Source organism: Phlebotomus papatasi, chromosome 2, assembly GCF_024763615.1.
Source record: "Phlebotomus papatasi isolate M1 chromosome 2, Ppap_2.1, whole genome shotgun sequence".
NCBI classification, from domain to species: domain Eukaryota; kingdom Metazoa; phylum Arthropoda; class Insecta; order Diptera; family Psychodidae; genus Phlebotomus; species Phlebotomus papatasi.
Window position 1 is genome coordinate 111023754 of NC_077223.1, and position 288358 is coordinate 111312111.

General features: G+C 33.4%; 15 protein-coding genes, 1 long non-coding RNA gene and 1 other non-coding gene across 40 annotated transcripts in view; 9 read left to right on the top strand and 8 right to left on the bottom strand.

Annotated features, from left to right (window-relative positions):
• Nucleotides 1–2538: 2538 nt before the first annotated feature.
• Nucleotides 2539–11639, top strand: LOC129800856 (cysteine dioxygenase type 1). The gene is made up of 5 exons (XM_055845558.1): nucleotides 2539–3163; nucleotides 7612–7953; nucleotides 9695–9999; nucleotides 10068–10162; nucleotides 11409–11639. The coding sequence occupies exons 2-5, from the start codon at nucleotides 7703–7705 to the stop codon at nucleotides 11505–11507; spliced, it is 750 nt and encodes a 249-aa protein (XP_055701533.1). The 5' UTR covers nucleotides 2539–3163; nucleotides 7612–7702; the 3' UTR covers nucleotides 11508–11639.
• A 1300-nt stretch (nucleotides 11640–12939) lies between these two features.
• Nucleotides 12940–86499, bottom strand: LOC129800855 (mediator of RNA polymerase II transcription subunit 13). 2 transcript variants are annotated; one of them, XM_055845556.1, is made up of 16 exons: nucleotides 86424–86499; nucleotides 67608–67938; nucleotides 54210–54297; nucleotides 53986–54069; nucleotides 51062–51405; nucleotides 48383–49031; nucleotides 42826–43122; nucleotides 38350–38512; nucleotides 37122–37726; nucleotides 34284–34695; nucleotides 30559–31387; nucleotides 25212–27460; nucleotides 21968–22813; nucleotides 21758–21896; nucleotides 21507–21661; nucleotides 12940–19075 (listed from the first exon to the last, which is right to left on the bottom strand). In XM_055845556.1, the coding sequence occupies exons 1-16, from the start codon at nucleotides 86490–86492 to the stop codon at nucleotides 18695–18697; spliced, it is 7641 nt and encodes a 2546-aa protein (XP_055701531.1). In that variant the 5' UTR covers nucleotides 86493–86499; the 3' UTR covers nucleotides 12940–18694. The 2 variants fall into 2 exon arrangements, with proteins under 2 accessions (XP_055701531.1, XP_055701532.1); XM_055845557.1 differs by lacking the exon at nucleotides 42826–43122.
• LOC129805083 (small nucleolar RNA snoR639/H1) lies at nucleotides 31700–31849 on the bottom strand. The gene has a single exon (XR_008752054.1). It is a non-coding gene; the product is annotated as a small nucleolar RNA snoR639/H1 (small nucleolar RNA).
• Nucleotides 86500–87649: 1150 nt separating the features above from the next.
• On the top strand, nucleotides 87650–89098 carry LOC129800858 (39S ribosomal protein L50, mitochondrial). The gene is made up of 3 exons (XM_055845559.1): nucleotides 87650–87712; nucleotides 88011–88129; nucleotides 88561–89098. Exons 1-3 carry the CDS (start codon nucleotides 87650–87652, stop codon nucleotides 88994–88996), a joined length of 618 nt encoding a protein of 205 aa, XP_055701534.1. The 3' UTR covers nucleotides 88997–89098.
• A 2727-nt stretch (nucleotides 89099–91825) lies between these two features.
• Nucleotides 91826–125376, top strand: LOC129800859 (feline leukemia virus subgroup C receptor-related protein 2). 2 transcript variants are annotated; one of them, XM_055845561.1, is made up of 10 exons: nucleotides 91826–92379; nucleotides 102679–102856; nucleotides 102977–103097; nucleotides 106804–106855; nucleotides 106922–106972; nucleotides 107440–107568; nucleotides 107639–107734; nucleotides 118536–118677; nucleotides 119822–120138; nucleotides 121946–125376. In XM_055845561.1, exons 2-10 carry the CDS (start codon nucleotides 102745–102747, stop codon nucleotides 122324–122326), a joined length of 1401 nt encoding a protein of 466 aa, XP_055701536.1. In that variant the 5' UTR covers nucleotides 91826–92379; nucleotides 102679–102744; the 3' UTR covers nucleotides 122327–125376. The 2 variants fall into 2 exon arrangements, with proteins under 2 accessions (XP_055701536.1, XP_055701535.1); XM_055845560.1 differs by having other exon boundaries at nucleotides 102692–102856.
• Nucleotides 125377–128563: 3187 nt separating this feature from the next.
• On the bottom strand, nucleotides 128564–133876 carry LOC129800860 (juvenile hormone esterase-like). Its single transcript, XM_055845563.1, has 4 exons — nucleotides 133414–133876; nucleotides 130038–130532; nucleotides 129265–129816; nucleotides 128564–129191 (listed from the first exon to the last, which is right to left on the bottom strand). Exons 1-4 carry the CDS (start codon nucleotides 133618–133620, stop codon nucleotides 128727–128729), a joined length of 1719 nt encoding a protein of 572 aa, XP_055701538.1. The 5' UTR covers nucleotides 133621–133876; the 3' UTR covers nucleotides 128564–128726.
• Nucleotides 133877–140827: 6951 nt separating this feature from the next.
• LOC129800862 (uncharacterized) lies at nucleotides 140828–142025 on the top strand. The gene is made up of 2 exons (XM_055845566.1): nucleotides 140828–141779; nucleotides 141837–142025. Exons 1-2 carry the CDS (start codon nucleotides 141663–141665, stop codon nucleotides 142023–142025), a joined length of 306 nt encoding a protein of 101 aa, XP_055701541.1. The 5' UTR covers nucleotides 140828–141662.
• A 4-nt stretch (nucleotides 142026–142029) lies between these two features.
• Nucleotides 142030–143467, bottom strand: LOC129800861 (la protein homolog). Of its 2 annotated transcripts, none has more exons than XM_055845564.1 (2): nucleotides 143342–143467; nucleotides 142030–143198 (listed from the first exon to the last, which is right to left on the bottom strand). In XM_055845564.1, the coding sequence occupies exon 2, from the start codon at nucleotides 143188–143190 to the stop codon at nucleotides 142087–142089; it is 1104 nt and encodes a 367-aa protein (XP_055701539.1). In that variant the 5' UTR covers nucleotides 143191–143198; nucleotides 143342–143467; the 3' UTR covers nucleotides 142030–142086. The 2 variants fall into 2 exon arrangements, with proteins under 2 accessions (XP_055701539.1, XP_055701540.1); XM_055845565.1 differs by having other exon boundaries at nucleotides 143338–143462.
• A 1601-nt stretch (nucleotides 143468–145068) lies between these two features.
• LOC129800864 (glycerol kinase) lies at nucleotides 145069–149562 on the top strand. The gene is made up of 3 exons (XM_055845568.1): nucleotides 145069–145580; nucleotides 145641–146094; nucleotides 148355–149562. Exons 1-3 carry the CDS (start codon nucleotides 145164–145166, stop codon nucleotides 149023–149025), a joined length of 1542 nt encoding a protein of 513 aa, XP_055701543.1. The 5' UTR covers nucleotides 145069–145163; the 3' UTR covers nucleotides 149026–149562.
• LOC129800865 (BTB/POZ domain-containing protein 10) lies at nucleotides 149102–163119 on the bottom strand. 7 transcript variants are annotated; one of them, XM_055845570.1, is made up of 6 exons: nucleotides 162833–163119; nucleotides 162625–162699; nucleotides 162044–162480; nucleotides 158902–159099; nucleotides 158507–158824; nucleotides 149102–149967 (listed from the first exon to the last, which is right to left on the bottom strand). In XM_055845570.1, exons 1-6 carry the CDS (start codon nucleotides 162958–162960, stop codon nucleotides 149819–149821), a joined length of 1305 nt encoding a protein of 434 aa, XP_055701545.1. In that variant the 5' UTR covers nucleotides 162961–163119; the 3' UTR covers nucleotides 149102–149818. The 7 variants fall into 7 exon arrangements, with proteins under 7 accessions (XP_055701545.1, XP_055701548.1, XP_055701549.1 ...); XM_055845573.1 differs by having other exon boundaries at nucleotides 149102–149993; nucleotides 158902–159117; nucleotides 162833–163071; XM_055845574.1 differs by having other exon boundaries at nucleotides 149102–149993; nucleotides 162833–163069.
• On the top strand, nucleotides 150365–156492 carry LOC129800867 (uncharacterized). The gene is made up of 3 exons (XR_008751657.1): nucleotides 150365–150654; nucleotides 150990–151156; nucleotides 155572–156492. It is a non-coding gene; the product is annotated as an uncharacterized LOC129800867 (long non-coding RNA).
• A 49-nt stretch (nucleotides 163120–163168) lies between the features above and the next one.
• LOC129801130 (PHD finger protein rhinoceros-like) lies at nucleotides 163169–168709 on the top strand. The gene is made up of 2 exons (XM_055845894.1): nucleotides 163169–163802; nucleotides 168330–168709. Exon 2 carries the CDS (start codon nucleotides 168398–168400, stop codon nucleotides 168707–168709), a length of 312 nt encoding a protein of 103 aa, XP_055701869.1. The 5' UTR covers nucleotides 163169–163802; nucleotides 168330–168397.
• Nucleotides 168710–168788: 79 nt separating this feature from the next.
• LOC129800863 (PHD finger protein rhinoceros-like) lies at nucleotides 168789–189583 on the top strand. The gene is made up of 7 exons (XM_055845567.1): nucleotides 168789–168982; nucleotides 171830–172046; nucleotides 172127–172316; nucleotides 174888–178762; nucleotides 180738–182946; nucleotides 185663–186988; nucleotides 188398–189583. The coding sequence occupies exons 1-7, from the start codon at nucleotides 168804–168806 to the stop codon at nucleotides 188637–188639; spliced, it is 8238 nt and encodes a 2745-aa protein (XP_055701542.1). The 5' UTR covers nucleotides 168789–168803; the 3' UTR covers nucleotides 188640–189583.
• Nucleotides 189584–200754: 11171 nt separating this feature from the next.
• On the top strand, nucleotides 200755–215908 carry LOC129800868 (protein nervous wreck). Of its 3 annotated transcripts, none has more exons than XM_055845577.1 (6): nucleotides 200758–200969; nucleotides 205467–205696; nucleotides 208713–210748; nucleotides 211372–211500; nucleotides 211613–211632; nucleotides 211696–215908. In XM_055845577.1, the coding sequence occupies exons 1-6, from the start codon at nucleotides 200865–200867 to the stop codon at nucleotides 212212–212214; spliced, it is 3039 nt and encodes a 1012-aa protein (XP_055701552.1). In that variant the 5' UTR covers nucleotides 200758–200864; the 3' UTR covers nucleotides 212215–215908. The 3 variants fall into 3 exon arrangements, with proteins under 3 accessions (XP_055701554.1, XP_055701552.1, XP_055701553.1); XM_055845578.1 differs by lacking the exon at nucleotides 200758–200969 and adding an exon at nucleotides 204520–205155; XM_055845579.1 differs by lacking the exon at nucleotides 211613–211632 and having other exon boundaries at nucleotides 200755–200969.
• A 4663-nt stretch (nucleotides 215909–220571) lies between these two features.
• LOC129800869 (klaroid protein) lies at nucleotides 220572–236962 on the bottom strand. Its single transcript, XM_055845580.1, has 7 exons — nucleotides 236813–236962; nucleotides 236270–236488; nucleotides 232208–233055; nucleotides 228929–229117; nucleotides 222454–223842; nucleotides 221127–221239; nucleotides 220572–221021 (listed from the first exon to the last, which is right to left on the bottom strand). Exons 2-7 carry the CDS (start codon nucleotides 236425–236427, stop codon nucleotides 220812–220814), a joined length of 2907 nt encoding a protein of 968 aa, XP_055701555.1. The 5' UTR covers nucleotides 236428–236488; nucleotides 236813–236962; the 3' UTR covers nucleotides 220572–220811.
• Nucleotides 236963–237090: 128 nt separating this feature from the next.
• LOC129800870 (succinate dehydrogenase [ubiquinone] iron-sulfur subunit, mitochondrial) lies at nucleotides 237091–239795 on the bottom strand. The gene is made up of 3 exons (XM_055845581.1): nucleotides 239579–239795; nucleotides 238810–239207; nucleotides 237091–237609 (listed from the first exon to the last, which is right to left on the bottom strand). The coding sequence occupies exons 1-3, from the start codon at nucleotides 239633–239635 to the stop codon at nucleotides 237216–237218; spliced, it is 849 nt and encodes a 282-aa protein (XP_055701556.1). The 5' UTR covers nucleotides 239636–239795; the 3' UTR covers nucleotides 237091–237215.
• A 2488-nt stretch (nucleotides 239796–242283) lies between these two features.
• Nucleotides 242284–288358, bottom strand: part of LOC129800873 (rap guanine nucleotide exchange factor 4) — a 147399-nt gene continuing 101324 nt past the window's right edge. For 8 of the 13 annotated variants that reach the window (XM_055845590.1, XM_055845587.1, XM_055845589.1 and 5 more), the window contains 16 exons: nucleotides 282626–282772; nucleotides 272818–272869; nucleotides 272096–272178; nucleotides 269088–269174; nucleotides 268650–268791; nucleotides 268326–268512; nucleotides 262904–263049; nucleotides 261445–261589; nucleotides 260909–261082; nucleotides 259176–259337; nucleotides 257497–257867; nucleotides 257157–257410; nucleotides 254233–254403; nucleotides 248022–248155; nucleotides 247610–247959; nucleotides 242284–245734 (listed from right to left, as the gene is read on the bottom strand). In XM_055845590.1, coding sequence (XP_055701565.1) covers nucleotides 245607–245734; nucleotides 247610–247959; nucleotides 248022–248155; nucleotides 254233–254403; nucleotides 257157–257410; nucleotides 257497–257867; nucleotides 259176–259337; nucleotides 260909–261082; nucleotides 261445–261589; nucleotides 262904–263049; nucleotides 268326–268512; nucleotides 268650–268791; nucleotides 269088–269174; nucleotides 272096–272178; nucleotides 272818–272869; nucleotides 282626–282772 — 2733 coding nt within the window. In that variant the 3' untranslated portion in view covers nucleotides 242284–245606. The remainder of the gene's footprint in view (nucleotides 245735–247609; nucleotides 247960–248021; nucleotides 248156–254232; nucleotides 254404–257156; nucleotides 257411–257496; nucleotides 257868–259175; nucleotides 259338–260908; nucleotides 261083–261444; nucleotides 261590–262903; nucleotides 263050–268325; nucleotides 268513–268649; nucleotides 268792–269087; nucleotides 269175–272095; nucleotides 272179–272817; nucleotides 272870–282625; nucleotides 282773–288358) is intronic. The other 5 variants (XM_055845592.1, XM_055845598.1, XM_055845600.1 and 2 more) reach the window with 2 other exon arrangements.

A 288358-nucleotide genomic window follows, 5' to 3' on the forward strand; every position in this document is an offset into this window, starting at 1 on the left:
TCACTTTATCGCTCTAAAAAAATTATTACTGCCTCACTCTTCATTCACAAATAAGCGATTATTTTATGAAAAAAAAATCACATTTCCCCAAGAAATCAATGTTTTCATATTCTTGATGAACTAAACAAATAAAACTGATGATCTCAGTGGCGAATTGTTTTTAAAAGAAGTGTGTCAAATTTGACAAAAAAAGTCTTTTAGGTTTAATATATTGGGTTTCCACAGAATTCTCTTGCTGAATTCAATTGCTTTGTCAGGGGGAAAAAGTCACGTGAAAACAGGTTGAATTAAATTACTGAGCTTGAAAGACGTAAAATGCTTCAGGATGATCAAGAATCCACAAAAATGGGTGTATTGGTGCAGTTTTGCAATGAAACTCGTCTGAAAGAGAAGCATTCTTTTTCTGCAGAGAGATCAAAAAATAAAATTAAAAAAACACAATCCGGATTACAAAACAAAAGGCAAAGTTAACAGAACAAGAACTGCGCAGTGCATCCCAAAATTGGAATGGGATCAAACCTAAAAGGGGTAGCAAGGCATCTTATCTTTGCATAATGCTCGAAGTCGTGATTCGGAAAACTTAGATCATTATGACTATTATGATCTATAAATCATTTAATAATTGTGTGGATGAATAAATGATTTTCTTTATGTATGGCATTTCAGATAATCTAAAATCCAAATTAAAATTGTAATTGAATCCAAATTGAAATTGAAAAGTAGCAAAGTTTGACTATAATATACATGTAAAAATTAAGTAATGAAAACATTATTCTTTTGACATTTAAACGATTTAGGGTTGCCCAATGCTATAACCACTCTTTTACCGCAATATTACGTTATTTTTACCTGACATAATTTTTCTGAAGGTCCTTCCGGTGACCGTCGGTGAATTTGGTGCAACGCAACCCAAAAAATCAAACACATAACTTGTGTTTGATTATGTGTTAGTCATTTGTAAAAGTTTTTTGTTAAGAGCTTTTCAGAAAACCAAAAAACTTGGAAAATTCAAATAGATTTTTGTGCAGATTTTAGGGATTTTAGGATGTTGCCATATAGAAGGGCTTTTAATGAATCTCTGAAGCTTTTTTTACATCTGTTTAAAGTTCAAATTTAAAATAATCAAAATTGGTTTAGAACTGAATTTTTCGATTTCTTTAAAGAAATGTTGCAAAAAAGATTTTGAGGCACAAAAGAGTATTTTCAAATCAATTTGATATCTTTACCTAAAATTATCCAAATCAGATTCAATAAAACAATATTTTTGTAGACTTTTCAAGAAAAGTCGTTGCGTATTTTGTCTTACAACATTTTTGGGACATTTTCAAATTTAAGCGCAATTTTCCCAAAAAAAGCTTAAAGAACATTTTTAAACCTTTATCTGAAGTCGCCAAAATCGGGGAACAAATGGAGCAAATAGCAGAATTTCCTCAAAGAACAGTCCCTAAATGCTCTTTTCCAAAATATCTAAAGATTTACAGTTCTAGAAAAAAAATAGTTTATTTTTCAATAAATCTAAATTCATAACGACTGTATTGAAATTGTTTTTTTTGTGATTTGAATTAGTATAAAACAGATGATAAAATAATGTCATGCTGACGACTTCATTTTGTTATTTGGGAAGTAAGACCATCGAATTTCGGATAAAAATTAGTGATTCATAAGATATTCGTAACAGATTAAAGCGAAATTATATCAATCCACAATTCAAAGACCTTTCAATTAAATCCACAATTGTCTGAATCGGTTAAGAAATATGCTGTGTATAGAGTATTTTAAGCTTCAATCTTGAAAAAAATCATAAGACATGTTCAACTCCATTGGAGTACGATGAATTATCCGTTTGGACAATTTTTAAAACGTAGGGTAAGTGTGCCAAATTCCGGCCAGCTTGCAATTTCGGCCACCTTTTTTGTTCCTCGAATTTCCATGAACTTTTAGATTTTACGTACTCTAGAGGTTATACAATGCATAAGAATAACAAAAAATGTAGCTTCGACAAACGAGATGACGTGAAAAAGGCATTGGAAGAATTCCTGAAGGGCAAGGAAATATGAGAATGAAGGTGGCCGAAATAGGGCACCAAAGCTATGTCTACATTTTTATTTATTTTAAAACTACTAAGTATGATTTTGGAGTAAATAAAGACGATAAACTGTCAACAAGGTTCTAAGCAACACTCCTTAAAAAGAAGTAATAAAAAAATTAATTTCTATTAAAGATATTACATTTCAAACTTGAGACTTTGGCGCTTGCATGCAACTATGCCGAAATTTGGCACACTTACCCTAACCGAAATTAGAGAAAATCGTTGAAGACATTTTCAAGTGTCCCCAAAAAGGCGTGCAAAGAAGAGGGATAACATTTTGTCTATTTTGCTTTCTTCTCAAAGTTCGAGCAACAAAAACAACGCAAAACCCAATTTAAAATCACGAGTTTTTTGGAAAATAAACATCGATATTGTATGTATTCATACTATGATGATAAGCATTGTCTTCACTAGACTGCAATATTTTGTTCTCTAGCTCGTAGTGCAGTATCGTACCATCATAAGAAATGCATTAGTAAAAATTTCAACTCCATCCCAGATAAAGTGTGATAAGGAAATAGAGGGATAGAAGAAAGAAATGTGATAAAGTATTGGAGTATCCCTGACGAATTTGAGTTATTATTTCGTCCTTGTGTCCAAAAAATATTGTGGACAAGTTAGAGTACTTGAAGACCAACTTTGATATGGATCTCTTGTATTTTTCTTTCATACATTATGTATTTAGCGATATTTTGCAAAACAAGCCACTACATTCAAATGGTAAATAAGACTTGGGCATTATCTAAGTGTTGGTGAGATGGGAAACGAAAGTTTCAATCTTAGCAATTTTCTGCCTTTGGTGGCAGTTCAATTTTGTGCTTCGAATCGACCAAAAGTGATCGGCTACTCATCAGCAAAGATAACTTCCAAGTTTAAAATCAATCGCAAATATTACATCTCAATATTTCAAATAAAGTGTTTTTGAATAGTTAATTCGCAATAAAAGTGAGAAATCAGATAAGTTCATTTTGTTATTTCCTTTGGGAATCATTGGAAAAAAATTGAGAAATTGAGATAAAGTTGAAAAGAAAAGATTACTGCTCGAAAGTGACCTCAAAGTCATAAAGAAGAAAGGTGAGTGTTAATTATCCTCCTTATTAGCAGCTCTTTTTCCCTTCTGCATTAACATTAGGGGAGAGTGAAGCAATAATTGTACGCAATTTAAAAAAAGTTAATTGTTATACAAAATTTTTAATTACAACCCTCGAAAACAATCCTGACTAAAAATGTTACTATTTAGTTTAAAGAAAACTTAAGGGCTGAGTCAGTAAATAAATTTTGAAATTCAGTGTACTTTATTTTTTTCAAGATTTCTAAGTCCTTTGGTTTTTAACTGACTTGTTTTTTTTCTTTTAATATGTTTATTATTTTTAGTAAAAATCTATTTAATATTAAAGCTGTTTAAAACTACTTAATATTTAATACATGTTTTTCTATAAAATAAAAATTAAAGTAGATTAATAACTTAAAAAATATGTCTTTAATTTATTGAAAAAATATAAAAATGATAGTGAAGTTTCGGTAAAACGCGAGAGGACTTTAAAACATTTATAAAATAAAAATTAATCTTACATTACTAAATTTCCTACAGAAATAATTTTGAAAGTAGTGAAAATAATGATTTTTGCAGAAAATAAAGAAGTAATTTTTATTTGACTAAATTAAAATGTAATTAATCAATTATATTTTTTTTAAGATTAACAAACTCAATACAAGTCATTAAACTACAGTTCATTTAATTTGTTTTAAAAAACAACCCGATACAATATATAAAAATATGTATTAAAAATTTTCTAAATTTGCTTTCAAGAGATTTGTGTCTCAAAAGTCAAATGTATGTATGTATAAATAAAAAATCAAATAAATAAATTAAATTATCAGTAATTTAATCAAATAAAAATTTCCTCTTTATTTACTGGCAAAATGATTATTTCTCAATTACAAAATTTCTTGTTTGGAGTAATAATAAATCACTATTATTTATTACTATTATTATGTCAATAAAAGCAGTACAATGAATTTTTGAATGAAATATGAAAAGATCGAGACTACTTTCAAATTATAAATTATAATGCTAATGAGTAGTTTAATTAAGTTAGTGGAATCTTCAAAAAAGTGATCAACAGTGTGAAATTTGTTAATATACAACTAAAATAATTCCATTGAGGGGTTTTAATTTTAATTTGAAAATATTTGTTGGTCTTTTGTACAGTAGGCTCTCTCTCAATCGGGCATATGGGGCAAAATTTTATCCAAATTATCGAGAGATTTGGGCATTTTTCCATAAAAAGCGCTTACATTTAAAGAATCGCGATAAAACAAGGGGAAATACAGCGAATTTGAACAAATTTGCTTTAAAATCAAACGTTAAAATCGTTAACAAAATTTTGTGCTCGATTGAAGAAGAGCCGATTGAGCGAGAGTCTACTGTAATTAAATTTTCTTATTAATATTGATAGTTTTCTTCAACTAGCCTTTTTGAATCTTTTGAATACTGAAATGAAGTTATTGACCATGAATTTGTAAAAAGGAATCATCGCATAGGGAAAGACTTTCTTACTTTGCACACACTCTAGCTTTGAACACTTCTTATTTTTCCCATGACTTTAGAGAACCTGACTTAATTTTTCAAGAAATGCGTGACTTCAGACAAGTTATTAAAATATGCCATAAATAGGTCGGATTTATTAAAGGAAATTAATTAAGGTGATAAATGAAATTCTCATAACAACTCTTTCAGTAACACAAACAGAATCATCTAACAAAAAAGAATCACTTTAAAACACTCAGTTGTTTACAAATCTGCCCTTATATAAGCGAATTAGCAGTAAATGTAGCAGTACATTAGGTCTTGCATACATAAATCTTTGTGTCTAAGCAAGAGTAATTTTTGTGGAAATTTTTACACATGCGTCATAAAAATCCTCAACATTTTGGATAACCTTTTGAATTGGCTCTGGAAAATATTAATAAGATCATTTTTATTGGCGCCAAATTAAAGAAAAATCCCTCGGTTGGATTTAGTTAAGTAAGGCGATAAAACTGCTGCCTCGTGCTTTCTAGAAAAATTAGGAGTGTGTCGTTATTTCCAGCATAGAATTCGTAATGGTAAATATTATTGATTTTTTTGTTCCTGAAAGCGTCTCAACAACACACGAGAGAAACTCCCTAATCTAAAACTGACTTTTCAATATCGCAATAAAAAAAAATGAGTGTTGCTGAGGCAACAAGCAAGCCTCCTAGAAGTCACGAGTAATCACCCCAAAACTGATCTCCGGGGATCACGATGAGAGTTTGCCTCCTAGAAAGGTCACACTTCCTACCAATTCTCTCTCCTCACCTCTCCCTGATACAGAAAAAAAGAGATTTGATGAGCTCAATTTGAGAAGCTGCTGAGAGGTGATAATTCGCCACTTGAATCAGCAATTGGTCAATTTCTTTATGCTTTAGCTGAGATTATGCACAATCTCAGCTACTGCAGTCTGTTGTGAAGTGAAGCGCTACCTCGTCAGACAAAGCTCAGGAATACGTTTTGACATTCATACATCATCGTTATCATACATCATGACTTTAATGTAAGATATTGCTAGAGCCAGAGGATTCAGATAATATACACTGAGTTCCTCTATATTCAGGCGTTTGGAACGGAAAAGGATAAAAAAAACCTATGCGAGAAGAGGAAATTTTTGACATTCTCTTGTATTTGACAGCTGTCACCTGAATATTGAAGAGCTCTATGGCTATTTGCCCTATTTCGACATAAAAAAGTTCCTATATCTTTGAACATTATGATCATAAATAGGGAAAATCTATTTATCTGTGTATCTATGAATTCATACAAGTCTCGTCCTCTGAAGTCTAATATTTTATTTAAAAAAAAAGACGGCGTGTTCGGTGCTAACTCGTATTCAATGTTGCTCCGGTTTCCCCTATGCTTATTCAAAAATAAATCCGTATAGGGTAAGTGTGCCAAATTCCGGCCAGCTTGTAATTTCGGCCACATTTTTTGTTCCTCGAATTTTATTGAATTATTAGTTTTTGCACACTCTACATATAATACAATAAAAAAAATAACAAAAAATGTTGCTTCGACGAACAAGATGATCTAAAAAAGACATTAGATGAATTCCAGAAGGGCAAGGAACTGTGAAAATCAAGGTGGCCGAAATAGGCCACAAATATAATGTCTACATTTTTATGCATTTTAGAATGTATTAAGAGTGAATTTAGAGAAAATAAAGACGATAGACTGCCTACAAGGTTCCAAGGAACACTCCTTATAAAAAAGTAACAAATAAATTCAATTTTTATTAAAAATATTACATTTCAAACATAAGACTTTGGCGCTTGCATCCAAATATGCCGAAATTTGGTACACTTACCCTGTACACATAACTTCAGCTCTATATTATCAAAATCCGATCATCGGATGCATGAAAATCCATGAAATCCATTATCCATTAAATAAAATAAATTTTTAGAATATGAATCGAAATAAAAGAAATCATTTCTGAAATTTCAAAGTTAAATAGTTAGAAAATTTTTCGATTTTCGGTAATATTTTAGTGTGAGTTTGAAACCTTTACAACCTTTATAAAGTTTAATTACATTCCGCTCATACTTGTGTGTTCGAAGTTGTATGCTGTCAATTTTGACTAGAATATATCTTCCTTTTTCTCTTTGAAGAAAAAAAAATATTAAATCGAAATTCACATTTCTTTGTCTCGCAAACGTTTTCTATATGTCCACCCCTTTTTTTCGCACTCAAAATTGGATAAATTGAATTTGTTGTGACGTTAAAAAAAGAGTATGAAAGAGTAGGATAGACATATCCAGAACTTTTCAAAAAGCACAGACTATATACAGAGAAAAAATATCAACTCATCAAATTAAATAATAAAGCCTTTGACACAATTTTTACATCAGAAAACTTTCATGAAATCAAATTTCACAATCCTTTCTTTCTCAAATCTTTATATGGCTATCTCTTTCTTTCGTACTCTTCTTCTTCTTTTGAACATCACAACAAATTCAATTTCATTCAATCTAATTTTGAGTGGGAAAGAGTATGGTGAATTTTGATTTCATGAAATGTTCGGATCTAAAAGACATGTCGGAGATTTTATTATCCAATTTGATTAGATTTTTTCTGTATGAGCTGTAGGTAGTCTTCATACAAACTAATTTAAAATAAACAAATCAGGGATATGTTCAAATAAATGAACTATGGAATTCTTTGGGTTCAAAATTCAACACACAGCCAATTTTGAGTTGCAAGTATCCTAAAGTTGCCTAAAAAGAATATCAGCTACCATAAGATTGTCTGTGTTCATCAAAATAAATAGCATTTTTTTTGCTGTATACAACTGCTGATTCAAGCAACGAAATTGTTGCTGAATTAATTTGCGTGATCTTTCACCCCATCAGCATCATGTTTACTTTTCTTCTATGCAGCAATGCCCCTTCCATTGTACGCAATATCGTTTATTTTTAAATTTTACATGGAATTTCGGCTTTTCCAGAGCCCCCAGCTAGAGAGAAGAATCCCCCAGAAATCATTGATCTTTCTACCATTGGAGTGTCAACAAGTGCAGATAGTAGAGAAGTGATCAAATGTCGACATTGGCTGAACTGAACAACATCAATCGCGAGAGAAGACTCCGCGAATTGACAAAGACATTCCGTGGCATCGAGAGGCCCCTGAAGAATGCCAGGGGTGTCGATTCCCTGGCGGATTTAGTGACAGAATTGCATCGTGTATTTGAGAAGGATCATGTTAATATTGAATATGTTAATCACTTGATGCTCAGCTATAAGTCCAATCCCGTGGATTGGATCAAGTTTACCTCATTCGACAGATTCAGGTAACCAAAGATTTTTTTTTGCTCGAACTCGGAGATATTGCCAGATATGTAATTTATCAATTTAATGTAAATTTTGTGCAATTTTATAACTTTTAAAATATAACAAAAATGATTTTTCGAAGTTTTCCATTTATTACCGAGACTAGGTATTCCGTGTGAGATATTGATTTTAGTTTGTCAAAGGAACCCCCATAAGACAATAAAAACTTAATATAATTTCCCTCTGCATCGTTTCTGCACTTCTAAAACCATAATTTATTGATAAAATTAGCGAAATCTGATTTTCGAAAATGATTTTTAAATGTTTCACCGTTACAATAGAAAGAAAACTTTATTTCCAATTTTCGAAATTAATTTATGCAATTTAATTTATTTTCAACATCCTTAATTACCCTATTGGCTCAATACAGGTGTAGTTCCTCCAATACAACTATGCAAATTTGAAAAATAAATTGAGCAAATATTTAGCTAAGTTTTTAGCAAAATATCAGCGATTTTTTAAAATCTTTTTTGCAATTTTTTGCATTAATAAGAAATAAGTTCTGTATGCTGAAAATTTTATTCTCAGCCATTTTCAATTACACCTTTTAGGTCAGGAAAATTCATGAAATTGAAATTTACATCTCTTTCTTTTTTGAAAGCTTTGCATACGCCTAGGGTAAGTGTGCCAAATTTCGGCATAGTTGCATGCAAGCGTCATAGTCTCAAGTTTGAAATGTAATATTTTAAATAAAAATTGATTTTTTTATTCTTTCTTCTGAAAAAGTGTTGCTTGGAACCTTGTAAAGAGTTTATCGTTTTTATTTACTCTAAAATCATTCTTAATACATTTTAAAATGAATAAAAATATAGGCATAACTTTGGTGCCCTATTTCGGCCACCTTCATTCTCATAGTTCCTTGCCCTTCGGGAATTCTTCCAATATCTTTTTCACGTCATCTCGTTTGTCGAAGCTACATTTTTTGTTATTCTTTTGAATTGTATAATCTCTAGAGTACATAAAATCTAAAAGTTCATGGAAATTCGAGGAACAAAAAAGGTGGCCGAAATTGCAAGCTGGCCGGAATTTGGCACACTTACCCTATGCTACTCTTTTGCACTCTTCTTATTTTTTTGAACATCACTCTAAATTCAATTTAGTTCAGTCCAATTTTGAGATCGAAAAACTCTTATAGACTTATGCAAATCTTTTGAGAAAAAAAGAGACGCGAATTTTGATTTCATGAAATTATACTGAGCGGTGTGCCGAAGGCAATAGCATCGAAATCACAATTTCGAGTATTCCGTGAAGTCTTCTCAACTTTATCATTTGCATTTTTATCCGTTACAGAGTTCATTGAACGCAATCTTTCCATATAAGGTATCTCTTGGAAGTTAATTAACTCCCAATAATTATGCTTTGAGCAATTTGCTAATGATGAAAAAAAGTGCAAGAGATAGTAAGTATAAAATGCGGAAGAGAATAATTGTCAAGGAGATTTCACTCCATCTGATTTTTCCTCTTTGGCTATATTTTCTCATCTCGTCCATGTGATAAGCCACACTTGGAGTACCTAGAACCCACCATCGCGTCTTGAACCACTTAATTTTCTCATTAGGCCATGTAATCAATGTTGAGTGGGATTGATAGAGGAATTATCATTTGAAGAGACCGCGAAGAGGAATATGATTGATTTTATTGGAGTGTTTTCCACTCTTGAGTTATTGGCAGAATAAATAAGATTGCTCTTCTCTGGGCTAGGTACACACGCAACTTGGTGGATTCGGGAAATGGAAAATTCAATCTAATGATACTGTGCTGGGGCGAAGGACATGGCTCTGCAATACACGATCATGCAGATTCCCATTGTTTTATGAAAATGCTTATGGGAGAACTTCAGGAGGTGCGATATGCCTGGCCAACAAAGAAACTTCTGGATTTGGACGAGGAAGTAACTGCTGATATTGGAATCTTGGATGAAAATGGAAGTGGATTCAGCAAGGGGGAAGAACTCAAGGAAATATCACGAAAGACTCTTGAATTCAACGGTGTATGTTACATTAATGGTGAGTAATAGTTGATATGATTGCATCATTAGATTTTCTTTTTAAAAATAAAATAATTTGCTTATCAGATACTCTGGGATTGCATAGAGTTGAGAATCCTAATAATTCAAATGTAGCCATATCGTTGCATTTGTACTGCCCACCATTCAACAGTTGCAGTATTGTAAGTATTTTTTTTATTAAATTCAGATAAGGGAAGAGTACCCCGGATCGGAATGTTAAGAGACATGCTTCATGTTTAGTTGAAAATAGAATCCACAAAACATTATTTGGTATTTTTATGTATGCTAATTGATACATTAGTGATCCTTTTAACTATATCTGTGCTTTTGAATTTTTAATTTTTACAATAAATTAATAAAAAATATGTGTAATTGCAAACTTGCACTCTGTACCTCGGATCGTCAGGAGTTTAATCAAGTGTCTCAGGGAAAATTGGTTTTATAAATTAAATCTGATTTAATGCACTGTATTCTTGTGAGAGTTAAAAGGTAAAAAGTAGCTAATGATTTTTAATAAATAATTTAATTTGGAGTAACAATTTGGTATTAACCTGACGATCCGAGGAACACTGCCGATCGCTTGTACTCTTCCCTTATAAATCTCTAGACCTAGAGCCTCAATAAGGCAACATTTTTAACTAAAAATCAGTGTTGTTGCTAAGAAAGGGAACAAAGAATTTTAAGTGAATGGTACAATTTCATTTCGAATATATTTTCTAATAATATGTCTTAGTTAGAAATTTAATATCTTGTTGCATTACACTGATAAAAAAAATGAACAAATTGATCCATATTTGATCCTTTTGCAAAGGATGGATCAAATTTCGAACTTTTAATACACATTTATCATAATAAAACATGATAATTTGATCCATCCTTTGCAAAAGGATCAAATTTGATCAATATGATCCTTTTATTTTTACCAGTGTACACATTTAAGTTTTATTTTTTCACTTGTGAATAAATTGAGAGCAATTTTTTCTAATATTTTATTTTTAGGAATAATAAAAATTTCATTACGTTTTATGCTCAGCGCATAATAAATTTTGTTTGTAAATATGTTTTCAAAATTTCCTGTGAGAGTGAGCGAGATGACTAGATCTAGATCTCACTCACTCTCACTGAAATGTCAAAAACATGTTTACAAAACAAAAGTTATTGTGCGTTGGGCATTACTACTGATTTTTTTTTTCAATTTTACAAACAATTATATGATATTTGTCGATATTCAAAAATAAGAAGAGAAAAACGATACGTTCAACTCAAAATCGCCTTCAAAATTCACTTATTTTCGGCTTTAAATCACACTTTCTACTGTTTTGCAAATTAAAACAAATCATTATATTGAAGCTCGATAGAAGATAATAAGCTAGCTTTTGTTGACTAAATTACTTTACTTTCTTTCAGTTCAATAAAAACACGGGAAAGCGTACTTCATGCAACGTCACATTTTGGAGTAAGTACGATGAAAATTCCGGAAATGGAGATTCCTGTTGTAAGAAATAGAAAATTGATCTATCTCTAACTTTCTGACTAGTTTAAAAGAAAAACAATTCCATAGGTGTAAGAGTAAAGGTACTGTGTGACAATAATTGGTTAAGAAAACGTAAATATTTAATAAAATCGTATACAATAAAATCATTTTGATTTTTTAATTGTTGTCCTCCATGTTGAATTTTAATGGAATTTTATGAATAATAGCAGTTTAAAATACATACTACGGAATGGGTAAGTAGAACATTTTCATAATAAATCAATCTTAATTAAATTTATATGTTTAAACTTCCCTACAAATGGTTTTGTTTTTTTTTTTACCTATTTTGTACAAAACATTCCAGGTGAGCGTATTTTTTTAATTGCGATTATAATAACTGTGCTAGATTTGTAATTAATATAACTAATCACGAAGTTAAACATAATTAATTACTGGCTTTGGCTTAACTTACGGCGAGGCCTAGACGTAGCCTTTAACAAATACATTAATTATGAAATTAAATTTAACTTTTTAACAAATTCTTTGATTGTAAAACACTGTGTCATTGACGTTTGAAACGTTTCGAAATAAAATAGAAAGTCTTCCAGACTATCTATTTTAGTTAGAGCACACTTGGAGAATTTGTAACAGAGGGTGGATAAAATTTATCTCAGGCATGAACCACTAGGAGAAACTTCCCGAGACTCACCGGTACTTAGCACAGTGGAGTGCATTTCGAAATCCCCCCGTATAGAAGACGCCGAAATGTCCATAGGAATGTTCTATTGCAAAAGAAATCGAAAAATTACAAAAACAAGTGAAAAAGGTTAAAATTACGAATTAATTGCATTGAAAAGTATTATCCATTTCTTCATTTTTACATTTATTGAGAAACATAGGAAAAATTTAGTCATTACGAAGCTTGGGTTGGGTTGGGATAGTTCGAGGCATTCTATGAGGTCTTAGTGTTCGCCAGATTTGAGCAAAAATTGAGCAACTTTTTTGGTTTGCGCATGTGATGGAGCTATTAGCATAGTAAAAACAACAATATTTATATTTTTTAGTATAGATTTCCATTTATTGGGTTTTTTAAAAATGAAATCTTAACATTTACAGTTATTTTCTTTCTTGCAATATATTACAACTTTAATTTTGGCCTATTAGTATAATTTTCTTTACTTCTTTCTCGCACTTTTTCCCTTTTATCGCATTTCCCTCTGTTTCATCAATAAAGATTTTTTTTCTCGTAATAATAATAATAATTAATAATGCTTCTTTAATATGTATATTACACTTGGTCCAGAGTGATTTAAGCTGAAAGGGAGTGCGTGCATTTATGATCTTTTTCTTTAGAATAATATAAATGTATAACATTTTCAACACTCAAAACTAATTTTGAATTGAGTACGGGGCGATTTTTTTTAAAATGGAGTAGGGCTTAAGAGGTGCATAACCAATTTGTTAAAAAAAAATGGAATAATCAGTCTCCTTTCGGAATTATATCACTCCAGACAACACAGTTGGTATTGTTTTCTAAAAAGACCGTTCTTTTGCATGTTTTAATCATCAAGTAATTATACATTTATTTATATTTCTCTTTTTCCAAAAATTTTTCTTTTTTTTTAAACCACTAAATTAAAATTACTATTTGTTTTCTTTGTTGTGTAATGTGTGTTATTTAGAAGTGAGTTTTTTTTATTATATATCCTTAAGAATTTTTCATCTCAAATACAGTAATAATTCATGTTCTTCTTTTTTTTCACTTTTGTCAATTAATACAATAATTTGTTTAAGTTATATGCTTTTATTTTTTCCTTTTTTTTAATTAATATAATTTAATTTAAAATATGTTCACTATATACAAGATTTAATTTAGACGCATTTTTTTTGTAATTGTTCATTTAAAAATAAAATCACTTAAAAACTTTTGTTTATACTTTTAATTTATGATTATTACATCTAATGAGTGATTTTCAATCTTTTCTTCTTCATCAGTTATGTCACAAAAACGCATTGTTCTTTGTTTTTATCAATCCGAGACAATATTTCTGGGTTTGATTGGAAGGTTGTGGATGGGGAATGAATAAATATACAATAATCTCTATAAATTGACTGAAAACTACAATTTTCCTTCCTCTCAATATTCCATTTTCCTTTGTTTTTCAATCTTCTCAATAAATAATTTACAAGTTTTTTTTTAATATGTTTTTTAATTACTCATGATTCGTCTTTTAGTAATTTTATTATTAAAATTGATTTTTTTTCATTTCAAAATTTTCTCTCTTTCCCTTTCTGTACAAACGTCATTTATACTAAAATTTAGTTTATAGCTAATAATTTAATATTGTGTCCAGATTTTTGTGAATATTTGGTTTTTGTTCATTTTTTTAACATTATTAATTCATTTTAGTTGCATTATCATATTTTTCTTTATTTATTTATTTATAAAGTTATCCGTTAGTGAGTGTCATTGTTGTGACTGTTAAATACACAATTTATACTACTAATTTTTTTGCTCAATTTCACTTTGAAATTTTTTTTAGATTATTTTGTTCAAAAATTTGCTTGAAATTCATTTTTCATTTTTGAGACAAATCCCAAAACTGCGCAGAATTTCTTCAATATATTTTTTTTTTACAATTAAAGCATTATTCACAAGTAATTGAATATTTTATTCTGGAAAATATTTTATTTGAATGGCGTTCACTAATTAGCTAAAACTTTTAAAGGTTTTGAGCTTCTGCCAGTCAGAGATTGCGAATGGATAAAAATATCTTGAGATTGAATATTTGAGTCCCATGCAATAAAAGTGTCTTGGGATTGAATATTTGAGTCCCATGCAATAAAAAAATGCTTTGGGATTGAATATTTGAGTCCTATTCCATTTTCTGGTTGAATAAAGCTTTGACTTCTGTCAAGCTCTAGCCAATCAGATATCGCGAACGCATGTATACGTCTTGGGATTGAATATTTGAGTCCCATGCAATAAAAAAAATGCCTTGGGATTGAATATTGGAGTCCATTGCCGTCTTCTAATCGGCAAGATTTCAAAAGCACTCAAAGCTCCAGCCCAATCAGAGAATACCATTCCCCTAAAATATTTTCCAATACGAAATATTTAACAACATCTGAATAATGCTTAACATACAAAAATTGTTGGATTGTTTGGTAAAAAACGGTTCATTCAAAAAACATTTATTCTGTAAAAGAGAAAAATCTATCGCAGGGCATTTTAGTTTCAGCATTTGGAAAACAAAGTTGTGATAGTGGAAATTAGAAGACGAAGGTTTTTTTTGTATGAAATGTTGTAAAAAATTTTCGCCCCACGCTTTCTGTTTGGCCCCGTTTTTTTCTTCCTACTTTTAATATTTTAAATTTAACTTCATTTTTTTTTTGTTAAGTAAATATTGACTTGAGTGGAATTTTCCCATTTTTTTTTCTTCATTTAAAGTTGTTCATCTCAGCGAAGCAATAGATCTTCAATACAAAAAAAATCGCAGAAAAAAAACTTTATTTAAATTTCAATTATAAAAAAAATAAAAATGTTATTACACTTTTTGTTTTAAAAATTATCCTTGTTCATCTCAAGTGTTGATTTTGAAACCTTTACCTAAGTTTTTTTTTTCATTCTAAAAATTTTCTGTTATACATTATTCCTATTTTGTGAAAAGAAATAAATCTCCAGTGTATAGTTGGACAAAAAAAGAAATATTCTCGTGGTTTTTGAGTCCACAAAGTCAGTCTTTGGGTACTTTTCTTTTCTTCACCATCTTTTTTTCATTTAATATTTTGTCAGCTTCATCCTAATTTTTATTTCATTCCCATCTCTAGCATTAAAAAAAATAAAACAAAACATCTCAATTAGACCAAACGACTGAGATTTTTTTCCCTTTCTTTAAATAAAAAAAAATTATTCAAACATCCAAAAATTTGCATTTTAAAAGAATTGAGTAAATAAAAAAAAAACAATATAACAATCATCCAATTTCTTCATTTTTTCTTTAAATATATTTTGTGCTAGTCAATAATCTTGAGTCGTTTTTCTTTGTGAAAAATTGGGGCTCCTTCACCTTACATCACTATTTTTTGTTTCTTTTTTTTTGCGTTAGAGTAGTACGTGACCTTCTAAGCCACGCCCATAAATTTTGTCTCAGCTATGTTCTTCAGAAAATACTTCCAAAAAACTTTATATTTCAGTTTTTCAGTCATCGATAAATGAATACCGTAGCTAAGTAGATACATTCTCTATTTGGTGCGTAGGAAGAATCTTTAAGCCCGACTTACCAAAATTGGCCACGCCTTCTTCGTAGGGTATCACTTATCCAGTTTTAAATGTACGCAAGGGACACTAGATTGATCATCTATCCAGTAAGCGAAGGTAAACGAAAGTAAACTAGGGTAAGTGTGTCAAATTTCGGCATAGTTGCATGCAAACGTCAAAGTCTCAATTTTGAAATGTAATATTTTAAATAAAAATTGATTTTTTTAATCCTTTCTTCTGTAAGAGTGTTGCTTGGATCCTTGTAAAGAGTTTACTGTCTTTATTTACTCTAAAATCATTCTTAATACATTTTAAAATGAATAAAAATATAGACATAGCTTTGGTACCCTATTTCGGCCACCTTCATTCTCATAGTTCTTGCCCTTCGGGAATTTTTCCAATCTTTTTCACGTCATCTCGTTTGTCAAAGCTACATTTATTGTTATTCTTTTGCATTGTATAATCTCTGGAGTATGTAAAAACTAAAAATTCATGAAAATTCGAGGAACAAAAAAGGTGGCCGGAATTGCAAGCTGGCCGGAATTTGGCACACTTACCCTATCTAATTTGATTCCTAATTAATTTAATCCCAGTTCTTCATATCCCAGTCTGGAAATTTTGTTTCCTTTGGACAGAGGTTTTATTATTTATAATTTTCCCTTACTTTATTTGTCTTTTTCTCTATTTATCTGCATACAGGGATGATTAAATGGATATTCAAGCGAGATACGAAAGGAAAATTGCAAAATGGCATAAATACGTTGCACAAATATCGCAAGATTTGCTGTTGCGCAAGAACGAAGTTTCTTGAACTGAAATCACAGTTATCGCAAGATCTCGGAAGATTACACGATTTCTTGCACAGGTATACCAAGATTTCACGAAATCTTGTTCATAGATCGCAAAATCGCACGAACTCTTCATAAAGATTGCATGATTGCAAGTTTGTTTGTTTAGAAATCGCAAGATCGCACGATTTCCTGCTTCAAAATCGCAAGTTTACACGATTTATGTTTACAGATCGCATGAACGGACGACTTTTTGAATAGAGGTTGTAGGATCGCAAGATACCTTGTTTGGAGAGAGCAAAATCATCCGATTTCTCGATCACATATTGCAAAATTTCACGATTTACACATAGAGATAGCATGAAAGGACAACTTTTTCTTTAAAGATTGTAAGCTCGCACGATTTCCTGCAAATAGATCGTAAAATCGCATGATTACTGCATAGAAATCGCATAAACGGACGACTTTGGTTACAGATCGCAAGATTGCATTATTCCTTGCTGAGAGATTGCAAGATCACGCGATCCAAAGATCGGACGATTCCTTCACTGAGATAAATCCGAAAAAGTTAAAATAACATTCCGGAAATGTTAATTTTACCCTTAAAAAGGTGTAAAATTAACACTAAAAAATTTTGATATATTTTTACACCTAAAAAGTGTTAAAGTTATGAGGAAAAAAAGTCAATCCCACCGTCTTTTTTTTCTCAGTGTTTAGAATTTTCAAGATTGTATGATTGTTTTCTTTGCCTAGAGATCCCCCCAAAATCACATGAAGTGCTCCTTTTATGCTCCTCCTACTACAGTACTATAACCTTCGGGTAAGATGAATTTCCCACCCCAAATATTAATTCGTCTCCGACCTTCCTGCATTTAATTCCTTTTTGTACTCGTTATACTTGAACTTCTCCTTAAAAATTAGAGAATTTATTTTATTAATAATACTAAAAGGGGCGTGGCTTCTTTCAGGGCGTGGTCATATGTAAAATCGTTACTATTGGATGCTTTGTAGATTGAGAAGTAAAACGGAGGGAATAAGTTAGCTTTCGGGAATCTTTCTGTTTGGATAACTGTCGTTCTTTAAACCCCTCCCAGATAATATTTTCTGAAGGACATGCCACTGTGTCAAATTTCTTGGTAGAGGTCATTTACAAGGTCAAATATTCCTCCGTGCAAAGCATTGAAGAAACTGAAAATAGCAATGTCAGTTGTGCCAGAAATTCAAATGGATAATTTCTCTTCGTCAGACCTGCTTCAACTCTTTCATTTTTTTTTTTTTTGAGAATTTTCTTTTTCTAGAGAATAAAAACGGGAGACAAACTAGAATATATACATATACATACAATTTTTTTTCTTCCTCCATAGAAGACCTTAGTTCAGTGTTATACAATTAACTACTATGCATATGTTGATTTTATTAAATATCTTTACTAATTAAAAAAAAAATAATTTGATAATTTACTTTGAAATTGCATATAAATACAGTAATGTTTTTTTTTCTTCTTTTAAATATTCAGCTACAATCCTTATGTTATTTAATATTTGAAACGATTTTTTTCTTTTTCAATAATTATTTTTATGTATAGATTATATACCTTTCTTTTATGTCTAAGTCATTACTATATAATTTACTTTTATACTTTTTTTTTAATAATATAATTATCATAATTTCCTTCTTTTATCCACTTTCACTCAAATATATTAGTATCTAATATCACAGATAATCCAAAGAGGAGGCCTATGTGGATGTAAATCAACTATTCAATACAATAAATCTTTAAAAGAAAAATGATATTCTGCAGGATTTAATATTTTTTTCTCTTGTGGTACGATTTCTCACCTTTCTTTTTTACTCTACGCGCGTTGTCACGATAAATTCACTCGCTCTTACATGTCCACTAATAAAAAAAAATAATAACTTTGACATTTACTCCTGTACCTAGGCAAATTATCCTGCGAGTAAACTATCTTCCGTACACATTAAAACTATGCACAGATTTTTTTTTTTTCAGTTAATCCTTTCTCATTCAGTTTTTTTTGTGATTTATACCAATTGAACAGAGATAATTAATTTCAATAAGTTAGTCGTCTTTGCAAACATTTTGAGTATTTTGTCCTTTACTTCCTTTTCCCGTCCGTTTGTTACTTTTTTTTCTGAGAGGGGGGTATGCTTACGCAAGAGCTGCCGTCATATGATAGAGCTGCATTAAAACTTGCACATGAATTGGCAAACACGAAAGCCTGTCGCGTGTATTGGCATCCATTGCCAGCCACGACAGGACATTGTATCCTTCGAGCACATGTCGCAAAACATCGGCAGTAAATTGTGAGTCCAGAGGATGATCAGTGGCCGAAGAGTGATTCTGCTGCAGCAAGTCATCTGTATTTTGCTGAATGGCTGGACTATGAAGATGCAGGGCAGTCTTCAGGAAGACCGGACAGACATTCTCCATGTGAGGACACGATGACCAGAACCACGAAGGCATTCGCCCCGTTGGCGCTGTTGACACCAAATAACCCAGCGCTAGAGGTTGCTGCAGCAACTGACCCACCTACACAAACCAGTAGCAACCAAAATTTTAGCAAATATCAACCATCAACTGAGGTTGATTACTCTCTATGCAATATTTTTTGTTTCATATTTGCTCTTGCCTTCGTAATCTAAGCAAAAGCGTTTTTTATCGGTTTTTCGTACATAGGTGATCATAGATCCGATTCTACTGAACCGATTAAATATTCATAGATAGAAGTTGAAAGGCCTTCGAATTGCCGACAACACTCTAGAAATTGTGCATTTTGTTAGCCTAATCTTGGTCTGAATGGGAGGTAATGCGACACATAGACTCTTCCCCTCAATTCCTACACTGAGAGAGAAATCCGAAAAAGTTAAAATAACATTCCGGAAATGCAGTATTGATCCAAAATCGCTGTCTGACCCTAAACATGTTTTATATCGGGTGTAACCTAGATTGAGAGTCTACGTTTCGTCTTATCTGCGATTATTCTGAACGTTTACGGATTAACCAACCCCGATTTGTTTTATCTTCCGGGTGTTCAAGACATAAATACGTGTAGCCCTGCGATAACTACACTGCAGAGAAATTCGAAAAAGTCAAAATAACATTCCGGAAATGTTAATTTTACCCTGCAGTATTGATCCGAAATAGGTGTAAATATGATGCTTTTCAGGTGTATTAGGGGTTAAAGTTACCCTTTTTCATGTTATTTCCACCCTTAAAAAGGTGTAAAATTAACATTGAAAAATGTTGATATATTTTTACACCTAAAAAGTGTTTAAGTTATGAGGAAAAAAAGTTAATCGTAGCCTCGTTTTTTTCTCAGTGTAATTATCCGGTAACTGAGGCCCGGGACACAGAGTTCGATGCTTCCCTTGCCGTGGTTTAATTAAGACTGTTCATTTTGTTATGTTGATCTTTTATTTCCATTCCTGCCAGTTTGGCGTCTCGAATGACATTCATCTCATTCTTGGCAGACTGTTCTTTAATGTTAATTCTTTATGGTTTTCTCTCCTGAAGTATATGCTTAATTGTTAATCTTTTTCAAAAGATTTAATTGATGAAATTTCCAAAGTATTACTGCATCGGTTTCATTAATTGAGCTACAGAATTCATCTAAATACTTAGGGAACATCCTTTTGGGTCACGATTCTTTTAGAAGGGACACTGCTGCTGACCCTTTTATATTTTGCCAATCAACAACTATTTTTTACTTGACTTTTCTAAGATTTGTTCAGGTGAATTTTATTATAAACTGTGCAATATACAAAAATAAGAAAGAGTACACAGTAAATAGTTTCGATTTTCTGTAGATTTACTTCTATTACTTTTTGTTACCAATTAAATCAGCAGTTTTTTCGTCGTTCTTGCATCACACAAAGCTAAAATTCGACCCTCTTGTGGCATCGTTCTCTTTAATGATGTAACAATCACCGTGTTACGTTAATTTTTTGAAAATGAACGTGACATGCTACATATTCTCCCTATCGGTCAAAGTTGTTCTAAAAAATTAAGCGCCAAAAATGCACTTGATCGACACTCGGTGGTGGGGGAAATAATTCCTCTGATATCGAGTGATAGGGAGAGATTCTTTCTCTTGCTCTGCAGCCACCGTCCCAGCAACATCGTTCGTAAAATTGTTCCGCATTGTCATTTAATTTAAATTTGTAATTAAATTGTAGTAAAGTGTTCAGTGTTAAATATATTATTTGTTGTCCCCAAATTAGTGTTTTACCTGGTGCACGATCCTTGTAGGATCTGGCGCCCAACATAAAAGAAAAATTGAGAAGTATTTTGGTACCAGGTAAGTACGGTGATTTTCTCTTATGTGGAGTCTTATGCTCGAAGAAAATCACCGCACCGCATCGTGGGACAATCTTTTAAGTTATCCTGTATATATTGGTAACAACCGGCTAGCACCGCTTGCTTTGCTCAATCCTCGCACAGCTCTAGGATTAGTATTCGATAGACAGTCACAAAGAACAGACGATCTCTTCAGATGCTCGATAGTAAGCAATTGTCTTTATATTCACTAAGGCAGATAGTACGAGAACTAAACGGATTGTCTCGAGGAGATATCCTCTCCATTTGCCAAATATTTGGATTGATTACAATTTCATCAAGTCAAATCTATCTCGACCGAAGTATAGACTAAGGCTGCAAATTTTCGTAGTCGCAAGCTTTGAAATTATACAGATTCGAACTGATTTAGAATTTATTAAGTTTTAAAAATTTAATAATACCTAAAGTATTTGCAAAATTATAATTTCTTATGGAAGTCGCCTATTTTCTTCTGTGTCAATTAGAAAGATTTATTATGAAAAAAATGCTCATGATTGACTTCTTTGCAGAGAAGAAAATCTTTCAATATTGAAATATCATATTGGCTAGGACTTTGTTGTATTTTTAAAATATTACCCTTCTTTAGAAAATTAGAAAAAAATATATAATAAAAACAAAACATTACCTCTTCTGTGTCCTGTGACGAATGGAGATTTCTCGTTTGACTGCAATTTCCACCACTGGGACCTGGACTCTGACGACTACGATTGTCCTCCATTCCACCAGGACTGCCCAATTTGGAGGCTCGTTCAGGACTTGCAGGAGGCATTTGTGGTTCAGCTGCGGAAAAGACAAGAACAAACAAACAAATATGTAGCAACGCTCGTACATTGTCTGCCAGGAAACAAAAAATGTAGAAAAGAATCCCAAACTCACTGTCCCACTGATCGAAAATATCCCCAAGGCCATTCATAGCTTCCATTCCGTCCATTCCATCATCATCATCGAGACTTGGAAAGAACTCTTCATCGAGATCATTGATGTGCTGAATGTCCTGGAAGGCTGTTTGTGAAGACTGCCAAGAACAGAAGGATACATTTCAGGATCCTTGCAACAAAAATACTTCTAGGGGGATTTGTGACTTACCTGAGCAATGGCACTGGTTGGAAAGACGAGAATGTGCGTACACGTGACATCTTGAGGTGTTGCCAGTGGATTTTGCATTGAGATCTGACTGAATCGTTCATCCGGTGTAAATTGATCTGGCATCACGCGCAATGTTGAATCTGGTTCGAGAGTGATGAGGCATGCACTGAGGATACTTGGAGCTGCATGTGGATACTGAAGAGAGCACTGTTTACAAATGTCTTTGAGTTGCTTCGATGCCTTTAGGAGATTCTGTTTGCTCAGCAACCAACTCCATCCCTTCAATTCACCATGCCCTATCCGACCAATACGACCAACAACAAGACGCCACGGTTGAACACTCTGTGATATCACACCCAAGATGAAATCCATCAATTTCTGCAGTCCCAATCGACGAGCTGACGCCTTCTTTCGTCGTCTCCTATTGGGAATGTCAATGTTTATCGTGACCGTCTCCAGCAATTCACCTCGTTCATCCGTTGCCACAGCCAACAGCCAACTCTGATCCTCTGACAGACAATAGCTGCAGTACAGCACCGATGACTGCTGCTCAATACTTGCAGTTCCAAACAACTCAGCATTCTCACTCTTCTCATGCTGTGCCGCCAGGATATAGGGCGGAGTGTAGAGTTTATACGGTTCACGATTCTTCTCATCTTTATTCTTAAGGAAAAGCTCCATATTGGCTGCTGTTCCGAAACCCGTCAAACTCTTCACATTGCTCGTATGCGTGAGATATCGTCGACACTGAGAGAAAACACTCAGTGCTAAGCATCGCATCTCATCGCTAAACCGAAGCTGATCACGACTTCGTCCCAGTTCCATGATGCTCTCCTGCGATATAAGCTGTAAGAAAAAATACGTAGGATATTTGTGTAGTAGCATCTTTAAATGCCACTGATTTACATCCATTGATTCCTTCAGAGCAAGAGTGAGCTTGGGCTATCTTAATAGAGAAATGCATAAGGGATAGGCCCTTTTTGCCCTGGGAGTCTCATTTTTGACTAGGCTCACTTTTCTTCCCGTACATATTTCACTGAAAGGTTTCAACGTCTGAAGTGACTTCTGAACGATTTTGAAATTTGAAGGCAACCCTAGAAGAACCTGCAATGATTTTGTTCCAGAGGATAGAAGCAACGGTAATACGGCAATGGACTCATGGGAAGGATCAATAATGATCAAAAATAGCTGAATAATTGGAGAGAAAAAGAAAGGCTTCCAAGTTGTATGTACACGGTAAAAACTTTTGAACACTGACCAAAATATTGGAACAATTTTTTTTTTTGGAATCAATTTATACCTAGAGCAGATATTTGTTTGTTCCAAAAAGTTTTCTTTACAGTTTTGCTACGAAATATAGTTACAATTTTGTTAGAGTTTTCTTTTGGAACCGTTTTGATACGGTGGAATGTCTACAAATTTGAGTTGATTTCCAGATCTTTCTTCTCGTGTCGACGTATGTTCCGCGATTCCAATAGGGATAAGCGGTTGAAAATGATGAAGATGATCGAAAATATAAGATAACGAGTGCAAGCTTCCGCGATGAGGTACCTCCGGGCTGTTAAGGGAATCACTCGTCGAGATCGAGTGAGGAACGGAACCGTTCGCAAAGAGTTAAGAGACGAGGAGTTGCTTTTTCGGGTTGAGAGATCACAACTTCGACGGTATGGTCATATTCAATGCATAAATGAAGAAAGATTCCCCAGAAAATCTATGCAAGCCATTGTGAGGAGACCTTGCCTTGGAGCGCCTCGGGATCGAAGAGACTCAGTAAAAGAATATGGGAAAGCCAGTGATAACCCTAAATCAGCTTATAGATATAGAGGTACGATTCCTTCATTGCAAATTTGGATTGTGGCAAACCCGAACGATATTTATACATAAATAATGCAAATTTCGTTTAATAATTCTTAAAATGTATGAAGCATGGAGGAAAATGCAAGAAATGCATGAAAGTGTCTGAAAATCTTTAAAGTGGATTATCTCGGAAACTATGAGAGATAGAGGCCTCAAACTTTACATCCATTTAGAGTCTCTTTCAGGCTTGATATGTGCAAAATTTCACTTGAAAATGAAAAGAATTGTATGAGAAATTCATAAAAGTGTCTGAAAATCTTTAAATTCGATTATCATGGAAACTATGAGAGATAGAGGCCTCAAACTTTACATCCATTTTGAGCCTCTTTCAGGCTTGATATGTGCAAAATTTCACTTGAAAATGAAGAAAATTGGATGAGAAATGCATAAAAGTGTTTGAAAATCTTTAAAGTCGAATATCTCGGAAACTATAAGAGATAGAGGCCTCAACTTCACATCTGTTTAGAGCCTCTTTCAGGCTTGATATGTGCAAAATTTCACTTGAAAATGAAGAAAATTGGATGAGAAACGCATAAAAGTGTCTGAAAATCTTTAAAGTCGATTATCTCGGAAACTATAAGAGATAGAGGCCTAAAACTTTACATCCATTTAGAGCTTCTTTCAGGCTTGATATGTGCAAAATTTCAATTGAAAATGAAAAAAATTGGATGAGAAATGCATAAAAGTGTCTGAAAATCTTTAAAGTCGATTATCTCGGAAACTATGAGAGATAGAGGCCTAAAACTTTACATCTGTTTAGAACCTCTGTCCGCGACCCGTGAGAATCCGCGAAGTTATTCATTACCCACGAAAAATATGCGCCCAGGGAAAATTCGCGAAAAATACACGCTCCGCGAAAACCCGCGAAAATTAATTTTTATTTTAAATTGGTCTAAATTTTCTGGACTACAAAATAAACATAAAATTTTCAAAATCGTATGCTTAGATTCCGAGATAAACTACAAAACGTGATTTTTAACCGGTTTTTCAAAAAACTAATAGCACAGAAATATAAATTTAAAAAAAAAATGAAGATATCTCTTTCCAAACCAGAGATATAGCGTACTACGGACGGCCGGCCGGATCTGAAATTGCTGGATTATAATTTTCGGCATCAGGGATGTTCAAAATATATACCCTGTGAATTTCAGCTCGATCGGAGCACTTTTAGAAAATCCGAGAATTACAATAGGTGTGATTAGAAGGAATCACACCTGAAATATGAAGTGTTCGAAGCCAGAGTGCGCGCGAAACCTGAAAATCTCCCTTAGGACGTAGTGCGAAGAGATCGCAACAGTTAGGAACACACACCAATCGATTGTATAAGCAGGTCATCTCCTAAATAACTTACAATGTTTACAAATAAATAAATCAAAATAGCAATTACCTGGAATTGAATGTTACTCCTGATGCCTTCTGGCACGGATGATAGAATGTTTGAGTAGCACCTAAGGAGCGCCAGCACAGCCAATCTCTGCCTATCTGATGTATCCGATAGGCATGTGAAGGGTTCAACGATATACACAACAATACAAGGTGGATTGATCTCATCATCCTCAGATGATCCCAATGGATCCGAATGATTTGTCGGTGTTGAACTTGATGCATTGAGAGATTCACGTTGATTTTCACAATCATTGTCAGATTTTGGTGTACTCGGTGCCTTATCTGATGTCTGTGATGATTCAGGGGTATTTGGTGGTGGCATTGGACTTGGCAGTGAACGATCCTTACTGAGATTTCCACTTCCAATTGAACTACTACTAGCACCTTCTGGTGGATCCAGTAAACTCTTATCCGATAGCACTTTATTGAGATACGGCACCAATTGCACTTGACATGCTTGAGCATAGAATTTCAAATTTTCACTCATTTTGCTATCACCAAGCAATGTAAACCATTCATCTATTGTGTCATTGATACTGGCATTTGGTGTGAGACCAGGAAGGGCTGATAGATTTTTCACATTTTTCCCAACTCGAAGGAGTCCTTCCCAGCCTTTGATCGGTGTATGCCTGCCCAATTTGCACATTTCGTAGGTTGTGCTGAGTTCTTTGAAGTAGGTCTTCACGCGCGTCACTACGGCGTCGTTGTCGGGCGTAATGACAACATACGCCACATCTCGAGCATAGGAATATGGCTCGAGAAGTAGCTTGTCCCAGTAGTGAATGGCATAGGGTGCAACAGAGAGCCAATCTTTCTCATGACCAACGACAACCGAAGGAATTGGCTGAGGTTCACACTGACCAGTTCCACGTCCGGCCAGACGATGAAACTGTCGCCAGGTCAGTGGTCCCTGTACCGTATACGGAGCATCCCAGAGACGTGTGGTGCATTTTTTATGGAAGGCATCCTGAAGGAGTGGTTGCATTGACTTCATTATCCTCACAATATCCTGATTGCTTCTCGGACCACTGGCCCTCACATACGGCCACTTGTGCACACTCAGACTGGTCTTATTGGGCGGTTGAGATATCATGGCAAGACGTGAATTTGAATAGTGACTATCCATTTCCATCTTACACAGAATATTCGTCTCAAATGCTATTCGACCCTGTTCAAGGGCCAAACTAATCACATCCTGAGCATCACTGTAGTCTAGGACATTTATCGTTATGCTACTTGGTGATGTTGTCATATTGGATACTGTGGACGTTGCTACAAGACCCCGGAAACACTTTATTGCACGCTGTATGGAATTTGATGAACTTTGTACTACTGCACACTGTTCCCGGAGCAAATCCATCAGTATCAGCGGCATATTATCACAGTTACTTGAATTTCCACTTGAATTCCCACCATTTCCTCCTCCTCCTCCTCCTCCTGGGCCTCCTCCATCATTGGATTTGGCTTCTTGCTTCACCATCACTTCCTTACCCATCTCACCACCAACTGCATTCACTCCCGGACCCCCATCATCAACACCACTCGACTGACCAAGGATTATCGTGAGGAGGGAACGTTTCTTGTGACAACTCGGATCTTCAGCCATCCCTGTAATTTCCATTTCATCTTCATAGAACAATCCTGCCCGATGTGCCAATCTCCTATTCATCACTGCACTAAATCCACACTGACACTTAATGGGATCCTCATCGAAGTACCCATTCTGATGTCCATTCCCTCCTCCACCACCACCACCACTGCCCCCACCGCCCGTCATGGCAGCTGGAGAATCAAGACCAAATCCACTATTTCCACCACCACTGTAAACACTACTATTGCCCAGAGCTGATGTCATGGAGGCAAATGATGTTCCCGGAAGGGCTAAATACACTCCACTGTCCGATCCCCGGATATTCCCAACACACTTCTTTCCCGCATTGCACACACATATCGTACAACTGTCAAAATTGTGATCACGGAAAACATTGAGCAGGGTATCGTACAGCAGAACATTGACCAGGAGAGCATTGGCTTCTGGTGTTCCCCTTGGTCCCATGGATGGCGTTGCCGGATCCTCCGAATTGAACTGCTTATTGAGATAGCTACTGGTGGATGTGGCAGGACTAGCAATGGCCAGTTCATATGGCGGTGGCGGTGGGATTGGTGTACGTCTGAATGGATGCTGAAGACCATGCATTGGACTGCCAACGGTGGGAAATTGTCCTGTGGCTGGTGATATGGGTGACATACCTGGTTGTTGAACAGGTTTAGCAATGATTAATTAAAACTAATTTCTCACACATTTGTGCCATTTCATTCTCAGGATAAAAATAAAGAAGCGCTCTAGACACACGACTTATTATGCCCTGGAAGGGAAGTCTGTAACGCTTTGGCAATGTCATATGACAAATTGGGTTCGAATGTTAGGAGAGCTTTTTCGAAAATGCGATTCTGTAGCTGTGACATTGCCATTTCAGCTCACGTGGCATTGTCAGAAGTCACATGATATTTTAGATTTCTGGCAATTCAAATGACAATGAATTTTGTTAAAAAAATCATCAAATAAAGGAATTTCAGTAAAAATTCAATGAACTGCATTTTCGAACTCATATGATATGACAAAAAAAAGCTCGAATGGCATTGTTAGGTTTCGAACTCACGCGTGACAATACCACGAAAATTACAGAATTTCCCTACTGATCAATATTTTAATTATAAAATTACGTTAAGTCGCCTCTCAGCTTAAATCGTAAGGGCATTGACAGACCTGAGGATTAGCCGAGAGACGGCTTAGCGTAATAATATTAGAAATAATGGTTAAACCACATTTCTATCATTTTCCACTAAGTCGTCTCTCGGCTTAAATCGTTAGTGTGTCTAGGACTTTAGAGGGATATGCTTCATTAAGGGCCTAGACAGACTTGAGGATTAGTCGAGAGACGGCTAAGTGTAATCATTTTCGAAAGAATGGTTAAACCACATTTCTATCATTTTTTACTAAGTCGTCTCTCGGTTTAAGTCCTAAATGTGTCAAGGACCTAAGTTTGCCCCATTAGTGTCTTGGATAAAAGGTAAATGGAATTCAATTTTACAATATGTCGTAAACAAAAAATATTTATAAGCGTCGTATTTTTTTCTGACAACAAAGTGCAGAGTGTGACTTGTAACACTTCTAAATTCGAGGAGGAATTATTTCAGCCACCATAGACGAAAACAGAAGTAAAAATAGCTTTTGTTTGGCATTCAAAATCAATCTTCGAATTTTTGAAACTCGAGTTGTGAATTAAGCAAACAACTTTCGTACAATATGTCATTGATGTTCGAAGTATTCAAGTTTAATTTCGAATTTTCAAACAAGATTGGGAATATTTATGAAATACCACGATTAAAAAAATTTAAAAGAGTTTCTCATTGATTATGAGGGGAATTATAATGGAGCAGAAATATTATTAGCATTGCTGCTTTATTTTTTTCCTCACACAAAGTGAAGACACTGCCACGCGTTAACACTCGAGGAATTTCAAAATACGAGCAGAAAATAATTCTGCCACCATGCGGACGAGACAAGAAGTAAAAATGTACTTTTTCTTAGTTTTCGAAATTGATTTTCAAACATCATTTCTCTTGGGATAACTTCAGCTGTGAGAAGTTGAAAAGGATCAAACACAAAAACAAAACAAGACAAAAATATCATGAAAATAACCCGTGTGTTAATTAAACTTTTTTGTTACCTGAAAGTGTCTCGGTTAGAAAAGTAAACGGTATACACACTGAGAAAAAAACGGGGGTGTGATTAACTTTTTTTCTTCATAATTTTAAAACTCTTTGTGTAAAAATATATCAACATTTTTTAATATTAATTTTACACCTTTTTAAGGGTAAAATTAACATGGAAGTGTAACTTTAACCCCTAATACACCTTAAAAGCATAATATTTACACAGATTTCGGATCAATACTGCAGGGTAAAATTAACATTTCCAGTGTTATTTTAATTTTTTCTGATTCCTCTCAGTGTATAAGTCGATGAGCAAAAATATGCTGACCGGTCAGCAGTATTCGAACAAAATGTGCTAACAAAATATATAGAAATGACACTGCCTCGCGAGTGTCGTTTCAATATTATCGGTATATTCATCTGAAAATATATGTTTTCAGTTGAATTTAAATCGGTTAGTATTTGGTGTTTGCTAGTCAGTAAGTTCATGAAAAAGACATTTAAATTATTGAAATTTAAACGTTCTTTTATCCTGAAATTCCATCACTGAGAGAAATCCGAAAAAGTTAAAATAACATTCCGGAAATGTTAATTTTACCCTGCTTTATTGATCCGATATCGGTGTAAATATTACCCTTTTTATGTGTATTAGGGTTACATCAACCCTTTTTCATGTTAATTTCTACCCTTAAAAAGGTGTAAAATTAACATTAAAAAATGTTGATATATTTTTACACCTAAAAAGTGTTAAAGTTAAGAGGAAAAAAAGTTAATCGCACCTTCTTTTTTTTCTCAGTGATAAGACTATATATAGGGGAAAGTAGCCTGCCTTTGAATGCGGCAGCCTTTGAATATTTAAATGTTTCTCTTATTTTCTAAGGCAAAAACCCTATTCTCTCAACTATAGTCAATAGAGATATCTATTTTCTATTAACTTCGATTAACAAAATAGAATTTTTGCTTTGGAAAATAAGGGAAAAAAAAAATATCCAAAGGCTGACGCATTCAAAGGCAGACCACTTTCCCTTACAATAATAAATTTTTTGCAGCAAACGGTCACGCACTTCTGTTGACGTTGTTTTCAGTTAATTGTCAAGAATACCGAAAATTCGAAATGAAAGAACAGCCAGCGCTAAAGCGGCGAATATGCGAACTTGTATTTTAGACTTTGTGGTCGATTTTTTCTTCGTCGATTTCAGCTTGGCTTGGCTTTGAAATGTCTGTATCTTTTCGAAAGCTTATTATTGAACACAGCCAATCAAAAATCTTGCCTGCTTCCGGATTTCCGGGAAAATTAATTTACTGATCAAAATTGATTTTTCTCTGATCAAAATTGATTATTTCCCTGGGATTTTTTAAACTGTAATATTCCTTTGGCGCTAAGAAAATCAAACTTAAATATTATGAGCTTTTTTACATTGATTTTTCTTACAATAAAAGTGAAAACTTCTGACACTCGAGACACTTTCAACAAAAAAAGTTAAATTAAAAAGGCTCCTTTGGTCATTACCAATATTTTTTTCTCTTTGGGCAAAGGATGTTTGTGATTAAGCGGATGATAAAAAGGACGTTTGGGCTTATGTGAGTCTGAAAACCTGAGAATACAATTGGAAAAAAAAGAAGACACATACCTGGTTTAAGCATTCCACCCGGATGACCCTGCATTGGTGGACCCTGGCCATAGTTTCCATTGGCCAGCATATTCATCCCCATTGGCATCATCACATTTGGCGTCATGATTGTGGGTGGCGGAGGCGGTGGAGGTCCTCCTCCTGCTCCACCTCCTCCTCCTCCTCCTCCTCCACCTGCCATCATACTCGTCGGTCCACCCAGTAATCCCACTGACGATGGTCTCGACATGGGATTCGGTGGTGTTGGCATTGCAGGTGTTGTTGGTGTAGACAATGGTGGTTCTATTCTCTCCTGCTTCACCATTGTACCCCCAGAATTACCACCACCAGAACTACTATTCCCACTTCCCATTCCTGTGGTAACACCTGAACTGACTCCACTTCCTGTCAATTGTTGCTGCTTCAGCCACGATGGCTTGTACACAGCCGTCATGGGCAGGGTAACAGGTAAAAGAGATTGACTTGGTAAATTCGACAATGGTGCATATTTAGAAGAACCAACAAATTTTGACATATTCGGCGGGACAAAGACATAAGTCCAATCTTCGATGGGCTCATCACTGGGACTTCCGAGATTCGGATAATTTTCCAATTTCAACTTTGGACTGTGAATATCCGTCATGGGGACATCTGAGAGAGCTCCACCGCATGGACTTGAATTTGGATGATGCTCGAGACTTGGCGGTGTTGGGAACATCTTCGATAGTTCCTCATTGCCATACGGTCGGATGCCCCCAGTGCTTGGATTGCACGAACTTATACATCGTTTCTCATCCATTCCACCCATTGATTTATTTGATCCGGGCGGCGTATGCACATTCACAGGTATCTGAGTCAGGAGGAAAATCAACAAAAAAATTCATGCAATCACACTCTTGGAAAAATCAGGAAGCTATCAACAATTTAGTGGGCTTTTCTTCCGCGCAGCCTCCCAATAAGAACATTTTTGATTTAACTAAATCTAATATTTAATTAATTGTATCAATTCCTAATGTACGATAGCATATTATGACCTCTACATATTAGTGAAATTTATGTCCATATTGAAAAGTTTCTCCTATACAAGCGTAGGGAATTTGCTTAAATATGGAGATAAATTTCTCTAGTGTGTAGAGGCCATTAAGTACATGATCCATCACAATGTTTCTGGATTTTCTTTGATTGTCTTCCAATGTCTGATAAAACAATCATACACACACCAGAAGATGCTGTCCCCCTGCGTTGCACACTATCTCAAAAGGAGACCCCCTCAAGGAGGATCATTTGAGAAGCCGGCTTAATGGCAAGGGTTATCCACTTTAATTTTCCAAGTCCTACCATGAATTTTTTCATTCGAATGCATGATCGTTCATCGCGAGAGAAAAGTTATATGATAATTGAAGGGGGTTACCTGATTTATAAAATTTAAAAATCTATATACAGTGGGACCTCGATAGAGTCAACTAATTATTTCCTGGCCTGTTGACTCTATTGGATTCGGTGACTCTATCGGAGTCCGAAAAAACCAATTAAAATGTGAATTTTTGATATAAAGGGGTATTATTTTATGTTTGTACTAGATAATTGATAAATTTAACACGATAGTACAATATTTTATTTAATTAACTCATAAATTCTACACCCTGTGGTCCAAAAAAATCGTATGTTTGGGCAAAAGTTGGAGATTAAGGAATAATTTTACAGAATATTTTTATTATTAGTATCTTAAATGAAAATTACTATCCATGATAATATTGAGGTCCATCTACGATGTTAAGATAAGGAAATGGTGTCTTAAAGATTTCTTTTTTCACTTTTTTTTAGAAGAGCTCCGGTAGATAATTGTTGAAAATTGTGATACAATTAAAGTTATTAATTAGAATTTATTTTAAAGTTTACTGTGTCTCTTTTAAGTGTTGAGTCTATTGGAGATTGACTCTATCGAGGTCCCACTGTATATTTATTGCTAAAATTGAAAGACAAACCAAAGAGAATATGTATCCAAAAAGTTAATTAAACAAAGATTTTTTTCCTTTTCCTTAAAAGAAAATCGCGAAAAATAGTTAATTTTTGACTCTCTCCTAATAGGCAACCCCCTTAAGCGGGTACCCTGAATTACAAAGGATCGATATTTTTATTTTTGCTTAAATCGATAGATAAACTATATAAGAATATACCAGATTCATTTCATAAGTTAATTTGAAATATTTTCGAAGATAAACGAAAGCAAATGAGCGCCGAGCAGGCTTGCAAACGCTCAGGAGAACATTCGAAATTTTGAATTACGTTTTCTCCGATTTTTCTTATTGTAATGATTTTACCAAATTGGCGGAAAAGATTAAGAAAGAACTCGATTAGTGTCAAAACGAATGCCAATGTGCATCGGTAAATTGTTTTAGAAGGAGCTTTAAAACACGCAAATATTTTCGTGAGGGGAAGGAGTGGACATTCCAATAAAATTCGGCACTATCGCACTCACAGCAAGATTGACAAAAAAAAACGATTTATTCGTATAAGGCATTCTGTAATTCAGGGTTCAAGGGCGCAGCCAGGATTCTTTGTAGTAAAAGGGGGGTCAAAAGAAACCATTCTTCGAATTCAAAGAATATTTTCCCCGAAAATTTACAATTTTTGTTTTTAATTTGAGCTTATTTAAAAATAAATAAAATCCTTAATGGGACTTTTAGGAAAGAAACCTAGGAATTGTTTTTCGCGGAATTGTTTTTCGCGTTCTCATGGATCTCAGTTGTTTTTTTATTGGATGAAATTGAGTTTTAAAATTGGGAATAATGTAGCAAAAAAAAGTTTATAGACCAAAAAGGTTTTTATATACTTTTTCTACTTGAAAAATAAATCCTATGGACTTTTTGAGTGAAAATTTCGATGAAGAAAAATGTGCTTTAATGTGGCAATATTGGCAATATAGTCAATATTGGAATTTATGAAGAATATGAAATGTCCGAAGTTAGAGTATGTGCAAAACCTGAAAGTCTAACCGTGGTATCATACTAGAGAATTTCACATTAAAATTTTAATGTGATTCACATTAATTGTTGCTGATATATGTCCTCATGTGCAATTTTCGTCAAGAGTTTTTAGAAATCGATTCATTTAGTGATAAAAAAAAGTGGTCTCGAGTCACAAAAATTGGTTTAAATAGATTAAAATAGCATAAATACGATTGATAATTAATGAGCAAATTAATGAGAATTGAGCAAATTTTTGAGCAAAATTTGCACATTAAATTTTCATCAGGTACTACTTAATTGCAGTCATTCGGGTAGTTTCTGCGCCGCCATGTGAAGGTCGCGTTAGGACACAATCTCTCGCCCAGAACCTCCTTCTTCTCGCTTAGCGGCTCCTTTTGCACGACATATTTATAAGTAGCGTACAGGAGGAAAACTTCCTCTTCTTCACAAAAATCGCACATTTTCGCTCAAACTACTGAAATGCTTCAAAAACAAAAACACTCATCTGGCAACCCGTGTGCCATCGTGACATTGAGCAATTCTAGCAATGTGTCCTGACTAAATCAGCAATTTAAAGTGGTTCTAGAAGTTTTAATGAGCAACTTTTCACTTTAATTTTAATGTGAAATTTTCTAGTGTGATAACTCCGTAAGATTACTTTCTAAAATTTTACAAAAATAAAATAGAGTTAAGCCATTAATGTTCTTCATAATAAAATCAGGCTGCTAGAAAGAGGACCACTTATTCAATAAATTTCTTTCAAAACTTTCAACTTACAGCTTCATCGTTGGAAGTTTCATCGGAACTGTCAAAAATTTGATCCAGATCCTTGTAGGAAGCCTGAAGACCTTCACTGGTAAAGAGGTTCTCAGTGAGACATTTGACCTCTTTTCCAGCTCCATCACCCACATCGGAAGCCTCCTTTTTGATTTCATGCGCCTGAAGCAGTGGCGAAGCCGCCTCCTCGTCCCCACCCACACTTCCACACCCAGTGGCGCCGACGCTTCCGATCCCACTAGCCGTACTCTTCATCACCTGACCCTCAATTGCCGATGGTGACGCCAAGCCAGTCAGGGTTGATGGTGGAAAATGGGGCTGGGAGGAATATGTTCGTCCCGCATACAAATCATAACTTTGATTTGGTTTTGATTCTTCGTTGGGTTTGTACCGTTTCACTGGATGATTGAGCCTGTGTGGGTGTGCAAATTCATGTTATGTAGTTATCATAAAACAATTAGTTTCCCTCCCTAAAAAAATATCTTCCTGACAATCATTACACATCATTTGATGTTAGAGCCTCTATGATAGTCCAGTGGAAATTATTGTTCAATCCACTGAACCCTGTGGTGACTCTTATTTCTCCCAATTGTTTCCAAACCAACAAAAAAACACCCAAAGAGTGAAAGTGTTTTTTCTTCTCTTCTCTTGAATACACCCACCGCTTTTCCAGTCAATGAACCAACTAACCAACACACACCGGATCAACCAAAATTGCATAATCCCGTAAGATTTACCAACAATACCGCCTCCCTTTTGAAAAAATAAACAATAGTTTGAGTCTCGAAGCGTACAGATGAAATCAAGACGATGTTACACATACATCATTGTATTCAATTGGGAAATAATTGAAGAAAATGAGCAACTTTAGAAATATTAAGAAAATATCTGCATCTTCGCATTAGAAAGGGTTAAATACCAAAAGAAAATTGGAATTATTGCAACTTAAATAAAAATTATTACAATAAATATTTAACTAATTTTACTTTTGTGCTAAATTAGTTGAAATTTAAGCAAAACTTCTCAAAGGCTTGAGAAACTATGCCAGTCCAAAACGTTGCTAGTCCCTGTTTAAACGAGGGTAATAAATAAATTACAGTGCAAGGTAAATAAATTACAGTACATCCCACTATGAGCTAGCATCGATGAATTTTAGAAAAACTGCCCCAATGGTTTGTTTCTGGGATGAAATCTCCCTTTTCTCCTGTTATAATTCGCTTAAGTGTGTCTCGGCTAAAATAGATTACTTGGTAAACTTTTATTTCACTTATTTATTTATTTATTTCAAATGCTGCTTTTGAGTTAGAGGTCTTGAAAGCAAAATTTTGACAAATATAGGTTATACAAGGAATTCAATGTTTGTGTGATAGCGGCCACCGCCGTCTTAGCGTTGGTAACCAACCTCCAGAATAAAACGGTGAAAAACTCTTTCTCAGATTATATGAGCCATCTGCATCATAAGTAAAAATAAGATACGTAAGAAAATCTTATAGGGAACAAAGAAAAAATAAAAACCAGGCTATGATCCCGAAAAGTTTTGGATAAGCTGCCATTTCATGTCCCTAGGAAGTTCATTCCAGAGAATTACTCACTCAATGAAGAGGGAGCAATCTAGTATACGGCTCCGCGATCCTGGCACAACGAGACACGAAGACCTAGCAGACGAATCCGGTTGAACAAATTCCGTTAGGTAACTAGGTTGGAGGAAGTGAAGAACGCGACAAATGAAATCTAGGGGAAAGTACTCACCTTTCGAAGTTCATGCCTTCGAATTATGTGAATTTTCTTTTATTTTTCCTAAGAGACTTACACATTTCTATTAATTATTAGTTAGCTTATCGTCAATTATTGATAATTACGTAATAGTTATGTAGAAATGTCTTAGAAAAGATAAAAAGAAATTTTCATTATTCGAATGCATGAACGTTCGAAGGGTGAGTACTTTCCCCTACTGCTCTGGCCTGCAAGAAGAGTAGCAAAGTGCTCCCCAAAACTCGGCCACAATGCTTTTTTGGAAGATTGAATCATTCGCTGAACAGAGCGACGCAAGGAGCGGTATCTGAGGAGATCATGCTCCTGCCGGGAGCGACGCCACCGTCTGTACCACTTACTTTAGGCAAGATAAGTGACTTAATCTGTTGACTACACACACAGAAAAATGAAAAATTCTTAAACAGAAACACCGAGGAATTTAATTTCAAATCCCATCCAATGAATGTCAATGCCCTAATTCTAAATCCTTGATCATTTAGTTTTAGTTGTAATTTGCAAATCTGTAGACATTTTTCATTTTCCAGCTAATGCCTAACTTAAGTTCCCGATCTCTTCACTTGAAAGAGCTAGGGATTCTAGCCCATTTTTTTCGCTCAGAACTTTTAAACTTAAACGCCTCGGGGATTCACGTCCAATTTAAGTTCCCAGGATCTTATATATTCTTAAATTTAGAGTCAAAATTTTCCTGTGTGCACTGAAGATCACGGAATCTAGGCAACCATGGTTTATCAATGTTTTATCCATGGTTTTATCATGATTTATTTTATTCAAGGTTTATACCGGGTTCACAGTGTGACTGAAGTTCGAAACTCTTCAAAATAAAATAGAAAGTCCGCTAGATTTTCTATTTTAGTCAGGACACACTTGGGGAGATTATAACAGAGAGTGGACATAATTTATCTCAGAAACAAACCACTAGAGGAGGTTTCCCAAGACTCACAGATTCGTACTAAAGTTAGGTTCAGTTCGAAATAAACACGTTCAGGCTTTTCTATATCACACTAAACTAATTTACCCGTAATTTCAAGATACAAATAATTAAGATAAAAAAATCTGTAAACTTACCATGCTTCCCATGTTGAATAATCATAGAGCAATTGGTGTGGCACGTAGTCATCATCAATGATATTTTCATAGTCTTTCGAACAGAGTTGTGGTCTTTTCAGTGATGACACAAAACTATTGCTATTACCACTAATAATTCCACTATTGTTATTACTTAAATTATTACTAGCACTGTTATTAACACTTAAGTTATTGATATTACTATTTATGCTACCACTGTTACTGAGAATATTGTTACTCTTGAGACTGCCTGTTGAGTCAATTTTTTTCACTTGCAGCATCTGCTGCTGCTGCTGCTCACTTAAGTTTGTCATATGCTTGGGTGTTGTCCCAAAGGACGATGTTGTGTGACAATTTGCTGTGCCGGCCACTGTGGCCGCCGTACCCGATGCTGTGCTCATGGACGTCGGTGTTGACACTGTCATATCACCAGATATTGATTGTTGCTGTTGCTGCTGATATGGCGATGCCACGGCTTTGGCATCGTGTTGATCCGTTGGCGTAGCTGCTGGTGTATTTTTGTCCAGGTGCGCCTCACTGGGAGTCGGTGGCTGAACAATGGCGCTCACGGATGACGGTGGATGTGGTGATATGGTTGATAGCATCTGTTTTTATGTCACATCACATTATTATTTGAATAAGCCACAAAAAAAATATAGGCCACGCCCCCGCTAGGAGGTTGGGCTAACCCGGCTAATGAAAATAAAACCTACTAATTCATTCAAAGGCCTATGTAAATGTCACAGATTAAAAAAAAACTTTTGCATATCAAACAATCTTACTGAATGACACAGAAAATTTTTGGGTGGGAACAATGTGTACAAATGGGCGTGGCTTATATGAAGGAATGGCAGTAAAGCAGAAAACAGATTGGGTAGGTTTTGGAAGGACCTCTAATACAAACAAGAAGGTGGACATTTGGCTTGTATTTGCAATCTTTCACTTTTTCAAAATAAATTCTGTAAAGAACGTTGTTTAATTTTTCAAGGGCTGTACATCTTTAGGCCACGCCCTGAATATTTTTTCTTGATTTAAGATATTTTTGGCAATTAATTTCAAATGGGATAACTGTATTGTAGAAGTCAGTTCTTCAATAATTTGATAATAATAAAAAGAAATTTGATAATAATAAAAAGAAGGGGCGTGCCTTTTGTACAGAGCTTTCTCAATTAGAACCAATACTACCCCTCTGCAAATAAAGAAAATGGAAAAATGCTTTTTTGCTTACCTGATCTGCTGATGGAACAGATGTTGGTTGTGACTGTGTTGAATTAGGATGAGGTGATGGTCCCGCACTGCCAGGAGATCCGACGGACGGTATTGGTACAAGAGATTCAGCCAGTGAAGAATGTCTTGGGTATGATGGATGACTCTGCTGTTGATTTCCAGCTCTGCAAATTGTCATTTGTTAAAATTATTCAAATTACCATGGTGACAGTAATAAATTGTATTTGTAAATTTGTAAAATAGGAATAAAGTTAATGTTGCACACCGCTTCCCGTGAATATGAAACGTGTATACTTTTCGTAAAAAAAAAGAGTTATAAAGTAGTGAATGACATTTCCAATTCTATTGTATGAGCGCATTCACTATTTCATTGTTGTTTTTGGCACAATTCTCAATGAAATGAAACAAAAAAAAAACGATAAAACAATATCAACAAATTATTTTACAGGTCATTCGATTAGTTAATATTTGCTTAAAAAATTGTAGAGTAAAAGAAATTACACACAAAATCAGTAAACTTTAATTTTTTTTTTATTAATCCATATTTTGCGGAAAGGTAATATTGAAATTTTTAAGTAAATTATTTTTTAGGCCACGCCTTCCTTTGGTCAAAAATAATAGGCCACGCCCCCTAAAACCATTGCAGGAGATAAATTAAGAATATTGAGGATAACTGGTTCAAATAAAATTAAGCTTATGTCAATTTAGACAGGCATGAGATATAGCAAATCAACAATTCAGATCTCTGTCCAGATTTTCTGGCCACACTCCCTGCAATACTTGCAAGAGGAATCATGAGAATTTCCCAATTAAAAGAAAACTAAGCTTTGTTTTACTGAGCACAATAATTTTCAAATTGTAAACAAAAATACAACTATACTTGGTCGTAATTTTTCAAGGAGGCGTGGCTTAAAATTCAATTGAGAAGATTTTTAGCAAAATAATACCTTCTTGCTAAATATGGGATTTATGTAAAAAAATAACTTATTCATAGGTCATATCTATACAAAAATGTTTGAATAGGAGACAATAGGGTAATTTGGAACCATTTTTAAATTAAAATTTTGAGATTTCCTTTCTGTTGCAGACGTGCATAAAAACTGCGTTAAAGACCTCTACACATTAGGAGCAATTTTTGTCAAAAAACGGTTTTTTTGACGGATGATATTCATTTGATATCATTCAGTCAAGATGATATTCATTTGGCAAAGGTCATGGAACATCAAATAGAAATATGCTTAAAGTATTTCATGAAGACAAGTGCAGTGAATCAATCACATGTGAGTATCCCGCAACATGGAAACCTTGAAATCAAGGAAAAAAAATAATAAAAGAAAATTTTGTGATTTGAAAAAGTTATTTCAACTCTTAAAAAGGCTTATTATAACTCTTTTTCATGTAAACTTTAAGACAAAAAGAGTAAAAGTTACTCTGCAAAAAGTATTAAATTTACAACGAGAAAGATTTAAATTAACATCGATTCGATTTTTTTGAGTGATACGAAGAAAAGCTATTCATTTTTTTCACTCGTCTTTTTGTTTTATAACGTGCTATTTTTTCTTCTTTGCACATCTGAAACCTCTGAAACAGAGTGAGAGGAAATCTCAAATGTTCCAAATTGAAAATGGTTCCAAAATACCCCACTTTACCCTATTTAGTCTCCCAATTTTTCAAAATCTGCTTAATTTGTAATTGTATTTGGAAATTTCTTTTCAATGTGCCAATTTCAAAATATGTGATCATGAAATATTAAATATAATGATCATTAAATGTATAAATGACATGTTATCTATTAAAAAAATATATATAAAAAAGTCCAAATAAAAAAAAATACATGTATTGAGGAGTTAGAGAGAAGAAAAAAATAGAATGTTTAACTATTTAAAAATAAAACACAGCCAATAGAAAGCATGCATAAATATAAAACAAGTACATAATAAAATGTAAAATATACAATTTTACCAACAATACAGAAAACATTAAAGAAAAATACGCAAACATCTCTAATATTACCATCAAAGATACACCAATATTAGTGTATTTAAATATAAAGTACATTCCTATTTAGTCGTGAAAGTAATTCAAATGCAATTAATAATATTGTGTTTTTTTTTCATCTGCTGTAAATGATGTTGTAGAGAGAGGGGATAAAGATGATTCAGCCAATATATTTCTTCATCTTGGACACCAAAAGCCAAAAGCGTCAAAAGCATTGTAAAACTAGCATCCCCTTTCTGCCATTAAATTTTCCGTATTAATTCATTTAATTTCTTTTGTTTTTCTGTGAAATTTAACAGAAGAAGAAATAATGTCTCACTGAAATCAATTTTCAATAGCACTAAATTTTGCTTTATGATTTTTTTTTTGTTCTGTGCTGATTGTATTCTATCTTTTAACAAATCTTTCGTTCTCGTATTATGATGAACGAGAAGGAATAGAGACACAAATAGGGAAGTTTTCAGAAAGTTGTGAATGAGCGGAGAAGAAAAAAACAAAAAAAAACAATGCTATTTACAGTCTCCTTTTCTCTCATCATCATCATCATCCTTTTCCAACTCGAGACAAATTAATGTATGCATGTTGTTATATATATATATTTTTAATGATGACGTTGAACAGAGAGAAATCAAACAGAAAAGAAAAGCAGAGTAAAATTAAAATGCAGATGAGCACTTCTTAACAATGCCGTAACTTAAAAACCATCTCTAACTTGTTATGAGTTAATATTGAATATCTTAAATAGGTCCGTCCAAAAACAATTTTAAGGCAAAGTCTTAAAGTCTTAATAGTTTTCTTACCGTTCAAAACCCTTACCATTATTTAAAAGTATCTTAAAGGTATATCGCATCAATTCGCATAAAATCAATTTATTAAAATAGGCCACGCCCCCTATAAGACTTAGGGTAAGACGAGGTTATTTGGAATCATGTTCGTTTTGGAATTTTGAAATTATTCCCAATTTTTCAGATGGTCGAAGAGAAAAGGAAAACCATGAAGAAGTACAAGACTTGTTGTTTTTGTTATCTACAGGTCTCTACACATTGGGAGTAATTTTTGTCAAAAATTGCATTTTTGACAGAATTATGACGTTTTCATCACAAAGCAATTTTGACGAAAATTCCTTCCAACGTATAGACGTCTTAAAACTCTTATAAAATCTCACAGTTTCAAATTAAACATGATTCCAAATTACCCCATCTTACCCTATATTCCTTACGTTGAGTAATAACTTTCCCGGTTTGATAGTTTTCTTCAGTTGAGGTTTATACTGTACCCATTGTACCCATTGGTTCCGTTCAGCAATAATAACCTTTCAGAGATACAAAGCCACTCCAAAGCCAAGTCAAACCTATTCAAAAATCTACCAGACGCCTTAAGTACAAGTACAAGCCTAAAGTGCTCGCCGTTTTAGCGTTGGTTGTTCTTCCATTTCGAATTTCGATATTCCATTTTTTAATGTTAATTTTACACCTTTTTAAGGGTAAAATTTACATGAAAAAGGGTAATTTTAACCCAAAATACACCTAAAAAGCATAATATTTACACTGATTTCGGATCAATACTTCAGGGTAAAATAAACATTTCCGGAATGTTATTTTAACTTTTTCGGATTTCTCTCAGTGATCACCTTACCTTAAAATTCGTTGGAAGTTCGAAAATTTGAACCGATGAATAGCACAAAAAAGTATATAAATTTACGAAAAAGACATTTATTTTAACGACACTGAAATTCAAACATTCTTTCTTCCTGAAATACAAACTTTTACGCACTGTTGTGTACGTTCTTGACAATTGAGCTGTTAGTAATACCGAAATTCGAAATAGAAGAAGAGCCAAAGCCGCCAGTGCCAAAACGGCAAATGTACCCTTGCACTTTAGAATTCTGGTCAATTTTCGAATATATTTGGCTTGGTTTTAAAGTGGCTTTGCCCCTTTAAACGGTTTTTACTGATCAGAACCTTTGTTGCCCTTTTCCTTGTCTTTGTTACCACGTAAGACATTTTTACATCAGCGCCCCGTGCCCATACCTAAGCAAAAGTTCCTCAGAGAGCAACAAAAGAAACCACGCCCACTTGTGTTTATATTTCCACACAAATTTTAAAAGTTTTCCCAACCGTTTTGTAAAATTTCAATAAGGCAAAGACAAATGCAAATTCATGCGAAAACCAATTTTAAATACCAAATTCTTTTGGGGGCGTGGCCTATTTTTCCATTTTCATATTTTCAAGTGATCCATTATTGGTTATTTGTAACCTTTAACAAGGTGATTTAAATAAATATTTGACGGCATAGTCAAAAACTTATGAGTGACGTCTCTCTCTCGTATCTTATCTAAATAAATTAACCTAAGAGTGGTATTGATGTGGATGCTGGTGGAAAGAGTGGATGTTTTTTGTTGTTTAGCTTGCAAAAAAAAAAATGGAAGTTGGATGATGATGATGAACTGACTTAATTTGAGGGGCTTCACGGGACAAACCTTTGACTGGCTGGTGTGGAAGTGACGGAAGCGGAAGCATCTTTGCCGCCGCTGTTTAGGGCAGATGAGCCGGCATTTGTTACAGTGGCGCCCGTCGGGGACGACGACGACGACGGCGTTGTGACTGAGGACGACGTCATGAATGGTAGTGTTGATCCAGGTAGACAACCACCAGATCCATGTAACATTACCGAATTGGGTCGCCGATGGAAGAGAACTCGATTCAGGCGAGCTCCTTTATCCGTTCGACCACTCGATTTACTAGATGTCGACGATCGTCCAGTCATTTTTCTACACCTGAAAGCCAATTTGGCCCATGCTTCAGTGTAGTGTCTTCTAATTCTCATATCAACTAACGCACAAATCTATGATCTCATATTAAATCAAGTGCATAAAGTTGAAATGTATAGAGACACGTAATGTTAAAAATATTCAATTGGGCCAAAAGAATGCTTTTCATCAAAGCCACTTGGATGAAAAGTATTCTGCTGTCGAGGATTATTATTTCATTGATCCAAGTGAAGGACTTTATACAGTGATTTCAGTCATTTTAAAGAGTTTACCACTTAAGCGTATACTTCGGGAGAGAAAATCATATACAAATAACCAGATTAAGCACACTGCCAATAGGTTTTCTCCCGAGTTAAACTGGAATACTTTTGTTTTGAGAAAGAAGTATTTCTACCAGGAATATTGAATAGCTTCGAGGGTTTTAGTGAGTAAAAACGGAGAACAATTGAAGGGATAAAATTGGACGAATTGTTCCCTTTAAAAGATTATTAAAATTATCAAGAAGGGCTGGAAATTGACAAAGGTCTTCTACCATTTAAACCTTATTTTCTTGAAAATAAATAAATTTCTATTATTTTTGTTTATTTGTTTTAAAATCTAGCCTATATAACCCATTAAAAAGTGTCGGCCTGATAACATTTAGTATCGTTTAACTGATATATTTAAGTTTTATCCACTTGATTTAATATGAGGTTATACATTTGGGCGTAAACTCTACATTGGTCTCTTTTTCTCTCATTTGATTCAAGGGAAAATTTTTAGCTACATACACAATATGTAATGTGTATATAAAATAAAGTATCAATTTAATATGAACACAGAGAGAAAGAGATCGAGAGATAGAGAGAGATATAAATTCATACTATATAATTTCATTCTTCTCTCTGTGCTTTTTTTTCATACACATTTTCTCTATACATTTTTTTCCTTATACTTAAATTGTATATGTCGCGTGAGAAAAGTCCCATCATTCCCTTGATACTTTTGAATACATTACGACAGCAAAGTGAGAAAAAAGAATTTACACACTTTATTGCAATTCTTCTGCTTTGCAAAAATTTCAAAAACACAATATTATTTACGAAAAAAAAATACTTTTCTGTCTTTCTCGCAATGAGCATTGAAATATTTGATTTTTTTTGTGAACCAATAGCACAAATCCAATTTAAGTTTTTATAATTTTTTTTTAAATTCACAATTAATAAACATTTTATAGTTATTTTGTGATTTGAGTTCTTTCCCAATTTTATCATTATTTGGGTTTATTCATTCACGAAAATAATTTTTGTTTTGCGCTCCTATTCCAGGCGAAAAACTCATTTTAATCGCCTTTTGATGAAAGAAATATGTTTATTGACTATTAATGCCCAACGCACAATAACTTTTGTTTTGTAAACATGTTTTTGACATTTCAATAAGAGTGAATGAAACGGAAATTTAGTTATCTCGTTTTCTCTCATAGGAAATTTTGAAAACATATTTACAAACAAAAGTTATTGTGCGTTGGGCATAAAGCACAACGTACAATAACCTTTGTTTTGTAAACATGTTTTCGAAATTTCCTATAAGAGTGAGCGAGATGACTAGATGTAGATTTCATTCACTCTCACTGAAATGCCAAAACATGTTTACAAAATATTAATACTGTGTGCCAGCAATTATGCCTAACTCACAATAACTTTTGTTTTGTAAATATATTTTTAAAATTATTTATGAGAATGAGCGAGATGACTAGATCAAGATTTCACTCACTCTCATTGAAAACGTCAAAAACATATTTACAAAACAAAAGTTATTGTGCGCTAGGCATAATGCTCAACGCACAATAACTTTTGTTTTTTAACATGGTTGACATTTCAATGGTAGTGGATGAAAATTACATCTAGTCATCTCGCTCACTCTCATAGGAAGCTTCAAAAACATGTTCAGAAAACAAAAATTATGTTGCATACCCTGTAGCTGATTGGCCGTAAGGTTTGACTTTAGAAGAAAAGTCCGTGGAATTTATCCGCTATTTTTCCAAGTGAGCTTCCATGGAAAACCCGCCATTACGGTGCATGGAATTTCGCGGAGATCCTCCCTTTTTTTCTCGTAGATATCCTTTAAATAATATCCTGGGAATTTGCTGCTTTAAGTAACTCATTAAATATCCCAAGCATCCCAAGTGAAAATTTCCGATATTTTTCCGACCAGGACTCCATGGAATGGAAGGTAAGAATTCCGCACCTGTGTTTTCACCGTAACGCTGTAATTCTTGCGAGCAACAATACAATGGTAACAATATACTCAACACTAAAGTAGAACAACTAAGTGTTTGTTTGATAAATGAACAATCTTCAAGTTCCAAGTTGCTCATTAAATCAATTGAATCCTCCATTTTGGTTTTCCTTTGTATAAATTATTTATAAAAATTTTACTCAAGTTTTAATCAATTTTAAGGATTATTTTGAAGAAAAGAGATGGTAAAGCGTCCCAGCTCTGCGGACTACTCGAGCTCACGAGATAGAGCTTTCCGTGAACTAGTTTTTCGCATGATCTTTTAGTGCTTACTGGTCTAGTAGAGATCAAATTGATTCATGAATCACAAAAGCATTTTAAAATAAAAAAAAACCTTGACTTTCAAACTAACGAAGCAATTTTCTAAATAAACCAGAAAATCATGATTTTAGAGGGTACGGATGGGAGTCTGGGGCATATAAAAATTATAATAATAATCCTTGGGTCGAATTATGCGAAGGTCTTCCGAAGACCCAATGTTCGCATCTCTTACTGTTTCGTCTCTAAATGGGCAACAAGTTTATGGACAGAAAAAAAGGATATTAAAAAAAATAGTCATTTACGGATACTTAACCGATTCATTACCCAAAAAGTCCAATGCATTTGACCGATGCAATTGGATTGGAAATTTCAATACATTTCCCAAAAAGTCCAATTTTAACCAATTCAATTGAAAAATAGACTCTCGGATAACTTTTTCCTTCAAAAATTCAAGATGGCGAAGCTTTTAGTTCATAGGTATATTTGGACGAAATGTTCGCCTGGACCACCTCTAAAACATATCCATAATAAAAAATAATGTAGAAGCCGTTTTCGAAATAAACCAAAAAACATGGTTTTGGATGGGATTGATCGCCTGGAGATATTGTTTTTTATTGGGGGTCACCGAAGACCGGAACTTGATATCTTTTACGGTTTAAGCTCCAGGACGGTAACAAGTTCAAAAAAAGTCGATTAACTGCTCTCTCTCTCTCTTTGAGTTCGAGCAGTAAAATGCAAAGAATATTTTGAAAAAGTCATGAAATTATATAATTTTAATCCAGGGAAGTCTTAAAGGATATTGTATGGAAAATTCCGCGGATTATTTCTTGAATATAAACAGAATTTTTCCTAATTTGTAAAGGACTAAACTGCCGATTATATCGCTGATAATCTATATAGGGAAAGACTGGTCCGAATATGCATAGAAACTCGTGGAACTGAGCTTATTTTTAGCGGTAAAATCTGCGGAAATTGCAGAACAGACAACTAGAAATCTAGAGGAATTTCCGCGGCCATTGGCTATAGGGTAGAGCATTGTAATTCAAATTAAACCAACTATTAAAAAAAGCATTGTGAAAATACTAATTTTAGAGCGCATCATCGGGAAGAATAATTTATTTTTATTTCGAATGTCAAACGATTTAATACTGCAGGTAGTCAAATAAAACACAAAACAATAAAAGACCTTTCAAAACAGCCTAATTTAGAACTTTTACCTCAACAAAGCCCTTTCTTCTGACTTTATCAAAAATTAACCCTATGCTTTTATTTGAACGACAAATAAATTTTAAACCTAAAAAGATTTTTCTTTATAATAGCAAATGTATTAAGGATCAAGGAAGAAGTTTATATTTATAAAAAAAATACTTGTTCATTTACTACTCACAGAAAAAAACAACAGTCAAACGTGCAAGCTAAATGATGCAATCTATTATAAAAAAATATATATATTTATAATTTTTATAATACTAAAATATGCATAACAATTATTTCCGAGCTAGTGCGGAAAAGTGAGTGAAAATAAAAAAAATTAAATAAATATCTATTAGAGGTAAAATACATATTAAAATCATGTGAGAAATTTAGCGTTCTAAATCCTTCTCAAAAATTACATTATTCATATAATATTTGACATTATTATATTAATTCGAATAAAGCTGGCAGGGGTAAGGGAAAATTAAGTAATTCACAGAGTTATTTTTTCTCTCTGTCCTAAAAGTCAAATACATTGATACTTTCTTAAACACGAGAGCGGGTGTCATTATTAAGTTTTTTGGACAAAACATTACACTATGCAACAATTATAAATTGGTTTTTTTTAACGCTTGAATTCTCCTAGTATTTATATGTTTGGTTAGGATTAATCACTTGTCAAAATACATGTAATTTTAAGGGATAACATCTGCCAAACCGATTAAAATTAATGTTTTTTTTGTGATTTTTTTTTTGTTATTTTGCTAATGATTCGATCAATGTAAAGTTGAAAAAAACAAAAATATTTTTATTTCTGTTTCGAATACAGAATGGCCGCGCAAAATGCGCGGATTTTTCGTAAATTTGTTTTTGAGGGATTCTGCAGCTAGCAGCAGAACTCGAGTAATTTTTATCCGATTGATTTGAAATTTTCAGGATAGTTTTGCTTTGATAGATTCACTAGAGAAACTCATAGTCACACAGTCACTAAAAATTTACAAAAACATTGATTTTGAGCGTTCTGGTAGATGTTACCCCTTAATTTTCTTTTACCCTGTAAACTAGGCAAACAATCGTTGTAAATTTTCACTACTGAATTCTACTAAACTGATTTAATTTTTCGCTGAGAACAAATTACTGGTCTTTAAATGGCATTTCCAACTCTTTAGAACTAATGAACTTTGAGAACCAACAACAGAGGCGCTGTAGTCTCAAATATGCCACAAAAGGGGATTAAATCGAATTTCACCGGTTTCGGACACTATAGCAATTTAAAGATCTTTACTTTCTTTAAAAAAAAAATAAAGAATTAAATGAGTTCAATAGAATAATAACCTGGAAAAAATTGTTTTGCCTAGATCACAGGCGTAAATCGAAATGTCAAAATTTTAACGATTTTTCCGTTCAAGAGTCCAAATTCAAAATTATCGTTGCATAGTGAATAAAATAAATAAAGGAAAAGAAGGCACAAAAAGTTAGAGAAAATTTTGAAAAAAAAAAAAAAACAAAATTGTAAAAAAAAAAATAAACTTACCGAAGACAAGTGCAGGATGCCTTCTGAGTTGGATCTGTAAAGGTCCAACTTGGACCTGAAATTCCCACGTCACTATTGCCATTTCCACCATTTGATGGTGGTGTTGCACCTACTTCTCCAGGCTCCTGCTTTATCGTAATCCCACCGGAAGATCCTGGTGCATTTCCACCTCCAGCACCTGTGGATCCATTGCTGCTGCTGCTGTTGCTACTGCTGCTGCTGCTACTGCTGCTACTACCACTCGGTGAAGTGGATGAAATTGGCACAATATTGCTACAAGTGGATGTGGTACTTGTAACCGATCCACCTGTGACACTCTGTGCCAATGGATTGGTGATACAATCCTGCCAGACACGTTCTGGCAGCACCGTTGCCACAGATGGTGCCAGGTGCATACTGAGAGGATTCCCCAAGTCATTGTGACTGAATCCCATATCCGGCAGAGAATGCGATATGTTTTCACTCTCAACACTATTTGGTGACACTAAACCTTGATGTGCCGTCGTCATTAAACATTTCTCAACATTACCACCATTCATTAGCCCTCCTTGAGTTCCTCCCGTTGACACCACCTTCCCCGGAACCAATGTATTCTCATCGATATCCGTGACTAGGACATATTTCGATGGGTAACGTAACTTTATTCCGCCTTTGCAGAAAAACGAAAAAAAAATTCAAGCATGAGCTTTATTCCCGCAAATCCTTTGAGAAATTTCAAATCAGGACAATAGAAGAAACTGGGGCATTTTCATACAGGATAAGCTTAACGGGTCTAATATTTTAAAAATTTAAAACCAAGGTAATAGAACCGAATTTGTTGGGGACACTTTTCTGTGTTTTGACTTTGAAGCAGTTACTACTTTTGCCTTTCCTTTACTTTTGTATCTTCTATGGGTCGAAAACAAATGTTTTCCAATTTTGACTCAACATAATTCAATCAGGGATTGAACCGGAGCCTCTGCTTCACTAAACCCCATTTTGTCTAATGAACTACTTAATTTTTTTTTAATTTTCGGATTTGTTTTGGATTAGTGCCAACAAAAATCCCGAATGAATGGAAATCCGAAATCTGACAAAATTCCCAAAATGTCAAAATGACAAAGAGCCAAAATTCCGAATAAGACAAAAACCTGAATGAGTTAAAATCGTGAAAAGCCAAAATACGGAAGACACAAAAAATCCAAAATGTGTCGAAATTCCGAATTAGCCACTCTCGAAAAGTAAAAATCCCGAATGGATCAAAATCCTGAAAAGCCAAAATACTGAATTGGCTAAAATTCCGAAAAATCCAAATTCCGAATAGATAAAAATCCCGAATGCATCGGAATCCCGAATGGGTCGAAATCCGGAAAAGTTAAGTACATGAAAAGCCGTAATCCCGAAACGTGAAATTCACAAAGAGACAAGATTTCGAATCGATCAAAATCCTGAATAGGTCAATGTTCCGAAAAGTCAAAATCCCGAATGGATCGACATCCCGAAAAGTCACAATGCTAAAAAGGCCAAAATTCAGAAAAGTCCAAATTCCGAATAGATAGAAATCCTGAATGGGTCGAAATACGGAAAAGTTAAAATCATGAAAAGCTGTAATCCCGAAACGCGAAATTCTCAAAGAGACAAAATATCGAATTGAGCAAAATTCTGATTAGGCCAAAGTTTCGAAAAGTCAAAATCCCAAAAGGATCGACAACCCGAGAAAAAGCCAAAATGATAAAAAGATCAAAATTATGAAAAGTCAAAATTTCGAAAAGAGAAAATCCTGATTGGAACAAAATCTCGAATGTATCGAAATCCTAAATGGGCCAAAACTCTGAAAAGTCTAAATTCAGAATTAGCCAAAATTCCGAAAAGCCAAAATCCTGAGTAAACTAAAATCTCGAATGGACAAAAAGTCGAAATCCCGAATGGCATCTAACATCTCGCGACTTCAATTTTGTCAATTTTTTGATTATTTTCTGGTATTTATGAACTAGTTCAAAACGATAGTAGACCGCCAGGTATATAAGCATTATGTGAAAAAGGTAATTTACGGTGATCTATACCTCGTCAGCATTCCTCTAATCTAAGACGTTTTGCTATCTTTTTTTATTATTAATTTGATCTCTCGAAACTAAATATGAAATTGTCGTAACTGAAGATGAATTTAATATCATTATGGAGATTTTAGAAAATTAATTAGTGCACAATGGGGTAGTTTCACGCATGTATTACTTTCGAAAATAAAGATTTTTAGGACGAAAAATATTTAGAAATTGTCCTATATATTTTCAGATAGTCAATACTCAAAAGAAAGTAACGGAATGAAATTTTATTTGAATATGGTGCATATTCGTTTAGCGAAACAGTCCTGAAAAAAGTTTACTTGTGTGAAACTACCCTATAAGACCCTAAAATGAAATATTTCTAATTAATTCGATCGAAATTTTGTTGTAGGACAAACGATGGAAGATATTGATTTCTGGTTTTCAATGACCCCCACCCTCCTCAAGTCAATTACCTTGAGTTTTTTCCCCTTATCCTCTTTTTCAAGAGTCAAAATTTATGTATGAATTTGCCCCAATCTCCTGTACTGAAACCCAATCTACTTTGTTAGGCATTTGAAAAACATTATTCAACTCCTGCAAAGTGGATTAAACTTCCGATATAAGGTTAATGGAGAGTATAGGAAAATAATCTTACCTGATACAACTTCAACCATCAACGGAAGATCAGAATTATCCTTGCCATTTGTATTGAGTGGATAGAAAGCGCACCAGTCATCGAGAGCTTTCTGGGTGACAGGATCCATTGAGCCAGATCTAAAAGTCTGCCCCGTCAAGGTCGCCGACAGTCCAAACGGTGCCAGGATGACGGGCTTCGGACGCACCTCGACGCTGCCGCCACCATTTGCCGTCTGCTGCGCCTCTGCAATATATTCTGGCGTCAGACGGCGCACTGCCGGATGCTCTCGAAGATCCATCGAAGCACATACTGTACTGTCGCCGTGAACGAAGAATGCAAATGAAAAGGACAGGTGATGGGAGCTACAAGCAAGAAAATAATACCAAAAAAAAACATTAAATACAATGATCAGAAAATTCAGGTAAAACTTTAAGAAATCATTTAAGAAATTGTATATAGTTATCTTAAAAAAAAATTCAATAGTTATTCTGAGATTGTTTATATTCACACAATAAATCTCATTTATTGTATGTAGTATTAACAATACATTACCCTTGATTGAAGGGGTTGTGCAAAAGCAGTAAATTGCATACATTTCCAGAAGCATCAAATAAAATTCTACCTCATATAAATTTTATGTCTTTATCGTTAGTAGATGGCAATAATTTCTCGTATTCAACAAGTTGTAATTTAACACGTGTTGAAAAATCACCCAAACAACCCATTAACACTACTAATTCATTTATACAATAATTTTTGTTACTTGAATCTCTTCCAGAATTCTATTTATATTTTTCATCTATATACTTTGATTGAACAATCATATGAAAATTAAACTCACAAATTCTCATAAACTTTCTTTTTTATTATTATTCATTTCTCCCAGTAAAGAATGTCTTGTAATAAAGACGTGGTAAAGCATTTCAGTTTTACGAAATATTCGAACACGAACTCACTAAACTTCAAAGGTCTTTTGAGTTTTAAAGTCATGTTGGTTCAAACTTCAAACCCTTTTATTCGATATTGAAGGTTATGTTAAAGTTTAATTCAGGTTATATACGACTAAACCTAAAAAAATATATTGCAAAGAAAATCCTGAAAAAGGATTAAAAACAATTTTATAAGTTTAATAGCATTCGCAATTTTTAAAAATCGACTATCTATTTCTTCAAGAATTAAACAAACATTTTAGAAACATTTAAAATAGATGTGTTATTTTTTTGAGGTTAGAATTTAATACAAATAAAATTTTAAGAACTTTTAAATTAGTTTTTTTCGGGCTTGATCAAGATTTATTTAACAGTGGATGAATGAGAGATTATATCACACAAAATACGTTTTGAATTTTTAGGTTAGAATTGACATAACCTAAAATTTATCGACTTTACTTGTTGTCTAAAATTAGGCCTGAGTGTATTAGCACCAATCTCCATTTTTCGAGCTGATCCCTAAGTCGATCGCTGTGTCCATTTTGGACTTTAGAAGCTATACCTCAAAAGTACTTTAGCATCACTTCCTGTTGACCGGTTATCAACCGCTTTAACCCGATTCATAAATCACTCGAGATTTCCCAAATCAGAGGGCAAATTATTGAAATCGTACTCGCACCCGTTAGCTCTTTAGTGGCCGAGAGAAATCCACTCGCACACCCTGTAGATTCGTGAGTACGGTCAGCAAGTACTTCGTATTATAAAGAAGTAATTACAAAAGGCTTTGAATCTGCCGGGTGTGCGAGTGGATTTCTCACGGCATCTAAAAAGCTGACGGGTGCAAGTACGATTTCAATAATTTGCCCTCAGTTTTAAGAGTACAGTAGACTCTCACTCAATCGGCTCTTTTCCAATCGAACGAAAAATTTTGTTGACAATTTTCACGTTTAATTATGAAGCTAATTTGTTAAAATTAGCTGTAGTTCTTCTTATTTTATCGTGATTCTTTATAATTGATGGCTTTTTGTGGAACTTACAAAGGCTTTGATGCCCAAATCTATCGATAAATCGGATGACATTTTGCCCCAAATGCCCAATTGAGAGAGAGTCTACTGTAATAGAATTGATTTTCGGACGAAAATTACTTACCGGTCCATAAACGGTTCATAACCGATTTGAACCGATTTTTAAATCATTTAAAACATTGCCCAAAATAAACCTCAGAAGTAAAATAATTGAATTGTTGATAAAAATTATTTTTTCGGATATGAACCGGTTCAAAATCTATTGGAACCGGTACCGGGATTCCGGTAAGGAATTGAAATATCGTGGGATTATATATACTGCTTTGGCTATGGAGTTTGAGCAGTAAAATAGCTTCTTATGACCAACGCACAATAACTTTTGTTTGTAAGCATGTTTTCAAAATTTCCCATGAGAATGAGCGAGATGACTAGATCTATGTTTCATTCACTCTCATTTAAAAGTCAATAACATGTTTACAAAACAAAAGTTATTGTGCGTTGGGCATTAGGCAATAAGGAATAACCTTTTGTAAAATAAACTTCTCAATAAAGTTAAGCCCCTGTAATATTGAATAAGAACAGTACATTCTCTGTAGAAATTTGAGCAGTAATACATTGTTAAAAATGTGATGAAGTGAACGACAATTTGATTCATTGATTGTAAATAAGAATCAACTGCAGAGACTTCATCTGTTTTTCTGTAGGAACATCATTAGAGAAAATTATCAAATTGAAATCACTAAAAGTAATTGAATAAATGATATATCATTCAATCAGCAATTTCATTTCGATTATGTTCCAATAAAGTGAGAGCAATAGTTTATAATTATGACTCTCTGTTAAAAAGATATAAAATTTTAAAAGGTAAAAGGAAAAGGTAAAAAATTAAATTGTTCCAATACTGATTCATATGAGGTAAAAAAAATGTTCCATCGTATTACGTTATGTACACATTAAAGATCATTGCTATGTATAATGGTAAATTCACCTTTTGCCTGATGCTCGGTCGCCACCCGAACACGGCTGAACAAACCACCTGCCAAGGCGGACAACATCTCGCGACAGAAGACTCCTGAAAGAAGCAACAAGAAAAAGATATGTTGACAAATGATGCCGATCAAAGTGCCTCCGGGAACCAAATATTGTCCATGGCATGGAAGAAGTACTTTTGTCACCAAGCTAATCGACATATATATGCAATTCATTGCTCACCTTTCAATGAGATTATGTAACGCTTTGAAGAGTAGAGAACGGCATTCATAAGATAAGGCGCTTTCCCACGATCCTTGTTCACTGCCTTCTGCAAAGATAACAACAAAAAAATCCAATTGGTATTTTTTAAAGCTTTTTTTTTTGTAAAGAAATCACAGTGCTCTAAATAAAACAAGACAATACAGAAAAAGAAAAAAATGGATATCGACGAATTTGGTGATCTCGGTGTACAAGAAGATTTCGTTGAAGATGTTCCGAAATTCTACCATCTAATATTTTATATCCTAAGTGTTCTATCATCTATTATTGCACTGATGATAATAGCAACAATTCTTTCAACACAACAGGTGAAAGCTTTTGACTACTAACTTGTTTCACGTCTTGGGATACTTAATTCTTCAAATTGTTATTGGAGCCAATGCAAAGAAACTTCAACCATCATTTCCCTCCTACATCCAAAGAATGATTAGACTTCAGGAACATCATGTTTGCGTAATGCTTGGATATGTCAATGAAGTCCTGGCATTTTACATCTTCTACATGACCTGCCTCATTTCCAATGAACGATTCAATTGCATTTTCGAGTATCACCGATATCATCGTATGGAGAGGGGAGGAGCGTAAGATATTCCCCATAATTTATTATATTTTTTTTCTACATATTTTAACAAAAATCTAAATACTTTACTATTCCTCAGTATTTTTGGACGCATCTTTATTAGTGTCATGCTGTCAATTGCAATACCACTTGGTCCATTTGTTGCTGCCAGATATACGGACTATCAAACAGGTTTATGCTTCATCGATTGGACACAATCACGTCCTTTTGGTGTACTCGTTATCCTCATGTTTATTTTTCCATGGATTTGTCGAAGTATTTACATCGGTTGGAAAATTATTTACTGGAAATTACGGACTCATTGGTGTAATCCAAGGATTCCATCAATTCGCTACAAAAAACTCTGGCTACCCGCCATTACAAACCTCAAGGATCCTCTCAATACATTTTACATTATGATCTCTATAAAATTCATACTAATGTGGACAACTACTGTGATAGACTTCATAATGGACATAGTATATGGAGATATAAACTTCTACGTAGACCGGAATGAAGTATTTCTTTTCATTAAAATCTACAGTGCAGTACCCCATTTACTACTTATTCTCTACTTTGATAGACGATACATGCTAATATTTCAGAAGAATCAGTTAGATGATTGAAATGATTTTTCAAATCAAATTTTAAGAAGAAAAAATATGCTTAAATTATGTTTCAAGTTTAGCTGTTCAGCTTTGTGTACACATGTATTACAATAAAAGCCAGTGATGTGACAAGTCTTTAAATTATGCTTTTAATTTCAATTATCCCAAAGTAGTAATAATTGGAGCGATAAGAAATAAAAATTTGGAAATCTTCCTCTTGGACATTTTTTTAGTACATGACTGTTCTCAAGTGCTTCGACATGATTAACTTTCCCTTGTTACGACTATTTGGTGGTTTTAGAACACGACGATAACTTGCGAAAACAGTTGCGAAACTTTTCGATACTATCGACTGTCAATTCTGAAAACTTTAAACGATAGTTGCACTTCCTGTAACCAATATAGATGTTTAGCAACAGCTTCATTCTTTTAAGAATGTTTCAATGAATGGCCCAACAATCCGTAAAAAGTCAACATTCACTTAATCTAACAGATATAGATTTATCGATACTGTCGATTCGATAGTATCGAAAAGTTATCCTTCCACCCAAGTCGAGACAGAAACAAACACAAGGAAAAGCCTATGACGCAGAAATACTTGAGAACAGTCATGTACTAAAAAAAATGTTCAAGACAAAGTTTTCCACTTCTCATTTTTATTTGGAATTGCACCATAATTCACATGATCAGATCCAGAATTATTGTGCTATTCTAATGAAAAATGAAAAGGGGAAATCTTTCCAATGAACATTTTTTTTTAGTACATGACTATCCTCAAGTGCTTCTGCGTAATTCTGCGTAAACTTTTCTTTCAGTTGGTTCCTGTTACGACTATGTGGTGGTTTTAGAACACTGGGAGAACTTGGGAAAAATAATTGTGACATATGAGAACAGCCATGTACTAAAAACATATCAGTGTAATAGCACCATATGTCAATTTAAACCTACTTTTGTGCCCTAAGTATTTGTTTTCAATAATTAATAAAATAAATTCTAAATATTACGTAATTTAAGCACAAAGGTAAGCCGAGAACTCAGACGAGTATGAGAATGATGAGAATAGTCATGTACTCAAAAATAACGTTCAGTGGGGAGCGGGGAATTCTCTAATATGACAATGCCATATGAGAAATTTTCGTGATGAATTCGGAAGCAGGGAAACATTATACAGTGCAGTAAGAATCAAATAGCTATTACAAGAAGTTCTATGAAGCTTCTAGTAATAGATTTAGATCAGATTTTTGGCTAATTCTTCCGAATTTATGGCGTAAAAAAATTTCATATGACATTGTCACACTATAAAATAAACATTATAAAATAAAAGACTAATAAGATAAAAGTTTTTCAAGTACAAAAGTTCAGGGGGTTCAGGAGAACACATTTCTGAACCAAAATAAGCGAATTTGGGTTCGTTGGAAAGGTCTTGAAATTCTTGATAAGTCTACACATCATTTTTTGGAAAATATTGACTTCATCATTCATTACATAATCCGGTTTAAGACAAACCGGTTAACATAATGAATAACAGAGTGGAAGGAAACATTCGAACTAGAGCCTATGATTCCTTTTTCCGTATTGAATTACGCTTTCCTTTCAAAACATTTTAAATTATTGTTTAACAGCAATATCAAGCGCAACCTTGAATAGTAAAAATCAAACACAGATATTTGACTTATCAATATATATATATTTGAAGCAAGAAAGCTCCGAGTCCCAAAGTTTAATTGTATAATATATAAACCTGCCTGTATAGCGCTTCATTACAGTCATCTACTTAACCAATACGTGATAAAAAAAAGAAACAATAAAAATATTTCACCCACATGTTTAAATTGGAAAGTTTGGGGTCGTCGTGTGCCAAGTGGACAGTATCTTATGTAGTGTATGTAGTAGATACAAATAAACGTGCGCGCGATCATAGATGTGGAAAAATATACAATTTTTTCTTCCACTGCTTCCACTACTTGATGATATCTAAGTGAGACTTCTTCTAAAATAACACACACACACACAACCTGAATACTCATCAGCCTGAGTTTTACCTGAATATCATGATATATCATACAAGGGGAAGGTGGTTGACCGAGAAATCATTGATTCTTTGCATTACATACTATTTTAGTGTTTTTGAAATTTGACATGTACCAAATTTAAGACTTTGTAATGATTTTTTTTAAAATAACTTTTGAATTAAGAAAAAAAATGAGAAAAAGTAATATAGGTTGCACAACAGACCTACACATTAAAACAGTAAACACATTCACGCGCAATATCCTTCAGAATATGCCAATATTCTTTTGATGGTCAGTTGTTATTTATATACGGAACCAAACAACTACAGAATGTGTGTACAATGAAAAGGGAAAATTAAAAATTTAAATAGGTGTAGTTGTGCAACTTGCAAGAAAACAACAAATACCGATGAATTTAAAAGAAACAAAATGAGTCATTGAAATATCAACAGTTTCTTCACCACTAAATCCATGGAATTCAAATGTCTACGAGAGGAAGTTAAATTCAGAACATGCTATTTGAGGGGAAAATTTAGCAAATAAAGAACAAAAATGTTCACCGAGGATCCAAGAAATTGCATGAAAATGATTTTTCTTTAAAAAGAAGACTTTCTGTAATCCTAACGGGATTCATTGCAGTGGCATGTTCTAAGTTTCGTCTATTCAATATTTTCAGAGACATTAACACTTAAGATTATACTTCGGGAGAGAAAGCCATAGTGAATCAACTAAATAACACCCTTTGCTAACAGTGAAATCAGTTACATTCCGAACAGCAAACTTGGGCAAAAACTTTTTGAGATATTCTATTCTGTTGTATGCGAAATATACATCACTTAATGTTTGTCTTAAAATTGTAATATGTATTTTCCATATTTTATACCCCATACAAAGTCACCATCGCAAAAACTACCCCTGATGCCCACCCAGCCGACTATATATGTTAGATACATATGCCATTTACATTTAAATAGTAATGAATACTATATTTTATAGTAAATACAGGATTTACATATAGCTTACATACAAATGGGCTATAGCTCCAAAAAAGGAATAAACACTATGTAGACAATTTTCTCTATGTTTTGCTTTTTTGCCCCAAAGCTTGCAAAAACCCATTGATTTTCTTTCTCTTTTACCCATTTCCCACATTTTCCATGATATCTCGATCTCTTTCATCCCCCCATCGCAGAGATTCGCCTGCTGAATGCAGACATAATAAACTTCTTCGCTTTTGTGCCAACATTATCCCACTTACTATATATCCAGAAAATATGCATGTATGTAGCATATAAACATTTCTACGTTCCACCTCGACGGCCAACAATTTACCGCCCGGTGGAATGAAAAAAAAACCCCGCAAATTCCCCTATTCATAAGCACTCTTACTATTTAGAGAAGCATACCTCCATTGCTTCTGCCACAATTCGCGAGAGCGAGAACTTTGTGAGTTCTAGACAAATGTGAGAGAATGGAAGGACATAGAGGAGCAGACTCAAAGCTTTCAAGCTACAATATCGAAGCGCCCCTTTGCGTCATATACAGTTCTCCCTATAAGAGTTCACACAAAAGTCCCATGTTTTGTGTATTGATCGGTTTACAAAATGTTTCCTCTGCCTCTCGACTTAATTTGCTGTATCACGAAAAATATTTGCAATATACCCAAGCAAATGACTATCCACTCCACTGAGTACTATAAAAAACAAACTTGAAATTTTTAAAATCTACGATGAAAATAATTTTAGAATAAAATTACCCCAGGGCATTAAATTATTCAAATATTGTAATAATAACCGAAAAATTGAAGAATGAACTTAAAGAAAATTAAGTTATTGATATATTTTGGTGACAAAACCTTCACAACATTTTTTTTTATATATAAAAAGGAAACTATATCAACCATATCAACAATTTATTCCACATTCCCTACACGAGAAGGGTGAGGCTGTGCCATACACGCAAAGTGTCGGAAAATTATACTTCTTAGGAAAATTCACTGATATCTAGAAATAGAGTAGAATATTTTCAGAAATATTGAAACAAACAGGGCATAGTTGATTAGGACACATGTCATAATCATTTTACCGAAACAACCGTGAAAATATGTTGAGCTGTATTTAACTGACCCACCCTCTCTTCTAGCATCGAAAAAAAATATTAGTTACCCGGGTATTAATGGAATTTTATTTACAATTAAAGATATTTCTTAAGAATTAATTTTTCTCTTTAATAATAATCCCTTTCCTTTATATGACATCTTTTTTTTATTTAATTTACCAAAGTTTCTGTACCATTTTAAATAACAATAATCATTCAGTTCTGATTGCAAATTATACTGAACTAGTCTCCGCTTAACTCTTTCGTCTCTTTTGGCACGAGAGTACCCAAAGCAGCATATGAATGTTCTGTGAAAAACAATGTTTTTTAAGTATTCAGAATTGATATAAATCCGATTCTTGTGGATGATTACAAACTATAAGGATGTCCAAATGTGAGATATTTTTTGTAGGACCTCAATTAATTCCTGAGCTTAGATATTTTTGATTAAAAATTGTGAAATTGGCTTGCAGCATATGCTGCGGTCCGGAAAGAGTTAAAAGAGAAAACATTTACTTCAAAAAATAGTTTACATTAAAGAAATGGGGGAAATAAGTTCTAGTCCGTTAACGCCAATTAAATCATATGATTGTGAGAAAAATGTAGTCAGTAAAAAATCCTATTTTGATCGATGAAAATTTGATCAGAAATGACTTCAGTTCAATTAAATTACTTCTTAATTTTTCCCTTAGCAAAAATACCTTATTATTTTTATTCAATGAAAACTCGTTATTTAACATTTAAAATTTAATCTTGACTGATCATTTTTAGGCAGGAATAGGTACGGGGCTATTTTGAGCTGTTGGATTGATGTACGGTTTTTCGCATATTTCTAAAGGAAACTGATGGACCTTAGAATTGTTTTACTTTAGGTTCACATAATGCTGGTAGAACTAGGGTGAAAGGAACACCTATTGACACTTTAAGAACTCTTGCCAGGGCTTATTGACACCCTATTCCATACCATTTGGAATACGAAATTCAAACACTTGTTCTTATCGAAAAACGCAGATTAATAAAATAATGTTATATTACTTAGATTTTCTTGGATGCATTAAATAAATTTCAACATTTTGGCAAAAGTGTCAATAGGAGTTCCCTGTCGAAGAGGTGTTCATTCGACCCTAAATTGTAAAGCTAAAGCCCAGTTTTCTTTTGAAATATGCGAAAATCATAAATAATTTCAGCCCCTAAGCTCAAAGTAATTACTCTCCCCTTACCAATCTTCTAAGACCGATAAAATCTGTGTCTATTTAGTGCACTTAATGTAGAGAATTTTTCGTCATTGCTTTTATGGCACACTTTCGTTCTTCGCAATTTTCCGAGCTAAACTGCACTCGTCTCAGAGATAGGGTCCCTGACATATTCCATTATCACTAGCTGATATAATCTGCTAATCGAAAATTAAAACGCATGTTTTTTGATTTTTTTTCTAAAATTAGAACCTGAATCCTAAGAACCAAGATCAAGTTCAATATTAAAAAAAATATATATATAAGTAAAAAAAATATATATATAAGTCGGAAAATTTGAGATTACTTCAAGAATTTACAACTCTAAATGCCTTAGGTTCTTAGAATTTTTCCAAAGACTTCAAATGGGTACCTGCAATTGTTAGGATTAACTAACAATTTTTGAAGAGTTTAATTTAACTAGGACAAATCCTAACAGCTAAGGTGTCAAATAAACTTACAAAAAAAAAAATAATAAGGAGGCAAAGCATTGCAAAATGGTCTATGTTAGCTTATACTAAACAGTCTCATCTAATAGATTGAAACAGTTTTCAAATTTTTATGATTTCGTATGCGACTTTCCTCTAGAAAGCAATTTTTCGTTTTTAGGTTATAATTCTTGCGAGCAATGCATACATACACAATTACAACTTTGCAACTATAATACGGGCTTCAGACTGTAGACTTAGCCATATGGCTTAACTGCTCTAAATTCTTATCAATCAAGATTTTTTGGAAAAAAATAACTTAGAATTGGATTATGAAGGACAAGTGACCTATAAGATTCTGAAAAACAATAAAATTATGGTTGCTATTTAGGGTTTTGAGACCTTAAAGAACAGGGCTAAACCTCTAGTCTGAAGACAGTTTAAGATAGTGAAATATTTATTTCAATCGTATGTTTGGAGTTTGGGAAGCTAAAACTTTGAAGATCTGCCCCAGTTTGTCCGAGGACGATCTTGGATAGATCCAAACCGGTTTGACCGAGAATGATCTTGTGGGGAAGAACGAAGTACTCCTTTATCCTCAGTCTCTAAAGTGGTTTATCCGGACCCCGGGGAATTAAAGTAAAATGTAGTAATGGTAGTTGTAGTAATGTAGTAATGCAGTAATGTAGTAGTGGTGTTAAATAAAAGTCTACAAGTTCTGGTGTTTTTCCTGGACCTCGGAGCTCACCATCTCGGCTTTTGGCTCGTGCGTCAATTGAGGGTGGTTACGACAGGTAGAACGCTTTACTCTAACTCCAGAGTCCTAACAGTATCGACACAATTACATATTTTTAAAAAAAATCGCCTACTTATTTATACCAAATCTAGTTATGAGTAAAACCAATTATCCTGTACAACACACTATTTTCCATAATCCGAAACACCATTCCCCTCTTTTAAACCGTGTCAAAATTAGCTTTTAAATACAAACAGTAACTATTTAAAAATTTTGCCTAATTACGCTCGAGAATTTGACCTGTGGTCAAGCATTATATTCATTAAATTCATCCCTTAAAAGTCACATGGGAAAAGAATGTAGAACGAAGCTCAACAATGCGTGATATCAACAAAACATGTCAATTTATCGAGAAGTGTTGGCGTGTAAAACCCAATGAGTGGACATTCATCTCACCCAGTGAACATCCTATACCAGACGAAGGATGAGAGTTATGTAGTGGGTTAGAAAAGATTGAGCAAAACTAACACGATATGGAGGAAGTATACATAGAATTGACACCTAAAATCGATACCAATTCAACTTATAATATATACATATCATAGTGCTATTCCATTCTATTGATCCACAATCTCTCTTTCTCTCTTTGATGTGCACTCTCATTATTACAAGTATATTATTCTCAGCCATAATCTATATACATATAACATAGTGTAGATACCGCATGTTATGCTTTCTATTCAGGCAGCAGTCACAGGAACAACAAACACCATTTACTATAGCAGAGAAGTCCCTTTTCTATATTTCATCATCATCAACATCATCACCATAAGCCTAGGCGTTGAACAACTCTTATTCATCCTTCCACATTTTCTCCATCCCCCATTCAATATTACATTATACACATAATAGCATTCCCGTCCAATACATATGTTTCATACTTTTCCCATTCTCTCTTCTGTTGCTCTATTCCCTTCTACTGCTTTTGCACCGAAACGATCTGTCCTGGGACAGGAAGTATTTTCTAGTATGCAAGAGTAGGACAGACTCTAGGACGGTATCACAGAGAGAAACCCCCCTCAACCCTGTCCAACCAAAAAAAAAAACGTCTCTCTACATCTACTAACATTTTTACATAGGGAATCTCCTCAACTTTTCCGCACAATGTACCAGCCTATTTCACTTTAAATACATAACATATATAGTACACTGGTAGTCTCTTTCTCTCTGTACGCTTTCTACACCCATCAACTTACTTTGCCATTCAAATATATATGTATATATATATATATATAGAGATGTTATATCCTTATATACCTGAAATGCAAGAGATGGGTATGCTCCCAACCATGCTCTCAAATATCCTATGAAAATTCTCATACAGAACTCAGAGAGATGAAACATAATATAGTATAACAAGTATACTGAATATTCGCAATATTATCAATACCCACGCCCGCTTGTCTCCTCTTATGATACTGGAAGAACAGAAAACGTCACATCGCATTGTTTAGTGGACCAATAGAGAAGACAGTCTCTTCATCCACTACTCACTCTCTACTAAATACTTCTGCAACATGACGGGCATCTTTTCTATAAGACTCAATCTTCACCCCAATGTACTACCCACCACTTTTCCCTTTTGTTTTTCGATTTACTTACTCGGAATTTACTCAATGGATGACAAATGCAAAAATCGAAAAAAATTGTAGTTATTAAATGATAGTGGGGAGTTTAAAGCACAGTTATTAATTTCTTTAAAACTAAGAAACTATTAACCCCTTCCTAGGGTGCACTGCCTTCTGCACGAAACGTCTTACTACAATAGATATTTGATCCTTGAATTGATTAGATTTTATACTTTAGAAGTCATATAGGATGAGATATAATAGAAGGGGCAATTCCAGAGCCTATACAACCACGAAATGTATGAGCGCTAGGCCGGCTTCAGACCTAAGGTTTAGCCCAGTTCCCGATGATTTCGAAATTCGAAATTGTAATCAATTTTTATGCTTTTTTAAAATTTAATAGATCACTTGCCTATGTTAAGCTATATGGCTAAGCCTTAGGTCTGAAGCCCGTACTACCGAGAGGTAAATACACCTTAATAGGCTCCCGTGGACCGGTCATCTGGTTCGCAAGGATAATAACGACCCAGTCTGGAAAGTCTTTAGGGGCAGACTCTACTTTGAGAAAAGGAGGCCGATCCAGTCTACGATTTACCGTGACGCCAACTTATTAGGACTGATGAATTGGAGAAAAGTGGAGCGTAACAGGCTCAAATGGCGACAGGTTCTGGATCAGGCCGAGACCAGTAAATTGGTCATAGCGCCAATTAAGTAAGTATGATTATTCTTGAACATCTCAATTCCGAATCTCATCCGAAAATCGAAAAGTTTTATTTTAGAATGCTTTGATCTTTTACATTAAAGTAAACCTAGCCTAATCCATATTGTAAGTGAAATAATTTTAAAGGACTTGAACATTCAGTATTGAAAAAAAAACAGTAGAAGGAATGAATGAAAGATCTGGACTACCTCCGAAGCATATCTACAAATCAAAGATATTGCTGTAATGAGGAAAGAGATTAAATACCGAAAGTCAATATATCTTATTGTTTAATCTCCTAGATTTAAAAAAATATATTCGACAAATAAAGTAAAATATTAAAGGTCCTTTACTGATAAGTTAGAGAAATCTGGAGCGATTTAATTTCGACCTCGAAAAATTCGATATCGAAAGCTTTTACAGTCATAGTGGCTCTGGCACAGCTTTTAGATAAGGAAAATTTCCAGGGGCTATGTTTCCCATATGTTTCTAGCGAGCCGAATAAACTTTTCATTTTATTAACTGTTTTCTGTTATTGTAGAATGAATTAACAGAAAATACAAATACAAAATAAAAGCCAATTTAATAACGAAGAGGCAACCGAAAACCCCAAATTGGCAACCTACGCAGTTTTGAAGATATCTCGTGAAATGTGTACGAAAACAGGGAAAAAATTACACTAAAACCGGTCGCATTTTTTAGAGCTAATGTCACCCCCCTGAAAATTTCTATGAAATCAAAATTCACATCCCTTTCTTATAAGATTTGCATATCTCTATTCTACTCTTTCGCACTCTTATTCTTTTCAATATCACACCAAATTAAATTTAGTTCAACCCAATTTTGTGTCCGAAAGAATGCGATAGACTTATGCAAATCTTTTAAGAACAAAGATCGCTATATTTTATTTCATAAAATTTTACCGATCTAAAAGATGTGCCAGAGGCATAAATATTTATGAACGAAATACCTGCATGGACTATTTCCAAAACAAATCCGAATATGAAAGAAATTGCTAATCTCGAAAAACAATTTTAAAAAATTTAAGACTTTTGACAAATCAATGGTCAATTGAAAAAAAATTAGTGGATTTCTATAATATTACTCTCTCCTTCAAGTAATAATAAGCTGGGAGCTATTCCAAGTCAGAGTAAATTAAGAAAAATACAAACTCCATCGAATACCATTTCATGTGAAACTACCAAAAAAAAAAGTGTCTTAACCCACCGCTATCCTAAATCAAAGGAAGATGTGAAATCTCTCCTCTTACAAGTATATTACAATATACATTACTTCCGTACAAAAACAGACAATTCTTGCATAATTTCCCCCCTATGAATTCTCATACATTAAGCTCCGTAACATTTGTCCAATTAATGTAACAACTCTCATACCTGCCTAATTTCAAATGTGTATTTGTACATATTGTACACCGTTATATCTTATAACATTATGATATTTCACACTCTAAAAAGAGATGAATTGTGAAACAATACTACCACTTGTACGACGTTAGAACTACACAGAAAAGAAAAATAACACTTTACTATACTTAGGATACGCTCTATCGATTATACATCGTACATATACTTATATTGCATTTTAGAGTAAATGTCTAAAATTAATACAAAAAAATAGATTAAGTCGACTTCAAGTTTGCAAATATAGAAAAATAAGGAAATTGTATTATTTTACTTAAAAATCAATCCAAAAGTCCTAAGTAGCGTTAGAGTTTGCTTAGAAATCTTCTGTACGTAAGATTTTTATCGTGGAAAGAAAACGGAATACTAAAGAGTACAAAAGTATTGTGTTGTTTGATGTCAAAGATATTATACACATGAACAATTGAACAATTGAATGCACATTGGTAATTTTAGATATTCAGTAATATTTTTCCACGTTCTCTCGACATGCGTTTTTTTATTTTAGCTTTTCACTTTCCAAACCCTTCAAATCTAAAACTTTTTTTTTTACATTAATAACTATCTTGCAATGATATCTGGTCTATCTGGTGGTTATAATTCGTATTCTTTTGATTTAAGATAATTTTCTCCGAAAACACATTGAACGTGAAAGCCAAATCCATGAGCCAAGACACATACCAGTTAGTCGTAAAAGTAAATTTTGACAATTCAAATAACTTTTTTACGATTTCGGCCATAATTCTGAGACCAAGATTAAAATCAAAATCAAGAAAATTTCTAAGTTTTGGTATTCTGAAATTAAAAAGTTAAGATCATGAGATCTGTCAAATGCCTTGGAATCTTGCTATCCAAGACACAAACCGTGTGGATTTCAAAATTTACAAATCTTGAACCAACATTTCAAGATTTCCAGACGTCAAATTTCTTGTTTTTTTTGGTAATGATTCCAATAACCTCTTACGGCCTCTAGACACTAGAAAAATTTGTGTGCATATTAGAGTCTTTCCCGTCTTTTCTACACAAGCGTAGGCAATTTGCTCCAATATGGACATAAACTTTTCTAGTGTATAGAGACCATTAGAGATGCTTGGAATTTTCAAGATTACCAAACACGGGGTAGCACCAAATACTGCGATTTTTTAATCAAATATTCGACTTCAAAGGACAAGACTTATAGAAATTTATAGGCATTATAGGGATGTTTGTTCACTGATGAAATTGTAGTTTAGAAATAAAAATTAGTGTTTGGTCCTACGCCGTGTTTGGTGGTGCCCAAGTTTCCGTTGCATGCAAACATCAAACTTTTAATTTTGAAACGTAATACTTTTAATGAAAATTGAATTTTTTGGTTTCTTCTTTTTAAGGAGTGTTGCTTAGAAAATTCTAGATAGTTTATGGTCTTTGTTTTCTCTAAAATCATTCTTAATCAATTTCAAAATGAACAGAAATATAGACATAGCCTTGGTTATTATTTTTGGAATTCTTACGAAGCTTTTTTTCACATCATCTCGCTCGTTGAAGAAACATTTTTTGTTTTGTTTTTTGCATTGTATAATGTCTAGAGTATGCAAAATCAAAAATTCATGGAAATTTGAGGAACAAAGAAGTGGCCGAAATTGCAAGCTGGCCGAAATTTGGTACAGTTACACTATATTTTTTTTTTTTAAAATTATGTGGAAAATCTTGAAATATTGATTCTTAGCTACGACATTATAAGTTCCACAAATGCATCACCTCATAATATGAAAGTTTGAGCTTGATCTTGGTCTCAGAATTGAGGCCTATTCTCTATCTTTCAATTTTTTACTAAAAATCTTCAAGATCCAGAAATAAAATAAAATTATTCACAGTAAATTTTATAGTTTGTGTCTTGACTTTCGTTAAATTTTGCAAAAAAAAATATAATAAATAATTTCAAAAATATCTTTCACTTACCATTAGCTTTAAGGAGTTCCGGTACGACAAGGTCAGTCAGGTCTGGCTCCTCGCCATACCAAAAGATCCATAGTTCTTTAGCGGCATTCAGCGACAGGGGTGGATGGACAACATATCCATTCCCTGAGGAACCCGGTACCGGTAAACTTATGTCGTATAAAGCACCGGACGGTTCCGATTTTATGGCGGCTACACGCCGCCATACGCACAACATATCGGCCGCTAAACATCGAGAATAAGAACGCAATACTGGATCATCCAGTGGATCACTGGACGCATTCGGTCGTTCACCTATAACCAATTTACGCCATTTTATGCCGCAAAGATCGGTCTGAAATTCAAAAGAAAAAAAAAAACATAGAAACCAATTAATAAAGAGATATATCGGTCATAAATTATTTTAGTGCGTAGTTAAAGAAAAAATAAAAAAATAAGTAACTTTTCATTGATTCTCATCATTCTATAGCATTCAAGTTGCTCGGAATATTTCAGTTTTCGCACATTCACACCCCGACTGACTAGTAACAATCGGTTTATGATGGTTCAGAAAATTGTTTTTAATTTTATTTAAAGAAAAAAAATTCTCAATACATTTTGTGCTAATTCCTAAAGAACTTTTCAATAAAGTATTACAAATTACAATTACTTTTACAAATTACAATCCTCGATATTCTCTATCGAATCAACCTAGAATAAATTCGTGGTCAGCCGGGATTGTACCATGTAACAACTTACTACCTTGTATTTTAAATTAACCATAGCATTGCATACTTTTAATATTCACAATCGGCACAATTTCTCCATAAGGTTAATGTTAATTTTGGGCCAAGGACTTTAATGCGTGTATATTGAGGGAAAATAAATAAACACAGCCTAAATAATTAATATAAAATGTTTTTATCTGCTAATGTAACAATCATAAATTCATACAAAGTAATATTTTACAAAATTTGCCAAAAGGTGGTTCAAATTTAAATTTCAGAATCGGAACAAATAACATTTGCCAACCATGATTAAATCCAAGGAACGGTGAAAAACTATATGCTTAAAAAAAAACGTAATACGCATTACTGTGAATTAAAAACTACGCTCAACGTAAAATTTTACAATGATCAAAGTTTTGGTTGAATAGAAAAGTCAACGATATCAATTGGTATTTGTTTCATCTATTATATTCTACAATATACATACATATTTATGTTGTTTATGTTTTAACAATGTAACTAACTCTTCATCCACATAATGCCAGATATTATTATTCCGTCTTATACTGTCAAATGTGAAATTAAACGGAAAATTTACTCGACTTGAGAAAACTGGTCATGTTCGTGGATATGAAACAGAAATAGAAACATCAAACACATCCACAAATTGGCACACATTGTCAACTATATGCATAAGAGAATTTTAAATATATAATAAAAATATATATTAAAATGTATACATATCTATATATACACGTGTGACATTCTCTTTTATGTTGCATGTATTTGTTACATTAAAACGGAGAAACCGACCTTTGCCGATAACGGGCCGACATCGTATAAATATATATGTACGTATACCGCGATATTGCTACTGAGATTCTTTCTTAAATTATTTGAATCGATATATTGCCATCTCACTCATCAACTACACACATATTGCTATCTATCACCCACATTAAGTTGCTATTCAGTCGTGCACTGTAGATCTATTTCGTTCCTACCTTACCTGAAATTTTATGCTTCTCTACCTCTCTTATAAACTAATGTCCATGTGTGATATTTTGTTAGGTCTTAAACATCAAAGTATTGCATTGCATGTGCGCCTTGAATTTTTTTCTCATTATATTACTCTTTTACTCAACATTTGTTCCTCTTAGTTTGTGAAAAAGTATAAAAATTTTATGTTTCAAATTCGCAATTCTTGGTGTTTAGCAAAGAAAAAGTAATAAATTTGAAAATTATTAACTAACATATTCCTATGACAATATTTGAATATTATACCATATTCACTTGTATTAGGTAAGTTGCCTAAATGAGTGATCTCGTGAAATGCCTCGATTCTTATATATGCTGGACAGACCTACGGCTTAAGTCGAGAGACGTCTTAACGTAATTATAATCAAAAAGTACTTGCGTATCATTTACCGTTTACCGGTTCTTACCGATTTGAACTGATTCATAAACATTTTACATTGCCCGTCTAACACAGGGGAAGGGGCCCCAGCGCTAAGACTTAATTTAACACCCAGCTTTGGGCACTATTTTAAGCCTTAATGTTAAGATTTGAATGGTATGTCTTAATTAAGGACTGGATTTTTCCACGGGCATCAATGACGCACGAATGAAATTGTCTCTGACACTTCCTGTTTTTAATTCGAAATATAGTACAAACGGAAGAAGTAACAATCACAATAATATGTTTCGTTTAATTTGTAATAACGATTGAACATTTTAGTACAGTAAAAGAATATCGTGTGAAAAAATACCTCCAAAAAATATCCACGAAAAATAAATAAAAACACGTAGGGTCAAATGAACACCTCTTCGACAGCGAACCTCTATTGACACTTTTGTCAAAATGTTCAAATTTATTTAATGCATCCAGTAATATAACGTTTTTCCATTGGTTTACGTTTTTCGATAAGGATGATTGTTCGAATTTCGTATTCCAAATGGTACAGAGTAGGGTGTCAATAAGTCCTGACACGAGTTCTTGAAGTGTCAATAGGTGTTCCTTCCACCCACTTTAGGTTTTTAACTTGTTTCACGTAATCACTGTAAAATTCTCTACGCGCAACACGTCGCATAATTCATAGTTATTAACAAAATCGCGGAAAACCCACTGAAATCGCTATGAAAACCTTTGAACAACATTAAAAACAATAATCCTCTCGGAAAAAATCCATTTTGTTAGTGACAGCAGAGTAGTACGTCCGGCACTATTGTTTTATTAGTTCCGGTGCTCTCCACAACGACCGTAGAACAGTGTCCTTCACATATATTTAGTAAGGGGTATTTTCTATGAGAGCTCCTTAAAAGTAAGTTATGAAAGTTAGGGGTTAATTCAGGCTTTAATTTACGCTTATCTGGTCAGACGGGTGCCCAAAATAACTTAGGGGTAATATAATTGAATTTCGGATAAAAAATAGTTATCGGTTATGAAGTGATTCCGTTTTATCAGAAATGCCAAGACCTTTCTAATGAGCCCAAATATGACTCCATTTGTTTGAGAAATATTCTCTACATAGCCTTTTAACTTTTCATTTTGAAAAACCATTATTAGGAAAGATTCAAAGGTATTGTTGAGAAGAAACGCTTAGTTATATAGGCTGTTGGCGGATTCTAATGATATCTTTCTTCATATCCGCGTCAGTAGTTCAATAGCGTACAGTAGACTCTCGCTCAATCGGCTCTTTTTCAATCGGGCGACAAATTTTGTTGACAATTTTCACGTTTAATTATAAAGCTAATTCGCGCAAATTCGCTGTAGTTCTTCCTATTTTATCGTAATTCTTTATAATTGAGCGCTTTTTGTGGAATTTACAAAGGCTTTGACGCTCAATTCTATCGCTAAACCGGATGACATTTTGCCCCATATTCCCGATTGAGAGAGAGTCTACTGTACTACTGACACGATCGGATCCGATTTTGCCGAATGGCCATTTGGGAATGAGAAATATTTAAAACCTGTGAACATGAGAACGATCAGGGGCAATAGATCAGATCGCAGCATACAATAAAAATAAAGTAATTTTAATTTGGAATTATTGTGAATTTCCTAATAAACATACAATTCTATTTACTTAATTATGAAAGAATTACAATCGAACATTTAATGGTACTCATACGTTTGTTTTAAGTTGACCTTTGATACCTAACCCTACTTTTTGGAGATTTTTGTGTTTTTCAATGTTCAAAAGACGAGTTAATTGAGTAATGAATTATGGTAAATTTTGTTAGGTTTACGATCAAATCAAGGAACAAAAATATTCTACCTTTTAAGTTTATCTACACCAAGAAGTTATTGAAGTTATGTACAGGGTTACCCTCAGTAGATAAAAATGTGTAAGAATGTCACGGTGGTATTTCTTATTCTCTACATAACGGTAAATATGAAAAATTATTTCTTTTATGAGTTCCTCACACTGAAATTTTATGTAGAAAAAGATTTGTTGCTTATTCTTTTTTTTCGTGAAAGTTAGAGAAATACAAATTTGAAAAGTTTCCCATAAGGATCATACAACTAACATAAAATTTAGTGATCTTCCCATTTGTTCCTTTATTGCCACGTATATAAAGGGCAATAACACAAAAAAAAAGAAATTTTGTAATTATTGCATTTCTTATTCTCCCATACAATGTTCCATTTCGATCCCTTGGCATTGCATTATGATGGAACCTAAAAGTAATACTTTATCGACTTTCTAATTATAGCAGAGAAAGCTTTGTTTTCTTTAAATACTTATACTATTGCATATATACATAAACTCTCCATACAAATATACATGAAAAAGTCGTTTTTTTGTCTCAAGCAAATCTCTTGTCTTTGCAAAAAAAAGGTATTTTTTAATAATAATGTTATGAATATAATTTGTTGCATCAGTCATTGTGGCATTATGATTGAGAAATACTCAACATATACAATGTTGACCAATGAAAGATATAGTATCAATTAGTAATTTAATTTCTTATGAAAAGAATTTTAGGTTCATATGAATAAAATGTAACAAACAATAATTGTTACAAATAAAATTTAAAGATTAATTTTAAAATGCCATAACTCACATGGTGTATGTGTTATTTTTATTTTAGATACTAAGAAGTATACGAGGTAAACTTATCAAAAAAGAATTTATATTTAAGAAACAATTATTGTCATTCCGGAAATAAAGTAGCAACTTTTTCTCCGCATGAGGGATCCGTTTTCTCCCGCAATTGGCGCTGGGAACAGTTCTCAAATTTGTTTTTCAAGCTTTCTGTCAAAAAATTAGTAGAATTGAATGATTATTAAAAATTTTCGTCATCTTTGATTTTTCCTCACATTTTTTAATAAACATTTATCATTTGTATAAAAACAAACGTAATTGAAAAAATATCCAATTATTAACATATTAAGAACAACAAGGGAAACTATTGAACTTTTTTATGTATATTTCTTTAATTCAATTTTTAAAATAATTCATTACATTGTTCATTATCGTTTTTTTTATGTTACATTCCGTCAACGGATCGAAAAAGTGTAAAAAAATGTAAATTGAGGCTGAAATGCCGCGAAACTTTTGCTGAACCATCAAAATATATTTATAAACAAAAATCAGTCCAATAGCTCAATTTCACACAGCATTTGTGTCAACCACAAGACTTTAAGTGGAAAATGGCTTAATAATTTACATTGATTATTTGTGCAGTTGGTGAATTTCAGAATGTTATAAATATTTAGTATTTTTCTTTCTGTAAAATAAATAGGGATTAGGAAATTCTTGAACAATAGTGAGAGGAAACTAAGAAGTTTCACGGAAACAAGTTTTATATAATCACTTGAATAACAGTTCCTCACATCATTCCACCAATCTTGATGTTCTTTCCCTCATCCACACCATCTCAATTATTCTTTTTTTTGCAATTTCTTTTCTTTGAACATATTTTTTTCTCTGTATTTCATCTACTTCTCTTCCCATAACTTTAAACCGATATACGGTTCAGTCCGTTCAGTCTTTCTCTCTATGTTTTGCCATCAAAGTACGAAGTAAAGGTGATTATAAAAGGGGAGCATGTGTATGTACATAAATTTCAATAATCTAAACATGATTTTTACTCTTCATCTTATTCACACTTGAGTAACATGGCAACATCGAAAGGCTACTTCACTTAACAATCTTTTTCCAAAGCGACCTAGAGTAATTTAACTAAAAGAAGCAAGTAAAAAGATGCCGGGGCAAGAATAGTCAGCGGTAGAAGAATTAAGAAATGAGATGTTTCAGAACGTATTGAGCAAATTATACTATTTAATTGAAGTAAGAACACATCCTTCTACATCACTGAAATAGTAAGCAGTCTAAGTTCAAGTATTTTTAACTAATCTGTCCCGGCCTTCTCTATTTGAAGAAATTATGTAAAACTTTGTATCCTCCACAGAAAATTCTATGGCTAGCCGACTATTGATAGCCAAGAAATATTTCGTTATCATATCATAACCGTAAGGTAAAATTCGTGTTATTTTACCAAAACTAAGGGAAGGCGGCTTTTAGACTTTGCACACACTCTAGCTTCGAACACTTCATATTCTTCCCAAATTCCTTTAGTGAATCTGATCTAAGTATTACTATAGATCAGAAGTGTTCGAAGCCAGAGTGTGTGCGAAGCCTGAAAGTCTTCTAGTTCTAATAACGTGAAAATTACCCTTTCATTACATTTTTTTTTTACAAATTCTCTAGTCTGTTTATCTTAAAAAGAGTATTTAAATTACAAAGTTAGAAACTTTGGAATGTACGACTCAGTTAGACTTTACAAAACTTCTGCATAATTAAATGAAGATTTTCCTGCGTTTAATACTGATTTCATATCTTCTTTGGAAATTTGCACAACAAGTAAGTAGGGGTATGTTTAAGTGTAACTGAGCCATATCATAATGTAATTTAGCTTCTCAATCTGTTTGTGCAGCTAAATTATATCACGATACAGGGTCAATTTTATTTAAAAATGGGTGAAAAATCCTAATTTCAAAGATGCCCCACTTCCCCCTAAGTACTCTGTTGTTTTGTTTCGAAAACTTGTCATGAAACACTAAGCCGGTGGCAGACGTATATAGATATTTACCAGGGCCTTCTTAGCTTTGTAATTTTATTGTACGTGCCGATAACCGTTGACTGTAGGTATTTACATATCTTTCCTTTTTCGATATTTTTCTTTTTCATTTGTTAAAAATTCAAAATATCAAAAATGAAAAATTTATTGTCCTTTTTACATTATTGTGAGAATATCTTTTCTCTAATGGGATAAATTTGCATAATTCAAGTGAAGATTGATCGAGCATAAGGTGAAATTCCTAAAAGATTTTTTTTTGATAAGGAGGAAAAAAGAAGACACTGCACCGCTTTGATTAGCGCACATGCAGGAACATGCGCACTCGCTTTTTCAATGTACATATAGTACACTGATGAGATATTTTGAGTTTTGCGATTCACCACAGACACGGTGATTACATGGAGTGTGAATGAGACAGAGCACAGTAACACCTACTATATACAATTTCTGCCATCGCGCATATCATCTAGTTGATAGTCACTATCACAAGACGCAATGTGCCGAGAGAGCTAGACTGAGATGGCGAATATTACATACAATAGAGGGAAAATTTTACAGATAACCCGTCTAGCGGTGGTCGAAAAACCAAGACTTTAGCTCTCATGCAAATATTACATTCAATAATTCTTATTTGAAAAACAAGAAAAAGCACATAATCACTTTTACAAATGTAATTCAAGAGAGTACATAAAAATGTTCAAATTATGTCTTAAAATATTTATGTATTTTTTAATGTAACAATACTACTTTATAGTAAATTATAGTGCTCGTAAATTTGCACTTAAAACTGTTTTACATAAATGTTTGATTTTTTTAATTTCATTTCTTTCATGTCCAGAATACATAAGATACCGTAAATGCGGGTAACTTTGCCCCCCCCCCTTCTGTTCGTAAGCGTAATCCTTTAAAAATGCTTAATTTAAGAAAAGCTTTCGAATAACAGAAAGGGGGACTCTAAGATACATATAATTCGGTAGTAGCAGAGCAGAATTAGAGTCAGTAGTCATGGTTCTTGCCTACTTTTCTGAAATTTGGATAGTTTTCCGTTGATTTTTGAGAAGGTTTTAATGAATTTAATACGGATATACATTTTATAGCAAACAGAAAATGAAAGTTTGCAAAATATATAAACTATTGCAAGTAATGCTATTAATTTACGTTATTTTCCTTATCAAAGATTTTTGCAATTGAATAAAAATACATTGTAATACATTAAATGTTAATATGGTGATTTCAAATAAGAATATCAATATGGGAAAAAGCCGAGAGATAGGATGGTGAAGCATATATAGAATACATTGACTTGATCACAAATGCCAACATTTTCTGATAACACCTTATCATCCGGACCTAGGTTTACCACATTTTTTTTCTTTTCTTTGACTTCCACTGTTGTTAATCTTTGGGAACATTTCACACACCACATCGTGGTGAGGATTTTTATTATTGGCACATTACTTCACATGAGCTGTGGTAGTGTAGCATTTATCAATCAATATTTAACTACAAGTTTATTGTCATTCAACAATGAATAAATAATTGTGCGAAGTGTGAAGTAAAAAAGACTTTACAGAATGTTCAAAAATTGAAAAACAAATTGTATTATTAGCACTCTATTCATAATGAAATCTATTAGAAAAATGGATAAGTTTTACAGGTATTTTTGTGAAAATAAATGCTTTATTTATAATAAATATTAAATAATATATTACACAAAGTATCGTTATTCAATATTAAAATTAATAGACATATTTTCAATGTAGGGGAAAGCAGGATAGTTTCATAAAGTTGAGGTTATTTTTAAAATTCATTTGCCAAAAAAATGGGAAAAAGCGTGCCAGGATCGCGAAACCGTATTCTGCATTGTTCCTTATTCATAAAGGAGATAACTGGCAGGAACGAACTTCTTAGAGAGAGGAACTAGCGGCTTAATCTAAGCTTTTTGATGCCTTATACCCTAGACACACTTACGACATAAGTCGAGAGACGGCTTAACCTTAATATAAACAAAATAATAATCAAATTACATTTCCATCAGTTTATGACTAAGCCGTCTTTCGGATTAATCAGAAAAACGGTTTAGCTAATGGGAAAGTAATGGGGATTTAGTCAAATTATTATTTTGATTATAATTACGTTAAACTGTCGCTCGGCTTATGTCGTAAGTGTGTCTAGGGTATTAGGTTGCTTTTTCTTTTCTCTTTTCTTTCATTTCTTGTTTTTGTTTATTTTTTTTTAGTGAACTCTTTTTAGATAATGCATACGGCTCATACAACCTGAGAAAGATCATTGCACCGTCTTTACTCTAGAAAGTGGTCTCCAACGCCAATACGGCGATGGCTGACTCAAATATGAAATTCATTAAGCTCTGTAGGGGGAAGTAGGGCTCCTTTGAAATTTAGATTTTTCTATGTTTAAGTAGAACAGAGCCATATTATATTGTAAATTAGATTCTGAAGCTGTGTAGCTAAATTATATCACGATAAGGCACAATTTTATTTGAGAATAGGTGAAAAATCAAAGGTGCCCCACTTCCTCCTATACCTGAAATGTGTTTTCAAGAGCATTAGCTCAAAAGCTAATATGTATCAATAAATTGAAAATCGTATTTTATCAATGAACAAATTCTCTGTTCTCATTTCAAGTTGAGAAAAATTTCTTTTTGAGCAAGGTTCTGAATTGGTCTAATCTAGGGTAAGATGGGGTAATTTGGAATCATGCCTAATTTGGAACACTGAGATTTCCCAAGAGTTTTAGATAGTAAAAGGAAAAAACAAGGTAGAAGTAGTCTCGAATATAAAATCTTGTACTTTTCGTGGTCTTCTTTTTCTCTTTGACCATTTGAAACAGTGAGAAAATTTCAAAATTCCAAGATAGACATGATTCCAAATTACCCCACCTTACACTACCCTAATTGCCCGATGATCCGATGATGATAAACTGAGAGAACGACATCTGACGGTTACTTTTAAAAACCATTTCATACCCCTAATAACACCTATTCTTCCTTGCACAAAATAGTTTGAGTTTCAGTAGAAAAATACTCAAAGTATACATGGCAATGGAAGCGTGCATCTGGTTCCTCTGGTTCTTGAACAAAATTTACTGAGAGACTAATAAAAAATTAAAAAGAAGGAGGAAGAGTACACAAGAAATACCTACTTAAGTAACCGGCAGATATTTCCAGGTAACTCACATTCATTTTAGTCTAATACGTATACGGTAGAGAGAAGAAAAGATGGCAATTGATATATATATGTATCAAACAAATACACATGAAAGGGTATATGTAGTCAAGATTTTCTCTTATTCCTTTTAGCTCTCTTTCCCAAACACCTACAAGATCATTGCACACATAATTGCATTAAAATAAATTTACGTCTCTCTCACTTCTAAATAAACTTCAAAATAAGAAATACCAAATACACCTATACAAACACACTATTTTGAAATTATGGCTAGTCTAAAGTGATGATAACTTTCATTGCACCTTTCTCCTCTTCAAACCTTTCCCCTCATCAATACAACATCTTAAGTTTTCCCATATCTTTAATCCAACTTTTATCGTAATAACGGATCTATGTACCAAAGTACATGATTCAAAATCACTCAATATGTAAAAAAAATTAAAAATGTGTGAGTGTAGTTTTTGATTAGCTTCATCATTTTCTCATCGTATTATTTATTTATTTTACAAAGTAAACGGCAAACAAAACAGAAGAATTATTCATTATTATTACCACTACAATATAGCTTATAACACGTTCTATTTTCAATGTAAAGCATGTGATCTGCTTACAAGGAATGAACGCTCAACAATTTTGGGTTCACACTAAGCATAATTCTATATAAACAGCCTCTGCCTCAAAATTCCCTCCAAACTCACACACAAATTCAACTATGAATAAATCTTACAGTGGAATATATTAGAAAACTTTAAAAGTTTTGTATAGGAGAGAGAAAAACATTTTTTTTTCTTCAAAGTGCTGAAAAGACCATGGAAAAGATTTCATGGAACAGTGTGTTTAACAAATATGGCACAGTTGCAATAGGAAGGGCACAATGTGAGTTAAATAAATTTATAAGGAGATCTAATGAGACTTTCAATTTCTTTTTACCAACGATTTATTTAATCAATTGGCTTTTACACTCAATCTTTTTTACTGAATTAAGACTTAAGTATGGCCAAAATGTCTAGATATCGATCAAATACTGTTTCGCGTGGTGCCAGAGAAAACCGGAAGATTTCCTATGAAAAAAAAGCTGTGTAGAGCTTTTGTTTTTTTATGCTTCAAATGCTACAAATTGAGCGGCATATGTGGACAATTTACGAAAAAGCTTCTTGATGAGAACGATTTTCTGAAAATTCGAAGAGCGCCTTTGCTATAAAAATTGACATTTGAACAATAGCGTGCAAATTTCACATGTTCTTTTGTAAGTAAACCCTTTAAGACGGGAAGTGATTAGTTAAAAGTTCCAGAAGAATCAGTAAGTGATGATCGGTCATGGATAACTAGGCAGTAATTGGATATTACCCGTTATATCTTTCAGATCATTGAGATTGAGACAACACCCCCGCTGGACTGCCTCCCCAGAGTATTCAGTGTGAAATGAAAGCTTTCAGTTTTTCCTTCAGCTCCTGCGAACTATCTTCCACGCACCTGGCGATATCCATTCAATTGTAAAACTGTCTTCACGAGTTTTAAGTTAATTTAATTAAATACATAGTTTAGCTAAACAATAAAACCTCTATAAAAGCCCCAATAGCTTGACGGGCCTACATTTTTGGTCATTTGTTTAAACTTTAAGAACCAAAAGTAAAATAATTTTACACCATTTGATCTCATTAGACAGAACTATTTCGAAGTACACTCTACAGTGCTATGCACATTCATTCAAAAATTAGAAAATAAATATATCTGTGCCTCTTCCATTACAACTGTGCGACATCTCTCAGAAAGTACTACACAGAAGTGGGAGTAATGTGAAATTTCGCTTGTAACAGTCATATGATCCAAGTTTCTAAAAAGGTAAATCGTTTGTTTTCTTTCGTTTTCTCATAAAAGTACTATCCTTTCATATTGCCTTATGGTGAAAATGAATGTTTGTTTGCTTGTATCAATCGTTTTGTGATTTCCTACCAGTGGCCAAATGACTACCTTGACCCTATGATTTTCAAAGGACATCCAGTCTGCTTTCACTCCCAAGGACGAGTGCCTTAGAAATATATTTACAAAATAGCAAAATCATTGTTATCTCGGTGTGACAACATAAATATCTGTTTTCTCTTTCCATCCCACTATGTGTTGCTTCTTGGTTGTGTATACAGGTGCTACAAGTCATGCTAATTTCACCAATTCATCCCCATCGAAACCATTAACCATTGCAACATTTTGTATATTTCTTATGATATTTAAGATCTACATTAAGCTCTTTGTGAAATTCACAATTTGGTAAAAATATTCCATTCTTAATTTTTTTTTAATACCTTTAGTAATATTGTAAATGTTTCTTTTTATACCATGAGAATCGTGAAAGAAATAAACATACCGTTCCATTCTATTTAATGAGAAATCTGTTGTGTCACAGACCGAAAAAACATATTAAAGTATATATAGTGTATAGTTTACAGCAAAAAAAATTCCTGTTTATCTATTTCATATACCATAAACATATCATACATACAAACATAATTTACAAAAGTATTAGTTTTTCACAAGTATATGTAAATCATTTTTTGAACAAGTAGTAAGCAAGGGAATTTATCTTTACAAGCAAAAGAAGTTTATAAAATAATTTATATCTTAGAAAACACTTCATTTTTTCTTGTGTTACGGGATTTTTACTAGGTGTGACTTGTACAAAAAAAATCTCACCAAATAATGCTCTGTTTTTAAATACTTTGGCTGTGGTAGACGATCAAATTAAAGAAGTCGATCTTTTATAATTATTTTTTATTATAATTTTGTTTAACCTTGACTAAAATACAACTTTTTCATTGTTTCATGACGCAAATAAATAAAAAAAATTTATTATGTTTCTTTAAAGATTGAAAAAAATAATTTTTATAATTAATTATAAATATTTTTTTTATAAGCCAAATAGAGAAACCTTCATACATACATCCATAACAATTAAAGAGTTTACCCGAAGAAAACTTATTCAATCTTATAATAAAGCATACAGCAAAAATGTGAAAAATTACTTTAGCAAAATAACTCGGAGGCTTTCCCTACGACAAGAAAGAAGAACGGTGCTCAAGAAAATTAAAAGAAAAAAAATATGAAACTGTGGATCCAAAGAGAGACGTCGAATCAGAAAGCTCTGGACTGAAAGCATGTCGACTTATTCTTACCACAAAGTAAGTATATTATGTACGCAATGCACATATATCCATATATATACATAATGGCGGAATATTTAGAATCATTCTGTCTTCGTCTCACAATAATATCTCAATGATACTATATTTTCCATGAAATTGGATAGAGTGAGATGATATGAGACTATGAATACAGAACGAGGAGGTGGAGATAGCATAGACCCCGTCGATGACAATACGACAATGTTATTAGCATATGCATAAATGACAAAAACGGCGCACTTCTGCACCAGCTCTTAGTTAAACAATAAACACAATAGACAATGCTTCAGAGAGCGACTTTACATTAAGAACGGAATCTATGAAACAAATAGAACTTATCACCTTTTAGTACAAGTTGTTTTACTGTAATGTTAAAAAATTCTCAGTTATTCTTTAAGAGCACTAGAGAAAATTCTTAATTTCTTTGTTTTTCTAACACGATTTTAAGTGCTACTTTTATTTTCGTAGGTATTTAATTTTACATAAAAACAAGTGAATTACTTTATGTAAAAAAAATTATGTTTTATGCATTCAAGTTTATGGCGTGTTTTAAGGCCAATTTTTGCGAAATTTCAGAGAACTTTGCTATTCTCAAATTGCAAATTGACCGATTTAAAAACTTTTGAAAATTAACACATACTTAAACGGCACAATGTCGCTATCAAAATTTAAAATTTTCTTAAAATATGAATGTAATATAATTTTTCAATGTTTAAATTTTATTTTTTTTCTCTTTTCTAAGAAAAAAATGTTGAGTATCCCGAACAGTTATTTGACCGAACGCGCTAGGAAAAGCGACAAAAAAACAGTCGGTAGGTTTATTGTTAATTAATAGGGGAAACCGTGGCAGTAGTAAACATGGGACTTTATTATATAAGGATCCCAATTGTGTCTATGTATTCAGATAGGTCTCATCCTCTGAAATCTAAAACTAATTCAAAAATATTGTAGTGTTTACAACTACCTCCTGTTTACTATTACCCCAATTTTCCCTAATTATTAATTTTCAGAATTCTTGGAATTGGAACATTTAAGATAGTTGTTCTTGTCCGAAAATTTGTTTGTTCGAAATTCAGAATTGTCCAAAATATAAGAAATTTTAGTGTATACATTTTCTTAAAATTTACTGTGCTCTTGGAAAAGTCAAATTCATATCATTCAAAATAGTACGCTACTATCAAAATTTCTTCTATATTTTTTTTTAGTTTTCTAAATTATTTTATCCCATTGTGAAACATTGTAGGCATAACCCGGTTAAAGCGGTCTTAGATTTACCTTAGATTTACTTAGGTTTAGCGAACTAGAGTTTTAGCCCAGTTCCCTAAGGTCTTAAAATCTTAAATATCGAGCAATTTTATTGCTTTTTTAGAGTCTAATAAGTCACTTAACTTTATTAATCCAATTCTAAGCAAAAATTTTCCAAAAAAATTCTAATTGATAAGAAATTAGAGCAATTAAGCCATATAGCTAAGTCTTAGGTCTGAAGCCGGTATAACACAAGGTAAGCTGTTACTATAGTACAATGTTTTGATTTAAAACATTGTTCATGCTCTCAAATAAGGACTTTGTCTGAGTGTTTAAAATAAGTCCTTAATAAGTACTTATTAAGTACTTAATCAAAGCATTTCTTGAGCAATTTAGTGACATCAGGCGGTAAAAAAGGAGTATTTCTTTTTTAAATTTAGAATTTTATTCAGTTTTTAGTTAGTTCTTCAGGAATGTACTTAATAAAAAAAACTTTAAATCCTTAATACAAACCACTTAATTAAGGACTTCTATTGAGTTTTTAATAAGGTATTTAGTATTAAGGTTGAATCATGTCAAACTATTTTCGTTATTCGCTATAAAACGGTAACGTTTGTCTCATTTTCTTATATTTTTTAAGTACTTGGTTGACCTACAACTCCTTAAAATGATATAGTAAAACATACTTGGTAAAGTCAAAATGTACCGTACTTTGGCCATTATCGAACTAGAATTATCATCATCAATTTAGACAGTTTAATCGCCCCAGACAAAAAGTTAATTTATAAATAGTTTTAAACCAATATTAAAAAGTGCATAAACGTGATAATTGTCAAAGTCAGATGCAAGAAATTAAAAAAGGGGAATTTTTACAGGTATAAAATGTACTCCCAACATAAGATGTGAATTTTGATTTTCAACTCAATTGCGTTGTTTTCTCTCTTTCTGTTTCTCTTCTATCAATTTCTCTACCTACGAGAATGTTACATACATAATTTACGTCTCATGGGAGAATATGAAAAAGAGAAAAAATGCCATGGGTATACATAAGAGAGAATGTCAGCCATACAAACCGTACACACAACACATTCAACAAATATCATCCATATGTACAACAAACATAATCATCATCAACAGAGCATCTGAAGAAACCGTTTCCAGAAGAGTCAATATAATTTTCTCTCTCACTCTTTCTCTCTTTTGTGCCACGATTAAATTCTCATAAAATTATTCTCACAGGACCTTTCCTCGCTCACTCCCATGAGCTCGAATGTTATAAGTTTTTTTTTTTTCAAATATATACTTTTGTAAATATCAATCTAGGACTTTTATCTAAACATAAATCATATCTTTTTACATTTTCTCATTGAATCCCCTAGATTGAATTAGGTGATTTCTCTCACAGTGTCCCTCACTCAATTCTCTCCTTCTCTCTCTATCTGTCTCTCTCCCTCTCTTGTTATAATTTCCAAATCAATAGTTGGGTTTACATACAATTTAAAAAAAAAATTATTGAACGATGAAACAAGGTGCTGGCAAAAGCATGTTCTCCATGGTCCGACTTTCACATTCGTTTTCAGTGTCTTCGCAACATTACGTCGGTTTTTCCACAAAAACCGCGGGCCCCATTTTTCACTCTCACGGCCCCAATCGAAACCCCTCCCTCAATCACATATTTAAGAAAAATTCCCCTCCGAGAAGAACATTTCTTTTTTATTTTTGCGAAAAATAAATAAATAAATAAACATACTCTTCATTTACAATAAGTCAGCAGTCAGCACCTAAAATTTTCCTTATATTACAATAATACAGTTTATCACGAAAACTCTTTCACTTACACATACACACACATTCATACTTTGCCATTCATTTCTCTCTTCTACACATGACCATGCCACAAATATGGTGAATATCTCTTTGTCAAAAGCCCCCTCAATATCTTCGAAGAGAAGAACAATTATTACTACATCTTATTGTAAAAAAAAACTCTTGAAATTATATTCATACATTACGACTCCATCAGTGCATTAGACTTCAAGGGTCAATGAAGTTTGCATTAAATAAATTTAAAACTTTTTTTTTAACTTTTTTTCTTATAAATCATTTGAAGATTTAATAACACTTAAAGAACTGAAGTAGCATTTCATGACAATTACTGTTTTTATACTTTAGTACAATGAAAAATCCTTTGAATATATAACAATTTCAATTATATGTTTATTAAAAGTAGATTAATAACTTTTATTTAAACATGATAGTGTAAGAACTAAGCCTATTTTCTAGAAAATCGTTAAGTGCTAAACACTACCATAAAAAAGAATAATGCAATTAAAGAATTTTTCAATACAATATCCTTTCGACTTTAACCGAAAAGCTATGAAAAACCAAGGCTTGTAACATTGTTAAACTGATGTTCTCTAAAATAAGTAATAAAGTATCAAAACTACAAATCAAAACCTCTCCTTTTAGAGCCCCCACTTAACAGGACGTTTCACTTTTCTGAAGTTAAAGGTCTAACCTTCCGGGATAAAATCTACATGTTTTGTTTTCAATAAAAGCAAATGTTACTTTTTGACTAAAAATTAAAGTAGAATAACCTAATTCAGAAGATTTGAATCAAGTTCTGAATAAGAACCTGATCCAAATTGAAACATTTTCAATTAAAGCTTATAAATATTAAGAAAAAAAATATTGTTTTCCCATTATGGAGTTGTAAAGAATTTTTTTTTTGGATCATATTCTTAGGTAATCCTATCTTAATTACTTTTAAAATATAAATGTATCTTAAGAATTATTTTGAGTTATGAATTGGAATATTATCGAATGTACAGACGGTCAAACTAATACTCTATCATTCTGCCAATAAGTGTCAAACTGTGACTCTATTATTATTTTTCTCATGTATTATTATGTTATTATTCTCATTATTAATCATAATTATATTGTTGATATCTTATACTTGATGAATCCTCAAGTCCCTTGTAGACCTCCCGTTTTTCCGTACTCTTAGAGTTGTTTGGGTAAATACAGCGTATTTTATTACGTTTTGTCACATGTGAAAATGTGTTTTTCTAGACATTCAGTACTTTACACCCGACGAGGTACTCATGAAAGCATATTATTTAGCTGACTGAAAAATGATTTTCATCAATTTTAGGGACTCTACAAGCCAGTAAGTTAATTAAAAACATCAGTTCTATTACCAAGTATATTAGAAACTTAATACCGTAGATGCGGGTAACTTAGTACACCTGGTATTCGTAAACTTTTCTTTCATTTTAGCACTTAAGGATTATACTCAAAATAGGTCTATTGAAAAAAAAACAAACTGGTAACTTTAGTTTAAAAATGAAATAGAAATTGCTATTTTAAGCATATTTATTGATCAATTGGGACAAGATTGGACTTAACTTCAAGCCCTGTGGAAGCCGAATGAATAACTCGTCTTTACGGACGAGTAAGATACCGGTGTCTCGAAAACAAAAACAATCTTTGTCCTCTGTAGTCAGAAAAAATGGTTTTTGCATTTGGAACACCGGTATCCTATTCGTCCTTAAAGGGTTAAGTATAAGACAATTTGGGATTAACCTTTACCGCCACATTTTACGGGTTAGATATTCTCAACGATTAACTTCAGTCTACTTGGGCCCTAAGCGTAAGCACTAAAGATGAATTTTAAGAATTTTGAAGAATATTTGACTTTGCAAATCAAACCGGAATCGAGCAATTTGCAAAGTATCATTCACTTCGACATTACTTTATATACTTTTTATTTGGTCTTGAATAATTGCAAAAGAGCTCAATAATACAAATGGCCCTGATATCAAATCGTTAATAGGAGTCGCGTATTCAATACCTTCAACTAGCACCTAGTTTATCGTAAATCGTAAGTATAGGAACTGTTCTACTGCTCTGTTGTAAGGAAAATCTCTTCTCTTTTCATTCTCTCCCATTGTGTGCTCTGGCATTAGTGCATAATATTGGTCTTTTCTTATTCTTTCCGTAGCGGCAGATCCCCAAAAAATGAAAATGGGGCTTCCAATAAACTTCATTTGTAACTCTCTCGAGCAAGAAAACAGACTCACACACATACACACAACTAATCAATTTATCTTGCGTCGCAATTTAATGCTACAATTTTTCTCTCTCCCTCATACATACAATATAGCTCTCCTCCTTTCACATCTCTCTCACATCAATTATACATATTTATGATCCAAGGAAAAAGCCTATTCACCAGTGGAAAAACATTTGCACACAATCTTAAGAGAAAATTTTTCACTTATTTTTTTCAAAGGGGGAGTGAATTGAGAATATTTGGGAGGAAAATGGAGATGTAGGAGAAAATATTGAATGAGTAAAAGAGAAAAAAGGTTTTTTTGTAAGGCAAACGAACACTATGGCTACAGCACTTACCAAGGCGAAAAAATTTGTATGGCAATCCTCCAAACTGGCGCCGTTAGTTTGGTGGTTTTGATGCGTCATTGCTGCAGTAAACACATTTTCATGTCACAACACATTTCACTTAAGCCATAAAATACTTTAGACAGTGGCAAAATCACTCTAGAAATGAGAAAATTTCTTCAACACCAACATCTAGTAAGGTTTTCACCTTCGATGGCGACTAGAAAATGGCGGACAGATTTTCACGCACACTATCACGTCAACACACACCGCTGCACACCACCACCTTGTAATCGCTCCACAAAAGCTTCTTGTCAGGTTGACGTTTTCTGTTTTTTTTTCTTCTTTTTTTTTGCAACGATGCACACTTCTCAATGTAACTTCTTATTAATTTCCTGTTCACTATTTCACCTTAGAACTTTTTACTCAATAATCCATATTTTTTCACAACTTTTCCTCAAATTCCAAGTCGAATGCAACGGAAGACTTTTCGCGACAAAAATCTTCTCTCTCACCTCGGAATCTCACCAACACTCTGACAACACTTTTTTAGTTCTTTTTTTGCTTCAGTGGTGAATTAATGGAGCCTAAGTGGTGAAAAATGTTGATATATTCACCACTTGGGGAAAATTTCCATTTTCGCACTCAATTCAACACATATACATTTGCAATCTTCCTTTTTTCATTTAGAAAAGTTTTTTTCATCTTAGATTTTTTCTCTCTTTTGTTTTTCTTCACAATTTTTCACATACTTTGTACACAGTATGTACATATAAATCCGTTATGAGAGAAACTATTTCCACCACACTCTCTCTATCTTTTTCCCTCGTGAAACACACAATTGCTCATCAAAAAAAATTTTGAATGGGGAGAAAAATTGGTCTTTTTCACTGCTTTTTTACCACTGAAAATGCCTCCGTGGCCAACTTTCACAATCAATTCCAATTGGTCTACCGCTAAACTGGATATTTTCACTTGTACAACTGACAAATTGGAAGTATAACCAGTGAATAATGGAATTTTCGTGAAGAGAGACACTGAGTTTTCTGGCCATTTATATTTATATGAGCTTATTTTCTGGCTTGTAGGGTTCAACTGGTCGTGTTCGAATTTCACTCGGGGATAGCCGAAGGTGAACCGAAGGTAATTGTGTGTGGTGAGATTTCTCAACGTCAGTCGTATGGTGGAAAGGCAGAATTGTAGTAGTAGTGCGGCTTTTTCGCTGAAATACAATAGAAATGGCGGCTATTGCTCGGCATTTTGCCTTGTGGAAAACAGGTCAACACTTTTACAACACTTCTGTAAGTGGCAAAGATTCATTCAATCATACATTTTCACTTCTTGAAACTTTTCGGAAAGTACTTTGGGTACTTTTGTTATTATTTTTTTTAATACACTATCCACGAGTCTCCCGCACGCACTCACGCACCAAACGCCATTCATAAGATTGATGACGTCACAGGAGAACTCCACATTTTCTCTCTACGCAAATTCACTAACAAAATAATTTTCCGTTTTCTCGATTTAACTGTATTTTTTCCGATTGGACTTAAAGAAAAAAATAAAAACCCTCGGGAAAATGATTTTCTTCTATTGCAGATAGCAAGAGGATTTGGTGTTAGTGCAGTGACGTACTCCAAGAAGAAGAAAAAGTCAACTACAAAAACTGGAGGACAACAGCAACTTCAGTCTGTGGCACAATCACTTGCTTCGAGAGGGTGTGTACAGTTACAAGAATCAAAGCAAACTACCTTTAATTGACCAAAAAGTTGTCTGACAACTCTGTGTTTGTAGCCGCTTAACACACACACACATACTCATATTCACCATTCGAATTTCGAACTTCTAAGCTTCTTTTTATTTACTTCATCGATTTTTTTAGTTCGTCCGCTTTACTTCATCGAGTTTTTAGCTATTTTGCCTTTCCCCTCTATTTCTCCTAACTCATTTACCTCATTATATCCCCACCACAAATACACAATTTCTGCATTTCCCCTCAATTTTTATATACTTCATTGCCCCACTCTGAATTCTTTTCATCTTGAATCAGCTGTACTTGCGCATGCGCGTACTATATGCATCACTAGATGGCAGCATGAACCAGTGAAAAGACATCCATTCATATTTCCCCTCTAATTAAATTTTGCAGGTTCCTGCGATCCAATCAGCCCTATACACCCCCGCCAAATGTGGCTTCGCAGATTCAAGAGATGTCCTCAGAAGCCGGATATAGCTCTCCGTCAGCAATCTTCCCAACTCTCAATGATAAATTCAGTTTCTTAGAAGATTGCAGGAAGAAATTCAACTATTCCGTGCCCAATTCACTGCTCCATGAATTATCGACTGTTCAGGATGTGATTGAGTTCTATGAGAGTCCGGTAAATACAACTCTTCCCATGGATACCATCAAAACGGAAGATTTGCCAGAGAATCTTCATATCCAGAGTGAATATGTGAGATTCCATCCGGAAGAAGATACCATGTTTGGAGGGGTTAGTGCCTTTCCCAAGAGTTCAACCCTAGTCACTGGGGTAAAGTACAGGAAGAAGTACAGAGGTCACATTGCTAAAACATCCTGGCCGTAGAAAAAAATTCAATAAAGTAGAAATAAATGTAAATAAATAAATTGTTTTTTCTTTACCAAAAAATACCTTCCTAGGACTTCTAATAAACAAATAATATCAGTATCGATCCGAGTAATACATTTTAATAAGAAATAATGGGTTTTATTGGGTTTCAACAGGGGGAGATATAGCCGGAAGTGATTTGCAGCTAGATTCAAATCTTAAAAAATGGAAGCGTTTTAAATAAAAGCATTAACTTAGGATTTTCTGTCTGTATAAGAGATTTGGAAACTACTTTTTGGACTAAGGTTGATGATAGGGTTGGTGCATTTAATAGAGAATAAATTAACGAGAACTTAATATTCTCAATATGTATTTTGAATACCTAAAAATAATAGAATAAATTAGATAGATAATTTAATAAAAATATATTTTAATAATAATAAGAATATTTTGAAAAGTTACTTTTTGAGACGAAGCTTCATCGACCACTTTGAAAAAAAAAAAAAATGTAAGCGTTCAAATGGTTCTTGTTACAATTTTGTCAAAAGGAGGTATTTCACCAATTTGACAAGATTTTCTCTGACATTTTATAAGGAAAAAGTCCTTTTGAGAAACTTTTAACAAAACTTTACGAAGAAATAATGACAAAATTTTTCTAAGGTTTTTCTGTTTACGAACATTTAAAAACAAATGCTTGTAAAAAAAAATGAAAAATGCTTGTCAAGTCAAATGATCATGTTACGAACAATAATTGTGAAAAAGTAGAAACTTTTAGGGACTTTTTAGTAGCTTACACGACTTACCCGAAATTCGTAAGCCTCCAGTGAGAATTTACAAACATTTAAGTAAGAACTATTTTACAAATTTTTTTTTTCTTTGAAGCTCCAGTTGGAATTCTGTATGGAAGAACATTTTTTACTGCTCGAACTCAAAGAGATCGCAGTTATATAATCGTATTTTTTCAACTTGTCACTGTACTGGAGCTTAAACGGTAAGAGATATCGACTTTCAGTCCTCGATGACCCCCAATAAAAAACAATATCTCTAGACGTCTTGTTCCCTCTGTACCCCACCCCCCTGTATCCCCACCAAAACCACGTTTTTTTGTTTTTTTTTTCAAAATTGTCCCAAGCTTTTCCAATGATTTTCGGATATATTTTAGAGGTTAATCCAGGCGAACATTTCGTCCAAACATACCTATGACCGGTAAATTCGCCATTTTGAATTTTAACAAACCTTCTTGTTGATTTCACAAAACTATTTTTAAGAGTACCTTAGTACACGACTGTTCTGAAAACTACTCTTTTGAAACTACCGTCACTGTTCCCATTTTCGCCGCTTCTGTTCTTATTTCCACCATAAATTGATTTCAACTCTCCACCAGAGTTTTTCGCAAGTTCACGCTATAAAAACCTAGCAATAAAATGGATTGACTTAAAAAATAAATATGTTTAAATAAGCTAAAACAGCAATATTTAGAAATATATAATATATATTGAAAATTGTGAAAATTAATCGTTTAAGGACGAGATACTTTTCAGTGACCAAAAATCAACTTTGACTTAACTGCAAACTTTGGAAAATCCAAGAGAGGTATATTCGGTATTTTTTTTATCTTATGGACAATTCGAACCTACACAGCCAATGTGATTATGTATAAAATTAAAAAAAAATAACTAGATTTTCAGGAAAAAAATAGAAAAATCGTTTACTCTATATGGGACACCGGTGTACTAATCCTTTATTAAATAATTAAAGCGATTATAGCGTTAAAATGTGCTTATGGTTTTGGAGTCACAAGATAAGTTATTGAAATTTATTTATTCTTAATAAAAGTAATACAAATTTATGTGGTTCACAAATGGGAAATTGGATAAATGAAAAAGATCAACTTTGACCTAAAAAATTTCTCAATGAAAAATCGGGTTTGGAGTATAAAAAAACTCGTAAATTAAAAAAATTCAAAAGGTATAAATGAAGAAAGAAAAACGATTTCGTCAATAAATAAAACTCGAATATTGACCAGTCATTATGCCAATTTTGTTCTATAAAGCCTTCGGCACACCATTAAGATCAGGAAAATTTCACGAAGCCGAAATATGAATCCCTTTCTTTATTACACGTTTTGCGTATGTCTGTCTCATTCTTTGACTCTCTAAATTCGATTGAACTAAATTGAATTTAGTGTGATGTTCAAAAGAAGAAGAAGAGTGCGAAAGAACGTGAGAGACAGAAAATGATTCGAATTTCCACTTCAAGAAATTTTCCTGACCAAAAAGGTGTGCTAGAGCCATAAAAACCTTATTTGGTTGATAAAAAATCAAGTTTGATCATTCAAAAAATCAATTAATCAGTATAAAACGATCGATTTTCATCATTGAAGGAAAGTCGAATTTGGCCATTAAAAATTAATCTTGATTTAAAAAAATACTAATGTGATAAATAAAAAATGTGATTTTGGTCAGCAATGAAATTGGACTTTGACCATATAAAAAATCAATTTTGTCCCGTAAAAAAATTGGATAAATATATGTCTAATTTATACAATTAAATTTATACAATATATCTTATTATAACAGATTCAAATTGGTTTTTTGCTAGTCAAATTTGATTTCTTTGCTAACCAAAATTGAATTTATATTGACCATTTTTATCCATTTTGTCATATTTTGGCCCAAGTTTTGCTTATTATCATATTTATTTAATTTAATATTGATAAATAGGCACGAAATTTAGTTACAATCTCAATTTTGCGAATTGAAATTCGCGCGAATGGACCAAAATAATCTCTTCAGCGTACAGTAGCGTTTTAAGCGGAAAAACAGTATAATACAATTTTTTTCGAGGACCGCGCGCTGTAAAGCTTCTCATTCAACAGAATCATACACTTTTTGAAGAGTATTTACACTTTTTATAAGCATCGTCTCTGTGGGCACAGATGGAACACAACGAGATATTTTTTCCATCTGAAATTCTGAGGGCATCATCCTCAATAGTTTCGGCATCTTGAAGAAAACGTGCAAAGGGATTTGGAAAATGCGCAAACGCGCACCTTCCATGCAACGAAGATAAAGGTCCAGATACCTAGAGCTCTCTCCCATCAGTTGGCTGATGACTCTCGAGGAGATCGCTAGACTACTAAAGCTCGCTTTTATCTGGTCTGGCCAGTCGCTCGAAAGTTGTCGTATGAAGTGGACGTTCTTATGGAACTCTTTGTCTCAGTAACTGTTACACGTGGCTGTCTTATTTAAAAAAAAGAGTTAAACCCCACAATAAACTTGTTTAAAATTTCAAAAAGAGTGACTAATAACAATTTGTGTGTTAAATAAAAAACAATGGTGCAAGATTACAAAGAAAAGTTGTTGAATTGAATTAAAATAGGCCACACTTAGTACTATAAGGTAAGCACAATCAATTAAGTCGTCTCTGAAAAAAAAAGTAGAATTTCAGTGTATCACCCGCTTATCGGACAATTTATTGATATCCTCAAGTGTATCTCATGTTCCTCTTCCCATAAAAATGATTTTGAAACATTCTTACACTGCTGAGATATGGAAAAATTCCTCTGTGACCGACAAAAGGTATTTTAGTCTTCAACATGGAGAAATTTTGGAAATAGGAATCACGATTTAGCCTTGACTCCTCAATGCATTTTTCCTTTACATTGCATCATCACATTCGAAAATTCTCTTCCTTTATCCTTAAGATATTGTCTGATTCTTCAGAATTCCATAATTACATCCTGCTTCTCTGCACATTTTGCACTCAAAAAGATTATCTCTCAAGCAGAATTAGTACCAACAATGGATTCCTTTGAACGTCCAAAAATTTCAATTTTCATTTTAAATTAACAATAGAATGCAAAATTAATTTTCCACTCCTATAATATACATTGGGTAAGTTTTCAACATAAAAGCCAGTGAAAAACATAGATCAATTTATGATGCAGTAAATGAGATTCTTAATGTGGGCTGACTGGATGCCCACAAATTCCGTTTTAGGAGCCTATTGTAGATTTCAATCAAAATCAAGAAGTAACTCATTCCCATTTTTTCTGATAAGGGTTTCTGATCTCTCGAGTTTCGCGATGCTAAAAGTGGGTTTCTTAGGTTTCGCGAAGCGTTTCTAGGACAATTAACAAAGATTTCTTAAAAATGAATAAATAGAAATATTTTTTTTACGATTAATTAATTAGCAACAGATATAATTATAGTACTAAACAAAATATTTATTGTCGGCCAGAGATTCTGTATAGTTATTTTTATCACATTTTATATTTAAATATTCAGGAAATCAAATGTTCAAACATTCAGATTTTCTGATAACATTGACTAGCTATTTTAAATAATTTTAGATATCAAAGGTCTTGGTGAAGGCATTTGACAGTTATTTTATTTAACAAAATTTGTTTTTAGGATTAAAATACTGCTTCTGTGGACTTCAAAGTTTTTAGTATTCTTCGATACCTTTCATTTTCAGTCTGAATTAATAAATTCCGTTAAATGGAACTGATGATGATACGTAAGGTGTTGTCTTTTAATGCCTCCGACATACCTTTTGGGTCTATGCCATTCTTCTGCACACTTCTTCTTCTGATTAAACTGACTAAATTAAATTTATTGTGATAGTTAAATGAAGAAGAAGAAGAGTTCGAAAGAGTGAGATAGATGTAGGCAAAACGTTTTTTTGAAAGAACAGACTGTGAAATTTGCTTTCATGAAATTTTCCTAATCTAAAATGTGTAAAGAAGCCATAAATCTGTTTTTGAAATCAAGAGTGCAAATCTAAATTGAAATATTTTTTTTGCTGTTTTGTCTAATATTATTGATCTTGTCAAGGATCTTGTAGTCCAAGTCTGATTCTAGTAAACAGAATTTGATCATTCTATTGTGCTCCAACTTTAGAGAATGCATAAATCCAGTTTTCTAGAAATTTTCGTCTTGAATTAGTTTAGAAGAGTATTTTGTGGTAATTTCAACGACTGAGTTTCATCGTAAAACTTTTAAAATCAATGGGAAGGGGTTACTGAAAGATTTGCAATATTCATCTGATTTATAGCTTTTGTTGAAAAGTTTTTAGGTTATTAAAAACTTGCAAGTTTTTAGCCATATACAAATATTATAAACGGCAACGGGAATGTAAAAAACACACTTTTTAAAAGTTTAAGCCTATTCAGAGGATATGAAATATTATGAGGATTACAATAGATGAGTTCATTAAGTATTTCATTTAATACATCATCATCTTTTCATGTGTACCCAAAGTACTGCAAATTATATTCAATTTCATGTACATTTATTAATATAAATGCAATTTTGTTAATTTTATGGTTCTTTTAGAGCAATCAATTTGTGGTATATTCTATTTTCAAGCTCTTTAATATTTAAAGTTATGAATTTTCATAGTATTCTCATTTCAATGTCATTTGATAATTTTCACACTACCATTCGCAAACATATTTCATCAACACTAAAGCAGTAAAATACCATTTTTTATTCCAAATAACTTCGAATAATAATATTTGTTTCACCTGTTAATAGAGACACAAATAATAGTAAATTGAGTTTTTTTTACTCTAACTGCTTAAGATTTTTTCTTTGTTAAGAATGCATGCTTATTGTAAATATTACTCTAAGTAAACTGGTTTCTTATCTGGTTATTTTAATGTATATTACACGACCGAATAGATATGAATCATATTATTTAATCATTGAATAAGCATTGTAAAAAATGTGCTAAAAATACAACAATTATGACTGGTTCGAACTTAAAGAAAATTTTGAAATATGATCCCTTATTTCAGTGATATTTGTTTTCAAGAGTATTTGAAGAGAATTCAAGCACTCCTTCATCCTTTTGGTATCTTAAAGAACAAAGCATTGATACGGTGAAAGGTTCTGGGGCTAATCAATACGGATTTACTAGAAAAAGGGGTGGCAAAGCTTCCCAGCTTTTTGAAATGCTCAAACTCGCAACTCAGATGATATCTTCCAAAAGTAGTTTCGCCTATTTAGTTGTAATGGATTTAATTAATTGGGAAAAGCGTTAATGTTTACAATCTTGAACATTTCACAAAACTTTTTTACATTAAGCTATTTTTAAGGTCTATCGGTTCATTATCGATTTAAAGCGATTCATAGAAAGCTCAGAAGTAATATAATTAAATTTCAAACAAAAATTATTATCAATTTATCAATATTGCATCAATTTATTATTAAGAATTATGCCCTGTAGAGTATTTTTAACCCTTGATTTCAATGAAACCGAAACCGTTATTAGGAATGGTTTGACGGAATTTTCGTTAAAGAAATGTTAACATACAGTTTTTTAAAAAAACATGATTTTGGAGGTGGAAGAGAGAGGAGAGGGACTTAAGGTTAACTTATGTGGGAGTCCTCGGAAGACCCTAATTCGTTATCTCATTTCTAATCAACTGGCTTCTAGATTTGATAAGAGCAAAACGGGCAAAACGTATGAACGGATGACAGATGAACAATCAATAGTACGAGCAATAGTGCGACGTCAAAAATTCTAAACCTCAGATATACAATATTCTATCCAATTCTGATCCCTTAAGATTGCTATCTCTCACCGTTTAGCCTTTAGATTTAACTCCTGTTCATAAGCTTTTCTTTAATTCTAGCACTTAAGGATGGTCCTTACCGATCGGATCTATCACGTCTGATCGGTGAGGACCATTCTTACACATTATAATTAAAGAAAAGTTTACGAACAGAAGGGGTTAGGTCTTCCACGGAGGATAAAGTCATCTGCATCTACGGGACTTAGGGTCGAAGGAACACCTTTTTGACAGGGAACCCCTGTTGATACTTTTGTCAAAATTTTGAAATTTATTTAAGGTATCTAATAAAATGTAAGTAATATGATGTTTTTTCCTTAGTCTTAAAATCTTAAAATCGTGAAAATCTAAATCTTTCCTGATAAGGATAGGTTTTTAAATTTCGTATTACAAATGGTACAAAGTAGGGTGTCAATAAGTTCTGAGAAAATTTTTTGAATAAATAACAATAGGTGTTCCTTTCACCCTAATAAATAGACGAACCGCCCAGGCTAGTAAGGAAACAATTTTGCCCCGAACCAATAAACCTGTGATAAGGAAGTATAACAATGTATAGGGATTACATTTACTCCTCTTACTTTCAGTTTATGCTATAAAACTATAAATTTTTTGTCGACTTAATCACATTGCAAATATGTAGTCATATTCGTGTGAGATAAAAAAAAACTCTTTACAATGTTAGTAAATAATGTTAGATCAAATTAACTGCCAGTGAGTGGATAATCATTCTTTTTTCTTTCCATATTGCTTATACATATGAGTAATAAAAAATCACTTCAGAAGAATACACGTCGATAAAGCCACAAAGAAGATAATAAGGGAAATTACTGAATACATGCGATGAATAATCATTCGATTATATTGTCTGAATAGTTCCACGATTAAGACAAATGTTATGAATTTCAATAGAAAATTTTTATAAACTTCAAAATTGTTGAAAAGTATAACAACTAGAAAATTGGGGTACCTATTCAAGTTTTCAATTATAAAACGTCACTGAAACTCTCACAAAGTTTATATTGATCGTAAAGCCATATTATTACTGAAATAACTATAAAAAAATATTGAAATTACTTTTAGAATTTTGAAAACTTATATTTCAGGATAGAGGGTCGAAGGAATACCTGTTTAGCAGGGAACATCTTTTGGCAATTTCGTCAAAATATTGAAATTTCTTAAGTATTTCTAATAAAATGCAAGTAGGTACTGTTTCTTATTAATCTAGCTTTTCCTATAAGGAGAGATGTTTAAATTTCTTATCTCAAATGATATAAAATAGGGTGCCAATAGGGTCATGACACAAGTTCTTAAAGTGCCAATAAGGCAAGGTATACTCTTCCTTCGAACGGTTATGCCTTCGAATAATGAAAATTTATTTAATTTTTACTAATATTTAATAGAAATGTGTATGTCTCTTAGCAAAAATTAAAGAAAATTCACATTATTCGAAGGCATGAACGTTCGAAGGGAGAGTACTTTCCCATTAAATCTAAAAATCATATAAAGTGAGTAAATAAAATATATTAAAATATAGTAAATAAAATAGGGGAAAGTACTCTCCCTTCGAACGTTCATGCCTTCGAATAATGTGAATTTTCTTTAAGTTTTCCTAACAGATTTAAACATTTCTATTAAATATTAGCTAGCTTATTATCAAATAATGATAATTATGTGATGATCATCTGGAAATTTCTTAGGAAAAGTAAAAGAAATTCATATTATTCAAAGGCATGAACGTTCGGAGGGAGAGTACTTTCCCCTATATAAAATATATAATATAGATATTAATATCCTGGAAGACAAAATTTCGAAAAGTCAAAATCCTGAATTTTTAAAAGTATCATAGTTACTCCACGATTGTACCTGAGCTTTACGGTAACAAAGGCAAATTTTTTGTGTTTTAGGAAATTATTTTACAATCTTCCGTATAATTTCATCCCTTTCACGATTTTGGCCATTCGATATTTGGCTTTTCGGGATTTTGACCCATTTAGGAGTTCGACTCATTCGGGATTTCGCCCATTCGGTATTTTGTCTCTTCATAATTTTAACATTTTTAGATTTTGACTTTCAGAATTTTGGCCGTCACCAACATTTCTCATGCAATTTTTTTTATTTTCAAGTAACATTTTACTCATTTCAAGCCTTAAGGAGCCTCTTAGTTGTAAAGTTTGCAGCCTCTATTTATGACAGTTTCCGAGATATAGAGGCCCCAAACTTTACATTCAATCAATTAATTAAACGAAATTTGCATTATTTATAAAAAATTTAATTTGAGTTTACCACAAATCCAAATTTACAATGAAAGAAACACACATTATAAGCTGAGCTAGGCTTATCACCGGCTTCCTTGTTATCCTTGATAATATTTTTCTTTAATTCGAGTATTCGAGTTTTGTACAGAGCTTCAGTTCCCATCTCCTCTTATTTTTTACTCGATCTTCATCAAGCTTCTCATTTAATATCTTTTTGGATTGTATTACTGTTAATAACACATTCTTCAAAACAACCCAGAAGCTGCAAAAATATAAAATGTCTATAAGGCTATTTTAGCCAAGACACGTTTGAGAGTATTATAGCAGAAGACAGAGGAAGTTTACTTTAGAAACGAACCACATAAGGAAATATTTTCCAAGACTAACCGGTGCATAGCACAATAGGGGAGGGTGTATTCTTCAAATATCCTCATTTAGGATAATTAGATTACATTCTCATCAGTTTCCCAATAAGCCGTTTCTCGGCTTAAGCTGTAGGTCTATTAAGGGCATAAGATTAAGTAGCAGTGTTTCTTAACGGACTATAGTTCTCCAAATTGCTTTGTTGTTCTTAAGAATATTTCATTCAGGATCAAAACATCATCGAATGAAGCACTATAAGAGAACTAAATTTTCCCGCCTGGATTTACATAATAAAAATTAATAGATTTTTTCTGTATTCGGTATTATTAAAATGTATAAATTTCAATGCTATGAACTATGTGCAATAGTTGTAATTTTAAAGGTCAGTCAAATCATTTAGATACACATTGAAGGTGAAATAAACTTTTCAGATAAACAGAGATATTGAGTTGGAATTCTATTCCACTAATTGAATTTTGTGAATTGAAAGCGAATGAGGAGATTTATTGAACAGGACAGAAAAAAACGTTTTTTGGCACATGCTATCAATTGTAATAAGTTCATACAATTTCTGAATGAAATCGACCGTTCTTGAGAGGGTGACATATATAGCACTCAAGGGGGTGTTTTTTCATCTTTAACAGCCAAAATTTTATGAGCTTGTATGTGAAAGTATCTGCTAGTTCCACAACATATTTTTTTTATCCTTCAAGCACGGTTCTATACAAATCCTTCCTCCTATTCATGAGAATTGTACTATATGTAGTTCCTAGCATACCATGGAAAGCCAGATTCACACGGATAAATCGGAGGGGGTGGCTCTGTATCAAATGATTTGAGTGGCAGCCTGGGAACAATGACAACACTGAGGGAAAATAAAAGGGATGAAATGTGGGTTTCAACACAAATTAAACAATGTGAGAGATATCTATATATACGACAAACATTCATATTCCACCCATTTCACCTGACTTCATTCCACTGACTCCTTTTTCGCCAAATTGAAGGGTGCTCATGCAAATACCATTATGAATTATTTAACTAGATTTGTGTATGACCTTTGTGAGAAGGCTTTTAAGGATAATCGTATTACAAAATGCAGCCCTAAGGTAAATAAATTAAGCAACAGTCACAAAGCAAAGAGATTTAAATTGATACAAAAGAGGATTTTCGTGGAGAACGTTAAAGAAATTATAAAAATTTCTACGTATTATCGTTTAATTTCTAAGAAGTCAAGCAATCGGGCTAATTTATTGAGTCTGATTTTTTTTGTATACATTGTAATCTTGTACAAAGCAATACTGTGGAAAGATATTGGATTAATGATCTCATTGAAATCATCAGATTCGGATCGAAGTCCGTACACAAAAGACTGGAAATATCGTCTTGAGATTGATAATCGAGAAATGGGAAAATGCCAGTGAGAATTGGCTATTTTTTGCCTAAGCTATTTGATAAGAATATGACGTCGCAATGGTGTGAAATATCGTAAGATTGAATAGAGCAGCATTGTACAAAAAACGTAATAGAGTGGAATCATAGCTTTATCACCACATTAAACATGTTTTAGTTTTTTTCGTTCACTAAAATTAAACTTTAATTCTGTCTGTTGTATTTAACATTCCTTTCGTTATTTTAAAGAACATTCTTAAGATTTTATAAAATTAAAGGGTTTTGAACTTGGCTCCGTAAATACTGAAAAGCACAACACTAGGTCATGAATACTTTACCCCTCATTGAAGCATTTTCATTTCTATATTAGCAGTAAACCTAAAATTTTACTGATTTGACAGCAATTAAAGTGGACATAAACATAGTGTCGAAGTGCCAACGTCACGGTAATCACTAATTATGTCGGGCTTTACGACCAACAAAACGTAAGATCAAAAGTGTGGCCACTGAATATTGTGATAAAAGCTTAGTTAGAGAAATTTTCCCTCTACCAGTATGTTTATTCCTTGTAGTTTATCGTACTGTGGATGTTTTAGTGTCATATTGTTTTGAGATAGAATTTAGTGCACTAAATTCAGGAGAACCAGTTGTATGTAAGCACCAATGTTCTGAGTTTAAAGCTTTAGTTTAGAATTTTAAAACAAATTATGAAATTTTCTCTTCACTTTCAAGAGTTTTATTTGAATCTTGTTGAGCAGTTTCTTAGTGAGCACCAAACTAACCGATTTCAATTCAGCTGAAAGCATAGTTATTTTCAATCAAATTCTGCTAACCCGCTAAAACAATACTCGTGAGGGAGTACCATTTTCATACATTTGGTTAGCACTTTTTGTTCGAGAACTGCTAACCGGTCAGCATAATGCAGATCGATTCAACAAAAACATGCTGAAAACGTTGCTTTTGACAGTTAACTATATTCGCTGGGTTGTTGTTTTTAATATCATGAAAATAATTCGTAAGAGATAAAAAATTAAATAAAACTATAGACATTGCTCTTATCTTTGACATACAAAGAAATACCATATAAAGAAATACCATATAAAGAAATACAACAAAAATTATGTATTTTAAAAAACATAACGTGTCTTAAATTCCAACCTATCCCGAAAACGATAGGGGAAAGTACGCTACCTTCGGACGACTCAAGCGTCGGACAATTCATTTTTTCTCTATGTTCCTTATGGATTTCTCCCATAGTTCTTTTCTGAAAATTTGAGGCATTGGACTGGCTATTAAAATATAATATTATAATGGACCAAATTCATTTATAACATTCTAAAGTCTAAAAAAATTGAATTGTTCGAAACATAAATAGTCCGAAGGTAGCCGGCTTTCTCCTATATTATATTTACCCTAATTTATAAGTTTCAAGAAATGTTAAGAGGGAATCTTGCTCCTGAAAGTTTTTTTTTAGCACTTAACTGTTCTGAAGTGATTTTGCATTATTGAGTTTTCTCTGTGTTGGTTCCTGTTACGACTGGTGGTTTTATAACACAGCGAGGAATGCGATAATGAACATGAGAATAGTCATGTACTAAAAAGAAATAGTAAGGAGAAAGTTTTCTCCTTTTATAGGATTAATGCCAGAAAATAATGCAATTTTCGTAAATTTTTTATTGTGAAAACATACTATTCTTTCGATCAGTTTTAAACAATTTTTATTAATAAATAGTTCAAGTTCTAAATATTAAGTGATTCAAAGACGCAAAACCCACATTTTTCCGCTCATTAGCGACAATTAATGTGAATCTCACTAAAATTTTAATGAGTAATTGTAAGACCAGAGTTAGATTTAATAAAATTTACGTCGTTACGGAATAGTTTTAATTACTTGCGTGTTTGGAACTTGTGAGGAGGAAACTAGAAGAAAAACAAGGCAATTTCGTATTTTTTTTTTAGGAAGTAAAGACTATTTATTATTAACCGTATCGGGATATATTTTTTTTTACAATGTAATCATTCTGCAAAGTCGTTTATCCCGTGTTGAAAGAATGTATTAAGTCTATTGTACGTAGATCGCCCAGCAGGAGCGCGTTCTCCGCGATGTGAATAGTTCTTCCGTGCCCCCGGAATTTTTTTTTTTTTTTTTGAGAAGAGACTGTGCATTATGTTACGTTTTATCACAGTGAAAATGTTTTTCCCTGACATTCAGGTGCTTGCACCGGGCGGGACTCGAACTCACAACTTTAAGAGTCGAGTCAGAGATCTCATCCGCCCAAGACCCAACGGTCTTGCCTATTGCGCCACTGAGATCCCCAGTAAAGACTAAAAACTCCAAAGTTAAACTCTTTTTCAGGAAAATTTTGATATTCATCTTTAAATTTTCACGAAAACACAATTATTCACTGGTTAAATTATTTTTAGGCTGGATTATCATTGCAAATAAGATGCAAAAATAAAGTTCTACCTAAAATAATTTTTAAAAAAAACTGATTTAAATTGGAAATAAAACACAAGAAAATATTCTTTTATTTGATGGCAGCACTAAAGATTTGAGAAAAGATTTGAAATTGATGGATTTTAGAGATTGATTGAAGGAATATGGGAAAATTGTTCGAAGCCAGAATATGTGCGAAGCCTGAAAGCCTTTCCCTAATCACGTAACGTTATGTTGGTGAGGATGGATAGTTTCATTAAGAAGCAAAAAAAAATGTTCAAAGTTTAATTAAAAATTTATTCAGAATTTAATTATAAAATTGATGCTTATCTATTGACAGTTTAACTCTTTAATAATCACTCAAATGAATGACTCTATGAGAATGTTTAATAACAATATGCATAATTCAATAATATTGATAGATTAGATTTATTCCAGCAATTTGGCACTATTTTATGGACTATATACCATCAATACCCTATTATTATTTGATAGAATTATCAAATCTAACGATGCAAAAGGTGACAGAATATGAGGCGGCTTACAAAATTTATTGCTGCATATATTGTTAGATGTAAATTACTTTATTGTGGCATTAAATGGCTCAGTTGATAATAGGTTAACCATCCACTTTATTATGTGGGAATATTATTTATCCTGTTCACCAATTTAGTTTAATTTTACAGACTAGTTTCCTCTATGTGGACCTGAAAATTTGTGTTCATACCGCCACATAATAATGGACTTGAAACACTCCAAGACTGTGGAATCCACAACATCAGTGGAAACATTTGTACCTAGTAGCAAATCTACTGATTTCCTCCAAGATCACTTGGAAAGTCAAAAGCCAGGTAACTTCTATTTAAATATTTTCCTAATTTATTTTTCCCGTCTAAATACTTGAAAAATGTATACATAGGGCTTTCCGACAGAATTTCAATTAATCACTTCAATTTTTACCCTCTTGTTAGCATCCGCAGAATTTCGCGTGTACAAGAGAAGATGGATTGTTTTAGCAATTTTTTGCTTGTACTCAGCATCAAATGCTCTTCAGTGGATACAATACTCTATCATTGCTAACATTGTGCAACGGTGAGTACATTAATATGTTGGAGAATTATAAAATTTTCTTTATTCAACAAAAAGCAGAATTTTGTTGATACAAAAAATGAATAGAAGAAGGAAAATAGTTTCTCTGAAATAATTCCATTTAAAGCTTTAATGAGCTTACCCGAGCTTTTATTCTTTTCTCTTCTTGTGATATTTAAATAAGAAATTTTGATAGATGAAAAATAGTGTTGTTGTTTTAATCCTTAATGTTCTTTTGAAATATGAAGAAGCTTTCATGAAAGATTTATTTTAGTAAACACTGAAATTTAACTTTGAGTTTATAATGATTTTTGCTAAGGTTACATAAATTTACATATACTTACAAACTTTGCGAAAGTCTCTTATACTGTTATTTAAAACTACTCAAAACCGCATTACATACTTCTTATGAGGCGTTTTATGAGTATAATCAACACACGTATTATTAGTTTTCTTTGTGACGAGCGTAACTTTCTTAAGTACAAACTTTTCAATATAAACAAAAGATAAAGTTAAAAATCTTGTGATATATGGTTTATTTACATGAACAGACTAAACCACAACATACGGGTTCTTTAATTTATGGAAGATTAGAAAAAAGCTCACATTCGAACAATGCAATGTTCTAATATCTCAATGATATTGAGTCGTTTCAATTTTATTCTGCGGTATCAATTTGTGGAAGATTAATTGGAAACTTTCATGTACGATTTTAAAGGAGTAATCCTATTTCCATTTTTACTGACAAGGGTTTTTGGTTTCTCGGGTTTTGCTATGCAATTTTTGGGTTTCTCCGATTTCACGGTGCAATTCTTGGATTTCTCGGGTTTAGTGAAGCGTTTCTACAAGGTGTCTCAATATGAGATATCTTTTAACGATTTTTTTTGCGTTAGAGGTAAATCCAACATTTTATGAAAAATACTTTTGAAACAAAATAAAAACAATTTTTTGAGAGTTTACTGACACTGGCAATATTTTTTTCAAGCCTTTAATCAAAAACTTCGTCTGAACTGCATTAAAATCAATTGAAATATGTCTAATCCTTATTTTTTGACTTATAAATTGAAGTTTTTACACTCACTGAGAGAAGGTCTTCAAATTGAATAAGTGTGAAAATGAGTGTTGGGAAAACTCCGTGCGAAATGGGATTTGATAATACACATATTCCCTACGGTGAGTGTTAAATCAAAGCTCATTTTTTTTAAATGAGAGTTGTAACAAACCGCACTAAGGCTTGCGTAAACTCCCATCACACTCGGGCATTTGAGTGTTGGTACAAGCATTGTATTTTTATGATGAGACTAATGCCAACGCTCAAAAAAAGTGTTCATCGAGTGTTCCATAAACACTCGTGAGTGTTGAACACTCGTCTGCCGTATAGATACAAAATCGACGTACTCAAACTCTCGATATAGAAGTCAATTGCACTTAATAATTTTAATGACATACCACCGTACACGCTTTTTTCACAATAAATACTTTTCATTTGCTATTATTATCTAATTTCTTACCAAATTTTGTCGATTTTTATCGAATTGAAGACGCATTATTCCAAGGATTTTAGCCGTCCGACTATTGCTGAGTGAAACATCCGACATGTTAAAAACTTTTTAAAAATCGTAAAATAATGAAAATAGTAGAAAGTTTAAAACATGAAACCTTCTATTTAAAAAGAAACTAGCCATTTAAAAAAAATATTTATTTAATATTTAAATTTGTTTTTTTTTTTCATTTACAACAAATGATTGTTGACATCTGACAACATTAATTCCTTATAATTTTGTTTATAAGTTTAAGACTGTGAAGTAGGTTAAACAAAAAAGGGTAGTATGAAACGTTTAATTTAACACTATAAACCTACCGACCGTTTTTAATGATTTTTCCTAGTGCGCTCGGTCTAATGACAGAGCATGCTGGGTACGATACTCAAATAATTTTTCTTGGAAAAGAGGAAAATATTAAAATTTAAATTTAAATTTATTGTATCGTTTAAATATGTGTTAATTAAAAAAAATATTCCGGTCAATTTAACCGGTCTTGGTAGGTATAGTGTTAGAATAGAGGAGAAAATAAATAAACTTGTATACTTTTGGGACGATAAAGCTCTACCTATAGTTTTAATTAAAACGACATGATATTTATAGATACAGATGGTACTGTAATACATCTAGTTCCATCACAAATTTAATGATTTTGATCACGCAAAATTTATGTTGGAGAAGTCAAAGTTAAAGTTTGTTCTAAATCCCAGCTAAAGCATTAAAGTGCAGCTTTTAAGACCAAACTCCAACTTTGTCTTCTATCTCACCAAAGTACTGTTGAAATCTATACTAGATAATACATTGTATGTAATATCCAATACATATTTATAATATATCTGCTATCACATCTATTATATGTGAATTATATTAATCTAAAATGACAAGTGAACAGCTATAGTTGCATAATTTAAATTAATCTTGGTAGATAAACTCAGATGAAAGAATATACGTCCTAATTAGACTTCAGGCAAAACTTGTTTCTTTACGAAACTTGTCTGTTTTTTTTTCAAACTCTTCTTCTTTTAATTGCAGTGTGTAGTTTCCAAAGCCTCAATCATTTCGCACATGCTAAAATGGTAATGACACAATTTATTTTAAATATGGCATTGAGGCGACAGAGCAATAATAGAAGGTTTAATCGATTGAATGCGAATTTAATTTAAATTTTTAAACTATCCTATCCTCAAAATTAAGGCTTTATGCCACGGGCACACCTTTTGGATAAGGAAAAAATCATAAAATTAAACTTCACAAACATTTCTTTCTGATTAAACATCTTGCTTGCATATCTCTATACTATATTCTGAGAGTCTGGATTAAACTTAAATTAAATTTGCTGTGATGTTCAAAAGAAGAAGAAGAAGAATGCGTAAGAGTGGGATAAAATGTACGTACACCCTCTTCTTTCTCAATAATTTTGCTTACCTATGTCCGTCCCATTCTTCCGGATTTTTCTTATTTTTTTTAACATATCATATATAAAATTCAACTTAGTTCAGTCGAATTTTAAATGCGAAAGAAAGGGTCGACTATACATAAGGCGTTTGAGAAAGAAAAGGATGTGAATTTAGATTTGATGAAATTCTCCTGATCTAAAGATATGCCGGAGTCATAAAAATTAATAACTTTAATTTCGACAAAAGAAAGAGGTCAAATTCGCGAGCGCTAATAGATTAAACAGGAATTTAATCCTGAACTATACTAAAATATTCCATACAATACACCATTTTGTCTTCATCCAGGACATATTCTCTTCTTCTAAAACAAGACACCAAATTATTTGATTGACCTCAAATTTAATTTGACCTGTGCTGGGGTGGAATTTCTATTTTATACTCCGAACATAAGTTATAATTTCCTTTTATATGCTGCAATTTTTCGTAATATACCTTGGTTTTAATGCAGACAATCCAGGTAATATAATTTTCACCGTACAAAAAAAACTACAGTGTCCTCGGTCGCAAATATCCCTGCTATTCGCTATTGTGGGAGATGGACATTTACATAGAATAATGCAATTGTAATATTGAATGAGTGATATGTTAATTCTGGGACAGCTTTATTATGGAAATTCGGATTTTTGATATCTGCAAAACGGGTTTAGTTAATTAAAATTAGCATAAATGCTGATATTAGAAACTGTCTGAGTAGCACTCTTGATGTTACAGATACTATGGAATTACCAGTACCTGGGTGGATTGGACTTCAATGATTTATATGGTAGGTGAATTCCTAGACTTATCATGAAGAGAAACTTTAAAAGACTTTTTTTTTTAAACTCAACAGGTGCTCTACATTCCATTAATTACGCCAGCTAGTTGGATTTTGGATAAGATGGTGAGATAATTTACTCTATTATGCATATTTTCATTTAAAAATTAAAAATTTCATATTTTAATATGAAATTAATTATGGAAAATGTCAGTGTTAAGGATTAAATACACATGAAAACTGTAATTATTTTGAGATTAACTCAGCACGGCCGGTTGATCAAAAGCATTTTAAATTAGGGTAGGGACCTACATAGGAAGAAAAAAAATTTAATGATAATCGTTGGTGTTTTTTTTCCAATTTTAAACCATCACCAACTCATGGGTGGTTACCATAGCTGGAGATTATGAAACGGTCGCAGAAATATAGTAAAGAGACTGATGTCCATAGTAAATTTAGCATATAATGACTTCCTCATTAAAATCTCTGTCAGAGCATTTGCCACTACACATAGTACAGCCATTAGAATATCAATTGAAATTGATTCAGTGTGGAGTGACACTGAATGTGACCATGTATTATCCAAATTCTAGGGTCTTCGTTTTGCAGCTATTTGTGGTGTATTGGGGACATGTCTGGGAGCATGGATAAAGGTGTTCTCAGTGCAACCGGATCTCTTTTATGTATCATTTATTGGGCAGAGCATTGTGGCAACATCTCAGGTGAAATACCTGTACAGGTAATACGTGCTTAGTCTATATCTTAGTCTTGTTTATTCTTTTCTGTACTTAGGTTTTTATCCTGTCACTTCCGGCACGTCTGGCTGCATTGTGGTTTGGACCCGATCAAGTATCTTCTGCCTGCAGTATTGGGGTATTTGGAAATCAGGTGAATAAAATATTGCTATATTTAAAATCACATTTGAGACATTTTATAGTGCAAAGAAAAGGACAAAAGAAAATACCACGTCAAACGGATTTAAGGATTTGGGGACTTGGAAATACAGCTATAGGGGAAAGTACTATCACTTCGAACGTTCATGCCTTCCAATAATGTGAATTTTCTTTAAGTTTCCCTAACAGATTTAAACATTTCTATTAAATATTAGCTAGCTTTATTATCAAATAATGATAATTATGTGATGATCATCTGGAAATTTCTTAGGAAAAGTAAAAGAAATCCATATTATTCAAAGGCATGAACGTTCGGAGGGAGAGTACTTTTCCCTATACATTTTAGAAGTACAGATTGTCCCAACATTAAACACATCGAATTTATTAAATGCGACTAGTAATACACAGTTAGATATTTTTGCCTAATTGGTGCTAATCAGTCAGCGTTTTTGGCGAAAAGTTAAAATAACATGTCATGCGTTATAGCTTTAATATTAAGTACTTAATTTATGCTATTGTAAAGTCCTTAATTAAGTAGTTTGATTTCAAGACATGAAAAAATTTGCGAAAAAAGACACATTTCATTACGCTGAAAATGAAACGCTGAAAAAATTCTTTATTTTTCCTTTGCCAAAACTTGCATGCCAACTCCACTGTGTTTAAAGTTCTAAATTGAGAACTGATCCAATATGATATTTTGCTGACTAAATTAAATTTTTCGCTTCTCATTTATGAAGTGCTTGTAGAAAACTAAAGGATAAAGAAAAATTGCGAAAAGTTTCAAGTTCGAGCACTTCAATGGAAAACACTTACTAAATAAAAATCATTTTCGCTCGCTTAACTATTTATCTCAGCATTTTGGATGAATTTAATAAAAAAAATCGATTCCAATAAAAAGGAAAGTTGCTAATTTTTTTCGTAGGAATAACACAATAAAAAACAAACATTCCTCGAGGTGGTGTATTTACTCTTGCTCATCCCATGAAATTTTCATTATACGTGAAACAATGCAAGGAGAGAGAGACAATTTAATGGCTATATGGCACAAGATGTTAAATTTCCATCTGGGAATCTTATCTTATAGTCCATTGTGGACTCTTGTCACGTGGGAAATTCCTTTTGCACAATTACAGACAGAATGCTCCATACCTGCTCGGATACAGTATATGCACATTTTTATTTTCCTGAGTCTCTTTACGAGAAGCGGAAAAGCTAGAAGAATGATGTTGTTTGTGTACAAGAGGATGAAAAGTTGGAAAATATGAGAGAAGGAAATGTGGTAGAATGCAATTCCACAGTCGTTTGTTGATGTCTCGCCAGGATCCGACTATATAGAGAAAGATAGGCAAACAATGTGTTATATAAAATTTAAAAGAAATAACCTCTCAGAACGAACCTCTCAGTCAGTGTAAAACCGTATTCGAAAGACGTAAAAAAATCTCTATCGACTTTAAAAGAAATCGAAAAAATCACAAAATGTCACTGAAATAACCTCAGCGCTATATATGGAGCACAATAATGCCCAACGCACAATAACTTTTGTATAGTAAACATGTTTTTGACATTTCTATGAGAGTGAGTGAGATTTAGATCTAGTCATCTCCATCTTTCTCATGGGAAATAATGAAAACATGTTTACAAATAAAAGTTATTGTGCGCTGGTCATAATAATAATAATAATATTAATGCTGGCACAATATTTCATGAAGGAACAAACTAGGCCTTCACGGAAGGGGATTTTTCTAGACACGCATTATTATTTTTTCTTATACGGAATGAGATTGTCAGTCCCATGCCCGTGGAATCAAGTGCAGTGAAGTTTACTGGGTGCAATCCGAACACCTTTAACGCCAGAAAAATTCCTGGTGACCTAAAGGGATTCGAACCCGGGACACTTACATCATAGAGCGAGTGCTTTACCACTTGACCCATTGAGTGCCCATGGAGCACATTAAGAACTACAAATCTCTAAAAAGAATATAATAATTCTCCTAGCTCTCCAAATGCATCCTTTTAGTGTTCCAAACATTTTTTTTGTTTTTTTCTAAAATTCTTTAATAATTTCTGATAGTCTCGATTTTTATACAAACAATCTGGATTGATTTCAATCGATTATGAACCGGTAAGGAACAGGTTATGAATCGGTAAGCAATTTCTTATCCAAAACTCAATTGTGTTATTCCTAATCTATTTTGGGCGATCTTTTGAGTGATTTATGAATCAGTTCAAAGTGATTGTGAACCAGTTGCGAACGTACTTTTGCGGTAGAGAATTCAATGATGTGACACTTTGTCACCTCTTTTAATGTTATAAAACAAAATTTACAGGTTGTCTGAAAAATTCGCGTATAAGAATATTTAAATTAATCGTAAAATTTTAAGTAAAAATCAATTATTTAGTACCACTATCAGTATTAGTCTATACTAACTTTTATTTTTATATGTAAATTTTGAAAAATTTAAACTTTGACATGTGATTAAATCATTTGATACAACAGGTTTAAAGGCAATGGAAAATAAGTCCGAGATAGTAAATTAACTAGGGGTATATCTTCCTTCAAAATCAACTATTTGTATTTGATCAGTTTAGTTTTAAGGCGGTCTGTAAATCTAGAAGCTGATACATACTGGAAATCCAAAATGCTATCGTTTATGCTGTTATGTGATTAGTCCTAAAATTGCTCGTATCATAGGCATCTTATACTAATAGATACCATACATAACTCTAAAAGCGCATTTACATTCGAAATAATCTTTAACAAAATTGAAAAAAAAACCATTCTAGAAGAATGCATTAATTACAAATCTTTTAGACCATTTGGTCTTAAACTGGGAGTTTGTGGAGAAATAAAATATCCACTTTGTCACATTTTACCCCGGATTCTCCTATTCGTTTATATGGTCCATCTTCCAACTCATTCACTTTCATCTGTGATTCCGACTTCCCTAAAACTTTATGTCTTATTATCACTTTTTTTTGTATAAATAAACTGGCATAGATAAATGTGCAAGTCTTCTTTTTCAGAACAGAAAATTCGCCTTCGCCAATTTTCCACTTGGCAGTGGTAAAAGATATCTTATTATGTACTTTTATGCAAAGTTGAGAATTTTACATTTTGAGATTGTTTTCTCCATCCTCTAGGCGAACATTTTCAATATCATTTAAACCTGATCACTATATAAATCAACTCTTAAGCTGCAAGAGGATTTTTTAGTGTTTTCCATGCCATGTGATATAGTGTTGTGATGTTGTGATAAATATAGGACTAAAACATTCCTGTAGAAGACAGCTTCATTTATATTGAAAGCACTTCGAGCTAGTATGAAAAAGCAGGACCTTACCAAACATGACAATCTACAATTATTCTTCAGTCTGGAAAAATAATTCAATTAGTTGAATCAAGATTAAACATAAAGCACCCTTTATTTCCGTGATGGATTTTTTAGTTTTTGATTAATTAAAGATATTTTTATTGATGTGACATTTTAAAACACAAAGTTTTACGTTTTTAGCTAATTTTGGCAGAAATTTATGTTGGAGAGAAACTTTGAACTTTGAAAGATTTGTCAAAATAAATTTCCTGAGTAATTTTTTGCGCATTTTGCATTTTCACTTCATGACTTGAATCCTAGAACCTTCAGGCTTTCACGCAAGCACTAGAGAAAAGTTCAACTTGAAAGCATCATTCGAGGGCGATGAAGATAAATGAGGCTAAAATGTTACCAAAAAAAAGTATAATATCTTTGTGGTAAAAGCTGAGTCAATATAAATTAAAGTGTCAATAGAAAATGCTTATTGATTTTCCAAGCAAAAAAAAATAAAATCACTAACTCATTCATTTTAATTTGGCTTCTTTACTTTAAAAAGAAAATGAATTCTCGTTGCGAAATGTGAATATATATCATCAAATCAACGAGGAGATATGCTTGTGATTATAATTAGTATGGTTATTTTAAAAATGTCATGTTTTTCGTTTCAATTCCCGTCAACAGATATAAATTATGAGTATTATTTCTGTGAAATAATACGGAGGAATAACAATTCAGCAATATTCAGTTTTTAAGTATTAATTTGGGTGAATTATAAGCCTTTTTTTAATTAAAAAAATACCTGGAAAAAATTGAAATACAATGTGGTTCCAGTTACAGGACTTTTTGTATCACAAAATCGAATCTTTTTTTTTAATAAATACAGTGTGACTCCGGTTGTGTCAACTTGGACTCAAAATGACTACTATAGTGTCAAGTTTTCTTTAATTTTTTAATTCACAATATTTATTTCCATTATGAACTTTTTTAAGAAAAAATGTGTATTTTTACATACTAACGTATTATATTAAACAAACATTTAGAAAAGTCATAATAAAATTTTGAACTTGGCAGTTTCATCTTTTAAAATAAAGTTAATGAAATTAAAAGATCATTTATCTATTCGTATCAGAGACATTCAATCATAATATTAAGAATAGAATAAAAAATTACTGACATTGAATTAATTTTGTAAATAATAAACTATCATAAAAAGAACCATTTTTAAATAAAAAGTGTGAATTTCATTTAAAACGAATTTCATATTTAATTAAAAAAGAAGACCACATATAAAATTTGGAATAAAACGAAAGAGCAATTAAAAATTAAATTTGATCAGTGAAATATTAAATTTTTTTATCATGAAAACTAAAATTCGTTACAAAAGTCGAGTGTGATATTTTGGTAACCGAATCTATTTTTACTGCTCATTTGGACATAGACTATTATGTCCAACGCACAATAAATTTAAGGCTATTTATTAAAATATATTCCCATAAGTCAGATTCATTAAAGGAATATGGGCAAAATATGAATTGTTCGAAGCCAGAAAGTATGCGAAGCCTGAAAGCCTTTTCCTAGTCTTTATTTCGCATGGCTATTGTCAATCGTCAGTGAAATTACCATATGGTAATTTTTATTGTAATTATTACCTCTTTTAACGTGGAGCTATGGCGATATTTTCCCATAGAGGTATCCCCGATATAACATGCGGACGTCCAAGTTATTCACTATGACTATAGATTGTAAAATAACGTTATGCTGACTTTACTTTGCTACTTGGGTATATATCTGTAAAATATAAACAAAGGAATAAATCAGAAATTTCAGTTTTTTAGTTCCCATTTCTATGTAGCGTTTTAATACTGAAATCTTCTACAGATCCCCTATTACAGTTTGCCTGGTGAAATAATTAATTTTCAGGTGTTTTAATATAAATATAACCATCATACAGAACGTTAATGAAATTACTTCTTTATTGACTCAGACAAAGTGCCAAGATGAAGGTAGAGAAAGAAGGATATCATCAGTAAGATGAGATATAATTCAGTATGGGGGTTATAAGCAAATTGACCAGAGGCACAGGAATATTACATTGATGAACAGGAAACTTTTTACTTCCTCATTCAATTTACACTTTGGCAGAAAATGGTCTAAAACTCCAGTAAAATTTATAATTAAATAACCTTCTTAGATGCCTGATAACATCGTGTATTAGGATGCCTACAATTACTTTCCCTCATATAGACATTTCGACCATGATGCGGGATTATTACTACTATATATTGCTATCAGTGACTTTAATTTTCATTTGCAGAGGAGCAGAAGCGATAAAATATTGGATGTGGGATTTTTTGGCTTAAGATCTTATGCAAATAGAAAGTGGACTCGTTTTAATTGGGCAATAAATTATGAAAACTCTATACTAGATCCTTGTCTTATGCCGTATAACAATGTTGGGTGGAAATTTATCATAAAATGTAGAGAGCTGATGTAGAACATTGAGCGATAGAAAAAAACGGCGGAAAATTCACTGGCCGCAGATGCAATGCATTGTAAATCCTTCAGAAAGTGTCACGCATTCTACGCCATTTATCCATCAAAGCTCAAGCCAGCGATAAGCATTGAAATTGATCCAGTTTTTTTTTAATGTTTGGCTCATGTACAAAAGCTCAATTGGGGATGAGCCAGAAGTAAAACAGGGCACATCTACAAACCGCAAAATCGCACTCTACTGGTGGAAGGCCGTGTGGGTTAAAAAAAAGTCATCAGCAGAAAATTGTCCGGGAATTTATTTTACATTTCCACTTGAGTCATTTCGGGCTGCTGTCCATGATGGCGCAGTCATGACAGGCTGGCACAAAATGGAAATTTGGTCAAATGAACAGATGACCATCAAAAGCTACAAATGCTGGCTAAAATTAAATTGCACATCATGAGTGCACAGATTGTTAGAGAAATACGATTTCCTGCTAACTCTGCAGAGGCACATTAATCGTCTCGCCAAAGGTGTCACACTAGAGATGTGCGCCAAGCCGATTTTAGCCGCTCGGTGCGAGCCGCCGAAATTTTTGCTTAGCCGCCGCCGCCAAAAATTTTTAATGCGCGCCGCCAGCCGGCGCCGCCAGTTCTTTTTCAGCGCGCCGCGGCGAATTTTGTTTATATTTCAACTCAATTCAGTAATTTTTCTGACAATACCTATAATACTGTACATCTGTAAAAATATTATGGATTCCTACAACTTTTTACTTCACGATTACGTATAAACATTAAAAAAATAATTTTAGATACAGAGAAATCGTCAATCAGAGCAAATGAGACTCAAATCATCCAGTTTTAGTGGAGATAGGAAAAATTCCTGCCTCCACCCAGAATCGAACTGGAGACCTCTCGTTAACTAGACGAGTGCTCTACCAACTGAACTATAGAGGAAACATGCTCTGATTGACTTGCTACAGCGACATTTAGCCACTTTAGATATTCACGAAAAATCTTTTCCTCTATGGGACACTTTTGTTCCAATGGTCCCTAAGGGGTTAACCCTTTAAGAATGATTGGAATACCGGTGTCCCATAAAGAAAATAATTTTTCTTGAATACCTAAAGTCATTTTTTTCTCATGTTTGTACGTAATTACAAAGGTTGAAGGTTTCTAGGATATTTTTTGCAGGTCTCCAGCTATTTGCCACCGTCAAATCATACAACTTTGTGCCAGGGGGTGCAACTTTGTGCCACCCTATTTTTAGACTTGAAAAGCTTTCTAGCGGAATTGGTAGTTGCGAGGAAGCTTCAAAAATTGTGAAAGGTAGCTCTAACATACGCAAAGTAATTACCGGTATTCCTTTTTATATGCTTGTTACCAAATGTTGGTAAAAATTCCATCATTATCTGTGCTGTTTCTTCATTTTTCTAAATCGGTAGAAAAGTCTCCTCCGGAACTCACATTTATAAACGTTTCTAATTTATTCCGTGTGTGTTGTTGCAATCCTTTACTATTGAGGATTAAATAGCTGAATCTTTATCAGAATTTGATCACTGATGGTGTAAATTTAAGGTCTTAGGAAAATATACATACAATTATTGGGAGCATCAAAACTTCAAGTGACCACCGCCAGGGGCGCTATAATCGAAAGATTGATTTTCTTAATTTATAAATCTGCGTTTCCAATTTCGACGAAATTTTAGTATGTTGTAGCGTAGCTAAGGCTGAGACCTCTCTAACGATAGGTCGCACTAGCCTCTCGATGTTCCTTGAGTCGACTTATAAAAAATAATTTATTAACTAGGGGGAGATGGGGCTACTTGCACTGTGGGGCTAGATTCAATTTCGTTTGAAATTTCAATTTGAAATTTCATTTGACAGAAAGAGACAGCTGTATCTGATTTCAGTTTGAAAGAGTAAGAGGTAAAATTTCAATCGATTGAATTTCATTCTATTGAAAAGGTGTGCCAGCGCCATCACCTTTTGTTTTTACTTTCTGCGTGTCTTTTTGGATTTTCGTTATAAATCATTAAAAATTCTTTAATTACGTGACAATTTCTTTCTTTTCGAAAAATATATTACTGAATATATCTATTACTGAAATTAAGTTATAAAAAGAAAGCAAAAATAGTTGCGAAATATTTGCCTATTTTTACACTTTTTAAAATTTTTGAATGTAGTACAGTGGGGGCAACAGCCTTGCCTTGCCTCCCCCCCCCTGGGGCTTTTAATTGTTTTTGAGTTTTTATGAGCTCATTTTTGTATTGATACTGTACAAACGAGCAGTAAAACATCAAGTTTGAGAAGTGACTAAATTTACAACTTTAAAAGCAGTAGAATTTTCATGAAAGTTTCGATCTTTATGGATAGAAAAATTAAATCCATTTTTGGAAAGATTTGTATTTTTTATTTATCATATTTAATTTTTTTCTGACCAAATATCTTTTTTTACTTCTCATTTGTTTTTGTCATCTTTGACGCTTCTAGGGGGGGGCAGCTGCTCCCCTGCCCCTAGCTGGGTACGCCCATGGATGTAAGATTTATCATTGATTACGTTCACCGGTTTCATTTTTATTGATGATTTTCGGTTCGTAAAAAATGGGGGTAAAGGGGTAAAGTGGTTCGTAAAGGGTTAAGATTTTAAACATTTTTTTTTAAAATAATGTTTTAATCAAGTGCATCGAATTCAACTTCTTACCAAATATTCCAACTGTTATCAAATTTTCATCGAGAAATATTTTTGTTTGTAGAAAAACAATTTTTCTATTGGATATTGAATTTGAATTTATAATTCCAGGTAAAATTATTTTTATTTTTACGTCTACGGATTTCAAAAATTTTTGTTAATATTTTTATTGAATCTGTCTTTTTGTAAAATCATAAAAATGTTGTGCCTAAAGTTGACAGATTGTTTTCTATCTGTTTTGTTGTTACTATTTTTTTTTAAATAGATTTCCATGATTAGTAATTCTAGCAAGAAAAAAATTTGAGGAAAATCGATAAAATTTATGTGGATTATAATCGAAAAATGTTAAGGAAAAAAGTCTGGCGCGCCTAGCTGAGCCGCAGCTGATTGCTTCAGCTGGCGCGCCGGCGCGCAGCCAGCCGCCGACAATTTTTAAATGTTAGCCGCCGCCGCCGAAATTATCTCGGCGCACATCTCTATGTCACACACAGGGGATGGAACCATTAACTTTCAAAGGAAATTTGTATTCAAGTGAAAAAGATCATTTTTACCAGAAGTGGGAATAGGTCTTCAACGGTTTGTCACTGATTTAAATTAATTCTTCAATTTTAATTGATTCTCATAATTATAAGCAATGATAATTGAGGATTTTAAGACCTTTTAAGTGATTCCGATTTGCATCAAAATGATTGAGAATAAAATTCAATTCAAATCAAATTTATTTCAATAAAGTGTGTTGCAGCTGCCGATTGATTTCACAACCTGCCTCCCTGTGTAAACGGTAGAAAACCTGGATCCCTGACCGTATAAGCCATAGAATTGCAAATAATTTCAATAATAGTATGAATCCAAGCAGGGGAGGATGGGGTAGTTTCATTCCTGAATTGCAAATTGGATTTTAATGTCGTTTCATATGAAAATGATAAACAGGAATAAAACTTAGTATATATACTGTACGATACAGTTTGGATTTGGGTTAATAAAAATAGAAATAATTATCCTTTAATTAGGCTTATTGTGGAGAAGACGATTTTACCTGAATAGCACAATGCATGAAAGTTCCCTAATATGGGGCTATTTCAGTTTAAACGAAATAAAAATTTACGTTTGTCTAAAACTTGAGATACTGGAATAGATTTTTAGTATTTAAAGATTTTTAAACACCTGCCTTATACAAAAATATATCCGAAAAAGTATTTCATTACAGAATTTTAATGAGATTTTTTTTTTATAAATACGAGAACTTAATTGTTTAATCGTTATTATAATTGCCAAGTTTTGTTTGTTTTCGATGTGTTGATCTACATCTTAACATTGAAAAAAACATTATAACATGCACTCTAGAAGAACTTCTCTGTTATAGTAAAACATATTTTTGATTAATATTTTATAATTATGAATCCTCATAATACTTACCAAAAGTACAGAATACTTTCAAAATTTATTAATTAATTATTCAGAATTTATCAAAATTTTTTTTATGAGGTTGGCAATTTGACAACATTTATTAAACAATAAAAAACTGGTTTTGTTTTTTTTTTTAATCTTGTTTAACAAAAATAGATATGACAATAAAATTCAACTCAAAATTCAATTCAATTAAATTCAAATGCAATTTTAGGAAATGTATTTTTGAAATTTAGAACTTAATCGACAAAAATTGGCTAGCAAAACTTTTACAATGAACATTTAAAGTTGTTTTTAATTAAAATAGTTAATTATTGGCTACAAAAAAGTTCCCCATGAACCTAAATGAAACTGCCCCTCTTGTACTTTCAGGACTTAAAGCAAAATTATTAGGAACTCTAAAGAGAAGCGGTGCGAAAGTATAAAGTTGTTATCAACATAGGGCATAGGTACTGCTATATAACATAAAGGTTTGAATTGAATCATTTCTTTGAAAAGGATACGAAAGATATGCAATAATTGAAACTGTCCCTTCGTTAAACTGACTCACCCTCCCATAATTGGAATGCAAAAATCTCACTTAGTTAAGGAACCGGAGATAAATTCGTAGAGCAGTTGCAGGCGGAACGGCAACAGGCTCTAAGAATAAAATTCTTAGAGAAATTTAACTTTGACTTGAAATATATTGAACTAATGAAAACCGTATATTTGAGCTACTGGAGGCACTTTATGCCTATTTAAACCAATTTTTCTGCACCAAGTCCGGATTAAATCGACATGAATAATTGAGATAATCTGTAAATGTACAGTGTGATAGCCAGGGATCGTAAAACTTTAAGAAGATCTTTGAGTAGTTATCAAACCTATCAAAGTAATTTGTAACTCATACCCATTTTTTTTCTTTTTAATCTCAGCTTGGTATTGCCATCGGCTTTGTGATGCCACCAATTTTGGTGAGGAACCACGATGATCTGGATTTGGTGGGAAAAGACCTCAAATTTATGTTCTACCTTGTGGCTGGCTACACTACTCTTCTGGTGATATTGGTATTTATCTGTAAGTAGCCTTCATATATTTATTTTTTTTAAATATTTCTGGTAGTGTCTTCAGTTATTCTATTCGAGATGCTGATGCTGCTCATAAACTCCAGATCGTATTATTTATGTCTCTAGGGATAAAATGAATATCTTATTGATAAATCTCTGGCTGGGATGCTTCTTGAGGGATTTCTTGGAGATCCCGAAGCGCTGTCCCTTGCCGTTTGGTTTTTAGATATATGATTTCCGGAGTATGGGTAACCGAACATAAATATATTAGGTTGTTTCATTAAAAACGTCGCAAAATTTTTCACTTGTATTTATAAGAGAAGGTTGAATTATTTTTCAATTTAAGAGTTATAAAATCTCATTATTAATTAATTAATGATTAATTATTAATTTATTTCTGCGAAAGCAAACAAATTGTCTGAAATCCATTGATGCAAGTAGTGCTGACAACTGATTTCAATTTTCAAGCTTTTAAACGAAAAGTTAGACCTACTAAAAAACAAAAAAAATATCTTAGACTAACACTTTTAATATAAAGTGAAAAATTTATTTGCATAAAAATTTTCTTATGAAAAATTACATAACATTTGGGAAACATTTTAGTACCCAAATTGATCGTAATCCAGTTTAAAAAATAAACAGTAATAAAAATCAAGCAAAGTTTACAAAAAATAGCAACATTTTCTCCCTTTTAAAAATTTTCACGATGGAAATAAAAACAAACGTTCCGCTACTGTGCAAATTTTCATGAGAATTCTATCCCAAAATGTTTATATTTTTTTATCATAATGTGAATTTAGCTTCGAAAAAATAGCACTTTTAAATTTCTAAAGCATAATATTCTAACTTTGATGATTTTTTACTTATTGGAAAGTTTCCAGGACAAGTAGAATACATACAAATCTGGCTAGTTTGTTGCGTTTGTTTCTATTTAAAAAGAAACTTTTTAAATAAAAAATTGTATTTAAAAAAAACTTTTGCGACATTTTTAAAACGATAACTTCATATAATAATAATAAATCTTTAGGTCGATAGATTGCTCTCTCTCTCTCTTTTGAATTAGAATAGCAATAAAAATAGTATCCCTATGCAAAGTATATCGATTTTCTTTTGCTGTCTTATACTAAATCTAGAACTTTTTTTTCTCTTTGAAGTCATTCAGCCAAAGCCTCCAACACCACCATCGGCCGCACAAGAAGCTACTATGTCTGTCAACCCTATGCAATCTTCACCATTTATCCACTCCATCAAACGCCTTATGACTAACAAGAACTATATCCTTCTGTTAGTGTCCTATGGCGTTAACGTAGGTGTCTTTTATGCTATATCCACCCTACTCAACCAAATTGTACTACTTCACTTTCCTGGCCATGAACTGGATGCTGGCCAAATTGGTTTGTGCATCATTTTATGTGGCATGGCGGGTTCTGTAATTTCTGGAATAATACTCGATAAAACCCACAAATTCAAAGTAAGTGTCTTAGAACTGAGAAACATTATCCATGAAATCCTTATCCACACGGTCATAGCCCACACATTGCTAATTCTGAAAGGCTAAAGCAGAATGGCTAGTATTTTAGTAAAAATGGTCTGTGAAATCTTCAAATTGTTGTGTTCTTGGTTCTGCTATTAAATAAAAATTAGCAGTTCAAAATCATTATTTATTATTTTAGATTATTTGGTCAGTAAAATCCAAATTTAATCAATAATGGCTCCGGTACACCTTTTAGATCAAGAAAATTTCATGAATTCAAATTTCGGATCTCTTTCTTTCTCACATGTTTTGCATATGTCTATCTCATTCTCTCGCACTCTTCTTCTTCTCTTAAACATCACTCCAAATTCAATTTAGCTCAATCGAATTTGACATGCGAAAGAATGAGATAGTCATATACAAAACATGTGAGAGAGAAAGGGTTTCGAATTTCGACTTCATGAAATTTTCCTGATCTAAAAGGTGTGCCGGAGCCATAAGGACAAAAATATGTTGATCATTAAAAAAAGACAATTTTAGAAAATAGAAAATCAATTGGGATTTTTTTACTGAAAAATCAAATTGAACTGAACAGAATACTGAAGAACTTTTGAACAGCAAGAAAAACAAATGTTGTCATTAAAAAAAATAACTTTGTTCAGTTAAAAATAAGGATTTTGTTTAGGAAAAAACAATTATGATTTTTTATTAAAAATATTGATTGAATTGAATTGATTACTAAATAGAAACTAATTTGATCAGTAAAAAATTGACATTTTTAATTCAATTTTGGTCAATAAAAAATTAATTTTGACTTTTTACTGAAAGATTGAGTTAAATTGAATTGATTACTAAAAAACAAACAATTTTCTTCATTGATAAAACATTTTTAAGTAAAAAAGTCATTTTGTTTTCGAAAAAATCAATTTTGTCATTTAAAAATCAATTGTATGATTTTTATTCAAAAAAGAAATTATTTGATTACTAAAAAAAAAAAACGATTTTACTCATTGAGAAAATAGGAGTAACTCTATTGATCAGGAAAAAATGGTTTTTGTTTAGGAGAAAATAAATTTTAGCCAACTGAAAAATCGAATTTGACTTGGTTATTAGAAAAAAATTGACCAATAGTAATTATAGAACTTTCGAAGTAATCAAATTGTATTGTTCTAAAAAAGGAAGACTAAATTAAATTTTCTTTTCTTTAAGACCCTGTTAGACGAAAATTGCATAAATTAAGCTCATATACTTATATTTTTACTGATCAAAATACACTTTTTAACTGATTTTTAATTTACTTTTTAACTTGATTATTTTGCTTTTAATACGATTTTTTAAGCTTCCGGCACATCTTTTAGATTAAGAAACTTTCAAGAAATTAAAATTCACATCTCTTTCTTTCTCAGGCGTTTTGTATAATGTCTGTCCCACTCTTTCACTCTTAAAATTGGATTAAACTAAATTGCATTTGTTGTGATGTTCAAAAGAAGAAGAAGAAATACCTAATGAGATGGATAAACAATGCAAAACATTTAACAAAACCGAATTTTCATTTTCCTGTTATAAAAGGTGTGCCCGAGCCATTACTTGCCAAATATTTTTATTTACTAATGAAATTAATTTTTACAGATTCATTTATACCAAAATACTAACCGCAAATGTTTTTCATTCTGGTTATTCTGAAAATTTCTTTATTGACTTTTGATGGCCAATGGGAATTTAAATCTAATCCCTCTAACTCAATTTGTTTTGTAAACGTCTTTTATTAATTTTATTATTGTGCATTTTTTCATGAATATTCAAGGAGACTACCCTCGCTGTCTACGCCTTGTCCATGGCATGCATGTGGATTTACACATTTACACTAAATACAGGATTGATCTGGGTTGTCTACCTTACATCATCCCTATTGGGCTTCTTCATGACTGGCTACTTGCCTGTTGGCTTTGAATTTGCCGCTGAGCTGACATATCCTGAACCGGAGGGAACATCTGCCGGGATTCTCAATGCAGCAGCCCAAGTATTTGGCATTGCCTTCACCATGGGCTATGCTGAGATTCTTAACAATTTTGGCGACATTGCAGCCAATGTTACCATGAGTGTTATGCTTGTTGTTGGAACTGTCGTTACAGGTGTTATTGGCTCTGATCTCAGGCGCCAGAAAGCTCAGAATCCTCACACCTAAAAGCTCCATATCTGTTCAAAACTTATACAATTTTTATTTTTTTAAAAGAAACTTTACATATTTGAGGTAATTAATCATTACGAAGAAGACATAAATGTCGACCTATTTTAGTGTGTAATAATTCATTGTGATTAAAAGAAAGAAAAAAGTTACATATTTTTGTGAAAATGAAAATAATTTTTTCTTTAAGGGAAGAAGCATATTTACCGTCAAGGGGTTTATCGTATTCCTCAAATTTGCGCACTTTTATTGGAAATTTCAGTTAAATTTGTTATTGGTCAGCTTGTCTGATGCCCTTACGAGCAATTTATTACCGAATTAGAAGCTTTATATTAAAAAAAATGTATTTTTCGCGTTATTAAGTCTAATAAAGTTATTTCGCCCACCGTTTTATCACGATTTTGTAATATTTTTTTTACTATTATTCTAATGTAGCATACTTAACTGAAAATTTGTAAAGGAAGTGCTTAAATCTAGGAAGAACCGTGAAGTTCTTAACGGCCAATTGTTGAAATTTTCCAATTCCAGTTGATAAAAATCATAGAATTTTCCTAATAAATATTTTAGTCCCATTGCTCTCCTTGATCGACTAAAGATTGAAAGCATTCACAGCTCTCAAATTTTGAACAAATCCGAGAACTTAAAGCTTTTAAATATTTTAAGAGTCTAAATTCTAAATATTTGAATACATGTGGATGATGCTTAAGTCTCTCAATTCTAAATTTGATTAATGTAAATCCAAAAGTATTCTTTAACACGAAATAATTTTTTTGGGATAATTCAACATATTTCAACCTAGATTTTCCAAACATTCTGGAGAGGAAAAGTTGCTTTTATACTGTGTTTTTTTTATGAATAAAGTGTGAGCATGCTTTTTCAATTAAACTAGTTTAATATTTGCACATTTTTGTGCTTTTAATCGAAAAGGAACCTGGAAAAGTTTTGTCACGGTGTTTTTCTTGATCTTCAACAACACAAGTTTTATTATTGCATTTTTTTCTCATAGCTCGTTAACATTATGTTGTATTTTTTAATGAGTTTTGTGAGAATCCATTTAAACTTTAATTGCCGTTGGTAGTAATTGTGTTTAGACGCTTTAAATACAATTTTAAAGTTTTTCGCTTTCTAAAAGTACTTAGAGGAAAGTACTCTCCCTTCGAATGTTCATGCCTTCGAATAATGTGAATTTTCTTCTAGTTTCCCTAAGAAACTTACACATTTCTACTAAATATTAGTTAGGTTATCATCAATTATTTGTGATTATGTGATAATTATTTGTAAGTCTCTTAGGAAAAATAAAAGAAAAATCACGTTATTCGAAGGCATGAACGTTCGAAGGGAGAGTACTTTCCCCTATTTTTTACTTTGAATTTTTGGCCCCTTAATGAATTTTATCAAAGAAGATATTTCGTGAAATTGTTTGTAAATGTTTATAAATTCCCATTGGGAACTGACAAAATGTTCGCAAATCGTATAACCCACAGAAAGTTCGAAAAACGTTTACACTTTTTCACAAACATTTTTCGTAAACAGAAGCACTTGACAAACATTTTTTTGTTCTTTAACAAACATTTGTTCGTACATTTTTGTTTGTCTGACGAAACTTTACGAACAAATGACAACATTTTACTAACATATTTTTGTATTTACCAACATTTACAAACAAATGTTTCTAAAAGAATAAAAATGCTTGTCGAGCGATCATGTTATGAACTACCTATGTTTATGGAAAAAGTATTGTACAAACATTTACAATCTTTTTTTGTAGATTATACGATTTACAAGTTCTTCGTAAGTCCCCCTTTGCGAATATACAAATATTTATGAAATTTCTTTCTATGTACAATTTCTTTGGTCTAAACCTCTTATAACTTTTACTGCTGCTATTGGAAAATTTCAACAAATATTATTCTATTCTAAGACTTAAAAAAAATCTTTAAAAAAAATTGCATAGAAATTCATGCACTTGTAGTTGAATAGAACATTTAAAAACTCTTTAGTCGACAATAAAATTGCCGAATAGAAAACTATATTCCTATTGCTTCAAAAAAAGCACCCATTCCCGATTAGCTTCTTGAGAGTGATGACTTTCACAATATATGTGCTTTAACTGAATAGGACATATGGAATTTTGAATATATTTTAGACATTAGGACAAAGGAATAAAACCACCTGCTCACGGTAAATTGTTGTGCAACCACAAAAGATTTTAAATAATAGAACTTTAGAATTGAAAATTGTGGTTAAAATAGAGTTGATATTTTAAAAGTAAATCTAAGAAAATCAATTTTGTGATTATTATATAATTTTAATGTTAGACACAATGTATATAAAGATGTGAATGAAAAGAAAATTCTGGAATAAAAGAGATGTTCTTCGGAATGAAAGCAAAAAGCTAAAACTTTCTCCATATTATTGAACTTACTGTGAACTAAAATTAAATTTTAATAGGTTGCGTATGGAGCTTTTTTTTATGTAAAATCACTTATAAAATATGCAATGAAACAAACAATGTTTGATTGAATTTTCACGTCACAAAAAGGAAAATAACAAAAAAGCTCTATATGCAGATCCTAATAATTCAAAACTATGTATGTGTTATGTGCTTTAGAGAAGAGATTAGGGCCTAAAAGAAATTATGAACAAAAATATTAAAAATGATAAACTTAATTCTATAACAATAGAAATTTTAACGCATTGAACCCGCCGTTAGAAAAAGTTTTGGGACAATAATTTCCCTTTGGAAGGCCAAATATTAGTTTAAGAGAATTTTAGAAGTTGAATACATTCCTTCCTTAATCCTTTCAGGACCAATTGTTCGTGAAGTATTTTGTGGAAATAAAGGAAATTTTGGTACGATCGATTTGCTCAAAAACTTCTGGCCCTGATTGGGTTAAGCTACCAAGTTCAATAGCCTAAACAAAATCTACATGTAATCTTTATTCTATCAACTATTGTGTACGTGATGCTTCTAGAGAACAACAAATGTTCAGATTCAATGGACCGTTACTGAAAGAAAATAAATTATTTATAAATAAGACGTTACTGTACAACATTGACTTTTGCTTATTGAACAATTAACGAAATTTGCATTACATGCAAAATTAATTAATTGTGCTTGTGTCTCGCTTTTGTTTTATGGAATTTCCCTTGAAAGACGGATTTTTTCTTGAAACGTGCCACACGACTATTTTGTTGCAGATTTTTCAGCTCATCATTGACTGTTCAGATTTTGTGAAATTCTTTCACTGATATTGCAATCATCGTGCAAAATAAAACACATTGAAGCAGCGCATTAGGACAGTAGAGAAGCTTAAATCACAAAAGCATTCGACAGATTTTGCAGAGAAAACGGTAAGAGTTATTGACTTAAGGTTTTAAAAAAATCATCAATTGAATATTACACTTCCAATGACCTATTTGACAATTTCTTCTTGACCCTAATAACATGAATCAAACTCTAATATTAATATAATGCTATGTAATATTATATGCAATTTGAAAAAAGAAAAGGCTCATCGAGGATTCTTTTAAAAATGTAATACGTAATGACCCTATCTTGATTGCAGATCTATTTGTTTTTCGCGAAAAATGTACCAATCTGTTGGTCTTTTACCAAAGATCGTATTAAACTATCTATCTTTCGCAATGATCAGGGTTACCTACATCTTTTAGAAAGGTCTTTCGATCTGTTGATCTGTGAATCTATCGATCTCTACAAAAAATCGTACTAATTTATCGATCCATCTAACGAATCAAAAAAACGGTGTAAGGAAAGCGCGCTACCTTCAGAGGACTGAAACTTCTAAATAGATTTCCCTTTTAGCTCTTTTCTGGAAATTTTTAGGCATTGGACTAGGTATTAAAAAATAATATTATAATGGGCAAAATTCATTTGAATCACATTAAAAAATAAATTGCTCGAAGCTTAAGTCGTCCCAAGCGCGCTTTACCCTAGACCATTTTTTTTAAACTCCTTTTAAAATAAAATGCAGCTTTTTCTTTTCTTTGAAAACTGATAAGGTCTATTCATTTTGAGCAACCAATTTCTGAAACAAAGCTGTTTAGTTTTTTTTCTATTTCTAGAGAACTACATATTATAAACACAAAAACTTTCCTTTTTTATTTTCATTCTGCTTAAGAGGAACCATTTGATCATTTGAAAGAATCACTCAAAATATTTATATTTTTATAGCTTGGCCGGATTTTAAATCTTTCCGACAATGAGTCAAGGTTTACTCCTTGAACTATCTTGACCTGAGAGGTCTGAGAGGTCAAGCTTTACAAACTTTAAAGCGTATTTCACAGCTTTTGAACATCTGGGATTTAAAATAACAAAAAATAATTATCATTTCACTTGAATCATCTAAAGTTCATCAGTCTGATGCAGTCATTAGAATGGCGAACTTATTTAGTCGTAGAAATCAATTCTTTTGTCAAATTCTAATTGGTTATTATTATGAAGTCCTATCCTAAATGTTTATATATGGTACTGCATAAGATGATTATTTTAGCTTGGTTCAATAACTTACAAATCTAATCTGCTGAACTTACTTTAGTCTTTGGAAGATAATAATATTTTATTCTTCATTAAAATAGCGTAAATATCTATAAGTTAACAATAAAAGCGCTGTAGTAATAGTTTTCTTTTTTTTTAACTTTAAGCAGCGATATCTTCAAAATTGAACTGAACCAAAGTATCACTTTCTCTTTTTTATCTTGTATGAAATTTTATTTGCAATATTTCATGGTTAAACAATTATTAACCATTTTTTTTAAGTTTGCGGTTCAAACGAAAGCACCCTCATAGCTGAATAAACAAAAAATTCAAACAAATTAAAATAAAACGCATAAACACATTCGTTAAACCAATAAAAAATATGATAAGAAAATAGCTGAAAAGAAATAAACTAGTCTGACGTATTGTAATTGACACATCTAAGGCTCTTTAAAATCAAATCATTGAAGGTAAGGAATCACCAAGTAAGGGCCTCGACAGACCTGAGGATTAGCCGAGAGACGGCTTAGCGTAATTATTATATATTCGAAATAATGATTAAACTGCATTTCCATAATTTTCCACTAAGTCGTCTCTCGGCTTAAGTCGTAAGTGTGTTTAGGGCATAAGACTCTCTAAATGAGGACTAAGGATCCCTTTAATAACTAACCAATATCACGCAAAATGTCTGTCTATAAGAGTTTGTTTAAACAAATAGTGCTAGTATCTCAAGTAAATTTAGTTTCATTTTGTAGAATAAGTTGTGATCAAGTAAACATAAAATTTTTCGTTCAAGAACTAGTTTAACTCATCAGCTAAAAAGAAATGGATTTTGGATTTCAGATGAACCAATTCCGATAAATCTTGTCCATTGTAAAGTATGTTTTATTAAAAAAATAAAAATTAAAGAAAAAAATTGTTTTTTATCTTCTTGATCCATGTAACAAACTTAAGACCTCTTCAAATTTAGTTACACTTAATCGAAGAAATATTTTGTGTGAAGACTGACAATGGTATTACTAGTAATAACTGGTGGTTACTGCGACGTCAGCACTTCGGCACTAAACTTACATCCATTTTGATTGTTTTTTAACTATAGGAAAATTTTAGTTATTATTCTGAAATAGCATTAAAAATCCTAAAAATCTCAATTAATTCATAAATTCTTGTCAATCCAAAGTCCAAACTCACTTTCACGCATTTTGTAAGCTCAGTTTCCAACATTTTTTTACATAAGTAAATTTAGAACTCGAAAAAATTAGAAGGAACAAAAGTTTAAGAAGTAAACAAAAACTAAATTTGCTACTCATTTACACAGTGCCATAACTAATATTTTTATCTTGTCAAAATTATATAAATATTACAACTAAACTGGGCCATATTAAAAATCTCACTTACCGTATGTTAGAAAAAGCTTATCATTCATTATGGATTGCTATCACGTAAAATTGATAATAATGCACAATATACATAGGTCATTGATACAAGTTATATATGTATGTTTACAATAGTAGAATTTTCCCACAGATTTGTCTACTAAAGTCATAATGTGCAACTTAAGCTTTTCTTCTCTCGGAATCACAGATTTTGAGGCAAAAAAATCATACAAAACAACCAAACATGTTTTTGTATTCCAAATTCGAAGTTCAGTCAACGACCTTCACCTCAACCTAAATTTTCTTTAACTGTTACACAAAAAAAAAAGAAAACAAACATTAAACGAAATAAAAACCAGCCACTTTTGCCATATTACTGTTCTTCTGTATTTTAAAATAAAAAAAAATGTGTTATCTTACATTGAAGATGTTGGAAAAAGCTTAATGATTCACCAATGTTCATGCTTCAGGTCAGTTGATCTTGCTATTGCAAGATCTTTTAAGTATGTTGGATGAATTAAAGGATTTAGTATTCTTTTAATTCGTCCCACAACCTAACAGCTGCCATATCGTAGTCCTGCGATGTATCTATTTGAATTTTTCCATCAGGTGAATTGGAAAATTGTTGATAAGGACAAATTGGATTGAATGTATCTTTCTGGCATGCGGGAACAGCTGTCCATTCTTTAGGTCTTCCGGACATTGCAAATGTTACATACGTTCTCACCAAGATATTCTTCATCTTCTCATCGAGAGAATCTTCGGAGAGTCCTTTGGGAAAGATGACTGGTGAATTGAAGAGATAGATAAGATCATCACAATGGCCAACACCGTAGTCTTTGGTTGTTCCCGTAAAAAGCATTGAATAGGAGTAATTTCCTTTATAGGCGAACTTGTAGAGATAGATGGGATTTTGTTCGATATCAGCGTATGAGATGTAGGCCTGCACAGTTTTATAGAACGGATGGTAGAAGGCTCGGTGGGAATAGATCTGAGTATATGAAATGTTAAAAATATAGCGCATCGTCAATTTTACGATAAAATCAAAGGCATTTAATACGAACATCAACGAATCTTTGCCAATTGGTATCATTGACATAGGATTGTCCATTGAAGTAGAAGTCCTTGACTTTTGGCCAGTAGTCTGCTAATTCTTCTCTGGTAACATTAATTTGCATCAGCTCTGGCATCAGCTCATCGAAACGATTATTCAGTTCTTTGAGATCTGTATCATTGGTCAAAATTGCTGTTGCACGAACAGTTCCTTCATTTGGAACTAGGCCCATCATCCAAGGAACATGTTTGTAGTTTCCTGTTCTCACAGTATCAATGGGATTTTCACTAATGAAAGCCGAAGGACCTGCAGGTTCTATAACAGTGCGGAAGAGCACAATAGGATCCACAGACCAAAATTTCATCTTGTCAGAACTTTCTACGAGACTTTTTGCATTGACCTTCCTCAATTCTTCCACAATTTTGGATGAATTTAGGTTTTCAGCATTAGGAACCTTGAGAACTTTGGCTTGTTCTCGAGCTTGTTCAAGAGGATCAGATACGGGGAAATTGTAGGGTGCAATAGCATTCCCACTTTGGACAATAGCTCGATGAAAGAGTCCCTTGGGGATAAAATAAGCATCGTAAGAATAGAAAGAGGTAAAACGTGCTACCTTCGGACGACGCAAACTTTGAACCCTTCAAACAGTTTCTCTTTTTCAATATGTTGTTTTTTCTTGAATTTTATATATAAGAGCTATGAATCAAATCCATTAGGAACAGAAAAAAATGAGTTGTCCAAAGCTTGAATCGCCCAAAGCTAGCGCTTAAGATTAAAAATTACCTTTGACAGAGGACTCAGCATGTGCATATGTACAGATACAGCCCCGGCGCTTTGGCCAAAGATGGTAACAGAATTAGGATTTCCACCAAAATTCTCAATATGATTCTTCACCCATTTCATAGCCATTGTTTGATCCTTGAAACCAAAGTTGCCAGGACATTCTGAATCTCCTGTGCTCAAGAATCCTAAACTACCCAGACGATATTGCATCATGACGAGGATAACAGAGCCAGTTTCCATGAAATATTCTGGTCCGAGTAGAAGTGGGGTAATGGCTCCAGAAAAGAGACCACCGTAATGGATAAAAATCATTACGGGCAACTTCTTCTGGAAGATCAAGCCTCTTGCAGTCCTCGGTCGATAGACGTTCAAGTACAAACAATCCTCATTACCAGTAACGGTGGGATTGGGAACAAGGACATTCTTTTGAAGACACATTGGCTTCTCAGAGTCACACGAAATTGTACCATTCCATTTTTCAGGTGGTTGGGGATCCTAACACAAAATCAATAATTGAAATATAATGCTAGTTCATTATCTCAGATTTCCGCAACATTTCAAAAGTATACAATTTTTATCTCATTTACATTCGAAGATAAGCTCTTTTTAATGACTTGTTAACCCATTAAAACCCAATGCCCGAAACTTTCGTCTGTCTTTTTTAAAATTTATGCTTCTGATGCACCTTATGGATGAGGAAAATTTCGTGTAATCAAAATTTACATACCTTTCTTCTCAAATGAACTTTAGATGTCTATCCGATTCTTTCGCATTCAAAATTAAATGGAACTAAATTGAATTTGTTCTGAAATTCCAAAGAAGAAGAAGAGTGCGAAAGAGTGGGATAGATAATCCAAAACGTTAGAGTAAGAAAGGGATGTGAATTTTGATTTTATAAAATTTTGGTGATCTAAGAGGTGTGCCGAAATCTTTACCATGTCATTCCACTCTTATACTATTTTAATTTTTTAGTAAATTTCAATCAAATCTTTACCATACTGGAAATACCAAAGGCTAAAATTTATTTTTGAGTTTAAATTTGCTTAAACCTTAAAGAAATAGGAAAAATAATAATTATATTATTATTTGATGGCCTATCTTTATTTTGCGTCTACCGCCGACTTTACGACTGGGGTCGGTGATAAATTCAAAAGTGAGAAAAATATATTCAATACGCTTGTAAAATAAGGGATGGAAATTTTAATTTAATGAAATTTTCTTCACTGAAAGATGTGTCTAAAGAATCTAAAGGAAAGAAATACGAAGACAAATTTTAAATTTCCATTTTTTGTAATAAGTACCTATATTATAACCGTTTTTATCTTAAGCAGAAGCAAATATTATCACATTTGAACTTAATGAAAAACTTAGAATCGACAAAAACTGTTTTTTAACTTTAAAATAAATAGTTTGTAAATCCGTTGCAAAAATAATCTAAAGGGAATCATATATTATGAAAAAGCTTTGTCAAAAATTGATAGAAAATCACTTGTTTTGCGTTTTTACTTTTAATGGTGCTGGCACACCTTTTCAATTGAGTGAATATCAATCGGTTGAAATTTTAGCTCTTACTCTTTCAAACTGAAATAAGATACATTCATCTCTTTCAGTCAAATGAAAATTGAAATTTAAATTTCATTTTCAATTTCAATTTTAATTTTAATTTGACAGAAAGAGACAGTTATATCTGATTTCAGTTTGAAAGAGTAAGAGATAAAATATCAATCGATTGAAATTCACTCAATTGAAAGGTGTGCCAGCGCCATAAGAATTGAAGAAATGGACTACAAAATCTAATAAAAAATTCGATATAAACTAGGAAAATAACTTGCTTAGATAATATACTGCGGAGTATTTATGGGTTAAACGCGTATTTATAAAAAGCTAAATTACCTCTAGCAAAATTTCTTGTAATAATTCCTCAATATAAAAAGTTTTTCATAGATAAAGTGATATTTTTTGCATAACTTTGTTGTTGTAAATTATTGCTCAAGGGAAAAGTATTATGATTGAGAATCTGTACACAATTTTTTGCACTTCCATAATTTACATGAAGAACCCCTTATAGACATTTAGTAACTTTGCAAAAGTGTTTCAAAATTCAGATAATATTTACGACATTGCTCTCACTTTTCTTTTACATTTTAATCTACAAGAAACTTTCATTCTATTAAATGTAGTTATATTTATAGGGTAAGTAATCTCAAATATTACTTCCTTCTCGAATTAAGCCTTGAGTCGCAACGTTTATGCTAAACACGTTTATCTTCAAATAACGCTTTGTAACAATAATTACTATAATGCTACTGTTTATTTTATTTTTTAATATTTTTGTGAGCTATTCAATATTCGAAACTAAAATAAACAATATAAGAATTGTATTTTACGCAATAATTACAAAAATATTTATTAGATTTTGTAAAAATTTGAATCAAATTTCCCAGAAATTGTTGAATAATATTGACACAAAAACTAGAAAAAAAACTTGTGCGATCATAAAATTTGTTAATTTTAATTAAATATTTTCGCCAGATACATTTTCCTTTATTGAGGCGCGTTTTAGGAAATTAACAGACTCCTCAAAACCGGATAGACTTCTTAAAAAAGAGTATGACAGATTTAGTGAAACTGATATTTAAAGAAATAGGCGAAATTCTGTTTCCAAATAAAAATGTCAAAATAAAAGGAATATTTTTCATATTTTTGAAAACTTTTTTAAACATTTAAATTACTAAAATAGGAATAAGATAAAAATGAATTTTTCATTAGAATTTTAAAGCATAGCACTATGGACAACTCCAATGGCGAGTTAGGAACAGTCGCGGTAAATAATTGGAGCAGTCACTGTCGTTTAAGGAAATTAAAATCCAAATGTTCAAATGTAAACTTTAATTTAGATTTGACTTTCTCAATTTTGTTCATTATTTCCAATTAAATCCAGCAAATTATTTTTCAGAAACATTGAGCTAAAAACAGTTTTTTTCTTTATTTATTAAAAATTTTTATGATAACTGCAAATATCGTGTTTTTCTATTTTCCAAAACATCTTAGTCAATTTTAGTAATTTACATAAATTTAGGCCTAGCATTGACGCATTTTTTGAATTAATGTTGATTTTATATAATTATATTGCTGTACAAAATAAAATATAAGGTCTCCAAAAAGTTTATATTGTCCTAAATTTGTGGATAAATAAAAAAGGTAATACTTTTTGATTTTTCCGTTTGATTTTAAGTTTAAGTTTATTGAAAAATTTTGATGATTTTGATGATTTGAGGATTAAAAGCACCTGCTTTTATTTCTTAACATTTCTTTTCACTTTCGATTATCTGCACACCTTAAAATTATCTATTTTTCACTTTATATATATTCTTACCGCAAATCTCAGATCTCCAACAGGAGGTTTAGCAAAGGGAATGCCAAAAAAAGCATCAAATTTCCTTGTCTTCGTTGCATTCATCGTAACACCTGAGACGCATTGGTTATCCTGAAGGCACACCAATGGAGGAGAATATGCATATCCAAAAATCGGTATGAGAATTAAGAAAGTAGTCCCAATAAAAAGAATTTGGTTAAGTCTCATTTTTTTGTATGAAATAATAAAATTGTAATATAATTTATTTAAAAAAAATATAATTGGCACGAAAAGATCACAATTCACGAGTTATTAAAAAATTGCACTTTGAAATTTTAGTTTATTATTGAGCCCAAATTATTTATTTCATGTTGTCTAATGTCTTCACTATTGTTATCTCGAAAAAGAAAGATTACTGAACATTCGTTTTATGCGGAAAATGTTGTTCTCACGCGAAAACACTAAATCACACTGAGGACGGTCTGAGCTTCTCAAGCAAAATTTATAATACAAAAAATCGCACACATGCAAAATTGTAGGTTCCATGGGATTCATAAATTAATTTATTGTAAATATATGCGAATGCAATTTATGCAAGTGTTGAGATTTGTTTACTATGAATTACTATGCTCGATAATTATTATAATTTGTCGTGCATTTACTTGTATTAGTCTCCCAATAACAACGTGCAAAAATACATAATGTTATTTTGAAGTACATGACTATATAGGATTTCTGTTTATGTGGAGATACAATAACCTGTAATAATTTTGGCACCCAATTTTAACTCGCACAAATTTATTGGTAGCATTGGTAGCTTTCCAGCTCTAATAACTCGCAATTCTTCGGAAAAATTGATGAGTGATAGTAAAGACGCAATAAGAAGCATAAATTGCAAAAGCCGATTTTGGAAATATCTGTATTAGTATTTACTTAATTGGCGAATATTTTAGCAAACACCATTTATTTAATATATATTTAAAACGAAGCGTTCTAGCTTTGCGGAATGCTCGTTTTATAATATTTTAACATGAGTTACAAGCATTATGAATAATGAAGAAAAGTAAATCATTTACGGGCACTTTACGAAGAAGTAAGTTTGAAAATTTCAAGATCTTTTAGAAAAATCCAAATATGACCAAATCGGTTGAGAAATTGAGAATTCAAAAATTCAAAATGACGAATTTTCCGGTCATAGGTCTCTGGACAAAATGTTCATTTCAACTAACTAGGGTGAAAGGAACACCTATTGATACTTTAAGAACTCGTATCAGGACTATTGACACCTTACTCTGTACCATTTGGAATACAAAATTGAAACACTTATCCTTATCGAAAAACGGAGATTAATGAAAAAACGTTATTATTACTTAGATTTTATTGAATGCATTAAATAAATTTTAACATTTTGACTTAAGTGTCAATAGGGGTTTCCTGTCGAAGAGGTGTTCCTTCGACCCTATTCGCAAATGAACAAAACAGGGGGGTGACATTAGCTCTGAAAAGTGCGACCGGTTTTAGTGTAATTTTTTCTCTGTTTTCGTACACATTTCACGAGATATCTCCAAAACTACGTAGGTTGACAATTTAGGGTTTTCGGTTGCCTCTCCGTTATTAAATTGGCTTTTATTTTGTATTAGTACTTTTGACTAATTCATTCTACAATGACAGAAAACAGCTAATAAACTCAAAAGTTTTTTAGGCTCGCGAGAAACATATGGGAAACATAGGAAATGTCATGCCCCTGGAACAAAACGTGATAAGGACGGGGGTAGTATTGTAAAAGGACTCGTTATGGATATTTTTAGGGTGGGGGGGGGGGGGTTGCCAAAATCGAAATTCAATATCTTATACCGTTCAAGCTCCAAAACGGAGATAGGTTAAAAAGGCTAATTATATATACAGCTTTCTTTTAAAGTTCGAGCATTTAAAAAAGAGTTACAACCGCAAAAGGTTGTATTTGCGTGAATTTTAGATGATTCAGAGCTATGGGAAGTTCAATTGATGGCACGTGTTGTAATTGTTGTGAATATTTGAAATATTTATCTTACTAAGGACTTTTTTTTACATTGTTTTCTGATTAAATACAATACACTAAGACTAATTAGTATTTGAACAATCATACGATTTGCACGCGAATGAATATACATACAAAATTCATCTCATATTCACCTATAAAATGGTTCGATTATTTCTTATCAATTGATAATGTGACGTGAGATCTTTTAGAAAACAAGTTATCCAGGTAAAAATGTATAGCTATCCGGGCTGATATAAGATTTTCTGGTGGAAATATTCTTTAGAAAATCCTTTAATTGATAACGTATTTGCGTTCAACAGATTCAAACGAATCAATTTATACTGGAAATACTCACCAAGAGATATAGAAGTCGAGAGAAATAAATTACAATTATTTTAAATTGTTACAATAATTAACATTTTAAAGTATGTGATGTCAAACAGATCTTTTTTAAATGCAATTGTGCTACAATTTTGTTATAAATAAAGACGGAGAATGGGAGAATGTTACAGGGTTACAATCCGTATCTTGCTGTAACTGGCTTGAAGACGGTGTTTAACATTTTCCAGTGTTTTAATTGCTTATTTCTATTTTTATAGCTTGATTGGAATCATTGGAATGAATAACTTTATTATGTTTTCTTTGAAGATTAATATACCTATCAGTTATTGCATTTTAATATTTATTCTATGTAAATTTATATAAAGTACGTTCGTACTCGTGAAACTATTTGAGTAATAAATGTTTATATATGCTTTATTTTAGGGTTTCGTTTTTTTTGTTAATCTTATTTTCACCTTCCAAATCGTTATCCCAATAGAAAAATTGAATAGCATAGTGCATCATAAATATTTTTATGTTTTATTACCAATTAATTACACTGTTTTTTATACCTGTTTCAGTTATTGGCGATAGCCGAGATTTAAGGTCCTGAATACGCTACTTGAAGTCTAGGCTAATCTTATCATAAAATTCAATTCGAACATTTGAATTTTGAATAGGGTAAAGTGGTACAAGTTGGACAGTGGTACAAGTTGGACAATGGTACAATTTGGACAGGGCTTTTTGTCTTGATAAATTTAGTACTTCATTTTTATTTGTATATTTTTAATTTTGATTTAATTTTAATTTTAATTTAATAATAATTTTAATTTAAGTTTTATAATTTGGTTCCTTGTGCTTCAAAACAAATTTTGTACTGTATTTATCAAGAAAAAAGCCATGTCCAACTTGTACCGTCGAATTGCCCAACTTGTAACACTAATTCCAAATTATACACTTTACCCTACTTCTTTAAATTCAACAATAAAAATATTTAAAAAATAGTTATGTGGTTCTATAATGAATTTAACAGAATAAGAGAAATTTTGGTTGGAAGAATTTGGGTAGTATAGCCTAGTTAGTTACCGTAGATACGGCTGACTTTGCACCCCTGCTGTTCGTAAACTTCTCTTTAATTCTAGTACCTACTTAAGGATGATCTTTAAACGATCCTTAAGTAACATTAACGCTACTGGACCATCCTTATGTCTTAGAAATTTTTTGTCAAAACTTATCAGTGTGAATGGATTTTCGATTTATCTGGACCACAAATAATTAAATTAAAAGATTGTGTGTCATATATAGTACCTAAATAAAAATTTTAAACTATTGGGGGAAAATTTTGTATTTCCATTTAAATTTATGAAAAATTACAATTTGGAGTAGGTTCTGAACGAGTCTAAATTAGGCTTTTAAAGCTAAATAAAAAACAGCAAATATTTTTAAAGATTTTATTATAAGATTCAATAATAAGATTTTTAGAATCCAAAAGAAACATGTACATTCTGAGACTAAAAAAAAAAATAAAGTTCAATGATATATAAATATTATTTATTAGTATAAATGTCTGAGATTGAGAAAAATTACTTAAAAATTAAATATAAAATTTTTAGGATGAGCATAAAATCCTAGGTACGAGAAAAAAAGTTATAAAGATTCTGGAAAAAAATAGTTCAAGAACAGATTTTATGAAATACTGAATAATGTCAAAATCAAGAATTAAACTTCTCATACTCTGATTTTTTAAGATAACAGTCTTAAGATTTTGAATTGATCAATAAAGATAAAGAATTATCATAAAGCAATAAAATATACAAAAAAAATTGTCACATCTGTCTCAAAATATGGGACAAAAGAAGTATTTTTAGACTATACAAAAAATTGTCCAATAAAATTGAAACGTAATTTTACAGGTAAGCGTCTTTAACCTTTTCTTCCATATCAATCCGCCAAACCACATTCCCCAAACTTGTGCAAACTTTTTGCCTAATTTGCTGACCGCATAAAAATTATGAAAAATTAGTTGGACATGTGTCTCACACGAAATGACGCGTGATGGGACCTAAAATAAAAGTAAGTGACTAATATAACCAAATATTTATTTAATTATAAAAACAATTTATGTCCGATTTTGAGGTTTTAACCACTTTTACCCATTTGTGGTTTATTCAATTCCCAGAATAATATCTATTACGGTTGAATAATCTGAAGTTCAATAAATTTCTCAATTTTCGCGGTGTTCCAGAGTGAGCTTATCGAATAGGACAATAACCAATTGTGTGAAAAAAATATAAATAATAAATAGGTCACTATACTTTTCGTCTTTTGCAACCCACTTCTGTATGTAAAGTAGGTGATACATGATATAAGACATTGTATTGAATGGTGCAGTAAACCAGGACATTTATGTACTTTTGCTTTATGAAAGGGATTTGTGTGAATGAGATAATATTTTCGAAAAGAATGCTAAATTGTATAAGTAATGCAAAAAAAATGGAGCAGATGCATTGCATTTTAAATCTCAAAAGGAGGGAGGCAAACAAAAATAATTGGGTTATTTATTGCAATTCTGTATTTCTTTCGTCAATTCAACAGTTTGGGACGTTCTATTGATAAGATATGCTCTGTATATCGTTCATGCAATATGAAATTTTACTATGTAAAAATCTCAACAATTTTTATAGAAATATTTTTCATTAAAACATTTTTTGGTGCTTTATGCAAATGTGAGATGCAGTGTACAGGAAGTTTAAGAAAATTAGCTGAGATTCTTTACAATATTTTTTTAAGTGGTATGCTGACGAAAAAAGTATAAACGACGCAACAACGCTATATTCTGTATTATATTCAGTATTATACGGGTGTTAATGCTTAAAGTTAAATCTTTACTTTATCTCCAGCATAATTTAAAAAATATGGGCATGCATTTCTGTAATACAAAATAAATATAATGGTGCAAAACAAAAAGTAAAATTTTGCTTTTTATGTGCAGTGGATCAAATTCTAACCTAAAAAACATAGAAAATCATAAATAATTTACAATGTTTCTAGACTCTCTATTTGACTTTAGAAAAAATATATTTAATTTTAATTTATTAAGAGAATTTTATTTTAGATTCACAAAACTTTTTTTTATGATGACTTCTTTTTGTTAAGGTCAATATACATAACCTCAAATATTAGAATAATCTCTGTTATTTTTTTATTTACAGTGCCCGCTCTCTAATCCGGATCGGCGTAATCCGGACGAGTTATCAACGGTTACATTTAAAATAATTTTAAGGTTATGTATGCATGTGTGTTCAGCAATGAAAATGAATTATCCTGTGATGTTTTTGTTTAATAAATGAAGTATAATAGCATAGAATTCTCTAATTATGCCTTATTAAGTTTCTTTAAAACTTCTATTCTATTTTTACAAAAAAAACTTGTATTATATTTTCGAGACGTTGAACAAATTCAAAAAATCCATCCGGATTACGAAGTGGACATCTGTCATTTTTTGTCTCCAAATCATCCGGATTATAAAGCGGGCACTGTAGTTAAAAAGTCAGTGTTAGTTGTTAAAATAATCAAACACAATGAACTTTATTGTCCTATTCATCTTTAAGGTTAGGTTGGAATATCAGGTTATCTCAAATGCTTAACCTGAAATATACAGTAGCCTATCAAATTCAAATGCTTGAGGGGTATGAATAACATTTCTTATTTATAATGTGTACAATATTTAGAAAGGAACTGGAAGAATGGTTTTCAAAATAATTCGCAACATGTTTTTTTTTAACTTAACACTTAACCTCACATTTGACGTTTTAAATTCAACCGTCGTCGTTCGAATTTTAGAGGATTTGAGACTCTACTCTGTTTCTGTTTGTTTGTAAGAATACTCTGTTGTAAATTCATTTAGATTTTAAGCTTGGATGAAATTTTTATCAGAAATTAAGCGTTTAAAGAAAATATGAAATATTTTACTTAGAGACTCATCGTATGAAATATAGCCACTTTTTAAAAGCAATATGAGTTTACCTACTCATAGAAAACAAAGGACAGAAGTCACCAAAAATTTTAAAATGATAAAATTTTGAAATATTAAAAATATAGGATTAAATTATTTCACTGAGTGAGAGAAATCCGAAAAAGTTAAAATAACATTCCGGAAATGTTTATTTTACCCTGCATAATTGATCCGAAATCAGTGTAAATATTACGCTTTTTAGGTGTATTATGGGTTAAAGCCACCCTTTTTCATGTTAATTTTACAATTAATAAGGTGTAAAATTAACATTAAAAAATGTTGATATATTTTTACACCTAAAAAGTGTTAAAGTTACGAGGAAAAAAAGTTAATTGCACCCCCTTTTTTCTCAGTGTTCAAAGTTTGATAAAAAAAAACTATAAATTTATAATTAAAATTTCCTCACTCATTAATTGCTATAAGTTAATTAACACGAACTTTTTAGTTCAATTAAGTTTTCAATATTATTTATATTCATTCTCTTAGATTTCAGTTTTTTTTATAACACTTGAATAAAGAAATCTTAAAAATTTTCATACAAATATTAATGAGAAGGTAATATTTTCGAATATTCAGCTACATTTTGGGAATTTTAGAGAACATTTCAAACTAAAATGGCAGGTAATTAAATGAATTAATGTTTTTTTTTCTTTAACAAGAATGAATAGAAAATCGTATTTGTAATATTTTCCTAAAGAAAACATAGCGCTGTGATGTGAATAAATTTAACAGTCACGGCCAAGTTGGGATCAGATCCAGCGAAACTAGCTAAAAAAAATCGCGAAACAAATTAAGGAAATCTGGCTAGGAAACCCACGAAAAATTAGGGAATTTACGGAGAACCTGGTAAATCCATAAATTTTTCAAATAACTCTCGAGGAACCTATTCATTTTTCCAGCAATTTTCCATTTGATTCGGACTCCTTTTATTATAATTTAGTATTTCAAAAGAAATCCGAAATTTACTTAGCGTAAAAATATAGTCAATACTCTTGGTAAATAATATTATATGAAATCTTCCTTGATATACCCGTAAAAATAAAATGAAAAAGTAACAGTCAAAGACGTAAATTGACCAAAAACAAGCGCCTGGCAAGTTGGCCTTTTTATATGGAGCTATTTGAAGCCAATTCCTAAATTGATCTCGGACTCAGCTCACAGTGCTCCAAGAAAAAAAATTATTTAAACAAAAATTTAGTATATTTATCCCTCCATACCGAAAGGTATCTTATAATACGGAAAAACTTCTCACTTTTTAAATATTTAGCATAACGATCACGAGTGCAGAAAAATTCCCATACGTATTTGTATGTGAAAGTAAGAAATTGGATTCAATTTTGAAGGCCACTCGCCGGGGACTAGACCAAAAAACTTTATGCCGAGAACGATTTGCATATCCTACGGCGTTTTTCTAACGTTTTTGAAACAAAATTCCCGAACATATGAAAATTTTTTGGGTGAATAAAGACATTTCGCACGTTTTTTCGGTTTCTAAAGTGTTTAAATCCCGGGACCATTTGTTCTCTGTAGCCTCTGTATAATAAAAAAAAATAACTCTTACTTCCTAACACTTCCACTCCATGTACACCACCTACTGCTGAATATTTCTCCCTTGGATTAATCATTAATTCAAAACCGTCGCTTGAATCAGCCATTGTCATATGTGCTATGCAAAAGAAATAGAAAATAAAGGTTGATAAAAATAAATGCGACGAAATGTGAATGAGGAATGAGAAGGGAGGAAGCAAAAATTTATCATAAAATATTTAAAGGATTTTGCGGTGAATTGACTGAAGAAATTAGATAATCCTCTCTATCTTGTGGTTCATGTTACTTTTTTCAGCGATAAAGAAAAGTCTATAAAACCCTCAAAATAAGCTCCAAATTGCTTCAATTGAGAAATCTTCGTGGAAAATGATGATTCTAACAAAAGTGGCCATAATTTTGCTCTTTTGCACCCTTGGGGTTCTTCCGCGATCTCTGAGACGAGAGCCAGGAATGCATTTTGAAGAACTGGACATTCCCGAAGAGGTAAAAAGGGAAAATAAATCAAGGAAGAGTTAGGATTTAATAAGTTGTTTGTTTCAGGAGGAGAAACCATCTGCCAAGAAATCTCTCGATCGCATCAAGGAGATTCTCTTTGAGCAAGAACTCCCAAATGATTCACAGATTTATGAAGCTCTTCATGAGCCGCCGAAAAGATTCAAACTCGTGCGAACGCACTGCCCAAATGGACAGATGATGGATCACCGTGGAAGGTGCAGACAAATTTGGTAAATTCTTTTTAATTAAATTCAGTGTATTTCAAAAAAAAGGATAAACAAATGAAATGGTTAAATTATTTTTTCGCTGGCGGCTCATCCTCACTGGCCGCGGCAGCGCGTTTTTTGTGATTCTGATACTTTCCGAAGCCCTTGTTGGCCTTTCCGCCTTTCTTCTTGAAGTTCCTGCGCTCAGCCATTGCCTTGATGGTCTTGGCAATGAAATCCTTCTCCTCGTCCCCTTCCAGGACCCTCGCAGTCGCTTCTACGCCATCGAGTGTCACTTTTCCTCCCTCCAGCTTCTCAAACAACGTCTTGGCGCTATTTTCAGCCTTCAGTCGCACCGTAGCCTCCTTCTCGCCTCTCTGGTACTCCACAAAAGCCACATCTGCCTCCAGTTTGGCAAAGGCCGCTTTCAGTGACTCTATCGTGGATTCTGGACCAATGTCGCTGACATGTAGCAGAGCTCCTGTAGGCAATGTAAACTGACTCTCTTCTTCTTCCTGCTGCTGCTGCTTCTTTTTCTTCTTCTCCTCAGCGTGCTCCAACTTGGACTTTTCCAGATAATCCGCCTTGAACATTCTTATGAGATCTGTCTCCTTGTACTCAACCTTCTCCTTGGAAATGAACTCCTGTGCTTGCTCTCGTGTGGAAAATGTCACAAAGCAACTTCCCTTGAACACATGCACCGTCTCTCCGTCCTTTTTGTCCGGACGCCGACGCATCTGGATGTTAATAACCTTCTCAAATGGCTGAAAGTACTCCAAGAGATCCTCAATTGTCGATTCAACTGGGAATCCCTTCACATAAACTGTACGACTCTGTACTTCTTTGCGCGTCTCCTCATTTTGTTCCGGAAGTGGATTTTCCGGATGGCGACGCATCTTTGTGCGATCTTCGCTGATTTCTACAATTTTCGGTGCTGATGTTGACTTATCCAGGGCTTTGCATACAACATCGGGATCTGTTGTAAGAGCTGCCAAGCGTTTGAATGTCAACAAAACTGTGAGGGTTACCCATCCGTCAGAATCTTTAGCCACTTGCTCCTGCAGAAATTTATCTCTGGCCAAATTTGTGTCCCCAAAGTAGTATTCTACTTGTCTGATGATACTAGATTCTAGCTGGGAAGGTGATGAACCATTCTCCACAGCTTTCTCAGTACTTTCCAAGCTTTCTGACATTGTTTTAGCTAAAAAATTAGCACGGAAAATCGTTTAGTAAACAGCCCAAGCACGTTTTTGAGGTTAGACTTTAAAACTGTGCGTAGAACTTTAAGTTCGACATGTAATTTTGTTATTTGATATTAGTTTAGTAGACAGTGATCTTACTTACTCGCTTGTGGTAAAATAACTCTCAGAAAATTCTTAGTTCTCTGTGAAAACTGCCGTCTAAAACCACACCGTCACACGTTTTAAAACAAACTCTGACTCACAGCAAACTTGCGCATGAGACATAAGACTGACAGCACTCACAGCAAACATGATGTCCAGGAAGGCCTATTCAATTTCGTTGCAAATTTAAAAAATGGCTATAAGAAAGTAAATAAAAATATTTAAAATAAATTTTATTAATTAAAATTTCACAAAACAAATTTAAATATTAATTTTGGAAATCTAGTGAATTAACAGTCATAAGAACTTTATTTTTAAATTCAAAGACAAAACAAAACAAAATAAAAATCGGGGAGACTGGGGTAAAATTTGTCAAAACGAAAATTTCAATATTCACTATTTTCTAAAATAAAAGAGACTGAGGCTTGAAATTTTTATTATAGATAGCCTTCATAAACCTTCTTAAACTTACAAAGTTTCAAGAGATTCGAAGAAGGATTATGTAAAAAAAAAATAATGAAATTTTGAGCCCTATTTTTGGAATATTTGGCTTACAGAAAATATCAATATTGATTACCCTGATTATACCTCAATTTTAGCAATTTCTCGTTAAGATAGAGAAAAATTATCTTCAACAAAGTTGTAGAGGAAAAAATTTCCTATAAAAATATGTCTATTTGATATTTTTAACGTTTGCGAGAGTAAAACGTCACAAATTATCCGAAGACTGACAAAATTTGCCCCAGCAATTTTGAGAATCTCCACAAAATCGACTTTTAGAAAATGATTCGAAAATCACATTTTTTCGAGATAGAGGAAATATTGACCGCTGCAATGTTGTAGAGCAGTAAATTTCTTATAAGAATATGCTCATTATAAAACGTTTAAGTTTTCTCAGAGCTCGTGAAAGAATTACATATGCGTTTTGACAAGTTTTGCCCCAGTCTCCTCTAAGCTTTTTGGTAGGTACTAAAAAAAGTTGATTTAGGTTATGCAAAGTTAAACCTTAAAAATTCAATAGATATATTTTTTGAGACAAAATCCTTTAATCTGCTTTCAGATTGATTTTTATAAATAGTTTATTTATGCCAAATGTTTTTTAAATTCAAAAAGTGCTACAGTTTTAGAGGTTAGGTTATGGAGCCAGGGGGGACGGGTCGGCTTGTTGTGGACATAACCTTCAAATTTCTAATGAATGCTTAAACAATTATTTTTATAAATTTCCCTTATTTCAGTGACAAGTAGAATGAAATGCGATGTTAGAAAATTATTTATCAGATCTATCACTATCACCATGATTGGACATTTCAAAAGTTAATATGCGAGCGACACATAATTTTCTATGAGACATATGATTCTTCTGATAAATAGGTTATAATTTTAAAATTTGTCAAAGTGGTAAACAAACAATAATTTTTTTTTAATTCTGCCCTTTCAGAAACTTTCAAGCATATGATTTATTAAATAATTCCATAAAATATTTTTTAGGTTAGTATTTTATACACGAGTACTCGCAATTAACCTATATCAGTATAAAATATTCCGTTTTGAGGTTATAGGCTTTTTAAATTTGGGAACATAACCTTCAAATTTGAGGTTAAAATTTAATACACATTTAAAATTAAAAGAACTTTTTTAGTTCAGCGATTTTTATACTTTAATTTAATAAATTAATAAAATAATTAAATTAAAATAATAATTAAATTTTTGGTAAATTAATCTTCCCGTCCGACGCCAAAGGGTTAATAAAAACATTCCGAGGTCGCTTATCGGAGCAAAATTTCTCAAGCCCAGGGGCAGTGACAGTCCAGTGCTGGTGCAAGATGGTTGGTGGCGGAAAGTTCGGACCCCTTGTGGGTGCAATTGACGAGGGAACATCCTCAGCCAGAGTTATTCTGTTTAAAGTTGAGACTTCTGAGGTTGTCTGCTATCACCAGAAGGAGATCAGGCAGATTTATCCTCAAGAAGGCTGGGTGGAACAAGATCCCAATGAAATCCTCGAGGCTGTTCAGGAATGTCTCGAGCGGACAGTGGAGAAATTGCGTGAGTTGGGAGGTCAAAAGGAGGACATTGTGGCTCTGGGTGTGACCAATCAACGGGAGACGACTGTGGTGTGGAACAAGAAGGATGGACGACCTCTGCACAATGCCATCGTGTGGCTGGATATGCGGACATCTGCCACGGTGGACGAATTGCTGGATAAAGTGCCCAACAAGACGAGGAATAAGAATTACCTAAAGGTGGGTGTGCTTTTGGGGGGGATTTTCAGCTCATGCTGATAAGATAAGTGGCATTTTCAGCCTCTCTGCGGCCTGCCCCTGTCACCCTACTTCAGTGCCGTGAAGCTGCGGTGGCTGATTGAGAATGTGGCTCGAGTCCGGGAAGCTGTGAAGGCTGGGAATTGCCTCTTTGGTACAATTGACACCTGGCTTCTGTGGAACCTCACAGGAGGCGTTCAGGGGGGTCAACATGTCACAGACGTCACCAATGCCTCTCGCACCATGCTCATGAATATCGAGACTCTAAGATGGGATGCCAAACTCTGCAGCTTCTTTGAAATCCCAACGACAGTTCTGCCAGAGATCCGATCAAGTTGTGAGGTCTATGGTCACATGGCAAGTGGAGTACTTAAGGGGGTTCCTCTGTCAGGGTGTCTGGGGGATCAGCAAAGTGCCTTAGTGGGACAACAGTGCCTGGAAAGAGGCCAGGCGAAAGCTACTTACGGTACAGGGTGTTTTCTGCTCTACAATACAGGTATGTGAAAAGGAATTAGAAGGGTCCTCCCGGTTAACCCTTTAAGGACGAGAAGCTTTCCGTTGAGCGAAATTCAATGAAATCAAGTTTCCCTCGATATTTAGGCCTAAATAAGAGATTTATAGTTAAAAAGAAATTTTCCCATCCCTAGGAGTCCTGGAAAACTATGGGTCATATATGACCCAATCGTCCTTAAAGGTAAAAAGCACAAAATTTTCCAGACGGCTAGTTTACTCTGTTATTTTTGTAGGAGGAATAACTTGAATATATTTGTGATAATAAAAAGAGTTATTTAGAGTACCGTCGTTACGGGTGAATTTGCACGTTTTTTCGCTATTTTTCAACTTTACCCTCTAAAAGTGGATAGTTAAAGTGAAGGAAGGGGGTGATTGGGTAAAATTAATTGTATTCAGTTGTTAATGAATGGATTTTATGCCACTAACATTAATTTTATAAAATTTTACTATGTTTAAAAAATCAGGGAAAAAGGCTTGCACTTGGGATAAGGTGCGGGTGACCTTGCACTTTTTAATAAATACTAAAAAATCAACAATTTCTGATAACAAACGACAATGAAGATCTTCACATCTAAGGGTAAGATGCACGAGATCTATAAGATGACGTGGTCGCGATCTTGATTTGACGTTTCTGTTCGCCATTTTGAATAACTGTCAAACCCTAAAACTAGTCCGTTTGGATTGAAATTTTAGTATGTTGTAGCTGATGTCAAGACCTTTTCAAAACGTATCTATGTTCCTGTCTACGTCAAGTATTTACCTAGATACAGAGGCTCAAATTTTAAAATTTTGTAATACTCATATTTTGACGGTCTTTATTTTTTAATATTCAATATTTGAAACCTAAACGAAATGCCTCAGTTACCATTAAAAATGGTTGGAACTTTTATTTTATATATTTATTTACTCTAACATAATTAAAAAAATAAACGAAAAATGCATTTAATTATTTTTTTTTATTTTTTATATTTGCGAAAACAGTTTTTAAGATTCTTAAATAATGCGCTGTTATAAACAAAAACATTACTTTTCTTTTTTGTTTGTTTGTTAGATCTCATCGCCTAACGATAGCGCTGTCTTTTTTGTGATGGTTTTGATAAAAGAAGCTCCTCGTAGTTCTGTATTCATGAAAATGTCAAAATTTTAAACTTGGATCCCTTATATCCAGGCAATCACTTGGCCTAGGTCAAATTTCATATATGTTATGAAAGGGCCTTGACATCAGCTAGAACATACTAAAATTTCAGCTCAATTGGATGAGATTTTTGTTTTGACAGTTATTTAAAATGGCGGACAGAAAAGTCAAATCAAGATGGCGACCATACCATCTTGTAGATCTCGGTCATTTTATCTTAAGTTCCCACAAAATTGGATAATTTTTAGCCAAATACTTCTATAATAAAGCTTTAGAAAGATCATTATATGCAATTTTATAGCATAAATCATGTGTTCTTAGGAAGATAATAGGGAAAAAAATATTTTAATAAAACTAATCAACAAAATCGAAGTAGATTATGCTAGCCAGATAAATTTAGATTGGATTTGGGCAATCTACTACTCTGAAATCGATTTTGGAATTGCACCTTCAGATAACTTTTTCACGGAGCTGTTTTTTGACAAAATACCTATATTAGCATTTCATTGACTATTACTGAAACTACAAGAATCCTTTTGGGGATCATTGTACCTTACTTGGTACATAACATATCCCTATATACTTTGACATGGTAGACCGGATCGGCGAAGACCATCGATAAGTGCTAGAATTTATGAAAATCTTACGGACAGCATAGTGTAAAGTCACCCGCAACGACGGTACGAGTAAAAATTAAAACGCTCAGAAATTAATTTTAAAAAATCTCATTCAATTTTTGGTCTCAAACAATCTTGAAGACTTGTACACAAAAACAATATCCAAAAAATTAGAAATATTAAAAATGTTAAAATTTAAGCACCAACGTGAAAGTTTGAAAATTCGTTATTTTTGAGCTCAAATATTTTTTATATAGCAAATAGCTGGAGATTTGCAAAAAATATTCTAGATTCCTTACATCTTTCTACTTTGTGATTAGGTACAAACATTAGAAAAAAATAACTTCAGGTAGTCAGAAAAAATTATTTTCTCTATGGGTCACGGGTGACCCAGTCGTCCTTAAAGGGTTAACACAGTAAGTCCTTATTAAGGACTTAATAACTTGCAAAAGCTGCAACATTTTGGTCAGTCATATCCGTCTTTAATGCAGGAACTGTTTTTGTTGACTCCACCCATGGGCTCCTGACCACTGTGGCTTACCAAATTGGTCGAGAAACGCCTCCCGTGTATGCCCTGGAGGGATCCGTGGCAATTGCAGGGGCAGCTCTGGGCTGGCTGAAGGATAACATGGAGATAATTGCAAGTGCCAAGGAATCCGAGGCTCTGGCCAGAAGTGTGGATAATACTGGAGATGTCTACTTTGTTCCAGCATTTAGTGGCCTCTATGCTCCCTATTGGAACCAGGAGGCTCGGGGAGTTATCTGTGGGATCACAGAAGACACCCAACAGAGCCACATTGTACGTGCCACGTTGGAAGCTGTCTGCTTCCAAGTACGTGATATTCTCCTGGCCATGAACAGTGATTGCGGTATTCCTCTGCAGAAGCTCCGTGTGGACGGAGGAATGACAGAAAATCGGCTACTGATGCAGCTCCAGTCCGATCTAATTGGTCTGGAGATCATTAAGCCCAAGATGGCAGAAACAACGGCTCTGGGAGCAGCTATGATGGCTGCCTGTGCTGTGGGCAAATGGGATGTGAAGTCCATCGAAGTGCCCATGGAGAGCATAAAGTATGAGCCAAAAATCGGAGTTGATGAGCGTGATATGCGCTACTCAAAGTGGAAGATGGCCGTGGAGAAGAGCTTTGGCTGGGACATTTGACCCTCAGTAGCCTCGAATCAGACAGCTGATGATTGGTGCTGAGAGCAGAAGATCTCAACAAAAAATTAAACAACAATTTTATACTTGTCCTTATAATTCCTCAAATATTTTTTTTTCTACAAAAATTCACATCTCTCTTTCAGAGAACATCCAGGAGTTTCTTTTTTAGAGCAATTTGAGTTTGCCAATACAGTTCCTCATCATCAATGTTGACGCATAAGCTATGATTTTTATCATTTTATTTTAGTGGATTTTAGTCATTTTTTTGCAATATTTTATAAATTATTTTATGTTTTTATGCGGGATAATTCTTAATTTTTAGTAAGTTGTAAGATACAATATATATATATATATTTTTGGCAGGAACTGTAACTCCAAATCTCTCAAAATTGCTCAGTCCAAATAGTATACAAAATCTATAAATATATTCTGGATGAGGCTTATAATTCCAAGGACTCAATATCACTTATAATCAATTTGTAAAAAATGCCTTTTTAAAAACATTTACACAATAAAATGAACAAAATTATTATACGATATTTGTTATTCATCAATATTATGCTATTCCCCCTCCGCAAAATCCAAAATATTTCATCTCTGATTCCTAATCTGAGATTTTTGCCTGCGGGGAAGTCTCTGTCCGGAGAATACTGCTGCCGAGAGGGAGAGATTGGTTCACAAAAAAATGGGCAGGATTTTGTTGTTGTTGTTGTTTTTTTTATGAATCTCACAAAGCACGTGTGCGCATTAAGACGATTGGTGCCGTATTTTAGAAGAAGTAGAAAATCTCATCCTATTCATCCGGCGGAAGTGGTTCCAAGTCATTGAGTATCCCGCCGACAGCACCCTCTTCAGGCTCCACCACAAACTCACGATTCCTCATTTCACCTTCCCCAGCAGCCTGAGCCTGAAGACGCTGGGCAGCCGGAAGCGGATTTCCGCCTAAACGTAGTTAAATAGAAAAATTTCTGCTTCTTAATTGAAGGATTTGCGTCAGTTTCACTTGAGGCTCAAGTAAAATGAAAATACAGGCATGTCAAAATTCCAATCGGATCATAAATGAAACAGGTGCAAAACTCATTGAAAAGAATAATAAAGAGAAAATAACTTAAAATTTTATTTTTAAAGTGAAGAAAGTCTTGAATAAATTATTTCAGAATTACACTTTTATTCATAATTTTTTTTCATTATCTTCTTGACTTTGATCACATTTCGTCAATCACATGGTTTATCAAGACCTTTTTAGAATATATCAAATTACTTTTGTACAGGGTGAGTCAATTGAACTGCAACTAAATTTAGATCGTTATAACTTTGAAACTGTTCGGGACAGCCAGGGAGGCGTCACGCAGTACAAATATATTTGAAATTCTGGTATTGGCGCTATTTTTGAGACAGCGCCATAAATTGCGGCTAGTCTGCGAAACTGAAATTTCGCGTCAATCGGAGCAAGCAAGAAACGTCAGTTAGAGTTTTGCGCGAAAATGTTTGCGAATCTGTTTTTAATAATATCGTGCAAATTTAGTGAAAAAACAATAAGGTGCGTGCCGTGGATGCAATGATGGACTGTCTGGAGGAATACTGCAGGAGGAAATTTAGAAACAATCCCTTAAAATTGTCTTTCTACAGGTGAGTGTTTGAAGGTGGTGGGAGTCTCATTTAAAGTTGTTACACGCACGTTTTCTTTACTTTGGCTAAGCAATTTATATACTATAAGGAAGCCAATTTCATAATCCATGCGTCTGTGATTTCAAACTGCGTGTAACAACTCGATTTTACGCATTTTTTTGGCTAAAATGTGAATGCATCTCTTTGTGGTGAAAAATGAGAACGTTTGACCAGTGGCGTAGAAGGGCGCTTTAGCAAAATTCGTTTAAAAATTTCTACTGTCTTTTCCTTTCGATTAAACTTAATTAAAATGAGTAGTGGAACTTATATTTACTAAAATTTTATTATATTTACAGTTTCCGATCTGATTAAATTTCAGAAAGTGTGGAAGCACCACTTGGAAATTGAAGGAAATATCTTCAAAAGCAACCGTATGTGATTTTGCAGTTTGAGGAAAAGATTTTGATCCGCAAAAGCATGGCAAGAAAATGAAAAATATTTTAAAAAGGGGGCCGTTCCAAAGGTAAGAATTGCAATAATTAATAAATTGTATTGAGTTGAGATATTATTAGTAAAATGTAATCATTGTTGTGTCTCGTATTAAAAGAATCTGCTAAGTCGCTTGCAGAACGTCTAGGAACGCATTCCCTTCAATATATACTTGTTTCGTACTTTTGGAGTTTTTGGGCAATTGCACTATTTTACTATTTTATTAATTCTTCTATTTTAATTGCTCGAAATTAAAGAGAATAATATCTATAATCCAATGATTTTTAATAGTTTAGGAGCTTTTTTTTTTGTATCCCCCCTTCCCTAACCCCCCTTACCCAGGTCTTAGGTCATGAGACCTATTTTGACCAGTTCCCGATATTTACACAAACACCTAGCACATTATTTGCTGTACTCTAGTTTAGGAGCTCAAATGGTATGAGATAGTAAGTTTCAGTTCCAAAACATTCTCAAGATACCCACATCGTGAGCATACAATGGTTCATATTACAGCTCAAGTAAAAAATTAAAAAAAAAAACGCTTCAAGATATTCTCAAAATGCGTACAGCTTAATCCTTTAACGACAAGACATTTTTTACGGACCGAAAATCAACAATAAAAATTTAACCGATAAACAAAATCAACGAAACATCTTACATCTGACTTTAAATAGAATCTGATTCAGTGCATTTTTGAGCGATAGGGTCAAAAAGCCCTAAAAATTAAATCAATTTTCTGACAATACCAATGAATAATAATTTTCAATCTAATGAAAAATATTATGTATGAGCTGTATGAATATTGTAGTTTGTTTTTCGAAAAGGTTTTGCCTAAAAAAATTAGAAGTATAAAAAATAATAAAATCATTTTTCTATATCAGAATCTAAAAATTCGTCATTTTTGAGCTTAAATATTTAATAAATACTCCCTCCGTCCAAAAAAAACGTACGTTTGAGAAAAATTCTTATCCCAAAAAAAGTCGTGCGTTTGGAAGGAAATCACTATGAAGAGACGGCGTTAAGTAAAAATTTTGTTTATTGTAAATATCTTATGTACATACTATTCTACATCTTCACAGGTAATATGCAGGTCCACCCACGATAGTAAGATAAGAAAAGGAAGTTATTAAAACTTTTTTATTTTGAATATCTTCAGTAAAATTTAAGTGCCAAATGATTAGAGATGGAGACTCAGGACCTTCGGGCCCTCCCATAAGTCGATCCTGGGTCCAGTAACATGCCCCTCATATCCCCCTCACCCCTCTCCTTCCCCTCAGCAATTATGTTATTTTTGGGATTGCTCGAAAACACATCGTGTGATTTTTCCAGGGGAACGGGAGGAGCGAAAGAAAGGTAGAGGCATATTAATAATCCTCAAGTTAACTTACGGGGGGTGGGGGGGGTCGTTCGAAGACACCAAGCCTATATCTCAAACCATTTAACACCCAGATTACAGAACGTAGAGAAAAAAGAAAGATTAGTTTTGTTTTGCTTTTTTTGTGAGAGGCATTGTTGTGGTATAACGAAAAGAACTATCAAATAGTGATTCCAACAATGGTTAACCGGTTTCAAAAAAAAAAAAAAAAAACAGTTAACAGCCCTATCTTGGAGGCGGTTTCAAAACCGGTTTTTAGAGAAGAAACCGCTTTAAAACCGTCTTTTTACAAGAATTTTAATATTTCTCTGAAGCTTAAATTTATTTCTTGAAAACCAAGATACACTGCATGTTAAAAATCAGCTTCCATTTGAAATATGCAAAAAAATCGTGTAACGAGTAGCCCCACCTTGTCCTACTGAGAAAACATTTGCAAAAGATTTAGTACAATCTTGTAAAAAAAGAAAATTGTGAAAAAAAGATATCTTTAAGATAGCAATTCCGTATCTTACCATCGTGGGTGGACCTCAATATTTTCACTGAAATATTTACTATTAACAATAATATTTACTTTTAAAATATTTACTACACAGTAAAAAAATTTACAACCAATATCGTTGGTAATTTTTGCACGAGCATTATGGTTGTGAGGTTTGTGTATTGGCAATGTTGTGTATTGTCAATTTTATAAAATGGCTTCCTGTCTACATATAATTTTGATTGTAGAGCAATTTTATTCGGTTTATGTGTATTATCTATGAAAAGTCTCTATATTAAACAAAGAAAAAGGAGAAAAAAGAAAAAAAAAAACAAAGAGGGTCTGAGACTTGAGCTCATAACCTTTGCGTTGATAGTCTCGCGTTTTCCGGCTGCGCCACGAACTTCTTTACTTCTCTTAAGCAAATGGCCAAGAGTTGCATCGTCAATTTTTCTAATTTACATGATGCTTCCTCTGTTTTCTGTTATTACATAATTATTCCTCATTTTTTACGACTGAGGCATATTTTGAGAATTCAATAAATGATTCTAAAAAACCATTAGACAGTTAGAAATGCGAAAAATGACTAAAATCTTAGAAAAATTGCAATAGTAAACAATGAAATTTTGACAGTTCTCACACAAATTTTCCAATACACAAATTTCATTACACAAACTTAATTTTACTAGCATTATGTTAGTATCTTACTACAAATATGATAGTAATTTTGCAATTTATAACCAAAATGCTTGTGACATTACACAACTTTTCCCATACACAACCTTATTTCTCACACAATTTTTTACTGTGTATTAACAATAATATTCCGTAAAAGCATTTCTTCATCCCCAACTTTTTTTCAAACGTACGACTTTTTTGGGACGGAAGGAGTAGCATACAGCTGGAGATTCAATCGTAAAACGGTAAATGCGCTTGAAATCATGCACAGTTCAGTCAAAAACGGTATATGCGCTTAAAATCACCCACAGTTTAATCATAAAACGGTAAATGCGCTTAAAATCATGCACAGCTCAATCATAAAACGGTAAATGCGCTTAATATCACGCACTGCTCAATCGTAAAACGACTAAGAATGCACTTAAAATCACGCGCAGTTCAATCATAAACGGTTTTAAGAGTAATCTTGACCGTCTATGATGAGCTGCGCGTGATTTTAAGCGAATTTACCGTTTTATGATTGAACTGTGCGTGATTTTAATCGCTTTTACCGTTTTATGATTGAACTATGCGTGATTTTAAGCACATTATCCGTTTTATGATTGAGCTGTGCATGATTTTAAGCGCATTTACCGTTTTATGATTGAACTATGCGTGATTTTAAGCGCATTTACCGTTTTATGATTGAACTGTGCGTGATTTTAAGCGCATTTACAGTTTTATGATTGAACTGTGCGTGATTTTAAGCGCATTTACCGTTTTATGATTGAACTATGCATGATTTTAAGCGCATTTACCGTTTTATGATTGAACTGTGCGTGATTTTAAGCGCATTTACCGTTTTATGATAAAGCTGTGCGTGATTTTTACCGCATTTACCGTTTTATGATAGAGCCGTGTAATTCAGCATAATTTTAACCGCTTTGTGATTGAACTGTCTGTGTTTGTAGAGCAATCTTAAACGTTTTATACTTCATCTGTGCGTATTTTAAGCACAATTTTGACGAAATTAATTTAATTTTAATGACATAACATGCTCAATTTTAACCCTTTCTAGCTCGGGTGAGGGGGATCGGGGCACCTTATGTTCAGTATTGATCGAAAGTTCATAGGCCCAGTTATAACATACTAAAATTTGAGATCGATCGATGCCATAGGGGCTCTGTTATTGAAAAAAAAAAATTTGGGGGTGTTTCGAAATGGCGGCAGGAGGGGGTGGGGGTGGATCTGACATCACCTACTTCTAGCCGCCCATCGACATTTAACATCTGCCGAAAACCGCTTGTCGATATCTCTTTCCGTTCTCTCTCCAGAAGTGTTTATACTACGGACGGACGGGACGTCCACGAAAATCGATTTTTGGCGCATATGATATTCGTGATCTATGAGCGTCAATACGTGTAAATCCAAATTTGGGCCCGATCTGACGAGGTTAGATTTCACCTGTGACCACAAAAGCTGAGATTGTAAAGAATCTCAGCTAAAAAATTGAAAAATGTTTTTTAAAAAATCCTAAAAGTCGGGTCGGATAAATATTTAAGTAATACATGATATGCGCTAAAAATCGATTTTCGTGGACGTCTCGTTTCGTCCCGTCCGTCCTTCCATCGTATTACCACTCCTAGATAGAGAATTGTGAGAGACATCTATAAGCTGTTTCTAGCAAAGGTTAAATGTCGATGGGCGGCTATAGAAGTATGTGATATCAGACCCACCCCTACCACCCCCGTCCAGTCTGAAGCTATCTGGATGAAATTTTAGTATATTGTATATGTGATAGAGACTTTTATAACGATGGTTGGCATCCGTCCCCACTCAACTCTACCATACCGCGATTATCTAAATTGAAAGGACTCTATATTTAACGTTTATTAACCAATTTTAATGAACTTTCTTTTTTTTCATTGTTCTTCGACAGACATTAAATTCTATAACAGGAATTAGTTCTCCATTGATAAATCAGACCAGAGTCAGTGAGAAGAACTGTACAGACTGTATACTCAAATTTGCTTGACATAACCATGGAACCAGAATGCTTCGTGAGCAACTGAAAAAAGGAAGCAGGATGAAGACCGTTATTGGAAAGTGTGTGAGATGAACAAATTATCACAATGGGGAGATTATAATCATAGATGCGCAGAAGCATACACATTAAGAAAAAAAGAGACATTAAGGTTCGAATGATGTGTCAAGATCGTCAAGATTGATGAATTTCTAAAAGGACAGCACAACAAAAACACATTCCTTACACAGGCAGAACAGTTGAATTAATTTTTCGGTCATTCATAATATGATAATTAATAAAATTTAAAATTACAAGATAAAATTAATTTATAAATAATAAATTGAATGTATATAGCAAGTATATTGCTTAGTACAAAAAAGTTTTAGGATAGCACTGCAGTTTAATTAAGATTTAATTTTGTCATATTTGAAAAAAAAATTATTATAATACATCAACTGGCTAACCTCACAAATTAACTTTCATAATTCTTTGAGATTTTTCCAATATTATCTTTCTGTGCTTTTAGTTCTTAGCTATCTGCAGATTTAAACTCAAAACATCGCAATGATGTTGTCAAACGTATATGTTTTTTATCGTATTTTGAAAAGGGATGATGTTAAATAATTTTTTTTTTCAAAAACCATTAATGTTAAATAAAAATTTGTAAATTTTAACTTTTTAGTGTTCTTTAATATTTTGAAGTTAGCGAAATACATGCCTTTGATAAATTGTATGATTTCGCTACATATCTAATTGCTTTCAAGTTACTATTTTTTTAAGTTAACGTGTATAGCAATTCGCTGTAATTTATATAAATAAAGTTTTTAATTAAAATAAGTTCACCTCTTTTCTTTATAGTTTGTATGTACATTACAATTATGTAGCAGTAATCATGAAAATTAATCACTAAATTACTAGCTTTGTCCCAAAAAAGTCGTACGCTTGGGAAAAATTTACTGAATAAGAAATGATTTTTGTAATTTTTTTGTTATTGGTAACAATCTTAAATATACTTTCGTTCCAGAAAAAAGTGTAATTTATAACCTACGCCACTGTGTTTTCGTTAAATGAAATTATTCAAAAATTATGTGTCGCTCCTGGCGACATCTGTTACTTATTCTGAGTGGCACGAAATGTAAACAGCGACACTTTTTAGAGCTCCGTGACTACCCCCTGGGGACAGCAATGCTCAAATTTTGCATAAAGTTAGTTCATTTTATTAGTTACAAGCCCACAACAAAAGCATTTATGAATTTTTTTGTGATTTTTTTTATCCGTAGGGTGGAATCACCACTTCTCGCCAGTGAGTGCCCCATTTTTCGCCACTTAATATTGAAATCGCTATTTTTCGCGATTTGTGAAGTAAATGAGCCGGAAAGTTCTTTGTACTTTTACTGCTGCTACGTATAGAGGCGAAAAATAATAATTTTTCGTTTTGGATTTATGATTTTGAGCATTTTTTAGAGTAATATTTTAAGCAAGTGCATCGAATCTAATATTTCTTACCAAATACAGTAGAACCCCGCTATATGCCATCGCTCTATAGTCCACAATTTATCGACCGTTGATTTCAAAACACTGATTTTAAGTTAGGTTATGTTTTTTAGTACGCGGACATGCAATGTTGTCATAATTATTTTAATATTTTTGGCAAACTTTATTGACTACAGTAGACTCTCACTCAATCGGCTCTTTTTCAATCGGGCGTCAAATTTTGTTGACAGTTTTCACGCTTAATTATGAAGCTAATTTGCTCAAATTCGCTGTAGTTCTTCCTATTTTATCTTGATTCTTTATAATTGAGCACTTTTTGTGGAATTTACAAAGGCTTTGACGCTAAATTCTATCGCTAAACCGGATGACATTTTGCCCCATATTCACGATTGAGAGAGAGTCTACTGTAGTTGTGATAATTGTGATCCAGAATGAAGAGAGCGAGGACAAGTGTACCACAATCGCAAAGAAAGTGGAAGCCGTCGAGCAATTTCAATACTAAAAGTCGTTGATAATTTTAAAAAATGACATGGACTATAGTGAGCCCCAGGTGACAAATCTTGAACCAAATACAGTAGACTCTCTCTCAATTGGGCATTTGGGGCAAAATGTCATCCGGTTTATCAATAGATTTGGGCGTCAAAGCCTTTGTAAATTCCACAAAAAACGCTCAATTATAAAGAATCACGATAAATTAGGAAGAACTACAGCGAATTTGAGCGAATTAGCTTCATAATTAAACGTGAAAATTGTCAACAAAATTTTTCAAATTTTTCGCCCGATTGAAAAAGAGCCGATTGAGCGAGAGTCTACTGTAACTCGCGCTGTATAATCAATTCTCTTTTAAGTTACGAGAATATTGCTAATTTACGGGCCAATTAATTTATGACAATTTCTGATCCAAAAGACGATATATACAATCCAGTCTAGCTCTAGAGATTGTCAAGATATAGCAGTTTTTTAATACAGCTGATTTTCTTAATACTCTTTTTTTTATTAAATTTGGATATTTTCAATGATCTAAACGAAAAATTGTATATGGTCCTTTAAAGAAAATATCGAATTATTATTGATCACTTTAAAAAACAATTTTCGATTAAAAATGGGTTTGAAAATTAAAGATTAAAGATTACATAGATACTAAAACTCCTTTTACTCCTCAATTCTCAATTAATATCACTTTTATAAAATCATTATTCAATCAAAGACTGAAATAGTAACGTTCAATATTTTTGCGCAAAGGGACTGAACAAAAAAAAAGCTATAACTTTCTGTAGCATTGCGGGTTTGTTTAACAAATTTTAGAGGGCGCTAATAGCAAAAGAACAATCTCAATAAAACAATTTGTACTCACCAGCATCCAATTCGATGATGGGATCGGCTGTTGCTTCAGCCAAATTCGTCACGGACTTGGATTTGACACACTGGAAATCCACATGACGGCTCTTGGCCTCTTCCTTCTCCCACGACATGTGAATAAATGGACGCTGGACATAATTGTAAATCACTTCAGCACGTCCACCGGGGCGCTTCTTGACCTTCTCCTTGTGCGTAGGATAGCCCTCAATGCCCAACCGAATCTTCTTCAAGCCCCTATCCTTCAGCACTTGCTTTGCTACATCGCGATTTTCGATGTACTTGAAGAAGCGATAGAGAACAGTACTGGAGACAGCTGCAGATTAGATATTCAGGACAATCAGCCAAATAAATCCTTGCTAGAACTCACAATAAATTTATTCTCTAGCTTACTTTGAAAGTATTCCTCGCCCATTTGCGGAGGATATTCCTCATCCCAGTCCACAACATCATCGTCAAGGAGAACAACAACATGACACTCTCGATCACCACGCTGAGCTGAAGCCACCATCAGCGGCAGAATAAGCTCCTCCAGGAACACCTCAAATTGACACCGAGCTCCTTCGTCGCTGAGCTCATGCAGGAAACCTCCTTGAAGCGGAATGTGGTCTTGCAATTAATCACAATTCCATAGATACTCTTCTCACGTAACAACAAACACACAGAGTCCTAATAGTTATTTTGCATGGCTAGTTTCTACACCTAAAGTGATTTTTTCTGACCCCTAATTTTTGACCTTCTCGTCCTTAAAGGGTTGATCCTTCAAGGACAAGTGGATCTCCAGTAGAAGGATTTCTTCTAACTATTTAATTTAAGAGGATGAAATAACTTTTTAAGAGTCAAAAAAATTGTTTTTGACTTTGCGTCAGCGATGGGTGGTAATTGTGATGATCTACAGGTTCTTAAAAGGTTAAGATTGTGACCGTTTTCGAGATAATCCTTAAAATACGGTAGGAAAAAAAAACAATGCCATGACAAATTATCTGCTTTGGGAGCATCTGCAATGCCTCCAAGGCATGTGGAAAGGAACCTGGCGAATTAGGTATTAAAATGTGCTGAAAAGTAGTAACCCTCTGACAAAAGTTCAATTGCTGAGCACCGGATAAAATTGCAAACCCTTTCCATAGAAAGGATCTGCAGTCAAAAAGAAGTCCTTAGAAAGGTTCGGTCAATCAAAAATTCCTTAGAAGCACTTTAGTTATTTAAAAAAATCGTACAATTTTACATGAGCTCAGAAATTGCTATTTTTGAAAAAAAAACTACAAAATTTAATTCAATTTTAATTCTGCATTTGAAGTGAATACAACAATGTAAGAGATGATATTTAAGAGAGGGAATTTATTATAAAGGAAACCTTTACAGCTTCGTAATGTTGCAGCTTCATAAAGTTGCTTTTTCCATTTTACTAAAGGAATCTAACGAATCTAACCCATGGCGTAGCTTAATAAAAAGTGAAGATTGTTTTCACTTTTTCTTGTAAAAATTTTGCGGATATTTTACAGCGTCTTAAACAAATTTGCTCATAGTTCATGTATTATTTCGGCGAACGTTATGATATGCAGTAGGGTGGAGTAACCACTTATCGCCACTTTTAGAAAAAAAAGTGAAATTAACTTTGTTATAACTTTTGACCTCTTATTATAAGATAACTCAAATTTAATAATTAATAAATAATAAGATAATGCAAAGTTAGATGTTTTGGCTCTAGATTCGTTAAAAATATAGTCCTACAATTTAACGCTGGACTAACTTAAAAAACTAATTTTTATTAACAATGCAAAAAATACCCATTTCGTCGCCACTTTTTACCACTTTTCGCCAGTTTTGTAATCACTTTTCGCCACCCATTTGGAAAGGTTCAAACTCAATTATTTTAGGTAATGTTATGAAAAGAATACATTCAGCATTTTCTTTTCCTCATAATCACCTTATTATTATTCACTTTGAATTAATTTTCTTCGCTTTTATTTGAGAAATTATTAGACTATTGCAGAAAGTAAGCAAAAGCAGATTCAACAAATGAGAATCTATGAAGTGAAGTTAGCGTCGCCTATTGAAAAGCAATGCCGACATGTGGTAAATCAATTTTAGAATATTACCTCTTTTCGCCATGCCCCATTTTTACTTAAAAATAATATAAAATAAAGTAACTATTAACTAAATACAAATTTTATGTATTCCACGAAAGTAATTATATAGTTAATAGAGAAATTAATTATCCAAAAACGTAAATTTTGTTCGATAAAAATTTCATAACACTTGGCATAATTGGTAAGAAATAAAATATTGGATTCCAGCGATTCCAGGCATTTGATAAAAATATTGTTCTAAAAAATTCTCAAACAGTTAAATTTAAAACAAAAAAATGTGTTTTTCGATTCAATAAGTAAGCAGCAGTAAAGATACAAATAATTTTACAGCTAATTTATTTCACAAATGGAAAAATTGCGATTTCGATAAAAGCGGGGAAAAGTGGGGCACTGGCGAGAAGTGGTGCTTCCACCCTATGTGTTTTTAGATAGCTTTTAGTGCACAATTTCGTCTATTCTCTTTATGAAAAAAACTTGCCATTAGGTTTCAGTGCCACTATGCAAAAACGTATGTGAAAATTATTGTCGAGAGGCCCTTGCCATGGCCACATATTCTTAGTTTGCCCAACAACTCACAAGGTTCTGTGCAAACCGGAGGGTTACCTTTGTAAAAAATTCCTTTGAATTTACATTTTCCTGTCGATGGAAATCCATGGACTTCCAGGAATTTCGTGAGGTGGGATTACGAACCTAAAAAGTTGGAGTTTTTCGGAGGAGGACATTCGGTAAATAATCTTGAAACTTGGACTTCATTTTTCTGTACGAAGCTGCAAAGGTTTCCCCTCTTTGTCCACAAACCGAATTTGCAATGTAAGAATCACACCTTTGTAAGCTGAGATAGGCTTATCGCTCGCTTTTTATTTATTTGTTTATTGAAACTGAAAAAAGAATGTAAATAAAAAAATCTTTGAGGAAAAATTTCAATTTGAAAGTTCATTGACCTTATAGCTTTTCTTTATTCATCCAAATTCCAATTTATTTAGGACTACGGTACCAATAGCTAATGTTTAAATGAACTCACGCTAATCCTCGAGAATAATTAGCTGGGAGAATTCAACAATAAAGGATCAGTTAAAGGAGATTTATGCAAAGAGGCTCCAAGAAATGATACTAAACTCTCAGTGTACGACAATCTGTAATCTAATTTCCTGCATTGTCTTCCCCAAAAAATAATTGCACGCCCATTGATTCTAAGAATTTTGAGTGTTTTTCTCGTATAAAATCTGAGTCATAAGAATTCGATAAGAACGTGTAGAGCAAAAAAATCGCTAAATTGGTTTAACACGACGCTCTTAGAAATATTATCACTCTCATTTTAATCATCGTACTGAATGGATTGAAAGAAGTGATAAAATATGCCAATTCGGATTTCGTTTCTTGGTTCTCAAGAAAGATTCTTGACGGGCAAAGAGAAAAAGTGAGAAGGAACTTTAAGAGGTACTTACTTAGATTCTGGCAGCGAACTGTGGTTGCATCGAAGGGCACGAGGAGGTAGTCACAGGCCTCACGGAGTTCCTGGACAGACACAGTTGGCGGGCATCGGATGACGCCGTGCTTGTAGTAATCCAGGATGATGCGGAAGACACTTGCGGAGATTCCTTCAGCCACTTCGTACTCCATGCGTTCGTTGGGATGCGTAAACTCGATGCCGGAGCTGAACATCCTGCCCAGCATTGTGTTGGGATGGGCTGTGAAGAGAGTGGGATCGATGACGAAGCGAGAATTGTCTACAACGAGAGTGATGCGTTCCTCCAGAATCTGCCCACTTGTGGATGGTGCCGGCAAGTTTGGCTGCTGATTCTGGGTCTGGGTGGTTGATTGGGGTCTCTTGTGCTGATGAGGCTTTACTCCAACAGCTCCAGCTGTCCCATGTCGAGGATTCCTGAAGAGAAAGTCAAGAGGAATTCAGTTAAAATCTCCTGTAAATTGTCTGTGAAATTTCTGGGGAGTCTGGGTAGAGTTTTCAGGGTGTATTTGTGTTGTTTTCTCAACCAGGAAGAGCATGCGGTGTGGAATGTGGACTTGCCTGTTCTGAGCTGTGAAGGAGTGGGTGCAGGTTCGCTGGACCAGACACGATTTGGGTTTCGAGCAAGATCCATAGCTACACGCGATTCGATGGCAGGGAGACAGAGAGAGATAGAGAGAGAGAGAGAGTAGAAATTGCCCCCCAGGCCGTGACTAAGCCACCCACCCACCTCCCCGGAATGCTGTGCCCCAGAAAAAAGAGCCCTCACCTCGTGCGATTCTTGAAAACTCTCCTTCGACGATCCTCCGTGGCCTCATTGTAGTCCTCCGTGTTGCTGCTACTGTATGAGCTATCGTTGTTCTTATTGTTGCTGCTGCTCGTATTGTTGGAACTCATTTTCTTTCTCCTCACCCAAACTTTCTTTGTGTTGTAAATTTTTTCTCAGACTACTTTTCACACCACACTGAACTTTGCTGCTTTTCTACCAAAATATCCCTTTCAAAATTGACCGTTATGTGCTTTAGTAAGCAATTTTTGGTAAAATCTTCGCAGTCACCGTTGAAAGGTTTCCACCAAATTGCACGAATTTCTTGCACTTTTCCCCTATTCCAACCGCGACAACTTCACTCAGCAAATGGGTGTTTTGACAATTGGATATTTTCACGGAGTGTTTTTTCTTCAAATAAATCCAAAATAAATGGTATTGGATGCAAAATATCCCCGAAAATTTCATGTATTGCTCTCGGTGAACCCCCAAGTATCGATTGCCACACGGGGGAGGCGTCGGACGCGGTGAAAAGTGGATTTTTCCGCACAACCCCAATTTTTATAAATCACAGCAGAAAAAAGCCCTAAAACCAACAGAAAAAGTGCTCAAGAGTGTTCTATGCAGAGCCTTGAGTGCTCGGGACATGCGAAATGCCTAAAAAGTGGATGAAAAAGTGATTTGTGGTGTATTAAGGAAAATCATACAATTGCATAGATCTACTGGGAAACTGTTAAAAACAAGATTCAACCGATAGTTTTCCATAAAAGGACTTGGATTGAGACGAAAGAGGACGACATGGTGTAAAAAATAGCTTTTTCCAGTGGAAAAACTGAAAAATCCATAAAATTTTTCCCGTCTACTGCGACGTCTGTCAGGAGAGGAATTTTGCCGTAAAATCTCCCATTCCACTAGGGTTTTTCACCCCGAAAACTCATCCAAGGGATACTCTGGATCACATTTGGGGGAGATTGTGAGTGATTTTGCAATTTTTAATGGATTTTTTGGGAGTATTTTGTAAAATAAATTTGTCAGTGCTGCAGTTTCTTGCATCATTCTAGCACTTTTCCTATATATGTAAATATTTTGATTTTCACACCGATCGATATGACCAATGGGCGGGGAAAAAGTCGATCCTGAGTTGGATTTTGACTATATTAGAGGGTTTGGGGGCTAATGGGACATAAGAAAAGCTGGTGAAATGTGTGAAAAATGTGCATTTGTGGAGAAAATTTTCCTCTAAGTGAGAAGTGCTAGAAAATTGTGAGGGCAGCACTGTCGCGGGGTCGATAGTGGCGACACCAATTTGACATAATAATTATTAAAATGGCGGTCGTGGTCGTGTCTCGCTCACCGTGTAAATATTATCAATTTTCACGCCCTGCGACAATCAAAGTGGACGAAATGGTACGTGAAAATGCTTAATGGAGATGTGTGGTAGAGTGTAGTGAAATTTCCCAGGCCGGAGAATTGGCCGCAAAAGTGATTTTTTCCCAGAAACAATGGCGGGCTACTCCTGATTTTGTTTACTTCTTCCCACATCTTGGGTCAATTTTCACCCTTTTGCTGCCCATTGAGGGTCCTCGGGGGTCTGTGATGGGGCAGTGAGTGGCTGAGGAAAGCCTCATGGGTTACTTGGACAGAGGATTTGGGGGGATGTGAGATGCTGCAGCGGGAGAAATTGTGGGGAAAAAGATGAAGAGATTTTCGCACATACAAGAAGAGTTTGGGGGAAACTCGCTGCGCATATTTTTGGGTGGACGACTCCGTGTATTCTTGTCCAAAGGATTGTGGGGGCAAATGTGGACAAGTGGGCCAGGAAGTGGTGCCTGGGTGGTGAAAAACGCGTCTAGATGTTGTTGATTGAGGTATTGGGAGCATTAATGCCGCCCAAATGATTGTTTATGTTATTTTTCGCAGAGTATTTTGTTGTCAGTCACGTCTTCTTGCGCGGCATTGCTTATCCCCCCAATCTGCCCAAGAAGCCACTCACCAAATAAACTCCACTATCTCTTATACTTTCTGGGGTATAAACAAAACGCATTAAACTCCGGAAGAAGTTTGGTGAATGCAAAAATTTTTAGTGATGTGATCCCAGCTGACCTAGTAGAGTGATTGGTTTGTATTTTATGATTGGAGGGAAGAATTTTTATTTTATTTGGTAAATTAGGGAGAAATATCCTAAAAAACAACATATCACAGTGTCACTATTAAGATTCTTACTATATGATTTTTAATTAAATTTCAGTTCAAATTATAAAATAATCGCTTTGTAATCATTTTGTAAGGTAAATAGTTCATATTTTGAACTAGCATCCAAGACACATTGAAGCAGAGCCAAGGCACATCTGATTGTTTCTTGGTCCAGGTCCTAGATAGGTTGATCCGGTTCAACCATGAATCGGCTTGTGGCCTCCTTTGATCAAAGTAGGCGAATGCCTTCAGGCTTCCCACACACTTTGGCTTCGAACACTATATTTTGTCCCGTATTCCTTTAATGAATCTGACCTATATAGTAATATATTCTAATACATAGTCTTATGTCATGTATTTCTTAAAAAAAAAAAAAATAGGTCAGATTCATTACAGTAGACTCTCGCTAATAAATTCGGCTCTTTTAAGATCGAGCTACTTTTTAATTCGGGTAGCAGTTACATTTGAAAAAAGTTTGTTGTCATTTTTCAAGTTTTACTATGATTATCAAATGAATAAAGTATGCTAAAATTTGGCATGGTTTGTCTTAGTTTTGATGTAATTTTGCATTATCAAAGGATTTTCATGCAATGTACGATATATATATGACTGTGTAATCTCAATATGTGTATGCAGATGAATAAAAAATCGTTACATTTCAAAAAGTTTGTCGCCCGAATTTCTCTGTAATTCGGTTGACATTTCGGTCCCAAATGCCCGAATTTGAGAGAGTCTACTGACTGTAATTAGAAATGCATGAAGCCAGAGTATATGCTAAGCATGAAAGCCTCCTTTTATTGACCACATGAAATTTTATTGCAAATAATGCAGTTAAAATCCAATAGGAAAATTCATTAATTTTCGGTGAAAAGTCCCAAGCATTTTTTATTTCGCGAGGAAAATCCCGTCCGTCTATTATTTCCCCTTGAGGAGAGTATTCCTTTTCTTTCGTCCAGAAAGCAAAACATCTTAAATAAGTTACATTTTTTGGCTTTAACCCTTTAACGACGACAGTTTTCGCAGACCGAAAATCAGCAATAAAAATGAAACCGATAAATAAAACTTCTGAAACGTCTTACATCTAACCTTCGAAAAGTCAACAGAGTCTTATTTGGTGTACTTTTTGTTTTTCATGAACAATAGGAACAAAAACAATCTAAAAATTTAAGTAATTTTTCTGACGATACCAATGACTGATAGTTTTCACTGTAATGAAAAATTTTATTTTTGAATATTGTAGTTTCTTTTTCCAAAACGGTTTTGCTTAAAAAAAACTTGGAAGTTTAAAAAATACAATTTTCAATATGAAGACTTAAAAATTCGTAATTTTTTAGCTTAAAAATTTACTATAAGCAAATAGTTGGAGACTTCCAAAAAATATCCTAGATTCCTTCAATCTTCTACTTTGCAATTACATACAAAGTAAAAACATAAGTAAACAATAACTTTAGGTAGTCAAGAAAAATTATTTTCTTTATGGGACACCGGTGTTCCAATTGTCCTTAAAGGGTTAAACGAGTAATTATCTTACATTAAGAGATTTTTTTTTCTTTTAGGGTAAAACAGAGTAATTAGAAATCGTGCCTAAGTGGAATTTTGGAATTTCTTAGCTATTTCGGATCGGAAAAGAGAAAAAGAAGCCCACAAAGAAGTTCTGCAATCAAAAGCACTTGGTTCGATTTCGAATAACCTAATTGAACTTTATAAAATTAGAAGGCATCAATTTTTATTCTTCATGTTGTTAGACTTTAAAAATAGTAATTTGTTTACAAAATAGCATTTGTTTCATATACAAAGTTTCTCATTTTATAATGACATATCGGAACGAGTTCCGGTCAAAATCCCAAAAGCTCGAACGTCAGTATCCCGAAAGGTCCAATATAATTGAAAGCGAAATATCCAATTAGATCGAAATCCCGAAAAGCCAAGTTTCCGAATTGGTCAAAATCCTGCAAGCTAAAATCTGGAAAGATATCTACGTAATGGCATGGATATAAACAAAACGGAAATCATAAATCGTAAAATCTTAAGACTTTATTACCCGACAATTGATCAGATTAGCTTGACTATCTTTCTCATTTTAACTGACCTAGCCCCAATGAAATATAAGACATATTTTAAAACTGAAACATACAACCATAGAAGCGACATAATCCTGGATCTTTAATCAAGGTTGAGACCGCGGACGACATATAAAGCATGAGAAAGATAAAAAAGAGATTAAAATAAATTGTAGAAGCAATAAAAACTGCCATAAGAAGGCATAGTTTCTGCTTTGGTAAAATTCCTGCTCTTTCGAGACAATAGTTTCCTTCCCAGGACCAGAACCTCTGAGCTTGATGAAGATGCTGTTAATCGAGTATCTTATAGGACTATTTGTAACGAATAAGCATATCAGCAAAAAGGGACGAACTTTCTTTTAGCAGATCGTTATGCAGTGCAGACGAATTTAGGAGAAGTTCCTCGCGGACAGTCTGGAGCCCACTCCAGTTTATTCATAAGCAGGTCCATTCTAATTTTAAAATTAATTAGAACGGTTAATCTGTTTTTCGTCCTTAAAAAATCAATTTAATTCCATTCTTAATAAGATGGAAGGGCGATAAATAACCATATTGCCCTTTTCGGTTTGATTTTATATAAAGGAATTTAAATGATTTAACTCTTTCGTCTCTTTTGGGACTCTGAGTACCCAAAACAGCATATGAATATTCAGTGAAAAACAATGTTTTTTAATTATTCAGAACTGATAAAAATCAGATTCTTGTGGATGATTACAAACTATAAGGATGTCCAAATGTAAAATATTTTTTGTAGGACCTCAATTAATTCCTGAGCGCAGATATTGTTGATTAAAAAATGGTGAAATTGGCTTGCAGCATATGCTGCGGTTCGGAAGGAGTTAAAACATTCAAGATTTTGTCTTTCCGATTTTAGCTTTTCGGCATTTAGGTTTTTGACTTTTGAGATTTAGACTGCCGCCATACACAGTTCATTTCTTCATAATTTACTCCTCATCATGAAAATAATTTTCTGGAATAAGTTACGCAGAGGAAAGAGGCACCTGCCCATTCAATCCCTACGGCATCTTAACTACTTTTTTTCTTTCCATTTTTTCTTTTAATTTCCAAAATTATTCTTTCAGAATTTGTCTAGAACGGCTAACAGAATTGTTAATAAATTCGTAATGATTATATGGTCAGCTGGGATATTTTGTTCTACTTTTTGGATTTGCAGCACCCTCTAGTGTTAAAGTGAACCAAGCTTGTATAATCCAAAGGTTTTAGCTAAAACAAAAATTTTCTTGCAGGTCTTGATGATGAGACGATAAAGTAATTCAATTACTTTCTACCTTGTAACCCGTGTTGTTGTTTCGCAATGTCGCATCGAGGGAAACGACCAAGTCGTTCAGAAAATGACGGTCCGCCCCCCATTAAGAGGCGCAAGGGGCGACCACCGATTTCCGGTGGTGCCACAGCAGCCAATAATGATGATGATGAAAATGCCAATATGACAGCTACTCAGGCAAATTCATCATCGAAATCAGCTCAAAATTCAGGATCAGGTGCTGGTACATCAACATCCAAGAACTGGCAACTCAGACAAATGACTGATCTGAAGATTTCAAGCATCTACAATCGCAATGCACCAGAAGCTCCAGCTGAACTCTTTAGGCAAGTTGACTTGTAATGTCACAGTTTTGAGGGACTTGAGATTAATTTCTTGTCTTTTTTTTTGGTCCGATTTTTCTTTCATCCCCAACAGGAAGGACTTAATCAGTGCCATGAAACTTCCGGATTCTGAGCCACTTGCACACGATGAGTACTGGGTTATAGCTGATCAGTGGAAGCAGGAGTGGGAGCGTGGCGTTCAAGTTCCTGTCAATCCCGATTCCCTCCCAGAACCATCCGTTCGCTTCATCCAGAGCTCCAGCATCTACAAGGGAAGATCCGACTTTAAACTGTAAGTAGAATATCTTGTACTTTTTTGCCTTTTTAATCCTAGAACACAAATTAAAAAGCAATGGACCTTATTATTTAAGTAAATAAAGAAATCTAAAAATCTGAAAATTTTAATGTAAAAATTGTTGTGCACTTCATCAGAGTACAATGAATTGATAAATCTTAATAAAAAAACTGAAATAAAACAAGAGATAATAAAATCAATTATTTTAATATAAATGAAAAATATAATTTTTTTTCATAACTACTCAATATGAGTATTAAAAAAATATTTATATAAGTTTGAAAAAAAAATTAAAAATAATAATAAACCAAAATCGATTAATTTTTTGCGGACTGTGAGGTATCCCGCAAGTCGATTGCACATAATCTTATTTTTTTTAAAGGTTTCAAAAAAAAAAATTATGATGAGGTCTAAAACTCGTTAAAATTGTGTGGACACTGTGAGTCTCAAAAGAAAAGAAAGTTTTAATCAAAGCCCTGAAAATATTGATAATTATTTTTTAAAAAATTAAAAAGGGGTGGTAAAATATACCAAGCTTTGAGAAATTCCTCGAACTCGTGACTTAGATGCTATACCTCAGAAGTACTTTCGCATCATTTACCGTTTACCGGTTCTCAACCGATTTGTAAATCACTCGAAAGATCCCACAAAATAATTTTAAGAGTAATAAAATTTATTTTCGTACAAAAATAACTCATAGGTTCATTAACGGTTCACAACTGATTTGAACGGATTTATAAATCACTAAAAAAATTTCCCAAAATACACCTGGGGGTAATTCATTTCCATTTGGTATAAAAATGAATTATCGATTATGAACCGGTTCATTACCGCTATAAAACCAATTGGAACCCATTCAGTTTTGTCGGAAATTCCAAGACCTTTCCAACGAGCTCAAACATGACCAAAATGGGTTGATAAATGCGCTCTCTAGGTACTTTTTAAAATTTGACCTTGAAAAACCGTTATTAGGTATGATTCAATGGTATTTTCATTTAAGGACGAAATGTCTGTCTGAGTAATGTCTAAAACTTAGGGGAATGTAAGCATGATTCGCACACAGTGAACCTTCAAACAATGTGAATTTTCTCTTTGATTGCAAAGAGCTATTTCGTCATTTCCTTGCCATAAGATAGATAATTATTAACCTCATGGAGACGAGATGAAAAATGGTAAACCAGCTTTTGCAAATAAAGAGAAAATTCGCATCGTTTAAAGGTTTACTGTGTGCGAATCATACCTACATTCCCCTAACTAAAAATGAAAAAAAATCACATGACGCGTTTTCGAGCAATCCTTAAAAACATGGTTTTGGTGGAGAAGGGAGGGTAGGGGAAAATGAAGGTCATGTTAACGATCCTTGGGTCGACTTATAGGGGGTTCCCCGAAGGTTCAAAGTCGCTATCTCTAACCGTTTGGCCTCTAGAGCTTACCACAACCGGATGGACATACTGGCAAACAGCGTGACGACATTTCTCTCAGAAATCGTCTGAAACGCGAAGATTTGTTAAAAAAAAGTAATCCCAGGGAAGGGGGTGGAAAATTCGAAGAATTATATAATCTGCTCTCTCAATGGAGTTCGAGCAGTAAATAAAGATAAAGATAAGTAAAATAAAAATTTTTCTAAATGCTTGAGTTCATGAACACTGCTTTTGCTCATGAATTAGTAGATCTATAAAAAAATTATTAATAGGTAAATGATGCCAAAGTACTTCGGGGATATTGCGTCAAAGTCGCGGGTTCAAACATTTCGCAAAACCGGGATGCTTTCAAGTAAAATTCGAGCCAATTTTATAGACCATTTATTTTAGATTAAGATAATTTCATGTAATCAAAATTCACAATTGAACTTATTGTGATGTTCAAAACAAGAAGAAGAAGAGTTCTTAAGAGTGAGATAGATTTATGCAAAATGTTAGGGAAAGAAAGGGATGTGTATTTTGATTCCTTGAAATGTTCGTGAACCATTACCCCCAAAATTTAACTCATATTCGAAATTTCTCGCATTCCATTTTGCAAACACCTCAAGAAGAAAGCAATTCGAGGTCGTTTGTGAAGAATCTTAGCTATCATAAGCTTATCTGGTTTTATCATTGGTTTATTAAAAGCATTAGGGGAAAGTGCTCTCTTTTCGAACGTTCATGCCTTCGAATAATGTGAATATCTTTAGTTTTTCGTAAGAGATTTACACTAAATTATCACGGAATTATCAACATTTGATGATAGCCATCTAATATATAATAGAAATGTGTAAGTCTCTTGGGAAAACTAAAAGAAAATTTACATTATTCGAAGGCATGAACGTTCGAAAGGAGAGTACTTTCCCCTACTGATTTCTGCGAAAGACCTGAAATTAGATATAAGCGAAGGATTTTTGTTATAAAAAATTTACTGGATATTTATTTTTTAATAACGATAAGATTTACAAACATACTGAAATCCACAGATGAATTTTAGATAAAGTAAAGCAAAATTATGTTTACATGATTATTCTCGATAAATTCTTGATTTTTGTGCAACGTGAAGTAAAAATTCCGAAAGTAGTGATAGTAATATGAGTACGTTAATTTTTGAGCTATCACCTGGAATTACTTGCGAATGAAATCATTTTTGGTTGAGAGGAAGATAAAGAAAAAAGCAAGTAGAAGAAGTGCACAATATACAGACAATTTTTAATGATGTATAAATTTGGGTCGCGACGCGAAATATTGTGCACACTCTGCAAATAATATAGTCCACACATTTTATTATTACATATTTTTTTCAATGTCGCCCATTGAGCCGTAGACAAAATGCGTGTGTTGTGCTGAGGCGAGTGCCGATGTTCCTTCTGTCATTTTTCAGACCCAAGAACAAATACATCCGGATAACGAAGGATGAGAGTTTTTCGTCTGATCTTCATTACTTATCAAATGCACCGGCAATGGCTGATGCTGCGTGTTCTTATGACTTGGATCAGTGCGATGAGGCGTGGCTCAAGCTGATGAATGGTGAGAGGGTTCAGTGTGGCCTGTCTCCCGTGACTGAGGAGCAGTTTGAGCGCGTCGTGGAGGAGCTGGAGGTATGATTTTTTTTTTTTTGGTTTAGGCAGGAGGGGAGTTTGGGACTTTGGGTATATATGACATTTTTTTTTATGTTTAGACTCGCTGCTGGGACAAAATACAAGCAATCATGAAGAGTGAAGAGGGTCTGGGCATCGAATATGATGAGAATGTTATTTGTGATGTTTGCCGATCGCCTGATTCGGAGGAAGCGAACGAAATGGTGTTTTGTGATAACTGCAACATTTGTGTGCATCAGGCTTGCTACGGAATAACCGTGATTCCACCAGGTAAAGGTTAAAGAACATTTAAATTTAAAATATGGTCACGAAATTATTTTTTTTAATGTTATGCTCTTACAGATCAAATGATTTTAGATATCTTTTGGAGGTTTCATAGGACCCCATTTCTAATAAGTTCATAAACTCAATTAGACGTGAAAATAATTCTTCTTTTTTATTAGTTAGAAAACAGTCGAGTTAAAGTTACACGAATCCATGTAAAATTATGTATTTTTTTCTTTTGTTCAAAATTAGTTTGCCGAACTAAATTATTATTAAGCCAGTCTGACCCAGTATCATCAAAATTGGCGTCAAAATTGATCAGAGAGCGGAATTCCTTCAATTCTTAAGTGATTTTTTTCTTAAAGTCTCAGTATAGAGGATTTTATTGATTCTTCAAGAAGTTTAAATTCATAATGATTTAATTTAATTTTTAATTCAGAGGTCTGGCTTCGCAAATGACGAGATTAAAGTAAATTTCCTAATTCAAAACCATTTCCAGACGCTTTAACTTTGACAAAAGATTCAACACATTAAGTTCACTTTTTTTCTGAAGAGAATTACATAAATTTGCTCCTTGACTCTTCTAGAATGCTACTGTTTAGTGAAAATTCTTTAAATATAAATTGAAAACTTCTTAAATACAAGAAAAATACGCGAGCGTAAAATGCTTCTATTGGAAACATATTAATCCAAATGGAGACAAGGAAAAGTTTCTAATTGGAGACAAACTGTGTAAGTGAAACCGTGACGAAAGGCTTCCAAAACCTTGTTGAGTTGCTTTTGAGTGCAGGATTTGTTCTTATTCTTTGGTGGGATAAGAGGTATTACCATGAGGAGCTGGACCCTTATCTTGATCCCTCTAAATTGTGGCGCAATATTGGCCATCTAGGTCTAAAAAAGTCTTCTCATGTTGTTGAACCGGACCCAAATTGTTGCTCTGTTCCGCTTTCTTCAGGCACGTCATCTATTCCGGATTTTATTTATATTTCTGCACAAGCGGTCTATGCCGCGGTCATGAGGGTGAAGTCAACAGCATCGGATGTTGATGGAATTTCCCTTGATTTTGTCTGCATATTACTGCCAATTATTTTACCTTGTTTTACCTCAATTTTAGGTATGTTATAGCTGGGCCTAAGAGCCTTCGATCGATACTAAACTTGATCCCCTCCGACCCCCCTGACCTGAGCTAGAGGGGGTCAAAAATTCAATATTCAAATGGTCATATCCCGCTTCTCATTGTCGGAATTTGAAAAATTTTATGACCTTTATGACACCCCAATTTTATCCGATTTAATGAAGATCCGATTAATCGAAAAATCGATTTTCGATTAATCGATCTCGAATATTTCGAAAACTAGACAATGCTTTTTCTTTAAATTTTAGTATGTTGTAGCTGAGGTCGAGACCTTTCCAACGGTGGGTCGCACTCCTCCCTCGATGTTCCCTGACCCTAGCTATAACCAAAAATTTCTTGATCGCGTCGAGCCAATTTTATCCATTTCGACCACCGAGAACAGTTTACTCGACGCGATTCTTTACTCCGAAAATTCAATTTACGCATTCCGAGTTGCAAGCACCCCGAGTTGCACGCATTTCGAGGTCACCTGTAAAGAATCTCAGCTGCCATAAGCTTATCTGGGCTTATCACTGGTTTTTAGGATGGGGCTGAACTATTTTTCATTGAACAGAGCTTTTAACTCCTGTGTGCGGTATCTCGGTTTAATCACCTTTCTCCTTGTCTGAATTCAATCCTTGGTCTTCCTCTTTTTCCTTACCTGGAGACTCGTGCGGTTGACTTTGTCTCACGATTGTTGTCTGTTGGTGTGCCACGGTATCTCGCGGATGGTCCCGGTCAAAATCCCGAAAGCCAAAATCCCGAATTCTTAAAAGTGTCATAGCTACTTCCACGATTGCACCCGCGCTTGTTGGAAGCAAAGAGAAGTCTTCTGTGTCTTGGGAAATTATTTTAAACATTTTCCTCCATATAATTTCACCCCTTTCACGATTTTAAATATTCGGGATTTTGGCTTTCGGGATTTTGACTGCCACCGCTCGCGAAGCTGGTGGTGACTGGATCATCTACTGGGGCTTCGTGTCTCCGTGTGCCCAGTTCGGGTAGTCGCATTCTCCGCGATTCCCTGTTTGTTGAAGGGATCGTTCTCTGGAATGGTTTGCCTCGCGATGATAGGATTTTTTTCGATGTCTTTCGAAATAATTCTTGGTCCTTTGCTTTCGAAAAATGGGCTATAATTTGGTCCCGTTCTTACTGAAATCCTGGCTAGGCCTTTGATGCTGCACGAAAGAAACAACTAAGTTTTCATTAAATACAGTAATGTGATAACGGTGATAACTCTACTTTGGAAAATTTAAAATTTTATTTAAACTTAACTAGATTGAGTAGAAGAATGAATCAACCTCAATTTTGCACTTTGCAAAAGTGATTTTCAACTAGTTCAAAAAGAAAAATTTGCATATTGTAAAGATAAAATTAATTTCGTGACCATTTTTTCGGGAGATAGTTGTTGAATTTTGGGGGGTAACACTTGGTATGGGTTGTTTCCAAATGAAAATTTTCAGGTCAGTGGATGTGCCGCACCTGCAATGTGGGCCAGAGGCCAGATTGTGTTCTGTGTCCCAACAAAGGTGGTGCCATGAAATCCACGAGATCGGGTCAGAAGTGGGCACATGTTTCGTGTGCCCTGTGGATACCGGAAGTGAGCATTGGATCGGTGGATAGGATGGAGCCAATCACAAAAATTTCGAGCATTCCGCAGAGTCGATGGGCACTGCTGTGTGTGCTGTGCCGGGAGCGCGTTGGGGCGTGTATTCAGTGTTCAGTGAAGACGTGCAAGACAGCCTATCATGTGACATGTGCTTTTCAGCATGGACTTGAGATGCGTGCCATCATTGAAGATGAGCATGCTGAGGATGGGGTTAAATTGAGATCGTACTGTCTCAAACATAGTATGAATAAGAGTAAGAGGGACAAAAGTGGTAATTCATGTGGGGGTAATAATGCCAATGCATCTGGTAGTGAAGATGATGATGTGAAGAGGAAGAAACAGAGGAAGGATATGACGACTGAAGAGAGGAATCAGGCAAGGATTCAGCGATTGCAGGAGGTTGAGGCGGATTTTGACAAGCATGTTAATGTCAAAGATATCAGTTGTCATTTGTTAGAGGTGGATCAGGAGGGGATTCATGGAATCTACAATTATTGGATACTCAAAAGAAAATCAATGAACAATCGACCATTGCTACCGCCAAAATCTGAAGATGTTGATATGGCGAGTCATAAGCAAGGTCAGGCTGATGTTGAGAAGATGAAGATGTTTGTGCATCTGAGGCAGGATTTGGAGAGAGTGAGAAATTTATGCTACATGGTTAGCAGGAGAGAAAAATTGTCCAGATCATTCTTTAAGATGCGCGAACAAACATTCCATAAGCAGGTGACATTGCTGACGGATATGAAAGTGAAGAAGGTGGATGAATCCATGGTGCAGGCAGTTCTTCAGGCCAATCATGGTCCATCGATTTACGATCGATTGTACTCAGCTAGGCAGGTGACTGTTCCGAATCAGGAGAAATGGGATCAACTGGTGCAGCGTCTAGCTGAATGTGTTAACATGGAAGTGGATGAGGTTAAGGCCAAGAATACAGATCTCAATGGGGTGAATCAGAAGAGGCATCAGAAGTCGACGAAGAAAACGGTATTCAATGGAGCAGCTGCCAGGAGGGCATCAACATATGTCAGCAGCCTAAGTAGTGACAGTGAATCGTCCACAGGACGAATGATCAGGGAGATATCGTCGGTGAAGAAGACGCCAAAGACAGCTGAAGGAACAAAAATTGATCGACGGAAAAGGCGTGTCAATAGCTCCGCTGCGGCCAAGAGTAAGAATCTCGTGGATACGAGCAGTGAAGAAGATGATGGTGGACAGGAAAAGCAGAGATCTCCGAGGAATCGTACCCTAAGACAAATGGCCAGGGAGATGTCCAATGACAAGAGTCGTCTGTCGTCAAATAGTGATGAAAGTGATGAACTTCTGCCGATTCGCAATAGTAGTGGTCAGGAGGCACGTGGAAAGATGTCAGCTATTTATTCAGACAGTGACAGCACAGATAAGGACAAAACGGACAATGGGGCAAGTGATTCGCAGCAGCATGTGGTGAGAACGAAGGCGGCAATGAAGGAATTTGTGCCGCAAAAGAGCACAAAGGCCACAGTGGACTCAAAGAGTTCGGATGCACCTGTACATAAGACCAGAGAGAAGAAGGGTGGTAAAACTGCCAAGCAGGATACCAGCAATAAGACCAACAACAGTAAGAGTGTGAGCAATAAGAAGACCTTCAATACCGACTTATTGGTGGTACCACAGAGGCAGGCGGCTAAGAAGGCTTCGGAAAATATGAAGTCAACAGCTCAGACTGCTCCAGCAGGAGTTGCAAAGAAGGAAATGCCACCATCAAAGGGGGCACCAGCACCAGCAGCAGCTGAGGCTGAAGTGAAAGAGAGACGGGATTCACTGATGAGTCCCAGCAAGGAGAAGGTATCCAAGGGTAAACCTCCGAAATCATCGCAAACCTCGACAACGCCCAAAGGCAAGGAGAAGAGTGCTGAGGCTGAGAATCGGGAACTGCTGGAGAAGTTGGCGTACGTGCCACAGAGGCAGGCAGCTAAGAAGGCAGCTGAACACATCAAGAGTGGTCTGGGAAAACCAACAGAAGCTCCAGCAGCAGCAGCTGCAGCGCCTCCTGCAGAAGAACAGTCTAAACCGACAAAAAGTCAAACAGCTCCAGCAACGAAAAAATCTGTGGATGACACCAAGAAAAATGCAACACCTGTTGTCATCTCGAGCAGTTCAAGTTCATACACTGGAAGCAGTTCTTCGTCATCTTCGACGTCTTCATCGTCATCTGACACGGAAGAAGAAGTGACAAAGACAACATCATCAAAGAAGTCCACCGCACCTCCGCCGCCGAAAGAAACAAAAGCCGGTCCGGTGAATAACAGAACCAGAGACTTGCCCTTTCTTGACAAGGACACCAAGTCTCTGCGTTCCGTTAGTACGAGCGATTCAAGTGGAACGGAATCGGAGAGTAGCGATGAAAGCAGTGAATCCACCAGCAACAATAACAATCGCAACAGCACCAAAAAGGCGACAACTGGACGTCGGGTTGTCGCAGAAGGGAAGCTTAAAACTTCCGGACTGGGACGACCGGGAACGTCCAGTGGTGGTGCGGTCCCGGCCAAAGATGATGCTTCACGTTCAGGAACCACCAAGGTTGCTGCACGTGGCAGTAAGAGGACGAGTGTGTCAGGTGATCGGAGACGAAGTGCTGACGGCGACAAACAGGGAGCTCCTGATAAGATTCCGGAGTCGTCAGGAGGAGAAGTCACCCCAGCAGCAGCAGCAGCCGTCACCGCTTCCGCCGCCACAACTGCTGCCAGTAATCAGCGTCGAAGAAAGTCCAGTGGTGAGACTACAAAATTGTCTCAGAAGTCACAGGAATCTGCCCCAATCCCAACAACAGCCAAGAGCCCGCCCAAGACCGTCAAGTCCGATGAACTTCCAGCTGAGAAGCGGAAGGTGCACGAGAAGGTAAATGCCACATCAACCACCAAAGAGTCTCCTCAGGCTGGCAAGAAAACAGCCACAGCGGCAGCGGCGACGGCGACGGCGACGGCGGTTGTGGAATCTCCGAGAAAAGTGAGTGAGAGACGAAAGTCCAGGACTCCCAGTGAGGAGAACAAAGAGCCACAGTTTAAGAGTCCCGAAAGGAAATCCGTTAGAGATCCACCACCTAAACCATCACCGAATCGAGAGGAGAACATCACAACAAATGCCAAGAGTAGGAGTGTTACGCCAACAAAGAGGGACACTCCATCGCCAATGAAGAGACCACCAAGTAGTGGTGCAACTGATGAGATTCCAGTGGTTCTGTCGCCCTACAATAAGCAACAGACACTGCCGGAAACTAAAACCGAGACAGAAAGTGATGTGATTGCGAGAGAAAGTGAAAATCGGCCGGCTAGTGCAATGGATAAACCAGTACAGAAGAGTATCTTCTCACCACTTCCACAGACCCCAGCACCACCTCCAACTAGTGCCAAAAGCCAAAAGGATCCGTGTGCATTCTTTGATTTTACCGATGATCTCCTGCCAGGGGTCACAGAAACCATCAATGATGATAGTTTCAGTGTACAACCAGATGCCACGGAAAATCTGAGATCTGTGGGTTTGGGAGTGCCATTCTCACATACCACGGATATTCTGTTTAAGGAGGATTACAAGGAGGACAGTGAAAAGGAGACAATGAATCTGGTGGTGAAGTTGAGGCAGAAATATAAGAGGACCCATTCAACGGCTTCGTCAGCACCTTCGGAATCTGGAAATCAAGAGCAGAAGGTGGCACAGATGCAGGAATCTCCCGAAATTGTTGAGAACAAGGTAAGTGGAAAAGATTCAGTGATTAGAAGACATTCAGATTCAGACATTCAAACAATCCCCTGGCAAGTTGGCCTTTTTATATGGAGCTATTTGAAGCCGATTCCTAAATTGATCTCGGACTCAGCTCACAGTGCTCCGAAGAAAAAATTTATTTAAACAAAAATTTAGTATATTTATCCCTCCATACGGAAAGGTATCTTATAATACGGGAAAACTTCTCACTTTTTAAATATTTAGCATAACGGTAGCGAGTGCAGAAAAATTCCCATATAAATTTAAATCGAAGTATGAGAAAGTGACTTCAAATTTCAGGCAACTTGCCACACTATCGCATTCAAACATTCAGATTCAAACCAATCTTTCGCTTGAGTCCAGATATGAGACTACCCGGGCTTAATAATCAGGTTTAGCTTTGAACTAATAAGGAAGTCATTGCCAGAAGACCAAACTGATCTGGAAATAAACTTACGGGTAACTCCTATTAGCCCAAAGAAAACCAGGAGAAATCCTGAGAATATTTGAGAAATATTGCGACTCAAACATTTTTTATTACTTATGAATTACCCCTATTCGAAAATTTATATTAATGTCTTTTGAAGTATTGGAGGATGGGGTAGTTTGACGCAGCTAAACTTTTTTCCAAAATTCATTTGTTTGAAACATATTCAAACTAAATCCCGTTGGTTTTTTTTGGGCATTGGTTATCTGAAAATATGTATAGCACAATTCTTAAATTTATTTATTTTTTATCCCACAAAAGTGTATTTTTTTAAGTATTGTATGCTTGAAACTACCCCACACCCTGCTAGTTAATGGTATTTTCTATAAAATGGCCTTAAATTAAAGTAAAACAGTAAAAGCTGAAATCTACGATAAAAATATCAGCAAATGGTAATATATTCGATAATTTAACGATATTTCGGCCAAAATAATGGACGAAAGTAAAACACAGAAATTCCTTTTTATTTAAAGGCCTCTACACATGAGAAGCAATTTTCGTCAAAAAATATATTTTTTTTAAAGGAAATTGCTTGCAGTGATTGAAACGTGGCCTCTGGCCTCCTCGTGGAAAAAAAAAGAAAAAAATGGGATTTCTCTTCACAACCGCACTTATATTATTAAATTAATCTATAATATTTTGCACTACAAAGATTGGAAATTATTCGCGATCTTGTCTTGGGTATCTCGGGCACTTCTGGGACAGCACACAATTTTTCCTTGGGGCGCTATGGCCTCTTCGGGGCTCCTTCCAGCGTCAGTGATGGGGTAATCGTGGGCTCCTGTGGGTGAGATTTTCACTCTTAGAGAGTTGGGCACTTACTGACTTAATTTTGGTCCACCGTGTGCTCTCCCATCAACCAACGGGACATTCACTTTGACTCGGAAGTCACATTCTTTATTCAATGATCCTAAACCCAGAGTGTATGACAGTTTGGAATAATTCTTTACTGCCAAATTTTACAGGCTAAATATTCTTGAAGATCAGCCTGAGTCTATTCTGGCTCTTAGACCGCGACATTCGAGCATTGCTTCTTGTATTCAAAATTGAAATTAGAAATATTTTTGTACTCCTCAAGACATTTCATTTATTTCAAATACCGCTTTTGAGCTAGAGTTCTTGAAAGCAAAAATTTTGACAGAGATATAGGTGTACAAAGACTTCAATGTTTGTATGATAGCGGCCACCACCGTCTTAGCGTTGGTAACCAATCTCCAGAGTAAAGTCCGTCAAGTGATCATGTTACGAACAATTTTTCTGAAAAAAGTACAAACTTTTACGAACTTGTTTGTGGGTTATACGATTTACGAGCATTTTGTAACTCTTCCATAGGAATTCACAAACATTTACGAACATTTTTACAAAATATTTTTTTCTGTGTAGGATCAAAAAAAGGTTTATTCAGTCGAAGATACCATCTGAATCTGTTTCCATGTTAGGAACATGCTGTTTTTCTAACCCAAGTCAATTTCCCAGGTCAATAACACAGTGTCTCCGCAAAATCTGGATATGTCCAGTAAGCGATTGACTCCAGAAGTGGAGAAATTGTCTGTGGACACAACAAATTTCCAACCGAGTAAATTCGATATGGTTGTGGCATCGAGTGGAGAACCGTCGCAGCAGCCGATGCCCAAGGTATCAGCTGAAAGTGGCGGTGTAATTGATCATACAGTGCCACTTCCAGTGGATGATCGATGGATACCACCATCGGAATTGCCATCCACAAATGTCACGCATCACAGTCAGATGATGTTTGATCCCAAGGTGATGCCACAGAATATGGCTCAGGCCACAATGGAGGAGATTGTGTCACAGAGTCTGGTGGCATCTGGTGGCAATACGGCGGATTTCTTGAAGCAAATTCAGGAGAGGATGGAATATCAGACAAATCATTTGGCTGCACAGCAGCAACAGCTGCATCAGCAACAATCGGTGATAACATCGGATTCTGGTGGGATGCATCAGCAGCAAAGTGGAGGGCAGACGGCTAAGCCGATGACACCACATCACAAAGGGGGAATGGAGTATGATGATAATTCTAGCATACAGAGCCCGTATTCGGTGCATCCGTCAAATTGGGTTGAGAGTGATATGATGCCAAATCGAAGATCGGTATCATCATCACCGGCCAGTAGTGGATCAGAGAGTCATGATCCTAAGGCCAGATTGACGCCACAGCCGCCGGAGAATGTGATGGGGAATCAGATGAATGTTCATCATCATCAGAGTCATAGGAATCTCCTGTCGGATATGCCAACTTTTATGAATATGCAACATACGGGAATTCAACCATTTCCGGCTGTTTCTCAAGCTCCTCCACCTACGCACAATTCTGCCCTCATGGACAGCATGATGCCACCGTTCAACTATGCTGAGGCTACGGGAGGATTTACGGGACCAGTAACACTCTTTCCACCATCTGGACCGAATGTTCAGTTACCCTTCCCATCACCAGGTGCTGCAATGTTTCCACCGGCTTTTGGGCAGTCCTTTACACCGGCTCCTACAAGTCAGCAGTCTCTAGGAGGAGGCGGTGGCGGAGTACCGATGCAGAAGCCCGAGGATCTTCTGACAGTCACCAACACCATTCCTTCCTATCCGTCAAATCCGTGTGGGGCAGCTTTCACGTCATCCAGTCAGAATATGGCACTAACGGCAGCAATGGTATCACCAACTCCTGCTCCCATCTCAATAACATCCCCCCAACCTTCTCAGCAACTTCCACTGCAGCCGGCTAATCTTTCCCAACCACCTCCTCCACCTGCTCCGGCTGAAACTATTCCGCCGAAGGGTACACCTGAGGAGGATGTGATGAAATCTCCAGCTAAACCTAATCGGAAGAGTCAGACAAAATCTCCCGCCAAAAGTCCAGCCAAGAGTCCTCGGCAGCAGCAGCAGCAACAGCAACAGCAGCAGCAACCCGTGGATGTCAATAGACAACTTCCTCCTGCTGTTCCAGCCAGCAAAGTCATAAAGCAGGATCCGGCGAAGGTGAGAAAAACGAGAGGTGGTGCAACTCCCGGAAGGGGCAGAGGACGAGGTCGAGGACGAGGAGGAAAGGCAATGCATCATTTTCCGCCACTCGGAGTTCCGGAATTTGATTTTATGACAGGCGGAACGAATCACAGTAAATTGGCAGGAACAGTTTATGATTTTGACGATGAAATTGGAGGTGAAAGTGTGGAAAATCTCAAGGCGATGCGAGATAGAAGAAGATCTGTTGATTGTCGAGTGGAGCCATTTAGGTCAGGATCAACGAGAGCAGGAGGAGGAGAAGCAACATCGCCAAAATTTGCCAGTCCAAATGCACATTCCAAACAAAGACCAATTCCACCGCCATTCACAACGGCGGACATCCGGAATCTCAGGCCACCGAGTCCTGTGAGAACGGATACAACGGTGGCTCAGGTGACACCAACAACATCCCTAAGGGACATTGTACAGCCGGTATTGCCTGGACCAGTGGATATGAGAACATATTCAAGTTACGATTCTTCATCGGATGCTTTCAATAATCATCTCCTGAGGGCATTTGCCAGTGGGACAGCTGATCAGACCCTGGCGGATATTGATGAGGAGATGGAGAAGGAACTTCAGTCAGCCCTTAAGGCCAGCAGTACAAAGCCCAAGAGTCCGACGGTTAAACAGCCCGAAAGTCAACCAGTTCCACCTCCGGAAGAATTAGGTAAGTCACTGTGAGATTTTCCAGAGATTTCCCAGATCTTTCTCTTCACCAATCACTTGCTCTGACCGTGCTATCACACTAGGATTTTTTCAATTTGTAAATTCAATTTAATTTTCAGATAAATTGTTCCTATGCGTTATTTTTTTATTAAAAGTCATTTGAATTGAAAGATTTTCGCTTAGTTATTGATATAACTTAATACTTGGTCCACCAAAACATGTTTAAAAACATGGTAAAATAACATAAATGCGGTTGCTCAATTAAATTTGAATTCAGCATATTAAAATAATGTAAAAAAATGGTCATTAATTTCAATTTTATTGCAGTTAAACAAGTTGCTTTTTGAACCAAATTGTTCTTATTAAATTTATTTACTCGTAATTAATTATTATTGTGGCCAAAAAAATAAGTACAGTGATTAGTGATAAACTTGTACGCGAATTAAACTTCAGTATCGGGAGTAATTTGCTGAGTTACTCCAAAGCAATTCGAAGGAAATTGTTGTGTCAAGAAATTGAAGTTAGGAGTCTCTTCATGAGTCCCCTTACCTACAACGTTCTTCTGGCTTTGGGGATTCTTTTGCATAACAGATAAGTGACATATAAGACATTTTAAGTAACTAGTACACATTTTCCGGAGTCATTCACAATCAAAAATCTCGCGGCAGTTATTTAAAATTGAGCAAATTTCTTGCAAAATGTGTCCTGGCTGTGAGAATTTTCAAGTAAATGCTAGAAATCTTGTAATGCTCAATTGGCTCAATTGAATTTAAAATTAAATTGTGAAAATCCTAGTGTGATAGCACCGTTAAGCTCATTGTCATTCTTCTAAAGCACCAAAGTTTTTAAACAAGTTTATGTTTTTTTTTTCGATAAATTGCAGAAGAAAACATTTTTGGAGATTTAAGCTGGCTATACATGAGACATAATTTATTTAAATATTTCTTTTCAATATCAAATATTGACAGGGATTGCCTCCACATTGCAAAGATTTATTGACATGAATGTTTCAATATTGAAGAAAATTGTCCAGTGTGTAGGCAAATATTGATATATTTGTTTCAATATGGAACATTTCATTCAATATTTTATTTTATAATTATGAATGGCTAGAAACTAGGCCAAATTATGTCAATAAAAAATTTCAAAGTCACATTGAAATATAATTTCAAAGAAATTCTAAATATCAAATTGATTTGATATTTTCTTCAATATTTTTTAATAGTCAGGAATCTTCTTCCTTCAAAACATCACAGAACTGCCAGATTTTCCTTGTTCATGAATGAAAACACATCCAAGATCAAAATCAAAGTCAAGACACATCTCTCCAGCTTCCTCCAGAAAATCCCAGATTCTTGGAATTTGGTTACATATTTTGTTCAATCTCCTCAAGAACCCAAATTGGTCAGCACTAATCACCTGCTTCCTGTAGAAAATCTCAGAACTTCTGAGATTTTCTTGTTCGTTATGCCCAAAACACTTCAGATACTTTCTGTGGTCAGAGGATTCCTGGATCTTCCTCCAGGAAATCCCAGATCTTTTGGGATTTTCTTGTACATAATGTCAAAACACTTCAGATACTCCGGGAATCCTCTGATCACAGAATGTATCTGAAGTGCTTTGAGCATAATGAACAAGAAAATCCCAGAAAATCTGGGATTTGCTGGAGGATGCTCCAGAAATCTTCTGTCCAACTTGGATATTTTTGGATGTTCTTGGCAAAATACGGAAGAAAATCCTAGAAGATCTGTGAATCCCTGACTAGACTGGTGTTTTTAATATTGAAGCCAATTTGTTCAGTGTGTAGGCAATTATTGAAATATTGGTTTCAATATTCGCTCCAATATTGAAGTTTCATTTCAATGTCACTTTGAAATGCTATTATTTCAATAATTTGTCTAATGTGTAGACAGCTTTATTTAATTTCATTTTGAAGAAAAACCGACCTAAAGATGATTAAATTGATAGGGCTACCGGAATTTGTCAAAGCCTGTGCTAAAGGATTTTCAAGAAATTGATGAGTTTTCCTCCAAAAAGTTCGCTTTCCCGACGAATTCCGCTAGTCACAATAATTTATATAACTCCAAAAATTCCAAATGATCACTTAAAATGATTTTTAATCATTTAATTATTACTGTGTTATCACACGTGCACATTAAAATTTTAATATGATTCACATTAATTGTCGCTGATGAGAGTCCAAATGTGTAATTTGTGTGTTTGAATCATTTTACATTCAAAATTTGATCTATTTGTTGATAAAAAGGTAGACTTGGCCCGCAAAATTTGATATAAATTGATTTATTGCATTAATGCGAAAAATTAATGCGATTTTCTCTTTAATTTTTTAATGTGAAAAATATTTATGCTTTAGGTAAATTTAAACTTATTTTTGCAGGCCAAGTCCACTTCTTTATCAATAAATAGAAAAACTCCGAATATTAAGTGACTCAAAGACACAAATAACATATTTGTACGCTCACAAGCGACAATTAATGTAAATCACATTAAAATTTTAATGTGCAAGTGTGATAACGCCGTTACACTGAACCATTTAACCATTACCCTAAACAAAAACCAGTTATCTTGTACAATAAACCATCCGAGACACCTTTCTTGCTTCTAAAGGAAAAAACTTATATTTTTTGTTTAAAAATTCTTTTACTTGGTCCACCAATTTCATAAACTAAGATCTCGATTTACCTTTGATTTCCCAGTTGAAGATGCCACAAAGTCCAAGGTGAGCTTATCAGATTCAAGGAATCAGCTTAAGCTTAAGATTAAAGGGCCACTGGCTCATCCTGATAACTACAATACCCAGACTACAGCTGTTAGACCACAAATTGGTCCAGGAATTGATTCAGCTTTCCCTGCCACATCCACCAATTGTACCCTGAGTTCTATGGCAACTCCGGGAAGTTCAAACTTCCATAGGATGCGCAAGAAGGAACTTCTGAGGCAGTATTGCAGTCAGGATATGAATACTGTTGATGCTCATGTTGGACTTCCCAGTGAACCTGCAGCAAGTCTCATGATTCACAATACACAGATGAGCAGAAGTGTTGGCATACCAAAGGCTGTGGATTCTATGAGTTCCATTCCCACCAAGGAAGATTACAAAGATTATGCCACATTGGATCCGAAGAAACGAAAGAAAGTTGGTGGAATGTCCAGGGAATTGCGTCAACTTGACATATCAACTTATGATATGAACGATGATGATCCGGGAAGGATGCAATTTGATCTGGGTATTGATGGTAGTAATCTGTCATCCGGATATCCGTCTAAGAGACGAATGAGAGGGAATAGTAGTACCAATAGCAAAGATCTCACTCCAGAAGCAAATTCTGCTCTGTCCACTCCCAAGCTCAAAATCAAAATTGGTCAAGGTGTCATTGATGTCAGTCCGTCGGTGGATAAGAGACTCAGTGGGCGACCACCGAAGAAGCGACTGAGTCAGAATATGGCAGTGCCGAGTGTTGAGGACATTAAGAGGGACTGCATGAACTTCCGCAAATTGGTGATGGCTGACTTTGAGGAGAAGGAAAAGGTGACAAAGCCCAAAAAGGTCAAGCCATCGAAGGAGGAGAAGCGCAAGAAGAAAAAGGACAAGAAGCACAAATTTGAGATTATCAACAATGGCAATAGTGAGGCAGCACCTAAGTTAATCATAAGGCTGGGCAAGAGGAAGAGTGAAGAGGGTGGTCAGATAGCTGAACCTCAGATTCCGCAGGATCCATACGAATATGATCCAAATGCTGTGGATCCGTTGGCAATGGACGAGCCCAGTGATAAGGCAACGGGCAAGAAGAAAGCTTCGGCCAATGGGCAGGAGAAGCTCATAACGCCGATTCGACTGAAGATCTCACGGAGCAATCAGGGAAAGTCGTATGTGATGTCGGAGAAGAAGGACGGGGCAGGAGGTCAGGAGGCCAAGAAGACTGACAAGGGTGCTGCTGGTGGAAATCCCAGTGATGGTGCTCAACAAAACTGCACAGATACCAAGGGGAAGAGGACAAAGGATGTTGAACTGAATCTCGATGGTAAGTCTTGCTAATTCCTTTTTATTTTACTCCCTTACAGAAATATTTTCAAAAATTCTGCCCAACGTGTCCATCGCCGTCTTATCTTTTATTCCAATTTCCCTGAAAAAAAATGATTGTTTTTAATGAGATTTCAACACTCAAAGTTGATTTTGCAAATTTACAAAAAGACATTTGAAATTTAATATTTTAATTTAAAAATCTCTTATCAGAATGTATCATCGCATATAAAGTTATAATATAAAATTGAAATGTTCAAAACCGGAATATTTGTACAAAATTACCAAAAATTGTGTTGAAAAACTTATAAATTTTAATATAAGTCAAGGATATCCAAGTAAAGCAATATTTCTTTACAAAAAATTCGCACTTGAATGTATTATCGCATTATTAAGTACAAATTTACGGATGATAGGGACAAAAATAGCCCAAAAATTTAAATAATTTTTCTGACAATACCATTGAATAATAATTTTCAATCTAATGAAAAATATTATGTATGAGTATTGTAGTTTCTATTCCCAAAAGGGTTTTGCTTAAAAAAAAATTGGAAATACAAAAAAATAATAAAAATCATTCATCAATGCGGTAATTTGAAAATTGTTGGATAATGAGCTGGCGTGATGGATATTCTATGGGGACACTTCCGGTAATCTCCAGTGGAAATTTATTTCACCTTAAGAAGAAAAACAAATTTTCTGTCTTGCCCAGAGCTTTCGGTCCGGATGTGGACCAGCAGTTATGGCACCACAAGTGGCGCCATCCAACAAAATCTTTAGATACAGTAACCAAGGAGATGAAATTTCTGATTCAGATACCAGAAAAGAATTGACTAAAGCTGCGAATGTTAAAATTTAAGTAAAAATATCAAAATATTTTGTAAAATCCGATAAATGGCAGCGGCTGCCACTTGGTCCCTCCGTGACACTTTTAGTTAGGGTTCTACGAAGTGCTAAAGGATTTACTACACCATACCATTTGATTGAAAAATATACTCTCTAGGGCCTTTTAGTCAATAGTTTTAGTCTATACGATAATTTAGTGTATGAATGTAATCATTAAATAAGATTAAACCTTCATGTTAAAAATAAAGGAAGTGCAAGATTTATAGCACAAATTTTTCACTATAATATCTCCTCCTTGATTACGCTCTTTGGATTGCAAAAGCTGCGATATGAGCAGCTTTTTTCTTAAGCTTCTGAGGAAAAATCATTGTTCATTTTTATCTAATCGTCATTAATAGGTAATTACCCCATAACATTTGAGATATTTTTCTGAGAGACTGAACAACTGCAAGCGTCTATCTTTTCGTCATTTAGAAATTTTTTATCAGTAATAAAAGTGATTAATCTCCCTTGCTCACCGGGCAATTAGGTAGCTAAAATGAGATGTTCTTCCTTTTGTGACAGCTTCCAAAAAGTCCGAGGGTAATGCAAAGGCTTCAGGGGGAGACTCTGGAAAGGCTGCTGCTGGAAATGCAAATGCCAGCGAAGCGAAGAAGGCTGATGGTGGTGGAAAGGCAGGTGATAAGGAGTCGATGGCCAAAGTGGAGGAGAAGTCAAAGAAAGTTGATTCCAAGGAGACAGATTCATCAGCTACCACCAAAGGCTGCCCTACGCTTCCTCTCAACAAAGACTGCGAGGTTAGATGATAGCTTCGGCACCGTTGAAGGCGACTTCTTTAGTGTCTTTTGGTTTAGGCAAAATTGTGGCTGGGCAAATATCTAAGGTAACAAATAATTATTTTTTTTACATTGATTTCCCTGCTCTCTCTCTCTTCATATTTTGCTTCTCTGCAAGTCAGTGTTTTCTTAAGATTTAAAAAAAAAACGTCTTCAACTGTTTCCTATTTATACAGATTTTTTTATACAATGAATTGTGAGTTATGGAATAGAAGAATGGTGACAAAATGTAGATAGTTGAAAGAGTATGGACAGTGTAAAACAATACATAATTGATATTTGAAATATTGTATTGCTAATTGTATCCAAAATAGTGCTCTATCAATAGAGATTAAAGAAAATATTTAAAGAAGAATGGAAATGAAGTGGAAAATTGAAGGGCGAAAAATCAAGCAAAAAATGTTGAGAGACTTTCAGAGGGAAAAGCTCATCCACGTATTGCGAGTTGATGTGGCAGAAAAATAGAGAAATAAATAAAGAGAGAGAAAGTTAAATTAACGATGCGACAGTTCATGTATAGATAGTTTAAAAAAAGCGGAAAAAATGCTCCTGTAAATATTTACTTATTTTTGCCAATCATTCATGGATATTCTCTTTTCAATTTAGGTTTTTTTCTTCTTTTTTTTTGGCACCTTTCAAACATGACTGTTGACTATTTTTATTTATTTAAAATGAAAACAAAAAAAATTATTATTTTCGTGAAATTGCAATTGGAAATGGGACTGTGACATTTGGGTTGCGTGAAAAGTTCGTGGAGTTGCATTTATAAAGAAATGGTAGATTTATGAAATATATTTGTCTATCAGTTTCATCTGGTAATTCTTATTTATCTTTCAAGTTAATTGAATTTGACGTATCAGTGCATTTTTTAACACTTAATAAATTAATAAAAAAAACTAATGTCCCAGAAAAAAGTGAATTTTCAGTTGTCTTTCTTTTCACAGGACTGTACGATGATTTTAGGGCTTATACATCCATTTAACACATTTTGGGTAAATTGACGAAAAATTCAAGGTGAATTTTTACAGATTTTCTTCATGAAAACCAATTTCCATCAACTTTTCTCTTTGATACTTTTCGTTCTAGACAGAGCGAAATTCCATTTGCATTGCTAAAGACCTCTACACATTAGGAGCAATTTTCGTCAAAAATTGCATTTTTGACAGACTTTTGACATTTCCACTCATAGCATTGCAGGCAATTTCTTTCAAAAAAGCATTTTTTTGACGTAAACTGCTCCCAATGTGTAAAGGCCATAAGCTTTAATTAAAAATCTCCTTACAGTAGATTCTCGCTTATCCGTGGACACAGAACAGGAATATTTTGAAGATCTTGTTAAAGCAAATATGCTTTAATATACGGTGATTCTGTCTCACTATGACTTTTTAAGAATGTATGTATATTTCAAGGAGAATGTTGCATCGGTCAAGTCGGGATTCACTCCACAAATTTACTAAGTAAACAAAAAATCGTTGGATTTCAAAAGATTTGTTGTTTATCAATCACTTAATCCGTGTGACCCGTGTGGCGTTTCGGTCCTGCTCTCACGGATGAGCAAAAGCCTACTGTATTTGAATCAGGTTCTGAGTTAGGTTATTCTACCCTACATATGCTTAGTTTTGAATTATCGAGAACTTCCAGAGTGAAATTGTTTGAAATCCAACGATTTTTTGTTTATCTATATGACCCGTAATAAATTTATATCATAATGCTCATAATTATTGAAACTTTCACAAAAAACCTCAATGAAAGAATATCGAAAAAACTAATTGAAAATGAAGGTGTTTCCTTTAATAGACAAACTTAACCTAACATATATCTGTCAACAAACAAATGAATTGCACCAGTCATCCGAATGAGGAAGTAGTTCGATTGAAAGAGTTGATTGAACGATAGTCTACTGTACACCAAACTACCTTAAAGACAGGCATGTATTTGATGTAGCTCCGCTTAGGGCAGAATCACATTGACACTACAATGCTCGGCGTAGCCTCATCGTATTTCGTGAATTTACGCATTTTCATTGCAATTCTTATGCAAATTTTCCATTACCGTATTACCTTATCTCATACTCAATGACACTAGGTGAAAATAATGTAAGAAAATTGAAGAAATAAAACGAAAATTCGAGAAACGGTGAGCAAAAAAACACTATACGAGAAATTAAGCGTACAGTTTTTTTTGCTCACCGTTTATCGCATTTTTGTTTTATTTCTTCAATTTTCTTACATTATTTTCACCTAGTGCCACCGAGTATGTGATAAGGTAATATGGTAATCGAGAATTTGCGTAAGAATTGCAATGAAAATGCGTTAATTAACGAAATACGGTGAACATTTTACTGTCAATGTGATTCTGCCCTAATCTTGAAATGAAGTCTGAAAAGTGAGGTTACGGCTCTAAGGATCAAAAAAAATTTCTTCATTTTAGAATTGTACTTTTTCTATTCTCATCTTACTGTTTAGGGTAAGTGTTCCAAATTTCGGCATAGTTACATGAAAGCGCCAAAGTCTCAAGTTTAAAATGTAATATCTTTAATAGAAATTGATTTTTTTATTACTTCTTTTTAAAGAGTGTTGCTTAGAACCTTATGTAGACAGTTTATGTCTTTATTTACTCCAAAATCCTTCTTAGAAAAAATGTAGATATAGCTTTGGTGCCCTATTTCGGCCACCTTCATTCTCATAGTTCTTTGCCCTTCAGGAATTCTTCCAATGCCTTTTTCACGTCATCTCATTTGTCGAAGCCGCATTTTTTGTTATTAATTTGCATTGTATAATCTCTAGAGTATGTGATAACTAAAAATTCATGGAAATTCGAGGAACAAAAAAGGTGGCCGGAATTGCAAGCTGGCCGGAATTTGGCACACTTACCCTATTTCAATAATTTTACTTAAGAATCAATATCGTTGGTTTTTTGCGCTACAATTAATACGGTAGACTTTTGCTAATTCGGCTCTTCTAAGATCGGGATACTTTTTAATTTGGGCAGCAGTTACATTTGCAAAAAGTTTGTTGTCAAGTTTGATTACGATTATCAAATGAAGCAAATATGCTCAAATTTGCCATGGTTTGTCTTAGTTTTTATATGATTTTCCATTATTAAGGGATTTTCATGAAATTTACAATAAATATGAGTATGTAAACTCAATAAATGTATCCAGATGAATACAAAATCGTTGCATTTCAAAAAGGTTGTCGCCCGAATTTCTCTCTCGGTTGTCGCTCGAATTTGAGAGAGTCTACTGTAAATATCTTCTTGTTCTATTTTACGTTTAGGTTGTCGGACTCACTCGGATCCATATAGCCATTAATAAATATCACAAAAAACAATAAGGCGTCTTGACATAAATGACGTTTTGTTAATGGCCTCTACACACTAAAGAAATTAATGTGCACATTTGACAGTTTTTCCAACACAGACGTAGGCAATTTGCTTCAATATGGACATAAATTTCTCCAGTGTGTAGGCGCCATAAATGTGGATTCCATCGGTTCCACAATTAAGTATTTCATAAAATTGTTTTCTCACGTTGATATTCAATGATTTGAGGAACAAATTGCTTGATCATCCATCGAATTCCTTTATTTTGGCTCCCATCCACTTCTATCTGTTCTAGAACGTGAAGTACTTCCTTCCCAAAAGGCATATTTTACAGAAACATTGGGCTAAGTGCATTGAAGTCAAGGTAGATTACTTAGAAAAATTAAATTATTTTCTGAATTATAAATAGTGTTTTTTTTTTCAATAATTTCCGCTCCACGAATTTTTCACGCGACCTGCTAAAAAAAAAAGAATATAAGTGTGAATAAAATGGATGATGGGAAAATGATTATTCTTTATTTAACAAAAAAAAAGTTTATTTTTTATTTATTATTGTTGCACTCAATTCACTATTTATAGGATTTTTTTTATATAAATTACTTTCGATTACTTTTAAAACTTTCGATGCATTCTTATAGAATAATTTTGTTCAATGAATTCATCATTGATTCTTCTTTATTTCTTTTCCTTTACATTCAACGTGACATTTTCTGTTGTTTTTTTTTTGTTTTTTTTTCTAAAAGAAACAAAAATATTTCTCAGAGAAAATCTCTTGTAAAATTGTCCACAGAAATTCCACGTAAAAAATCTTCATGAGGAAAAATCAACAGGAAATTTACAAAATAAAAGAATTAAAAAAAAAAGTTCTAACATAGAAATTAATTAGGGGAAAATTGTGTAATAAAATGAAAAAGAAAACTAATTGAAAAAAGTTTAAACATAGAATAATGCTCTTTTTAGTCAAACTAAAAAAAAAAAAACTTACATAACAAAACTTTGTTAAACAACAAATATGTACAAAAGAAAATCTTTTAATAGTGAAAAAATTCTAATATGAAATCTTCTGAAAAAAAAACTAAAATTAAGTAAAAAAAAAGCAAGTAAGTATTCATTCGCATAGTCATGTGTAAAACAGTTCATCGTCGTCCATTTTGTGGGTTAAAAAGAAAATATTGCAAAAAAAAAGGAACGGGCTAAAGGTAAAGCAAAAAGGGTTCGCATTAGAGTATTGAAAATATTTCGAAATAAAGTAAAATTAATAAAAGAAAAATCTTAGAGCAAGTAAAGGATAAATGAAAAAAAATAGAACTTTCGGTCGGAGAGGTATCGAACAATTTCCTTCTTTTTTATTAAAAACAAAAACAAAAAAAGTAAAAAAAAACTTTGAAAAAAAACCGATATTAAAGGTCAATTAATTAGAATGTAATGACAGTAACTTGTAAAAGTCTTTTTTATATAATCAACCACTTTTTGCAATATTTATTATTAAAAGAAAAAAAAAATAAATGAAAAAAAAGAAAAAAACTAGTAATCTGAAGTTGTAATGAAATACAAGGTAGTTGAGAGACCCAATTTTACACAATAATACTGAATTTTACCAAGTATATAAAAGAAACAGCGTAGAATGGCAGGTGTATAGAGAGTAACAAAAAAAAAAATGATTAAGAAATAACTCGGAAAATTGTGCTAAATTTTGCAATCGACTCCCCTTTTCACTTTCCCAATGAATTATTTATTTTATCCAGAAGAACTAAACCTGACATCTTATTTTTTTAGTATTGTGCTAGAAAGTAGTGGTTAACCTGATGAAAAACATCGTTTAAGAATTTTTTCTCAGTTACGCCCCTTCAGAATGTAATAATCAATTAAAGCTTAAGGTTTTATCTTTAGTCTTCGATAGCAAAATATTGTGGCACTCTACAAAGCGGTAATTCCTACATCTTAAAAAAAAATTTTGTCAAATTAACAAGAAAAGTTTGTCAAAATGATGTTCTTCCACATAGAATATGTAGGAGTTTTGCCAAATAGGCGGCTAAGTGGATTTTGTTAAAAGTTTGTCAGAAAGATATATTTCCGTGGGAAAAGGTTTTGACAAATTGGTAAACAACATCCTTCTGACAAAATTTTAACAAGGTCAGTTTGTCAGCTTAACAAACTCTTTTTTCAGAGTACGCGAAGTTCAAAAGTTCGGCTAACATAATAAGCCGCGCTCCTTTAAAATTTTTGATAGTCAAATAAAATATTTCTATTTCTTTTCCAATAATTCTAATGTATTTTTCCCTAGAAAAAAGCTCTATTTGAAGCTACCCTAAGGCCGGCTTCAGACTGGAGGTTTAGCCCAGTTCCCGAAGGTCTCAAAAATCTAAATAATAAGCAATTTTAATGATTTTTCAAAATCTAATGGATCATTCGCCCTTAATATCCAATTCTAAACAACAATTTATTAAAAAATCGTGCTTAATAATGAATTAGAGGAGTTAAGCCAGATGGCTAAGCCTTAGGTCTGAAGCCTGTATAATTCAAAGGTGCTTCACTCCTCTCTACACTCGAACTACATCAATTTCATCAATTTCTCATTACCTGTACTAATTTGATGCTGGAAATGTTTTCTGTCATTCAGTCAAATCAATGCGGCATCCATTGTCGTTCATTTGGATTATCACTACTTTCATTCAGTAAGATTGTCTTCACACTAGAGGTTTAGCCCAGTTTACGAAGGTCTCAAAATCCTAAATAGCAACTAATTTAATTTGTTCTTCTGATTCAAATAGATTAATTCCCCTTAATAATCCATTTCTAAGTCAAAGATTTCCAAAAATTTTCGACTGATAAGAAATTAGAGAAGTTAAGCCTTATGGCTAAGCCTTAGATCTGAAATCCGTATAACGCTTGCAGATTGGCACCATCGGTTGTTTTTGGTCTTTCTGCCCCTGTTAGAAATCGCCATTTTTTAAGCATTTGAACCAATTTTTACGGTCGATTGTCGATAGGGAAACCGGAAAAATAGTTGATGACGTAGGACATGATTCACAAAACATTCGGATTCAGAAGAGTAGTCTTTTGATGGATTCTTAGGAAACCACCGAATTTTAGAAATGGACTCGTTCGGATTTTTGTTCGGATTTTTGTAGAGTATTTGCGGCAGAAATAGCACAAGAAACTCAAAGAGATCAACTCCATCCGGATGCGTCGGGCGTGCAATTAATAATAATCTCAAATTGGTGTAATGGATAGAGTTTGCAGACAAAATTTCAAAGACAAATCACAGATTTGTCCACTGAAAACGGAGCTTTGCATCACTGAAAGCTCTGGCAAAGAATTTTGTGTTTTCTGTCCTCAAAGGATTGCAACCCTAACGCATCCGGAGGGAGTTCATCTTCTTGATTTTATCTCTCTTTATCCTTTACGTTCAATTAATTTTATTTGGCTGCTACTGATCCTATAATATGAAAAGGCGTGGCATATTTTTAAAAGGTGGGGCTTTTAATTCTAGTACAGACTTGGTATAACAGCTGTCTGCTCTGTAAGGCACTACAATATACCATTTTCGAAAAATGAGAAATGTTAACTTCAAGTTTAATTGATTGTACTTCCCGAAGTGGGCGTGACTTAAAATTAATGGGCGGGGCTTTTCTATTAAATCAGAAACTACTTTCACACAATACTTATTTAAAAAAAGAAGCAATCTAAAGTTGATGTCAGGTAAGGGATTCCCAAATAATTTTTCTCAGTCAACACGCTAAACCAAGTTTATGTGTAATGTGGGACATTTTTTTATAAAGAAAAATATACAGAGAAATAAACTCAGAAAAATAAAGACTAGTGACTAAAAAAAAACAGAGAAATACGTAGAATCATATTCATGATGAAACATGAAGTGGAGATGAAATCGTTAATATGTTTATCAATTTTTATCGTAGAAGTTGATTATCTTTGTGTTTTGTTGAATGTGAGTGAAAAGAAATGATGAAGAATAAAATCCCCGCGAAATAATCCACTTTGGAAGGGGCGATTGACGTGAAGAGACGAAAGAAGCATCTACAAGCTCTGTAGGAATTGCCATTAATAAAAAAAAACAAACAATTTTCTATTAAAAAAAAATAAAATAAAAAAAAAAATACAAAAAGAAATTTTTATCTACCGAATAAATCCCTTTTTAAGAAGAACAAGTGAATAAGAAAAAAAAACAGTAGGAATAAAAAAACGATAATTTAACGAATAAGACAAAGTATTTGAAAAAGAAATCTCTTCCCTATCATCCCGCCTTCGTGGAAAAGTAAGAAAAGAAAACCTCAGTGCGAAATGAAACGTGGAGAGGGAAATTGGTGAGGAAGAAAAATGACGAGAAAATGAATTAAAAGAACCACTGATAGTGTAGGATGTGCATGTGGTGAACAAATACTCTTGCTGTGTACAAAAAAAGTGAATGAAGAAAATGGAAAAAAAACAAACAAGAAAAAAAACAGTGAAAAGGAAACTAGGAATAAATTGTAAATATTATTTTTAATTTTGATCTTTATATGTAAAAGAAGTATATATAAAGTAGACAAGAGAAACTTGGGTTATCAAAAGAAAATGAATGAGATAAAAAAAAACATCAAACACAATATTATTAAATAATTGATGATAAAAAAAAACTTTGAAAAAAACCTCTAAAAAAAAGTATAATATAACGTAAAGGTAATTTTTTTGATTATTTAATGAGTTGAATGATGACAGAGTAAATAAAGAAACTTTTTAAATTAATTCTATTTGCATATTAGAAATTTACTTATACATATTATATATATAAATAATTAAACTATTTACATGAGAGAATGAGAAGAAACAAGTAGGATGAAAAGAAGAAAAAACTTACATTTACAATTTTAATTATTGTATATTTAATATTATAGAGATGTGAAGGAGAAGAATTCAAAGTACATTGATAATGGATTATACATAAATATAAAAGAAGAAAAAAGAAATATTAAACAAAAGAAAAGATGAATTATTAAATGTATGTTGTAAATATGTGAAATATTGTGAAGAAAAAGCGATGATGGAATTGTATTATAAAGTATAAAAATAATTAAAAATGTAAAATTATCATAAAATTTAAAAGTTTTTTTTTATTCTCCTCAACGTTAACGAATGATGATCCAACAAATCCCATAAGAAAGACTACGTTACATGAAGGTAGTTTATGAGGGAGTGAAGGATTTGCAATGCCCACGCTGTCAGCGATCTTTTGTGCGTATCTGAAGCAACATACATATGCTGCGTCACGAAGGTATTAAGAATTATGTGTGCACAGTTTGTGGAATCAAGAAGGTAACGATACATTAATCGATGAGCTATATGAGTGCCACAATGAGAAAATTAGATCGTGATTCGGTCGGTAGTGCATTAAAAAATCAAGAAACATCGCTGCTCTTGACAAGTCTTAGTACGAGTTATTATTAAAAAAAAATAATGATCCACACTAATGGAGAAATGCCTCATGCATGCAGCGAGTGTAATAGGGTAAATGTCCTAATTCAAAACCATTTCCAGATGCTTTAACTTTGACAGAAGATTCACCACATAAAGTTCATATTTTTTTCTGAACAGAATTACATAAATTTGCTCCTTGACTCTTCTAAAATGTTACTGTTTAATGAAAATTCTTTAGATATAATTTAAAAACTTCTTAAATACAAGAAAAATACGCGAGCGTAAAATGCTTCAATTGGAAACAAATTAATCCAAATGGAGACAAGGGAAAGTTTCTAATTGGAGACAAACAGTGTATAAGTGAAATCGCGACGAAAGGCTTCCAAAACCTTGTTGAGTTGCTCTTGAGTGCAGGATTTGTTCTTATTCCTGATCTTTTCTCCTTTCCCATCTAAAACAATAAGAAAATCTCTCCAAAAAAATCATATTTCCGGGGTTTCCTATTGAAGCATTTGCAGACACTTTAGAAAAACCCTTTTTGCTCACGAAATAGGTAATTATTTCATTTGAAAACTTCACGTACCGTTAACAACAAAGATTAGCATTTAATTTAACTAATATTAACCTAAACTACTTAGTAGTCTCACAAAGAAATATTAAGAAAGACACACAAAAAGAGAGAAAAATTGCTAAAATATTTAAAAAAAGTAGAAAATTAAGTGCAGTGCCCCAAATCCCATGCCCTGTGTACAAAAAAGACCATTTGACAAAGCAAGAAAAGACTAAAAATTTGACCACTGAGGAAGGCTTGGAGTCTGAGCCGAAAGCTTTGGGAAGAATTTGAGAATTTTCTTTGCTTCTTCTTACCCGACGCTCACCGGTTTCCACACCTACAAAATGATAAGCATTTTTTGACCACGATTATCGTTGAGAAAATTATAAATGTTTATTTTACGTTAAAAGAATTTAATATTCTGTAACTGACTTGGTATATGAAATTTATTTATTTTTTATTTAATTCTAATTTGAGTGCAGTAGATGTAAAAACTGGCTAAAAAACAAATAATCTCAAATATTTCAATTCTTAAGGGGTTACAAAGCCCACGAAGACTAAAAAAATACAGAATATTTTCTCAAAAAATCTTTTAAAATGTATTAAAAAAATAAAACTTTTTAAAGTATTTGAACAAACAAAATTTGCTTTGCAGTGGAGAAAGTTACTTAAAGTAGATTTATTTTAATTCAAAAAACCAAAGATTTCCTGTTAGTTGATGAGTTAAACTTGTAATTGAACGGTGTATTTTTTGCCTTGTTTACAACTTATTTTACAAGGCGTTATATGATGTAAATATTCAGAAAATGGTAATTTTTGTATAAACTTCTCTAAAAAATTCATATTTCATTTAGAATATGTATACCGACTATAGTACGACTTTAATTCATCAGCTATCGGGAAATAAGGGAAGAGCACCAGCGATCGGCAGTGTTCCTCGGATCGTTAAGTTATTGTCATATTATTGCATCAATTAAAATGAACTTTTAAAAATTATTAGCTACTTTTTACCATTTAATTCTTACAAGAATACAGTGTATTAGTGTAGATTTAATTTATAAAACCAATTTTTCGTGAAACACCTGATTAAATTCGTGACGATCCGAGGTACAGAGTACACAGTAGCAATTACATCTATTTTTTATTAATTTATTGCTAAATTTTAAAGTTCAAACGGACAGATATAGTTAAATGGATCACTAATATACCAATTAGCATACACAAAAATACCAAATAGTATTTTGAGGCTTATATTTTCGACAAAATATCGCGCATGTCTCTTAACATTCCGATCCGTGGTACTTATTTGGTTATTTGGTTTTTTGACTTCAGATAAAACAACTTTTAGAAATCTTATCCACCGCAAGGTAATCTTATTCAAAAACTGAAAATTTCAGATAGTTTAAATGTTGTACTTTTATATTCTTAAGATCTTGAATTAAACATTTTTTTTATTATGTAGAAAAATGAATTTAGAGAATATATTTTGTTTTTGTTTTGTGTTTGTGATCAACGTAACTCCTTAGGGTAACTGATAAAATCAAGTTCTTAATTTTAGATTTAGACTTTTAAAACCTTGAAGCTAAATCAATAGTCTTTTTATCAAGTTTAAAGAGTATATTGTTCGAACTCTAATTTTTCAGAATTCTAGATTTTATCCCAAGTCTAAATTCATCTTAATAATTGCAACATTTGAGTAGGGGAAACTGGGGCATCCATCAAACACGGGTAGCACCAAACACTGCGATTTTTTAATCAGATTTTCGACTTCTGAGGACAAGACCTATAGAAATTTATAGGCATTTTAGGGATGCTTGTCCACTGAAGAAATGCTCCAGATAGACCAAGTAGTTTAGAAATAAAAATTAGTGTTTGATGGTACGCCGTGTTTGGTGGTGCCCCAGTTTCCCCTAGTTCTTTCCTTATTAAAATTACACGAGAAGTTTGCGATGATAATTCAATAAATCGCTATCAGCGATTGCCCTGTCTAGTCCTTAAAAGCATAGCACATACGACAATTGCTAAATCAAGCGTCGAATTACTTGCTCTAAAAATATCCTGAGCACAAAATTTTTGTGCTGTATAATTTATTTTGACTAAAAGTTCAGCTACAAGTTTTTTTTTGGAACAATTTTCTCCTTCACTGTATATCGTGATTAAATACTTTTTATCCGATTAAAGCTCTTGCAAGAAAGTCTGAGCAATATAGAAAAGGGGCTGTTGCTAAATGAAAATCCCATTAAATCTTGAAATTGTGTGGCAAGCAAGAATTTTTCCTCTCGATACAGAATTTTTTCCAGACGAAGGGCATAATCATGATTTGAATATTTATGTGAGCAATAAAGCACCATACAACAGGCTAACAATACTCAAATTACAGCTCTCTCTGGGCTTTTTATGGAACTTTCTTCAGTTTGGATTAATTTGGTTTCATATAAAATTGTTTCTGTTTTTTTTTTCTCTTGCAACTATTCTCTTGCGGGGGATAAATCATCAATCTTTGAGGGTGAAGGAGTGAGAAATATGGATTTGGGAGAATTTCCCGAAGTGTGAATGAAGAGATTTGTCTGAATGTGTTCCCATGGGATCTCACAGGGGAAACCTTGAAGGTGAAGGTTTTTGGAATCTGATGGCCAATATGGTGTTCAATATGTAGAGATAAGATATGGGTGAGTTTTTCGGGAGCGAGAGCGAGACATTTGAAGGTGTTTTTTGCAATAAAGAGGGAGTGGTTTTGGCGGGAGTGCGGACGGGGGAGTATGGCGCACAACTGATAAGGGACGATAACACATTGGATACCACCATTGATTTGCTTGTGCGCGCGTTTTCTTATCATTTCAGTCAGTGCCTCGGTGGATGGTGCACGGACTTCTTCAGCACTCCCAAAACGCTCTCGCTGAAGGATGCCAGAAGCGGGTGGCAGCAAAAGTGGTCTTCGACGGAGATCCAGTCTTTCGCGCCTGAGACGACGTCATAGAAAGAAACCACCAACACCTTATGGTATTTCGGTGAGTGGAATTCATTTATTCGGAATTTTCCCTCAACATCCTTGGGATTGCGTTTTGGGGGAAATCTTACGTAATGGAAGATGAATTTGAGACACCCAAGTTCTCTGAAACTTCACCGCGCCCCCGTCTCAGCTTAATGGGCAATTGAGGGCCACTCAAGTTCGGGCCATTTCTCAGGGAATTGTTCAGCGCATGCGATGCTCTCGAAGGGGTTTTTATCTCACAACAGAAGTACTTGATACAATTCGTATTTTGGTCTACGTTTATTTGTGTATTGTGTAAAGAAAAATACCGAAAAAGTGAAGTGGTCGTTAATTTAAAATTTAAAGTAAGATTCAATTTTGTCCGCAGATAACCTCTAAACTCTAAACGACGTAAGGGCCTTGACAGACATGCGGATTAGCCGAGAGACGGCTTAGTGTAATTATATTAAAAATAATGGTAAAAGTGCATTTCCAACATTTTCCACTAAGTCGCCTGTCGGCTTAAGTCGTAAGTGTGTCTAGGGCATAACCTAAAAATAGTGAACGTGATCAAGGTTTTACATGAATTTCTAAGTTTATAAATCAATGGACGTCACTAACTTATTTTGCCAAAGATTAAATTATTTACAAGTTTTAGGATATGTTTAGTCTAACCTCAAAAATTCAAGTTTCATTTTGTATGGTAAAAACCTTTTAAATCTATTTGTGTGATTTTAACCTTATAATTTAATAACGATAAAATAAAACAAGACTAAGATTTATCTGGAGCTCATAGGATGGAATAGTAAGACTGTGACATAGATTAAATAAAAATTTAGTAGGGAAAAGTACTCTCCCTTCGAAAGGTCATGCCTTCGAATAATGTGAATTTTCTTTTAAAGAGACTTACACATTTCTATTAAATATTAGATGGCTTATCATCAATTGTTGATAATTGCGTGATAATTTAGTGTAAATCTCTTACGAAAAACATAAGAAATTCACATTATTCGAAGGCATGAACGTTCGAAGGGAGAGCACTTTCCCCTATTGTGTTTATTTATGAAAAAATCTATATTCCTATTTGAATCATCTGGAATTATGAAAAATTCTGGTTCTGAATTAGCCTATTCTACCTTAGCTTTTTGAATTATTCATAAAATTCAAATTGCATTTAGCTTAGAAATTATAATTGGTATGAGACTCCTTTTAGATCATACATACGGCTCAATTATTTTACTAATAGCTCACAAGTTAATGTGAGGTTATGTTCAATATAACCCTACAGAGCTAACTTACTTTACATGTAATAAGTTTATAAAATTTTTCAAGATTAAATTAAATGAACAAATTACAGAAAATATTTAATTACAACTTAAATTTGTCTTACTTTAAGTTAATAAACTTCTTAAAAGTCATATTTATCATAACCTCATATTGCTAAATAACTACAAGAGGAAAAAACCATATAGTATCACTGATAAAAATGAGAGGATTATCGAGGATCCTTTGAAAGTGTCCCTGTTTTGCGACTAATTTAATTCAATTTTAACAATGAAAAAGTCATATTTGGTTTTTGCTCAGATCAGAGTAACATGATAAGTGTAATAAAAGTTACTGAAAAAACGTAATCCTTCGTGATGAATCTGCATACAAAATTTCTAAAGACACTAATGATGCTTTCAAAGGATCAAACATGATCCATCCTTTTGAAAAAGATATGATTCAATTTGATCCTTTTATTTTTACGACTGTATATATACACTTTCTAAATTAATTTCTTGCTTTAAGTTAGTTCAGTTAGTAGGATTAGGATTTAAAAATGTTTCATTGGTTGAAAAAGCAGATTAAAGCCCTATGTTTTTCATAAGAAGCTTACAAACAAAGCTGCTGTTTACATAGAGTTGAAGAGCTTTTGCGGACCTAATCATGTCTGGATTTAATTTAGGTTATAACCAAAATAATCTTAAATTTCAACATAACCTCTTCTCTATATAATTAGAGCTATGGACCTCATTGTCTGATTTGGGGAAATTATGGTTGTTGTAAGCCTAACCTAAAATATTTCCTACGTATGATTTTAATGCAAATAATTTATTTAATATAATTATTTATTAATTATTTAATTTATTTATTATAATTTATTTATTTGTATCTTTGAGGTAACAATTTATTTCATTTAAAATTTAAAAAACTTGAAGATGAGTTTTTTTTTATTGTGGTTAAATTACCTATCAAAGAATTCTTTGCAAGGAAATTCAGAATATTTATACCACATAAAATTCATTTTGAATACAAATGGACTCTAATTCGATTGGCTTTTTTTTAATGGAGCTATTTTTAATTTAATTTGGGTGTCGGTGGCATTTGGTTAAGTTGACCTATTGAAGTAATATCTTCAAATTTTGTAAGGTTTTTGAGGATTTTTTTTTAAAGATTATGAGTATGTGAGTTTAATCAGGGCCCCATCAAGCGTAATAAAAAGTGAAGCTATTTTTCACTTCTCACGCCTTAAACAAATTTACTCGTAGTTCTTGTATTATTTCGGCGAGCATAATGAAATATGTATTTTTAGATAGCTTTTAATGCACGATTTCGAAATATATCAGACTGATAAGTCAATTCTCTTTAGGAAAAAACTTGCCAATAGTCTTCAGTGTCTCTATGCAAAAACGTATGGAAAAATGAAATGTCGAGAGACCCCTGGTTTAATATTGGTATAAAAATGTACAAGAATTGGTTGGTTTTTTAACAGTTTCATGCTCAAATATACGTTCTCGATAATTCGGATGGCTTTTTGCCCAAAATGCCCAAATGAGAGCTAGTCTATTGTTTATAAAATGATAAGGCTAATTAAATTTAAATGCAACAAATCGTAACATAACCTTAAATATTTTTTAGGTTATGTTCAATTAAGAGAAATAAGAGAATGAAGCTTTTTATAGCTTTACGGAATTTTTAAATTAGTTTTGTTTTACCATGAACAAAATAATATTTAAAAATTTCTTTAAACAAATCAAATTTTAAAGGTTAAGCATTGCATAACCTAAAATTTTTCTAACACTTTGGGAGGGATTTAAATTATTTTTGAAATTATTTTCGATTAGGTAAGATCGGGTCGGAATTCTCGAGCAAATGAATTTCTCTTTGCCTATATTGTGTAAAACATTTTTGAATCACACTCATAAATATTTCAATGAATAGAAAGTAATTTCATTACTTTGAATGCTTTGAATAAATAGTACTTTGCTCCATATTCTTTCTCAAGAAAAATATAACACATAACATTCTATTGTATCACCCCTGACTAACTGCCCCTGTCTCCCCTATACACTATGTTCTGGAAACAAATTATTTGAACTACATTTTGCTTATTGTAGGTAGAATGTCTCCACATGTAATATAGCTACCATAGCTACCCCTTGGTGTCCTCATAAGCGGCTGACGGCCACAAAATTTCCTCTCTAGAGGAGAGGGAGGCACCAAAAAGTGGGGCAGAAGCTTAAAGAATTTTCCACGCAGGAGCAATGGTAGCGAAGGAAAAGCCACCTCGTGTGCGCTGAGCAAATCGATCCACCATATAGAGAAAAGCTTCGAGGGGCAGGAAAAAATCCCTCAGAGTTGGTGCGTGAAGGAGAAAATTCCTCAGCAGGGTGAAAGTGTGGAGGCGGCAGAAATTCCGTGCAACTCGCCATTTTTCCTCCCCAGTGCAAATGCTAGTCCATCCCAAATGTGTCTCAGTCGGTCAATCAAAATCCACTTAGATGGCAAATTCGATTGGGCAAATTGGCGAATAATGATTTAGTTTGATCGTGTTCACGGGGGCCTCTTTTTTGTGTGCTGTGTGGGCTTTTGAGTGAGATTTTATTGGGTTTGACGGACCCATTCGAGAGGATCTCCAGAAAAGGAGTGTTTGGTGTGTGCCAGGAGAAAGGAAAAGGGAATAAAAATCACAGTGGCCTCAATTAAAACTGCGATTTTGTATCACTGAAAAGTTGTAAAATCCACGAGGTGGTGAAGAAAATATAGCTAAAGGGAAAAAAAATAGGGAGACTCTTGAGGCCGGAAAAAGGGACAATTTTCCGTGAAATAGAGTGCGCGAGTTGTAAGGGGTTTGTGGTGTGGAAGAAAAATCACCATCAAGAGCAATTTTTTAACATCCCCATTTTCACGGTTTATAATTGGGTGTGTGGATTGAAAAAATGCAGCCTCCACCGAGAAAGGTAATCCCATAAGGGAACTTCTCCATTTTTCTCTCACTCTCCACAGAACCCCCTAAATCCCCCAGAATTCAGTGGCCAAAAAATCTCCCTGACAAATCAAATATTGATTTTTTTCCATGTCTAAATTAAGAAAGTTCTCCCATGTATTATTCCATGCACAATCGAATTTCATGAGGTACAACACATGAGGAAAAGACCATCCACCTACGTGCTGGATAATATTTTCCTTGCATTATTCATTCGGCAGAAAGCCATCGAGTTTAGCCTTAGCAAATAGAAGATTAATTGATTTTATGGTGGTCACTTTGCAGGGTAACTACACCAAGTTCCTCAAGAATTTGCATGCTGAGCAAGTGGCAAAGCTGCAACTCAAAAATCAGCATGAATGCGATCTCCTGGAGGATATTCGTCTCTTCACGATTAAACGCTCAGCCATTGAGAAGTCCTATAGTGAGGCACTGCTCAAGATATCATCGGCTTATCTCAACAAAAAGATGCCTAACATTCCCGACATTAAGATGGAAGGAGCAGATGAGAAATGGTGAGTTCTTATTTCTTCAAAGTCCGTGTTTCCTCGAACTTTTTCGTATTCTTTGGTACTCTGTGTCCTCTGTGTCCACTCTGAGACCAAAAAAATTGTTTTGAGAAAACATTTTTTTAGACCGTTTTTTGAAAAACGACTTTTTGAACTATTTAGGACATTTAGGATCTATAAAAATCTTATACTGGTAAAAACAAAAGGATCAAATTGATCCAAATTTGATGCTTTTGCAAAGGATGGATCAAATTTAAAACTCTGAATACACATTTATAATAATAGAACGTGTTAATTTGAGCCATCCTTTGCAAAAGGATCAAATTTGGATCAATTTGATCCTTTTATTTTTACCAGTATTATTATATTTCCTCTACCCAATTATCATTTGCGGCTGCTATCAACTAATGATAGATCTCATCAGAAAAACGGTAGAAAACCAGATCGAAATACCGGCCGAATTAGCGGTCAGCCTAGATGAAGAAACTTTTTTGGATCATCCTCATTTCTTCCGGCGTTCGTCAAAAAGTATTGTCTTCTCCTCAAAACCAAAAAAAAGCTTAGCTTCGAAGCTTATGACCTTCGGTATTCTTTGCTTGTAAATAAGCTTTCAACATTCATTCGTAAAAACTGAAGATAACACACGACTACGTCAGACACGATATTCGAAGAAACCTGTTCGGATTGTTTAGAAAAACACTTTGATGATCTCTTGAAAAGCTCGATATAGATATATTTATATTTATTCAGAAGACCATTAGGCGGTTAAGTTGTTCTTTGGTGTCTGAAAATGAACAGTATCTAGTAAATCTAGTACTATCAACTTCGTTTCTTTTCGGCCTCTAAGTATTCAATGGAAAATATGGATGTTTTGGGAAAATAATCTTTTTTTAATCGTTTAGTACCGCTAAAAGTCCAAATCTTGTGCATGATTGTAAACTATAAGAGCGTCAAAATCTAGGATATTTTTTGTAGGACTTAGTTTAACTCCGAAGCTAAGATATTTTTGATCAAAAAAATATTAAATTGACTTGCAACATAATGCTGCGGTCCCGAAAGAGTTAAAGTAATTTAAGATTTTTGCATTTGATAAAACTGCTTCAATCCTTTAAGGATAATTGGGTCACCGGTGACCCATAGAGGAAATAATTTTTTCTAACTATCTAGTAATTTTTTTCTAACGTATGTACACAATCGCAAGGTAGAACGATGTTGGAATATAGGATAGTTTTTGCAAATCTCCGGATATTTACTATACATATAGTAAATATGTAAGCTCAAATAACGTTATTAGTAATAAGATTAATTGTTGATTCAAATAGTGACATAATAACTGAATTAATTTTTAATGGGTTGTTGACTTTATTTATTTCTACTTCCGATGCTTCTAATTCCCTAACTATTACTTATTCTTAGATTATTTCATTTACTTTTCAGTAGTCAAGTGTTTTGTTTTTTATTAAATTCCTTTTTTTGTCAATTGGGATTTCCAAGAGGAAAAGACTCATGAGACGTTTTGTACGTTTCTTATTTGGGCTTTCAATTTTAAGGTTTTTAGGATGTTTATCTTGCAATAATTTAGGAAAAGCAATTTTCACAAAATCGAGATATTATGGGTAATATCATCTGTACACCTAGTACTTTTTTAGGACTCTTGTAAGTCTCTCGTCTCGAAAGCCTCTCTACGCTTTAACCCTTTAAGGACGAGACGGTTAAAAAAAAATACTTTTTCTGACTTTTTAGAGCAAAACGCAACTTTAGAAGGCGGTAGGAAAAATTTCATTTTTGGGTCACCGATGACCCAATCGTCCTTAAAGGGTTAAACACTTCGCATTTAATGCATTTCCCATTTAAACTTATTTAGATAAGAATAAAATCAATTTAGAATGAAATCCGCCTCGTTAGTGCCAAATTTCCTTTCAGAATATAATAATCTTACATTAGTTAATAAATTCTTTAAAGATGATATTATTGTCGTTATTAAATGCATTTGGTATTTGAAAAGTTAATCTTAAATCTTTAATCAGAAGCGTTTAGAATGCGATGTGTTAGCCTTTTCTGTCCATATCTATGGTGAAAAGAATACCTATTGATATTTTAAGAACCCGTGTCAGAACTTATTGACACCCTACTCTGTACCATTTGGAATACGAAATTCGAATACTTATCCTTATTGAAAAACGCATATTAATGAAAAAACGCGCTATATTACTTAGATTTTATTAGATGCATTAAATAAATTTCAACATTTTGACAAAAGTGTCAATAGGGGTTCCCTATCGAAGAGGTGCTTCTTCGACTCCATATCAAATTTAGTACAAATTGCTGTTAAGGTTTATTAACAAAAATGTTTCATTATTTAAACTGTGCAAGAATCTAAGATTTTTTTCATGTATTTTTTAGGGGAATTCTGTAACAATATGAGAATGTCCTATGACAAATTTTTGTGGTGATTTCGGGAGCAGGACAATTTTAAAGCTCAATAAGACCCAAATTGGCAATGCAAGGAGCCCCATGAAGCTCTTAGTAATTGATATGAATCTAATTTTCGATTATATTTTTCTAATTTGCCATGTAACAATTTTTAAATTTGTCATATGAGAATGTCATACTGTTACAGAATTCCCCTGCTGGTCATAATGCATTTTCGCATAAAAGTGTGAAATATAGGCTGATTTGCCAGAGTGTACACATTCAATTGTGATCTGCTCTCACCTTGTTCAATCGATTTAGAGAGCTTTTATTATGTGCTCCCTCCTTAAACTGAAATGAGAAATGATTCTATTAAAAAGTCGCTGAGGTTGTTTAAATGTTACGTGTGCGTGGTTTATTTCCACACTGGCCAACATGCTGATAAGAATACTATCTTTTTTTTATCTCCCTCTCACTTGAAATAGCAATTGCACGTGGAATATTTTTGGCCTTCCCAAATCTGACGAAACCAAGAGATATGACCATTTGTTTTCTCAAGGGGGTAATTTATTTTTGTTGTTTCTGACGAAATTATCAAACGATTTTGTAGGAATATGTGGAGCGTCTGGCGTACGGTGCTGGAGGAAAATGAAAAGCTGGCCAGAGCCCGTTTGGCCGCCATTGAAGTATTTCAGCAGCAAATAGCCGATGAGGCTAAGATGCTCCGAGATTATAAATTAGCCATCAGCAAAAAGTGCGTCAATCAATTGGCAAATATTCAGAAGGAGTTGCAAAATTGCGTAGTACGCGTGGATACGACAAAGAAGCAGTATTTCGATGAGGAACACAGTGCCCATGATGTTAGGGACAAGGCTAGGGATATCGAGGAGAAGTTAAAGAAGAAGAAGGGTTCATTCTTTCAGTCGATCACATCACTACAGAAGAACAGTGCCAGGGTGACTTCGCGAAAGGAACAACTGGAGGAGAGATCATCTGGAGCCAGAAATGACTATCTACTGAGCCTGGCTTCGGCCAATGCCCATCAAAATCGCTATTTTACTGTTGATCTTCAAACGACAATGACCACAATGGAGAATTATGTCTATGAACGAATAGCTGACTATTTGATGCTAATGGGACGCACCGAGTTGCTCACCTGCTCCGCTACGCAGCATTCCTTCGGAAAGATCCGGGATCAGGCTCAGCAGCTGACGCGCGAATACAATTTACAGTGCTGCTATTTATTCTATCCCGTACTCAAGCAGCACATTCAGTATGAATTTGAGAATTGTGAAAATGATCCCATCACTAAGATTACGGCGGAACATGAATCAGCAGCGGCAAATCTCAGTCGTGAGGCAAAGATTATGGCGGGAAGGATTTTCCGAGAGAACAACAATATCAAGGAGTATGTGAAGAAATTGGCAATTTGCCAGGCTCTGCGGGATGCTGGGCAGCGTGTTGATCCTCAGGATCCGCATGGAGTAGACCTGGAGACGAAAATGGAGGACTTCCGGGAGTGTGTGCGAAAAGCAGAGACGGAGAAAGCCAAAGCGGAAGCCTGTATTGAATGTCTGAGGCAAGGTGGAGTCAATGTGGATGAGTGGCTGCAGGAAGCCGAAACTCTCGGGGTCCAGGAAATTCATCGCTCAAACAGTTCCCTCTCGATGAGGACTGATGCTTCGGGTCAGGGAGAACAGCCGAGCTCAGACAGTTTCTACGATTCAGACACGGAGGAGCAACAGCCAAAGATCGCTCAACCATCGACATCTCAGGCTGTCGTGACAGCCCGGGATGTTGATCCGGAGGAAGAACTTTCTCAGGCAGAGTCAGTGCCAGATCATGCCGATGTTGATGCTATGCTGGAACAGGAGAGGCAGAAGATTGAGCAATTAACAGCTGGTTGGGATGATCCGACTCAAGTAGACTGGGGAGCTGAGGGAGCTGGAAGTGCAGTTCCAGCTCAAACTGGACCAGTTTTCAAATGCACTGCCCTGTATTCCTACACAGCCCAGAATCCTGATGAACTGACCATTGTGGAGAATGAACAGTTGGAGGTGATTGGGGAGGGTGATGGTGATGGTTGGTTGAGGGCCAGGAATTATCGAGGAGAAGAGGGCTATGTACCTCACAACTATCTGGATGTTGAGCGCGATGAATTGAGTGATTCGAGTCAACAGCAGGCTCTGGCCACACAAATCTCCTTCTCTTCAGTGGATTACACAGTGGATGCTGAGGAGCAGGAAGCCTATCAGGATTCTGCCCAGTCACCAGATCAAGTATCTGTGATCTCAGCTCCGGTCAAAGTCACCAAACCCCAGCCTGAAATTCAGTATTGCATTGCTCTCTATGACTACGATGCTACGGCAGAGGATGAACTGACCTTCGAGGAAGGGCAGATCATCAAGATCACCACAAAGAGTGCCCATGGAGTGGACGATGGATGGTGGGAAGGTGAATTGGATGGGAAGCATGGAAATTTCCCGGCTCTCCTGGTGGAAGAATGCGATGAGACAGGAGAACCCTTGACTGAGGGCGAGGAAGAACCCGAAGATTCTCCCATGACACCACCTTCTGTGCCCGATGCTGTCCGTCAACTTCCAGTTCCCGCACCTCCGCCCACTTTTGAGGCTTTCTCATCGAATGGTGAGTACTCAAAATTCTATAAAATATTTTAACCCATTCCTTACCATGGTATTATACATCATACGCAAATTGAGTGATTTTAGATGATTTATTCCTGGGCAACTTTTATCCTAATTGCTGTCAGGAATGTATTTTTAGTAACTTTAGTTCTTCAATTACTTGGGAAAAATGGTCCGACAGACATGAAAATACATTTTGTTATTGCTTTCTTGCTTCGCGGAAGGTCATGCAAAATTTTTGCTTAAAATGGCGAACGGAAAATTCGACATCCCGTCGAATTTCTTAAAATTGGCCTTTATCCTCTTTCCTGATTTAAATTCTAGTTGCCAATTTGTTTTATTGGATAGTTACTCTATCTAAATCAATAGAGTTTGTAATGAATTAAGGCACAGAATTTAAATTCAGCGACCGTTAAGACGTGTGTTTGACAGGGACTTCCCGCGCCCCCATAATAGATAAAAAAAAATTTCTTTTCAAAAAATTCATCTATTAATCTGTAGGAAACTAATCCCAAAATATGAACTTTCTATCTCAAGTATTTCTGGTACATTGACTGAATGGGTTAATTGGAAAGCGTACGACGTATTCGACAATTGTTAACCCAAATTTCTGTTTTTTTTTAGATACCGAACCCGATCAGGTTCCTCCACCCTCGCAACCACCTCCACAAGCGCCCCAGGCTTTTGAGATGGAGCTCTCAAAGGCTCAGCAGAAGCAATATGGTTCCCATCAGTTCCAGTCAACTCCACCAGGTGAGTCCTTTCTTTCTTCATTGTGAAATTTTTAGCTTTTCCTGCATGTTCTGTGTCGATGTATTCTTTGTCCTGGCTTTAATGATTTCTGTGTCTTTTTGTGCTTACTCAGTGTTGGTTCTGGAGCAAGAGGTAAATGTTTCAAAGATTTACCCAATCTAGAGATAGGTGTAATGTGAAGTTCTTTTTCAACAGGGAGATACATCAGAAACGGTGACCAAAGAAGATGGTGGTGAGGAGTTTGGCCTGAATGTTGTTCAGATATCTGTAACAGCTGCCACTCCAATGGCAGAACATCCAGAGATGGCTTTTCCTCCAGTGAAGGAAGAGGTTGAGGCTGAGGAGGCTGAAGCTGAGGAATGTGCAAAGGAATCACCACCGGGTGAGGATGAAGATAAGGATTTGCCTCCTCCACCACCTCAGGAAATTCAGGAGAATCCTGAGGAAGTGGATGATTTTGGTGAGGATCTTCCACCACCAGCTGAAAAACCGCCCGAACCTCCTGCAATTCCAGCTCCTGAATCTGATCCTTTTGGCGCTGATGGGGAATTTGAGGCAAATTTCGAGGCTAACTTCTCAGCCAACTTCGAGGATGCTTTTGCGGGTGATCCTGAGCCGCCGAAGCAAGTTGTTGGAGGACGTGCCAGCATACCGGAGGAATTGGCTCCTCATCAGCTGGAGAGATTGCAGAATCTCAAGGAGAGCAATGCCTAAAAACTCCTTTTTTTAATTCATAATTGTTTCTTTTTTGTGTTCTCTCACTCATTTCTCCTGGGAGTCACACGAGGGAGGACGCCCCCGGGGCCTCATATAGCAAATCATCAAGGGTACATGTTCATTTTATTATTTCTCGCCATTTTTGTGCGCATATTCGAAATTGGGGAAGTTTTTAATTTCCCAGTAATTGTTACTTGTAGTACATTTTCTTAGTGGCAATATCAGATGAAAAGGAAAGGACAAGAACTATAGATAAATTGGAATAGAAAATATCTTTTTTTTTAGATTAAAGAAAATTGCGATTAATTGTAAAAACTGCTAAAAGGACAGAAGTTACAGTGAGGTGCAAAAGTTAGGAGTTGTTTCTGAAGAGATTGAATTATTTTTGTTGCAAAATCATATGAAATGTTTTTGGATCATGCGGGGATTTTTTGATGCCTTGTTGTCTAATGAATGTATCTTCCGGATAGGTTTATTGTGAAATTATCCGGTATGGAATTGTATTGTCGAATAACATTGCATAGATCAATTTTCTATAAAATATTTGGATTTTCTGAACAATTGCATAATAGATCTTGAAAAATTTGGTGCCGCTGGAAAGGTCTTAAAATTCTCTACAATCTATGATCACATTATTTTAAAGAAAGTTTAAAATAACCTACAATAAATCGTTGCATTATTCCCTATCTCTGGTTTAATTTGGCCATATCGCCATTTGCATTGACCCTTATTCCGTTTGAACTAATTTTATTTTCAGTTTTTATTTATTTTAATATTATATCAATGGCTCAGAATAAGACTGAAATAACTCGCAAATAGTCAACTTTACAGAAGAGCGATTTCAAGCAGTGATTTTACATGCGGAGTAAAGGGTTTTTAAAATTGAAAATCCTTATAATTTTGAGAATTATTAAATTTCAGATGTAATGTTGTTTACAGGGAAGGTGAAGAATGTTAAAGAGCACCCAAAAAGCGTAAGAAACGAATTTAGTAAAAGTTCGAGTCTTAATCTGAGTTGTCAATTTGGTTTATTTAGCGGGATTAAATGTTTTTTTGTAAATTCAGAGTTTGAACTTATGAAAGATAATTCTTTAAAACCCAGTTCTACACCTAAAATATTTAGAAATTAAAAATAGTAAAGATTCAACTACGTGATTCTTTTGAACTTTTACACATTTTGTCAGTGGCGTTTATAACAAAAAAATTGACATTTTCCAAAAAAAAACAAACATTTGAAAGATAATAATTCTCGTTCCAATATATCGTACTAAAAAATATCATTAACTACGAAAGAAAATCAAAATATCCGATTTCTAAAACTTGAATAGAAAATTGATCATAACTAAGTATGAACTAATCAAAAACATTTTGGAAAATATAAAAAAAAAATAAAAAGCCGTGAATAATTTCCAAAAAAAAAAACATTTTAAATTGTTCTTTTTTTAATAATTAAAAGCCGGTTGTTTTACTGGGAAAAATTTAATTGTTCACTTACTGATATTTTCCTCTGCTTTTTTTACTGATCAAAATTATCTTAGTAGAATTTTTAGTGTTCATTTTGAATTTAATGGCTATGACACATCTTTTAGATCAGGAAAATTCGCATTCCTTTCTTTTTTAAAAAGTTTGTATATTCAATTCTTTCGGATTCAAAATTGAGCTGAATTAATTTAATTTAGTGTGATGTTCAAATGAAGAATAAGATTACGAAAGTGTAGGATAGGCATATATGCAGAACTTTTGAATTTTCTCCTTCTGAAATTTTACTGATCTAATAGGTATACTGGAAACATTTGTATTCATTTTTAATTATTAATGCTTCCGGCATATCTTTTATATCAGTAAAATTCCATAAAGTTCACATTTCTTTGTTTCTTAAAAGTATTGCATGTCTATTCAATTTTTAGACCTTTTCGTCTTTTGAACATCATAGCAAATTAAATTTAATTCAGTTCAATTTTGAATGCGAAACAGTAGGATAGACATATACATAACCTTTGAAAAAGAAAGCGATGTGAATTTTGACTTTATGAAAAATGTTCCTAATCTAAAAGGTGTGCCAGAGCCATAATTACCTAATTTTATTTTCGTACTGACCAAAATTTGCGATTTTACTGACTAATCGTTATTACCAAAATAGTGCCTATTCAGCTGCAGCCTTATTTAATTTATGGGATACTGATTTGAAAAAGAACTTAGTGACATTCCCATAGTAATCTGTATACCTTCAGAAGTAAAAGACATCAAGGAATCTTAAAATCCCCGGCTAAAATTTTGTAATATAAAACAATATTTTTCATTTACATAATTTCAATTTTCAAAGCCTTAATAAAAATTTAGCTAATTTGATATTTTAAAAAGTTGCTTTAACACATTTGCATCTCACTGTTTTGTTTGAGAAAAATCTCATACAACGTTCATTTCATGCACAAATTGAGATGAAAAACTGGAAAAAGTGAATCTTTTCTCGCTCATTTTTTGTGCGAGAAAATTTATGATCAAAAATTATTCGAGGAAAACAGAAAAGATGGTTTAAATCCCTCTAAAGAGGCTTCATTTTTACAAAATATAGAAGAAAAAAAGAAACAACACATAAAATGGGAATAAAGCGATGGAAAAATCGCAAATAAAATTCAAGGGAAAAATAGAATATTTCAATGTCGAAAATTTTTTGTGTTGCGCAATTTAAATGGATGAATATTTTTAGCCGAAAAAGGTTCTTGTTAGACGTTTTATATCGTCCTCTTTACACCAAGAATATTTGTGAGAGCGACAGTTGAATCCTTCTGGTGGATTTTGAATAATATTATAGAAGGGTATTAAAGAATTTTTGAATGGAATTATTTAAAAATGATATTCGTTGATGACATAAATAAAACTCATTGTAGGAATAAATTCAAAATACCTCACAGGAAGGGAACTGCGAAGAGATATTTTACACAAGAAGAACCCAAATTTTCACTTTGATGAATCTTTTTTAGAGAAATAAATTCGAAATGTTGCTGTAATATCGTCTTATTCCTCTTATTTTTTTAAACAAATTTTTAATCGTGAAATCTTTTTGTTGGACTTTATTTCGAGACAAGAAAAAAATCGTAGATAATAAAGGAAAAATTAGCAAAGTATCTTTAATAGTGATGAAAAAATTCTAGACTCATTGAACTAAGAAAAAAAAAAGAAGAAATGATTGAAATTGAAAAGCAAGAATGAGGTTGAAGAAAAAATATGCAAAAAAAACTTACTCTATGCGCTTGACAAAATATTATATTTCTGTCTAATAATCTAATTATAATATGTATGATAAAGAAAAAAAAGAAAATCTCATGAAAAGAAACATCCTTATAATCACTTTTTTGAGTTAATGCGGTGCCTTTTATCAACCACAATCTAGTAAATGTTCAAAATTTACCAAATCTTCCTTTTAGAGAGCTTCTCGTAAAATGATTTAATTGCGCGAAAATTTGCATTATTTTGGGATGGTGTGAAAGAGGATTTAAGAAAAAAATAGTTCTTTGAGTTCTTCGTGATTCACAAGTTGAATATTTCGCTTGAAATAGTTTAACTCTCTTCTATCTATCTCTCTTTAGTTTCTGTCCTGTTTGGACGGGAAGCAATTAAACTGCATGATGTTCTGTAAAAAGTTATACAATAAGAATTCTGAAAAGAAATATATATATATGACAAAATACAAGATATTTGTTTATTTCTAGTGTACTAATTAAACCTTCATCTGCCCATAAAACTCCAATTATTTCATAAAAAGAACTGATAAGTTTGCAGAAAATATTAAGAAAAATTACAGCTTAAATCCCAGAAAATCTAGGATTACCTGGAGGAAGCTCCAGGAATTCTCTGACCACAGAAGGTATCTGAAGTGTTTTGGGCATAATATACGAAAAAATCCCAGAAGATCTGGGTTTTCTGGAGGAAGCTGGAGAAATCTTCTGACCAACTTGGGTATTTTGGGTGTTCTTGACAATATACGGAAGAAAATTCCAGAAGATCTGTGAATCCCTGACTAGACTGGTGTTTTTAATATTAAAGTTTTAATATTGAAGTTAATTTGTTCAGTGTGTAGGCAATTATTGAAATATTGCTTTCAATATTCGCTTCAATATTGAAGTTTCATTTCAATGTCACTTTGAAATGCTATTATTTCAATAATTTGTCTAGTGTGTATGTGTAGACAACTTAAGAGTACAACGCTTTGAAAAGTGAACGTTTTTTAGCAGTTTGCTGTTCTCAAGTGCTTCTGCGTTAACGACCTTTTCGCGTTGGTTCCTGTCACGACTGTTTGACGGTTTCAGAACACGGTGAGGACAGGGGAAAACAGTCGAGATAGGAGCCAATAAAAAGAAAAGTCAATAATACAGAAGCACTTTGAGAACACTAAGGTGATAAAAAAACATGTTCGTTTTCCATTGGAATAGCACCATTATGATACTATTATTCATAATTATACTATTCCAATGAAATTTACCAGTTCTCAACGAATTTGAACCAATTCATAAATCCCTCAAAAGTCGCCCAAAGTAGTTGAAGAGTATTAGAATTGGATTTTCGGATAAAAATTACTTATCGTTTCATTACCGCTTCATGACCTTTTGAAGTAATAAATTAAAGTTTTAAAACAATTTTTTTTTAGTTCTAAAATAAAGGCGAATATCTCTTAAATTAGAAGAGCTAGACCTCTTAAACTTCATATAATGTTTTTAGCCAAAAGAAATTTTAGCCTTTCTTAAACTTTTCCTTAAGTAGAAGAGACTAGACAGACCTGTGCTCGTTAAAAGTCGTGTAATATCGGAAATTTTGTGTTGATAATTTTAATGGAAATTACAAGCCATACTAGTAACACTAATCCCGCTCATTCACGGTGCCATGACAAATATTTTTGCGCCAAAAAGACATAACAGACATAAAAACTCATATAGGAAGAAATTGTTTTCTTGATATCTTTGTCGGAAGACGGATAGCTGTTCACTACACACCTTTTTACTTGAATATTGCAGAAATACAAAGAAATTAAATGCAAATATCACTTCAAATGGAAAGTTCTTAAATCGCGCGCAATTCAACTTTGAGAGAGAGATAGAGACACAAATAACTCACTTGTCACAAAAATCTCTGAAATGCGACAAACTATTTTCTTCTCTATTTTATTCTTATAAGCATGTCGTGTCCCTTCTTGTAATATGTATTTTTGTATTCCTTATTAACCAAAATAGTGTTGTACAAAAGGGTTTTTCTCAAACCTATCCTGAATTTTGGGACAGCTCAAAAGAATATGAGTTCCAGTTCAAAATTTCATCCCAATTTTTTTTGTTGTAATATCGACAATTATTCACAATTAACCCAAATAACTGTATTCAACTAAATTATTAAAAGTATTTTCTTGTGAAAATGACTTAACTCTAAGAAATTAAACAATTTTCACATTAAAAAACCTCTCATTTTCTCTACGTGAATTCTCGCGGCATTTCGAAGAATGCCAACAGGCAACACCAAATTCACTTCGGCTTTTCTTTTAGGCCAGGCCTGGACTAGACACCTTATTGCTTGCATAATTATTTAGGAATAAAATATTTTAGCACCAAAATAAGAAAGTACCATGAATTAAAATATCTCAGATGCTGCGTGAATATTATATTATATTAATGCGGGAAAGTTAAGTCAATTACTGAGAAAATTTCCAAACTATCCACTTGTAATTCAGACTAAAAATTGTATTAACTTATTAACAATATGAAACTTTTACTCCGATTTTCCAAAAAAAAATCAAACTAAATGGTAAGTTGTAAAGTTTATTGCAGAAAATTTGCATTTTTTTCCGTGAATTTTCTGGAATCCTAGTGATACATTGTTAGATGGAAAAGCTTAGTAGTAAAGAGAATTCTATTTTCCTTCGAGATTCTCTTAAAAACGCTTTTATTTGAAATCAACATTTGGTAGGTTTAAAAAGCGCTATCTCTTGTGCATACAGAAAAAGTTCAAAAGCTTTTCGAAAGTGAATTTTGAATATTACTCTGAAAGAAATAATTTGCAAAAGGGTGTAAAAGGGTGCAAAAATCGATTAATTTTGGAGATGAATTTCGAATTAAACGAAAAATTTGCAATTGGGTGCAAAAATTTGCAATTTGGCAAATATTTGCCAATTATTGCCTCCCTTTGCAAATTTTTACCTCCGAATGAGCACTATAGTAGCGCCATCTGTGGTGAAACACCATAAATATGATTTGGCATTCTTGTCTGCCGCATTAACACAAAATCTACGTACACTCTCAATGAAAATGTTAATTGCACTTTTCAATTTTTACTCCACTACCACCGTAGACACTTTTTTTTCAAAAACTTTTCACTTTATCTATTATTTACCTAATTTCTTAGCAAATTTTGCCCATTTTTCTGCATTTAAACACTGACATTTGCAAGAATTTTTGTCGTCGGACTATTACTGAATGAACCATCCAACATGTCAAAAATTTTTGCATTAGGATGCAACCTCGCGAACAAATCCTTCAAAAATCTCACTATTTAGGTCTTTTCGTCAGAAAATATTTGTCACAAAACACTCCAAAGACCTGAGCAAACTTCTGAACCACAAAATTTCTTTTTCCCAAAAAAATGTTTGTCAATTTTCCTACAAAACATTGCTCAATTTTCACCTTATTTCTGTCGGCACCGTGTTTTTGTGAATCATAACACAATTCTCTACCGTAGGAGCTTTTCTTCCCATTTTCCACTATTATAGTTATTGAGAAAACACGCGAAAACTATCACCACTTGGCGAATTAACTGCACTGTGAATTAATATTTTGTCTGCCATTTGACAATTCTGAGCGACACTGGAACTGGAAGCCATTGGAAATTGCTTATTTTGTCGCGTGCAAAATGGCAAACTTTTGCATCCTTTTGCATATTTTTGCAAAACAAAGTTGATTGAATTCGAATTGACCAAAAAATCGATTGAAATTAATCGATTTTTGCAAAAAAGTCGATTGGAGCCAGGGTTACTACCCTTTTTGGTTAATTACATGGAGTGGGTGTTCTCCTTTTGCATCCTTTTGCAAATTATTTTTTTCAGAGTAACGGTTTTGATATGAAAAATTCCGATTTTTCCATGTAGAAAATCCCATATTTTGCCTATTAGGGGAAGGCTTTCAAGCTTCGAACACATTCTGCGTTCGAACTTTTCATTTTTTTCCCATATCTCTTTATGAACCTGACGTTATTTTGTCAGGAAATGTGTGACTTTTAAAATATATTGATTCATTATAGAAATATCAGAAAAATATTAAGAGTTCAAAGCCAGAGTGTGTCCGAAGCTGAAAACCTTCCCCTGTCTCATTTACAAAGCCTCTGTATTAAAATTGGAATTTTAAATTGCATTAAATAATGCAAAATGTTCTTAAACTTTAGGTGCAGTTTTATATGAATTTCTCAAAAGAATAATAAAGCGCTTTTCGTGTTGAATATCCTCCTGGTTTTCACAACATCTGTGACCTGGCGCTCCTTAGGAACATACTATTTCCAATTATGTACATGCGGTCGCAAAAGAGAGAAAAATGCCGATAACTCTCAGATAGAAGAAATATCAAACTGATGGAAAAAGGCATAACATTGCGTTGAAGAAAATTTAAAAAATACTCTTTTATTTAATTTTTTTTTAAAACTTCAAATAAATAAAATTAGCAATTAAGCATTTTAGAGAAAAAAAAACAAGGACAGAGAAGATAACTCAAAAGAGAAGTTCACGATTATCAGGACAATTCTTCATTTAAAAAAACTATGAAAAGGTTTTTTTTTTATTTAAAATTAAAGTGTATTTCTTCATTTACACAGTTTGGTACCAAATTTATCGAAGATTATTAAATAAAACACACAAAAGAAATCTTATCAAGTATCAGCTAAAAAATTGAGGTATCAGTAACTTCACGGAGAAAGGAACAGCATTATTATTTTCTTCTGATTATTCTATTTACAATAAATGTATTTTTTATGTTCAATTTCGCTTGGTATCTTCTTCTGATTTGTAAAACAATTTATCATAAAATATACTTCAGTAAAGTGGCTTATAAGGCAAGTTGCTGTACAAATATATTAAAACTAACATTCTATTGCTAAAATTGTGCGCTAAAATAACATTTTAAACTGGGGCTAAAAGTGACTGAAGGAAATTAAGCAAATTCTACTGAAAGATTTCAACGATATGTTTCGCACTAAAAAAAATGGATATTTGTACTAAAATCTTGAATAGTAATCTCTTAAAAAACTCAAAAAATGGCGGGACAATTGATCAAAAATTCGTTTTATCTGATAAATTCGTCGCGGCAACTGACACATTTAATAAAAAATAATTACTATTTTTGCAATCTAATTCTGCAAAATAAAACATTATATTACAATTAAATCTTTGTTTTTCTTTTACAATTCTTTTCCTTGTGGAAAACACCGTATTTCCTCACAAATTTTCAGTTTTTTTTTTCTGTGAGAAATTATTGCTTGGAAAGCTCTTGTAAGAACAAAATAAAATCCAAGGAAAAATTAAGTATTTTGTAAGTCACTTTTCGGTGAATTCAGTAGCACTTTTTAAACCATCAAGATTGAGGAGTTCCATGGACACGGAAGCGATACAGGCACGTGTAGCTCGGATTGTCGTGATTGGATTCAATTCTGAGCTCAATCACTTGATGCAACCTTGTTAGGGCATCATTCTGAACCGGAAAATATTGCAGACTCCTGCCATTGTCCTCAAAAATGTACTTACCGAACAGCAGTGGTTCCTGATCAGATTCATCAACCAATCCCTGAAAGTTCCAAAAAAAAGACCCATCAACAAAACTTTCTCAGATACTTTTTCAGAATCTTCCCATCAATAAATTAAAAAAAAATAGAAGGGAAAAGAAACATACCCAAACGGAAAAACCTTTCGGAGCCGAGTCAATTTGTCCATTTGGTGCCAAGGATTTTGGTATGTGCTCCATTGTGAAGCCAGTCACGAGAATTGGAAGATTTAGTTTGAGCACTGTTTTTTTTAAGCCAAATCCCATTAAGATCCACGTGCATGAAAGAAATAATTAAGAGAAAGAGAAAAGCTAGAGAAAAGTTTACATCAAAAAGCGATGAGATCGATGAACGTTGAGATTTCCGTTAAGTAAATGTCAAATTTGAATTTTGACAGAAATTTTCAGAAAAAATACAAACTTTGCGGAAGGTCGAAAATAACACGAAAATCAATAAATATTAATAGGATGTGATAAACAATTCTACACTGAGAAAAAAAACGGGGGTGCGATTAACTTTTTTTACTCATAACTTTAACACTTTTTAGGTGTAGAAATATATCAGCATGTTTAATGTTAATTTTACACCTTTTTAAGGGTAAAATTAACATGAAAAAGGGTAACTTTAACTCCTAATACACCTAAAAAGCATAATATTTACACCAATTTCGGATCAATACTGCAAGGCAAAATAAACATTTCCAGAATGTAATTTTAACTTTTTCGGATTTCTCTCAGTGTAAGAATAATGGACTTTATTCTCTTATTATTTATTTACAGTTCCGTTATGCAAATGTCAAATATTGACAGAAATATCTTCAGGCGGGGTAAGAGATAAAGATATTTTTTTCTGAAAATATTTCTATAAAAAAAACTCACAATTATAATAGCACGCAATACTTAGATTTCTGACGTCACTTTTTATAACGTCAGTATCACCTCTTTATGTCTGTCAAAAGAGTCCAAGCAGATGAATGAGCTTCTGCTAAAGAAAAGCGATATATTTGCACACTAGCCGGAAAAGAAGAATACACGACAAGTAAATAATTAACAACTTGTGAAAAAGAATAAAGATAAGGATAATAGATCTAATTTTCTAATTGTTTAGTTATACTAAGGTTTCCGTTAGACAACTGTTCAATTTAAATGTTGATAGCAAAATTTTAAATCCGGAATGAGCCGAAAAAATATGCAACAATCTGGTATTATATTGATCAAGTATAAAATCGAAACTATAACGATAAGCTTATAAAATTTAATAAATATTCTAGTAATTGGATAAAAAGGCATTTTTCTGAAAATATTTCTTTAAAAAACGTATGAGCTATAATGGTACGCAATACTTAGATTGCTGACGTCAGTCATCATAACGTCAGTATGACCATTTTATGACTTTCACAAAATCCAAGCAGATGAATGAGCTTCTACTAAATAAAAACAATATCTGTGCACTCACCTAAAAACCCAGGAAATCCTTGAAAGGCCCAGCAGTTGCCAGGTTGAACATTGGGAGAGATTGCTGTTCTTGGAGTGTTACTTGGGTACCAGAGGGGGATCCCAAAGATGCTGATCTGAGCGGTTTTGGTGTGATAACTTTCAGTGCAGCGTGTGGAAAGAACCTGCCCTCCAGCTGACTCTAGTGCATAATCAACAAGACCCGTTTTATCAGCATCATAAACTGTCAGAGCTTCCCGTACAATCCTCCTGACGTGATCCTCACTTGCATCAAATTTAAAGGTATTTTGGGTATTCTGAGAGGTTTTCGCTTCAATCAGGGACAAAATCTCTAGCCTTAGCGTATCTGTTATGTTAGCCATTAGTATTCCAGCTGATCGCTGGATCTCCTCCTCAACATGCCCACCAAATTGTCTCTGGATTTCCCCGAGACGAGCCTCCAAATATTCTTTGGCAACAAAAACATTTCTTATCCAACTTCTAAGATCATTCTCATCTAAATGCTCAGCATTTTGATCAATATTGAAGATCTGAACAAGAACCCGGCGGATTTGTTTGTCAATTTCAGCGTATTGCTGATCTCCAAGATTTGCAATCTTCACCTCAATTTCAGCCAAGAGCTTCTCGAATTTCAAATCATTCTCTTGGCGGTAGTCATACAACTGACCAGCAAGATTTTCTTGCTGTGATCTCATTGCTTCAAGGGTCAGATTTATATCCTCATCGCGATTTTCGCGCCTTGAGAGATCATCCTTAATCTTTGTAATCTCAAGGGAGAGTTTGGCAATAAGATCATCATATTTCGAGGTATCCACAGTAGGAGGAAGATCTCTCAACCTTTGATCAATTAACTGAGTCAAATGATCTGATTGAAGGATCTTTAGCATAATCTCATCGGTATTCATATGAGATCCTCCTCCCCGGAAACCTTCCTGAACAGACAATGTGATCTTCTCAATGAGATCCTGATTAATCACAGGAACTTCTCGGTCAACTTTTAATCTCTCTAGAACAACCCTCACAATTCGCTCAACATCTTCATCAGTCAGCTCATATTTGTACAGCACAGAGTTCTCTCTGATAATTTTTGCTATCAGGAGATTTAATTCACCACTGGAAGCCCTCTCTTGCTCCCTCTGACTCACCACAGAATCAATATACTGGTCAATGTGCCTCAGAAGTTTACTATACTCTTCAGCACTGAGATGCTGCTGGAGGCTCTCCTCGAGTTTTTTCTGACTAGACGAGGGTAGGAGGCCGGACAGATCAGGCAGGAAGTCTGCCCAGGACCGCGAAGACAATGACGTGAACACTGATGGTATCCAGCCGATCGACAGGGGAAGAACAGAAAACACTCGCGATCTCTGTTCTTCCTCAGAGAGACACAAAACTGGGAAAGAAATTAACAATTCCTCGCTTAATCCCTTAAGGATTGTGTCTGATTTTTTTTCAAGAGGTATTAGACATTTCCAGTAAAAGTTTTGAGGAAATATTACCCACAGTTGCGTAATAAACTGCATAAATTAGTTTTTCTTGTTTGAAATCCACTTTTATCATAATAACTTTTGCATTATATTTTTATGAAAAAAGTGCAGTGTAAAAATAATGTTAGACAATTTTATTTTAATATTTTTAATAATTATTATAATTTCATGGAATTAAAAGCATAAATTAAAGATCTCATGAAATGTTAGAAAACTTCAGAATATTCTAATTTGTTTTAAGTAAATTACAGTAAATGTAATTGAATCGAGTATCTGCGATGATGAAACCAGAAGCATAAATAATTGTATTGAGTAACGAAAAAGGGTATTTATGGTATGTAATGTAAGGTGAATTTTAGAAAGGGGTGGGTTGTGGACCTACACCCAAAGATAAAACATGAGCTGAGGGAAGAGTACCATGGATTGCAATGTTAACAGACATGCTCCATATTTAGTTTAAGGGGTCAATTCAGAGATTCAGCTGATTACTTATTACACATTTATAAATCTGAATTCCAATTCAGACATCCCAGCTGATTACTGATTACTAATTTAGCTGATTAAAAAAGTCTTCAAAAAGTTCCTATGCCGTTTTCGTATTCAGACACATCAGTGTAATCAGCAAATTACTGATTTGCCGCTGATTTATTCTCGACCGCCTCTCGCGGTGGCCGATAAACTGATTTAAGTTAATTTGACATTTATGAAAATGTATAATAGTGATTCGTATATTTTCCACGCTATTTTCTTGAAAAATTATGTAAATAAGTGCTTGTATTTTTATTATTTTTATTTTTCTGTCATTTTTTATTCGTAAAACAATATTTTGTAGCAAAGGGCCACCGAAACTGCGATTAGAAAATAACTGTGAAGTACTCGATATTATTTTTTCCGAATATTGGAATTGTGAAACGAATACTAAATTTCCTTATTTATGTTTTTGCTTTCCGTGTTCCAAATCATAAAAGCTTTTCTTCCAGGATGTGATTGATTTCTTGGACTCCAGTTTGTTGATATTTTTCCATTCAGAAGTTTTTTTTTCTAGCTCGCATGTCTCGGATGATTTTTCAACTTGAAGAATATGAAACCCTGTCGGGGTTTCTTGTGATGGTTTTCGATTTCGAAGCCGATTATAAGAATACGAACAGTTTTTGGGAGCAGTAATTTGTTTTCCGGAAGCCTCCTCTCTATTCTCTATCCAAGACTTGCTCTTGCCTTGCTCTAACATCGATGTGAATAAATGTTGACAAAGTGAGGGGGTTATGCAATATTTAACTTTCAGATAAATGAAGATTTTCACACTACATATTCTGTATCAAGCATAAAATTTCGAATGATAAAGGAATTGATTAATATAATGATATAAAATTGCGAAATTTAACAGACCCCTTTGAGAAATTTTGAATTCCCGCCAAACTGCAAACTCTCCACACTGATTTGCGATAATCAGTACCCATTAGGAGCTTTATTGGAGAAAGCTCTAAACCTGTGAATAGCTACGCACATTTGTTTATTAATCAGCCAAACAAATCAGCAAAATCTCTGAATTGACCCCTAAGCCAGAAAACAATATTTGGTATTTTTTGTGAGTGTTAGATATTTAAATTAGTAGGAAAGTTTTGACCACGTTTATAAAATAAAAATTTTCAATTGGTTGTTTAGAAAACACTATGAGTTTTTTTTATTTATTTTTACGCAACTGTAGGGTTTTCCTTTTATTTAGAAGATTCAAAAGATTTTTTGGAGGATAGTTCATAGCGAAAGTAATAGTGATTTTTTTTATAAGAAAAATATATAAGGCGAACATTTTTAAAAGAAATGCCTAAAACCTCTTGGCAATCCTTCACCTTCATTCACACTTTATCACTTAATTTTGTTTTTAAGCTTTATTTACTTCTTTCTCACGGAGTAAAAATGATTCGGATGCTGTTAGAATTCAATGCAAACATTGCAAAAACTTTTAATTCAAAATTTGCAATCATTCCTTGATTTACAAAATTAGTACAAAAAAACAACTATTCGCATTATTGTGAAAAAGTGTGAAGAAGGATAGAGGACAGCCGCTTGAAACGAATACAGAAAGAATACCACCAAAAAAAGCGAGGTATTAGTTGAATGTTTCTTTAGGCAACAAAACAAAATCACGCTGTTTTGTTCTTTCAAAATTCCGTTTATTTATCTTTTTCAATTGATCAATTTACATTTATGACAATAAATTACACAATTACTGGGATATTCTCTTGCACGTTTCTATTTTTATTTGTTTGTGATTCTTTTTAAATGCTTGCTGATGATGCTTTCGATGGTCGAAAATTTTCTTTTTTTTTAACTTATCTTCTCATTAATCAAGTCTCGCTGAAGGTCTCTATCCTTCTCCAAAAGTTTTTTCATCAATTTGTTTTTATAATTGAATTGGGGAAAGGATTTAGGACAAGGAAAGATGATTCTGTGAAAAATATTTTAAAAAGGTCAGGGGAATTGGGTTGTATTATAGTATCTTTTTTCTTTTTCAATAAAAAGTAAATTACTCTCTCTCTTTCTCTATAATTTTTAATTCTAACATTCTAATTACTAAAAATATAATTATATTTGTTGCTCCAAATCAGTTACACTTTACTGAAGCTTTCTTTTAAGATCACATTTTGCGGAGATGTAGTATTGAACTTTTATGCAAGTTGTGTCATCCAGTTTTATTTATTTTATATGTTAAAAGCCTTATCATCGTGATTTAAATTTTGATGTAAACGGTAAACCCAAAGCCAATTTTGAAACAAATTTTGGATACTGCTAACTGGTTGCAATGCCCAACGATGGAGCATGTTATTTCGCTTACCATAAGGACTTGACGGACGATACCAGTCTTATACCATTTTCTATATCCTTAGTTAGTAGGATAATGAGACTCGTGCTTTAAGGATTCATTGTTTACTTAGGTTTGTGCAATTTTAGCAGCCCTGTTAATCTTTGAATTTAATTAATATTGAAACAGAAATTTCAAGGACTCTTGGAATGAACCAAGGAATAAAATTTATATCAAAATATTTCTAGGATATCCTATTTTATAATAACTTTATAACTTATCCAATATTAGGCAAGTAAATGGAAGTTTTTCTTTTTAGAAGTCTCCAAGCAGAAGTTTCTAGAGATTTCTGTCGAATCCTTTACGAGTAAAAAAATTATTCCAAATAGCTGAGATAATGATTTCTGTGATAAAATTCCTCACTATGTTATTCCATAAAGTTCTGTTAAAAAGGGATAAAAAAGTTGTGTCTAAATTATATTGCTCTGCATTTACGTATTTTACTTGTATTTAAGAACGTTGAAAACTATAATTCAAGCATTTCCATGAACATATAATATTCTGGAAGAGTCAAGAAGCAAATTTATGTATCTGCGTTGAGTCTTGTGTGAAATGCCCAATGCACAATAACTTTTGTTTAGTAAACATATTTTTGACATTTCAATGAGAGGGAGTGAAACCTAGATCTAGTCATCTCACTCACTCTCGTAGGAAATTTTGAAAACATGTTTATGAACAAAAACAATTGTGCGTGGAAAAAAAGTTTAATCCTCTGGAAATTGTTCCAATTTATATAATAATAATAATAATGGTGGCACAACGTTCCATAGAAGAACTTAGGTCTTCCTGCTAGGGGAGTTTGGAACATCCATTATTATTTTTTCTTTCGCAGGGATGGGATTGTCAGTCCTATGCCCCCTGGAAACAAGTGCAGTGAAGTTCACTGAATGCAATTCGAACACCTTTAATTCAAACACCTTTAACGCCAGAAAAATTCTTGGTGGCCTAAAGGGGATTCGAACCCGGGACACTTGCATCATACAGCGAGTGCTCTATCACGTTACGTAACCCATTGCGTGCCCTCCAAATTATATCACTTTACCGTAAATTCATGTCTAACTTGGAAAAGGCCGGCACTACTTCAACATTGCTCATAAATCACCTGCATAAATTTGGTATGCTTAGAGACATTACTAAATTCCACTTTAAAATACTCATAATTTACAAATAAAGACATTTATTTTGCAAGCATTACTAATAAAAAGAATAACCTTTTATAATTTTGGGACGGAGCTTACTCAAGGTTCAATACTACCCTTTTGCAAAATATTTGTTTAAAAAAAAAGTTACAGTAAAACGTAGCAATGTTGCTATTTTTTTCTATTAATCATTTTAAAAATTAATATCATTTATTTATTGCAAAATCTTAAACTGTATAATTCATTATTATTTTTTGCAATATTTGAAAATTATTATTTTTTTTTTTAAGTTATTCTATATTCAAGAATTACTCCTTTGTACTCAAAAATATACTAATATGATATATTTTTTATTTAAAAAAAATGTTTTCATTCCTTGTCAAATGCGAGGAAATTTTTGTGATCAAGGGTCAAGAAAAATATTCACTACAACTACCGAAAAATAAAAAAAACTGATACAATGTCTTTATTAACTTAAGCATTATTTTATTTTATTTGAAAATAATCATATTTATTTATAATTTGTGTTTGCAAAAAAAAAAATATTAGCACACGAGAAATTAGTGATTTTGAAAAAAGAAAAAAAGACAATGTGAATATTATCAATGATTGTGAAAAAATGAAATATAATTAAATGATTTAGCAAAATAAAAAAAATTATGGACGTGAGAAATTCTCATTCCACAATTTTCTTGCTTCTTCCACAACATTTCCCGTGGTTACTTTCAAATAGTCAAAGTAACCACTTGATGCCATCTTCAAATTATCAAATGAATCAATGGCAAAGTTCTTAACACGATCAAGTTGCAGTGAATTGAAATTGAGAGAATTAGTAAATTGTTTTAATGAATAGGAGGTTGGAGGATCAAGGAAATAATAGGCTCCTGAAAGAAGATTTTTCCTTATTAAATACCCTTCATTCCTTCACAAAAAATATCATTCTCCAATGAAACTTTTCAAGAAAATCCTTTAAAAAAATGGAATATCACTCACCTCCGAAAAGTAGCAGCGGAAGCAGGAAGATTAAGAACCACAAGAATTTCTTCTTGTGGCGCCCTCCTTCCGTCTTCGTCTGCAGCAGCCATGTGTCCACGAGGAGCACAGAAGCAATCAAAAGATAGATACGTTGGAAAACGTACAAGAAACTGCTTGCAACAGCTGACCAAAAACGCCGAAAGAAGCCTGAGAAATACAAATGAGATACTTAATATTCAACTTGTGCTAGAATGTAAAACAAGTTTTTTTTATTGGTTGTCTTTGCAAGTCTATTTTTCCAGCGACAGATTGAAATCTAGTGATAAGTCTACATCAGCTTATTGTTACAGAGATTTTTTCGTAAGCCTCTTCGGAGTGAATTCGAATTTGATTTTAAGCTATTATTATTAATTAATGTTATTAATATTAATTATTATGACAAGGGGATCGACAGTAAGGTAAGTGTGCCAAATTTCGGCATAGTTGCATGCAAGCGCCAAAGTCTCAAATTTGAAATGTAATATTTTTCAAACAAATTGATTTTTTTATTTCTTCTTCTTAAGGAGTATTGTACTTAGAACCTTGTAGACAGTTTATCGTCTTTATTTACTCTAAAGCCATTCTTAATTCATTTTAAAATGAATAAAAATATAGACATAGCTTTGGTGCCCTATTTCGGCCACCTTTATTCTCATAGTTCCTTGCCCTTCGGGAATTCTTCCAATATCTTTTTCACGTCATCTCATTTGTCGAAGCCACATTTTTTGTTATTAATTTGCATTGTATAATCTCTGGAGTATGTGATAAATAAAAATTCATGGAAATTTGAGGAACAAAAAAGGTGGCCGGAATTGCAAGCTGACCGAAATTTGGCACACTTACCCTATGAGTTTTCTTTTAATCAGAAGCCCTAAAGTCCAGCAGTAACATCTAAAATTTGAATTTAATTCATACTGTAGGGGCGGAGCCATTGAGAAAAACTGAAAAGGAGATCTTTAAAAGGGAGGAATAAAGAGTGAAGAATGGAAGGTCAATGCACCAAGTTTCAATTTTTATCCAATGTATGACGTTTTCTGAAAACCGAAAGTCAATATCTCTGTGAGTTTAGGAGTTATTAAGCTCGAAAGAACGATAAGATGGCCAAGAGGAATAAAACACACTTTTGCAAAGTTTGAATATGATCAGGGGACTTGATATGTTATTAGGATGACAGTAGATGAGATTGTTAAGAATCTTACCTAATTCTATGCATACAGGCTTGTGTATGTGAATATAAAATTCGAATCAGGTCCACTTTTGCAGACAATCGTCAGCTAATTGGTAATTATATTCAATGTTTATGGAAATTTCAAATGAAATTGAAAGGAATATTTATTTTAATCTTAGTTTATGAAGGTTAGAAGTTGGAAGCCTGCTAAAATGCATATGATGTCTCGTGCTCAAGAAGCACATAATGAAGGCGAAAGCCTATTTTTAAGGTGTCATCAAGAAAATAGAAGAATATTCATAATTTTTAACTTGAGAACAAGTTTATTGAATTTTTGAAAGTCAAAGAAACTCTTGACCGAGAATGTTAAATTGTATTAAGCTTTGGATGCAGAAAAATGGAAAATATGCTAATAAAAGTTCAAACTTCAATTGAATTCAATTCAATTTCAATTTATTGAAACTTAGGGTAGTTCCCTCTTCTTAGTTACTTCTTAGTTATTAATTCAAAATTAGCAGTAAATTAAATCTGACCAGAAAAAAATTGGCCAGTAAATAATTAAATTTGCTCAGCTTAGAACTTTTGAAACAATTTTATCGTCAAGCTCATCAAGTGTTGGCGGTTTTGATAAATGGAAAATTGTATTTTCTTAGCGTCTATTTAGATATTAGACTCATTTTATTTGAATTTTTCTAATGACCTGAATAGACCTCTTTAATTAACCAAATCCATTTTCTTATTGCTCCGGCACAACTTTTAGATTAGGAAAATTTCATGAAGTTGAAATTCGGATCCATTTCTTTCTCATGTGTTTTGCATATGTCTATCTCATTCTCTCGTACTCTTCTTCTTCTCTTAAACATCACTCCAAATTCAATTTAGCTCAATCGAATTTGGTATGTGAAAGAATGAGATAGTCATATGCAAAATATATGAGGATTTCGAATTTGGACTTCATGAGATTTTCCTGATCTAAAAGGTGTGCCCGAACCATTACTAATCAAAATTGATGTTTTTTAGTAACCGAATTTGTTTTTTTACTGATCAAAATTATTTTTTTCAATGATCAAGACTGACTTTTTACTAAAAAAATAAACTTATTTTTATTGATCGAATTTGAAATTTTTACTGATCAAATTTTTTTTTACTGACTAAGATTGAATTTTTAATGAGTAAATTTGTTTGTTTTTTATTAAGCAAACCTCAGTTTTTTTTGCTAATCAATTTTTATTAATCAAAATTAATTATTTCACTGATCAAAATTGTTTTTTTTATGACTCCTTTTAGATCAGGGATATTTCCTGAAGTCAAAATTCGAATATTTTTCTTTCTCACACGCTTTGCTTATTCATTCGTACTCTTCTTCTACTTCTTTAAGACATCACAACAAATTAAATTTAGCTCAATCGAATTTGGAACAAAAGAATGAGATAGAAATATGTAAAACATGTGGAAAGAAAAGAATGCAAATTTTAATTTCATGAAATTTTCCTGATCTAAAAGATTTACCGGAGCATGAACAAAATGTTTTTTTACTGAACAAAATAAATTTTTTGTTGTTTATGGCTCCGGCACACCTTTTAGATCAGGAAAATTTCATAAAGTCGAAATTCGCATCCCTTTCTTTCTCAAAACTGTTGCATATGTCTATCTCACTGTTTTGCACTCTTCTTCTTATTTTAAACATCACAACAAATTTAATTTAGCTCAAATGGATTTGAAGTGCGAGGGAATAAGATAGACATATGCAAAACTTTTAAGAAAGAAAAGGATGTAAATTTTGATTTCATGAAATTTTACTGATCTAAAAGGTGTGCCGGAGCCATCAGGAATGATTTTTCAATGATCAATTTTTAGTGATCAAAATTGGTTATTTTGCTGATCAAAATTCTTTTCTTCTGACCAAAATATATGGATGAAATATGGATCTATCTTTACTCGATTTAGTTATTGAACTTCTCGATTTTTTTCGTATTTTTAAAAATATTCTTAAAAAAATTGGAAAATCAAAACTTTTTGAAAATGAAGCAAAATAAACAACATTTTATTAAAGTCTTTTTTTCACCTGAAAATAAATGTGTTTGGCTTACCTTTTTGTTCAGTTTGACTGAGATCTGTGCTTTTGTAGTAGCTGGCTTTGTCAGATGTCATGAAAGCTTGTGTGACCCAATACCAACTGGTGACAATAGTCGTGACAATCCTCGTGTAAATCCTCTTAAACACAGTCTCTCTGTAAACTTGGGTGGTGCGTTTTCTTCTGTCAAACTGCGACAGATCAATCTCATCCTCGCCTGAATCATAATGCAGTGATCTTCCTGCTGCTCTTGCATATCTGCTTGATTCAAATCTAGCCCTGATGTAAGCTTCTCTCTCTGGATTCTTCAGTGCCATCTGATTGACCCTCTCTTCGTACTTCTCCAGGCTTCTCCTGGACATATTAGGCATGGCAATGACTCCAGGAGCAATCTCACGACGATGCGGGGAGAGTTTGCTGTAAGTGTAGTCAGTTTTGGGATATTTGTTCCAATACTCTCCGGCATCTCTGTATTCCTTGTATGCTACATGTTCACTGAGATCACCATTGAGGTTCCCAAGAAGCACAGATGACGATGAAGAGGGACCTTTGTTATTCCTCGGGGTACTAATCTTCTTCTGACTACCCTCTAAGCCCCGATTGAATTCCTTTTGATTTACAGCATCGCGCTTCAAGGCTTCAATGGAGGATTCTTGGGAGGAGGATATAGATTTAGAATTTGAGGCTTCTCCGCGCGTCACGACTTTTGTCGTTGATGTCACTTTGACGGTGGTGCTACTAGAAACACTACTCTGTTGGCTTTTGCCACTGGAACCCTCAACTGGAGAAACATTTGAGGACTTTGTCTCTCTCTTTGACCTCTTTGGAGGTGTTTGACTGGGTTCATTTTCTTCCAGAATTGTCCTGCAGGACAGAATACATATCATCCCATTAATAAGATGATTTACCTAACTTTCCTTGAAATTGAAATTAGTCTCTATTTAAGTTAAAAACCAGTTAGCATTAAATTATAAATTAGAATTAAACTTAAAAATGAGTTTCTGAAAGCAAAATGTACAATTCAAATAGGAAAAAGAAATTGAAGATTTCCATTAGAAATCTTATGTTAATCATGTTAATCTATTTTCGAATATTGATCATAAACTTGGTTCTAATAATTTCAGAATTAAAAAGAACTACTCTAAAATTTGTCTAATTATTCTGATAACAACGACTGTGATTTCTCCAATACATTCTTAATTAGTAAAATTTGAGCTACTCATAAACATTTTATTGTATGATTTATGTTGACAAGAGTAATAAATAAAGCCATTCTTGTTCCATTCAGGAACCACACTAATTGTAAAAGTCATTTCTTTTCTAATAATTTCCCATGTGACACCAAAAAACTATCTTTGTCATCGTGCTATCTTGAATTTTTCGGGCGGTGATTTGCTTTATCTCTCTGCCTTGGAGCAAACAGACAGTACTAGAGTTACTTCGAAGGTAAAAATTATCAAGACAAACAACATTGTTGGCATACGCACTTCTTCATACATAAATCAATGGACAAATTGAGCAAAGAAATGAGAAATCTCTTCGTAGGAAAAAAATAATAATTTAGCCTCTTGAGCGTAAAGTTTTTGAGGGTCTTTTGACGATATTTATAGATCACTGACCGTGTCAGTGATCGAATGGGATTGTTCAGCATGTGTTTATTGTTAGCATTATGCTGCAAAGGGGCCCAGCAAAGCAGCACCCTAAAGAGATTGCTCTAAAATAAACAAAATGCGGGCTCAGAAGCTGGAAGGGAACATTTTACTTCATTCAATATTTCATTCGAGATTTGTAGCTTAATCTGAAGCACTGACTAATAATAATTGCCGATAACAGAATTAAGAGGAAAGCTATTTTATATTTGCTGCCTTTATATGTAAAAATTGTAAATTAATAAGCGGTGATATGCCCGCAGGTAAGCTTATGGTAGTTCAAATTCTTTATTTGTGATCTCAGAGTGTCTGAATGTCCAAAATGCATGTAAATTCAATTGTGAGATGAATTTTGGGATAGTGACTTTGGCAAACTCAGGAAAATTTCATGAAATCGAAATTCATATCTTTTTCGTTCTCAAACGTTTTGTATATGTCTATCCCAGTCTTACGCATTCTTCTTCTTTTTTAAATGTCAGAATAAATGTGATTAATAGATAGAAAATGCAAAACGTTTGACAAAGAATGGGATATGAATTTTGATTGCATGAAATTTTCCTGGTCTATAAGCTGTGCAGGGGACATAAAGAATCGCATTGAGCTATTTTACTAAATTTCGGTCCATGAGAACAGTTTGGTAGACAGGATTCTTTACCCCGTTTAACCATCTGAGCTACCATAAACTTATCTGGGCTTAATTTAAAGCTAATCAACTTAAATTTAAAGTTATATCATTTTCGTATTAAATTGCATGTTGTTTAAAATATGTCAGGCCCTTTCAGTAAAAGGCTTATTAAAATCAACACTGAATAACCCTTATTCACAAAAAAATCCGTTTAGCAATCTTTTTTTTAATAAGTTCCACACAGATAAAATTTAAGGTAAAGGAAAAAATAAGATTACCTTTTGCTAAAAAATTTACACAATTTTTGGATGAGCCTGGGTAAAATGTGACGAGACGGATTTTCAATCGCTCTTGATTTATTTCAGAAGGCATGAAAAATTTCTAATAAGCTCATCCTTATAAGAATTTTTACTGCTTTACTACTTTGCTAAAGACCATTTTCGTCATAAATCGACGGTAAATATATAAATTTTTAAATCATTCTTATTTTAACTGTTGGGGATCTCAGTGGCGCAATAGGCAAGACCATTCGGTCTTGGGCGGATGAGATCTGTGACTCGATTCTCACAGTTGTGAGTTCGAGTCCCGCTCGGTGCAAGCAACTGAATGTCAGGAAAAGACATTTTCACTGTACGCATTCTCCAAAAAAAAATTCTGGGGGCACGGAAGAAGCATCCACATCGCGGGGAAGGGGCTCAAGGGCATGCGCGGTCTACAATGGAGTTAGCACATTCTTCCAACACGGGATATACGATTTAGCATGATTACATTGTAAAATATATATACCGCTACGATTAATAATAATTTAAATGTTGTCTGTATGTTGTAAACTATTGATAGTCATTTAGTAATTCGCAACTTGATTTGTTTTATTACTAGTTCTAGCTAGACCTAATAGATCCTTTACTAGATCCTTTACAGCTTTGTGGCAGACTATTTTTTTCTATTCTAAAAAAGTGTTTATTTTCTGTAAGCAATTTCAAAAACCTGTTTTGAGATACAAGAAAAGTATCAGGCCACTTGATGAGGAGCAGAATAGGCGAACAGGAGATGCCGCAAGTGCCACTTTTTACCCCATCCCTTCTAATTCATTCTACCCTGAATAGGTATTTTTTATAAAAGATAATATTCGTATTCAGTGATACAAAATATTCTATTTTAGAAAATTATTAGTATTTCTCGTAAAAAAATATTTAAAAAAATGACTAAAATTTCATATCTTTCTGTAATAATCCTATTTTGATGAAGAAGTTTTTTAAAAGCTGACTGTGGTAAATATTTAAAGTTTCGATCTCTTTCATTCGGAAGATATCATATTTTGAAATTTTGTGCCTGGAACAATTTGCCCCATATCCTAGCGTTTTTTAAATTTCTTATTGAGTCTCCCGTCATAGTCATGCCCTGTGAAACCACAATAGACGAGAAAGCAAGATGACTTTTATTATTGAAAAAAGCTCATAATAATAAGAAAACTAAAATTTTTTTAAAATATTTTTTTATTTGACTTTTCCATTGACGTTAAAGGGCATGGCTTGGTTAAGTTCCTGGGCGTGGCTTTTCGTTTTAAATTTTAAATGTACGATTTAATATTTTCTTAAATGTGATTTTTAATAACTATAAAACCTGAAGATTTTCTCACAATGAAGAAACTGTTAAGGATAGTAGGAATAATTAATTTAGAAAAAAATCTCTCTGCAAAATGCTTTTTTGTTCTTATGTATCACAAATTCATTGCAAATAATGCTAATCTTGAATTTAGTAATAGTTTTTATCTTGAATTTTAATTTAAATAAATCAGACTTACTGAACTGTAGGTTCCTTGCGAACAGGCGATCGCTTCTTATCCTGCTTCTGATCCCCATTCTCAGCATCCTTCATGTTATCTCGGTCTGCGATCGTGGGCACGAAGGGAGTCTTCGAGCGCGACCGCGAACGCGTTTGCGGTGGCGAAACTGTATCCATTGCGTGGTCTCCTGACGATCTTCCACACTCTCTTCACTCTGTTTTCCTTTTTCTTATCACTCTGTGGGAGAGAAAACAAAAGGTGAGAAATTCACTTTCTCACAGCCAACGATCCCCACCCCCTTTCCGGAAAGATTATTTGGGGAACGGAGAGGAAGACCTTCAAATGTCGCGATTTCACTTTGAGAGAGGATTTTGCATGCTATTTTGCTTATTTTGCCTCATAATCGCGCGTGAGAGAGAAGAGCAACTGCTATTTATAATGTCGCGCGAAAGGGGGGCACCTCGATGACGACACAATTTATTCTCCATTTCATTGCCTTCACTAAGCACGCATTTTACCAGTAAAATACACTGAATTTTGCTAAAACTTCATCGGAATTACCTGAATGGGGACTTTAGATACACTTTTGCACAGTTTTTCACCAGAAATTCACACTATTTGCTCGGGTTTTGAGGTAAATTCCAAGCACAACATCGCGTCTATCGCAAACAAAGGTGACGTCACTGTTAATTTATGGCGTCTTTTGCGAAACGCTCTTAACTTCACACTAAATTATTGAGCAAATTGAGCGCATGAGCGAAATAATCCGTTGGAGGTTGGACAACTCCGCAGACATTCCAGTGGAAAACATAGGACATAAGATATTAAAAACATAAAAATTAACTACAATTCGCATTTAGCTTTTTTTATTATTTAAAACTCACGCATTTCAACCAATTATTCCTGGGGCAATGCAATAAATAACATCTTGATTTTTCAATTACCGGATCTATTTGATGGGAAGTTACTTCTTATGAAGGGCATTGGTCTCAAGTCCCGGCTCAGCTTTCTTTGCCACTCCGGACAAAAGTTTCTTCACCTCAGCAATGGACTGTCCAGGATTTAGACCCTTGGGGCATGTGCGGCTGCAGTTCATGATAGTGTGGCAACGATAGACACTGAAGGGATCTCGCAGCCGGTCCAGACGCTCCTCTGTCTTCTCATCACGCGAATCAATGATCCAGCGGTAGGCCTGCATGAGGACGGCCGGACCTAAGTACTTATCGCTGTTCCACCAGTAGGATGGACAAGATGTGGAGCAACAGGCGCACATAATGCACTCATAGAGTCCATCGAGCTTGGCACGATCCTCCACGGACTGCAAATACTGAGCGTCTCCTTTCTTCTCTGAAGAATCTCTACAAAAAAGAGGTTTGGAATTTTCTAAATTAACCCTTTAACGACGAGACACATTTTATGGACTGAAAATCAACAATGAAAATTAAACTGAGAAACATAATCAATGATAAGTCTTACATCTAACCTTGGAAAGTCCAATAGAGTCTGATTCGGTGTATTTTGTGCTTCTATGAACGATAGGGACAAAAATAGCCCAAAAATTTAAGTAATTTTTCTGACAATACCAATAAATAATATTTTTCGTTTTAATGAAAAATATTACATATGAGTATCGTAGTTTTTATTGCCAAAGGGTTCTGCTTAAAAAATATTAGAAGTATAAAAAGCAAATAAAATCAAATTATGAATTTGAGAATTTAAAAATTCGCCATTTTTGAGCTTAAATATTTACTACATAGCAAATAGCTAGAAACTTGCAAAAAATATTCTAGATTCCTTCAACCTTCTACTTTCCAATTATGTACAACCATAAGAAAAAAATAATTTTAGGTAGTCAGGAAAAATTATTTTCTTTATGGGACACCGGTGTTCCAATCGTCCTTAAGTGAATCAGAGTTATGTATAAAGAAAAACTTGTTGTTTTCAAGCGTTGTGAGGTTATGTTGAACATAACCTCACAAAAAGAAAATATAAATCTAAATGGCTAATTAATCCTGGATTATTTTGAAAATTTAACATTGATAAATTCATATCTATAAATGTTATAAAAAATCATTTATTTTTTAATTTTCTATTAATTAATAAGTAAGTATTTTCGCAAACCTAAACTTTACAGGATTTAAAATTATTATGTTGGAAGTTTTGTCCTGCAGGAAAATAATCAACATAACCACAAAATTTTCATAGATTCAGAGAATATTCCTTCGTGAGCCGGTTATTTTTGGCTGTACTTATCGGTTCCCAGCTGCCGACGGGAGATAAAAGTGCCTTATCATATCATTGGTCTGGGAATTCGTCGTGCGAAAAGATTCTTGCAAAAATTCGCAATCTTTACTGCTGCAATATCTTGCGCCGAATCACGTGAGAAGCAAAGTGCCCTTGACCAGAAATTGAGACGCGCCCGTGACGCTCGAGAGCTCCCAAAATCCCACTGAAAACGCATCGAATGCAATTTCACGGCAATTTCCAGACCTTTTTGCCCTGAGAACTATGGTCACTGAACCCATTTAAAACCAAATACTAGAAGAAATTTGACTCACTTGCGCTGCAGCCAGGGCTGGATGCTGGTGTACTGCTTGTAGAAGTTGGTCATGTCGGGTACGAGATCTTTGACCACGTACATATGAGGGAGAGGGTAGATCTTGGCTGGTTTGCTGGTGTCTCGGTCGATTTTGCTGATGCAGGCTAGAGTGTTGGTTCCGCCGATGTTCATGGCACAGGATCCACAGATTCCTTCGCGGCAGGATCGCCTGAATGTTAGAGTGGGATCCATCTCGTTCTTAATTTTGATCAGGGCATCGAGAATCATCGGGCCACATTCCTTCAAGTCCACTTGATAACTCTGCATGTAGGGCTTCTTGGAGGGCTCATCGGGATTCCAGCGATATACTTGAAACTCCTTAACCTTTGCACCAGCCGCCTGAGATGCATATCGGATCTGCAAGCCCCCGAAATTCAGTTTTAGTATCAACTCTCTCAAATTCCCCTGATAAAGCTCCTCAACAGTCATAAATATTCCCACTTTCCCAAGACACTTGATCTCTCAATCAAATTATATGTGCTTCCTCTGAAGGTCGCGTGTTCAATGACTGGATCGATTGACCGTATTAATCAGCAATTGTCTCAATACGCCAGTCAATGGGAATCAATTAGAATCGCAAATTGCAGTTGTAAAAATGTAAATATAACTTATATATTCGAGTCACCACGTCAAAGAGGAAAGGTTATGTAATAAAATCAGAAGCTTATTGATTTTGCTTAAATTATCGGCGAAAACACATTTTTATGGGAATTTGGACACTTTCTCACCTGGCCAAAGGATCCCCGGCATGCAAGGAGCATCTTCATTTCTGCCACAAAAGCCATTTACAGCAGAAAATCACACAAAAATATCCACCCCCGAAAATTTGTACACGAATTTTTTTGTCACTAATGACGTCTACTTGCTGTTGCAGGGTTTCTTTATAAAGCAATCAATTGCTCGAATTTGGGGGATGATATTTAAATTTGAATATTTTCAACTGTCACTGGATGCAAACTATTTTTAATTCATGAATTCTATAAGATGAAATAATAAAAAAATATATTTTCACTTTAAAGTTGAGTAAAAGTATTTAAGATTTTACAGAATGGGAGCTTATGTGAAGGAGGAGCATTTGAGAAAACTCTAAACTTGATACGATAGCTGTCATCACTATATCGCTAACTAAAGGGGCTAATCGCTAATGTTTATGAGTTTTTCATATTTTTTACATTTTTTTAAGTATGCACTTATATTCCATGTAAACTTTGAAATTACTTGTAATCAGATATTTTAAATTCGTTATGCTAAATCTTAAAATTCTGCGTCGGTTTTTTAATTGAAGTTTTGATTGATATTTTTATTAATGAAACATTCAATAAAATTATTGAGAATTACAATTTTTAAAACAGATTTTCGATCTTTAAAAAAACGACATCTGTTTTTTAGTGTCAAAAATTTTTTGTCCGACTTTTATAGATTTAGCGATTGGTATCGATTCCTAGACACATTTCTAGTTTCTGTTGATTTCACCCAGAAATCTTGAGAATTACGATTTTTAAAGCAGATTTTCGATTTTTTGAAAAAAGGGCAAGGGGTTAGCCTATTTGTTTTTTGGTGTCAAAAATTTTTTGTCCGACTTTTATACATCTAGTGATAGGAATTCTCTGTTGATTTCATAAAGATTGACAATTACGACTTTTAGAGTAGGTTTCCGATTTCTTGAAAAAACGGCAAGATGTTAGTAACTTTTAATTGAAGACCATCTATGGAAAATTTCTCAATTAATCTATAATTTAATTCTTCGTTGTTTATTTTTTATGACAAAAGTAGTAAAAATAGTGTTAAATTTTCTAAGTAAAATAAAACAATTAATTAATCAATTAGGGCGAAGTAGGGCAGTAGTCCAATTTTAAAGCTGCCTCAATTCAAAGGTGCTTAATTTCCACCTACTTAATCTTTGCATTTACAACAATTTTCGATATTTACTTACAATTTTTACCAAAATACTTACCAATCTGCTACAGCCTTTTAAAAGTAGGATTTCTTAAATTAAACTTATCAGTATGAATGGATGCCGTGGATGCTGGGTTATCTGGAGCTTAACGTACTGAAAAATTCCTATTTGAAGTAGGTTCTAAATAAGGTTCTATTCTAGTGTAGGCAGATATTTCGACCAGATGCGCAACAATGCCCTTGAGGAATTCATTCTAACAATCTTTCGAGTTCAAAAGTTAGAGAAAAGCTCTCTAAAGAGTGAATATGTACATCTCAACCGTTTGAGGCAAAAAAGTTCTTTGAGCTCCTAATAAATCTAAACAAGTTATAAATTGACGAGGCTTACCTTCGTTTTAGGAGTTTTTTTGGAAATATAAAATAATTATTATTATTTATTTATTTCGATGTACAATTTTTTATTCGCATTATCACATAATTATCAATAATTGATAATAGGCTAACTAATATTTAATAGAAATGTGTAAGTCTCTTAGGAAAAATGAGAGAAAATTCACATTATTCAAAGGCATGAACGTTCGAAGGGAGAGTACTTTCCCCTACAATGTATATGAGAAATATGTGCTTTCAGACGCTTTAATCATTTGCACCAGGCGGGACTCCGATCCGAACCGAACTCACAACTGTGACAGTCGAGGCGAAGGTTACACTGCGAAATATAAAATTTGATGATAGTGATTATTTTTCGTTCTCTTCGTTCTCCTTTATGGCGTCTACACACTAGTAGAATTTTTTTTTAAAAATGCCTTTTTTAAAAAAAAATCTGATGTTTCTGCCTACAAGGATAGGGGAAATTTTCTTAAACCCTCTAACAACGGGTAAGACCGCCTCCAGGCGGTCTTCACAAAAATCACATTTACAGCGACAATAAAGGTTTTATTTATTTAAAAGTGCTATAGTGTCCTCGGTAACAGTCTTATAAACATCTCTTGAAAGTTTGAACTCGTTTTGACTCTTCGTTTAGTTGCTATCACCAGTTTTGTGTGATAGGTCAGAGAAAAAGCATTAAAAATATTTTTGTGCAAAAAACTCATTTCCAATTTCAAGAAAAATACCGATTTAAAGTTATCTGACTAAAATAAATTTATTTTTTACTGAAAGATATGTCATTCTACTTTGTATATTTTATTTAAAAAATTTGAAAAAACTAAAAATGTGAATTTTAGAAGCAAAAAGAGTTTCAAATTTTTTTTTAATATTTTCTCACCTAGCGCCTAAACTAAAAGAGATAATGAAGAATGGATAGCTTTTTCGACTTTATTGGATTATAATTATCCTAGAAAACATTGTTTTAAAACTTTTTTTTCGCATATTAAAGAAAACACCGTTAGAGGGTTATTTGTTTATTTGACAATTTTAGAGGTATCTCCGAGTGGCATAGTTATCTAATCGTCATCGCTACGTAAGCTTAGATATTCCAGTTTTCTTTGAACAGTACAGCAAGTAGGAAAGACAGCACCAATAACAACAACAGAGATTTAATTTTCATAAAATAAGTCATTTTAATAAAATCAGATTTTACAGGCAAAATTATCGTCATCCTCACATACACTTAATTTTGTTTAGTATTTTTTTACATCCATTTTGGGTCACAAAAGTTTACAAAAATTCAATTTAATATTTTTTTTACATTTTGTAGAAAAATATATTGGGTCCACAATATTTTGAAAAGGAAGAAATATGTTTTTCCCAGGGTGAAAATGTAAAGTAATAACATTTTGCTAATTACAATAATTTTTGAATGTCGTTCTTCGACTCCTAAATTGTTGCTATAGAATTTTTACCAAAAATTCATGGCAATTTGAACGTTTTTTCTAACACTTCTCTAGACAGATTCTTTGGGAAATGAGATGTTTTCTAAAAATGAAATGTTATTAGTTTTTTATACGATTGAATAAATGTTGAAGTTTTTTTTTATTAAAAAGGTATTAATTTTTGAGCGCAAAGTGAGTGTGGAAAATAGTCACACTTTTGAGATTAACCCTAATTTTTCGTAAAGATTTCTTTTTTACAGGTTTATGCTTAAGATTACTAAGGATCATAGGACAATATTAACACGATGCTAATTATATCACAATTAGAAAAAAGTATGAAATAAATGGTCTGTTTGAGAACGCTGCAAGATTTGTCTGTTTTTTTTTTTGTATTTTTTGCATGTTTTTTTGTATCTTGTTGAGAAATTGAGCTAGTGATATTGTTAAGTTTAATATTCTTCTTTTGATTCATCGTAAAACTTCGCCATAAAATCTATAGAGTTATTTGGAGAGATAGATTGTCTTTTCTAATCACATACAATATATTTATCGTTATTCTAAATTGTATTCTCTCATTTCCTTATCGATTACAAATCTATCTTTTTTTCTAAATATAATTCCTAACATCGATTAAAGTATGTCTCTTTCTCTGTAATTTTCTCTCTCAAACTACATTCTACGATAACTTTCAATCTCAAAAGGAAATTCCGAAGAAAGAAAAAATGCCAATAAATTAATGATACTATCTACAGTATTATTCTGTTTTTTTTTGTAAATAAATAAAAAGAAAACAAATATTAACAACTATCAGCTATTTCTCTAGAAAATCTCTTACTATCGCAAATTACAAATAAAAATCTCTATTCATTTGATTGTGGTGCAGTTCCAATTCTTTTTGAATATTTACACATATTCAATTTCCTTAATATTACTTATACATTACAGCCTTAATCTCTAAAACATAACAACTAACCTTAAACCCTATTGTTATATTTACTTCTCTGTTTTTTTTTTCTCTCTATATGTTCCAAAAAATTTATTGCTTCATATTCGTTCAGTAATTCTCTTTTGTCTAATGGTATTTGATCTATTGAGAAATTTCAATTAATATCAAATAAAATTGACCTCAAAATTTCCAACGGTTTGTCGATAAATATCTTTTCGAAATGGATTGTAATAAAAAATGCAATTAGTGCTGGCAATGCAGTTTGAATTTGCAGTGGCAATAGTTTTTGGTCAAATTGAAACAAATCCCAATTGAAACTTTTCGTAAAAATAGATAAAGATCGATAAATAGGAGGCAGTTCCCTTATTTGATACAGAGGTTAGAATTTGAGGTTATGAATGACTTAACCTGAAAAAGAATTTCATAATTCAACGAAACATGTAATTTTCTAAATAAAATTTAAAAATTTTTAGTTTATTTTTGTTTTCAAAAGATATAACAAAATACTCCATAACCATTTTAAATACCAGAATCTGTCAATTATCAATCAATATAAAATTATTGGTCAAAAGAAAAACTGTAGGGTTTAATTTAAATCAGAAAGAGGACTAGAAAATTAAAAATAATCTGAATTATATTTAGAAATTGCTATTGACAAATTATAAATATTGTGTTCTCTTATTTTTAGGAGGTTATTTTAAAATTTGAGGTTATATATGATCAAATCCTAAAAATTGAGGTTTTACAACTTCAAAAAATTTAAAAATTCATTGTTAGAAGTAATTGCCAATGCATTACTCTTACAAGAAACCCAAAAACATTTAAAATAGTCGAGAAAACTATTGAGAAAATGCCCATAAACAGTGGAGAGGTTAGAATGTAAATTTTTTTTAACTAATTCTTTTTAGCCTTTTAATAGTTTTTTTTTTGAAAATTTAGAGGTTTTGTTTTTTTTCGATCAACACCTTACTTTTCAAAGCAACCTCTTCCAGATCAGAACAGCTTTTCATTGTTCTATATATTTTTGAAACTTCAACTCAGTTGGTAATTTGAGCCTAATTAAAATATTGACGAGGTTTTTTGTTGCTGGATAAATGGAAAATTTTGATTGTTCGCACAATAACAAATTCACCGAAAAAAAAGAAATTTTATATCCTGCGGATTTTATTGCAGTAAATATAATATTAGTGTTTCAAACAAGTATTTCGGCTATTTTCCATACTTGTGAAATTTAATTGAAATTGTTTTGTCAATAAAACAAAGAATAGCAATTGTTCGTACTTACAAAGCCCTGCCTTATTATTGATTGTTGGTCCTTCAGAGGTCAAAACTCTGCTGTGGTAGAAGGAAAGTTATTAAAACCTTCCTAAAGACAATTTCTGTACATTTGTGTCTTTAGTCGAAGGTTTTTTAAAAGGCGGCAAAGGAAAACCTATATTAGAGAAGATTTCTTATTAAATATAGTTTAAAAGCTAACCTTAACTATTGATCTTGTTCCTCGCTAATTTATTAAATAGGTCTTTTAATAAAAAAATAATTCGCCAATCACAGTTCAAAAAGATACATTTTTTAAGATTCATTCCCTTATCATCCTTTTTTTTAAATCTATTCGAAAAGTTTATTTTTTTTATTTTCAAAAGTTAACATCAGATACTTCTATTATCTTTTACTATTATTTCTATATTTTTTGTAGGAAGTGTTATTTACTAATTTACACTCGTTTAATTCTAAAATGTAATAATTTCATAAGACTCTGTTTTGTTAAACCTTTCCATCATTGATATAAGTATTTATATCAATAATTCTCTTCCATTTTCACCACAAAAATAGTGATTTTTTTATTTTGATAAATCTCCCTCGGTATTTTTTCATAAAAATATGTTTTCCTCTTTTATATAAAGTTTATTTTAGTAAAGATAGTCTCAAGGAATAATTATAGTATATAGTTTAGCTTAGAGTTTTCCTGTGAAGTTGACTTTGTTGCAGATTGTGGAAGATATTAGGAGAAGAGTAATGTAATTAAAATGGAAATGCAAATAGAAAATTATCCAAGACCTGGATGAGATTTTGGGAGTTTGTAGAGGAGTTCGGTGGGTCACATTAAGTTCGCCTTGATTGTTCCAATTTGTGTGACATTGCCGAGAGCACTCGCTGATTGTCGATGGTTCGGAAGCAACTGATATAAGAACGTACCTCTCCCTCGCTTTTTGGTGACGGCGGATCCAGAACTGCTTCAGGCACAGTCAAGGGAAAGATTGAGAGAAGAAATGCAGGGAAATTGAGTGATTTTGCACACAAAATTACAAAATGGAACAGGTGAATAATTTATTAAACTGTACAATATCAAAAGCATAAGCAGGGTAAAATTCAGTTTTGAAGGTTTTCCCAAAATTTTCAATTAAAAATTGGATTTTTCTTTTTAAATAAATTTATATTATATCTTATTTTAATAGAAGAAAAATGTTGAATAAATTCACCTCGGACTGTATACCGAAATTGGCAGGACTCTATCTTTAATGTGTGTTAGCCAATTTTAATCAAGGGTTGATTCATAAACAATTAGAGTGACTAGAGTTCAAATATATGGGTTCCCCGAGTTCCCCGTGGGTTCCCAGAAAAACTATTTGAGTTTCCTGAAAAATGTATAGGTTTCTCGAGAATTCCCTGAAAAATGTAGGGGCTTCTCGTTTTCTGTGGATTTCCTAGTCAGATCAGCTCGAATTCTCCGAAATCAGTTACTGCTTGAGTTTTAAGAACTTTATTTTTCTATTCAGTTAAAATAGACAATGACTAGGAGAAAGTACTCTCCCTTCGAACGTTCATGCCTTCGAGTAATGTGAATCTCTTTTACTTTTTCTAAAAGAGGCTTTACACATAATTACCACATAATTATCAATTATTGATTTATAAGCAAACTAATATTTAATGGACATGTGTAAGTTTCTCAGGAAAAACAAAATAAAATTCACATTATTCGAAGTCATAAACTTTCGAAGGGAGAGTACTTTCCCCTAGTGATAACCCCAGCTAAGCTGATGGTAGCTGAGATTCTTCGAAGTTTCCTGTAAATTCAATTTTTGATGTAAAGCATCTCAAGTACCAAGAGAGTGCTCTTATCCTTGGTTTCTCAGAATTATTGTAAATCCTATTGATTTAATTTTATAAGGTTTAACGAAGTAAAATTTTGAATTTTATTACAATATTAACAGGAATTGCAAAGAAAATAGCGTAGAAACTTTTGTTGGAGCTTAAGGAAAGGTTTTAACTTTTAAACTAAGATTTCACGTGATGTAATTTTGATAGACAAAACAATACGGGATCTAAATTAAATTATGGTAGAGCCTAGCTTTCTTTAGTAATATACGAAAAAATCGTAGTTCAGTGTAACCCCACTGCTCAAAGTAGCCCCCATTTCCCACTACTAGGATATAATTTAGTAATTTATTCTATGCGAACTTGAAGGTAAAAATTACATAATGGTAAGGTTAAATTCCATTTCAAATTTAGAGAAAAAAGCCCTATTTTAAGGCTGCCCCAATTAAAAGTTACCCATTCAGCTTTTTTTGATAGATTTTCACCCTGTGCAGTGCAAATATTGAATATTTTGCCATTTTGTGGATTGAAATTATTTGCTAAATTTTCGTGTAAGTCGAAAACGAAGTGTAAAAAGTGCAAAAAGCTTTTGAAGAAAGTTTCTTATTATATTTTCCAAAATTTGAAATTTTAGCTTTCTGCAAGAACTTATTGATATTATATTTTGCAATTAATTTTCGCACTTTGCATTTTGCTCTTAGATTTTGTTTTTTTTTGATTTGGTGTAAAAGAATATTTTGCAGTAGTGCAAAATGACTTTCGTGAAAAAGTTTTTCAGTCTTGCACTTTACAGATTCATATATTACCGTAAGGACTTGGCATTTTCTTCCGATCTTTAAAAAAGAAAAAAAAAATCCTAAAATTGACTGATTATGATTAGGAGATTTCAATTAGGAACTTTTTTTACAGTTCAAGTATTTTGTAAGAAAAATTTAGTCCTCCCGTTTAAATGTTCCAATTCACGGGAAAGGATTAAAGCTTTTCAGTAAGTCTATGATATTTCCACTTACCTAAATGACGAGATCTGCAAAAACGTATTGTTCGCATGGTTTGGGCCATCATGTGCATCTTCTCAAAGTTTACAAGTCCATCGAGGCTTGTTTTATTCCCTTCGTGGGCGAATGTCATGTCCTTGAGGAGTAGGGGCATAAAGGGAATCAGTGGAGGCTGCAGCTTTCCCACAAACATCCTGTAAGCACGATGGTTTCGACTGGGATCAATCAGTGCCTCAAACTCTGTGAATATCTTGCGAAACTTAGATGGGATTTTGTCCCAAGTTTGAGTGAGACGAGACACTGCATTGTTCGACAGTCCCATGACAACGGCAAAGAATGCATTGAGATTCTGGTACTCCTTGCAGCTGCCAACGAAAGGTAAGTGGTTAAAGTGATTTGGGGATAAGGATTGTGGGTGAAAACTTACTAAGCTGCCAACTTAATAAACTTCCTCAGCAGCGAAACTCTCTTGCTAAGACTGGCGGTATGAACAATTTCCGTTACAACCCAATATTGAATCTCGTTGAATCTCCTAATGAACACATCCAAATTGGCTGTTATCTGCAATTATCGGAAAATTACTGATAATTAACTAGATTGCTACATCGTCTTTATCTTTCAAAGCCTGATGGCACAGGAAATCGTTCCCATTCCCAGGATTTATATACCAACTTATTAGTTAAGAACTGAAACAAAAGTTTATGATGAACAAGGAGATAGTATTTTTTTTTTTAATAAGATACACAATGTTTAACATATTTTAATTGAAATTTTGAATAACAAAGTTATTGCAATGGAATTGTCAAGGGAGATATATTATAATTAGGATTATAAATATGTACACTATATCCAGTCTAATCCTGGGCTTCATTGATCTAAGATCTGACATGTACAAACGACTACTGGGTAAATAATAAATCTTAACAAACTTATTGAGTTTGAATGTTCATATTTTGAAATAGGCTGTCTTTACAGATTTAAGACGACACGAGGAGATGCTATCAAACATATGCCTTAATTGGCACTGCATTTAAATTCTCTAAATTAAATCATTGCAAACATAACTTTTTTATACAGTGTAACTATCTAATAAAAGAATTTGTAATTCAAACTTTAAATTAGGAAAGGGAATAAAGGAAAATATTACCAAAATCCACGCGACAATAAACTTTCCATTTGAAACTTTGTATAGAAATTTTGCATAACTTTCCGCGAAGCAAAAAAAGGGTATTTTAATTTTTGTGTCGGGCTATTTTGCCTATACGTTATTGAAAGACTAAAAAAAAGTAAATAGGGTGAGATGGGGTAATTTGGAATCATGTCCATTTTGAAATTTTGAGATTTTCTCAGTGTTTCAGACAGTCAAAGGGAAAACGAAAACCACGAAGAAGTACAAGACTTCACATTCGAGTGTACTTCTTCGTTATTTTTTTCTTTTCCATCTAAAACTGTTAGAAAATCTCACGGTTCCAAATTATACATGATTCCAAATTACCCCATCTTACCCTAATTTAAAATATCTATATGGAAAGTGCATTGTAAATATTTAATTGACTATTTCATAGCCCAAATTTACAAGAGTAATCTGACAAAATTGGTTCCTTATAGTCTATTCCATTAGATGATATTCTGTTTGTGATTAAAAATTCAGCTATAGATAATACCAATTATCTGATTATCAAACCAATTTCTCTGATTCAGAGACACTCTCCCACGCTTTCCACTATTCCAAATAAATATAAGAGAATAGCTACAAAATATATAATACATCTGGATCAAACTTATTCAGTGTTATTTAAATGAATATGGTAACCTCTCAAAACATAAAGCTCCTATGCATTGAATTTTCCTAGAAATGAGATTTTGCATTGAGTGTCGAACTCCCAAGCACGTGTTTAGTGCTCTTTAGGGGCTTCAAGAACAACCATTGTTAACTTTAGAGAGCATGATACTAAATTAATGAACTATTGAAGGGGAGAATCTTGGGGAGGATGAAGAATAGTTGACCCACATTTATTCACTCTCTTCTCACCAGTACCACCCCTTTCAATTACATTCCGTGTCCTAATCATTGATGATCAAAGGGATTGGTCGCGTAATCAAATACCAACTTCGCAATTTGCATAATTAGGTTTCAAAATGATATGACCAACTGATGATGGGCTGTTTATCGAATTAGAGACCACATATACTGTCAGATTTGGGTAATTTACTACTGGGCTATGCAATTAATTTAATTAATTGTCACCCACGATGCATTAAAAGCAATATTCAATAACGTCCCAAAAATATCTTTCTCTTTGGCGCCACATTTCAACCATTTGTGTTTGCTGACTTTCATGTTGAATATCAATGAGCTTTTTCGAGGGATGTAACATGATAAAGTGACGCATTTTGGTGCTTTTAAATGCCTTTGATGAATTATTGCTTTTATCGAGGGCTTTTCTCTGGATTTTCAACACCCATAAAGTGACTGAATAGAGAATAGTTGATAAAATCCCAAAAAGCTCTGCATGGTATGAACTTTATATCTGGTGGCGCAAAAAAAGGACGAGAGCAAGAGGTCAACACGTAATAAATCTCTTTTTGGTGCAATCAGTAAAGTTTTCTTAAGTACAAACTAAAGGGAAACAAGTTTCGGTTTCTAAGAAACTTTTTGGAAGGACTGAATGCTGTATTAAATTATGGCCAATTAAAGAGAATGAATTTAAATTATTATGTTTTTTTTAACTTTAGTTTTTTATGGTTAGATTTAACATAACTTTATGGTACTTGCGCAGGAGTGCCACCGTCACTATTATTCAAATTATTATTTTTTGACTAATAAAAGAAAACCTTGGCTTCAAGGGACTTATTTTAGGTTTAAAATGATATAAAGATTTTGAGGATTTGTCATATAACTTGTGCAAGTGTCAAAGAAAATTTCGACAGCTCAGAATATAAAACGAATAACTCGCGAATAGCCAACTTTACAGGAGAGCGTTTTCAAGTTGAGATTTTATACATGCTCAGTATAGGATTTTTAATATTTAAAACCCCTATAACTTTGGGAATAATTGACTTTCCGGTATAATATTTACAGGGAAGGTAGAGGGTGTTAAGGAGTAGGGGAAAGTGCTTTCCCTTCGAACGTTCATGCCTTCGAATAATGTGAATTTCATTTGTTTTTCGTAAAAGATTTACACTAAATTATCACGGAATTATCAACAATTGATGATAAGCCGACTAATATTTAATAGAAATGTGTAATTCTCTTAGGAAAACTAAAAGAAAATTCACATTATTCGAAGGCATGAACGTTCGAAGGGAGAGTACTTTCCCCTACACGAAAAGCGAAAAAAACGAAAAAAACGAAAAAACGAATTTTGCAAAAAACCGACTTATTCGATTTATATTCTCGACAAGCCGATTTAAAACAGTGCTGAAAGATGTGTTCATATTTTTTCGCATGATATTAAACCCTTGATTGGACTTATCATTCAGTAATTAAAATGCAGTCACGCTCTCTGGATGCATTTTGAGCTTATTTAGTTCTATAGGAAAATTCTTAGTTACATAAAGGGAATTTGAACTAGGGACATTTGTATTATAAGGTTGTGTATTTTTTTCTATAAATATAGGGAAAGGCTTCAAGCTTGGCACACATTGTAGCTTCGAACACTTCATATTTTTGACATATTCCTTAAATGAATTTTAACTTAAGACTCGCAATTGAAATATATTACCATAGATAAGTCAGATTCATTATAGGAATATGGAAAAATATGCAGTGTTCGAAGTTTGAGTGTCTGCGAAACTTGAAAGCCTTCACCTATATTAGTTAGTTAAAATTGGAAGTTTTTTAAGTAAAGAATTCAAACTATAAACCAAAATAACAATTCCTAATATTTTATAATTGTTTCATTTCTTCTTTTGCCTAAAATATTAAACTATACCAATTAATTTAAAATTTATGATTTCTGTTATATTTATATCTGATTAAATATAATATAATAATAATAACTGACAATTTTTACTGAAGCATTGCCACTATTACAAATTGAGCACCTCCGTTCGGATATAAGCTTGAGTTTAAAAGAATATTATTCATAAATTGAAAATCCATTTATTAAATTGTCATCCAAATGTTTGGGAATGTTCCCAAATTGCATGAGATTTAAATATAAATCATGTCGAAATTCGTTGGAATCTCTGAAAATTAGGAAAAGTTCTGGAAAATCCTTTGCAATTGTCACGTAAAGAAACAATAAATATTCAATGTGCCATGTTTTTGATACCACTTGAATTGTGTGTCTTCGTGTTTGGAGTGTCGTTTGTGGATTCACCTAAAATTCTGCATTTCATAGAACGACACATAAGTGTCTGCGTGATTGCAGAACGTGTCACAGGAAGTGATTTGGCAGCCACAAATTTGGGTTAAAGTCTCAACCAAAAGACATCACATGGGATATTGAATAAATTTTCCAAGCAAAGGATCCCCTTTTCTCACAAATTTATTTATTGTAACTTTTAATGGGAGAGGAGGAAACTTTCGTGATAGTTTCGATAAATATTGTTTAGTTTGTTCATTGGTGAAACGTGACAACCCTTTTATATTATCTCAATCTTCCTTCAAATTTCCTTTTTTCCGCAGGACATTTACGGGGGATTCAATGCTGAGAATAGAAAATATCCCTAACTAGGGCAGTGTATTAAAAGTTGAGTCATTTTTGCGTCATTCTTTTTCCAGAAAATAGACAGAGAAGTCCATTTTATTTGGAAGGACTGGAAGAAATATTTTTCTCATACTTTTCTCATTTTCCCTTTCGTATTTAATTCATAGAAGTGTAAATGCTACACAACTTCCAAATAGATTTTTCCTTTTCTCAGATAAATGTTCCCGACAACTCTTTTGTTGGTCATAGGAAAGTTTGAGAAAAGCCTGGCGGCTTGTTTGCCAAGATTGCTGTATTATAAACTTCTCACACCATTCTCACCTTTACTCGATGGTTTATTATGAAGTGAGATAGAGAACTTAACTTTATACAGCTCCTCCACAAAAGAATTTTCTATATATTTTTCAATCAAATATAACTTTGGCACAACGACCAGCAAAAAGTGAGAAGTTTTTGAAACTTTTAAATGAACATTTTGAAGGAAGAGATTCAAACACCTGCCATCGTAAAAGCTCAAAAAGCACCCAGAATGGAAACATTTATTGTATCACTTTTTTGGGTATACATATAATTCAAACTCTCAAGCATGGGTTGAGAATGTGGCAGTTGGGATGGACAGTCTTTGGGAAAATCATCTGGATTTCAAGCTCAATTGTCCAGACGGTTTAACACAATTCATTTGAATTTGATTGTGAAACAGTCCCACATGCTAACAGTTGGAACAAAAATCATGTTTATCATTCATGAAAAACTTTCTGAATAGTTGGTTGCAAATGTGAACAGAAGCTTGCAGAATGTTACAAACAGTTCTTCCCAAGTTGCAAGTTCTTAACCGAAATTGACTGAACTTATGTAAGTAAGATTTTTCTTTGATCTGATTCACTGCGCTATTCCAATTAAAAAGGAATATATTTTAGCACTTTACTGTTCTCAAGTCCCTTAATCGACTTTTCTTTGGGTTGGTTCCTCTCACGACTGTTCAGTGGTTTTAAGAACACGATGAAAACTGAGAAAAACAGTTAGGACAGAAATCAACACAAAGAAAAGTCGATAATGCAGAAGCACTTGAGAACAGTAAAGTGCTAAAAACATGTTCATTCAATCATTTAGGAAAATACTTAAAATTTCGGTTTTTATTGCTTTTTCACTCGCTATTAAGACAAAATCGCTGTTCGGTCTATATTAGTAGGGAAATGTATTCGTCATTGGCCCCTTTTGCTCTGAACATCTCATTTGATACTTCCAAAGGTTCATCATCTAGTCCCCGGCGAGTGGCCTTCAAAATTGAAACCAATTTCTTACTTTCACATACAAGTGCGTATGGGAATTTTTCTGCACTCGTGATCGTTATGCTAAATATTTAAAAAGTGAGAAGTTTTTCCATATTATAAGATACCTTTACGTATGGAGGGATAAATATATTAAATTTTTGTTTAAATAATTTTTTTCCTTGGAGCACTGTGAGCTGAGTCCGAGATCAATTTAGGAATTGGCTTCAAATAGCTCCATATAAAAAGGCCAAATTGCCAGGCGCTTGTTCATCATAAACTTATTATTCACAACTTATTTCTATCATAAGAGTGAATAGCAAAAACAACTTTGCATTGTTGTTTTATTTTTTGTTTATTGTCGAACAAACTTGGTTTGATGACTCTTTTATCTTTACCAAGTGAAAGAAATTAAAAGCTTTGAAATTCTTAAAAGAGTGTTGTTACTCTTTTGCTGTTCAGTGTAAAAATCCGGAAGAATATGAATGTTTTCACTGAAGAAAAGTTAAGAAAAGTCAACGAAGGGATAAAATTCTATTTTCACACATGATTTGGGAGTTTTAGTCAATAATACGTGCTCATATTGCATAAGTTTCCTCTCCCCAAATTATCTACCAGGAAGAATATCGCCCATAGAATAACCCCATAATACCACAGGATTTATGACAAAAATGTCAAGATGATGAAGGAGGAAGAAAAGTTGGAGGACACTTACTTTGCCAAAATGATGTCGTCCAAAGGTGTGATAGAGCAATTCATACTCGTGCACGGCCCAAAAGAGATCCCAGTCGAAGAGTGTCATGTGATATGCTAATTCTTTGGTGCTGAGAACTTCAATATCTATGTCCAGACCTTCCGTGGCAGCTTCCTGTTCCGGCAACGGTGTCTGCAAATGCAAAAAATTTACAATGTAAAATCCTCTCTCAGGTACCACAAATTCAATTTAGCGGGAAAATTTTGCAGGGTGATATTATTCAAAGAAATTTGTGGAGGAGAACATTCATAAAGGAGAGAATCTCAATTTAACCCATCGAAACTGCATTTCTCAGCTATTTACATTCATTCATGCAAATTATGCAAGTATCTTCTGGAGCTTTTTATTCCCAAGCTTCCCAAGAGACACTCTTTATGATTCATTGTTTGCATTTATTCCGGAATAGTGTATACTTTTTTCCTTAATACACATAATATTATGGCTTTACATTGGTAACACTCTTTGAAAACCACGTTTGAAAGGAGTTGAGTGTCACAATAAATTAATGTAAGAATGTTTAAACTTTTAGTAAAACTATCTAAACGATCTAAATTAAACCGTGATATGAAAGTATAGTAACTGAAAGATTTTCACTTTAAATTTTTTAAAGAATTTTTTTCCGTTAGAATTTCACTTATTCCAGATCTAAAGTTGAATAAGCTTTTTTATAAGTTTAAAACTTTTAATCAAGTTTTGAATTGAATTTTGATTTAATTTGTAATTATTCAAAGAATAATCAAGTAAAATTAATAGAAATAAAAACGTTTAGCAATTTTTAAAAGAGTTTTCAGGAATTCCTAAGACTAAGAATGGAATAGAAAGCCTTGATAATAATAAGGTCGAAAACACGCCAGATTTACGTGATAACTATATAAATCTGAATTATTGTTTCAAGACAGAATTAACTAATTATGATGTGACTTTTACTACGTTTTTTAGGCTCAGTAAATAACAAAATCATAAAGTCAAAAAATAAAAATTCAACCCAGTTCATTTTGACAAAACTTTAAAATTTATGCAGTTTCCCTTTTAAATTAAACTTTTGGATATTTCAGGACGATGTATTGTGTTTGAGTCTTAAATTAAGGCGCATATTCTTCAATATTACCTATTTTTTCTTCCATTACGTTTAATAAGACAAAGTATTGTAAATGTATGGCTGTAATTTATTGAATTAAATACAAGTGAGTTTGGAGTGAGAAAAGGTAATAGTTTTTGATTTTTCATATGAATGTCATTTATTGACTAATGAAATTTTATGAGTATAATTTACTGCGAATAAAATTCATCACTGCATAATTTTGCACGTTTGAGGCGCGTTATCAAAAAAAATGATTAAAAATTGTGCTTAATGTTACATAAACCACATTCTTCTTGGAATATTTTATTGCTCGAACTCCGCACTGGCTGAGAGAGCAGTATATACAATCCCTTGCTTATATTTGATCCCTAGCAAACTTCTACCATCCAAATCCCAAAGGTCATTTTTATCAATATATCTTTGCATTTTAAATGATTCCTATGGGGCCTCGAGTGGGTCAGTGGATAGAGTAGTAGCTCTATGACTGCGAGGTCTAGGGTTCAAAGCTGAGCAGCAGCAGAAAAAGATTTCTCATGCCATATCGGCTTTGAATTCGTCCAGCGAATGAATGAATAGTAATGTCAATGGGTGCATATTGGCAAAAAAGTGAACCGCCTAAACAATAGAGGCTGGTAGGAGAACGAGTTTCGACATGAAAGCGGTACTTCAGTCGATACAAATATTCGCTGTCACTGATCCCAAACACACACCGAGAAGGGATGCTGTGATATAGTAACGGCACTGATTGTCCACACAGAGCTGCGATATAGAGCGGCTACCCGTATCGGGGGATAAGATAGAATAGGAGTGGGGAAGCATAAGGGGCCCAATTGGTGGCCTGGATGCATCGGAATATCCGAAATGGAGAACTGACCCCTGGCAAAATCTTATCTTAAATGATTCCTATCAATCTACCCAATCTACCCGTCCATCCGTCCGTCTGTCTGGTTGCCTTTAGATGTAGGAGAAACTGCGGCACAAGTGAACATGCGGTACCACCAAACACTAATTTTTATGTCTAAACTACTTGGACTATCTCTACCATTTCTTCAGTGCCTATAAATTTCTATAGGTCTTGTCTTCTGAAGTTTAATATCTTTATTAAAAAATTGTACTGTTCGGTGCTACCCCGTGTTCGGTGGTGTTCCAGTTTCCTCTAGAGGCCAAAGGGTTAGAGATAGCGACTTTAGACCAGCGGGGGAATCTACTAAATCGACCCACTGAACATTAACATGGCAATAATTTTTACTTCATCATTCCTCCTTTTTGGTTTTCCCCATGAATTATCCTCTCTAAACAAAAGAAATTTATTAACTAGGTAAAAGATGAAAATCAACTTTTGGGGGATTCTAAGTCACGAGTTCGAGTATTTCGCAAAGTGGTTTTGCCAGGGATGTTTTGTGACATATATAGCTTTTTAATAACATATGTTTGTTTTCCTATAAAGCTTATAATTGCACTAATTTTTTTATGGCTTTTCGCGCAAATTACTTGCATATTAAACAGTAATAAGCCATTGTGTTGCATAAATTATATCTCTGTATCTATATACATATATAATAAGATTTTAGATATAGGTTATATGTAGCATAACATAAGACTTTTATAAATTAACCGATAGGCTAGTGAACATCAAAAGAAAACGTTTTAAAAGGATTTAAATTTACGTTTGAAGTGCTTTGACTTTTTAATAGTTTTAGAAGATCCATGAAAGAGATTTTTTGCTGCTTGCGTTCTAATACATGTTTCACAAAGGAGAATCACATGAAATTTAGGATATAAATAAAACTATTGATTGACTCACCATCGCATCGAGATGATCCTTGGGGGAGACAAAGAGTCTCCCATTGAGACTGAGAGCCGTGGGAACGCTGACGTCGTTGTCTTTGAAGACAGATCGTTCCCCATTGGATTTCACCTCGACCAGAAACAAATCATCCGGAGCACGATTGAGTACCAACTTGTCCGAGGCGCAAGCCTTAATCATCTCCGCAGTGGCCGCAATGGGGAATCGAAGGGTGCAGTAAGTGTGGTCAGCGCAGTACACCCGAAAGATGACTAGGTTTTGGTGAGAAGATGGGCAAATGGGGAGTAAATATTCTACACCTCAGGGTAGGGTGGCAGAAATGCCTTTATGTACTCACTGTCATCGTCTGGGCGAATGAGTGTCCGTGTAGCTGATGGATTGCCGCTAAAAAGACAAATGGGTTGTCCGTTTGGTGGCAATTTCCACTTTTGCCCATTGTGTAGATTTCTATCTTCCTGGTAACGTGCAATTTGCGATAGCACATGATGCATAACACTGGCCTCCTCCTGCAGATCCGGATCTGCCTCAACTTCGCTGGCCAGCTCCTCGATAAAGTCCACAGCCACTGGATCCTCAAACACCACATTTCTCACAGCAATCACCCATTTGTGCACAAATTGCACCACACGCCTCTTGCATGTGATGAGATATTCGCGATCCTCAACGCTCGGGGAGCCATCACCTTCATTTTCTAAATCACTATGGTAAGTGCACGAGGAACAACATTAAGGAAAATCCAAAGCTATCTCCTTATTAATTTTCAGTGGTTTCTGCTGTTTAAAAACATTAATTAACTATTATGCAAGGATTTGTAGAGATTTTCAATAAATATTCGATTTATCTGCTTCGGAACATGAATTGAACTATATTGAGAGTGTGCAAGAAGATTAAGACAATATTAATTTTTCACCGCATCCTAAAAACGAAATAGTGATTTAAAATGTTTTCATATTGATTTCAAAAGCAAAAGTTATCTCCGAATTTCGCAACTTTCGCTTTCAATTGCCTGATAGCATATTATTCAATATTTTGTCATATTTCCAAATGGCCACGCCACCCACACGTCATACTTTAAAAGGCAATCATTTTCAGGACTTTAAAAAAAAAGTCACACAACAATTTAAAGACTATTAAGGCTAGGGGAAAGTGGTCTGTTTTTGAATATGTCAGCCTTTATTAATTTCCCTCTTAATTCTCAAAACAAAAATTATATAGTTAATACTATTAGCAATTTTCAAGCAAATCGTGAAAATTAAATTTCCTCAGATGTATCTAATAGAAAATACAAAGAAAATGTTTTAAAATTGACAATACTCGTACTCAAATATAATAATTTTGCCGTAATGAAAGCAGAAAACCAAATTTTGTTAATTAGATTTTATTATTCCTAAAGTTTATAATATGATTTGGAAAATATGAAAATTAGGATGATTTATCTCATATTGTACAAACAAATGTTTCAAAAAATTACTAGAAAGTTTTGTTTTCAAAATTAGTGCCATAAAGTTTTAACTGAAATGCTGTTTATTAAACAAGCAGTTCGAGTTATAATTTTATTTTAACAAAATATAATAAAGAGGAACTGAAATTACGTACTTCTACTTCATTTTCAGTTTGAATTATTTTCCTCATAAATCTTGCTTTATTTTTGATTATCACTATCTTAATGAGACATCCATAAGATATCTTCATTAATTTATATTATGGTTATATGAGCATGAAATTGAACGTGATTCCGATAAGGATTTTCACGATTACCATATGAGATATTTCAGCACTTTTAAATTCGAACTTTGAGTAGGTTTGTTCTGTCAAATACGTCACGCACGAGCTGTCAAATTTAAATTTTAAAAGTAAAACAAACATTAAGATAAAACCTATTTTTTCTTCAAATAGATCTTGAGAAAACCTGAGAACAAGAATTGTGTCAGGAATGGGAATCAAGGAGCAAGAAAGGATGTAATTGAAAAATAATCTGCTGGAGTGTATAATTGTGCAAGCATTTGAAAAGGATATTGATTGGCAAGTTCGTCGACTAGCATGTGAACAGGCAGAAAGACAATGTGCGTCAAGAGGAAGTCATCCAGAAATGGATCATTTGGTCCCACTTGACCGCCCAGGCGGGTTTCCAGAAGGTGCTCCAGCATTTTCTGTGGTGTACCCGACATGACGGTGTATCTGAGGGCAAAAAGATCATCCAGAATTAATTCCTCATGAAATGTTTACTCTAATTAACATTCTCTCCATTTGCCATCCTAAGTAATTAATTATATATAAATATTTTTCAACCCATCTTCCGTCCAAATGAACTTTTCAACTAAACTGTCTCATAGCTCTAAAAAAGGATGAGAGAGCAAGATAGATGATGAGTTTTAGTTCAACAGGCTGCTATATGGTTCATGGGGAAAGTCAAATTAAGTGTTTGCAGTCAAAAATAACTATACATGTGATTATATAATTTTATAGAAAATTTATTATTATTGAGAGATTCACTGAGGAATAAATGACAAAACAAAATTGATATTGAAAATATTCGTTTACCTAATTAAATTTTAAATTAACTTTTATTGAATAAAAACAGTGTTCAATGTGAAATCAAAGTGGAAATTCAAAGTTCATTACAATTATTATTCAATTTCAGGGTTTTATGAGATTAAATTGGAAAAGGCTTTTAAGCTACAGGCAGTATTTTAATTTAGCAAAAATTTACCTCAAGTTGACGCGAAAATTTTGATCATATCTTATTAAAACCTACATTGATTTTTCTCGATTATTTTATTTAAATTGTACTTTTTTTAAACTAAAGTATTAATTATGGATAAATCTATCTCATCTATTTAATTGTAAATTACATAATGTATTTCCCGAATAAATACTGAAAAAAATATTTAGGGGAAAACGGGGTAGATTATAGCAAATTTAGGGAAAAGCTCGCTACCTTCGGACGATTCAAGCTTCGAACAACTATATTTTCAATATGTTTTTAATGAATTTAAACCATTATTATATTTTATTTAATAGCTAAGTCTTCAAATTTTCTGAAAGACCTATGGGTTAATGTTATTAAGAACATAGAAAACAGATTGAATTGACCGAAAGTAGCAAGCTTTCCCCTACAAGAGGTATTACTAGCCAATTTTGTTTTTTTTTACTGAATAAATTTGATTTTTTAAACCATTTTTTACTTAAATACTTTCCTATATTTCTGCAGCTAATTAGTAAAACAGACATCATGTTCTGTAGCTTAAAAGTCTTAGTAAATTTGTGAAATTATTCACCCCTTTTTGCAAACATTGTACATGAATCATTCTCAGCAAAAAAACAAATTATAAAATTTGTCCGCAGACATGCTGAAATTCTCTTAATTTGACATGAAAAATAAACACAGACGAAATTAAATAAACAAGCTATTATGATGGCGTGTAATAATTTTAATTAGAAATTTTGTGGCAAAATAATGTCAGTGTTTCATGTGTTTTTCTGTAAAGAAAATACCAAAGCTGGGGTTGGTTCTGGATGACAGAGCGGACAGCAAAGTGGTAATGGAAAATGAATTAGGGTTTTGGATTTAAGCCATTCCAACCCCTAAATACAAAATGGCATAGATGAACCTCTCCCAAGTCAGTTAAAACAAAATACTCAATGGTGCAATGTAAATGGGGAATTATCCGGTGGGAAAACTAATACCGTGAGTTAAGCTTCAGTTCCATGCACTCTAAATTGACTTAACATTATTAATGGTGACCTACTTATATGCAGCATGTCCTCGTTGTTTAGCTACCCTCTCCAATATTAACACATCTTTTCCATGCTCCTGCAGCCTCAATGTATTTGCCTCAACGTCCCGCAAAATTCGATTAAAATGCTCCTTATCCACCCGCAGGAGGTGGCAATTATTTTGCTTCAGCACTATTGTCGCAGCCCTTTTCAGTGCGTTTTATTTTGGGTTTGATTAGCATTCGTCAGGCAAAAATAGATAGAAGGGTTTAATAATATTGTTAGTAATTTTAGTAACAACATTCCTAAATTTTGGGGATTTTTCAGTACAAATTCACCAAAAAGTTCACTGAAATAAATCTTCAGACTAAATATAAATATACATTTTATATGCAGCACTCAGAGAGTAACGGGCAATTAAATTCCATTTACACTTTTAAAAGGGCAATTTTTCATTAAATGGCGAGGGTTCAATTAGACTATTATTAAATCAGTGAGAGTTTAAGTAAGAGAAAGAGAGTAATTTTCACTTTTCTTCTAATTTGCAAGCATAATTTTCTTCACATACCTGGGAGCGTCATTAATGAGGGCTAATTTGCCAAAATCGTCACCCTCCTTGAGAGTGGCAACTGTTCCCTTCCCGTGTATCACAACATCCACAGACCCCTTCAGCAGAATGTACCACGATCTGCCCTCATCACCTTGATTAAATACTGAAAAGTAAGAAAAGAATTTAGGTTAGATAAGCGTTTATATTAGATTGCGAATACATAAGTAGACAAATTAAGTTATCATAACGTTATTTTTATTATACGGTCATAGCAATAGTTAAAAGTTATTAATAAAATATAAGTTAATTAATTAATAATTAAAGGAATTCTTTGCCCAAGATACAGGACGTCAAAGATATTATGTATCGCATTTCGTTTTAAATATTTCAAATTCAATTATAGTCAGAGATAGTCGAGTCAGAGATCTCACCCATCCAAGACCCAACGGTCTTGCCTATTGCGCCACTGAGATCCCCATTTTAATAAAGTATTCCGATAAGATTAATAATTTAATGACATTACACCCAATATATTTTAGGCAATGTTTTGAGTTATATATGAATCGGTTCAAATCAGCTGAGAATATAAACTGTAAATCATGCGAAAGTATTTTTGATACGTATGTAGTGTCTAAGTCATGAATTTGAGCGTTTCGCAAAGCATGAGATGCTTTGTCCGCTTTTTTATTTGAAAGATAATTTCAAAGATATTCCTAAAAAGTAAAAAAAAAACAAAATTAAAGATACATTTCTATAAAGTCTCCCCATAATCCTTATATAAGTACTTGTTCATATGTTTATTTATCTTATTGCAAATTTGGGTCATATGCTGGCAATGGCATAAGATATATCTTTTTTCTGCCTTTGTCGGATTCCCTCTGAAATTCATTTTCATTTGGGAATTTTATGTACATCCATTCCACATTCCTCACATACATTCCATATCAAAATGAAATATGTTGTGCTAGAGAAAGGCGTCAAGTAATTTTTACGCCTTCTCGCCACCCCCTCAATCTTCTCCGAAAGTTGATGAAAGCTTTGGATACAAGAAAAAAAACCACCCCACTCTTAGGAATTTTGGGGTGGTATTCATGTAGCGGGTAAGAGAGGTGAAATATTGGTGAAACCCTATCATCATCATCATCTTTAGTGTTATCATCAACATTTCTGACTACGATATCTTGGTCTGGGGTTCTTTGAGGTACAGAAAAAAATTTAATAAACATTCCTATTCCTTCTTTTTAGGTGTTACATTTGCATTCTGAAGGATTTGAATTTAAATTTGAGATGAGAAAAAAAATGAAGCAGGGTATTTTTCTTGGAAGCTCTAAATTATAATTTTTGATTTTAAGTCCTATGGAAAATATTTATGAAAATTTTCCGCAGTGTTCTTCTACCCAAAAACTTTTCAATGAATGTTTTTGAAGCATTCTCTCAAGTGTTAATTTGTGCTGAAGAATTTCAATATACTACTTACAGACAGTTCCAGCTGCCGGATGGGATTCAAAAACAATAATCGATGCGAGTTCTCGTTTAATGGACGTTGAGAGATGCGAGAGGGCAGCAATGTGGAGGAGTTCCTCGAAGACCAGCTCCAATTCCTCCTGGGTGCGTTCATGTGAGCTGTATATAACAGAAAAAAATAATAAGCAAATGAGACATTTTGCAGGAAAATAAATACAGTATTGGAAACTTCACATAGTTTTTCTTTTAAAATTTGGAAGTTAACGTTAATAATACGACCTAGTGGGAAGGTAAATATAATTAACGTAAATATTAAGGTAATTCCAAGATAATGCAAATTATAAGAAATGTTGGTAAGTTTTTAGAAAGAATTGCCTAGAATTTATTCTGGCAGAAAACAAATGAACAGTTTAATAAATTACTATAACATTTCTTGACGTGAAATTACTCCATTATGCCCATCAAATTTAGCTCCATATCGAATTTGAATGCATTCCGAGGTGATTTACGTTAAGATTCTCACTAACAAAATAAACTAATCTAGGCTCATCACTAGCTTTGGGCCTCAATAAGCACACCTTTGCAGTTAATGCCTCCCAGGAGGAGACGCCACAGGGTTTCAGGATTTTTGCTGTGCAAATCACAAAAATAAGAGGATAATGGGAAGCTGGGCAAAATGCTGAATCTGGACTCTTTTCTATTATATCTTCTCATGCCGTATTATTTATTATTTGTATATTGTTTCCCTATTGTTGTATCCTTTTCTCCAATTTTCTTTGGTCAGAACGGAAGCTCACGGAAGGAACTGATATCCCCAGAAATCACCCTCATGAGGCCATAAAGACGTTATACTATACAGCCCTATATAGTACAAGATAAATGATTTGTTTTTATTCATACCAGCGCCTCAAAGACTTAAAAACTTTAAGTTTTACCTGTAAGTTTCTCTCCTGTTGTCTATTTTATCGCTATAGTACAACTTTTATTTCCACCACCCCAAAATTACCATAAACATTAAATGGCTCCTCTAGTATTGCGAATATATAGAGTCTAAAATTTCACAGCCCCATGGACTTTTTTCGTAGTAAAAAATTAACACTGATGTTATTAATCAATTTTCTTTTGGATACGAGGAGAGACACAAGAGAAGAAGGAAATGAGCGCTAGGAATTAATTAAAAATTCTTCAGGAAGAAATTTAATATTTTCGCAACTTTAACGAAACGGACAAGAGTTTTCGACCGCAGTTGAGGAAATACTTTAAATATTTTATGAGGGTACCAGAATATTCAACAGACATTTTATTTAAAATCTTCATGGAATTGGAATATTTTCTCTTTGTTCAGTGTAGTTTTTTTTTTCATTGAAATTTCTTGAGAAACTATAAAAGGGCTATTCAGTACTCATTCTAAAGGATCATTTATTTTCAATTCCTAAGTAAATTTAGTAAAGAATATTTCTCATGTCTTCAGGTCCAAATTTTATCTAATTCAACTTCCCAGCGAGCACCAAATGCTAACCGATTTCAATTCACCTGAAAACATGCATTTTCAGCTGAATTCTGCTAACTTTAAAACGGCACTCATGAGATAGTGCCATTTCCATATATTTGGTTAGCCCTTCTTGATTGAGAACTGCTGACCAGTCAGCATATATTTCATAAAAAAGCAGCAAAAATATGCTGAAAACGCTGCTTTTTTTTAGTTAACTGTGCCCACTGGGTTAGTACTTTCAATTGTTACCACTCCAAGTTCAGAACACTTTCCAAATTCTGTATGAGAATTACTCAATGTAAAAAAAACTTGAGTTATTTAATATCTCAGAAAGTGTTCTTTTGACTTCTTAAGGAGTTATTTTTTAACATCATTTTGTAAATCATATCATTCGTGTTGCAGTTACTAGAGCTAGATTGCAAACGGTTAGAGGTTGCTATATGAAAATTGGCTTTGAAGGTCGGTTATCAACGCTAAGATGACAGTTGTCGCTAAAAACTACAAATCAATCACATTACAATTTCTTTTGTGTTGTTTCTTATAAGCATTTTTGATGAATAAATTTTATATACCTAGCTATAAAATTTTAATTAATCTGGTGAAATACTTTGCTGATATCATGAATGTTATAGAGACCTTCACCAGCTTCAAAAGACAACTTCATCCAAGTTAATTATTATCCCCTTTATCTTGTCAGGCAAATCTCTATAGAAAACACATCCAGTAGGTCCAATTTAGAGGACTTCCAGTAGGTACTGAAAGTGGCTAAATGACGGAGGGTCTGTCGACAGTCAAGTTGCCAAGATATGAGGATTTTATGGAAAGAGGGAATCCCATGAGGAGAGATGGGAAACTTGAGAATAAACAGGATATTTATATACATCCCCTTGGAAGCTGTGAGAGGAAATGTTTTATTAATAATTTTATGAGAAGGAGCTTTACAGGCATTTTTGGCTTCCTCCCATGGGTTCTTTAGTATTTCTTAAGGAGCTGTTTTTTTTTAAATCTCACAAGAAATTGTTTTCTGTAAATTGTACGAAAACTTGAGTGATCATTTCCAAGTAGTACAAAATTATTTGTGAAATTCAATACGTTAGAAAAGCTGAAGTAAATAAATTGAAAAATTTGAGAAAATATTTAGTGGAAACAACTAGAAAAAAGACCTTTTAGAAGGTGATGCAAGGACATTGCCCAGGGATATACTGTAAATTGAGGATATATAAATTAAATTTATGATTGGATTTTGGGAAGTTTTCCTTCCTTTCCAGGTATAGAAAACTAACAGGAGCAGGGGAAATTGAACAAAAATGAAATTCTGAGAATGGAAAAATTTTCACAATTGTATATCGGTGAAATAATAGCCACAATGCTGTATTTTTCTCTCATAAATTGCCACAGGCCAAATTTACGTTTTATAAATAAAGCAAATACACTCTGGAGTTTTTCTCATCTTGTTGCCTCATTCACCGGGATTTTGTGGTTGTAAGGTTAGGGTGTGGTACAAAAAATAGCCATACACAGGGATCTTTTGAGAATTCCACTCCATTTCCCTCACTATAGCCTTTTCTGCTGTTTACTGAACAAAAAAAATCATCTTCATACTTCCGATAACTGAATTAAAACGACAACAATTTGGAAATGTAAATTAACAGGGCAAAAATTCCCCGTCAGACCCAACTGCAAACGAATTTTGTACTTAGAAAAGTAATTACTTCTGTAAATATCTCGAAGACATAAGATCAAATTCTAGCACAACCGGACCAAGACTTTATGCTATAACTTCCCACTCCGAGCAATTTAATGAGTATAAATGTATTTTTTATTGATCGATATAACTTCGAAAATGCTTGTCTGCTTATTAATCTGTGAGAAATATAAACATTCGGAATGCGACGACCCCTCGCCCTTCGATAAATAAATGAACATGATCATCAGGTGCTTTTATCTTTTCCAATTTCAATTTTAATTTATTCAAAATTTCCATAACAAAATAAGGTTCAACCTTTTTTTTTTACTAATTTGTGACTATAGCAACACACCTGTAAAAAAATTTTTGGTTATGTTTTACAATTTACTTGGGCAAACTTTTCGCCCATATACGAACATACCATGGAAAGATTGCTAATAAAGGGTTTTCATGGTTAAAGGTTAAAAAAAGACTTTAGAAATTGTATTGAACAACCGAAGGATTTAGTTCATTGGAAAGGTCTTGGAATTTCTGACAAGTCTCAATCGCTTTCAATTAGTTATGAACCGGTAAAAAGCGTTAATAAACCGATAACTAATTTTAATCCAAAAACGTAATCCAGTTGTTTATTTTAATTTCCAGTCATTTACAAATAAATTAAAATGAGTTATCAACCAGTGAAATTTTGTAATATGCTTAGAATTGTGAGCACGATGCCTTTCCTCATAGATTGGACTTCTAAAGAACTTTGGGTGCTATGTACAAAAAATCATGAGTGACATGATAACTTTTTTTCGATAGTATATCTACTGTCGATTCTGAAAAGTTTAAACGAAAACTGCACTTTTTGCAGATAATTAATATATTTTTCAAAGGCCACATTCTTTTAAGAATATTACAATAAATGGCCCAACAATGCGCAAAAAGTCCGATATTTGCTTAATCTAGCAGATATAGATTTATCGATACTAACGATTCGATAGTATCATAAAGTTAACAACAACGCTGAGACGGCGGCGGACGCATGGTAAGGGGGGTTATGCGAAGTTGAATAAATTATTATTATTATTATTATTAATATTATAGTTATCATTCCCCCAGGTAATTTAATTATTGTCTAATTGATAAATAAGGTAAACATGATAAATTTCTTGAGAAAAAATTGTGATTTATGGTAACTGTGAGGCAAATTCTATTAATTTAGGTGTTCCCAAAAAGTTCGGAATTTTACGATTTTTGCCACATTTAGTGGGAAAGCTCATTCAACAAAAAAAGTAAATTAGGTCTACTTTTAGGATTATAGATTCCGCAAAGCTGGGATACTTTGCCATTGTTTTACATTTTTCAAATAATTACAATTAAGGTATTTTCTCGTAAGCGTAGAGATTAGTGAATTAATTAAAAGTCAACTCTACAATAATATAGGATATTATGAAATAATCCGGAGTGAGAAACGATGTTAAACAATTTCCACGAAACAAAATCCAATTGTAACTTATTTAACTCTGTCAGTTGTAAGAATATTCAATTTCACTAATTAATTGTCTTGTATACCTTCGCAGCATCTCCAACTTATTGTGTTGCATAGCATGCGCCAAAATATATTAATTATAGAGAAGAAGTTTTTGATAGCAAATTTTATCTTTAAGAGTTCACGCTGCCGTGCTTAATTAAATTAACCTCAAAATTTGTAGAAATCATCTTACGAAACAGATTTGGCTTTATTTAAAAAAGGCTTTAGGCTTTTTAAAGAATATTCTTTTTTCTGTTCTGTATTGCACTTGCATTTGCATTCTCTTCTAATAATTTATAGGTATATAATATATTTTACAAACCTCTGTATGCTTTATTTGTTATATTAAATTAATTAATTATTTATAGGCGTTTGTAAATATTTTTAAATATTTTATTGACTTTATTTGTATGTTTAATTGTAAATGGAAGGATTATTCCATTTACACAAAACACTTCCACGCTTACATTTCTATACAAATTTCATATAGGATTTGAGATTCAAAAAGCTTTCAGAAAGCTTTTTTCATAAAAAATGTCAATTCAAATGTGAAGCTAGAATAGTATTTGTAGCAGTGAAAATCCCTTTACAAAACCTTGTGTTAAGTAACTCTAAATGGTGTTTCCAATTCAATTTTGGAGTGGTTTTAATGGGAAATGGGAAGCAGATATAATCACATTTCAAATGTTGAGAGTTTGTATATAGAAAATCCTCATTCTCATATGTAATTAAAAAGTACTTACGGCTTCCGCAGTATCATGCGTAATGTGGCATCTGGTCCTCTGTGCAATAAACCACTGAGTGCTTCCCTTATGTGATCATTTGCTGAATTGATATCGTCTGTAGTTGGTGGGCCACCACTTGAGCCATCTTCGTCCACACGAAATCGATAGAGGAAGCACTTATCCTTGAAAGGTTGCTCCTTGTTCACTGTCGATGGAAGTAAAGTTTAGAGAAAAGGCATTAAACAGTGTGTTTACTGTGTATGGCACTGTTCTTCTCTCCCCATGAGAGAGGGAGGGTTATCTGATAGACGGAGGAGACAGGTAAATTTTACAATTACTCACCGTGTACCAGGACACCTTCCTCCAGCAATGCTTGCCACATTCCAGCAGCTTGAACGCGCGTGTGAACAATGGGCGAGAGATTTATTAGCCACTCCACAAGCTCTGTACCTGGGGCGCATTTTCTAACTAATTTTCCAGACACCTACAAATGTGTTTGAAAATTATGTACATAAGATGGATGGAGAAATAAAGTGGAACAGCATTATAAGGCTTCAGAGAAATTTTCTAGACATGAGCAACATCTCAGAGAATCTCTCATATATCTACTATGCTTGGAAAAATGTCAGAGTTTTTGATTGATAAATTAATTGAGAGACATTGTGAGTTATTCTTTTAAACAGAGGAATTGCAAAAAATTTCTCAGTTATGCAACATGTTCTTAATTCAAGCCTCAGTATGTGTTCTGTATTTATGTGAATTTTCTCTGTGTACATATACCTTGCGGTCCTTGAGGCAGCTCGATGAGTCGGACACGAGGAGGGTTCGTAGAGCCCATCCCATTCGGAACATTGCCGGACTGGGTGACTGAAAAAAGCAAGCAAATCAAGAATTATAAGTGTAGTATGAAGAAATCTTGAATATTTTTGCATTTTCTTCATATAATTTCTCGTTTTCCTTCATGGTGAGAAAAATACGGGGTGAATTTGTAAGAGAAAAAAAAGCTCTAGAGAAAAAGCAAACTCCGAAGAAAGTTTTTTTTTCTCATCAAATTTAGTCTGTGGGTTCAACTGCTAAAGACTGCGGTACAATGGGAACAAATACATCTGACTTTCACAGCTGATATTATTTATGCAAATTGAAATGAAATTGAAAAGGGTTCAATTGATTTATTTACGTGTTCTGTGACTTCTCAACTTATCCTTTCGGAGTTTGCTGGTACAGCCAAGTGTTAAGTTAAATACATAAGTTAAAATGATACATGACTTACGCATCCAAAACAAATTATCAGTAAAAATTGAAATTGGTCAGTAAAAATCCAAATTTTGCAAAATTATCTCTTGTTGTTTATTAATATTTGAGATTGTTGCAGATAAATTAAAACTTCTCATATTTAAGTGCGTTTTCTATTCATTCATTTTCAACCGCTTATCCCTATTGGGGTCGCGTTTTTGGGGTCGTGCTTTTTCTGTACGAATTAAAATGACACTGTATTGTGTCACAAAGAGAGCTATTCAAAGTTTCCTCTACTGCCCTAAGTGCAATCCTGCAAGAGAGAAATCCGAAAAAGTTAAAATAACATTCCGGAAATGTCTATTTTACCCTGCAGTATTGATCCGAAATCGGTGTAAATATTATGCTTTTTAGGTGTATTATGGGTTAAAGTTACCCTTTTTCATGTTATTTCTACCCTTAAAATGTGTAAAATTAACATTAAAAATGTTGAGATATTTTTACACCTAAAAAGTGTTAAAGTTATGAGGAAAAAAAGGTTATCGAACCCCCGTTTTTTTCTCAGTGAAGTTTGTCACTTATAACGCAACTCTCCGTTCTTGGCAATGCTCTCTTTGGTTAATTTTCTGTGTCTTGTTGATTTTTTTTTTGAAAGGATCTCTCTGATGAAACTTTGAAAGTATCCTTGGTTGGGATTCTGAGCTTGGATTTCTTAACTCACTAAAGTAATAATTATAATCATTTGCATCTAAGTGCTTTTAGGTATCTGCGGAGAATCTTTTATTTTTATAAGCTTTATAAATCTACTGCGTCGCTTTCCGATGACTGATTTTGTGTATGAGGACAACACGGGAAGATTTAATTGATATAATTTTATATGTTTCCTTTCCCCGTTACTTATTTTTTTTAAGTTTTTCCTAATTTCACCTTCCCAAATAGGAATATGCAGCTAATATGTACTTTTTCTAAAAATTAAATGAAAGTATCACTGCTATTAAACTTTTAAATTGAATACTGATTGAATTTAATTTTTAACAGCTTATTTATATGTGGAAAATTCTAGCTGATCTTTTGCAGGAATGAGCTTTAACAATAAATTTGTTTTGAACTATGTGACAATAAATGCATTTCAGCAGTTTATTTAAGCTTGTCACAAAGTTGTTCCACGATATTAAATGTGGTTTGTTGCAATTTTAATCCATCATCACTCACAGCAATTATAATATGGTTGTGATTAAATTGACTTCGATGGGCTTTAAGCGTTATACACAACCAACATTTTGCAAAGTTTCTAAATTCACAAAAGCCACTAAACCCATTATTGTGCGAAAATTGCGATGCTCTGTATTAAAATTAGAAGAGATTAGATAAATGCATTTCGGGATGCTTTAGCATTTCCACAATATTTCTGTGTAACAAGTTTCTGGGTGAATAAGGTTCTTCTAAACCCAAACAATCTGTTACAACTAAAGGGAATAGAAATTGTTCAATTGAATAGAGTGATGCATTAAGGGAGATTATATCCTTTTGAGATATTGCAATATCAGTTGATTAAAATTACATTTTGCAATTTATATCAAAATTCTTGCACCGAGCTTAACTTTGATGTCTCATACTGTAGGTATTTATTTCCTTGTAACTCGGTTTTAATTGGAAGTGGATTCAAAGGAAAATTCTAGGAAAAGCTCTTTAAAGTTTGATTGTAGTTAGATGCTCTATATTGATTAATCTTCTTGATTAATATCTTGATATATATATATATATATATATATATATATACATACCTATGTATTCAATATAATGAAAGTCAAATAACATCAATAGAATGCGAATGAGAGAATATCCAAATAATTAGTTTGTGATATTTAATTTGATTTCAAATAAATATTGTGCTGCATTTTTTCCATACCACTCTTGTGAGTTTAAAAGATTACAGAGCTTTGGATGTATCAGTTGATATATAAACTTTTAAGCCATGAACTCATGGAATATAATGTGTTTTGGTTCTCGAGATAGGGGCACGGCAATGTTTAAAAAAGCTTGAAATATCGTTTACTGGAACTAAATTAAATGAAAATTTGAAATTATCGTAAAATATTTATATGTAGATCAGTGTTCTTTCGTAAATTATTATTGTACCCAAGACATTTAAATTGTATGAAAGTGTTATAATCGTTTCACTGTGAGAGACTTGACGAATTATTCAAATGATTTTTATATATTATGAGTTTAATGATAAAATTGTGCAATTTGACTTGGCGTTAAAATGCACTTTTGTCGCATGAGTATAATTTCTATCAAAAGGCTTCCATGTGGTGCAAAATTTTCACTTTCCCTCAGACTTATTCTGTCTTTCACATGAATTAATGATAATTTCGAATTAGTTTATTTGCTTCAGTGAATAACAGGATATAATTACAAAATGAGATCGTCTTTATATTTTACAGGAGAATTCCCGCTAAATTTATTCCTTTTCTGCATGCGAACGTTTTAATTAGTTAAACTAAGTTTTAATAAGACATACATTGCAGGGAAGAAACTTTGAAAGAACTTACCTCAGTGATAGGCAGGGCAGGATTGGGATGGTCTGGACTAAGAGGTCGTTTTGTCTGAGCGGCAGGAACAACTGGAGAGACACCTAAAAAAGAATTTGTTTTTTAAACACCGACCAGCATTTAATTTTCACCTCATGAGGTAAATTTATTCAATGCTCATACGAGAGACAGCAAAATTTGCTAGATATGCACTTTTGCAATCTGAAAATTTTGTAGGGGAAAATTTATGACGGTTGGCTTGAATGTAAATTTTACAATTCCCTGAATTTTCTGCAAACATTTTTCACGCCATTCCCTATTAAATATCACTACATGGAGCTTGTATGTTTTCCTCTCGCACTGATATAACAAATGGATTATGGAAATTGAGCATAAAACTGCATTTTTGTAGATTTTCTCGGGTGATGTATAATCTCTGCTCAAGGTGGATTGTGGGTATTTTTTTTAAGTCAGTGAATTAATAATCTAATGAATTATGTACAGAAAAAGAACATTAACTTTAGTGCAAAGAAATGCCATGTCATTTCTCTGGAATCTCTCTTTAGAACATTGCAATGTAAAATTTAATATTAAAAAAAGGGCTGAGTAGGAAACATTTATTGAAAATTTAGAAGCTACTCCTTACCTAACAAACATAAAAGCTTAAGAAAGTACTTATAGCTTAATTTTGCTAAATTTTAATATTTGTTTTTCACTGATTAAAAAAAAAACGGATGACTTACCATTTTTCAACTTGCAATTAGTTATGATGTCGGTCATCAATTCCTTGTTCTTCTGCAATGAAACGGGAAATCGAAAAAAACAAAGTGCAATTAGTGATTGGTTTTCTAAACTGAAAGTTTAATTGAATTTTGAAGTTGTACGATGAAAGTGCACAAATGAACCCAGGCAATGAACAAAATTTGTCTTTCACAAGGCAAGAAACCAAATTAACAGGGATTTTCAATTTTCATGAGTTTGTCTCAACTTCCAATTGCGGTATCTCTGACTCTTCACCTCAACCCTATTTGCTCCCCAAAGCGACCTCATACTTTTCCCACACACAAACATTCACCCCCATTGCAAGGCAAACCAACCAATGGTGTTCACACAGCAATTAGGACAAGAAGTACTAATTCTCATGTGGAATATTAGCCCAAAGTTCTCCTATACTGACTCTCACATCAACTCCAGCCTTCCCCAGAGTTTCGTAGTGTCCTGTCGTTTGGTCTTAAATTGGTAGATCCATTGCCCAAAGTGCAAAGTATACCAGCAAATAACCGAGGGTGTGGAATGATACTAAAGGGCAATAGCAAAGGGGTCAATAGTTGGGCCAAATAGTGCATTTGATATTCTATTTCATCCCTTTCAAAATATCGTTCACATTTAGTGAAATATCTGATACCGCAACTAAATTAAATTAAATTGTGTAATATATTAAAACTAAATTCGTATATGTAGTGTACGGAACAATAAATTTTATCGAAACTTTAGTGAGTCTCCATATACTACTCAATCCAAAGTATTTATTTTTAAAGTTTATTGATAAGTTAAGAATACTTTTAGAGAAAATAAAACAAAAATTGTAAACTTCTTTTTAAGCTTTAAGAAGGGATTTCAATTTATATTTGAAATATTACAAGACAAAGATAGGACATTAGTTGATTATTCGAAGGCAACTTGTTTAAATTATTATCTAGTTCGCTAAATGGAAGTTACCTTTATTGCAATATTTAGAAATTCCTAATTTTCAGATAAGGATTAGAAAATACTAAAATGTAAAAAACTGCAGATGAATTCATTAGAAGGAATTCTTGTGTAATGAAATTTTTTTTTTTTCAAAATTTGGAAATTGTTCTGAAAGTTACAGAAGATTTAGGGTTCTTAAAAAAAGAAACTTAACTCAGTTGCTTCAACTTTGAAGAAAATCTTCATTGACCCTTTAAAAGTTTAACCTAATAATTTCAAAATGGAAAAGCTTACGAGACATTTGGTTTTATTATTCTCAGTAATGTGATAATACGAAAAAGAATTTATCTTGCAAAAAGCCTAAACACTTGAAGAGAATTATAAAAATACGTTAATAATATCAAAATGCGTTTATTAGGCTGAAAGGAATAAAAGATTGACCGCGTTTTTAAAATTTGCTTTGATTATGGCTCATTTAAATACCAAAATATTAAATTATCGTTTGATAAAATTTCATCCTCCCTGGTACATTATTCAATATTCAGGCCCAAAAATCTAATATGAAAATCACCCTATATTCAATGAAAATCCTCACTGTAATCTACTTATCATGATAATGAGGGTGGATTCTAATTCAGGATTTGTTGTTCAAATATTATTTTCGCAAATCTTTCAATTTTGCCAATAAAAAAATCTTTCGAGTGCTAGAGAGCAAAAAATTTCTATATTTTCAATGTGAAGCATGATTTAATTTTATACCCCCATCTCTCTTAGATTTATATTATCGTCTATTTCCAGAAGGAAAATGCTGATTTTCCATTTGATGCTATTTTTATCTGACTGCTTCCTCCCTCAACGATTAATTATTCAATTGGAATACAGTGCCCGACAAAAGTGGAGCAATATTTCTCTATATAAAAATTAATATCATATTTATGAATTAATTTCTATTTCACTTTCAACTTTAATTCCTTATGTTCCATATTGTTAGGATATTTTAGAAAAGGACAACTATTTTTAGAGCCTTTAGAAAAGATGCAGTGACCTTACTTTTCCGGTACTGTAAAAATTATATTTTTTGGTTTAAATTTTTATTTTGCGTATAATTAACCCATACGAAGATTCCCATCAGAACCGAAAGCTCTGGGCAGAACCAATAAAGTGTATTCATCCTAGCGATACAAACTTTTTCACTACTAATAACAAAAAATAACTCTCTATATTGAGATATTATTTTTTTTTGAAACATTGCTCCATTTTTGCCGGGTACTGTACAAATCAGAATAGGGAAATCAATGCAAATTGTGTATACATGAAGCTGTTGGAAATTTGAGTTGAAAATACTCATGTTCTTTTGTTGAAATTTCAGAGGGCAAAAGTAGAAAAAGTAGTTCGTATTGTTCTAGAATCAATGTTGAACAATTCTGAACTACAGAGAAGAAAAGTTTTATTAAACTATTGCTTACTCAATGCTTGAAAAGCTTAAAAGTAGAAAACATTCTGTTTGAAAGACTTCTTCAATAGCAAAAATTTATATTGTAAATTATAATGTTTTATTTAGCTTTTAGTTCTCATGAATTTAACTACAAGAAAAGTTTATCTGCCACATAATTTACTATCTTTTCGGTTAAGGTGAACGCACATTTGGAATCAAAGAGTTAGGTAATTTTTTTTAAAAAACTTTTTACCTTGTTTTACTTAAAAAAAAAGAAAAAATAGCACTAAGCAGAATCGAACACGGGATATCTTGGTGAGATATCCCCTTATAGCTTACTCAATATTTTTTTTTGTTTTAATTTTTATCATAAAATAAATTGTATTATTATTTATGAATGATACATTTGAGCAGTGAAAATACAAAATTTTTAAAGTTTTTTTTTGCATTTTAGGGCACACAATGGGTTAAGTGGTAGAGTACTTGCTCTATGATGCAAGTATCTCGGGTTTGAAACCCCTTTAGGCCACCAGGAATTTTTCTGGCGTTTGAGGTCTTTTTTATAAAGAGCTGTTTGAAGCCAACTCATAAATTGCTTCCAAAATTTGCGATACAAACGATTTGCGATTTTCGAGTTGCGTAAAATTTTTTAGATGGAAGTCTAGAATATTTATCCCTCTTTACAAGCCACAAAGTCCTGTGTACAAGGCACACCTCAATTATTGTGACATATGTAGTGTAACGGTCACGAGTGCAGAAAAATTCGCATACGAATCTGCATGTGAATGTGAGAAAGTGGCTTCAACTTCGAAGACCACTTGCCAGGGGGTAGGTTAGAGGTGTACGGATTGCATACTAGTTCGTAATTAGGCCTATTTCCCTCATGGAATGTTGTGCCACCATTCAACCCTTCTTCTATTTGTATCATATTTTTTTATCAGCCATCATTTGTATTTACAGTCACTAAAGACAATGGTATTTTTCTTGCAATCAATTATTCAGATTCAATCAAATCCATGAGAATTATAAATTCCACTTTGAAGAGAAAATAGTTTCGCTACGAGAGTGCATATTAAATTTTCTCCGTGATTCGAATTCTGTTCAATTTATTGAATTTCAGTGGAACGGGTGAAATATTAATTTGTAATAGATTGGGGAGGTAGTTTGATTAGAAAATGGATATTGATGTCAAATTACACGGAAATCGGTATCCCAATGGACAATAATTCCCTCAGGTTCGAATCAAAATTAATTTTGACGATTAATGCATAAATTTGGCAGGCCATTACTGGCCAAAATTTGCAACATTGTATCTTGCCAAATTTTGCGTTGTGACATATAATGGTGCGGAAAGCCAAAAAGAAACGGTTTGTGGGTGAATTTTGGCGAATTATGAGTTGAAAAGGGATGAGTTTTGGAACAGAAGTCCATTTGAAACATCTGGTGGTAGATGAAGATAGTCGTTTTGGGAAAGTTTCGTGCAGAAAATCGACAAATATTGGATGGTTTCTGTGGGTGTAATAGATTATTAACTATTAACACATTCCACAGTGAAGCTGAGAAAAATCACTGTTTTATTAATTTCTCATTGAGGGATAAATTTCAGAAAGAAAAAATATGTTATACTTAATATACTCTAAGGGATACTAAATTATGCTATATTCTCTACTTTTACTGATCGAACTCCAATGAGAGAGCAGTACATTCTTAATTTTTGGATTACCCAAAATTACCATTTTGCTTAATCTGGGAACACTTTTCCAACATATTTTTGCGTTTTAGACGATTTTTGGGAAATAACGTCACGTTGTTTGTCTATCCTTTAGTCAGTCCATCCATCCGTCATTAGACTTAGGGGTCTAACGGTTAAAGATAGAGATTTTCCAACAAGAATTTTTATCTCCATAATTGTCATAGATTATTCTTTAACTACGACATTATAATTCTATAAGAAAATATAGAGAGAAAATGCTTCTTGGTGTGGGACCTTCTATGGACCTCCCGTCTTCGTACAAGTCAACCAGGGACGATTAACTAGATACTAGATCTTCGCTTCCCTTCTTTCTCCTTCCTCTCTAAATACATGGTTTTTGGGATTATTGAAAAACGCATCGTGAGATTCTTTTTATTTCCTAATAAGTTATATAAAAGCTTGCTAGTCTGATATTTCGTTCGTATACGAAAATATCGTTAGATCATTTTTAATAAAGAGATTTTCAAGGTCAAAAGTTAAAGAAGGTCTGGATCTAGACAGTGCATTTCTCTACCGAATGTAGCCGAATTTAGATCCGAATTTAAGTGATGTTCTATACATTTCGACATCATTAATGGATACCATGCACCTAACAATAAATATAAAATTTCCGTCGCATTCCGTGAGAACCAATGAAAATTCATGTGAATAGAAAATGAAACATATAGCTTCATCTTCTATGTAAATTGAGGAAAATTCTAGTCAGAAATTCAGTGTGGCGGAATAAAATAGGTAGAAGTAGGTGGTGTGGAAAATGCTGCTTATTGAAATAAAAATTTTCCACTATGCTAGAATTTGATGTGATTATCTTCCACATTAGCGAGCTCATTTGCCATAGCATTCAAAGATGGGTATATCCTTGGTACACAAATGAACTAAAAAGGATGGGAATGTGTGATGAAAATATCTCCGGAGTCTTTTCTCTCTGGAAAAAGAAAGACTTCTACCGGAGAGGATGTTACCCAATGCTATTGAAGGTAAACCTCATTACAAGGATTTGCCTTATCTAACGCCCTATTCTGACAATTTAGAGGCCCGGAGCGCTCCTGATTAGCAACAGCATTAAAATCTGTGTGAAAAGGAGATGAAATTTATTGTACCAACAATTCTCATTCATGGAGAATTTTCCCTACTATCATTCCATTTATATACCACAGCCTAACATTTATGATGAATTTTATGAGGTATCTCCTGTCCCTCTTATCCTCTCACGCTTTCCATATGTTTCACAATTCTAAGGAACAAAACACGGGAGCGAGGGAGGTCTTGGGAAACTCCAAAAATTACAAGAACGGAGAAAGAAAAATAAGTTCTGCGTGAAAATGGTGCAAATTGAGCTTTTTGATGTGCAAGCTCAGGTGAGAGATACCATCAGTCACGACAAGGAAGAATTCTGACATAAATCTCCGATGGAATTCTTTTCTTTTTGTCCTTTTTCATACGGTTACATTTTTTCATGATTCTATTCCAAAAACTTTAAGATCTGCTATTTCATTACTTTTTCCGATAGCTTGCGCATTTCTCCAGGTACTATTCACATATTGAAAAAGTAAAACAATAATATATTTATTCTTATCGTTGGAATTCAATTACTTCAATCAATTTTGTTTGTTCACCGCTTTTATTGTTATTTGGTCGCTTTTGTGTTAAAACATTTCCATCAGTTTAAATGCAAATTGCTTTTAACATTTACAAAGTTTTATTGTTCCAAATTCAGTTTCAAATGTACGAACAGAATAAAACAAAAATTTAAATTCACTGGTTTTTATTATTTTTATCTAGAAAGAAAAACAAGGTGTATCAGTTTAGAACGCGATGGATTTTTCTTTGATTTTATTAAAACAAGGTTGCAGCACAATAATTGTCCTTTTTCTTTTTAAAAAATTATAAAAAATAAGAAAAAATAACTGCGCCATTTTGTTTCGGAGACTGTTCATAAATGGTAAGCCGGCGCCGGATCCACCGAAAAACATTGAAATCTATATTGAATAATGGAAATTATGAAATTATGAAGAAGTTTTCTAAAAAGCAAATTCCGAAAAACTATTTTAATATTTATTAAATTCTTAATGGAATAAAATGGGGCTTTCATAAATTTCTTCTATTTGTAAATGTCTGACACTTTTTTTTAATTTATTGAATATTAGATAAATTAGCAAAATATGTAAAACTTTAAAAACGTTATGTTTATTCGTTTATTTAAATTTTGGAAAAATGTCCTTTTACAACAAGATAAATTCTACACAGAGTCAAAGAGATAAAATAATAACAACTAGCTTTGTTGATGAGTGTCCCCGCTAGGTGGATTTGGAATCTCTTCTAGCATTGAATTTCAGCAAAAACAATTTAAGAAAAATGCTTGCGGTTGTAAGTCAATAGCTTCGGAAAACAAAGGTAGAAAAATGATTTCTGACATCACGTCTGTGGATGATGGGAGGCTTATTTGGTGGTGAAGTAAAAGGCGGAATTTTGAGGATGTTGGCAATTTGAGCATTATTAAATTCGCTTTTGTCTCCGCAAAACTTTTGACAGGATCTTTCCATGTAAAATTTTCACTTGAGGGATTTCTTTCTATAATTCTATTCTCACCCAATTCATCCATGTGTGTTCTGGGATGTTTTCTTGTCGTGACGAAATGTAATTGATGGAAGGAGCAGTCAACTCGAGAGGAATAAATTGCGTGTATCTGAAATTCAATCTGAGCAGAAGGGGTTTGGGTCGGGTGAAAGCTTTTTCGCGGGGACGTCTTTGGAGAAAACTGAAGTTAAACGACCCCTTTTAAAGGGATGTTGTGTGTCAATCAAATTATTTCAGACAGAGTAATTAAATTAAATGCATGATTCCATTTTCATTCACTTTCTCTCGCATTTCGCACCATTTAAGTCTCGTTTTTTTTTGTTACTGGAATTCTCGCCAATTTAGCATTCCTTCTTGATTCCCAATTTAAACTCAGATGCTTTTTATCCCACAAAGGTATCAATAAAAGAGATGGCAAAGCGTTCCAGCATTGCGGAATGCTCGAACTCACAACTCAAGAGACAATACTCTACGTAAAGTACTCTTTTAGATTTTATGGGTGTATATTGATGTATTACCAAATTTTATTCAAGCATATATGGTTATGACCTTTATGACACCTTTGAGATCAGAAAAATTTCATAAAGTCGAAATTCGTATGGTCAAAATTAGATTAAACAAAATCGATTTCACTGCGATGTTTAAGAGAAGAAGAAGAAGCCAAAAAAGTGGAATACCGTCTTACCGTAGATACGGATGACTTTGATCTCTGGGATTCGTAGTACTTGCTATTCGTAAGGTTTTCTTTAATTCTAACAATATCGGTGAAGGCTATTCTTAAGTGTTAGAATTAAGGAAAAGCTCACGAATAACAGAGGGCAGTCATCCCCGGAGAACAAAGTCACCCGCATCTACAGTAAGCACAATCCTTGAGAAAGAGAGGGATATAATATTTGGGTGGCATTAATTTTTCCTGATTTAAAAGGTATGCGGGAGCCCTGTGTAAACCATTTCAATTCGTGCTTGCGAATCGTTTGAATATTTATTAAGATCGATGCAATCGCTTTGATAATTTTCTATATGTTTCAAAAATCCAAATTTGATAGAATCGGAGGAAAATATCCTTTCTAGAGTAGTTGAACTTTGACATTGGAAAAATTGTAAGGCTACCTTCAAAACACATCCAAAAATAAAAGAAATCGTTGGAGTTATTTTCTAAACAAAAACAAACCGAAACCATGGTTCTGCGTAAAGGAAAGAAAAGGCTGGGGATAAGGGGAAAAACATTCTCAGATAATGTTTTTTAAGAGGGTCACCGGAGACCGGAAGTTGATATCTCTAATCGGTATGACGGTATACGGTAATAAATTGAAAAAAGCGAATTATGTATACTGCTCTCTTTTTGAGTTCAAGCACTAATATAGTAAAATATTCTCTCGTGTATACACATTGAACATTACCTTCTCGCATCACTGCCATTGAAGGTGAAAGGTGTCTGTGGCCACGATGGATTTTATATTTTATTTTGGAAAAAAAAACGTACCCGAAAAAAACCAAATCAATTAGATCAAAATTCAATTAACGACAGACTTAATTGGCACCTTGTGGGTTCAAGAGGGCAAAAACCGGAGACAGACTTGAATGAAAATCTCCATTTTATGGCGGAAATTTGTGGGTTAGCCAGCAGAGAGAATCAAATTGTGGGATGATTTGTCATTTTGCAGAATGCGAGTTCTTTAGGGGTTTGAGTAATATAATTTCTGATTTTCTAAATTGCCTTTAAGCTTGGTTTGCCGACCAGAAGAGAACTTCTCATTCAATTATTCAACAGGTTGCACATTATTGGGGATGCTCATTTAATTTCTGGCAGTCAATGCGTCAGAATCCAATGACTCCTTCGTCAGGGCTAATTCATCCCAGACCATTCCACATACTTAAGCACACTTCCACCCCAAAAAGTTATTCACGGCTCCTCAAGTGGAACCCACAAGTTTGTGTTGAGATCAGAGATGTGAGGCAAATTGACGGTAATTGGCTCTCAGCATTATGTATCGTAATAATGGTAGGATGTACTGTGTGATTTCAGTACAATATTAAGCTAAGGTATATCTTGGATTTAGGACTGTTTATTTGTAAAATATATACTTTTATATATTCAGTTTTACTATCAAAAAGTGTTTTTAAAAATAACTTTGCTTCTGCACCTAATAATTTGCCTTATAGATCAAATAAGAGCGTTTCAAACGACTCTAAAGTCCTGAATTCTAGACTTGTCAGTTTCGGTTTTTCTAGAATCATATGAGTTTAGAATTTATTAAATGAAATAATGAAAACATTGCCTTTGTATTAATAAAAACTAAACTGATCAGGCTGAACTTTAAAACAAGTTTGAACCTGAAACGTGTACTAACTTCTGAAACTTTTTTCTGAATTTTCTTTGCCACTTCCGCAATTTAAATAAAAACTTTCAAAACCTATACATCAATTCAAATATATAATTTTCGCCTCTTGATCACTGTCTATTGTGTAAAACATAGTATCTAGGTGTAATAAGTGAGCTCATTTACTAAAAGATGGCGGTCCTGATCATTGTACAATAACTAACTAACTCTTCTAATACAAGAATTAATCAAAATGAATGAAAGATAGAACTTCTCGATATAAATTATAATAAAAGAATAATATTAATAATGAAAATTTAACACACAATTAATTTATCATGAAAAAAAGATACCAAAATTTTGTTGCTTGTCCGAATTCACCCTTTTATTCTTTTAATGTTAATGTGTAATAACAATCCCAAATATTAGATTACTATGGCGAGATGTATTGACTTTGATTAGGCTTGAATTTCTTAGGTTAATTCATCAAATGTAATCGTAAAAAGCGATGAATGGAATTATTTACAATAAGCAACGGTTTGTGTCTTCACTTAACGATGTAACACAGACCCATTTACAAAGTGAATAGCAAAACAGACTCTTAATATTTGACTATGATTTCAAGCATTGTAAAGTCATTTGCCGCCACTGTGGCTAACATCTCCAACTAATAATTTTTCCTTTTTCTTGCTTAAGTCATGTGGTGTCTGAGAAATTTTCTGCTGACATACCGCCAAATGGATGGAACTAGTCATTTTCTAGGTTCAAGAACTCACCTCCCAGATGAGACGAAAATCCTGCTGCTCGACACGCAGGAGCTCACATGTAGTCTTTGTAACGACTGTGCTGTCTCGAGGTAGGTCGTGCAGAACAGATTCGCCAAATGTAGCACCCACACCAAGATTACACAGAGTCACCGGCAACTGGAGAAAGATGAGAGAAGGAAAGCTCCCATGAAGTACAATAAAGCACAAATTCACATTCTCATTTTTCATAAAATGATATTCTTAAGGCACTATTACTCATTTTATTGCCATTCTCGAGGAAAGTCTCATAAGAGTGACAAGGAGTGTGAGAATTAACAGCACTTTTATCTGCAGGTGGTAATTAAAGTGAGCACACAGTGTTAGATTAATGACTTTACTCAAGATCATATGAGAAAATTTTTAATAATTCACACATTTTTTTTTAAATAGGTGCAAAAAAAGACCACGACAAAAAAACCGAATGAAAGTGAATCTCTAGACATGTTGACAAACTACTGTTGGATCTTGTTTCGAGAGAAAATATTTGAGTTGGTAGACCAATTTCAATTCACTGTTTATTGTTCCAAAATGACCAAATATTTTGAAACTTTTCCGCTTTTAATGGGTTTTGTGTGCAAAAAAATAGAAAACATTGCGACTTTTCTGTTTTACCATTATTCAGCAAAAAAACATTTTATCTGCAAGATGGGATGGGACTGTAAATGGTCACTTCTTGGAAGTTCTGAGGTGCGGTATTTGAGAGGAAGTTCTTCGGTAAATAAATAATGAACTCACAAAAATTAGTCAAATTTTTCGAGGGATGAACTGACGAAGCATTCTAATTTAAGAACAGAACTGTTGAATCATGTTCTGAGATTTTTTTTTTCAATTATTTTGTTTCTATTTATAATCCTTAGATTTTTTTACCCCCCGAAATATCCACCATTTAGCTACCGGGGGATCATTCTTTTGAACGTATCTTAGAGTTCCTGATGAATTCTGAAAACTGATATCATGTTGTTTTTCTTATCCGTCCGTCTGTTTGTGCCTCTGTCTGATCCACTGATTACTATCTGAAATATATAATGATTACCAGAACTAGAGGTCAAACGGTTAGAGATAGCGACTTGGGACCTTCATCTCTCTAACTCTTGCTCTCTTCTTCTAAAACCATTTTTCTTTTTGATGTTATCTTACACTATTACTTAAGTGAACGAATATACGGTTGAATCGTTTTAAATAATGGTTTTTCAAGGTCAAGGGCTGAAAAAGCTCAAAACAGCGTATTTCTCAACTTAATGGAAACATATTTGGACTCGTTGGAAATGTTTTGAAATTTCTGACAAGTTTGAACCGATTTAAACTGTTATGGGCGCGTGATAGATTGGTAATGAACTGATAACTAAATCTTATGCGAAATTTAACTGTGTTAGCTCTAAATTTTTTGATTGATCTTCGAATATTTGAGTGATCGAAACGCTCAAACTTGTGAACACCATGCTCTTATTCATGAATTGAATCCTTAAGAAAACTTTATTAATAAATAATAATTTTTTTAAATACGAAACAGTTTTTGAAATATATATCATGTTATTCAAGAGTTCGAATATTTCGCAAAGCATAGAGAGCTTTACCATCTCTTTTACTTATACTTTTTTTTAGAGGGAATTAAGTAAGTATTATAAAATTTTAATAAATTTCTGAAAGTATTAAGGATAAAATATCAGAACATTCTATATATAAAATTTATCGATTATAAAGTATTATGAAGCGTCAAGCCTGATGGATAGACTACAATCGGATTATTTTTCGAGACTATTAAGATAAATTGCCATCCGTCTGAACAAGATTAACCCCAAAAATTAGTCTTTGTATGCCAAGGTGCAGAATCTTTCTCAATGAATTTTCTTCTTAATTAGACCACGATTCATCCTCAGCTGTCTTATTTCTCTAGCAGATCGATTGGTTGGTTTCTGCAACTGCCCTAAAGCTTCACGAATATTGACGCAGCTTCTATCAAATTGTAAATAATCCAAAAGCGAGAGGCATATGCCACCAAAAGGATCCCCTTTCCTCGGGAGATGAATGGCTCTCCAAAGACTCTGGGGCATCAAAAGAATGGTGTGAGGATGGCACCATCTGGCAGCATGACGTGAACGAAATCATTTGCAGTCAAATAGAGTCAGGATTATATCCTGAGAGATTTTCCTGTTTGTCGTTGGGATACGGCGTGCGAGGGAAATAACTTTCTTTTTATGGAAAGCATTTTTCAAAAACCCTTTCATGACGTTTGTTCAGTGGATGGACGTGTTCAAACAATCCTTAAATAGCAAACATATGAGGTTTTCAGAAGAGTTTTCTCTTCTCCTAGTTGTTGCATATAAAGCTCCAATGGAAGAAAATTCATTTCTTTCGCAATCCTGAAATACCCTATTTTACTCTCATTCACTCAACCCACCTTTCGAGTGTTTGCTGAGTCATTTGTTGCTAAATTGATGTCAAGGGGAAATCTTCACTCTATACAGATTATGTTGTTGAAACTTTAAGTTTAACATGAGAAAGAACATCTACATTTGGCACTAAATTGTAAGTCGTAGTAATTGTGCCTTAAATATCATAGCAAATGAGTCAATTAAAAGATTTCCAAAATACGATGAGATGAGAGTCGAAGCGGTGGATATAATCCAAATAAATTTCAATACGAAGAGCATTCCTCCTCGGCTAATGTTAGGTGTCGCAAGGTTTCCTAACACCCAAGATTTTAGGATTTTTCTAATTTTCTTAATCATGAAAAGTAGAAAAAAATTTAGCCAAGATCCTTACCAGATAATCATACAATATCACAAAAGAAATAACTTAAAGCGCTGTTTACAAATTTTTATCGAATATCAAAATATAGTTATACATTGGTTTTATTATAATGCTGAACGCACAATAAGTTTTGTTTTGTAAATATGTTTTTGACATTTAAATGAGAGTGAATGAAACAGAGATCTAGTCATCTCGCTCTCTCTCATAGAAAATTTTGAAAACATGTTTACAAACAAAAGTTATTGTGCGTTGGGCATAATACTACTTTTTTTAATTTTTTTTTTAAAGTTTTGTTCGCCTAATGAGTTTTTTTTGAATTCCCTAAAAGCTTCTGGTGCTTTGGGGTACCTTTTTTATATGGTTTGGTGCAACCACTTGTGTCCACGTATTGCTTCTAATTGGAGACTAAAACCTTCTGGAACAATTCATTCCTGGTTAAGACTACTGATGGTGAAATGTATCACCACAACGTTGGGCTTTCTTACGGATTATAAAACCGCTGCTGCTTGTGAGAGGAACCTCGTGGAGGAGTTTGTAAGAGCGTCAGTTTCAATACGACTAATAATAATCTCTTTTAAATAGCGGCCACATCGTAAAACGAAAGGCATATATTTATGTAAACAATTCTTTTTTATATCTACTTAAGAGTCTTGCAAACTTTACAATATAATTGGCATAAAAAAACTAAATTAAAAGTTTTATCATTAACGCAGAGTTGACAGCAAACGTACGATATGGGGGAAATTTATTATTGGAATAAATTATTATTAACCATTATCATTAGATATGAATTGCAAAATAAATAATGCATTTCTAAATTTGATTTAAAGCTCCAAAATAACATTTGCGTGTTTGGCCTTTTGTTTTCTTATCGACTCTCACCTTTGCTGAAAGTAAATTTCGTAAACGCGTGCGACGCATCCTACGCAAGTGAAAATAATTGGCAATAAGTCTAATTACACTGAGCCAACTTCTTTAGTACTAATGAACGTTTTCCTCAACTCCATTTGAATATAACTTTATGTCCTGGGGAGGATTTTAAAGGATATGTTCTGAATGGAGAACTTTGGCGCGTAAGGAGCTTTACCAAAATTTCTCCCCTGAAGTAAAGTGTCCATTTACAAATATCTCTTATCCCTCTTATTTGTCACTTGATGCTGATACTAAAAGTGTGGGATCTCAATTGTTGACAAATGCCTTATTCACTCAAAGCTTGGAAGAAACTGTTAAACTCAACTGCAAAGCACATGAACGGAAAAAGATTTCAATTTCTTAAACTTTCACTCTCTATCTCGTTCAGCAAATATAAGACTTCCCAAATTCACTTTCTGTACGCATTATTGATTCAACTGTGTCGATTAGCTTTTGGAGTTTATGTAACTTGGGGATTTTCTGTTTGCGGATAATTTATTTACAAATTTTCAATGTATTACATGCGAATATGCATGGAATTGGTAAAATAAATTGGTTATTTCACCAGGGAGCGATAAAAAATTAAATCATCGATATATCCTCCAAATTCGTCCTTGTTCCAAATTTTTTATACACTTTGCATTTCATTGCCTAAAAAAAAATTATACTGCATGGAAATCTCATTGTCTATAGTGTATTACAGGAAAATCATAAATTCATTTTATTTCATCTATAATGGCCTGAGAAAATTTACAATCCTCCCGATACTCCCTAAATTTAAGCAAGAAAAAAATAAGACAGACAGGATATTTATTGAGCTATACAGCTTCTGTGTATCTCAAATATACCCTTATCTCTTCCACTGTATTTTATTTCCTGCTTTCTAGACGATTTTCTTCAAAGAAGGGTCAAGCGGAAGATTCTTGGGTAAAATTTTACTTTAAAATCAGGACCTCGAGAACTCTCAAAATTTTGTTTTTGAGAACTTCAACACAACAAAGATTAGATAGTAGGGTTAAAGGCTTTTCTGTTATTTTGCTTTGAAAGCTGATCATGAGTTGTTAAGCCCTTTTATAAGGTCATAAGGCGGAGATAAATGCATGATATTGAAGGGTTAAGTAAAGCTATAACAAATTATTAATATATACTATAAATAATACATCAATTCAATTACTCTAGAAAAAAATCTTTTAATTATTTTTAAACTTATATGAAGAAAATCATAAAAGGCGGCATATAAAAAAATTATCACAATATGCAACATATTTGAATTTAAATTAAATTCAAGGCTGAAAAGGTCTTTGATGTCATTTATGATTAATTTTGGCTGTTTCTATTTAAATACTTAATCAAGTAAAACATCGTTATTTATTAATTATAAGAATTTAGAGTCCATTTCACAATCTTCAGGAAGGTATGTTTTTATGCAGGGGCATAACATTTCCTATGTTTCCCATATGTTTCTAGCGCGCCGAAAAAACTTTTGAGTTTATTAGATGTTTTCTGTCATTGTAGAATGATTTAGCAAATAATACTAATACAAAATAAAAGCCAATTTAATAACGAAAAGGCAACCGGAAACCCCAAATTGGCAAGCTACGTAGTTTTGGGGATATCTCGTGAAATGTGTACGAAAACAGGAAAAAATTTACACTAAAACTTGTCGCATTTTTCAGAGCTAATGTCACGCCCCTGTTTCTATGTATAACTCTTTAAGGACAACAAGGAATTCGGCTTTCATACTGTGCATTAAAATGTTACAATGATGTACATACAAAGATCGTTTCAAATATCTATTAGTTCAGTATGTCATTTTACTGTTTTTGCTTCCAGCAACTCATTTGTGCTATTTTTATTTTTTTTTAACAATTTTTTGTGGGCCAAGTTTGTGTTTTACTTCCTGAATTAATTTAAATTTTCTTTAAAAGAATATTTAAAAAGTTTAACTTAGGCAAATTGAGTCCCAGAACAATGCAAACGACCATGTTATGTACATATTTTGGCAGTGATAGACATGTTTCCTTATCATAAATAAATATT

What these genes read in the sequence shown, in the direction of transcription:
- LOC129800862 (XM_055845566.1), top strand. Translation starts at nt 141,663, where the DNA reads ATGATGATTCTAACAAAAGTGGCCATAATTTTGCTCTTTTGCACCCTT. An exon ending in AACTGGACATTCCCGAAGAG is followed by an intron (nt 141,780 to 141,836) that starts GTAAAAAGGGAA and finishes TGTTTGTTTCAG; the next exon opens with GAGGAGAAACCATCTGCCAA.
- LOC129800859 (XM_055845561.1), top strand. Translation starts at nt 102,745, where the DNA reads ATGGACTTGAAACACTCCAAGACTGTGGAATCCACAACATCAGTGGAA. An exon ending in CTTGGAAAGTCAAAAGCCAG is followed by an intron (nt 102,857 to 102,976) that starts GTAACTTCTATT and finishes CCCTCTTGTTAG; the next exon opens with CATCCGCAGAATTTCGCGTG. An exon ending in TTGGGGTATTTGGAAATCAG is followed by an intron (nt 107,735 to 118,535) that starts GTGAATAAAATA and finishes TTTTAATCTCAG; the next exon opens with CTTGGTATTGCCATCGGCTT.
- LOC129800865 (XM_055845569.1), bottom strand. Translation starts at nt 162,960, where the DNA reads ATGAGTTCCAACAATACGAGCAGCAGCAACAATAAGAACAACGATAGC. An exon ending in AGTTCGCTGCCAGAATCTAA is followed by an intron (nt 159,118 to 162,043) that starts GTAAGTACCTCT and finishes ATTAATTGCAAG; the next exon opens with ACCACATTCCGCTTCAAGGA. An exon ending in GGGCGAGGAATACTTTCAAA is followed by an intron (nt 158,825 to 158,901) that starts GTAAGCTAGAGA and finishes TCTAATCTGCAG; the next exon opens with CTGTCTCCAGTACTGTTCTC.
- LOC129800864 (XM_055845568.1), top strand. Translation starts at nt 145,164, where the DNA reads ATGGTTGGTGGCGGAAAGTTCGGACCCCTTGTGGGTGCAATTGACGAG. An exon ending in GGAATAAGAATTACCTAAAG is followed by an intron (nt 145,581 to 145,640) that starts GTGGGTGTGCTT and finishes TGGCATTTTCAG; the next exon opens with CCTCTCTGCGGCCTGCCCCT. An exon ending in TTTTCTGCTCTACAATACAG is followed by an intron (nt 146,095 to 148,354) that starts GTATGTGAAAAG and finishes TCTTTAATGCAG; the next exon opens with GAACTGTTTTTGTTGACTCC.
- LOC129801130 (XM_055845894.1), top strand. Translation starts at nt 168,398, where the DNA reads ATGTCGCATCGAGGGAAACGACCAAGTCGTTCAGAAAATGACGGTCCG.
- LOC129800861 (XM_055845564.1), bottom strand. Translation starts at nt 143,190, where the DNA reads ATGTCAGAAAGCTTGGAAAGTACTGAGAAAGCTGTGGAGAATGGTTCA.
- LOC129800869 (XM_055845580.1), bottom strand. Translation starts at nt 236,427, where the DNA reads ATGGATACAGTTTCGCCACCGCAAACGCGTTCGCGGTCGCGCTCGAAG. An exon ending in CGCAAGGAACCTACAGTTCA is followed by an intron (nt 233,056 to 236,269) that starts GTAAGTCTGATT and finishes TCTGTCCTGCAG; the next exon opens with GACAATTCTGGAAGAAAATG. An exon ending in TCCGCTGCTACTTTTCGGAG is followed by an intron (nt 223,843 to 228,928) that starts GTGAGTGATATT and finishes TTTCTTTCCCAG; the next exon opens with TTTTGTGTCTCTCTGAGGAA.
- LOC129800856 (XM_055845558.1), top strand. Translation starts at nt 7,703, where the DNA reads ATGTCGACATTGGCTGAACTGAACAACATCAATCGCGAGAGAAGACTC. An exon ending in ACCTCATTCGACAGATTCAG is followed by an intron (nt 7,954 to 9,694) that starts GTAACCAAAGAT and finishes TCTCTGGGCTAG; the next exon opens with GTACACACGCAACTTGGTGG. An exon ending in CATTCAACAGTTGCAGTATT is followed by an intron (nt 10,163 to 11,408) that starts GTAAGTATTTTT and finishes ACTTTCTTTCAG; the next exon opens with TTCAATAAAAACACGGGAAA.
- LOC129800868 (XM_055845577.1), top strand. Translation starts at nt 200,865, where the DNA reads ATGCCAGAAGCGGGTGGCAGCAAAAGTGGTCTTCGACGGAGATCCAGT. An exon ending in CAACACCTTATGGTATTTCG is followed by an intron (nt 200,970 to 205,466) that starts GTGAGTGGAATT and finishes GTCACTTTGCAG; the next exon opens with GGTAACTACACCAAGTTCCT. An exon ending in TGAGGCTTTCTCATCGAATG is followed by an intron (nt 210,749 to 211,371) that starts GTGAGTACTCAA and finishes GTTTTTTTTTAG; the next exon opens with ATACCGAACCCGATCAGGTT.
- LOC129800863 (XM_055845567.1), top strand. Translation starts at nt 168,804, where the DNA reads ATGAAACTTCCGGATTCTGAGCCACTTGCACACGATGAGTACTGGGTT. An exon ending in AATAACCGTGATTCCACCAG is followed by an intron (nt 172,317 to 174,887) that starts GTAAAGGTTAAA and finishes GAAAATTTTCAG; the next exon opens with GTCAGTGGATGTGCCGCACC. An exon ending in TCCACCTCCGGAAGAATTAG is followed by an intron (nt 182,947 to 185,662) that starts GTAAGTCACTGT and finishes TTGATTTCCCAG; the next exon opens with TTGAAGATGCCACAAAGTCC.
- LOC129800870 (XM_055845581.1), bottom strand. Translation starts at nt 239,635, where the DNA reads ATGGCTTTTGTGGCAGAAATGAAGATGCTCCTTGCATGCCGGGGATCC. An exon ending in GCCGGGGATCCTTTGGCCAG is followed by an intron (nt 239,208 to 239,578) that starts GTGAGAAAGTGT and finishes GGGGGCTTGCAG; the next exon opens with ATCCGATATGCATCTCAGGC. An exon ending in CAGCCCTGGCTGCAGCGCAA is followed by an intron (nt 237,610 to 238,809) that starts GTGAGTCAAATT and finishes TCTTTTTTGTAG; the next exon opens with AGATTCTTCAGAGAAGAAAG.
- LOC129800858 (XM_055845559.1), top strand. Translation starts at nt 87,650, where the DNA reads ATGGCGGCTATTGCTCGGCATTTTGCCTTGTGGAAAACAGGTCAACAC. An exon ending in AACACTTTTACAACACTTCT is followed by an intron (nt 87,713 to 88,010) that starts GTAAGTGGCAAA and finishes CTTCTATTGCAG; the next exon opens with ATAGCAAGAGGATTTGGTGT. An exon ending in CAATCACTTGCTTCGAGAGG is followed by an intron (nt 88,130 to 88,560) that starts GTGTGTACAGTT and finishes TAAATTTTGCAG; the next exon opens with GTTCCTGCGATCCAATCAGC.
- LOC129800855 (XM_055845556.1), bottom strand. Translation starts at nt 86,492, where the DNA reads ATGACGCATCAAAACCACCAAACTAACGGCGCCAGTTTGGAGGATTGC. An exon ending in ATACAAATTTTTTCGCCTTG is followed by an intron (nt 67,939 to 86,423) that starts GTAAGTGCTGTA and finishes TTTGAATTTCAG; the next exon opens with ACCGATCTTTGCGGCATAAA. An exon ending in AAACTTCCAACGATGAAGCT is followed by an intron (nt 31,388 to 34,283) that starts GTAAGTTGAAAG and finishes CTCCTGACTCAG; the next exon opens with ATACCTGTGAATGTGCATAC.
- LOC129800860 (XM_055845563.1), bottom strand. Translation starts at nt 133,620, where the DNA reads ATGAGACTTAACCAAATTCTTTTTATTGGGACTACTTTCTTAATTCTC. An exon ending in TTGGAGATCTGAGATTTGCG is followed by an intron (nt 130,533 to 133,413) that starts GTAAGAATATAT and finishes ATTTTGTGTTAG; the next exon opens with GATCCCCAACCACCTGAAAA. An exon ending in TGCTGAGTCCTCTGTCAAAG is followed by an intron (nt 129,817 to 130,037) that starts GTAATTTTTAAT and finishes TTTATCCCCAAG; the next exon opens with GGACTCTTTCATCGAGCTAT.